The following is a 288,358-nucleotide window of genomic DNA, read 5'->3' as shown; positions in this document are numbered from 1 at the left end:
ATGAGGACTCATAGGGTGAAACAAAATGGCTTAATTGTATTGAGTTGATCCCGTGTTAGAGCACAAAGGCTCGGGGAGGTTACGCTCACACATGAGGCTTATTGTAATCCCTCCGTAATTACCGAGCCAAGGCATCTTCTCATGGGAGCAGAGGGCCGTCCTCGCTGCTCCATTCACACGTATCCTTAAGGAAGTATCAATTCCTTACTAAGAAGAGTCACAAAAGCTTGACAAAAACACATTCAGAGCACCTTTGTTGGACGTAGAGCTATGATAGACATCTACAGTGTTGAGAGAGAGGCTCATTCAGACGCAGGTCACTGTTAATGTCAACTGCAGAGGAATGAAACCGAACCACGGCTATAAGTTGGCAATATGCGGCAGAGATGTGTTGTGTGGTATTTAAATGCTGTGACAATGGCTTGTTTGGAGCTCTTTTGAAGCGTCTCAGTCAGAGGCCACTGGCGTTCCCGCTCTCTCCCTCCAGCTTTTGACAGGAAGCTCATGATTTTTAACGTACGCCGCATGCATAATGCATCAGGCCGCACAATCACATACAGGATGTGCGAGCCAGCGGACGCAGCGAGCACCTGTGCCGAACAAAGATGGCCTTTCTGCCGGGGATGTGTGCCCTGGTACCCGCTGTCACCGTTTCCCTGCCCCGATCCCAGCTGCGCTGCATTCAGCCTGACACGCATTCATCTCGCCCAGCGCCGCCGCCGCTCATAAAGAGCTCTTTATTTGCTTATTAACCCCAGTAAGAAAGCCCTTGACAAACATTTTGGGAAAGAGTTTGCGATTGTGAGGCTTACACATGTGTGAGCCAGGGGCTGGTGCGCATGCAGTACCATCCCCGATTGTCAGGGTACTTTACCGTGGTATTAAGATGTCATCTGTCAGATGCGCTCTGAGAAGAATGCGCTTCGCTTCACTAATGAGTCTGTAGTGGATTCAGAATATTAATGGTGAATCTCCCAATGTCAAAAACATGTTTAGGGGCAAATCCCCCCCCCCAAAAAATCGAAAGAAATAAAAAAGAAATTATATTTGGTTACACTTTATTTTAAAGTGCTTGTTACGGTGTAATTACACATGTAATTACTGAGTAATATTAATTAACTACATGTACTTACTATATGGTTAAATTTAGGATTAGGGTTTGGCTTAGGGTTACTTGCTTGTAATTATGCATAATTTATTATTATAATAGTAAGTACAAGTAACATGTAACAAGGACACCTTAAAATAAAGTGTTACCTTATATTTCAAAAGGGAACATTAAGTTTTTTTGTGACTTATTTTGGTAACACTATTTTATGGTGTCCTTGTTACACGTTACATATTCTTACTGTTATAATACCAATACATTATGCATAATTACATGCAAGTAACCCTAAGCCAAATCCTAACCCTAACCATATAGTAAGTACCTGTAGTTAATTAATATTACTCAGTACTTAAATATATAATTACACTGTTACAAGGACACCTTAAAATAAAGCGTAACCCTCATTTTATGTTTTTAACTACTATGTACTTACATAACAATTATTCAACATACTTGTTGTGTACTTATATATTATTACATTGAATGTACAATTAATGTACAGTACCTGTATTTAGTTACATGCATAATTACTGTTAACTGATATAAATCCTAACTGTGTCCCAATCTCAAATGCAAGAATTTCGAAGAGCAACATGTTCACAGTAATACTAGCAAACAATTTCCTAATTGACCTGAATTCACCCTACATTATATCAAATCTTAATTTTATAACTTAGTAATTCAAAACATATAAGGTGTGCTAATTCTTTGCTTTGTGACATTTTCATGACAAATAAACTTGAAAATTTCATGAAAATGTTTTATTTGGGAGGATTTGGTGTTGAACTGTACTATAAATGAATTGCCTTATTTAAATCCATTGAAGTATTTTATTATTGTTGTTGTTCCTGGTGGTGTTTTTATCTCTAAATGTGGTTGTATCTAGGATGCTAATTCATACTTTGCATCCACGTGAATGTTAATGGAGTCTTGTTTAAGCAGTCTTTGTCATTTTAAAATGTGCTGCAACCAGAAGTTTGCACAGAAGCATCAGAAGAGAGTCATGTGTGCTTGTCTGTGCGTTTGCTGCATGTGTGCACATGTGTCCGCTGGCATGCTCTGTGTGGCTAGTATTGTGCAAGTTGAGATCAGACCATGCTTTATACATGCGGAAATCTGGACACATTTCCAGAGCCAGCTGCACACACAACAAAACCAGCACCCAGCTGCAGACATGAGTCCAGACTGCCTCTCTCTCTGTCTCTGCCCTGCACCCACTCCTGACGCATGTCCCGGGGCCACAGGCTTGTTGTAATGCTAATAACTTTGCCGAACAGAAAAAGAGAGATGTTAAATGTTGATTGCAGTCAGAACATAAAAGAACAGAAAGACTATTAGAAACCACAATTAATTACAGGCATGTGATATCAAATGAGTCACATGACAATGGGTTTGATTTCCATGTGCATACATGAAGAATGATCGCACGGTTCTTTTCTATACAAATGAATGGCAGCAGTCACTGTCAAGTTCCAACATAAAAATAAGATGGATGGTTTAAAGGGATAGTTCACCCAAAATTAAAAATCATGCCATCATTTACTCACCCTCATGTAGTTCTGAACTTGTATGAATTTCTTTCGTCTGCTGAACACAAAACAACATGTGTTGAGGAATGCTGGAGTTGCTGGTAGCCATTGGCTATATTTTTTATTCATACTATGGAAGTCAATGGAGACCAGCAACTCATACAGGTTTGGAACAACTTAAGGGGAGTAAATGACAACAGATTTTTAATTTTGGGGTAAATTATCCCTGTAATGTGTAATAGTATTATAAAATTGGTACATATGATGAGTGATGGTAACATAGAAATCAGTAAATAAGTCTGAAAACTATTGTATTGTTTCAGAAGACTTGGAATATAGTTCTGCAGATTTGATACTTTTTTAAGCCATTCGAAAATGCACACAAGAAATCCACATACAGCTTGAAGTTTGTGAATAAATGTGATACAGACACTCACACCATCAGCTCAAACTAAAGCTGCAGTTAATATTGAAATATATCAAGCACTGACACACAATTCATTCCAACCCCTTAGGACTTTCAGTGGAGCTCAAAGCTTACAAAGAATTTAAATGGGGATGGATGCTGTCCACTTTAAAAAAGGGTTGAAAAAAAAAACATAAAAGTATGGACAAGAAGGTGTAAAGATTTTGTTGGAGAAAATTTTCTGGACTAAACTGCAAAACTAAACATAGTTTTCATAGCAGCTTTCTGAATATGTACCGTCAGCCACATTGACTGAACAAACAGAAACTCGCACCATTGGTGGAGGAGTGTTGTTGCTGTGAGTCTCACAGTGCCGCAGTGTTTTTTCTTTATAGTTTTTGAGAATATTAAATTATGAATGGCTTATTCACAGCTGTTAAGTTGGGAGAGGAGAAAGTGTTTTAACACCTGAAAAGTTGACGAGCTTTAAGTCTTCAGATGCATTAAGCAACTGAACTGGTCATCGTAGAGCATGCTTATTTACATATGTCCAGCTTATAGAAGCTTTCTAATTGTATTTAGTGATATATATCTGCTGGCGTCAGGCAGGGACACTTAAGAGCTGTCCAAATAAATGACTCGGTAATGAGAGCCGAGAGTAACGTGTGTGTGTGTGTGCTTGATGAAGCTGAGTTTGTTTACCAGGTGAGCACTTTTGGATAATTAGCAGAAGGTTTGAGATCATTTTCAGTCTGAACAGAGAAGTGCATAGATCAACAGGTCAACAAAAATATAGACAAGACTGAGCCTATTCTTAAAACCAGATTTGGATTTTATTTATTTAACATTTATTAAACCAGAACTCTCTTGAGATTAAAGCTCTTTTTTGACAAGATTGCAGAGTGACCAAATAGGCTAATAAAATCAAACAGACATAGAACACACACGGAAAAAAACATTAATACAAACAAGGGCTCCAATTCAATTCAGTTTTAGCATGACTGTGTCAATGTTGGCAAAGCATTAACATATATATATAAATAATAAAAAGAAAGAAACACTAAAAAGAACCAACATAGATAACAAATAAATTAAATCCATATAAATACATGAAAAGATAAAGCGAACCAGTTTAGAGTTATCCATGTTTAACACCTAACATTGTGAATGGCTAACACAAATACAGATACGTAATTTAAAATCCAAATGTTAGAGTAGATTGTAGTGTTCAGTGATGTGTTACAGTGGGTGGTCATGCAGAGGGACACACACACACACACATTATGTGCAAACATGTATGCACACACACACACACACACACACACACACACACACATACGTCATGAATGTCTATCTCATGAGACTCTCGTGTTTGTCTTGGCCATTTCCTACAGAGCTCTCCTCCCGTAGGCAGGTCTGAAAGTGACTGGGCTGCCCAGCTCTGATGAAGCTGACGAACACATCTGATCCAGTGGGTGGAGCACAGCTCTACAGCACAGGCTATAGAGAGGAAGGTGTGTTTGACTGCATGTCTTTATGCAGCACATGCCGGGTAGAAACATTTTGTCTGGTGCCACATGCCATCAAAGTGAGGTCGTCTCCTTGAGTTACTCCCACCCCACTAACGCCAGGTTCACACTGAATGATTCGGATCGCTGCTCTTCTCACACTGCATGACTGTCTGGGGTATTATTCTTATCTGTATGACCAAAAATGAGGGAGTATTTTAAGAGCAAGTGAGTGCACCGGTGCCTCCATCTGTTCTGCAGTGAACGCTACTGTTCAGCTTCCACACTTCACACAGACACTTGAATAGCGCACATTTCTCTAGGTTAAGATTACATTGGGCGGCCATGTAAAGCTGCTAATACAACCCAAATTCCGGAAATGTTGGGATGTTTTTTAAATTTGAATAAAGTGAAAACTAAAAGACTTTCAAATCACACGAGCCAATATTTTATTCACAATAGAACATAGAGAACATAACAAATGTTTAAACGGAGAAATTTTACACTTATCTACTAAATGGGGTGCATAAGTGCATATGGTATGGGCAGCTTGCATGTTTTGGAAGGCACTATGAATGCTGAAAGTTATATAAAGGTTTTAGAGTAACATATGCTCCCCTCCAGATGACGTGTATTTTAGCAGGACAATGCAAAACCACATACTACAGCTATTACAACAGCATGGCTTCGTAGTAGAAGAGTCCGGGTGCTAAATTGGCCTGTCTGCAGTCCAGATCTTTCACCTACAGAGAACATTTAGTGCATCATTAAACGAAAAATACGATAAAGACAACCACGAACTCTTCAGAAGCTGGAAACCTATATTAGGCAAGAATGTGACCAAATTCCAACACCAAAACTCCAGAAACTCATAACCTCGATGCCCAGACATCTTCAAACTGTTTTGAAAAGAAGAGATGCTACACCATGGTAAACATGCCCCCATCCCAACTATTTTGAGACCTGTAGCAGGCATCAAATTTGAAATGAGCTCATTTTGTGCATAAAATCTATTGTGAATAATATTGGTTTATGTGATTTGAAATTCTTTTAGTTTTCATTTTATTCAAATGTAAAAAACATCCCAACAATTATGGAATTCAGGTTGTACTTGCATATTTCAGATGATAAGCCATATTTGAGGTCGATGAATGATATGCGAGCGTTTGGATGTCCTGCCCGATGTATAGACCAGCCGTTAACGATCTGTCCATCACGGACTGAAAACTACTAAAATTACAGATCTCTTTGAACTCTTTCGTGGCTGAACCTGGCTAGACGCTTATCTCGTGAGTCTATAAAGTTAGTGTTTCTGCACAGAATGCACTGTAAAAACACAATTGTGACTATTTATTTTACAATTTTTATTTTTATTTTCTGAATTCTTAGTTTATACTTTACAATTCTGATATAAACTCCTGAGTAGAAACGTCTGAATTGTGAGATTCTTGACTAACTTGCATTTGTGAGAAAGAAACAAAAAGAGATAAAAAGTTTATGAATTGCAATTACAAGATATAAATGTAATTGTAAACGTAATTAATTTAAAAAAAAATTATAGGGTGCGAGACAAAAAGTTGCAGTTATATCTTATTTATTTATTTATTCCACGGCAGAAACAAGCTTCCATATATACTAGTATTGCATACTGTGAACTCTTATGTATATAGTGCACACAATTTTTTTTTAAAAAGTATATAAAACAGTATGCATTATTCTATGTCTTTTTGCGCTGTAATCCAATTTTGTGTACAAATCTTTTGTTGTCAGATCAAATAATGAGCTCTGAAGTGAATAAACACTGATAATTGAACTAGCCACATTATGAACCACTGTTGTCTCATTAGAATGGGCAGGCTGGTCAGTGTGACCTGTAGTCTTCTGCACATGTTGGTGAATGCAGTAGATCATCCAGGTTTTCGGTGCACAGAAGTTTGCAGTATGGCATTGTGATCAGTCCAGTGGGGGACAGTGATGGAATCAACAGACACCATTTCCACCCTTAACTGTGTATGTGTTTGCAGTGTCAGCCTGAGGCCTCTTGACATAGCAACTTATTTTAACTATGGAAATGCTACATACATTTCTTGATATGTCACAACAGTTTTGCCACAGTCTCAAAGAAAAAAAAATATGCCACTTAAATGCGGTATGAAGTAATGAGATATTTTGTGTGCGATACAAAAGAACCACATGCAGTCCTATTACTGCAATCTAAAGCAAATAACCCCAGCTTTGATATTTCATATGAGCTATAATTGCCTCCAAATGCATTTGTGCAGATATAATGACAAAATACTCCTTAATGCCATTCTACGGCTCGTATTACCAAACTATAAGCATTTCTTTCGCTGAGCCCATTATTTTATCCTGACATGTATCTAGCTCTGCCACTATTGTACTTACTGTATGTTTTCAATCAAGTGCATGTGAAATAAATGTCTTCTGAGCTGAAATACTCCCTAAAGCTGGCCTGATGTGAAGTCATGTCATCATGTGAATGGGTGTTCATCATGACTTCAGCACAGATGAAGAGCATCTGACCTTTCAGACACAGCTTTACACCAAGTCTGGCACACTGTGCAGCTAATATGCAATTTAGAAGGATTCATCTGGTTTACTTGTTAAGTGTCACATAAAAAAAAAAAAAAAAAAAATTCATAGATTATATCACATCAGATTACTTATTTATAAAATTACAACACAGTCTTTGCGATTGCATAATCGCTCTAAACCATCTCGGTCAATGTATGAATTAATAAAAAAAGTTACGGGCCAACTATTGAGTAACACTGTTTCATATACTCACTATTGCTGATTTTCACTCATATTTGGGGCTTGGCAAGTGTTAATTTAGGCTGTGGTGCCATCTGAGGCCGTTTCAGCCATGGGTCCAACAGAACTTAAATTACACCAACAAATCTGCCTTCTGTGTCTCACGACTCATATTTAGTTATCTTTCTTTACAGGCTTTATCAAAGCCTCAAGTAAATCATTTTTGAAACCTCTGCTTCTCGAGTTTCATTGTTATTAGTGACTGTTGCTGTTTTTGATCCAGCAGATGATTTTTGAATAAAAGCAGACGGCCACTTCACAAACACAGCTAGTATTTTAATAACAACTCATCTCCACCACTGCCCCGCTGGGGTCAGCCGTCTCTTTCCTTGCTAACACTAACTGTGGTTTGTGCAGAAACATCTGAGGTGAGCTCAAAACAGGCCCGGTTTGTTTCTGATAGCTGAAATAAGAGCAGTGTTCAGGGGCTGTGTTTTCACTGAGCTGAGGCAGTAGTGCTGTACTTCAGTGACTCCAGGCCACAATAACAGCATTTCTGGGCACGTTTTGTGAGAGCAGGATTGTGTCTATGGACGCTATACCACAAGCTCCAGACAACCCACACTGCCTCACCTGCATTTCAGAGGACAGATGAGCCATGTGTTCAGTCCTTGATGAAGAGCTGTAAGATCTGCCTGTGGTGTTTTATATGGTACAGTAGTTTCTGAACTTTTCACACCGCCTTCTCTTGCATGGCAGTTGTAAAGTAACAATAAAAACTGACTATTAAAGTCCACATGAAACAGCGTTTCACGTCCATAGTCAGACATATTTCAGAGTAGAACAGGATATTAAAGAAGAAAAATAGAGTGAACTTGATTTCATCCACAGATTATAAAAATATATTATTATAAAAAATTATAAAAATATATGATAAAATCTGAAAAGTGTCTCTGTAAGATGGGCAGTAAGGGGTTAAAAAAACAAGTCATTTCAAAGATCACATTTTCATAAAAGACTGAAGAGTTTTTTTGTCACTGGAATAATGTACACAGATGAATCATGGACAATAAGGTCTGGGATGTGTTTTCATAAAATCATTAGGCTCACTTGTCAGCTATTATTTTTCAGGCCAATTTGTACTTATTGTATTTACACTATCATAGACCAGTGGTTTTTAAGCTTTTTTCTTCTTTCTAAATTGATGTAACCCATATACAGTGTATATAAATGAGTCCCTCATTTAAATGCGGATGTCACTTTCAAAACTTTGCAAACTTTTCCTTAAATCATCCTGGCGACCCATTTTTTTTCTTGATCGTGACCCGCCTGAGGGTCGTGACCCAGGGTTTGAAAACCACTGTAATTGACAACTCAACCATCAATAACGAAGATTCACACAACACTGTGAAAATAAATTATTTTCTTACTCAAGATTTTGTCTCTTTCAAATAAAACAAGAATAACGACTTTATTCAACAACTCTTCTCCCCTGAGTTACTGTCTTCCACCATTTTGGAAAGTATCACAACGCATACGCACGCTTTACACCAAGTGTAAACAGCGCTGATTACGCCGATTACGTTGTTGGGTACTCTCCAAAATGGCGTAAGACGTAACTCGGGGGAGAAGAATTGTTATATAATTTGTTATTTTTGTTTTCTTTGCGCACAAAAAGTATTCTCGTAGCTTCACAAAATTGAAGTTGAGCCACTATCACATGGATGGTTTTACTGATGTATTTACTACGTTTCTGGACCTGGGAACATTTCAGTTGTGTTGCTGTCTATGCAGGGTCAGAGAGCTCTCAGATTTCATCAAAAATATCTTAATTCGTGTTCCGAAGATGAACGAAGGTCTTACGGGTTTGGAACGACATGAGGCTGAGTAATTCATGACAGAATTTTCATTTTGAGGTGAACTAACCCTTTAAGTCATAGGATGTGACATAGAATATTAAATATTTTTTATCAAAATGAGGTTTTGAGATTTTGCTTTAAACAAGAAAAGCATTTGCCAATGGAAATGTGAACTTGATTCAAAGGGAAAACAAGATTATTCTTGTTACCCCACTGCCAATAGTTTTTTCTTGTTTTAGGCAAAAACGAAATTCATTTAATTTATTTAATTCATTTTTTTGAGGAAAATGTCGTAATGATGTCATTTTTTGCTTCTCCAGTAAAACATGTTTTGATTTAACTTTAGCTTAACATTAAATGTTTAGACATTTGTACTGAAAAACACGTTTTTTTCAGTGAACTGTTTGATGACAGAAGGGTTTGAATGGTGGATATCAGTGCTACCTGCAATGTGAAATTTGTTAGTAATTTCCTGAAAAAAAAAAGCCTTACGCCATTATAAATATTTTTCCTGAAGTTTTTTGTGAGCAGTACCTGAGTGGGAGAAAGCTTGCGGGTGAAGCAGTGGCTAGTCTTCATGGTGCCTCGTACATTAGCGCATGGCCGTTTCAGGCCGTTTGACATAACGTATTGGGCACAGCGCAAAAACATGGTCTGACTAATTACTGATGTCATTGCTGGGATATGCTTTCAGCTCAAGTCTGCTAAAATCTACCTTCATGCTTTCCTCTTGTAAGCCAAGGAGAAGTTTGCATGGTAGGGATTGGATTTCATAAAATACTAAGCAATTACTTGACATTGAATGGATTTTTTACCTTTTACACACAAAAGTATAACATGGGCTTAAATAAACAGTTATACGTACAGTTCAGAGTAAAGAAAGCTTTGCTAAAAGATAACTAAAATCAAAAATTGTTTTTGTGTTTCACTTGGGTAGAAAAGTTAGGTCAACTGTGTAGATTTTAAGAACACAAGACTTCATGGCCTCCATTTGAGGATTATTTCGGAGCCTGTCTCCACTCAAAAGACTTAGATGGACCACTCAATAAAGATTGTGCCCTGAATGGCTTTATGAAGGCCAGAAAGCGTTTGTTTAGAGCAGCGGAGCTCAAGCGTTCAGGCCGCACAGTCAAATTGCAGGCCGGCTGAAAGCTGATACGCTCATAGAGGCTGAAGTTTACATAGAGTAAATACAAATAATGAAGAACTATAACAGAAGTGCTCTCTATGTCAGCATGCATTTATCCTGTGCTCCTGCGGCTTGCACTCCATAATGCTTCTTACCAATACTGCTGCATAGTATAGTGCACTCTGTGTTATAAATGCATTTGACAATTATTCTGGTTCTGCTATACTGCAAAGTGCTCTTAAAGTATACTTAAATAAAGCAATATTTCGTTAGATGTTGTGAATTACTGAACGGCTGTGTTATAATAAAAGACACCAGTGTTCTGTAATAATCTTTAACCAAATATTATAGTTAACTATATTAGCCTAATTAGGGACAGTTTTACTAACACCTTGCGCCAGCGCAAACCGTGTTTTGGCGTTAAAATAGTACTGTCAGGTTTTACTACAGACGTGCAATGAAGAATTAGCTAGGAGCTCAACTAGGAGTCACGCAATACCAAAACTTCTAGCAAACCTTCATTTTTTGGTCTCCGGTTCTTTTCAAATGTACTGTGGCTTATTTCTTTATTCTTTGTTTGCGATAATTTGCGCCGCGCTTGGTATATTGCTTGGTCAATATGTAAATGAGATCTTGCGTCTCTATTCTTTCATTTGCACATTGTTAGTAAATCATCCGCAGAAATTTCCACCCCCATCGGCGCTGTTTTGGAATTGCGTTCTCGCGCTAATTTGCCCTGTTTAGTAAAACTGGCCCTAAATGTCTAAATGTAGGCGTTTTATGGTTATTAAGCAACATACAAGCAACTACAACTGGTCTGTAATTGACTTTTGTTGCAATCCAGTGAATTCAAACAAAGCCGTGCTAGTTTGACCTGTCGATTTAAACTCGAATTACTATTTCATGTTCATTTGATTTATAAATTTGATAAGTAGCCACAAAATAAGTTGGACATTTGTGCAGAAAGCTTTGCGTCATGGTTCTAATTGAGTGTATTTTGTGATAATGACCTTCTGACTATGCATTATCTGTAAATTATTCTCATCAAGGCTGTATTTATTTGATCAAAAATACAGAAAACTTTAATATTATGAAATATTATTCCAATTTCTAATATTGTTTTCGTACTTTAATATACTTTAAAACAGAATTTATTTCTGTGACGCAGCGCTGAATTTTAATCAGCCATTACTCCAGTCTTCAGTGTCACATGATCCTTCAGAAATCATTCTAATATGCTGATTTATTATCAGTGTTGAAACTGTTGTGCTGCTTCATATCTTTTTTCTGTATTTTTGATCAAATAGATACAGCCTTCATGAGCATAAGAAACGTCATTAAAAACATAATAAAATCTTACTGATCCTTTTGAACGGCACAGTATATAGAGTTGAAGCAGTTTAAAAGTTCAGCAGAATTTGAGATTTCTATAAATACACAGAGTGCAACACTTGATCTGACTGATTGTGTGGGCATCTGTAATCAGCGTCTGGATAAGCTTTGCGGGCTGCGGCGTATCGGAGCTGGCACGTCTGACTGCTGGAGGCCTGCGTCACTGCAGCGCTAATCAGCCAGTGTATGCACAGCTCAGGCTAGATTTCTGCCAGACCGCCTGAGCTCTTCCATCACACGCAGATCTGGACCACAGCGGCTGTTTGGATGAGATGTGCAGGACGTCCTGTCTGCATTCGCAGAGACGTGTTGTTGATCTTGTGAAGCGTATACTTGACTTGCTCTTGTCCTGGAGCCAGGATCATTGCATGTTGTTGTGTTCAGATGTTTCCCTGGGCTGCGAATGATTATCTGTGACTTGATGACGCATTGAGTTGGCTGGTTCATTGACAGTCAGAAAGTAAGATGGCCACCAGAGTTACACTGGTGACTTTCAGAAGGTCAGCAGCTCTTTCTTCGGAACGAGCCCAATGCCTTTTAAATTATGGCTGCCACTTTCGGTTTGGCGAACTGCCACTCAAAAGGACTGAAACAAATCATTTCAAATCATAAAGTTGTGCTACAAATAATCCTTATCTGTCAGTTTGACTAAATGAGCTGCGCATTTTCCATCATGCTCTATTTTTATCCATTAGAAACGTTAATGCACTGACTACCCACACAGGTGCTTTCTTTTTTAAAGCCCAAAACACTGCACGATTTTAGCAATCCTATAAGATCACTGTATGTCACTGTGCGATATGGATCTAATAAACTTGGCTACGACGTGTGTAGACTGTACGATGAGGACACCTATTGACTCGTACGCTATGACGCACGTTTCTATAGAAGAATAAAACGTCATCAGCATGCACTAGTACTGGTAAACAAAAAGAGCATGATAAATCACACTTTAGCAGTTGTATTTTTTATGTGCTAAAAAAAAGTGGAAGTGGCGAAAGAGGCATAAGAGCTTGAGGTAAGCTTGAGTAAGTTTTCTGTTTTAGCGCTATGTCGCGTTGATTTCATGTCGCATTTTTATTGGCTGGTCAGAAAATGTGGGTCGTAGCAGCAAACACACTGTGCGACGATCATGCTGAATTTCTGACATTGTCAGAAAATGATCGTAGGCTATCTCTGGTCGCAAGACCGTGACAACGGCCATCTTTGAACCTATCTCACTGTATGACATAAGAGGACCAATTAGGAGCCACGATCACAGAAATCGCCACGATTGCTTCACGATGCCAATCTTTCGTCTGGGACAGCCCAAAATCGTAAAGTGTGTTTAGGGCTTAAAAAATTATCTTTTGTTTACTAGAACCGGTGTTGCCAAGTCTGTGGTTTTCCCGTGGAATTGGGTTACTTTAACACTGTTGGCGTGGGTTGTTTTACATGTTCAACCCCAGTAATGTAATATTTAAACTCTGGAATGCGAATTGTACCAGGGGAACCGTGCCAAAAAATATGCATTTTACCAGGGGACTCCCCTCGAAATGCGATTGGGCTAGTTTTGAGTAGCAACTGGGTGGGTTTTGTTGCAAAAACCTGGCAACCCTGATTGGAACAATTCTGAAGCAGAGAAATACAGTATTTGTTATGTGAGAATGATGGAAAGCACTTTGAAATATCCATCAATGTTCCAGTTAACATACATAAACATATAATGTTTGACACATCCGTAAAATCGATGCTGGGGTTATTCGTGGTCTACTGAAAGCAATTAAGTTAATATTTGTACACTTTTAAGTTTCCTTTTGATATTCAGTGGTTGAAGGGTGAGAATAATGTCATCTTATTGGACCTAATTTTTGCAAATGCGTATTATAGAGTTGCATTCTTAGAGCTAATTTATATGCAGTTGATTATTTACGGTTTAATGAAAGTTATAGACATAATTCATGCAGAGTGTCATGGATGAAGGAAAAAGATGGATTGGAGTGGAGTTTAGCCAAATCCTTTATTAATACAGAGATAAACAATAAGAGCGACACACAGAACATTCAGGTCTAACATTTGAGTATTTGTGTTTTTGTGGGACTCAAAGCCCATGGCCTTGGTGTTGCTGTGCTTTATGAGTTTTAGCAACATTAGTGTTGCAAAAAGCAAGATTACATGTTATTCACTGACTGATTAAAAAGGTACTTTTTGACAGCGGCATGCTGCACAAGGCCATCTGTATCCAGAGGAAATAGGTGAACACTGAAAACTGAGCATGGAGAGACAAAACAAACCCCTCTGCATTCTGTTATGCAACGACAAAGTACAATAAATTATCTTCAATGAAGATTTTGAGAAGAAGCCTAGAAGAAGCTAGAAAATTAAAAGGGAAGTTCACTCCCCAAAATAGATTTGTTTTTATTTTTATCATTTACTTACCCTGGGTTGTCCCAAACATAATAAAAGTGACTCTATTTGACTCTTTTTCTAGTCTTAAACCATATGCTTCCAGATGAAAATATAGTTTTTCTCAGGGCCGTCTAGGGATCTTCACCGCCTTCAAGAACTCTTCTTCTGATTTCAAGATGCCTTTAATTAACTTATTAAAGATGCCTTTAAATGTATGCTTCAGATGAAAACTATTTCTGTGTAGCAAACAGTGTGTCGGTTTCTTTAAAATACACTTTGTAATCCAGTTGATGTTCTCCACCAAAAATTGTCCTCGTCTCCTTTGAAGCCACTTAATACAACATTAGTTAACAATTAACTTAATTAAAAATCTTCTCTTCTGCCAAAGCTCATTTGTGATTATGTTCAAATTCATTGTGCTTAGAAAATAAGGACTACTTTATGCATACATTTAAGGTCCTTAGAACTTGGAAACATGGCCACTATGTGACCTGTATGTTAGTATACAGGTTTGGACCCACATGAGATTGAGTAATTAACTAATTGTTAGTAATTAACTATTCCCATCAAGACTCCATCCATCCATCCAATCAATCTGTAGGTTCTTGAGGATGTTGGATGTTGTTGTTCTTCTTCGAATCTCGATCCCTTATAAGTAACCACGTCCAAAAAATTCACCTGTGTGGCGTCTATCTCGAATTTGATCTTTATTGATCTCTGGTGCTGATTAAGGTGATTGGTGAAAGTGATGAACTCCTCTTTAGAATGAGCCCATATACCCCAAATGTCGTCAAGAAAGCGGAAATATGCGAGTGGCTTCAAAGGATGTTGGAGTCCATCCCAGCGTCTCGGGCTGCAGGTAGTCCATCATAAGCCTTCTTATTAAGACTCTAATAACATTGCAAACACCACCAGCTTGAAAAATCACCTCTCGCGGGTGATTAGTTGCTCATTATAAGCAGAAATCTGAATGCATACCATATATAAATACACACTTTGCTTAATTTGTATGTTTCTGCTTGTGAAAGCAAAGGCTTGTCCTGTAAATAATGATGGTGAGTTTTCCAACATGTGCTCTAATGAAGCGTAACTCACCACTGATTCTTTAGCGAATGTTTATGACTATTACTAATGAAACTCAGATGTGTGTTTGTGTGTAAACAGTAGCCATGATGGCTGACAGCGTCAGTAACCTGGAAGTAATCAATCACTAAGATGCAAGATATCAGGCCTCTCTGTGCTTTGCACTGTATTCTGGCTTCTAGACAAGACCTTCAGCTCAATTTCCCAAGCAAACAATGACACTTTGTCTCATGTTCTGGACGTGTTAGATGTTGGAGATGATGAGGAGCGAAAGCTTTTAATTTCCTGAGGTGACTGGCTCTCTCAGCTGGGCTGCTCTGCATGAGAAAAGCAGTTGACCTCCGTTTCCTTTTGCTACGGAGGGGGAAGTCGACGATTCTCGGACAGCTCAAGATAAGTGTCCCGTTTTATGAATGGAGTGAAAGTAAGAGTGCGCTGGCATTGTTGGGAGAGTCATTTATCTTGAGGAGGGACAAAACCCCATTGATTTTTGTCTGGATGGAGGCAAAGTGAAGTTCAGAGCTGAGCGCTAGCGAGGGGCCTCCGCTGTCACAGGTCAAACGGAGCGGGTTATGTGTGCGCGTTGGGGTTGAGGAGGAAGTGCATGCGCTGGGGCCACACGGGGTCACACCACCAGGAGTGTCAAACAAAGCAGCGGAACTGCAGAAGCCAGCACTCCCATGAACTTTCCCCTGATCCCCACCGCTGACGATCTGCTTCCAGCGATGCCACCGATCCCGAATCGCAGACTTCTGCTGCTTCCAAATGCAGTCCGGGAAATACTGTGTGTAGCGAGTGTGAGCGGGAGCGTGCGGAGTCGTGAATGTAACCGCATCAGCATTGTGCTTTTTATAGCAGTTGTGAGCCGTTCTCAGAGCACCTTGACTCCCTAATGATGGGGAAGTACATGCTTTTGAGTTTTACTGTAAAACAATATTGGGACTTAAGGCCTTTTCACAATGAACGTGAAAATTTGGCGCGATGACGTTTTTGAATCGAAACAATAGATCCCTATGGGGCTATTCACACCAGGCGTGATCATTCGTGATGCGAAAAAGCGAAGGTTTTTTTTCGTCCTGTGTGTCGATTTTTTTCCCCGTCGCAATGGGCCGTCCAATCAGATTTGAGCTTAGATCATGTGACCAGAGCAGCTGCTGTTGCACAAAAGGGCGAAAGTGTGAAGCACACACACATTATGTAAACAAAAACTTTTATTTTGGATGCGATTAATCGCGATTAATCGTTTGACAGCACTAGTTCAAAGTAATGAATAAAAAAATTTAAGTCAGGATTAATTATATTACATTTATTTCCACAATCCATACATCTTTTGAATTGGATATTTTGATATTTATTTCAAAAAAGAAAATGTTTCATTTTACTCATGTCCACTTCTGTCAACTGTTACTAACTAAACACAATCCTAAAAAAATGGTTTATCTCGAAACCATGTGACCAGCATCATGTGATGTAATTTTCTTTTGCAATACATTCTGGTAAATGTCCTCTTTAATTTTTTTCTATATTTAATCTCCAATGACTGATTGTCAAGAAGTATCATCAACTATGTTGGGTACATTGTTATGGTTTGCAATAATTTTAGGATTTTAATTCAAATAATTATTAATATTTGAGGTTAACCTGGTCAAGAAAATAACACTTGGTTAAACAGACGAGGCCTGCCATTGAAATGATGAGTCAAAATGTTGAACCTGTCAACTGTGTTTGTATGTAAAATAGATGACAAACTCACCACCATGGAAATGAAACTCATTATTACTTTGCGTTTAGCTTCTTTTAGATCTTATTTCCTGTCTTATTTCAGGATTCTCTGAATACACTGTTCAATTGTGACCTTCTGTAGGAATTTGGAGAGCAAAAGGTTATCCTTCCCTATTAAAAAAAACAGCATGTGCCGGTTAGGTATGTTTTGAAGCATGGCAGCTGGTTATAAGCTGGTTATGAGCTGGTCCTGAGCAGGAGCTAGTTGCTTAGGACCAACTAAGGACCAGCTCAAACCAGCTGCTGTGCTTCAAAACATATCTAACCAGCATATACTGTTTTTTTCAACTGAATTCTTTGGTACAGAGAACCTATAATCATTTGTGTGCCATGAACAGACATAATTAATTTGAAAACATGGCAGCAAAAACTACAGCTGAAGCTGTGGTGTTCAAATGTACTTCACAAGCTGAAGCACCTCAGTAGACAGCTGTCTTACACAGGATAACAAGTGTCGGTAGAAATACGCCAGGCACTGTTGTGACGCAATGAGACACGCACATGTTGGCTTAGCAACTGTATATATATATATATATATATATATATATATATACACACACACACATCTAAATGTGCTGTTTTCTTTTATGACCTTACTATATGTCCTACAAAGACCATCCTGTTTAACTGTAGGTTGAGGACATTCAATGCACCACAGCCTATATAGTGGATGCTTTATACAACATCCTTCACAATCAGACACAGCCCTTGATCATGTGACAATGCATAATGGTTCAACTTATCATTTTCAAAATATAGGTATTAAACTCACATTTCTTTTAAACTCCTCCTCTTCCACAGTTTGTTAATCAGCATATGATTTTAAAACAAAAGCAATTGTGCCAGCACTGGAAATCATGTCACATTCCTGTGTATTGTTTTTTTATAAGTCATGTTGTGGTAGCTTTGATACCAACTGTTAGTGTTGGCATTTGAATTATATGTTGATTTGTGTAATATGTTCCTACATAAACTCCCTCCACACTCGCAAAAAAGCTCTTGCTCTGAAGTCAGCATCTCAATCCATAGTCATGAGTCAATATTTGAAGTCTGCGAGGCTTTTGTGTGCTCTCTCACTATCATCTCCAGCCTCTCAATTACACTTAACAGGATTTGACACAAATGCCAAACACTCATGATTTGGTTGTCTGCGCCGCTCATGCACAGCCCGCGATCAGTGTGATGTGTCAGAGACCGCCTCGACCGTCAACATCATGAAAGGAGCCTTCAGTTCCTTGTGAATTTTCCACCATCTAATCGGCAGCGTGGCACGGGCTCCGATAATATAGCCTGGGCCTGGAAAACCGCACTTGGGTAAACTGAGGGCTTGTGGAAGAATGCTCCATTGCACTCCAATCCGTAGAGGAAATGTAAAACACATGAGATGTGAAAAGCGAGCAATTACTGTCTGAGGGCGAGCGAGGGTTAAAGAGATACTCTTTATGACTCTAGCAATGCTGAATAGATTGAAATAGAAGGATTGTCATTGTTATTATAATGGGGTGTTATAATGTTCTATTTGAATATGAGAATTATACGTATAATTCTGAATAAAACAGATGCTCATAAGATATACATTTGTATTGCATAAATGCATGTTAGCAGCTCCAGCAGTGTTGTGTGCTGAATGTGTATTCTGTGTTTTTAAAGAGATAGGTCACCTAAAAATGAAAATTTGCTGTTAATTTACCCACCCTCAAGACATCCGAGATGTTGGTGATTTTTTCTAGAGTATAACTGTAAAGAAGATTTTTAGCTGAAACTGTGGGCCTTGGTGATTCATGTAATGCAAGTCAGTGGCTGCATGATTTGAGAATAAAAAAGCAACACCAACTTAATCCCCGTGACTCCTGACAATATACTGAGGTCTTATGAAGCGAAACGATCAGTCTGTGCAAGAAACTGAACATTATTAACATTCTCAGACAAACTGTCTGAAATGATGTCCATTTCACAAATGAACCATTCTTTTGAACAGGTTCTTTTTAGACTGAAGCGTCTGAAACTGTTTGCGGCTCGAATCAAAACTCACTTTCAGATGCCTGACAGTCACTCCGACTGGAAATGAGCCAAAATAGTGGTGATCCTGTGATGAATGAACTGATTAAGGGCTCCAGTTCCTCCAACAGAGGAAACAGTTCGACTCGAACCAAAGACCGATGAACCGCTGATATGAGCATGTGTGAACTGAGCACTTGAATGAACGGCCAAATGAACTTTTTTATGGTTTCTCATTGTTTATGTAAAAAGGTGAGCTGATTAAGACTAGTTTATTCATTTTATATACTTTAGACATGAAAAACATCCATGTTTCACATCATTATTGGGTGCTTTAATAATATAATAGCATATACAGTATGTTACGTCACTGTGTGACTATGTAAACAAAATTGGTTATTTGAACCATTTCATTGAAGCAAACTGTTCGGAAGAACCAGTGTGTGGAAAAGAATAATGTTGTAAATAATGTTCAGTTTCTTGCACAGACTGATTTTTTCTCTTCATAAGACCTCAACCACCAACCAGCACGGTTTCAGCTAAAAAGCTTCTTCTTTACTGTGTATACTGGAGAAAAAAAAAAAAGTTCATAAATGTGCGTAAATTAACAAAAATCTTAATTTTCGAGTGAACTATCCCTTGAAGTTTGTTTTGCCCCAATAAAAGCATGATGCACAGTGCAAATCAGACAAGATGTAACTACTTAAAGCACCTTAGCAACCATCTAACAACCACATAGCAGTGCCCTAGCAACCACTGTTCCATCAAGGTGATAGGTTTTGCATAGCTAAAGACTTCTCATTTTTTTCAGAAAAGGTCAAAATCTTGTTTAGTTACATACTGTAGTACACTTAAGATTTATCTTTCCTTTTTGCTTCTTTCAGAGCGAACGAAGCCGTCCAAACTCAACACACTGCTTCCATTATACTAGCAATGGCTGAAAAGTGCGTCTCCTAAAAGCTGGTGTTTTAGCATCCAAAAACGGCTAGCCATGACATTAATATTTTAGAACAACAAATTAAAGAGTAAAGAAGTATTTAAGGAGTATTTGCTGGAGTGGCTTCTTTCAAGGCTGTGATTAATGGGATGGTCATCTTGCCGACACCTTAATTATGCAGAAAGGGAAAGCACAAACCGTTTTGGCTCTGAGTAAGAATTCCTCCAATGATCTGACAGGAAACACAAATAACACGGCCAACGCCTCTGAGCTCTTCGCCTGAGCCATGAATTCATCTACAGCTTCAGAGTTTAGCTGGAGGTGTGTGTGTGTGTGTGTGTGTGTGTGTGTGTGTGTGTGGTTTATGAAATGTCCGGGAAGATATGAGCTGTTGGTTGAATGATAATAACATTAACGCTGGTTTCTACATGAAGCAGACGTAGAACATTCCAATAAAAGTTTATCATTGACAGAAGCATTGCAGAGTAAGGACTATGTCTGGCCCACATTTATCATTCTTTTATTACACGCACACAATGACTCAACAGTTCACCCACACGTCTAACTCCAGCCCAGTCTATTGGCCATTTTCCTGTGGTTTAGGGCTTAATTAGACAATTTTGAGTAAGTGTAAATATTGTTAGAGAGTTCTGTATTGGTCTCAGTGCTTTGTGTGCAGGGCTAAAGCACATGTATTTTTTTGTCAATGGTTTTAAGCTCTCTGGCCCAATCATAAAGCTTCTTCTCGCAGTGGATAATTGGATCTACTCGTTTTCCAATCAGAGAGAATTTTGCAGTTGAAGAGCACTTCATTTTTTCCAACATATTTAAGGTTGTTAAATGTGCACTAGAACATTTTTGCCTGTATACACAAAGCCACATCACCATTCTACAGTTTGGGTTCAGTATTTTTTTTGTTTGTTTTTTTTTAAAGAAATTAATACTTTTACTCAGCAAGTGAGCATTAAATATGTTAAACGTGACAGCAAAGACATTTATGATGTTGCAAAAGATTCCTATTTTAAATAAATGCTGGGGTGTGTATCACAATTTCCACAAAAATATTGTGCAGCACAACTTTTTTCAACTTTGATAATAATCAGAAATGGTGTTTTTTTTAGCGGCAAATCAGCATATTAGAAAGTTTTCTGAAAGATCATGTGACAGTGAAGACTGGAGTAATGATGCTGAAAATTCAGCTTTGCATTACAGCAATAAATTACAGTTTAACAGATATTCACATAGAAAATAAATATTTTATACTGTAATAAAATATTACTGTTTTTTATCAAATAAATGAAGACTTGGTGAGCAGAAGAGACTTCTTTCAAAAACCTCTTACCAATTCCACACCATTGAATGGTAGTAAAAAGTTAACATTTTCACCAATTATTGTTGTAGGTTTACCGTAAGTCGCTGCGTGGTTTTAAACACAGATTTTGCTGAAAGATGTCATTTTTATTCATTTGCACGATATATAAGCAAGCAAGCAGTGCATCTTTAAAGATCATGTTTGTTTTCTTTATTCATAATATCAAAGCTTTGGGTACATTTCAAATCATTTAAAATATCCCTACAATTATATAATTGTTATATAATTTAAAATATAACAAAAGCAACTTCCGTAATGACTGTAATCATTCTTTAAAGTGCAACATCATTTTTCAGCGGGAAACATCAGGAAGTGTCCTCAGTGTGTCTGATGAATTCTGTGATGTTTTGTGGCAGCAGCTGGTTTGTCTTCCTTCACTGCATCAAGCTGAAACCCTCCTGTCAGTGTCAAACGATACAGAGCGGCGTGACGTTCACTCATTATCACTGCTGTTATTGCTCTGAACCAGCAGCTGCGTCTGCCCTCAAACACAGTTGTGTGTCGCACAGGTGCATTTCTCTGGCTCTCTGCCCTCATATCTCGTACATACTACACACTGCAGACCAATATGGAAAAAAAAAACTGCTCATAACAACACAACAGTGTGCAAGTAAAATCCACATTCTACTCTGAATATAATGAAATCAGAATACTGTGATAATGGCACTGGATTCATAGCTGATGAAGTGATCTGACTCCTGTGCTGCTGCTCATTATCGGTCTGCCATGACTGTTGTTGCTACAAGTGATTTTCATGTTACCGCACGGCTCATAAACACTGTTATCGCAGCGCTGTGTTGATCAACAGGTCATGGTCGTCGGCCAATCAGAGGCTGACGGGGCAGTGAGCTGGTCCAATGAGAGGTAGCGCACTGCTGATGGAGCCATGTGTGGGTCATTGAGGACAGGTTAATTAGTCCCACTTTACTCGCTTACTCAATGTTTACTACTCTACTCGGGTCAAACGAGGAGCGAGCCCATCTGATCTTTTAATCAACATCCAGAGTATATAAGCAGCTGCTTACCTCTCTCCAGTCTCAGCTGTTCCAGCATCCCTCCACCTCCCCAATCTCCATCTTCAAACTCGTTAATCAAACTTTGATGAAAGGTTTAAAGTCCTTGCACATTGAGTCTTTGTCACTGAAATTTTCGTATGCGTTTCTTCGGATTCGAAATCCTTTCCTATCATAAGACTTGCTAAGGATACGAAAATCGAACCAGGGGCCTTATTTATAAAGCGTGCATACGCTTAAATCCACGCCAGCGCTTTGACGTGGAAACGTGCTTAGCGTCACGTCGGGGTCTGAGCAGACGTACGCACTTTTTCTTGTTCGAGTACTACAGGTTTTTGGAAATGTAAGCTGTTCTTGCAGCTCGCTGTTCTAAATTAAAGAATTTGGGTGATGACTGCGATCTTTTAAATGTAATGTCATTAATTAGGAGTCGTTTACAAGGCAAAGAGCTGAAAAAATTCAATTGACACGTCCTTGCATTTTCTGTACGTACGTTCATTTTATGAATTACACGTACGCATATTTGAGAAATGATCGTAAGATCAATTTTAGGATGGTTTCGGCACAAAATTTTATAAATGAGGCCCCTGGTCCAAATTTTTTTTATTACGGACGAAAGTTTTTGTAAATGTTGTTGACACAACATGAGGCCGTATTTATTTTTTAACGTGTGGAAATTTTGGACGATAATTTTGGCCCTTTAGAATTTTGTCCTTTTATTAAAAAGTGGCCCACGTGGGAGTGTAGCTTCTCTTTCTCTTGGAGCGGCCTGTAAACTCTTGGTTTGGGCCTCCCAGGCAGCGAGTGAATGTCATTCCTCTGCAGCAGGTGTAATGTTACACCAGAGCGCTTGTTTAAAGCCTGGCCAGAATCTGGAGACTGATACGATCAGGACATCCTGTGAGATTGTGATGAGCCGAGAGGAGATGATCTGAGAGCATCACAGGATGCAGATGACATGAACCCAGTGATCAAAGAGCGGCTCTCCTCGCTGAGACAGCGGCTCTTCTTCATTTCATCTTTATTCATACTAATGTTAATGTCTGTGAACCCTACTGAGATATTTCATCATATGCTGCATGTGAACATGTTGAGGTAATAAATCAGCATTTCCAACATTAAATGGCAAATCACATTAATCTCTGTTAGTCAAAAACGGTTTTGTGAGTTTCTTCCCTTCTGCACTTTCGACCATGTGGACTTTTAGAAAATAACCTCTTTTTTGTTCACACTAGTTTATTACCAGCAGTGTATATGTATAAATACTCCCTTAAAGAGACACAGGTAAATATGATACAAACTGTATTGCATCATTTGACAGCTTGGATGGATTGGATGCACAATTAAATATTCAATATGCGAATGATATTTACCTGGATCTTTCTTTTAAGTCCTTCACACATTTCTTATTATATTTCATTTCAAGCATACTCTTCAGACACACTTACAATTACCATAGTGAAAAATAAATATACTAAATTGTATTTGAAATACATTTATTTCATGCTAAGTATACTACAAATACATTTACATATTTATGTAATTAATAAAAATAGCCTGCAATTGTGCTTTTAGTATACTAAGCTGTATACTTAAAGTCTACTTAAAACTGGAACACCTAATTTTGTGCTTGTACTTTAATTGTGCTAAAGTCCAACTAAAATTGTGCTAAAGTGGAACTATTGCTGTATACTTCAGGTGCACTTTAAATATCTTGATTTTAGGCTTAATATTAAGAAATGTGCATTGTGCAATAAAGAAATACTCCAAATAAAGTTTCCAAATAAATGTGTTAATAGATTTGAACTAAATACATTTATTTGAAAAGTATGACTTTTTCACTACGGTAAATCTGCACAAATTCAGTTATATTGTGAGTCTAAAGGCAAAATAATTCAGTGACTGCGACTGAGTCATGATGCAACGCCTCTGAAGATTGTAATCAGGAGGTGTTTTATTACTTTACAGTGTGTGTGTTTGACTGTTTACTCATGTTGCTATGTTTCCATTTCATAACGTCACAGACATTACATCAGTGAACTCCTGCACATGCTATCAGGCTGAGATAGCAGCCCTAGCTCACGCTCAATGATTTCCAGAAATCACACTCAGATCTGGGCTTTTATTAACTCGTACTGATAGTTAGAGAAGGGCGGGCAATCATTTATCATATCACTTATTAAACAATTACATTTTATATAATATTGAAAATTATATATAATATTATATAATATTGAGATATTGAGTAGCCAATCACAGACATGTTTGCTGATTTCTAAAGCACAACGGCCAATCAAATATTTAATATATGCAGGAGATACACACCAATATGAGTGCAATAATGATAATTAAAAGTTTGATTCCCAGTATCCACAAAGGGTCACAATACTACTTGTCTTCATTTTTATCACTTCTTTTCTTTTATTGGCTGATCATTTCAAATTCATGTTCTTGGTATTTAGACATTTTTATGTGTCTAAATGTTTTGACAAGTTATGAATTATGCACTGCTATACACTTTTGTTTAATTGAATAACAAAGCTGTATTCCTCAAGATGTAAATCTAACCGCAAAAGTTACTTTCAGTAGTCTGTCTGTGATGACATTACTCGTGTGTGTGTGTGAGCTGTGCAGCTGTGGAGGTTTGACGCTGATATCAGTGCAGATGAGAGGAGTGTGTGTGATGGGACGCTCCTGACAGAAGTCTCTTTATTCTGCTGGTCAGTCAAATGCTACATGGTTGCCAATGACAGACACAAAGTCAGCAGTCACCTTTGACACACACACACACGCACGGCCGCTGCTGGAGTGCCATGTGCCTGTGTCTGCTCTACAGTCACTCTGTTCTCCGGGACACAGATGGCTCTGGGTTCGGACGACCCACTGTGTGCCATTCATGTCAAATGTGCAAAATTAAAGTATAGAAAGATAATCAAGATTCAAGAGTAAGGTTTCCTGTTTTTCAAAATCTGAGACCAAACTTCAGTTCAGGACCAATCTGTCTGTCTTTAAGGCCAACTTAAAGCTTCAAGATTTTACAGCTTTGACTTTTTTAACAAACAAACAAGCCTGGGTCAAATCAACATGCAAAGTTTGTCTGAACAGCTTTCCTTTCCTAGTTGCTTATTCCAGATGCTATTTACACTAAGAAAAAAAAGATGGATTTGAACTGGTGTTTGTAACATTTAAAAGCCAAATCCACTATCTTTACTCTCCACACCACTGTTCAGCAAATGATGTTTGCTGACAAGACAGGCTATTTGTACTTACTGTAAATAGACCCTCCATATTAATATTTTTCACACATCCACACTGCTTTCATTGGATGCAGAAGTTCAGAGCATCTGAGACTTTTTACCAATGAAAGTTGCAGTATCCAAATCTGAACGCATTGATTTGTAAAGGTTTAAACATATCAGCATATTGTGTTGAATCCATCTCAATCAATGCGCTCAATTACCACACTACTGTGAATTTATTTTAGAGGTTCAATCCTGCTAACCTCTTGGAAAAATATGTGCAAAGTCACTTTATTGAAACACATCTGAATAAGACTATATTACATTGGGTTACACTTTATTTTAAGGTGTCCTTGTTACAGTGTAATTATACGTTTAAGTACTAAGTAATATTAATTAACTACATGTACTTACTATATGGTTATGGTTAGGATTAAGATTTGGCTTAGGGTTACTTGCATGTAATTATGCATAGTTTATTATTATTATAATAGTAAGTACATGTAACACGTGTAACAAGGACACCTTAAAATAAAGTGTTATTTTACATTCCCCAGAATAAGAAAAATTAAGTAAATTAAATGAATAAATTACCAAATTAAAACATTACGGAGTGTCTATTTACACTGAGTGCAAATAGCCCGCCTTGTTGGCAGAGGCTATTTAGACAAACTCCAGCCACCAACGTGTGATTGGGATGGTCAACGCTGAAGAAAGACGCTCATTTCACATCAGTTTCAGTGGCGTAGATGGTAAGGCGCATGCTTTTTGACGAGATCGACCCGAGTTTGAACCCGCCTTTTGCCGAACTTTTTTTTTTTTCCCTCATATCGGAAATAAAGGCATTTATTTTCAATAAAACTGAAGGAAATAATCGCAAAAACTGAAAATAAAGTATCGGGTTATGGAGCGCTTCATTGTCCCAATAAGGTGGCATTCATTTAATAGCCTAATTTGAATTAAAACTATAATTTACACTCAATACGTTATTATTGCGTACTGTTTTACTGAGGTGCAGAAAACTGCCACTATTTGCATTACGTAGTATAAAAAGCAGAAAATCCTGCTATTTAACATAGTGTAAATATAGCTTTTTGCATTTGGTGTAAATAGCATATCGTTAAAAAATACTGCTATTTTCACTTAGTTTGAATAGAATCTATTGCTATTTGCATTTCGTGTAAATAGCCACTGCCTAAATAGTATTGCCTTTCATTACACAAATTTGAATCTGGCAGATCATACTTTATAATCCATGTGGTTGAAGCTAGTGTACTGGTTGAATCTCAGCAAGGATCATGAAAGGAGTCACCAGTACACTGACCATAGGGAGTCACCGTTGAGCCTTTGATCAGGTCAGAAGGATCGCCCCTCATGTGTCCAGCAACAAAACAACAAAACCTTTGTCTCCGCCTCAGACATGCCAAGAAATTCAGGACTAAACAGTGCTGTTAGCTCATCTCTAGTGCTATGCATATTTGATTGGAGGCTAGAGTATGGAGCGTATGGTGCCCAGGTTCAGACTGTAAATGACTGTTGTCTATTATTTCACAGCCAGAAGACGGCTGTCATTCATCAGAAATGAAATGAGAGCTCACACCTCAGGCCAGACAGGAAAAGCCAGTCAAATAATCTCAGTTAATCACGGCGCTGGGCTACTGCAGCTCTCTGAAAGCCTCCCTGAAACGGAGCCGTCGCTATGTTCAATATGAAAAAAAGTAGAAACGGCACAGAGGAAACGCTCATTTTCTTTAAGTCAACAGCAGTGTTTAAACACAGAGCACAGTTTCACCAAATCACACGTTCTTCTTATGACGTGCTGTGTATGTATTCTGTTCACTGATACTGCAGCTATTATTGTCTTGTGGCCTTAGTACACAATTTTATTGACAAGCGTTCATTCCTGTCCATTTATATCATGAGAGCACAAAGCATGCAGAGTGGTTTACAGCATCCTTGAGCTCATAAATCAGGTGAAAAGACCTCCGTCGTGTTCCTGGAGAGTTCAGATCTACACAACTGAAGCTGATAAACATGGCTTGATTCAGGATTCAATAACAGATGACAATCAGAAGTGAGAGCAGGACTGAACTGAACTCTGCAGGAAAGCAGATTTCATGGACCAGACAGAAGGATAAGCTGAAATGTTAATATTAAAAAAAACACATTAAAAGAGCAGTTTCAGGACTTGACAGTCATTTCATTACAGTTTCCCTCACTTAGATACACTTTTGCACTTTGCAATAATGTCAAATTAAAAGTTTTACTTTAAAAGAAAACTAGGAGGTGGTTCAGCCTTGCATATAAAACTTTCATTTCATGTTATGATGTTTAAAGTAAATATAAATTGAGAGCTGCTTTCTGAATTCTGGGGCCCTAAACACAACTATTTTGCTTCACTTTCTTGGCTCCTTTTCTTTCTTTCTTTTTTTCTGCTCTGGGTGGACAGCTGTGTTTCGGAGGACATGGCCATACGTCATACACCACATTTACATTTGCATGTTATAGAAAATATTTACCATCATGTTTACATTCTATAGTGAAATGCTACTTCAGTCATTTTTGAGAGCAAGGGGCCCCCTAGTGGTTTGGTGGCCCTGCACGTACAGGTAGGACTGGCAATGCAAATGTATAATTACAAATACATTTTAGTCTACCAAACCATAAATGCTTCTCAGCACATTCCGGAGTACACTTTAACAATATCTATGGTTTGTTAGGATCTGACAATATTTGGCCGAGATACAACTATTTGAAAATCTGGAATCTGAGGGTGCAAAAAAATCTAAATATTGAGAAAATCACCTTTAAAGTTGTCTAAATTAAGTTCTTAGCAATGCATATTACTAATCAAAAATGAAGTTTTGCTATATTTACGGTAGGAAATTTACAAAATATCTTCATAGAACACGATCTTTATGTAATATCCTAATGATTTTTGGCATAAAAGAAAAATCTATAATTTTGACCCATACAGTGTATTTTTGGCTATTGCTACAAATATAGCTGTGTTACTTATGACTGCTTTTGTGCTCCAGGGTCACATATAAAGATGTACATCAGTCCTACTTAAACATAGCATTTAATACAAGTTTAATATAAATGTAAACTTTAATACATTTTAATTTAATTGCAGTTACCATGCAGTTAAGTGTCTGAAAACACTTAAATATGTTCTCCTAAAGTACATTATTTCCGTAATAAGAACTCTTTTTTTGAAAGTCTGCTAAAATGTAGATTTTTCACAAGCCGGAGGATTCAGAGTGAAATGACCTCCGTCAGACAGACAGACAGACAGAAGATGGGTTAGACAGCGCAACACTGCCACCTTCTTAGAGAGACAAACACTCAGACGTGTGTGTGTAATAAAGCCGAGCAATACTGTCAGTAATACACACCTCAGCTGAACCTCACTGCCAAGAAAAGCTAGCGAGCGATAGGATCTTCTCTCAGCCTTACATCACGACTGTAAAAATGTTTGAAGAACCTCCTGCTCTCAGTGTTATCGCATGTGACGAGGAAAATAAAGACTGCAGACCTCTGAGCGAAGCCATGTTTGAGTCTGACCGGGTGTTTTAATTTCCTTAAAATACACAGTGCGTATGGACACTGAACAGGGTTTGAGACTCACTGTCCAGTGTGACGAAGACACTGCAGATCTCAGCATCAATAGTATCATGAGATATATATATATATATATATATATATATATATATATATATATATATATACAAATTTGAATAAGGGTAGAAAGGGTAGAAAAACTGTATTGTGTCAAGGTCAGCCTTTTGATTAATGCAGTTAAAGTATGCTTTCAAGTATGTATGCATGTCACATGCACGTCCGTTTATAAAAGGCACATTTGAGGCAGATCTGCTGTTGTGAATGAAGCTCAGAATGACATCAGCTGCTAAAAATAGCTGCTGCTTACTTCCTGCTGTTCGGCACACCTGGACCAGCCCAAGCCATTACAGCCCACGCATGCAGACGTTCTCCAAACCACAGCTTGTTTCTTACACACCGCCTGCTAGGGTGAATCTCATGAGAGAGCAGAAAGAAAAAGAGGCAGAACAGCAAAAACACAAAAACTAAAGAGCACTGATTGTGTCTTAAATGTAAAGTTACTCAATACCGACTTGTGTATTAAAGAAAGCAAGATCTGACCACAACACACTCGCTCATGTGATATAATTTGGTCATGTATTTAAGCAATATGTGACCATGGACCACAAAACCAGTAACATGGTTCAGTTTTTTTAATTTGAGATGTATACATCATCTGAAAGCTGAATAAATAAGCTTGAATCTGGAAAAATCTGGAATCTGAGGGTGCAAAAAAATCTAAATATTGAGAAACTCGTTCTTAATGCATATTACTAATCAAAAATTAAGTTTTGATATATTTACAGTAGGACATTTACAAAATATACTTAATATCCTGATGATTTTTGGCATAAAAGAAAAATTGGTAGCACTTTATTTTACAGTCCTGTTACTCATGTACACACTATGGTCTTATTATAGTAATTACAATAACTAGGTACTAACCCTGAACCTACCCCTACCCCATGTAGATACCTTATATTACCAGTACATTCTTAGGTAGGTACACTGTAAGTACATGTAAGTGCACGTACTGTAAAATAAAGTGCATCTGAAAAATGGATAATTTTGACCCATACAATGTACTGTTGGCTATTGCTAGAAATATATCTGTGCTACTTATGACTGCTTTTGTGCTCCAGGGTCACATATGGTTTCTCACTGATCAGTTTAGCTCTTATACTCTCAGAAAAAAGGTAGAAAAGCTATCAGTGGGCCAAATATGTACCAATATGTACCTTTAAGGTACATTACATTACATTATTTAGTAAAAATGTACTTGTTCCGCCTTTGTTTTTAAGTGCGTTTTACATTTTAAATGTGTGTTTTAAGTACTTTTCTGGACTGCTTCATGTATATGTATATACATTAACACTGAGCTCTTGTGTCATCTGTGAGTTTGATGAGTTCAGAGGAGGGAAAACACCGTCTCCTGCCAAAACTAGCTCCATTATCAGCTCATCAGACGGGACGGGACGGGCTGAATGTGGGAATCATGCGGTATGGCAGGTACATACAGGAACCCGGCAGAGAAAGAAACCGCAGAAAGAAAAACAGCCCGCGCCATTCAGCTGCTTGTTATCGCTCCTCTTCAACAGGATTAATGTGTGTGACACTGCAAACTCGCTTGTGTCTAAATAAGCATATTAGTGTGGTTTCTTTTCCATGCACTACATTGTATGCTTATATTCCATCACACAATCAAACTACAAATTGCTGCTTCCTGTTCAGGAAGTTTGCATTTTGGGACGTTACCAGATTCATCAACGATATCTGACAAGAGATTACAAATGTGTTTCAATAATTGAATCTTATTAACTTGACCTCAATGTTTGTTTTTTTTAAGACAGGCAAGTCAGGTTTTGTTGGCTATGAATGGAATACTACACTCCCCAAAAGAATGCTTTCCTTTTGTATTTTTTATTTTTTTTATAATCTAAAGATTGTTCTGCTATAAAGAACCTTTTGTACAATAGAAAAATTCCCTTGACGTTAAAAGTTCTTCATGGAATCATTAGCTGCTTTTCCATTACCCTTTAAATTGCGCAAATTAAAATCACGAATTGAAAATACGCCTAATGGAAACGCGTCAATTTTGCAAAAACGCCCATATATCGCAAAAAAGTTTTTACGCTCGGATGAGGTGGTTTTTCAGGCAATTCGAAAAAGTATTTCACAAAACTGCAATTGAAAAAAAAAAAATTTCACATTTACAGTCACCTGGCGTATGTAAAAAGTCATATGATCATTCTTCAATGTACTATAAGCTCCAAGAAACACTTCATACGTGGCTGCTCTCGAGTATAAGGTGCTTTCCCTGCCATTAATGCTTAGACTATTTACACAGCACATGTCTGAAGCTGATTGCGGCCAGTCTAGTCAACGCTTGTGTTTATTCGCATGTTTCTGAAGCGGCTTTCCGCCTCTATAAAAATACACGCATACGCCTCCTTTGAATACATATAGACAAAATCCCACCAAAATCCGTTGCCATGACTTATCGCGGGAGGAAAAAGTTACATTTTAGTCACATTTTAGTTATGGAAACGCCATCATTTCGCAATCCTTTTTTTATCGACATTTATAAAATATCGTCAAATTTTTTGCGCAAATCTATAATGGAAATGCGCCTATTGATGCCAGTAAAGAAGCTTTATTTTTAAGAGTGCTTATTGCATGCTGCACAGTATTATACCTTCCTTTTTAAAAAACAGTATGTGAAATTACGCAACAGTAAACTTTGTTGCCATATAACTACTCTGTGTTTTTCAAGCAGTGTTTAGTTTAGCTAGAGGCATCTCAGAAATATGAATGCACGGTATGAAACAGCAGCAGAAACAGTATGCTATCTGAAGAAAGAATTGAAAAGGAGGCTAGGATCGAGGAAATGACCCATCAGACTCAGGTCGCTTGTATAAGCAGCAGCATGTGTCGTGTTGGAACATGTTCAACACCGATCCAGACCACGTCTGCAAACCCCGCTCTCAGAGATCTTCACACCGAGTGTGAGCGTTCAGAGAACAGCTGAGATCATGTGCTGTATTAAGTGACAGAGCTACAGTCTGTCAGCACACGCAGACACAGACAGACACGCTCGTGACCGCAGCCGTCTGGAGGAACTCAGGCCAAATCAAACCAGACCGGGCCTTCAGGGTCCCGTTACCAGTGTGGGACATTAGACACGGCAGTCGCTGGGGTATGGAAAACTCTTCAGGGACATTACAGTAGCTCAGATTTTACACTGGTACATTTAAACCCAGTGGCAGTTAAAGATGAAAACTCAACAAGGTTTATTATACATTTTGATTGTAGATGTAAAAAAATATATATATATAATTACAGCTGGAATCATGTATTTATTTAGAAATGTCTCAAGTTACCTTATAGAATGCCACTTTCTCTATCTGATCTTGTTTTTAACATGGTTCAGTGTTCTTTCAAATCACTTGAATCAACATTCAAAAAATGTTCAAATAGTAATAACTTGATTGAATTTAGTAATACTATTTAATACTTTCGCTAAACAACTAACAATATCAACATTCAGTTAAACAATAAAGAACAAGAGAAACACAGTTGTATGTGACGTGAAATATTAAAGTTGGCATTAAAAATTAAGTCTTTCCCCGCCAGCATTAAACAAAAAAATTAATTAATTAATTAATTAATTTGCCATTTCACAATAAATCATTTTCACAAAATTTAGTGGCCCCCAGAATATTTTGTTGTATGGATATCTGAACATGCAATATGTCAAAAGAAAGAACAGAACCTCTGCTTTTAAACAAACAAAGCCATTTTATTCTAGCTTCATGCAATCTTTTTAGGTTTAATGAAAAATGCAACATTTTGAACAAAAAGCATTAATACTTTTGAGTCACTATTGAGTTGTTTACATGAAGTTAAATCTTGGTTGTCACAGAACTATTTGAATTCGAATGAAAGTAAAACTGAAATAATCTGGTTTGGGGCTCCTGACACCCAAAACTCTTTTGACTTGGGCAATTTAGCTCCCTTCTGTAAATCTGTGGTGAAGAAGCTTGGTGTCAAATTTGATAGTTCTTTGAAATTTGATAAACAGATCAATACTGTGGTCAAATCATGTTTCTTCCATATAAGATCAATAGCAAAGCCGTTTCTGTCCTCCAGTGATTTTGAAAGGATTATTCATGTTTTTATTTCTGTAAGACTGGATTATTGTAACTCACTGTATGTGGGTATTAGCCAAGTATTTTTATTTAGACATTGTACAGCACATTGGTCAACGTTACATTGTTTTAATTGTGCTTTATAAAAGAATTTAAAAAATAGAAAACCTTCCCTGGCATGAATGTTTATGCATCTGGCAGATGATTTGATCCAAAAAACACAGAAACATCAGAGGCCAACTGTTACACTTATGTTGGTCTCTATGAGGGCTTTGCAGTGATTCGGTGAAAAATATGTCTCATCGTAGCTCTAACTGCATTGATCAATCAGCATCTTGCACTAAATCCATTCATTTTATAACAAGATTTCAGGCTGTAACAAGAATATTAAGAACTTCAGCCAAGTTTAAATTATTCCTCCATCTTCTCTGGGTTTCCCAGCATTCAAAGGAAGTCACGTCAGAATTCACTTGTCACACTTGACATTTCTATTGACTTTGAGTGGACACGACTGTCTGCATGCACTATATTAATGGCAGAAATTACACCTGGAGAGGCAGATTTTCCATCCAAACCCTGGAACAACCGACCACAGAATATACAATGCTAATTGGCTATTAGTAGCTTGCAATAAACCTGTTTTCTCATAAAAGCCTGAGAACTGGGAGCTGTGTGGATGTGTTTATGGCTTATGGGTGTGTATGGATTGAACTCTACCTTGTTGTAAATGGAAATACAGCAGACGTTTGTTACACTGGCAGTCGTGGGTCGCTCCAGAAGAAGCTGTGGAGGTTGGAGGGGTGAATGAAAACAGCGAGTATCAGTCAAGCGCTGTGTTGTGGGTCAGTGCCGTGGCTCATGTCAGTGTCAGTGAACGAGTGCGGCTCTACAGCAGCCTTCTTACAGCTTCTCTTCCTCTGGGTTACCCCACAGACCACTGTCTCTCCAGAGAGGAAGGTCTGCCTAATATACTTGTGCTGAGGGTTTATTTTGAGGAGTGAGTGACGCATATAGAGGCTCTCGGTCATTTTTCTCTGTCAACATCACTGCCTCCATCTCGTACTTGTTGACAAGCCATGTTCTGGGAATAAAGTTCATTGAGGGACTGGCCAGGATGTTACTGGAAGCGGCCTGACTTGTGCGCTAGTACAGTTTTCTCACAATCACCTTGTTTGGGTTGGTCTGTTCTGGTGTTTAAAGATCTGGGCTGGTAACTGAAAGGTTGTAAGGTTTAAAGCGGCCAGCAAGGGTGGATTCATGAGGCATCACCACTGATTCCTTGGTCTTTCGGTGACCTGTGGCCTGTTACGTGGAGCTGACAAAACCAAACAAACCCAACCTGGATTAGACTGGGCTGAGTGGTCTAACAGTCCTTGTTATAAATGTTCTCTGTTACCTCAGGGTTTGATCTAGAGTTTACGATGAGCTCTGGAGCTCATGCACCTGAAAGTGTGACATGAGATTAAGAGAACATGATGAAAGATTTCATGAATTTAAATGCATTCCCAAGAAAGAAAGACAGTTGCAGCCACAAAAGGCAGCTAAAAATTAAAAGTGGTATATTGTCAAAATATAATTGCTTATGTGTAATGAATTGAGGATATATACATATTCATGTAAAACTATATAATACATTTATCTAAAATAAATATAATAAATACTAGCAGCAAAAGCCGGGCACTTCATTGCTAAAATGCTTTCAGTGTGAAGCGCTTTATTTGGAGCAAGAGATACAGCAGGAGTAGCTTTTATTTATACCATATATATCCAATCTATCTTCTTAAACCCAAAAAACAGTTTCTTCAAACTAAACTCAAACTTAGCTAGATATCCACTGAAACTCTGAAATACGCCACTGGCTGTCAAAACAACAACACCTACAAATATAGTTCACATCACTCATAAATCAAGCACTATATTCCATGTTTTTTGAGGTGTGATTTAACAGAAATTGAAGTAACGTTTGTCATTAACTGAAAGTCTTCTCCTGTCTTCTCTCTAAAACTAAGAGTTAAGACTCACCATAATGAGAGACTTTCTTTAAGACCTCAGAATGGTTACAGCAAACAGGTAAATATACACAAGAACTCAAAGGTCATTTACACGACACTCTTTTCAACAACAAACAAATCTTTTTATGCGTTTTGGCCGTTCATTTACACAATGGTAGCCTGAAAATGCAAACTTGTGAAAACGCTTTTCAAAGTGCTAGTTTTTGAAAACAATACTGTTATCATTGTGCAAACCACATAACATGCAAATATTTTGAAAATGGTGACGCCATGCGAATGCATATTAAGTGTCTATAGGAATGTGTGCATGCACATAGTGTTTCTTTACAAAGTGATATCGCCACCTACTGGCCTTGCATGAATAATACAGCATATTAATCATTTTCACGGATCTGTGTGAACTGGGATCGTTTTGACATCGTTGTGAAACTTTTCAAAAACACAAAGAAAAAACTTCTGTTTTCAGTACATTGTTGTCATGTAAATGTACCCTGAGCCTGATTAATAAGACACACCTGAGATCAATCAGGGGGGAAACAGGAAATTCAGGACAGAAAACCAGACGCTTTGTTGAATACAAGACATTGCATAACTTAAGATACCTAACACACACAAAACCCTTACAAGACAAATGTGAACATTGTCCATTAGAAAAGCATAAAGAATTATGACAATAGGGTGAGTAAGTAATCAAGAATTTTTTTCTGGTCATTGTTTGTATTCTTAAAGCAGAACGCAGATGCGTACAGACGTCTAAAATGCTTTTTATTTTCTGTTTGGACAGTTCGGCACCCGGTGTCATTAGCAGCGAGACATAATCCAGAGAAACGGGCTACCAACAGAGGTGCTTGTGTTCAGATCAGCTGACCAACTCTGAGCACGCTGTCAAATAGCGCTCTTTCCAGGGCACTGATTGTTAACACCCCACCGCGAGACCTGCTGCCCCGGGCAATTAGTCATCCTGACAGCCTGCTTATCCGTCACCTTCCCTGAGCGTGACACACTCGTTTCCATACGCTCAGCTTGTGTAGCTACGCCACTACAGATCCTAACACTACATGGCGTGTGGGCAAGCTGCCATTTAACCTAAACAACCCAATCAATTATGACTGTACAGGTGATGTGTCTGTGAGTGCTGTGCTGGGTATGAGCTCAAGAGACACTAGCTATTTTTCCATCCGCCTATTTTTATGCGCATTTTGGATTATCGCATAAAAACTGCCGGATGGAAACGCCAAGATGTGCATAAATTCTAAAAATGCGCATAAAAAAACGTATGCACACAATTTGTCTGAAATTTTCGCACGTTAAAAAATAAATACGAGCTCACGTTGTGTCAATCATGTTTACGCACTGCCTCCGAAATTGTCGTCCGTCATGAAAAATTCTGATCGGGTTCAATTTTTCCGTTTTCGCATTCGTAGTAACCATTTTGAGAGGTGTTTTGACAGTTCAGAGCCACCGTACAAGCAAACGCCAAAATCCAGAATGGCGATTGTCAAGTTCATCCACTTCGTCTCGCAGCACGAAGCACCGTAAAGATCCTTGCGCACTGAGTTCACAGAAATTGGTGGTTTTCTTTTTAATATGTGGCTCTAGTATCGCTAGCACAGCATGAAACTGAGCCACTGACATCCTGAAGTAAACTTTGAATCCCGCTGCTTCTTAATAAGGGATTGGATGGACCCAATATTTCCTTTCTTTTTCCTTTTCGAGAAGCGAGAGGACAACAAAATCATCCTCAATGCTTGAAGACTCCATTTAGTAGGCTACTGTTTTGCTAATTTTTTCGCAACGGATTAATTAATACGCATCGGATTCAGTGTGCAAATGTGATTTTGTTGCTTGACGAGTTTTTAGGATAATGAAAACGAAAAAACGCATACGAAAATTTCAGACTCAGTGTGCAGAGACCTTGAGAAAAATGTACATAAATTTATTTAGTAAATGTGTTTCTATCGTAGTTTATCTATGCGCATTGAAAAAGTTATGTGAATTTGCACTATTAGACGGGATAACGTGACTAACCAGCGGACCAATCTCGTTCACAGCATCTATATGTTGTTTTGGTCGTTCTGAAATGCCTGAGCAAAGTCTGTCATCAAATTATTTCTGTATAATTGTCTGCATCCCAAACAGCAGCATCCATGTCCGAAAGCAATTTATTGTGTTATGTCTGCTCGCTCTGAGGCACAAGTAATTTATCATATATGAAAACTATTATATTCAGTGGCTTCTCCTAGTTTTCTTTGAGATATTTAGTGCCAGTTTATCAGGAAGTGACGATTTTGTTCTCTTTGACTCATTGGATGGAAACGGTGCTTTATTTGCAAATGTTTTATGCGATATTTCAGTTTTGCGCATAAGTTAAATTCGCAACTTAGGATGGAAACATAGCTACTGAAAAGCGTTTAAGACGACTGACAAATGTTCAAGACAAATGGCATTCTTATGCGGGTACAAACGCATATGTATGTGAGTGCTGTCGTCTAACAAAACACTGACAGAAAACTAGTGACGCAGGATGTTAAAACACTGCAGTGTGATGAACAGCATCGTGACTGTCCTGCTGAAAAAAAACAAGACACCATCACAGAATTAGTAATGGTTTTACTGGTTATAATGGGAATTGTACTGGTTTTAATGGAAACTGTAATGGACCCTGTGGGTCTCTACTAGTAATTGGTCACCTTCTATTGGTGGCTTGTTAAAACCAATAAATCCTAATGGAATATGTCCCATTTTTTTGTGATGGTTCTATTGTTTTTTTCAGCAGGGTGGTGAAGCTGGATTTCAGGTGGTGCAGTATATGAATAAAAAGCAGGGTTTTGTGCTGAAATGCAGCGACATTTCATGAATTCGTCTCACAGTGTTGTAAACTAAAGGAATGTGGATTTCTTTGTCAGATCTGGGTTTTTGTAAAGCTGCGCTGTAGTGTCACTTGGACTGTGTGACCTTCTCAAGTTAGTGTGAGTGATCATCAAAACAGCCATTGTTGCTTCCATGTTCAGAAGAGCCTATTAGTCTACTTTATAGGTTATTACAACTGTCATTTCACAATTTCTAAAGCTCTTTGAAAATGTAAATGTAAAATTATTTATTTAAAATTTCTACTACATAATGCACCAACTGACACTCAAAGGTATCTCTTAATTTGGTTAATCGTTATTTTACAGTATGTGTACTTACAGTGTACTTACCAAGACAACTACATGGGTTAGGGTTAGGTTTAGGGGTAGGTTCAGGGTTAGTACCTAGTTAGTTATTGTAATTACTATAATAAGTATAATAATGTGGAAGAAGGCTGTAAAATAAAGTGCTACTCTTTGTTTTAAGGTGATATAGTTACATGTTACATGTCCTTACTGTAGTAATAACAGTAAATTATGCATATTTTTAAGTAACTAACTTTAAACCAAACCCTAATCCTAATCATAACCCTATAGTAAGTACAGGTAGTTGATTAATATTACCCAGTTCGGTTACACTTTATTTTACTATATTCATTTATACTATAATATGGATTATTACATAAATTAATTGTTAACACTAATTTAGCTTGGACTAAATGTATGTGTCTAAATGCCATTATAAGTGTTCATTTGGGAATGAAGAATGATCTAAGAACTTTTTGAGAAATAGGAAAACTGTTTATCCTTTTCTGTTTATGTGTGTGTCACTATTATTCATGCCCCAGCAACATTTTACCCGTATCTTGGATCATTTCTGTGTAAAACTATGTAAACATCCAAGACTTGCATAGACTTACACAGATGAGAAATGAAGCTTGTGAGAAGGTGGTGGATGCAGCAGTTAAAGTAAGATTGTACAGTAGCCAAAGCTGAAGCAAATGATCTTCTGAACAATCAGTGGCTGACGTACCGCTGAGAAGAATCTCCTTCTTCTCAGATCACAGAATAAGATTCACTTGTTGACTCTCCACCACTTATATAATGATTCTTGTTTACCCAAACTCTGGGATTTGTCCTCCTGAACTACATCACTCCCTGAACGCAAGCGGAGACATGTCTGAGACACGAGTGAGATGAGAGAGAAGAGCTCTACAGCGCTGAAGTGTATCTCTGAACATGTGAAGCGGCTCGCTGACAATCAGTCACCCAGGGTCACACATTCCCCATGCATTTACTCACTGAACATTTAGCTTAGCGGATCATTATACTACATTTGCCAGTGTTACATTAACATTATTAAATAGCTGAGGTGAGTAACCTCAAATATGCAGCTGTTATTTTAACACTTTAACAGTAATGCAAAATACAGTGGGAGCCAAAAGTCTGGGACATCAATGAAAATGCTTATTTGTGACCCTGGACCACAAAACCAGTCATAAGTGTAAATTTTTCGAAATTGAGATTTCTTCATCATCTGAAAGATGAATAAATAATCTTTCCATTGATGTATGGTTTGTTATGATAGGACAATATTTGGACGAGATACAACTATTTGAAAATCTGGAATCTGAGGGTGCAAAAAAATCTAAATATTGAGAAAATTAAATATTGAGTTCTTAGCAATGCATATTACTGATCAAAAGTTAAGTTTTGATATATTTACAGTAGGAAATTCATTAATATCTTCATGGAACATGATCTTTACTTAATATCCTAATGATTTTTGGCATAAAAGAAAAATGTATAATTTTGACCCATACAATGTATTTTTGACTTAAGACTGGTTTTGTGCTCCAGGGTCACATATATGTAAATGTACTTTACACCACAAACAAAAACATACAAATACAGAATACACTACTAATACATTAAAACCATAGTACTTTCTCCGAGTGATTTAATTATCATCTTGTTGAATTATATTTACTTATAAATATTTACTTGTTAGCCATTTTAAGTTATTTGTTTTACTTTTTAAAATTAAAATGATAATGTAATAAAAATGTAATAACATTATAATGTAATATAAATGTAATGTAATAGCATATTACGATGTAATAACAATTTCAACTGATATCCATGTTTTCTATTAATATCAACACTCACCTGGTAGTGATAATATAGAGGACCGTATAAGAGTATATTGTAGAAATGAAGGGGAATGCTAACAGATCTCTCTTTCCAGTATTATAGACCTTCTTAAGAGTCACATATGTTAGTATGCCAAGTATGCATCTATCAGACAAACTAATTCAGTTATACTATATTCAGTATTGTTAAAAAATATCAGACCAGATTGTTGGCCAAGCTACTTATACCTCCTTAAAACATGTGAAAGCGTCCCAAACAAGGTTACAAATGGCCACTGTATCAATTCCATTCTAATATTAACACGCCAGAGTTAAGAACAATCCTCTCCTTTACAAACTCTACAGCTCATTTTGTTTTATTACTAGATGACCACACTTGAATTAAAGGTAAGTGGGACATGACAAGTACTTAAACTACACAGTGAAGTAAGTCAGAGTCAGTCCACTCTGTGCTCGGGGCCATTCAGAGCTGCTCTGTTCATTCAATAAAGAAAAGCCATTACCATCCTTCCCTGTCAAACATTCACTCTAGAGTTGGCCGGGACTTTTGGGCTTATAGAAAGCCTCTTTTGATTCCTGCTAGAGTCTGCCTGACCCACGCAGGCCTTCCCTCTTAGAGTTAATAGTGCCTAAAAGGCAGGTGAGGGCTTCTGGGGAAGCCGTGCCAATATGAAGAAGCAAATAGCCCTGAGATGAAATGGGCCATGACACCACAATTCAGAGTATCTATTTTATAGGCCTTGAGAAAGAAAAAGCAGTAATCAGCTGTCACTTTCTGGAATGACTGCAGATGCCGCTGAACTTTCGGTGGTTTGCAGATTCCTTTTATGATTCATTGGTTTTCTGTCCTGAACTCGGAGTCCATCACGGGCTTCCTTGTCCCCAAGCGAGCCATCACTTATGCTATCACAGACTTTGGGTTTAACCTTATACCTTTCCAAATATGAGCTACAGAATGAAACATATGGCTTGAATGACTGTAATGTAACGACAATACATTAGTCAACATTTATACACCTTTTCAGAGGTGCCAAGCTTCTGAAAATGACCCCTCGCGAGGGTCATATTTGGTTTTGTTGCAGCCATCCAGCAGTTCTCTGTAAATTCAGAAGCACATTATGCTTATAAATTATTAGTCTGTGAATATTATAGTGTATGCTCCGTGTCCCGGTGTCGTCCCTCAGGGGCCGTGGCTAAAGTGGAAAAGAGTCTGGTAGCTCATATTTCTGGAGAGTGGCACACAGGCGCAGAGCGTGATGGGTCTTGCAGCTGGACGGCCGGGCCTGAGCTGGAAACTCCATCAAAGGTCCACCGCGAGGTCTCTGGCAAACCGTGGGATGATTCGAAGTATCAGAGGAGTGTACGATCTAAGAGCAGCGTGAGCAAGTACGGGCTAAATTAATGACTTTTAACAAGATAACCCCTGTTTAGGGTGTTGAAAGAACCCATGACCCACACTTAACTCCAAAAGCAGGTCATTTGGCGGCCTAGAGAATATTTTAGGCATTGCACATATGTGACCCTGGAGCACAAAACCAGTCATAAGTAGCACGGGTATATAGCCAACGGGTATACAGGGTCAAAATGACAGATTTTTCTTTTATGCCAAAAATCATTAGGATATTAAGCAAAGATGTTTTTGTTTGTGGTGTAAAGTACATTTACATAAATGTGACCCTGGAGCACTAAACCAGTCTTAAGTCGCTGGGGTATATTTGTAGCAATAACCAAAAATACACTGTATGGGTCAAAATGATCGATTTTTCTTTTATGCCAAAAATCATTAGGATATTAAGTAAAGATCATGTTCCATGAAGATATTTAGTGAATTTCCTACTGTAAGTATATCAAAACTTAATTTTTGATCAGTAATATGCATAGCTAAGAACTTTATTTGGACAACTTTAAAGGCGATTTTATCAATATTTAGATTTTTTTTTGCATCCTCAGATTCCAGATTTTCAAATAGTTGTATCTCAGCCAAATATTGTCGTATGCTAACAAACCATACATCAATGGAAAGCTTTCATATGATGTATACATTTTTTTTAATTTTTAAACAAATGACCCTTATGACTGGTTTTGTGGTCTGGGGTCACATATGCTTCAAGTTGTAGGCAGTACAATTATGCTGCCATTTAAGAAAGTGTGTTTGTGTCGAGAAGGTGACCAATCCTGCTCCTGGAGCTCCAGTGTCCTGCAGAGTTCAGCTCTAATCAGCTCCAAAACACTTGTCTGGATGTTTCTAGTGATTCTGATTAGCTGGTTCAGGTGTTTTCAATTAGAGCTGGAGCTAAACTCTGCAGGACAGTGGGTCTCCATGAACAGATTTGGACACCTCTGTCAAAGCCACATGCTAACTTTAGACAAGTGGTGTCCATTCCTGCTCCTGGAGGGCTGGTGTCCTGCAGAGTTTAGCTCCAACCTGCCAAAACACACCTGCCTGGAAGTTTCTAGTAATCTTGAAGAGCTTGATTAGTTGCTTCAGGTGCATTTAATTAGGATTCAAGCTAAACTCTGCAGGACAGAGCCCTCCAGGAGCAGGACTGGACTCCTATGTTTTTGGACTGTTGTAATGAGCTGCGAGTATGGATACTAAAGAATGGATGGTAACTGATTCATTCAAAGAGTCAGAGTCATTCGTTCAAGACTGAGACTGTAGTCGTTTTTGAGTTGTGTAGCTCTAACACTCTGAACATACTTTACTTTGCATGCAAGTTCAAGATATTTGAGAAAGACGTTTTTAAGTCAGGAAAGATTATTAAGAATAGAAGAACGTGTGTGTGTGTGAAATTTTGTTCCTCAAATGAGTTGGCAGAAATTTTTCCAGCAATCTCAACACAGAGGAGGCATAGTTTGAAGATGTTTCAGTTTACAGGATTTCATGCAGTCAGATGTCAAAGATTGTGCTCTTCATCTGCTACAGTATGTACTTACACTAAAAAATAAAATTGTTAGGTACAGTGTACCTAATGTGTAAGGTATAGGGGTAGCATAATTGCATGTGTAACTACAGAAATTAATTACAGATGTAACTACAGGAAGGCATTTTTAGGTTATACTTTATTTTAAGGTGCCTTTGTACAGTGTAATTATACATTTAAGTGCTGAGTAATATTAATTAACTACATGTGCTTACTATATGGTTAGGGTTTAGTTTAGGGTTACTTGCATGTAATTATGCATCAATTATTGTTATTATAATAGTAAGTACATGTAACGCGTAACAAGGACACCGTAAAATAAAGTGTTACCCATTTTTACAGTAAATATAAGTCCAAAGTGAGCACATGAATGTACACAATACGTGCATTTTATCAAATTATTAAATGTAAGTACATAGAGCTGTACTAGAGCTGATTACTTCTTTAGCAGTGAGTGACAAGGCAGAATGAGCCTTTAACACTGTTTGAACCTCAATTTTGTGGGTTTCTTCTGGTAGTTGGTATGTTTTTTGTGTGTACTCCTGTAAACGGCCAACTTACACTGGTGTGCTTTGTAAAACAAACTGAACACAATTCATTGCACTCAATAGATTGCAGCTAATTAAACAAATTAAGCTTAATTAGATGATGCATGTGAACAGCCAGTGTAATGAGTGAAATTTGACCATGGCTGCATTCGAATGTGCATACAGTCCTGCCCTACTTTATAGCAGGCGGAAAAATGAATGTGAGATGAGCAGTATGTCCAAATTCACAGTATTCATAAAACTGTAGTACCCTGAGGTGTCATTTGTGAGAGACAGTAAAACAACGCAATTGATGCTAGTAAGTCACATGACAATGACAACATGACGGATATGGTACGCCTGGATTACGTTCATATTATACACATTCATACTATAGAGAATGTAATTTTTGGATGGTCGTAGAGTATTCAAAAGAAGAACCTACTCAAAGAGTATGCGATTTAGGATGCTTTAAATGTGTAAAGAGTGACAGATAAGAAGCTGGGGGTTGATGGATCACTTGATGTTAGATTCTTGATATCAATATCAATGTCCTCCAGGTGTGTGTTGCCCTCTAGTGGAGCATGTGAAATGTTCACTCCATGCACAAGCCGAACAAAACTTGAACAAGAAGTATATTCTGATCTTTTCATAGGAACCACTAAATCAGGAATGTCCAGTCCTGCTCCTGGAGGTCCAACAGCCTGCAGAGTTTAGCTCCAACACAGCTGCCAGAAAGCTTCTAGTAATGAAGATCTTGATTAGACAGGTGTGTTTAATTAGGATTGGAGCTAAACTCCAGGAGCAGGATTGGACACCCCTGCACATCTTTGTTACAACATAGTCCAGTGTTTCCAAATCCTGGTCCCTCAAAGTCTGTGTCAGATAAGAGAGACATCAAAAATGTGCAATGTTGGGGCTACAGGACCAGGATTGGGAACGACTGCTTTAGTGAAAGGACTGATATACTGTAGCAAGAAAAAGTATGTAAACCCACTGGAATTCAGTCAGTCAATATTTATTTCTATAGCACATTTAAAAACAAGACAGGTTGACCAAAGTGCTTTACACAAGCTAAATTACAAAATACCTTTACACATATACAATAAAACAGATAACTATCCATTTCAGTGCATCTAAGGAAGCCTCCTTTGGATTTCAGCCATTTAAAAGGAAGCTCTGACTAGATCTTAAAGGGCTAGTAGTATAATGCTGTAAAACGACGATATTCTGGAGGTCCATGTAATCCTTTACAAACCATTAACCAAACCTTATTAAACTCTCAAATCAACAGGAAGCCAGTACTGAAGAGATACTGGAATGCTTTGTCATGCCAGTCTGTACAAAATAAAAGCATGAAGCATGTTTCCAAATCATGGAAGCTTTTCATTTGAGCAAATTTCAACTCTGAATCACCTGGGTGGTGACATTAGTAGCTAAAAGACCTTTAATCTCGAGAGGCTGAGGACCATCACTTCACATTTAGACAAAGCTGAAGAAAACAAGTTGCCACCCAAACATTTATATCATCCAAGCAATCAAGCATAGACATAAGTTTGGAGTTGTCATTACAGTTCATATGGAGATAAAACCAAGGGTCATTAACACAAGAATGACTTGGCCCAACGTGTTTTTTACAGAAGAATCCCAGAGGTAGCATATATAGGGAAAACAGAACAGGACCTAGACAAGAACCTTGAGGAATCTCAGAAGAGATAGATCATGACCTTATCCATGAAAAACTGCACATGCTCTCACTGAATAATCAGCAAAGTAGAACATACAGGATTCAGGACTGTATTTATCGCACTAAATAAATATTCTGTGAAATTAAGACTGAAAAATACAGAACCTTGGCTTCTTTAACAAACTGTTGATACAAAACTATACAATCTCTTAGTATCTCATATGAAACCTAGCATATCTTTTTACCATTTTCTTTCCGCTTGTCTCAATTTTTGTCTAAGCAAGTGACTCTCAGCATTAAGCCAGGGCTGAGCAATAACATTCAGTTTTACGAGTTTGATTAGAGCAGTGCAGTTCAATTGCACCCAATGTTAAAATCGCCACCAACACATCTAATCCCTTATTATATGGAGAATACTCAAAGACTTGTGTCTGCGACTGGGAATTATAAACTCCTGAAAACTTAAAGTCCGACAGATCGTTTATAGAGCGAGCATAGCTGCCGACTGACTCAGGGCCCAAAGTAGGCCCAGAGAGACTAACATTAAACATAATAAGAAAATGATCCGAGAGCCCTTTATTCTCTATTGCCAACTCACACACCGGGATACCTCAAGACAACACCAAATCCAGAGTGCTTGTGCGCAGAGTTGACTACAGATTGGGTTAGGCTGAAAGAATCCACTAAAGATAAAAAATAATAAAATATATCTCACACTAGAGGCTTATCAGGACAGCAAATATGAATATTAAATTCACCTAATATTGAAAGGCTATCAGCTTTCCTGTAGTTTGATTAGTAGAGCATGGTGCTAGCAACGGCAAGGTCATGGGTTCAAGCATAGTGGTAGTAAGTTGATGTTTTGGATAATATTGGCACATGCTCTAGAGGATGATAATTATCAGTGTCAATCCCCCTCTTTTTAAAATGCTGTCATATTACTTTGTAATCAGATGACACTTCCCTGGGAGCTGGAACAACCAAACCACAGAAACTCCTCTGTACTATATGTGTGTGTGTGTGTGTGTGTGTGTGTGTGTGAACGACCCTTTATAGTTTGACTTCAGTCATGTCATGGTGCAGTTTCCTGACAAATCAGAATCAGAATCAGCTTTATTCGCCAAGTGTGTGCAAACACACAAGGAATTTGTTGTGGTTTTTAAGAAGCTCTTGGTACATACATACATACACACATACATACGTACATACATATCTGTCATGAGAGCAGAAACATTTAAATAAGACTTAACAATAAATAATAATGTGTATGAATTTGGAACAGAAGATTTATGTACAAATTTGTGGGTCCCACTTTATATTAGATGGCCTTAACTACTATGTACTTACATTTAAATTAATCATTTGATACAATGCACTTATTGTGTACATACCTGTTTTTACATTGTACTTATATATTTTAAAAATACCTATACGTACTTACATCTGTAATTAATTTCTGTAATTACATTTATAATTACACTGTCAACCCATCCCTTACACCTTAACCCACCCTTAAACCTACCCATACCACCAAACCTGTCCCTAACCTTACCCGTATCACACCTCAATAGCAGCAAATGTGTTTTGCAATACAGTATGAACACAATGTACTTATTTTTTGATGTAAGTACATAGTAGTTAAGGCCACCTAATATAAAGAGTAACCAATTTGTGAATTATTTACTCTATATATACAGCTGTACAGAAAATATGCATATGTATTTACATAGTACTGAAGAGAGAGGCAATAATTAGAGATGGAGAATGGATTTCAGGCATGAATTACAGAACAGAAGTAATAATTCCTGTGTTAGCTGTTTAGGCTGAAGATGGCATGGGGGGAAAAACAGTTTTTATGCCTAGATGTTCTAGTGCACAGACATCTGTAGTGTCTGCTTGAAGGGAGAAGTGCAAACAGGTTGTGTCCAGGGTGAGAGGGGTCTGTGATGATGTTACCTGCTCGTTTCTTCACTCTGGAGTTGTACAAGTCCTGAAGGCTGGGCAGGTGGACACCAAATGTTGATTATGTGGACATACTGTATCTAGTTTATCAGTATGTGTTTACTGGGAATTTAACCATGACCTTGGGGTTGTTAGGGCTGTGATCTACATCACCAATGCTTTGGCAGGAGTATAAGCAATGGTCTTGAACTGCAGCAGTATAATATGCTGGAACTGGTATCACACGATACATCTCAGACACCTAATCATGACGTGATGACTATAGCAGCACTTAGATATTTGGCCACTGGCCTGAACTAGCATTACTCACACTTCAGACATAGTGTGTGTGTATTGGCGCACAAATGTACTGTAAGTGTAATTCTTCTATCCATAGATTATAATTATATTTTTTTCCTAACAAATTTCTTCAGATAGATATATATATATATATATTTTTTTTTTTTTTTTTTTATCCAATTATGAAAAGCATACTATAATTTCACACAAAGAGTTTGTGTACCCCATGTTTCAGTTTGTTTGAAATTGCCATGATATACTGTACCTTAAATTTGCACCATTCATTTTTGAAGTGAGTGGGGCTCATGTTCAAAATAGTGAACTAAAAATTATTTTTGTACAGTTGTAATTAAATTACAAACAAACAAATACATTCTTTAGGTGTACTTGAAATACATGCCTTTGGCAAAACACCAATTCACAAATTGCAGTTTCTTGCTGAAATGAACACTAGAGCCAGTAAAACACTTTTATTCCTTATCAAACAAATTATGATAACAGGGCAAATTATTCATCTTACTTCTGCACAGTTGAAACATGAGCTCAAAACACTTACCATAGCACATAATTTGTAAACGTGCATTTTGACATTTGCATCACATAACCAGCTCCATGACTTTTCTGATGTAAACTTGCTCATTAGCTCACCTAGTACAACATTACTAGTGATGTGAAGCACTCATTTATGAGTCAAATCACCATCAAATATGAGTCAAGAACTCAAAGACTTGTCGAAGCAAAAAAAACAGCATGGTTGTTCAATGAGTGTGTATTTATTTCATGTATGCTTTTGTTAACGCTATCATTACGTTTAAAGTATTGTAGGTGGCACGTTATTTTCAAATGAACGTGAATCTGACAACATTCTTCACATTGGTTGTTTTATCCAAAACATAATGAATGTGAGTCATGTTTTGAATAAAACTGAATGTGCTTGTATCACTTTGAAAGTGTCATGAAACATGCAAGAAGCAAGGTAATGTCATTTTGGCGGAAATGTCACCACAGGCACATGTTTCCAAAGAGCTTCAGTTGAAAAAATGTCATATGCATATATATGTATGTCATGCACCCTTATAATCTATATCAGGGTTCCTCAAATCTTATCCTGGAGGTCCAAGCCACTGCAGAGTTTAGCTCCAACCCTGATCAAACTCACCTGTCTGTGATTTTCTAATGATCCTGAAGACATTGATTAGCATGTTCAGGTGTGTTTGATTAGGGTTACAGCTAAACTCTGCAGGAAAGTGGATCTCGTGGTCCAGATTTGAGGATCCCTGGTCTATATCCTACAGGAGTCAAAAATCATCTTTTTTTTCTGTTAAATGTAGTTATATCCTTTTCATAACAAAAATATTAATCACAAGATTCTTTTATTTTGCTTGCAAACCGCAGCTTTCCACACCAAGAGTGCAGTCTATGATCTCGGTGTCAGATTTCAGTCCTCATATGCACTGTAAGGTTGTTTTTGGTAAGCTGTGAGATCCAGCGGTGGGGTCATACATACCGGTGAGAAAGTTTCAGGAGGATGATATTAACTAATGCATTTAATACAAAGAGAAGCAACATCATGACAAATGGCAATGCTACTGAGAATGGAAAGGTCATTATCATTGCTAATGCTCATGTTTTTAAGCACAGAAATGGCTGCAGAGAGATTCTGTATCTCCACAAATACATTTAAAGATGATATCTATCAAAAATGTATTCTGACCAACCTCTCAGACTTTCTTCTGTGGAATACAAAAGTGTTTAGCAGAGCATCTGAGCAGTTTCCGCAGTTTACAAATCACCTTTCTGAGACCCTATAAATGAATCTACAGCGTTCCACCGTGATAAATGTGTGATTTACTGAGAGCATTTCATCACTATCACATCAATGTGTGAGTAATCTAGGTTTAAAATTGGGTAAATCTTTCATTGTGTCCCAGTGTCTTCTGCACATTCGTTTCTTCAGTCCGTGTCCTGTGCTAATGATGATGACATTAACATCTGCTTTTGAGCTCTTTGGCTCAGCTGAAGTTTATTTGAACCTGGGTTTGAGGGCAGAGAGGCTTCCAAGTGTTGAAATATTACTGAGTTTTGGCACACACCTCCACCTCCAATAAAGACGAGGATATTTCATTTAAATACTTAATTATTCTTTGTAAAATCCCATTCGGTCAAGTGTCCTTGTTCATGACATATATTTCAGATTTCATGTTGAAGCGCCTCTAAGACTGGACATCACCAGGCACTGATGAGACTTTACATACAGACATAGATGATGCCTTCAATTCTGTGTTAGTTCATCCAAAAAAAACAAAAATGTTAGACCCCTGAGTGCCAATCACAGTCAAATACTTTATTGCAGAGAGCCGTGTAATATGGTTATTTATCATGGTCAAACAGATTGCAGCTATTGCTTATATATACTGTAGCTTAACACCTTATGCACAAATACTGAATAAAACACTGTGACATAGTAGGAAGTGGACGGGTTTGTAGTTCAGTTGGCAAATCTTTCACTTCCTCTGATGATTTGTTTTTGCAGACTGTGACTCAGCTTTTCTACGGCATCACTTTGGGACCAATCCATCTTCAGATACTTTCACTCACACACTTAGTACATGCAACTCAACTCCTCAGCCCCGGAGTTCAGATTTCTTCATAAAACACACCTCCACCAGCAGGCAGATGGAAAAGGTGTAAGAAATGCATTAAATGGCAATGCAGTGGCAACCATTGTCAAAGTGAGTTTTGCATTGGCATCGTTTACATTTTTAACCACAACAAACTCAGAAAGAATCATGCAGCTCATTGCTAGAAGATGCTTGACGAATGAAAACAATATTTGTTCTAAAATCGGCTCAATATATCATGTTTAATACTTTCAGACCAGATGGAAACACAGTCTGAAGCTAAAATAAAGGGAGTCTGTACAATCATACACAATTTTCAAAATCTGAGCAAAATCTGCAGACTGACTTTGATTTTGGCAACTAGCATTGACACGTCCAGACTGCAAGCAGCGGCAGAAATCTGGGCAAAAGTCATGTTTTCATCCGTGTTAAGCTGTTTCAGGAATTGTATTTGAGAAGCAAAATTGAGTTTCATTCTTGATTTTGATTTCCAAGTGTGGTTATTTAAATCACAAGAACAAATTCTCAACCCCAAGTGAACAAAGCACCTCTGCCAGAAATAATGTCTAAACAATGAAATGTCTTGAAATGTTCAGTCTAGTGCTCTTTTTATTCTGTTTGGAGTCAGATCACTCATTTCCTATTTTTCTTTACTTTTTCTGTTAAAACTTGCCAAAGCAACAGTTCTTAAACAGCCCAATACGCATACCTATTAAGGGGAATTTATTTTCCTTGGATCCGCTGAGAGTCGGCGTGTTGGCCGGTCTTTTGGACATAATTGGATACAGCACTGATTTGCAGAAACTCAATATCTGTCACCGCTCGGCTTGTCAGTGGATGAAGCTATCCATGTGACAGGTGTGTTTGAGTATGTTCATAGGACGTCCATCAGGACGGTAGCTCACGTACACCTATCACAGCGGACCACGGGACGCATTGCAAGGACGAGCGAGATCCTGCACCGCTACCACTGTAATAATAGCCACTCTGTGTCAGTGAGGCCGTGCGAAAACAAATTAGCCAGATGATTAATGAATGAGACGAACAGTTCACAGACTGTCTGCAGAGATGGGACTCCCAGTCAGAAACCGCGGCTGCCCTCAGAGCTGACATGAACCGGCCCCGTGTAAACACTGCTCTCTCAGGGCCCCCATCAATCTGACACGGTCGCCCGTACAACTCCTGCTATCTGCGTGTCCTCTAAAACCGCAGTCGTGCCACTCATATTACCAGCACAAGATATAGTAGCGCCCATTCATGTTTAACACATCAGATATGTGACACACACCCCCACTGCCTGACTGCTTCTAATGTGAGTCTACTGATCCTCAACCATCAGGACCTCAGAACAGAAAATCATAAAAGTATAAACTCTGCATTTCAAATACTTCATGTTGCCTCTCACCATCCTTTTTCTTTAAACACTGGAATCATATGGTGAAGTTCAAATCAACTCGGGTTACACTGCAAAAAAAAAGGTTTTCGTAGTCTTTTTCATTACAAGTATCTAAACATTCTTGAATAAAGATACATTTGCTTCAGACAGACAAATGAGATATTAAGTTTTGTTTTCTAAAAATTTAGAAATGAAAAAAATAACATTTTGTTATAAGAACGTTCTCCAAATATTCAGTGTTGGTTCTGGGAACATAAAAAATGTCCAACTTTACTTTGATTTAAAAATTAACCTAAGAACGTTGATTTGTAACATTCCAAGAACATAAAAATATCCAGTTTCCTTAATGTTAGTAGAATGTTATTTAAAGGTTAGTATGATGTTCCTGAAATATTCTTTCAATCATTCAAACACCTGCTGTGAACAAGCACTGAAAGAAAGAGAAATAAGAACACAAACTACAACTTTCTTCAGCCACAGCCTTAGATGAACTGAAGATAAAAGACATTAAATCTCTTAAGATCTAATTAAACAACTCCACAAACAGCATTACCAGCTTCAATTATTACTAACCAGATTGACTTTATTTCTGTCAGATGTCTACAGAAGTTCTTATTGAGAATTAACAGAGGTTTAGATGTTGATGTCTTATTGAAAATGTTTTGTTTGTCACCATCATGGAGATCAGTGTTTGCGTTAGTTGGACTCTTGACCCTTGACTTTTTTTGAGTTGGTTCTTTTGCTGCAATTGCAGGTGTTTTCAGAACACATTTATGCGTTGATAAAGCAGATAAACATGTCTGTTTTAATAACAGACAAATTACTGTTATTAAACTTAAATCAAAATTAAGTTGAAAGAACGTCATAACTTTTAAAAACCTTCCTCTAACGTCAAGAAAACGTTATTTTTTATGTTCCCAGAGCCAACACTGAATATTTGGAGAATGTTCTTATAACAAAATTCTGTTAGCTGGGAAGAAAACTGATTAATTTCCACACATGGAAGTGGCCCAGAAAGGAATTTAGTGCACGTTGTGTCTTGAGGAGTGCTCACCTTCTTTTGCAACAAATTCGAACACTTTTATTACTGTGAAGGACGTCTGAAGAATAAGAAGGAAACTACTCAGTCAAGGCCATTCAGAGGGCACACAGAAAACATACAGTGTTGCAATCAGCCATTTTTATAAAACTGACCTGGAGTTAGACCTGTCTTGTATGGTTGTTGTGAATGTATTCTGAATACTTTCAGACTTTTGTATTTTCTGGTGGTCTAATGCCACAATACCATGTCTTCAGTTTCACAGCGGTCTACATCAATAAATGACATGGATCTCTGGAACCCCTGATTTAGTTCATATTAACTGACATATTACTGTTGTAAAAGTATGTATGTTTTCTATCATTGCATTGATGGTGTGCTCCACCGTATGTATCATCATAGTTGCTTTTAAACCCAGGAAACATGCTGTAGCCATGAGAGTACAGGTTCAGCATGCGGCCTCGTTGCAGCAAAGCTTATTAAACTGTAGTCAGTCTGGTTCATAACATGACGGCTAATGGTCCCGCTCAGCCTAGCCGCTCACATTAACTGCGCTCATCCATGAATATTTGGACAGATTCAGTAAATCTCCTCGCGGGGCCAGAGCACACATTACTCCGATGATAATTTGTGGTTTTTGTGAATGTTCAACAGTCAACATTGAAGCGCGGTGAGCTCCTACAGTGCTCATTCCGCTAAAAACATACAGGAAATATTTGAACTCTCCTTTTCCCACATTTACTTTGGCTCTCTTTAGACAACATTTCTTTTCTGAATGTGTTATGTAAACTCACTTGGAAACATAGGAGGAAGAAAAATAGCCTCTAAGTTTTACAGTATTAACTACCATCGCTGAAACATCAGCTACAGCATTTCAACACCATTTCTAGAATTTGGTTGGAATTATTTAATTGTGATTTAAACTTGATTTCAACAAATCTCTTGGTTACACTTTATTTTTAAGGTGCCCTTGTTACAGTGTAGTTATACATTTAAGTACTGAGTAATATTAATTAACTACATGTACTTACTATATGGTTAGGGTTAGGATGAGGGTTTGGTTTAGTGTTACTTCTATGTAATTATGCATAATGTATTGTTATTATAATAGTAAGTACATGTACCATGTTTAACAAGGACACCTTAAAATAAAGTATAACCCTCTTTATTCTGTGTAACAAAGTGTAAGTGTTCAAAGATGATTCAAATGTTTTGAGTTTAAACAAATACAAATAAAATGTGCTGAGTTTCTGTAAGAGAAAGTATTGAAGGTGATGCTTTTTAGTAAATAATGACTTAATTTTTGGTCTGTTCCTCATTCAGAATTGTAGTGTGGCTTCAAAAAAAAAAGTTTTGAATGATTTCTTGGTAATTCTTGGAGAACCAAAGATAAAATGCACTATAACATTTGCTCGTTGGTTCCTTGTTGCATCTGAAATTGGTTGTTTGTCATCTATTTTAATGCATTATACTTTCTGAAGGTGAGACTTCTTAGAGAAGTATTATAACTGTGGATATGCATTACATCATATCATACAACACATTACAAAGCATAAGTAATGCATTAGAATATTTACTGCACAGATGTGCTTCATGTGAGCCTAACGATGCATCAGTTCACTTCTGTCCTGCTTCAGGGTTAAGAGATGTCACTTTCGCCACCATTTTATCAGTGAGTATGCACCTTTAAGCAGTGCTATTTCATTGTGCACATAGACAGAAAATGTTTTGAGTCGAACAGCTGATAAAAACCTTGCAGCTTGTGAATAAAAATAGAACATAACTACATAGTAGTGAGCCAGTCCCATCTGACTTCTTCACGCCAAACATTTTGGGGCAGGTTACACCAGATATACCAACACTTTCAGACCACAGCATCACTGAGAATAGCAGGGGTCAAAGCTGACGGTCAGGGCTCCTTTTATCTGAGTGTGTTTTAGCGTCAGACAGCAGTGTGAGTAAGAGTGAGGCGACACAGCAAACAGGATGTGTTGGCCAGGATCAGGGGCCAGACTAGCGCCCTGGTGCGAGTTTTCAAGCCACCGGGGAGAATTTCCATTCCCAGAGTGCAGAGGTGATGTCAGAGCACAGCGTCCTGCTGATGTCTGACTGCTGACTGCTGAGAGACGTCCAGTAGATGGACACCCTCTACAGTGCACAATGTGAAGTGCACTCAGCTCATCCGGAAATGTGCTCGAAATTACTTCTTCTGGATACACAATATTACGCAGTGGAAACCACAGAATAGTGTGAATTAGCAAGTGGGTTTTCATTACATAGCACATAACTTTTGCAAATCGATGGAAAATGGACAAACTGAAATATATGTATTTAATCCACCTGAATACATTACAGTGAAATATCCTTACTGTCAGGATTACATATGTAACCCTCTCACAGTTGGATGTTCTCATCTCAAATCATGTTTTCCATTTGTGGGTGTTTTTAACTGTGTATTATTTTTATTTTCATTCCTTTTTTACTGTGCATTTTACAATTCTGAAGAGACTGCGTTGTGTTTTGGGAGCCAAAGGTAATTTTATGGGAGAAGTTTTATATTATCCATGCCTGTGTATTTAAAGCTACCGTTATCTATTGTTGGCGGTGTAATGCATTGCAGAGCTTGTCAGACTTTTTGTCCAGTCTGCGTATGATGAATTAAAGTACTTTAAACACCGTAAGCAACATACTTCAAAATTGCAAATGTGAAGATTGCTACTGATTGATACTCCCTGGGTGAGCGAGGTGACTACAGAAGGGCCTCTCGCTGTGGGCGTCTCAACTGCAGCTCTGCTCTGGGGGTTTTGGCCATGTGAAGGAAAGGCTGCAGGTTTTTACTGTGCTGCGGTGGAGGCCGACTCCTGTTGGTAATGAAGGCCACTGGGGCCGTGAGGGGTGTGGGGCTTTGGATAACTTACTCTTTTGTGTACACAGAGCAGCACTGTGTGGGTGTTTCTTCAACTATGGGCACTTTTGGCCCTCTGGACTAAAAAATCTCTCTTAAACACACTTTTCACACTCTCATTAGTTTATTTAATTTATCTACTAACAAAGTTCAACAGTGAACATACATTAATCATATGATTTTGTCAGTTTTGTCATTTTTTTTAATGCCACCACAATGCCATTCTCACCACATCTCACATTAAAAACACTGTCTTATTGGAAATAAGTGCCTTTATCTACATTTTTGTAAAACTATACAGTACCTATACATAAAATTCACTGCGGTTTCCAGCTGAAATAAACACTAGTAGCAGTAAAAACAGACAACTTTTTTACCTTTTCGCACAAATTATGACTAAGTGGGCAGCTCATTGATTAATATAGACTTATTTTTGTGCAGTTCCTTGCTCAACACTATGCTATGACTTCAGAACACTTTCATCATAGTGCATGGTTTGTAAACTGTAGTGTAATTTGTAAACATAGTGCATGACATTTGCATCATATAACCAGCTCCATATGTTCGGCTTTCTTGACATAGTAAATGTGCTTAGTAGCGCATTACTAGCTATGTGGAGCGCTCGAGTACGAGTTCTGTGAAACTATTTAGAATAAAAAGCTCAAAGACTTGTAGAAGCAAGCTTAAATTTGCTTTTGTTAAGTATCGGTTAGGTTTAGGGTAGGGTTTAGATGGTACATTATTTTTAAACACAAATGCAGATAAAACTGAAACTTTAAGTGCCTGATGAAATACCTTTTATTTAATTACTCAGTTCGGTGTATTATCCAATATTGGCATGTATTTAAATATAATATAGTGACAATATACAATATGGAGTCTATCCCAGCATCTCTGGACAAAAGCAGGAAAACCCTCTGGATGCATGGCCAGTTCATCACAGGATGACACACAATAACTCATACTGGTCATACCACCCACCCCTAAAAATCTCATGTATAGCACATCTACTCTGTTGTTCCGATTACAAAAATAAATGTCATAGAATAAAAAATTGCTTAAATATATATTGTATGCAAAGGTAAATAAATATGCAGGACATTTCTGGTAAAGCATGGCTTAAATAATCTCAGAAAGTCTTTTTTTCGGTCAAGATGGGAGTATTTGAGCACATCTGTTGTAAATGATTTAACATAAGAGATGCTAGTGCTGAAAAGCAATGAGCTATGAAGCGTTGCCTTGTCTGCTTTTAGAGCTCATCATTCAATTCAGAGTTGGAAAGCAAAACTGACTTCAGTATCCTAATTCACTCTGCCAGTGAATTACCATGTGCTAAATTATGACGATGATATGAAAAGCTGCTGTAAGATTTTCTAAGACTCTTGGACTTAGAAAATCCTTAAATTAGGTTTTTTTCTGTGCCTCACTGAAGTCATTGAAGCTCTTTGGCCCTTCAAAAACCCTGATGTGTGCCAGTCTGAGCTTTTATTATTTTAGCTAATCTTAGCTAAGTAAATTGTAGGACCTTAAAATATATGAATTGCATTTTACAATTTTAGAATCACTATTAAATGTTTAATGTTTTAGATTAAATTAATATTTTATTACCAAAGGATGCATTAAATTGATCAGAAATTACACTAAAGACTTGCAACAACAGATTTTTTTTTTAGTTTATATATATATATATATATATATATATATAAACAATCTGACAGTAACGAGAGTGAGAATGATCAGAAATATCTGTGAGCTATGCACAGGTTTTTGGTGGCCATAAAGAAGCCACATGGTTGTCTCTAGCAGTGACCGTGATGTGGCCGCTGTTAATGTAGCACAACCTCCCTCTTCCCCAGCTACCGTTCAGGAAATAACTCCCTTTCCCTCCACCTCAGCACCCCAAAATCACATCACGGGTGCTAGTGAAATACTGGACCTGAATTTTCAAGTTACACTTGATTTTACAGTATGTGTAATTACAGTGTACTCAGAAAGTACTGGTAGTATGAAGTAACTACATCGGTTAAGGTTAGGTTTAGGGTTAGGTTCAGGGTCAGTACCTAGTTATTACCCAGTTATTTTAATTACTAAAATAAGTACATAGTATGTACATGTGGAATAGGACTGAAATAATAAAATGCAACCGAATTTTCAATGCCATCTAATCGGTCATCCACCAGTATCCACCAATATTCACTAGCTAATGCAAACATGCATTTGAGTACACATCTCGGTCATGTAACGCTGAATGGTACTGTTTTCCGTTACACTCTTAAAATAGGTTTGATCTGTATCTCGCATAGTTGTACCAATCAGAGAGCAATGTGTGTGCATTAAATCTGCAAAATCATTGAAACAATATGGTGCTAAGATGGCCTTTAGTAATGATTAGTAGCATCACTACAAGATCTATCTATCTAAAAGGAGCCTTTCATGGTGATTTATAGCATTGTAAAAACCCATCAACCACCATCCATTTCCCTCCTTTGATAGACAGCCCACCCTCCTAGAAAAAGCCAGGACTGATAGTACCTCCTGAAAGAGCAATAAATTTAAGTCTTCTTTTTGCTTAGTTATCACAGACTGACTGGGGAACAAGACAGCAGCGTTCAGTTTTGGATGGAGTATATTACAGATATGTATGTAATGTAATGAGCCTCTTTTCCTCCCTGTACTATGTTGAACTGTCTTTAATTAAATAAAATCTACAAAACCAAGAGTTAAGCAGTTAACAACCAAACAGAAACTGAGCTAATGTCTCAATTCAGACTGACTAGACAGGCCAGTTTGAGATCCATGAATGCATGTTCCAGCGCCTGGCACGCAAAGCACAGTCCATCTTTCAGAAAGAGACTCAGCAAAGCCAGCAGACATTCAAGAATTTCATATTTTAATGGAATAGGTTAAAAGGTGTTTTATTGCATATGTAATGCAATCCTGTACAAACATAATGAAAGGTAAACTCTAATTTCCAAAGACTCCTTGAAAAGTAAAGGGAGAGCGACACATGCAATATTGATATTACAAGTACTATTTTTCCAGTGTAGAGAACAGCCATTCCTACTTCCATGTTTAAAAATAACGTATGCCAGTAGTCTGCTTGTTATTCTTGGAAGCTGTGACACAGATTCTCTTATCAAAGCTTGCCTTACACTGACATTTAGTCCTGTTGATGTTGGCACATCTGGGTTTAGGTTCAAGCGTAGCTTGAGTTTGAGCTCTGTGCTCTTAAGTTTTGCCTTGGGTCTACCTCATATTCTAATACAAATGTACTTCACCTATTTATCATGCCTTTTTGTGTATATTCTGTTTCTAGATCTAAAAACAAGGGAAGAAGCAGCAGAAACGAGCAAAAGAAGCATTGCTTACACAAAAAAAATGTTGGTGTTGGCTAGCAACTTTCCCCCCCCAAAAAAATGCTGGCAGTGAAAGAGTTAATCGGACAAATTATTGAACAAAGCCATGTGGGGAAGATAAACACGCAACGACAGATAATACAGACAAGAGAGCACACAAGTATAAACATCACAAAGTAAACATATTCTGACAGATATTGTATGGAGTACCACAAGGCTCTGTATTAGGCCCACTGTTGATATTCATGCTTCAACTTCCAACTGCTTATTAATTTCTTCATTATTCTTATTAGTATAAATTTATTTACTTTTACAACCAGTACCCATAAAAAAACACTTATTGTGTACATAGATGATTACATTGTGGTACCACACAGGCATCCACCCTGCTGTCATTTTTAGCACTCTGTTTTCCCCATGTACTGAATGTGTCTACTGTGAATACAGAAGAATTATAAAATGTTGACATCTTACAGGTTGGCAAGAATTTAAATATGCGTGGTGGTGGCATGTTCCAGCCAAACTCTAAGCTAGTCAGCCACCACAGGAAATATTTTGGTTCTTTCTCCTAGACCTTTCCGATAGTAAAAAAAAGTTTGTTTATGTATTGGTGGTCACTGAGTAAGTAAGAGTCTGTCAGATGTTGAAATTAAGACTTGTGTAAGTCTGATTAAAAGTGGTTTAGAGGTCTGCCCGGAGCAGTCTGTTCCACACACTTCGTTGTAAATCTCAGGTAGGGAGATACCATGGTGGCATTCATCTCTGTCCGTACCACACAACTTTCAATACCTAATCCTGTCGGAGAGAGTCACACTCACTTTTTCCAGTCATTTCAAATTAACCGGTGTAAGGGATGAAGCATGATTTAGATATTTACAGTGCCTACTTTAAGAGAACCACATTGAGATTACATTACTTCACTAACTGCCTGGTAACAAGACACAATTTAATCAAGCTATAAGATGACAAATTCTATACTGGATATGAAACAATGTATAGTGAGGTTGATTCACTGAATAAGGAGGTCTCGGTGGACTCCTTCTGCCCGTTGGGCAGTAAAGGAACAGTGGCACTCAGTGTGGTTAAGTGCTTATTTACCAGACCACACCACCAAGAGCAGCCCTGTGTGGTCTGACAGAAGGAGATATGAATGTACATTTCTTGATGGGCAGAGTGTCTCTAATGGACCTTTGGAATCATCAGTCTACTACAGATTGTCAGTTTTCAGATGTGAGTCAGTTCTCTGTATTTCTATATTTTCACTTTCTGAATACATTTGTTCTAAACACCAGAACAGAACTGAAAGGCTTTATCATTTTTATGTATAATGTAAACACCCGTTTTGGTCCCACTTTATATTAGGTGGCCTTAACTACTATGTACTTACATTTAAATTAATCATTTGATACAATGCACTTATTGTGTACATACATGTTTTTACATTGTACTTATATTTTTAAAAAATACCTATACATACATACATCTGTAATTAATTTCTGTAATTACATTTATAATTACACTGTCAACCCATCCCTTACACCTAAACCCGCCCTTAAACCTACCCATACCACCAAACCTGTCCCTAACCTTACCCGTATCACACCTCAATAGCAGCAGAAGTGTTTTGCAATACAGTATGAACACAATAAGTACATTGTACTTATTTTTTAATGTAAGTACATAGTAGTTAAGGCCACCTAATATAAAGTGTAACCCCTGTTTTTTCTTTTTCAAAGGTTGCAGGTTTGACCATTAGCAATGGGTGAACCACACACTACAGAGCTTCTCAAGAAACCTTAAGGCCTAGATTGCATTAAATAGTCTCTCACTTTGAAATGTAAGTTTGACGGCCCAACAACCCTAGAAATGCCTGATCCCATGTCCACACTGGGATCACAGGGCAAGATTTAATTTACTGCACACCTCCTGCATAGATCTTGTTGTCAGATGTGCCTTTTAGCAAGCTTAAAATAACAAAGAATATCTGATGCTAGAATGCAGGAATAATTGGTAGTTGAGATAGTTAGTCATGCTTCAACTCCAAGAAAGCACAACTGGAAAATGATTCATTTAAAGGAAAGCAGAACAATTAGGTCTTGTTTCAGTGTATGTATCATTTTAAACGGTGTATGTTTTTCACTTCATTTGCTCCAAGGGACCTTTTATTCATTAGTGCTTTATATAATGGACACCAGTCCAGAGCAATAGCAGCAAATGAATTCATTGCTTGACCCTGGAGGCTGAACAGGGGGTTTTCGTCCCGCACCCTGGAGATTAATTTTGCTTAACATATTCTGACAGGAAAAGCCTACTAGTAGCCAGTGCAGCTTTTACAGGGGTCACAAGTGTTCTCAACTGAACACACCCAATCTTTCAGTGGCCCACGCACAGTAATCCTGTCAACACATAAGTTACAAGAAGTCCCGCCTCTACGCCCATAAATTGGTTCAGTTTCATTTTTAAATCAATTACAGGAGTAGATCAGTTATGCTGCATTTTGCAAATAAGCTTGAAAACATCAAATTCATTTTCTTCCAGCTAGTAGTGGGCGATAACACAGTGAATGAATATTTTTTTTCTATGAATGCTATGAGTGATATATCATGATACATAAACAGTGAGTTCTGTTTGTAAAATATTCACAGTTTAGATGACATATCAATAAGATGACTGGTGGCACAGATACAATAATGCAAGACTTCATATCGTTCATGATGGAACTGCATAAAAGACGCAAAAGGGTGACTGTTTAGCTTGGCCACGCGTCTCACCACGGCCAATCAGACAACGAGGCATGGGTATATGGAGCTGGCATTCATGCACATCATTTCCTTATTCCTCAACCCTGAGCTGGACTGCGGCCCAGAACCTGTTTGGAGCAAAACCAGCTGCATGTTCAGTGCATGCAGACTAACCATTTAGATTGGCAAAGAGCTAAGGTCTTCTGACTGGAAATTCAGCACAGACGACTTGTACATGATTGAGAAGAATGGCTGCTCCAGGCTCGTGCTGTCCATCCCAAAACTGGACACATTTCATGGATAAAGGTCATAGTGGAAAACAGATGAATTGTTATCCACACAGAACGATTACAGTCAGCCTGGGGGAATAACTGATCCGTTTGCTCACATGGACATTCGCAGATGTGGCCCCTCGCCATGATATCCTGCCATTGTTTCAATGTACTAAAACCCCCATTTTTAATTAATTAAAGCGTTGTTAGACACGACTTACAGCCCAGAGCACCTTATTGCTTTTATAAAATGGTATTACATAATCGAAATATTAAAAACCACTCAGTTTATGAAGTAAATTCACAGTTTATGAAGTAAAAGTGGAACAGACCTGTCCCTGGCATGTCATGACTACAACATTAGGTACCAGTACAGAAATCCATGAATGAAATAATGCATAAACAAACCTGAATTCACTGCATACACAACTTAATTCTGGTTCTGGTAATCGAAGAGAGTAGTAATTGCATCTTCAACAGCACAAACATGTGAGTAAACATTGTAACTTGCGTCATTTCTTGAGAACAATATTCCTGTTGACCCTGAGGCACAGAATAAAAAAAACATTCATCATTTCAAATAAACAAACTACAGGCCATTATAGTGGCTGCTTGATTTTCTTGCAATAATTAGGCCATTGGCAGACACGGTTATAATGGGGAAAAACTAGGTGTTAAGAGGCCTTCAGGCTACGAGCGGTGACCTGCAGAGGTGGTGGTTCACTGGGGCTGATAAACAAGTAAACGGCAAACATAACCCCAGACTCGCTGCCTTTAAGAGGGATTTACACCAGCAGATGTCCAGGGCCACCATCAGCACTGACAGTTTAATGCACTTGAAATGTTGACTGCTTTAAAAACAACCTTTGGGAAAGACTGCTGCTTGTTATTGTTTGCATGCACTGATTCTTTAATCAGCTCGCAGTATTGTGCGAACCGTTATTTTTAATAGTGTGTTAATGTCAGGCCGTCAGACCTGTGAAAGCCTGTGTGAAGCACATTAGTGACTTGAAAACACTGAGATCACCAGCACCAGCGGTAGCTGCCGTAACACAGACACCTCTGGAGTGACAGGGTTTCTTCTTCTCCGTGTGGCCACACAGCACAGGACAAAGTGTCATTTCATGTGCTCTCCACAGAGCACTTTGGGTTTGCGTGTCTGGAAATTAGGCTACGAGGTGGCAACAGAACACCACCTCCCTCTTTCACAGGTCAAAACTGAAGTATTTATGCCTTTGACATTTAAGTCATTTATTGTGGAAATATCCTCTAGGAATCAGATTACTCTTCGCTAAATTCGTTTTACTGTGAGCAAGTCAAAAATAAGACATGAACTGATTCTGTCAATTTAATAAAGATGTGTTCGTAACTTGTATCTTTTAAATGTTTTTAACATTAGAGGACATCACTACCCTTACTTATTTAAAAAAAAATCGGTCCCACTTTATATTAGGTGGCCTTAACTACTATGTACTTACATAATTTGATACAATGCACTTATTGTGTACATACATGTTTTTACATTGTACTTATATTTGTAAAAATACCTATATGTAATTACATCTGTAATTAATTTCTGTAATTACATTTATAATTACACTGTTGACCCATCCCTTACACCTTAACCTACCCTTAAACCTACCCATACCACCAAACCTGTCCCTAACCTCACCCGTATCCCACCTCAATAGCAGCAAAAGTGTTTTGCAATACAGTATGAACACAATAAGTACATTGTACTTATTTTTTGATGTAAGTACATAGTAGTAAAGGCCACCTAATATAAAGTGTGACCAAAAAATCTTATTAAAATCGCTTTTGTGAATAACGATTATTAAGTACAGTCACAAAATTCTACATGGCAAAAGCTAATAGGTACATGTCTGCACACAATCTGCCAGTTATGTTTTGCCTCTATATTTAAGATTGAAGTTGTTTGCTGGAAAGTCAGTCTCAATGCAGACCACTGGAAAAACTGATCAAAACCACTGCTGACTCATCCAGCACTGCACAGATATCTGTGCAATCATATGCCCTCCTGAATGAGAATGCAAATTACCCATACAGTTCTTAACTTTGTGGTAGTTTGGGTTAAATTATGTAAATTAAAGCTTATTAAAGTTGTCACTCTACCTCAAAACAGTTGCAACAGTCATTTGTATGTGCTGAAAAAGATATTCGGCCAACATTTACGTGAAATATAATGTTTTGAAATGTTTTTAAAGACTGCATATGTATCTGTTCAATGCTTTTGTAACTTTTTGCTATAATCATGTCACAGTGGTGTCAGATGTGTGAACATTCAATAACTCTATATCTTCCACAGAAGAGGAAAGTCTTATGGGTTTGAACTGATGTAAAGGTGAGTAAATGATTCATTTTTGGTAGATCTGTGCCTTTAACTTTTGACTGACACTGTTCTTTCTGTTCTCTTTTCTGGAATTCTTCACTGCGCCACTGCAAAACTGCAATCTTATTTTGTTTGTGTTTAGTGACTCGATTTCTAAACCCTCCTTCAGGCTCTCAATCTGTGTTTGAGCTTCCCAACATTTCATTCCACACAGCCTGTCTCTTCACATCTCCCAGCCTGACGTGAGGCCTCGTGCTGCACTGACAATATTAATTACAGACTAATTAGAGCAAAGAAAACAGAGGTTCATATTCTTATTTTGACTGAAAAAGTAAGCTTATTAATCTGGGAGAGGGGCGAGGAGGCAGAGAGGAAGCGTAAACTGAGAGTAATGAAACAGCACAGCTCCTCACAGTCCACACTGCTGTTCTGGAGGAAGCCCTCGGTGACAGGAGACACATTCCTCCACTTGAGTTTGTGTGTTTTGGAGCCTGTCGGGTCTCGGCCATTGTTAGAGCGTGACCAGGCCACCGGAGTAGGACTTAATTATACAAACATCCAACCACATGACGTGATTGACATGTAGAATTCTCCTAAAAGCCTGATTCAAAGGTGCGGACCGGTAATTTGTTATGACAGGACTCACTCCAGGGTGTATCAACGTGGTGGCTATTTCTTATTTCCATGAAGGTCAAATATCTGCCTGTAAGGAAGCAAAAACCTGTTCAGTTTGGTTTCACACTCCAGAATTATGCAAATAAAGAAACCAAGCTTGGCGAGAAGTGATTAGAAAATGATTGGGCCTTTTCACATAATTGTATTCTCATAATTCGTCTGTAATATTATTTCTAGAGGTTTCAATCCAGATGGAACCCAAATAATCAATGTAGTCATGTAGTCATCAAACATTCTAATTATTGTAAAAAACATTTGGGTAATTGAACATACCTTGTTAATTTAATGTTGTCACCTGACCCACATTTACCATGATATGGGCTCAAACAGTGGCATATAGATGAAGACAAGCATAGAAAGAAAAGGTGTATACAATTGAAAAATATTCTAATTTTATATTTAAAAAACAAACATTTGAATTTTAATTGAATTTTAAAGGGATAATTCAGCCAAAAATTAAAATTCTGTCAGTACTTATTCACCCTCATGTCGTTCTAAACCCGTTCGACCTCCGTTCATCTTCGGAACACAAATAAAGATATTTTTGTTGAGTTCTGAGAGCTCTCTGACCCTCCTATAGACAGCAATGTAATTACCATGAATACCATCGGTAAAATAAATAAAAATAAATAAATATTGACAAAAATCACCTTTAAAGTTGTCCAAATGAAGTTCTTAGCAATGCATATTACTAATCAAAAATTAAGTTTTTATATATTTACGGTAGGAAATTTACAAAATATCTTCATGGAACATGATCTTTACTTAATATCCTAATGATTTTTGGCATAAAAGAAAAATGGATAATTTTGACCCACACAATGCTACAAATATACCCGTGCTACTTATGACTGGTTTTGTGCTCCAGGGTCACATATGACAGAATGCAGGTTGTGTACTACCACAGCTGCATGTGCCAGCCCAGCAGCTACCATTGCTAATGAATGGGAAGGCTAATGGATAGCTTTCTCCAGGTATTACAGACCTCACTGGGAAAACCAATCTGGTACAAGTGGCACAGGAGCTCAAAGAAGCACTAGAGTCCCTTTTCCCCTCTGAATAAGATAAAGAGCCCAAGGGTGGAAGTGCTTGATCTAACAGAAACAGACAAACTCCAGGGTGCTGAAAACAGTCTGATGTTTGCCAGGGTCTTTTTCTGAGCGCAGGCACTGTTATCTAGCAACAGACCACAGTGAAACAGTACAGGAAATCTCTGATTGTTGACTTCTGGTACATTCACTGATGGAATGATGGCTTCAAAAGGCACTATGAAAGAAAAACAGCGCTGTCTGTCTCTTCTTCATCTCAGGAGGCCGGAAGGTACGTGGGTGTCCATTGACTGGACAAAATGCCTCTATTTGTTGTCGTTCTTTATTTTGATCTCTCTTTATCTTTTCAGATTTGGATACTCTGACTGAATGAGTGTCATTGTGGCTGGATGCAGTCCTTTGAGATGCTAATGTCTCTGCAGACATTTAACAGGTAAACAAATGTAATGCTTTTAACATGAAATTTACGGTATCTCACAGAAGTGAGTATACCCCTCACATTTTTGTAAATATTTTATTATATCTTTTCATGTGACAACACTGAAGAAATGACACTTTGCTACAATGTAAAGTAGTGAGTGTACAGCTTGTATAACAGTGTAAATTTGCTGTCCCCTCAAAATAACTCAACACATAGCTATTAATGTCTAAACCGCTGGCCACAAAAGTGAGTACACCCCTAAGTGAAAATGTCCAAATTGGTCCCAATTAGCCATTTTCTCTCCCCGGTGTCATGTGACTCGTTAGTGTTACAAGGTCTCAGGTGTGAATGGGGAGCAGGTGTGTTAAATTTGTTAAATCACTTTCTCATACTGGTCACTGGAAGTTCAACAAGCTACCTCATGGCAAAGAACTCTCTGAGGATCTGAAAAAAGTAATTGTTGCTCTACATAAAGATGGCATAGGCTATAGGAAGACTGCCAAGACCCTGAAACTGAGCTGCAGCACGGTGGCCAAGACCATACAGCAGTTTAACAGGACAGGTTCCACTCAGAACAGGCCTCGCCATGGTCGACCAAAGTAGTAGAGTGCACGTGCTCAGCGTCATATCCAGAGGTTGTGTTTGGGAAATAGACGTATGAGTGCTGCCAGCATTGCTGCAGAGGTTGAAGGGGTGGGGGGTCAGCCTGTCAATGCTCAGATCATACGCCGCACACTGCATCAAATTGGTCTGCATGGCTGTCGTCCCAGAAGGAAGCCTCTTCTAAAGATGATGCACAAGAAAGCCCGCAAACAGTTTGCTGAAGACAAGCAGACTAAGGACATGGATTACTGGAACCATGTCCTGTGGTCTGATGAGACCAAGATAAACTTATTTAGTTCAGATGGTGTCAAGCGCATGGGGCGGCAACCAGGTGAGGAGTACAAAGACAAGTGTGTCTTGCCTACAGTCAAGCATGGTGGTGGGAGTGTCATGGCTACAGTTCATTGAGGGAACCATGAATGCCAACATGTACTGTGACATACTGAAGCAGAACATGATCCCCTCCCTTCGGAGACTGGGCCGCAGGGCAGTATTCCAACATGATAATGACCCCAAACACACCTCCAAGACGACCACTGCCTTGCTAAAGAAGCTGAGGGTAAAGGTGATGGACTGGCCAAGCACGTCTCCAGACCTAAACCCTATTGAGCATCTGTGGGGCATCCTCAACCGGAAGGTGGAGGAGCGCAAGGTCTCTAACATCCACCAGCTGGAAGAGGACTCCAGTGGCAACCTGTGAAGCTCTGGTGAACTCCATGCCCAAGAGGGTTAAGGCAGTGCTGGAAAATAATGGTGCACACAAAAAATATTGACACTTTGGGCCCAATTTGGACATTTTGTCACATGAAAAGATATACTGTAATAAAATATTTACAGGGTTCCCACACCTTGGTTAACTTCAAATTCAAGGACTTTTCAAGTACTTTCCAGGTCAAATACCCTCAAATTCAAGGACTTAATGTGGAGACACATTTCAAGTGAGAGCAAAGGTTACAGGTTTTACACTTTTACACAAAATATGTCTAATAATAATTCACTACTAAAAGTGACTTTGAAAGTGCATATTTTATCTAAATTCAAGTCAATTTTATTTGTATAACACTTTTCACAATACAGATTGCTTAAAAGCAGTTTTAGAGAAATTCTTGACATAACGTGAGCTCTTGTGTTAATTAATTAATTATGACAATTTGGTTTATAGACAAGCCTAATTACTTTTTGGTTACGTGTATCACTGCAATTAAGATTATTTTAATGATGACGATTTGAGAATCTCAGCATGTCTGAGACACAGTGAAACTAGAACACAGTAAAGTCTCTATAGTGAGACTAAATGTCTCCACAGAGGTCCTACTTGCCAAAATCAATGCAGCGTATAACTTGACATGAATACTATTAATTACATCCTGCAATCCTTGTATTTGTTGCATGCTTTACATGATATGGAAACTTCATTCAACACAAAAGCTCAGCAGACCTCTGTGATTGTTCCTGCAAGCTGAGCTGTCTTCTGGGAACCCAGCTTGCGTCTAGTTCCAGGCTTCACTGAAGTATTAACATTTTACATTAGCCTGTCCAGTGAAGCTGAGTCAGAGCTTCTTTGTAGCACACATAAGGATATAGATTTAAGCATTTAGGGCATTTGAAATAGTATAGGTCATCTAAAGTGAAATTACCCCTAAAAAGCACCCTGGGTATGATTCCTTTTCACTCACAACTCAAGAAATCCCTGGTAATCAGCCTCACGTGTGGCTAACCTCACTTTATAGGGGCCCGTGATGACAGGCCTCAGCTGCTTTCTGGAAACGGTGGGCTCGGTCTCATGAAATAGAGAGCTTTCAAAAACTCAGAATGATGAGAAAACTAATAAGAGCTCCATAATGGACATGAAAGATCACTGAGTCAGCATTGATTATACTTGCATATCCACATGCCTTGATATTACAAGATATTCAATATTCATTGGTGCATTCAAACTAAACTTCTTTTTGGGGTCTCTAACTTACTTTCCACCATAGTTACCAGTCCTGCTGTAGCTGGTTTTACTGTCTGTTGCATATGTTTGTAAAACATTCACCAACGAACCTTATCTTGGCCAGGAGCCCACACAAATCCACATGGACCCAGGAGAGCTATGAGACATACCATCCCAACTGCCATTTCACTAAAAAGCCACAGGAACTCATCTTCCCCGGTGACCTGCCTCTCAGGCGCAACATAGAGGTCAAAACAAAGACCCTGCTGCCTTATCCAAACATGCAGAAAGCACTGCGCAGTTACGGCTGTCATTTCATCAGCCCCATTATTCTTCTCTCATTCCTAAAAACATAAGGCGTTCTGGTCTTTCATGTTTGTTGGATTGAAGGACAAGACAGAAACACAACCTCAACAGACAATCAGGTTCCTCAAGAGAGGGAGATCAGAAAAGCGTGAGATGCTGCAAAACACATCTGGACTCCAGTCCCTCGGGGATGGATGTAGGATGGAATGGGTCTAGACGAAGATGAGGGTGGAGATGAGGAAACAGGGCCTCCAGGAACATGATACAGCATCCCACTCAGGAAAAGAGCCCAAGTTAGGCTAGATAACCCAGTGGATGTGGCCTAGCTTGTTTTATTAAGGCGTCATGTTTAATTCATTGAGCCTCGCTCTAAGAGAACACATGTGGCAAAGGCGCCGTCATATTCCAGAGATCCGCTTCCACAGAATGCAAAGTCCCAAATGAGGACACCTCTTGGTAACCTAAGGGAAATCCATACGGATGCTATATGAGCATTTGGATTGTGTCAATACCATATTTAATGCCAAGCTTGGGAGGTCAGGAGTTATGTGTGAATGTAACTTGTCTAGACTGTCACCTTAGGAAGTCTTTGTTGACTCTGACTGACTAATATCATTATCGCGGAACACAGTGTTTTATTTGTTTGTATAGCTCCCACTCTACATTGCAGCATCCTCCAAGCATTTCCCATTCACATCTGGCTTCTCTCTCTTTTTTGGGCTTGGACACTCACTTCCTCCCAGTCGTCACATGGTTGCATTTTGATGCTCATGCCTACTTCTGCATTCCTTTAAAATCACATTCAGTTATTTTGTGTTTCCTTTAATGGTCAGAAGGTGCATCAGTTGTTGCATAATCTCATCCCAGCTCTTTCTGGAAATGCCACCTCAGCAGGGTGTCGCCTCTGACCTCCTGAGGCCACCTGAAAGTAGAGGAAGTCTCCAAATAAGGTTCTGGCCTCAAGGGTTGGTTTCCAGACAGGCAACTGCCATGCGGCATGTGTGTGGTTTTGATATCCGTTCTGTTGCTCTACAGGAAGCAGAGGTCAACAGCAGGAGGAATCATCTGTTGATCATCTGGGATGCAGAATTGCTGGGCCCCTGTTTTGCCCTGCCGTTGAAACATTTCTGCAACAGCACACAAATGTCAAGAGACCAAAGAGGATGTTTTCCATCAGCTGGCTCCCAAATATTGTAAGATACATGGCGGTAGACACCATTAAGATGTGATTTGAGACCATGGAAGTAACAGTGATCCATGTCCATGGAGACAACTCAAAGGATATTCATTATTGGAGAGGAAGAGGGGTGCCTGCTAGGATCCCATCAGCAGAGGTGTCAACATATCTGCAGTAACGCGTCTGGAGTAATGCACCAAATTCAAATGGCCAGAGAGAAGATTTTTTTCTCAAGACAAGCAGCTGTCTAGAATTAAAAGAGAAATGCTACAAGTCTACATACATGTCGCCCAAATGTGGTTTTATTTTTCCCTCACATGCGAAAAAGATTAGGGGTGGCACGGTAGATCAGTGGGTTTCCTCACAGCAAGAAGGTCCCGAAAGGAGGACTTTCTGTGTGGAGTTTGCATGTGTTTGGGTTTCCTCTGGGTGCTCTGGCTTCGCCCACAATCCAAAAACATTGAATTGGAGATATTGAGTTGTCTGTAGGTGTGATTGTACATGTGAATGTGTGTGAGCCCTGTGATTGACTGTGACTTACAGAGGATGAGCAGTTTGGGGAATGGATAGATGGATGGATGTGATGCAGATCTATTTTTTTGGGGGGAGGAGCAGAAATCACACATCTGTTTACAGTGCTGGGTAGATTACTTACAAATTGTAGTGCGTTACTGATTCCAAATTACATGACATAAATTGTAGTTAGTAACGTAATCCATTACATTACACAATTGAGGTAATATAATCACAGTATTCGATTACTTTTAACGTAACTTGTTTATCACATTTATTTAAATAGGATAATATTGTCAAGGTTTCCCAAACTGGGGTTTGTGAAGGAATTGCTTGTAAGTTTAATGAAAAGCTAATAATTAATTAAGTCATAAAAAATTTAAAATTTAAATAAATAATTTAAAAATAACTTTACTAAAAAATAAAATATTTTGTTTACCTTCATGTTATGTAGGCATTTTAGAAAGGGAAAAAAAATATTTAGGGAGAATCAATAAATTATTAATAATTTATTGCTGTTGTGTGAATAATATTGTGTAATCAAGTAATCAATAAAAAACTTTAACTGTAGTCCGATTACAAGGATTTTAAAATGTAATTTATTCTAAATACAGTGTCACAATAAATTGTAAGTAGTGTCAGGCCAGACTGTTGCGTTTTAGACTTGAAGCCCAGCAAGCTTGAAGAACTTCAGTTCCTCTCTGTGCTTCATGTGTCAGGACTTTCAGTGCTGCAGCCATGTAGACCTTCACAGATCTGGTCAAAACCTTTCATTCCTCAAGGCCAGAGTAAAGGTCCTTGCACACTGAGTCTGAAATTTACGTATGCGTTTTTTTAGGGGTTTTTTCGTATTCGTCATCCTTTCCTATCAAAATGCTTGTTACAGATGCGAAAACGCAGAAAATTGAACCTGATCCAAATTTTTTTTTTACGATGGATGAAAGTTTTGGAGGCAGTGTGTAAACGTGATTGACACAGCGGGAGGTTGTATTTATTTTTTAAAGTGTGAAAAATTCGGATGAAAATTTCAGACTCAGTGTGCAATGACCTTGAGTTCTGATTTCAGTAATTTGACACTGGCGAATGATATAAAAATTAACGAACATGAAGTTCATGCAAATAGAATTACTGTACATTTCCCTTTGTCTAAAGTGACAAAACAATAAATACAAATTCAGATCATATGCATAGACATCCAAGCAAATTTGGACTGGTGCTAGAGGGAGATGGCAAATTGCCATGGTATAATTTGAGAGTCTTTTTACTAAATGCTTCTACGGGCTGCCAGACTCCAGGCCAGACGCAAACACTATTAATATCTGCAAAACCATCCCAGAGGTTTTTCCGAAGGGAGTGGTGTTTGAGTGTGTGATAGTTGGTTTGGTTTCAGTTGACCTGTAACGAGTTTGACTTGTCAGGGATAGCAAAGTTATGCTAGTTTCCATGCAGATCTCAGCAAAACAGTGTTTCTTTCTTTTCAAAGTAACAGCACAGGTAATGTGTTGGAAAGTGCTTATAATAGAAATAGCTAGCAAAAGATCAGTGTTTAAGGGTCAGTAAACATGACAGAAAGCCCTTGAGATCTTCCCCCAGCTCCCAGGAAGTCTCTGAACACTTTTTCTTGTTTTGCACTTTTTTTAACGGCCCATGTCTCAAGACATTCCCTATCACATCCCTCCTCCCACGCCGGCTCTCTAACTCCACCGCCCTCAACTTCTGATTCACTGCCAAAGCAAACACTTGTCCATGGGCGGCCAGGAGTGTGTTCCTATGGCAACAGCATGAGGGCCCAAGCTCTGGAGCTGAAGATCCAGATCAGCAAAATAAACAAAAGGCCTGATTCAGAGGAACCTAAGAGCTTTAGATGCAGGGACAGCTTTCTGCAGGACACCCACGTGAATGAATGAGAACTTTTCATATCAGTGCTGTGATATTAGCACATCCTGTCACTCAAGAAAAGTAGGTGTGATTACCTCAGTGGACCATCTTGGCACCTCTTTAACAAATGTGACTGTGGTCAACATTCATTCACATTTACATTTTTCATGATCAACATCTATATGAGTCCTGGAGCAACTTTGCTCTCAACAAATTAGATTTTCGCGTTAGAGCAGGAGTGTACACAAACTTATGGACCATGCCTTCAAGAAATAAGCCAGTACTTCAACCAAAACAGCGCGGCACTAGTGATCTGTTTGTCCCATCTTCATTGAGAGGCCATGGATCTCCAGTGGTACATATTATAGTGAATAACAGTAAAAATTGTCATGACCTTTATTTAGACTTATTTGAAGGAACTAAGAAAACTAAGAGTGTGTAAGAGATGTGTGTGGCAGGCAGTCTGTAGTCAGGTACTGTATTTGCCCGTACGATCGTGCTGCTGTGACCTACTAGTGTTACTGCAGGGTTATTAGATGAGCTCTGGTGGAAAGATGGCCTCGGTCCACCTCTGTCCTGTCTGAGAGCTTTATGAGCTGTCCAGATCTGTCTGGTCAGGCTGTTTTTAATGCCTTGACTCTGAATATTCATTGGGAAGGGCTGAGACCCATACCGGTGTAATGCTTACACTCTTACCCTATAAAATACCACAGTGAACACACACACACACACACACAAATTCATGCTGTATTAGTTCAACCTCTCTTATATACTGAGTACAGTCATAGATACCCAACCAGGTTATAAAAGCTGCATTGTAATATATATATAAATATATATACTGTGTGTGTGTGTGTGTGTGTGTGTGTGTATGTGTGACCCTGGACCACAAAACCAGTCTTAAGTGTCAATTTCTCGAAAGTAAGATTTATACATCATCTGAAAGCTGAATAAATAAGCTTTCCGTTGATGTATGGTTTATTAGGATCGGACAATATTTGGCCGAGATACAACTATTTGAAAATCTGCAATCTGAGGGTGCAAAAAAATCTAAATATTGAGAAAATCGCCTTTAAAGTTGTCCAAATGAAGTTCTTAGCAATGCATATTACTAATCAAAAATTACGTTTTTATACATTTACGGTAAGAAATTTACAAAATATCTTCATGGAACATGATCTTTACTTAATATCCTAATGATTTTTGGCATAAACGAAAAATTTATAATTTTGACCCATACAATGTATTTTTGGCTATTGCTACAAATATACCCCAGCGACTTAAGACTGGTTTTGTGGTCCAGGGTCACACACATATGTATATATATATATAAAATGCTGTACTAGTTCAACCTCTCTTATATGCTCAGTACAGTCATGGATACCCAACCAGGTTATAAAAGCTGCATTGTACTATATATATATATATATATATATATATATATATATACATACACATATATGTACACACTTTAGTTCTAACTAGTAAGCTGGAGAAGAAGATACCACTTTTTTATGAGATTTAAATTTTTAGAAAATGTTTAACAGTTTTATTAAATTTGTTTTGAAATTAGACATAATTACCTTTCAAAGGACTGCATGAAAGCAGTGATAAAGATTATAAAGATATAAAGATTATGTATATATATATATATATATATATATATATATATATATATTAGTGGTAGGCATAGATTAATTTTTTAATCTAGATTAATCTCACTGTAATCTTGGAATTAATCTAGATTAAAATGGCTCATTTGAATTCTGCCAAGTAGATCAGAATAAGTTCACTACTAGTAGTAAACAACTAGCAGTCATCAAGAATTTAATATTGATAATAACATTGAAGCCATTGTATGAATATTCCTTAAAGATAAGGTTTTAATAGTTTTAGTAGTAGTAGCCTATTACGTTCTGCCCAGTGTCTTCAAGTGAAACCGAACTTTTATTTTGACGGGTTGCCGTGAGGATAGTTTTTCTCAAATGAAACGCTCGAATGCTCATGAAGTGACTCTCAGAGCAGTTCTGGAGATGTTGTTCATGTATTTATGTCCTCATTTAGTGAGACGACAGATGTTAATATCACCGCAAGCGTCACGCGGTCTTCTGTATGAGTAGTGAACAAACCCGTGCGCCTGCGCCATACATTAACACAGAGACACACAGAAGTCATATTTAAATAGACGTTTTGCGGCTTAATATTTACAAATAGGAGTGGTAGTGTGCTCACTTGTGTGTGCGCTTACGTTTGTTTGTTTGTGTGTGTGTGTGTGTGTGTGTGTGTGTGCGAACCGGGGCGGAACTCCGCTGTGCAAGCGATACAGAGAGCGCGACCATGTAACGTAGAAACAGAAATGACTTGCCGATTTCCATTGGGAAGCTTCTTAAAAATAAATTTCCCCTGAAGCAAACCCGGCGGCTTCATAGCTGCATCCATGTTAGCACGCATACACACAGGTTCGAAGACTCGTTCTCGCCCCCTATAGTGCAATTCGGCTAGGTATACATCCGCGCTAAAATATCAAGGTGAAAGTCATCATAGCTTGTAGTATAGACCCAGCTCCCAACCCAACTTTGAGAATAGATTAACGGCGATATTTTTTTTATCGCCCGATAAGAGTCTCACGTTAACGCAGCACGTTAACAAATATATAATATATATACCCCTAATATATATATATATTAGTGGTGTCGCCGACTAAGGATTTTCATAGTCGAATCGGAATTTTCGAATCATGCCGATAGTCGACTGATAGTCGAATCATATATTTGGGGGCGGGGCAAAATACATTACCAAGAGTCAAGTCAGACATTCGACAGTCATAAAATATTTTTTACAATAGTGCTCTCATTATAATGCTATGTATATGCATTATAACGTTCTGCTTTTCTGTTTTGAGCTGCGCGCGCTGAAGATGAATGAAGCATATGATAGACAGTTTTTAATCAATGGGATTTAACTCATTTATCTCACATAGAATACGCTTCGTTATTTATATAACATAACGTTAATATTACAACTTATATGCTATCTGCACAAAATGCCCCGAATGAACATGAACGCGTCTGCGCGGCTCTGAATAAACTCCTTTTGTGGACGCGTTCTTCACGCAATAACATGCAGAAACACAACTAAACACTAAAAAAATCACAGCGTTTTATTATAATAGTGTTCTCATTATAATGCTATGTATATGACAGTGCCAGTCATAGTTATATTCTGCATTGTTGTTCTGCTCGCACCGCGCACTGAAGAGATAAGATAAGAGATAACCGTATAGTACTACAATGAAGCGCTTTACTGTAACTCAACCAAATGCATCTTATACGAGATAAATAATATACACATATAAATAAACTGACTGAAACGTTTTGAAATCACTTGTTGTACCCTACCTGATCGAAAAAAAAATGAAGTCTTCCACTCTGCCTGTGTCAATTTGAGTTTTGTTAAAGATTTAAATCCCTGCCGCCATGCTCCTCTGTCGGTGACGGATTAGAAAGAGAAACTTTAATCTATAGGGGAAATTGAATTTATTCACACACCTTAATATTTATTTAAAGCTTCTTTCTTTTAAGATTCTTATTTACAGCATTATCATAATAGGCTGTATATTAACTTATTGGGAGAAAACCGGTAGTTCGATGTGAAATCAGACACTGAGCACCCCTGCCCAAAATGGTATGATCATAACACCCCGCGAATATTCGACTGTGAGATTGGGAGTCGAATCAGGCTCCTCGAATCGAAGCATCAAATCGTCTACTATTCGGGGACACCTCTAATATATATATATATATATATATATATACAGTATACAGGGCATGTAGAATGGCGTTAAAAGTATAGAAGCCCGTTTCCACCATTGAATAAAAAAATGTTAAAAAGTAATTGCAACTTTTTATCTCACAATTCTCACATTTTTCTCGCAATCGCGAGTTTACATCTCGCAATTCTGACTTTTTTTCTTAGAATTGTGAGATATAAACTTACAATTTTGACTTTTTTCGAGTTTATGTCTCGCAATTGTGAATGTTTCCTCAGATTTTTTTTGTTTTGTTTGTTTTTATCTTGCAATTCTGACTTCTCACAATTGTGAATTTATATCACGCAATTCTGAGAAAAAAAGTCACAATGACCTTTTTTTTCATCTTTGTATTCAAAGAAACGGGCTTCCATACTAAAAGTGATGTTAAGTTGATCATGTGAATTATAGTCTGAAACTGCTTCAACACATTGCAACAGTTCAGATTTCAGTCAAAATCTGATGGTCTGTGCATCTGAAATATGTTCTACAACATGGTACCATTCAAAAACCAAAACCGACATCTTTATGAGAGTTAAATATTTCCTGTTCTTCCCCCAAATAGCTATACAGTTCAGCTATTCTGCGTCATTACCTCTAATAATTTCTTGCTCAGAAAAATGATAATGCTCTGGCCTAAGAATGGTTTGCATTTCCACTCGCCGACTATTCCAGTAAAGCAGTAATGAAACTAAAGGTCATTTAGAGACAGAGGTCCAAGTCTGAGGTCATTTAAGGTCACATGTAATACTTTATATATGCTAGCTAACAAATTTAACATAACATCAATTGTTCAGCTAATAATTAAGAATGAACAAGATTTTCCCACATGCATTTTAGCATATTTGACCTAAACGTGTGATGGTCCAGTGTGCTATAAGAGTTCAGCATTACTATAAACATGGTCATTCATATCACACCCATGCAACTGAACTCGTAATCTGTTTTTGTGGCGTTAGATTTGCTGTGTCGCATGACTGTCAGAGGGCTGCTGGAGCGTCTGACCCCTGACTGCACCTGCCCTCAGCATTGCATGCTGTTTTCTGTCACTCACCTCGTAACACTGACAGCGCTGCACTATGGGCTGCTAATTGCTCCGTGCTCTGTTCACGCTAATTGTCTATAACTCGAGGGCTTGTTGTCATTAATTCCTTGTAAAAATGTGTCATAAACGCGGAAGCTTACGAACAAATGTTATGAGTGTTTGTTTGGCATTTGTCATTCATGGCTTCCGTTAATAACTCGCTTTCAATAAGGCTTCTGTTCAGGGTTTTGTTTAACCTGCTACCTGTTAGCTGTGATGCTGAAAATAAATCATTTTCACTGCTTTACATAAAATGCTTACCGTAAAGTATTATGTGGATATTTCAAGCATGGCATGACCTCCTGTCAGGTCCGGGACACTTGATCAATCAAACCTGACAGATTTCAGCCTGAAAATCTCACAGAAAAAGGACTTTTTTGTTTTAATTTGAAGAGGTTATTACAAGAAATCAGCATCTAGCATCTGCTATAAATGTGTTTTTAAAGCAGCTCCCCTGTAGAAAGACAAACCAGCATGATCTAAGTGTTTATTAATCACAGTCTGCATATGAAAACTCCTTGAAATCCTCCACGTCTGACCCACAGACAGTTTTAGAAATGACAGTGTTTCTGTAAAGCCACTTTGAAATGATGCATAGTGTAATAAGGGCTATACTACGGTGGCCGGGAAGTGCAAAACAACATTACAAAGTGTGAAACACTTTTACGAAGCTCGAGACAAATTTACATTTTGGAAAACATTTTTACATATCATAAAACACAATTACATGGGAAAAACACTTTTACCAAGGACGAAACAAATTTACATTTTAGAAAACAAATTAACAAGACGCAAAACACTTTTACCAGTCCCGAAACAAATTTACAATGACAGATTCTTCACGGAAAGGAATGTACCGCACACGGAAGTGACGCGTGAAAGGTGGTGTTGTTGGTGAGCGCGGTAAATTCGTGTTGTGGTTGTGGAGTAAATGCTGTAAATAAAGTTTATGGTGACCGAACATGGACTGCGGCCGAGGGATGTTTTGCCTGTTTTGTGGCAAACACATGAGCAGCTTAAGGCGGTTTTGCTGTACGTGTGGTCGGTGTTTGGAGTTTCTAAAGGACGCGGACCAGACGGAAACACAGGGGGCATCTCGACAGCCGGACAGTGTTAAGCTGCTCATGTGTTTGCCACAAAACGGTAGTGATGTGACGTTCGACACCGAGGCTTCGAAGCCTGTATCAAAAAAAACGAAGCATCTGGCAGTGAAGCACTGTACCGGAGCTTGATTCATTTTGCCAAAACCACGTGATCTGTGATGTCCGAAGCTTCGTTTTCGCACACAACCACGACTGCTTCGTATTCTGTTTCAAATAATGCGAACCACTTGCGCAGTTTGAAGTGTCACTCACTTCTTCGATAAGAATGAATCAATATACGAATAAATATATGCATGTGTAGTTTTGTGCATGTTCATTTTGTATTAATTCCCGCTTCACAATCACTTCAGCTGACCATTCTGATAATCTTCTTTTATTTTGATCATTTATGCATATCATATATTCTTGCCTATTTTTTCCACAAATTTATTTATATAGCGTTAATACTTTCTTTGTTTTATTTTCATAGCACAAACTGATTTATTATCTGAAACAATCCAAAAATGGCTTGGTCGTCTGGGACGCAAAGGCAGCTATTTCCACCTTTTGACCACAAGATGTCGTTAGTGTGCATCGTTTTGAAAAGCTTCGAGTAATGAACCTTTTTACGATACAGTTGAGGGGAAGCCTTGGTGCTTCGCAAAGCTTCATTTTTACATCACTACAAAACGGGCAAAACATCCCTCGGCCGCAGTCCATGTTCGGTCACCATAAACTTTATTTACAGCATTTACTCCACAACCACAACACGAATTTACCGCGCTCACCAACAACACCACCTTTCACCGCGTCACTTCTGGTGTGCGGTACATTCCCTTTCCGTGAAGAATCTGTCATTGTAAATTTGTTTCGGGACTGGTAAAAGTGTTTTGTGTCTTGTTAATTTGTTTTCTAAAATGTAAATTTGTTTCGTCCTTGGTAAAAGTGTTTTTCCCATGTAATTGTGTTTTATGATATGTAAAAATGTTTTCCAAAATGTAAATTTGTCTCGAGCTTCGTAAAAGTGTTTCACACTTTGTAATGTTGTTTTGCACTTCCCGGCCACCGTACTATACAATTTAAAGACTTCATGTATTTAGTATTTATGTATTCATATTTATTTACAAAAAAGTTTGGTACAATGTATGCATTGTGTTCATGTACAGTTCTTAAATATATAATTACATTGTAACAAGGACACCTTAAAATAAAGTGTAACCAGATTTTTTTTTTAAATATAAGTACAATGTAAAAACATGAAAACTGTTTCACAAGTACTAGTGAAAAGTAAAAGTATCTCACACCCTTGTGTATCTCCATGCTCAGCATTAGTTCATATGCATTTAAGTTCACAGAATTACAAAACCCCAGCAGGAACGGGCATTTCAGACTGTTGTTTAGTATCACAGTATTTCATCCTAATATTTCTTGGTAATGTTCTTCACTTAGAAGCAAAAAATGAAAATAATGTCAGCTCTGCAACAGAAGTGCAGGTTTTATAGCTACAGCGGGATCGTATGGAGCTGCTGTGGTCTATAAATGTACAGCCGTGTGCTCTATGAAGGGAGCATATGTCTTCAGCGTTGGCAGTGCAGTAGATCTCATGCAGTTAGTTTGACTCCGTACAAACAGCGATGACGTACGGCCCATGTCAGCAGGGTCAGAGCTCCGCTGAGACGGCAGCAGTGTGGGTGTTTATAACGAGCAAAATAATGTGCGCTAATTAACAACAGCCACACTAAACAGATGTCTGATCTCACTAACTCAATGCAAATGTCTGGAATCGCTGTGATTAATTAGTCAGGTTTATGCTTGCTAAATGAATACATGTACTGAGGCTATTGCTCATACTCTGGGTTATTGATTTGAACAAAGCTCTATCCCTAGTGTACTTCAGTGTTAATTTGCTGCTCATTAATAGTTAGTACGGTAGTTGTTTAGGGATGTAGAATATGGTCATGCAGAATATGTGCTTTATAAGTACTAATAAACAGCCAATATGTTAATAATAGGCATGTTAATAAGCAACTAATTAATAGTGAGAATTGCTCCCTAAACTAAAGTGTTACCAAAAAATTATTTCCTGAAATAAAATAAACATTAACCGAAATAACCGAAATCACATTTGGCAAATTACAGCTATATTTCAAGGCAACTTGTGCTGAAATATATGGAAGCCCGTTTCCGCCACTGAATAAAAAAAAAAAAAAAAAAGGTTATTGCGACTTTTTAATCTCAAAATTCTGACTTTTTTCTTACAAAATTGTGAGATATATACTCACAATTGCGAGTTATAAAGTCAAAATTGCGAGATATAAATATAATTGCGAGTTTATATTTCACAATTCTGAGAAAAAAAGTCAGAATTGCGAGAAAACATTTTTCTCGCAATTGCGAGTTTATATCTCGCAATTCTGACTTTTTTTTCTTGCAATTCTGACTTTTTTTCTCAGAATTGTGAAATATAAACTCACAATTGCAAGTTATAAAGTCAGAATTGCGTGATATAAACTCGCAATTGCGAGTTAAAGTCCAGTTTTGAGGGGGAAAAAAAGACTGATATGTTCTCAGAATTGCGAGTTTATATCTCACAATTCTGAGAAAAAATAACCTTTTTTATTTTTTATTCAGTGGCAGAAACGGGCTTCCATAGAAATAACTATAACTAAAATATACTGGTTTGAGTTGAGAAGCAGTAATCCGAGTTTATGAGAGTGGATTGTACACAGCAGTAATCCCTGATACGAGATACGCACGATGATGAAATTCACCATGGTCAGCAAACAATAATGAGCAGCTGTAATCTTACACTTCAATCACTGTAATCACAGCTCAGCTGAACGCATGCATTTCAGATAAACACTCTCTCTCAAATGCTTCACCTATCAAAGATTCCTTTAACTCGCTTGCTGAAATACATTGACTTTATTAGCAGACAGCACACCTCTCAAAGCGATATGTGGTCGGCCACACACCATTAATGTGCTTCACGGGCAATTTTATTAAAGAAAACGCAAACAAAAAAGCAGCCAATTTATGGTGGATAATGGAAAACATTGCAGCAGCTAAATTTGAAGTAGCTCAGTGTGTTTGGTATCGCTCCATCTGAATTGGCCCTGCTTTAGGTTTGAACTACATACGACTTCAATCTAACATTGCAATTTCACCCTGACTGATTAGATGCAGCAAATTAAATATCTAATAGCTGTTATTAAAATCCACAGTCCGTGTTGTAAAAATGCACTGATGTGGTTTTACAATGACTTTAAATGCATCTCGGCAGTTTAAGAGTATGGCGTCACTGATAATGCGCTACTCTTGGCTTTCTGAGCGAATGCCTCTGACGGCGGAGTTTGTACAGCAAACCCACAATCAATTCTGTATGAAACAGCAGGTTCATCTAGAACAGCACCGCTCTTCTATTATTTCCATGATGACTTCTTGTTAGCCAGATACAATATGAGGGCTGCGTTTTCCTCATTGCGAGTCAATTGTGAGGAACAGTGTGAAAACCCAGTGAAAACATGTGGTTTGAGCTGACGTCCAGCGCAGCATGTTTCTGGAATGGCTTCCAGCTGTGTGTGAGCCACTAATGGCACCTCAGCTCCTCTCCGCTGCTGCTTTAAGAGCAGCCAAGCTTCTCCCACCTCCGAGAAAACCAGCACTTTTATTCTCAACTACTGTTGAGAACTCTCTGAAATGGTCGTCTCAAAATGAAAGACTCAGAGCAAAAGCCTGATGACAAATGAGGATGGGTTGGTAATACTGTCTAACGAAGCACCATCAGAGTTGAGAGGATGATCATAACACATCCAGATGTTTACTGTTCCATGACAATCTTGGACATGACTCACAATATAGCACACCTCATGTGTGTGATTGCTTTTATAACATGGATGCTACATAATAGTAATATTAAAGTGCCCCTATTATGGGTAATGAAAGGTTCATATTTTGGTTTTTGGGTGTCCCCAACAACAGGTTGACATGCATGCAAGGTCAAAAAACACTTTCATTTTCTTATAATATGCATTTATTGTTTTACCTTGCTTGCTCAACGACTCCCAAACGATTCGTTTAACGATTCATTTTTCCAAACCCCTCTTATGCTTGATGCTAATCTGCGGTGATTGGTCCGATTTCATTTAAAGCGGTGTTTGTGAGCGCAGTGCTGCTCTGTGTACAGTATTAGACCCCAATCACACCGAACGCGTTTTTTGCAGTGAGAGGCGCCTTGCGTTTTCGCCGCCTGCCGCGTTTTTGCAGGAACGCACGAAGCACCTGAAGTTGAAAAAAAAGCAACTCTGAGCGGAAAAGCGCCCCACTTCATCGCGTTTTTTTCCATTGTCCAATCGAATAAAAGGAGAGGCGGGCCTTCTGTTGTGGTGACGAAAGTTTATGAATGACGAAAGTGACGAATGATGCAGGAGAAACTTTTGGTGTCTGTCGTGGGTTACCCGGAGCTGTATTTTTTAAGGTTTTTGCTAATATGTCAGTTTACTTAACAGCAAAAACCCAAACATTTTAGAGCGCTCGTGCTATAATCCTTTGATTAGACTGACAGGACAGCTGATTCGGTGGTTGCCTAGCAACATAAAAAACGCAGCGCACTGCTCTTTTATTAAAAGTCACCAAAAAAGGCAGTGCGGTGTGCCTAAAAAACACTTTCGGTGTGATTGGGGCCTTACTGGAGAAACCGCTATTTTTACCACTTCAAAAGCGGCACCTAGTGGCAAAGAATGAATTTGCATTTTCATTCAGACCAATGCTAATGTTTCATGTTGACTTCAACATGAAACGGCTTGGGATTCGTTTTAAAAAAAGACTCGTTTCAATGATTCAGAGTCGACTCTTTCTTTTGAGAGACAATAACACGGTGCACTTTCAGATTTAAAACTTTGCAGGATGTTTTCATTCACTTAGAGCTGTGTTACACACTGCATGAAAGGTACTTTTCAAAAATCCATAATAGGGGCATTTTAAGGGGAAAATAAAATTACATCCACAAAATGATATCCTTCCGCTAGACCTAGTCCCTGACACATGGATATCTCTATGGGAGCTGTGATTTAAAGAAATACCTAGACAAACAGGTGTTTCATAGTGTTTCTGATGTTTCTATAATGCAACTAGATCACTATACTGACCAATCATCATGCATGACCAGAACTAGCCAGTTTATAAACAGTACATCGATAACTTCACATTAACCCAAAACCTCAAAGCCAGGTTCAGAAGAAGGAAGCCTTTGTTTGCTTCTCTTGAGTATCACTTTATCATCAACTGCATTGCATCATTATACTGTAAAGACGATTGCATACAGATTCTCTTATTCATAAAGTAAATATACTTTTGCCATTCTCTATTATTTTTGCTACTCGTTCTTGTTTTGTCCTTTATTGCATATTGTTTTATATTTATTGTCTTGTACTTTCTTGTATATTCTTTATATTTATTGTCTCTGTAATCTATTGTTCAGAAATGGGCATTTACTAAAGCTAAGTTACTTTAATAACAGATGTGACATAAACCCTTGTGAACACACTCTGTTTTTAAGTATGCTGAAGAGATTTAACCATCACAGACACTCTCCGTACGAGATACAGCGATCTCTCTGGCTCTTGATAACCCTTGACTCTTTTATGACGTAACATGAGGATAGTGTCTAGATGAGCTCCCGCTGCTGTATTTTCTCTCAGCGGCGGAGCTAGAGTGCTCCCGTCAGCCCTTCAGCTGTATTACACACACGGCTTGTGCTGTAGTCAGCGAGGGATTCGATTAGAGTTCAGTGAATGTTCTCAGGCTGATCCACTGAGATTAGAACTAAACTCAGTCTCAGCATCAGTCCTTAGTAACAGCAACCTGACATTAATGAACGACAGAAAATAAAATAAGCATAATTCAAGTTCATTTTATTGTAGACTTGAGTAACGTTCAAGTATATTTGCCAAATATACTGTACGTAATAGTATACTAATATTAGTTGTATACTGTTCAGACATTGAATAAAGAATATTTCATGCAAGATGTAAATGCTATTGGCTTATGGATATTTTTACTGTACATGTACCCCATTGTTTTTCCAGTGCATATGTAAAGTAAATGAAATATAAATAGTAAGCTATAAGTACTGTATAGTGTTCACTTACAGAAAACTTGGTATAAAACCTAATAAACTAGTAGTTTTACTTTTATAAACTAAACCTACTCGCAAGAAGAATTGAAAAACTACACACACAAGTACACTAAAAGTGCATTGATATTACTATACTTACTGCATAAAATATACTTGAAAAATATACTTGAACGTTACTTTCCTTGCTAAATGAACTTTGTAAGGAAAGTTATTTCTTAAACCTGAGCGTTTACGTTTCTAAAATTGTCTGGAAAACATAAATTACAGAACTACTTCTAAGAAGCCAATATGTGTGAAAAAAAGTGTTTAATAAGCTACTTTATTAAAACAGTGAAATAAATCAACAAGCCAAGCATACTTACAATACTTCATTGCAATTTTTCTTAAGGGCTTTGCTGTAGCTCAAATAGTAGAGCATGGGTTCGATTCCCAGGGAAAGCAAGAGCTGATCAAATGTAAAAACTGTAACTTGAATGCAATGTAAGTCGCTTTGGATAAAAGCGTCTGCTAAATGCATAAATGTAAATGTAAGTATATTCTTGTCAGTATAATTCACCTTGACGTAGTCACCACTGACAAGCTACTCCTAAATATAATGTAGAAACTTTCATTTTCTGTGAAGCTGCTTTGCAACGATTTGTCGTGAAAAGCGCTACACATATAAACATGACATAAAAGTTTACTTAGAGATATACTTTGCAAATTATATCTCTGTTTAGATGATTTAAAAATAGCCTGAAAGTATACTCTCTTATTTTTCATTTTCAAAAGTATGCTAATAGCACACTTGAGTAATATTCTTTTTTGTATGTAAGAATGGCTTGATTCTGACTGATGAAGTTTGTGTGTGTGTGTGTGTGTGTGTGTGTGTGTGTTAGCCTTGATACTGAAGCAGAGGAGTGTTTCTCAGCAGTTCCTCCCTTCCGCTCTGTGTTCATCCATCCCTGTCAGTGTTTTCTCAGTGTGTGTATGATACAGAACAAGGTTACACACGTTGTGTTCAACCACAATGCTTCTGGTTCATGTTGAGCGATATAGAGCATGATTTGGTCATGTGATCACAGCAGACGACCTGTATTAGACACCCAGTCTCTGTGCTTCACCGCTCATTAAACTCTGTCGGTTAGAAAAAAGTGAAAGTTACTAAATCAGTAGCAGGACATACTACCAGCTCATAACAGTGTGAAGTTTTTGTTATACTGCCTTTTCCTTCTTTTAAATCATGGACCACTTGAAACGTATTCAATTGCTGGCAAGGACGTGTTGTAATTGAGCAGAAGTTGAAAGAAGATCTATTTCATAAATTCATGCATGGTGGGATACTGTGGCGGTCAGATCTCAGAGTTTCTATTGGATTTGATGTAGTTCAGGTCATGAATCTGGTTGCATGCACTGTGTGTGTGTGTGTGTGTGTGTGTGTGTGTGTGTGTGTGTGTGTGACGATGATTTCCTCTGAGTGTGGCTCCAGATGGACAGTCATCACACAGTGAGCAGAATAAGCGTCCGTCACACTGACAGCTGATAAACTGCAGCGAAGGCACATGTGTGCGTGTTTAAAACAGCTCTGCGGCCGGCGTCGGGTTCCTCTCTGTCCATTAATCTGAACCCACGAAAGCAAGAAGAACGAGCCATCACTGTAACACGTGTGCTAAAGCCATCATGTGTTGATGTAATGGCGCAGAGGATCTGTGCAGTTCAAAAGGAAATGAAATACTTATTTGATTTTCAGCTCGTTTTAAACACCCACAGCCTTGAACTTATGTTACCAGATTTATGAATATTATTTTTAAGATCATCATTTACAGAGCTACTACTTCAGAAAGTTAGGCCGAATTCACCTTCAGTGATTTACTGCCAGTTTTGTACAGCATCTGGTGACAACATACATGAGTCTATCTGAAACACAACATAATAATAGCGTATACCTTATTTCATTCTATTCACCTAATTAAAAGTACATCATATTTTTGTAATAGCTGTTGAGATAAACAAATAAACACAACAATACCACAGTTTTGATGAGAGAGCTCATGTTTTATTGCGGTTTAAAATTTATATGCATTTGAAAAGCTCTTCATCGTATTGATAACAATTGAGAGCATATTAAAATGCATTTCGCTTCCAACAGTTCAAACTTGAAGCTGTTACATTGAAGGTTAAAGGTCATTGCACAATGAGTCCGACATGTTCACGTGCTTTTTTACGGTTTTTCGTATTCCTCATCCTTTCCTATCAAATGCATGCTACAGATGCGAAAATGCAGAAAATCGAAGCTCACCCGAATTTGTTTTATGACGGACGAAAGTTTTGGAGGCAGTGTGTAAACGTGATTGACACAACGTGAGCTCGTATTTATTTTTTAACGTGCATTTCGGACGAAAATTTCGTACTCAGTGACCTTAAGTGGGTTTTTTATGAGAATGAGAGCCTGAGAGACTGAATTCCTGATTCTCCAAGTCCTATAAATTAAATGTTTTTATAATTAAATGTAAAATAAGTAAATTAAAGGGGGTAGTCAATGTGTGCAGACGTGCAGAAACTCTGCCTTATTTATATTTCACCTGTTGCATTTTTGAATGTACTGAGTGTATTGAAGCCTTCTCTCTGGGTTCAGTAGTAGTGTGTGCTGTGTGTTATCACAGTGGAAGTTGTAAGTTATCAGAGCAGTTTATCACAGTGTCCTGCAGCCGCACTCACTCCCTCCAGACGCACACGGCCCTGAGTCTGTGATAGCACAGCGTAAATGAGTCACGGGAGGACAGACACACGTATCGCATCCCTTCCGGCAGTCCACAGATAACCAGCAGCTCCAGAAAACTAAACTTCATTAATATGACCATCGGCTGCATGAGAGGACATTAATCAAGTTTATTAACATGACATAGGCAGAAGAGGAAAACTGTCTGTTGTTTTTTGGATTCACAAAGTCACCAAAGTGTGCTTTACATTTGTGATGTCTTTATAGTTTGCTCTCTGCAGCTAATAATCTTCTGTAATTCTATTACATATATATGTGACCCTGGTCCACAAAACCAGTCATAAGGGTCAATTTTTCGAAATTAAACGAGCTTTCCAGTGATGTATGGTTTGTTAGGATTGGATAATATTTGGCTGAGATACAACTATTTGAAAATCTGGAATCTGAGGGTGCAAAAAAATCTAAATATTGAGAAAATCACCTTTAAAGTTGTCCAAATTAAGTTCTTAGCAATGCATATTACTAATCAAAAATGAAGTTTTTATATATTTACAGTAGGAAATTTACAAAATATCTTCATGGAACATGATCTTTACTTAGTGTCCTAATGATTTTTGGCATAAAAGAAAACTCTATAATTTTGACCCATACAATGTATTTTTAGCTATTGCTACAGATATACCCCAGCGACTTAAAACTGGTTTTGTGCTCCAGGGTCACATATCTGCAAACTGATCATACTTGTTATACTTTCATTGTTTCAAAATGCACGATCTTTGTAATAACACAGCAACATGATGTTCTTTCAGTTTAGTACTTTTAAAAATCATTTCATTTAAAAGCAAAAAATGCAACATGCATGTTTCAAATCAGCCATGTTGCTGAATTAGAGATGTTACAGTAACACAGGCCACAGTTGTCACATTAAATAAATACACTTACATTTTCTAAATTACATAACTGGGTCCCACTTTATATTAGGTGGCCTTAACTACTATGTACTTACATTTAAATGAATAATTTGGTACAATGCACTTATTGTGTGCATACATGTTTTTACATTGTACCTATATTTTTAAAAATACCTGGATGTAATTACATCTGTAATTCATTTCTGTAATTACATTTATAATTACACTGTCAACCCATCCCTTACACCTTAACCCACCCTTAAACCTACCCATACCACCAAACCTGTCCCTAACCTTACCCATATCCCACCTAAATAGCAGCAAATGTGTTTTGCAATACAGTATGAACACAGTAAGTAAATTGTACTTATTTTTTCAATTGTACATAGTAGTTAAGGCCACCTAATATAAAGTGTGACCCATAACTGAAATAAAATCATTCATTTAGCCATTTTGGAAATCTCAAACCATGCAGTTCCACAAAATTTATATGTATATAGTTTTATCAAATATTCACTGATTAAACATTAAGATTAGTCGGATTAAAATATAGACAGACTTCTTGCTTGTGAAAATCGCACCCAAAAAAAAAAAAAAAAAAGGTTACACTTTATTTTAATGTGTCCTTGATACAATGTAATTATACATTTAAGTACCGAGTAATATTAATTAACTACATGTACTTACTATATGGTCAGGGTTAGGGTTAGGCTCAGGGTTACTTGCATGCAATTATGCAGAATTTGTTGTTGTTATGATAATAGTAAGTGCATGTAACGTGTAACAAGGACACCGTAAAATAAAGTGTTACAAAAAAACAAATAAAACTGCAAGTACTTGTTTGTACTTTATGTGTTTGAGGGAAAGAGTGAGTGATTTGAATATAATATTGTTATAATAAGAATTATGGTCCCACTTTATATTAGGTGGCCTTAACTACTATGTACATACATTTAAATTAATAATTTGGTACAATGCACTTATTGTGTACATGTTATATTTAAAAAAAATACCTATATGTAATAATTAATTTGTGTAATTAAGTTAAGTCAGTTAAGTCATGACGTATTGTACATTTACATTACATTTATAATTACACTGTTGACCCATCCCTTTCACCTTCACCCACCCTTAAACCTACCCAGACCACCAAACCTGTCCCTAACCTTACCCATATACCACCTCAATAGCAGCAATAGTGTTTTGCAATACAATGACCACAATAAGTAGATTTTACTTATTGTTTGATGTAAGTACACAGTAGTTAAGGCCACCTAATATAAAGTGTGACCAGAATTATTAACAATATCAAGAACAGTAAACACTGTAATCTCTCCTGGTCCCTTTACCTCAGTCTAGCCTACATACAATGTGTTTACATACACAGGCAGCTTTTGAGAAGCCTATGGTCTAAAATCTTGTTACACACTGCCCTCTTGTGGTGTAAAGGTGTAAATATGAGTGCACTGTTATTTCAATATAATCTCTGCTTCAGCTGCTGAAATACTGAATTAAAACAGAAATATTTTGTTATTTAGTAGCTTTAGCTGCCAAAAGAGTTCCAGGGATTAAAAACATGAAACATTTAGTGGATTGGGAGTAAACAACGTTTAGACACATCTAGTAAATATTTGCTTCTAGTGTCTTTAGTTAACGTCTTACGGAGTATAACAAGATGTCATTACCCTTTTTTAAAGATATCTTGAAATCAGTCTTTATTAACAGTTTATAAATCAATCACATTGAGTATAAAATGTTTGACAAAAAAAAAGCAAAATTAGGTTAATTGTGTTATTTATAAATGGACTGCCCAAAGTTTTTCATTTTAAAGTGGGATTTGCCGGGAAATATTACTTCCATTCAGAAAAGAAAAACACATTTTGGAAATGGGAGACAGAATGGAGAGAGGCAGCAGTAACGACTCTGACAGGAAATGACATGCATGTTGTTCCTGGTCATTGCTAATTTGCATCAAAAGAGAAGAAACTAAAACATAAATTTCCTAGGAGGGGGGCAGTTGTCATTACTGTGGCCAGCGCCGATCCTAGACTTCTGGGGGCCCTACGCAAAACTCTGTCAGGGGGGATGGATGAAACGCATTTGTCTGTGTTTCTCTCAGTCTCGAATTGCGTTCACAGAAAGCGCTCGAGAAACAGCATCTCTTCCACGGCTCAGTACGCTTTCAAATAGTTTTTTTTAATAAGAGCAAGAGACTGTACGACATTCACGTCACATGATTTGGCTGATTTTTACGTAGAGAGCGTGACAGTTCACCGCATTAAAATAAATGATCATTCGTGTTTTCATAACTGCTGGCCAAATTCAAAATCGAAACTAAAATTAAAACATCTTTGAGAGCAAGGGGGCCCCCTGGTGTTTCGGGGGCCGTACGCAGCTTGCGTATTCTGCGTATAGGGAGGATCAGCTCTGACTGTGGTAAACCTGGTCATGTGGGGCCGCTTGCTGTTGGGTCTGTGAGTGCTTGATTTCTCCAGTAATCTACAACGAAGATGAAAGTGTGCAATTCACCTACAGGACACGGACCGGTGAGGAGCCCAGGTTAGAGCCAAAGTGCAACAGGCCTCAGTGGACAACCCTGCGGTGAAGACTTTCTCATAGGTTTCCCCCAATCAGGGGTCCATAGGTGTCAAATCACTAGATTGAGGGGAAACACTATACGATCACCAGAAGTGTAATGTAATAAGGTTTCAACATAAAAACTAGATCAATAGAAGTAAAACAATCAAGCACTCTAGTATGGAGCATCACCTCAGACATCCATGATGAATGGATCAATGAACTTATGAACAGAATAAGTTTTATGTGCCTGCAACTTCAAATTACATGATGGCAAGATGGGGCAATTTATTTGGTAACACTTTATAAGAACTGCACGTAATGAATCATTAGGTAAGCATTAGTAAACAGTCAGTTCATCCTGTATAAAGCATTGTCCCAACATTAATAGTCATTAGTAAGCAGTTTATAAATACAGCTATAAATGCCTTGTTCTTGATTTATAAGCATATCTATTACAAAGGAGATTTAAAGGCTCAGTTATCTCCCTAACAGAAAAAATAAACAAACACAACACAGAGGGATACAGAACTCAGAAATATTTATTTCAAGATGAAAAAAAATTAAACTGTCCAGCTGTACACTTAAATTTTATTTTTAGTTGTACAGTTTCATTTTTGCATCTTGAAAAAATATTTCTGTGTTCTGTATCCCTCTGTGTTGTGTTTGTTTAACTTGTCTGTTTGGAAGATAAATGAGCCTTTAAATCTGCTTTGTAAATGCTTTACAATGTATGAATAGTCTTCACTTTAGATGAGCTCACAAAAATAGATGGCTGGCAACTACTAAATGTTTTATAACTACCTGACTTAATCATGAATTACAGCAGGAATATGTGTTAATAAAGCATTTATTAACACACTGAGCAACTATTATCATGTGTCTAAATAATAAGATTTATAAATGTACATTTAAATAGTTTATTAATCATTTACTTACACTTTCTAAATGATCTTATGAACCACTGACAACTCCTAAATAACTGGTTTGTAAATAACGTAATAATTTAGAAATGATAAATTAATCATTAATAAAGTATGAAAATACAATTATTAAACATTATAGATATGCTCAAGAACAAAACATTTATAGTTGTTTTTATAAACTGCTTACTAATGCCTATTAATGTTGTAACAATGCTTTATAAATAATGAATTGACTATTTACTAATGACTAACTAATGATTCATAGCGTGCAGTTATTATAAAGTGTTAAAAATGAACTTAAATGATTTTAGCAAATGGCTGCAATATAACAAAGATTGAAAAATTTAAGAGGGTCTGAATACTTTCCGTACCCACTGTAACTGATGATATTGGAATCAACTTGAACTTATATTTAGGGGCCAAGCACCGAATGTGCGGAGGCACCTATTGTGTTTGTTAGCGTTCTTCTTCTTCTTCTTCCGTCGCAAAGTCAATGGCAGCCCATAGAACCGATCGCGGGAAAGTTGTAAAATTTGGCACACTGATAGAGGATAGTGTCAATAGTAACCACAGCAAATTTGGAGTCTCGAAACTCTCTAGCGCCACCACTTGTCCAAACTTTCACTCATGTTTATGCTAATAACTTTTGAACCGTAAGGCAGAAAATGAAAATTTCATGCCGAGTCGAAAAACGTAAGGTTTAGTTTTTTCGCTATCTTCCATTGCGACGTAATTTGTAACAACAGGACGATGGAGGACGCTGTGATCAGAGCTGTGTTTTTGTTGTGTCTTGCGGGGTTCACAATAATAGACATGGACTGTCGACGTAACTTATACGTCAAGCGATTGAAAGATCGGCAAGGAGTTCAAAATGTTCAAAAGTGCCTGCACTTCAGCGTCCGTCCATCTATCGCTGTTCTCCATTCTTGCTAAATATAAGTTGATGCGATGTTTACACAGTATGTGTTAACACAGCGTTTTAAATAATGGAGGGTGAGGGTGTTTTCGTACGCGTTTAGCCAATCAGCGTACACTTACGTCACGACAGTTCCTATGGAACTGTTTTAGACCCTACTCTGAAGTAGGAGCTAATTAGTTCCTCCAAACGGAGTTCCGGGAACTAAAACAGTTCCTAGTTCCCGTGGTGCGAACACGCCAAAAGTGGGTAGTTCCACAATTAGTTTGGGTACTATGAAAAGGTTCCTGCGGTGCGAAAGAACCTATAGTCACCTCACACAGAACACACCACATCGATTTGATAACGGTGCCACCTGTTGGTCAAAAGTGAAAAGTCATTCAGTCAGATTACTAGTAGTATTAAATGATTTTTAAGGCATTTGGACTACAATAATCTTAAAATGCCTTCAATTAATCATTGCTGAAGTTGGTCTGATGCTCCGTGCTATGCTTAGCTCCTCATTTTGCCGCTGATGTGCTTGGCCCCATCATTGCTGCTTGCAGCTATATTTATTATTATTATTATTACTATTATTATTTGGTAAATGCAATTTACTTTTATTTTAACATTTCCTTTAAACATTTATTCAAACATTTCCTTCACACGTAAAAAGGAAAAAACTTCTGTGTATGGGAAAATACATCAAAAACAAAAACACATCAACTGTTTTCAAGGGCGATGTCAGTCGTTGCATTAATTAATTTAAAACATTACATTTAATTACAGTTCAAGATGTTTACGGCAACATTTTTCATATGTTACCCAAATCCGGAATCTCCTCTTTGCTGTCCTCCTGACTCATCTGAATCTCTGCCAAACCCACATTCTCTAATTCAACCATCCGTAATTTGCTCTAATGTCCACGTTTTCACATGGTCCCACCATCAACCCTTTTTTTCTTTACGTCTATAAAAACATAAAAGTGAAACAGTGAAAATCTGTTAGAGTATCTGACATCATGTGACTTCAGATAGTTTAAGAAATATAGTGCATAAGTCATATGACCCACATTCATGATAGTTTTATAGTGCTTATGCATTATTTCTGAAGCCTGAAAGTCTTAGTCATTGTTGTGTTCCTTATAAATTATTACTCATTGCTCAGACAATAAATAGTTGGCATTACTTGCAGATATTTCATAACGCCCTAATCACACCTCATGCTCTTTGCACATACTGTAGTTGGGCTTTCCCTTTGATACATTTTTTTCTGAAATGAAGCAAATAGCAATTAATATAACCAAACTCTAACGGAAATCCTAACCCTAAAAAATGCAACATTTACCATTTTATAAGTGAATAAAGATACTTTTTTTTTTTCTATGACAAGATATGAAAGGAGGTGTTTTAAGTGTTGCTTACTTCTTTGGATATGTTTCAGCACTTCATAAAATAAAAATGTTTTTGTGTAGGACAACTTTTTTAATTGGTTAAATGTAAGTTACATCACTATTTATAGTAATTCATATAATATTTTATAGACAACACATGCCTATATGTTGTCTATATTGTGTGTCACAATATGTTAACTTGAAGGTAACCTAATTTTAGCTACCTTATACTTTACGCTGCAACTATTATATTTAACACTGCAATGTGTATACATTTAAGGTAAAATATTGTTAAAACAATGTTTATTGTGAGTAAAAAGTGTAAATGGGCATTCCCAGAATTCCCTGCACAAACCATCACATTGTTAAAAATGTTATTTAAATTAATTACTTTCTGATTGTTAATAGTTATGTGCACTGGGGTGTTTTATATTGGATTTTATATTATTGAGTTATTTTAAGTTAAATAAGTCAAACAGTCTTGTAATGTTTGTGATGTTATTACTGTGGTTTACTTGCAAGTTTTAATCATAATTTAACCAAAAATTATTACTGCCATTGTTTGTACTCATAATACATAGTGGTTATAACACATACACTTATATAAATGTCAGTTATTAATTATTATTCCATGGTCTGTCTGAATACTGGATTCTGATTGGCTGGCAGCCCTGGTAATGCTTGTATGGCTATCACTATGTTTTACCTGCACTTTTTTAAATCATATTTAAAAACATAGATAAACATTTGCTCTTGTTTGTTTTTCTAAAACATAGTAACACTTTAAAGTGTTGCTGTTAAATAAAGGTATTAGTAAGAGAAATAAAACAAAGATCTAGGCGAGGAGGAAGAGGCTGTGTCATGCTGAAAATCCTGTTATTGTCTGTCAGTTTGATTATTTAATTTCACCTGTTGCTCAACACCTCACAGTTTTAAGAGTATATAAATTGCCATCAGACTGTTCTTAGAGCAGAGAGCAGAAGTAACTCACAACATGGGGATTCACCGTCAGATGTGTTTCCTTGCAAGTTTGCTGCTTGTTATTCATGCTGGACCGATTTCACAGCCATCTGACAAAGATGAAGCCATCGCGGAGGTATGAACTTTTTTGTTTTTTAAATAATACTTGTTTGCCTGTTTTGCAATTTGCCATCATTTCTCCAATAATTCCTTGTTTATTTGCCTGTTAGGATTACCTGAGAAAATTCTACGATCTGGAATACTTGGTATCTAGTTCTTTTCATCAGCCAGAAAAAGATGTCGATCCACTGTCTGATAAGCTAAAAGAGATGCAGAAGTTTTTTGGGCTGAAGGTGACTGGAAAGCTGGACAAAAAAACACTGGAGGTGATGAAGAAGCCCCGCTGTGGTGTTTCAGATGTTGCTGCATATTCCACATTTGAAGAAGAAAAACCCAAATGGCGGACCAACAAGCTCACCTACAGGTGTGTATAATAATAAGAGTTTTCTTTGCATCAGTGCAGTGAAAAAAGCAGATATAGAGAATGATCCTTTTCCACAGAATCGTGAACTACACCCCTGACATGTCAAGAGCTGAAGTGGATAAATCCATAGAGAGAGCATTGAAGGTCTGGGCTGAAGTCACTCCTCTGAAATTCACCCGTATCAACAAGGGCACAGCTGACATCATGATCTCCTTTGCTACAAAAGGTGAGTTTCATCTGTCAATTTATCAATTCATATTTTAACAACCATGTGCTTTTCATTTTGATGAATTCTTTTAAACTAAATTTAAACTTATCATTTTGGCGATATACATGTTAAAAGGCAAGTAAATTCAATTCACTGCATTCCCATTCAATTCAAATGAGTGAATCGTTATGTTCCTAATTGCAACCATTTTTTAAAAAGCAAAGCACGGATCCTTTGGTTGATTTCTAAACAGCATTTATAGAACTGTCATATACTCTTTTAATAGAACATATGTTAATGGAAATATATATTTGAAAAAACAAAACCAAAACAGAACATTTAATGTTAAACCACTAGATGTAAAAATAAACTGTTTCCTACAGATCATGGTGATGGTCAGCCATTTGATGGACGACAAGGCACTTTGGCTCATGCATTTGCTCCTGGTTCTGGAATCGGTGGAGACGCACATTTCGATGATGATGAGATTTTCACTTTGCGCTCATCAAGAGGTGAGTTTTTTCTCTTTTCTTTTCTTTTTTGGTAAAAATATTTTTGGCACCACTTTGATTTCAAGTAAAAATCAAAGCTTTTTAATTTGCACTATGCTTATTACTTCAGACTTATGTGCCCTCTAGAAGCTTGCATTCTGCAAGTGAACGTCGCTTTATTGTGCCATCCCAAAGAGGCACAAAATCACTTTCACAGACTTTTAAATTAAATGTTCCCTCCTGGTGGTAGCTGAGTCGTTTAAAAGCACATCTCTTCCATCTTTATTTGATCCTCTAACTCTAAAACTCTCTATTCTAATTCTGTTCTTAACAAAAAACTTCTCTTTTAGGCTTGCAATTTATTCATTTACTGCTTGTTTTCTTAAATAGATAGAATACAAAAAGATTAGAAAAGCTAGTGTTAGTTGTTTTTTTTTTGTTTTCTTTTTATTTATTATACAATTAACAAAAGCAAAAAAGGCCTCTAACGCTAGCTTGCTCTATTCTTTTTATATTCTGTTTTCTTTTTATTTATTATATAATAAAAAAAAAAAGCCTTGCTACGTGTACTGCGTTAAGCTAACTGAGACTTTTTGTTGATTTTGATTGCTTCCATTGTCCTCATTTGTAAGTCGCTTTGGATAAAAGCATCTGCTAAATGACTAAATGTAAATGCTTCATTTCTCCACAGGTCATGTCCTGTTCTTGGTGGCCGCCCATGAGTTTGGTCACTCTTTGGGTCTATCTCATTCCAGAGTTCGTGGGGCTCTTATGTTTCCCACATACAGCTTTACTGATCCGAATGTTTTTTCTCTGTCCAATGATGACATCACAGCTATTCAGTCACTCTATCCGTGAAATCGGATAAGTTCAGAATACTCAAAATTTTTGTGGACAACGATTAAATAACAATGAAGTCAAACTGAAAAGCTTAAATTAGTTTTTACTTTGTGTTTATGTGCACTGTACTTTACAATTATTGTTTACCATATGTAATGTTTTTCATTTCTCAGTTATTTTGATGTAGTGGTACAATGCAATAAAAACGACACACACAACTTTGGCTACAATTGAGGATTTTTTATTCAGCCTTTTTAAAACCTTGTGACTATGTATCACTGAAAGTCAAACACACTGGAAGAACTTTATTTTATATACAATGAAGACAGTGATGGAGATAGTTAGTGTTGGCGAATTTGCACTGACCTGAAGATCAAACATTTACAATGTCATGCAGCATCTGTGAAATCTTGCTGGTGTGTGCTACTTTCTTTGATATGGTGAAAATCACCATAAACATGCACAAGTCTTTAACCAACAATGGATTGTTTGAAGAAAAAAAGTGTCCTGTTATGTAAGGAGACATCACACAACTTGCTCTTCAACTCAATAGAAGTTACCTTAAAGGTGCCATAGAATGGAAAACTGTATTTACCTTGGCATAGTTGAATAATAAGAGTTCTGTAAATGGAAATGACATACAGTGAGCCTCAAACACCATTGTTTCCTCCTTCTTAGGTAAATCTCGTGAATAAAAAAGACCACTGAAAAATAGAATAAATCAGAACATAACACCAACTGTGACGTAACAGTCGGGATCACTAATAGTTACGCCCCCAACATTTGCATATACCCGCCCATGTTCTAGGCCAGCCGCCAGCCGACCCATCAGAAGTTCTGCAGGTATTGTGAAGAAACAAGCGAGGACAACAGCGAAAATGGCAGATCATGGAAATAAATGTTATGTTCCAGACTGTGCAGGGGATGGGTTGGTGTCTGTATTCAGAAAGGCACGGAAAGCAAATAATGCGTTCTAATAAAATAACTCGAGCCACTAAAAGGACAGGGTTAGCTCCTTGCTAGCAGTAGCCTGTTACATTGCAGTACATAAGATTTCACTTACCACATAAACAGAGTAAGAAGAGATGACTGAGGATGATGGCGAATGATTTACAGATCCTGAGCACCACTGACAAGCATCTGATCTTGTAAAATGTGTGGTAAGTACTGCCGCTGTATAGTATAAACAGACTCCCCGATCTCATGAAAGTGCGTAAATAGTATGCCAAATAAAAATGAAAACTTGTGGTATTGATACACAAAAATGGACTTTGTATATGGTGTGTATATGCTATGCGATGGGTAGGATTAGGGTTGTGGGGTAGATGCGTATCATATGCATGCGAAAACTGCGTATGATATGCACGCTAACAAATTTCGTATCATATGCACGCAAAAACTGCATATTATATGCATGCCAAACACATGCGTATCATATACACACTGTAAAAACAAATTCCGTAAAATTTACGGTAAAAAAACGGCACCTGTGGTTGCTGGAATTCTACCGTAAAAAATACAGTAGCTACATTTTAGGTTTTACGGTTTTAGCTTAAATTTACAGTTAAATATCATAATTTCATTAACTGATATAATGTTAATATACCAACCTATTGAAGTACTGAAATCTGTTTTGTACCTTTGAAATGCACTGATAACCACCAAATGCAGGTGGTGATGAGAAAGTCACATGATGAACCAAAGCCCATCACAAGCAGCTTTTAAATAATAACATATATAGAAGGTGCACAGTGTCATTCACACAAACACTAAACACCATCATGGTGAGACTCGTTAAACTGAAATATGCAATAAACATTAATTTAACAACATTGGATGTAACATACAACCCTAATAAACATAACTGATAAGAAAAAAACTAAGAAGAAACATAGTTATTTCAAAGAAAAAAAACAAAATTCAAACAAAATTTGAAATGCAATGAATTCTGGGAATGTCAATTTATGGTTTTTCCCTGTAAATTTTGCATTCTTTTTCACTTCCAAAAATGGTATTTCACCGTAAAATTGTCTGAAATGTCTGTTACAGTTTTTCACTGTGTATATTAGAGGGAACTTAACAGATTTTTACTGTAGCATTTTCACAGTTTTTTACCGTTAAAATCACGGTCATTTTTTTTTACAGTGTATGCCAAAGTCCATTTTTGTGTATCAATACCACAAGTTTTCGTTTTTATTTGGCATACTATTTATATGCATTTTCATGAGACCGGGCTCAAACATAGTTAGTGTGATTGCGAATCTTGAAAGCGAATGGAAAGTAAAAAGCGATCGTGCATTTGAAAGCAGTTTCAGTGCCCCGCATATTAATAGCGGCTCCCTGATGCCCACATTTTATATACAGTATAATTGCCCAACGATATAACTGCTATAAAGAGAAAGTATTGAAATAAATATTTTCCTCCCTGTGTTTCCTTCCTGCTGTGTGAGCTACTGAAACACTTTAGTATTCAGCATCCAACTCAGCCTGCAATTAAATGAAGTTTTGTATAGGTTTACTACAAGTTTGTAGATTGCTTTTGTAAATTTAATATCCAATACAGGCATATTGCGATATAAAACTCATGTGTGTGTGTAGGCTCTATTAGCCTTAACCTAATTTTGTATTAATACTGTTAGCAGTAGTTGTTTAAAAAACAGGCCAAATAAAAATCACATTTACCAGGGCTGCATTTCCCAAAAAACATTGTATGTCTAAGTTGATCGTAGAAACATCAGTGATGTCAACAATCAACTTAACCTTAGCTCATGATGCTTTTGGGAAACACAGTCCTAAACATCGCAGCTAACAGCAGCGACTTTCAAAATGTAGGATTCCATTTACTGAAAAAATCCCGGCTAACGTTAACATTAGTGCCCTACTTTGACGTAGGCCTACATTATAGATACTATAAGCAGTGACGCTAAAGCATTCAAAATGCCACGCTTTACAGCACTGTGCAGCGTTTCCAAGGATGAAAACATTTCTTTATCATGATATTCTTACAACATTCAAAAAAGCAAACAATTAAAGGTGATGTATGTAGGATTGGCACCTAGCAGTTGAACTAGGTATTGCAGTCCAAATTCAAAATATTGGAGATGGGGTTTTTTTCACCCGGCCCCTGCTCCTCAGACTTGACGCACACGCAGGTTGCCAGATTAAAACGACACCAACAGGAATGAGCGCACATGACGATGAATTAAATTAAATATGCTGTGTTTTCCGCCAACTGGCAACCCGGGGTGCCGAAATACAATTGGGTAAACTGGCAGTGGGCGGGTTTCGCAAACCATAACAAACACAGACATTCCGGGCCGGAATGCACATTTTCAAAGGAGAATAACTGACTGTAGCATTGTTTTTCAGATAAACAAGTATGTTAACTTAGCATGTTTTTTAAATATCTGCAAACATATTATGGTATTTTTATGCTTTAGTAGAGTCAAAATCCTACATACAGCACCTTTAATGTTCACAGACAGAGGTGTCATGTCCATTCATGCACGTGCCCTCTCAGATTTTTGAGCCAAGTGGATTTTGAATGCAGCTTCCAAAAGATGAAAAATAGCCGAATAATATTTTTTATATTTGATACTATCACAGATCAGCCAGGCTCCACCACCAATCCATCACAGCGATCCCAATCACCCGAGTTCTAATTCAGAACACCTGCACCTCATCTGCATCCAATCACCCAGCACTACTTAAGCACACACCCCACTTCAGTCATTTTCCGATCTCGTCAAGACATAGTGGACTCTCTCTACTCTTCGCCTACTACTTACCTTATACTAACCTGTTGGTATACGTACCTCCAGTTATCTCCACCGCTGTTTCCCTGGATCCCCATCATCTGCTCCACTCCGTGGATCATCCTCTCTCTCCTCCTCCGGCAACCTGAGGTGTGTGCTTCCCCTCAGCATCCACGAGTTCCTGGCAAGATACAAACCACGTCAGTTTATCCTTTCTCCATAACTTCAAGTATTCACAGACTCCACTCACCTCCATTGACTCCTTACCCTTGCTGAATCAAATAAACATCACGTTGTGTTCTAATCCTCTGTGTCCTGTCTACTTCTCTAACAGAAGATCGGACCTACAAGGACAGAGTGATTCAGCATGAGCCAACCGGATCCTTTCCAGGAGCTCGTGGATAATCTCCGGCAAATTCTCCGTCCCGCACCTCCACCAACACCACCGAGCACTTCCGTATCCACCGCCACCACTTCTTCGATACCGGTGATTGCCAGTCCCATGGCCCAACCAGCAGCTCCAGAAAACTAAACTTCATTAATATGACCATCGGCTGCATGAGAGGACATTAATCAAGTTTATTAACATGACATAGGCAGAAGAGGAAAACTGTCTGTTGTTTTTTGGATTCACAAAGTCACCAAAGTGTGCTTTACATTTGTGATGTCTTTATAGTTTGCTCTCTGCAGCTAATAATCTTCTGTAATTCTATTACATATATATGTGACCCTGGTCCACAAAACCAGTCATAAGGGTAAATTTTTCGAAATTAAACAATTTGGGGAATACATAAAGTGATTCATCTTGAAGAGGCAATCCGACAAACGAAGTGCTTGTAACACCAAGTCTCAGGCATTGTTTAAATAAGTACAAGCTAGCAAGGGAAGGAATAAATAAGGAGAAAGAGTTTTTTTTTTTTTTTTTTTTTGTGTAGGGTGAAGTCAAGTAGTGTCGAAAGAGATGAGTTTTCAGCTGTTGCTTGAAGATTGACAGGGATCCAGCACTCCGAATATGGGTGGGAAGATCATTCCACCAGCCAGGAATGGTGAACGAGAATGTTCTGGAGAGTGATTTTGAGCCTCTTTGTGATGGTACCACGAGGCGTCGCTCACTAGCAGATCTCAGACTTCTGGAGGGGATGTAGATTCTTAATAGTGAGTGCATGTAGGTGGGTGCTGAGCCTGTGGTTGTTCTATAAGCAAGCATCAGTGTCTTGAACTTGATGCGAGCCGAGATTGGTAGCCAATGCAATGAGATAAAGAGAGGTGGAACATGGGCTCTTTTGGGTTCCTTGAAGACCAGTCGTGCCGCCGCATTCTGAATCATTTGTAGAGGTTTGACTGTGTTTGATGGAAGTCCAGCCAGAAGAGCAGTGCAGTAGTCCAGCCTAGAAATGACAAGGGCCTGGACAAGAAGTTGTGCAGCATGCTCCGTCAGAAAGGGCCTGATCTTTCTGATGTTGTGTAGTGCAAACCTGCAAGATCGAGCAGTCTTTGCAATGTGGTCTTTGAAGGTCAGCTGGTCATCAAAGATTACACCAAGATTTCTGACCGAAGTTGATGGGGTTATTGTTGATGAACCTAACTGGATCGTGATGTCATGCTGTAGAGTTGGAGCGGCGGGAAAGACAAGAAGCTCAGTCTTTGCCAGGTTGAGCTGGAGGTGATGTTCTTTCATCCATGCCGAGATGTCCGCCAGGCAACCTGAGATCCTTGCAGCTACCGTTGGATCATCTGGTTGAAAGGAGAGATACAGCTGTGTGTCATCAGCATAGCAGTGGTAGGAGAATCCATGTGCCTGTATGATGGGACCCAGTGATGTAGTGTATGTGGAGAAGAGGAGGGGTCCAAAACCGATCCCTGAGGAACCCCAGTGACCAGTGTATGTGCTGGATACCTCCTCCCAGGCCACCCTGAAAGACCTACCAGTGAGATAGGATTCAAACCAGCGAAGTGGAATTCCAGCGATGCCTAGTGATGAGAGGGTGGACAGGAGTATCTGATGATTGACAGTGTCAAACGCGGCAGATAGATCCAGCAGAATGAGGACTGATGATTTGGAATGGGCTTTTGCAATTCGCAGGGCTTCAGTGACCGAGAGAAGCGCAGTCTCAGTTGAATGGCCACTCCTGAAACCTGACTGTTTAGCGTCCAGTTTGTTGTTCTGTGAAAGAAACAATGAGACCTGGTTGAAGACAACACGTTCAAGTGTTTTCGCTATGAATGGAAGGAGAGAGACAGGTCTATAGTTTTCTATAAGAGAAGTGTTTAATGTAGGTTTTTTGAGCAGTGGGGTTACCCGAGCCTGCTTGAACGCAATGGGGAAGATGCCTGTGAGGAGGGATGTGTTGATGATGTGTGTGAGTGCCGGTAAGAGCGTGGGAGAGATTGCTTGCAGAAGGTGTGAGGGGATTGGGTCAAGAGGACATGTAGTAGGATGGTTGTAGAGGAGAAGTTTGGATACTTCAGCCTCCGTCAGGGGACAGAAGGAGAAGATGGGAGTTTTAGCAGTGGATGTGGTTGGTTGGGGGTCCTGTGTGCGTGGAGGTGAGAACTGATCACTGATCGATCTAGTTTTGTCTGTAAAAAAAGTTGCAAAGTCATCAGCTGTAATAGAAGTGGTGGGAGGTGGTGGAGGGGGACAGAGGAGAGAATTAAATGTTCTGAAGAGATTACGCATGTCTGGAGCGCTGTTGATCTTGTGGAAATGTGAGGATTTGGCAGTGTGGACATCAGCAGAGAAAGATGAGAGCAGAGACTGATACCTACTCAGGTCCGACGGGTTGTTTGATTTGCGCCATTTTCTCTCTGCCGCTCTGAGTTTAGTCCGATGTTCACGAAGAACATCAGATAACCAGGGGTTAGAAGGGGCAGCCCGTACTGACCTAGAGGAGAGAGGACAAATGTCATCTAGACAAGAAGTTAAGGTAGAGCATAAAGTTTCAGTAGCTGCGTTTACATCCAGAGATGAGAAATGGGTGGGTGAGGGAAGAGAGGATGATACTACAGAGGAAAGATGGGAAGGAGAAAGGGAGCGTAGGTTTCGTCTAAAAGTAACCGGTAGGGGGGTTGGTGGCACACGGGTAGCAAAATGTAGTGTAAATGTAATGAAGAAATGGTCCGAGATATGTAGCGGTTGTACCAGAATGTTATCTGCAGTACAATTGCTTGTGTAAATTAAATCAAGTGGGTTGCCTGATTTGTGTGTGCTAGTAGTGGTAAGGCGATTGAGATCAAATGAAGCTAGGAGTGAGTGGAAGTCTGTAGCATAAGGCTTGTCTAGGTGAATGTTGAAATCACCAAAGACTAAGAGTAGAGTGCCATCCTCCATGAAAGAGGACAACAACCCGTCCAGCTCCTCTAGGAAGGTGGCTAGAATTTGTCCAGGGGGACGGTAGATTACCACAATCTGGAGTTTTATCGGAGCTGATACAGTAATGGCATGACATTCAAATGAGTTGTAATTGCATAGGGTAGAGCGGGTTGAGTATTTCCAATTGTTTGAAACGAGCAGGCCAGTACCCCCACCCCGGCCAACTTGACGCAAAGTGTGAGAGAAAGAGAAATTAGTAGAGAGAGCAGCTGGGGTTGCTGAGTCTTCTGGACGAATCCAGGTCTCAGTCAAGCCCAAGATGCTGAGAGTGGATTTTAAAGAAAAGGCAGAAATGAAGTCAGCTTTGTTGACGGCTGACTGACAATTCCAGAGACCCACAGAGAAAGCCAGAGGTGTAGTGGAAGATGTAGAGATAGGGCGTAGGTTAGCAGGATTACGTTGCCGTCTGCGAGTGATGTTAGAGCGAGGCTGAGAGAGAACCGGAATGTTTTGGAGACACATGATAGAGGTAGAAGGAAAGAGGATAGGAAAGCAGAGTGTGTGAGGAAGGAAAAAAAGATACTTAAGTGTGTAGCTCGGTGTCATTGCTCGGTTAAGTCGCGCAGGAAAAAGTCGCAGGTCTTTACACTCCTCGGTCTTCACACGAGGAGGCTGAACACGACAGCTGAACGCTTCCGCGTCAGCGCACAGACCTCAAACAAATACACAGTCTAGAGTGAAAAAAAAGCTGTGGTCGCTTTTAATTAGCACAAACACCAGCCATTCGCAGGGCAATGGCTCAAATCGAAACTAACACTTCGCACTTAAGTGCAGGAAAGGAGTTTAAGCTAAAGGGGCAGTTATTCTAATGACCAGCAATCAAAAATATAAACCACAACGAAAAAGCAGAATAGAAATAGGTAGGAAACAAACTATTCTTTCCTAGCAGCAAGTAATTAATTTAAACAACAGAACTAAGAACAAGTATTAAAACACTTACGCGCTGCCGTCCGTCTCTTCTGGTGACTAATCGCCTTCTCCCTAATCAAAAATCACCTTAAAGTTGTCCAAATGAAGTTCTTAGTAATGCATATTACTAATCAAAAATGAAGTTTTGATATATTTACAGCAGGAAATTTACAAAATATCTTCATGGAACATGATCTTTACTTAATATCCTAATGATTTTGGCATAAAAGAAAAATCAATCATTTTGACCCATACAATGTATTTTTAGCTATTGCTACAAATATACCCCAGCGACTTAAAACTGGTTTTGTGGTCCAGGGTCACATATCTGCAAACTGATCATACTTGTTAGTTATACTTTCATTGTTTCAAAATGCACGATCTTTGTAATAACACAGCAACATGATGTTCTTTCAGTTTAGTACTTTTAAAAATCATTTCATTTAAAAGCAAAAAATGCAACATGCATGTTTCAAATCAGCCATGTTGCTGAATTAGAGATGTTACAGTAACACAGGCCACAGTTGTCACATTAAATAAATACACTTACATTTTCTAAATTACATACTTACATTTAAATTAATCATTTGGTACAATACACTTATTGTGTGCATACATGTTTTTACATTGTACCTATATTTTTAAAAATACCTGGATGTAATTACATCTGTAATTCATTTCTGTAATTACACTGTTGACCAATCTTTTACACCTAAACCCACCCTTAAACCTACCCATACCACCAAACCTGTCCCTAACCTTACCTGTATCACACCTCAATAGCAGCAGAAATGTTTTGCAATACAATGATCACAATAAGTAGATTGTACTTATTTTTTCAACGTAAGTACACAGTAGTTAATGCCACCTAATAAATGTTTACATACACAGGCAGCTTTTGAGAAGCTTATAGTCTAAAATCTTGTTACACACTGCCCTCTTGTGGTGTAAAGGTGTAAATATGAGTGCACTGTTATTTCAATATAATCACTGCTTCAGCTGCTGAAATACTGAATTAAAACAGAAATATTTTGTTATTTAGTAGCTTTAGCTGCCAAAAGAGTTCCAGGGATTAAATACATGAAACATTTAGTGGATTGGGAGTAAACAACGTTTAGACACATCTAGTAAATATTTGCTTCTAGTGTCTTTAGTTAATGTCTTACTGAGTATAACAAGATTTTTTAAATTGCTGTATCTGGAAATGTCATGTCATTACCCTTTTTTAAAGATATCTTGAAATCAGTCTTTATTAACAGTTTATAAATCAATCACATTGAGCATAAAATGTTTGACAAAAAAAAAAAAAAGCAAAATGATCTTAATTGTGTTATTTATAAATGGACTGCCCAAAGTTTTTCATTTCAAAGTGGGATTTGCCGGGAAATATTACTTCCATTCAGAAAAGAAAAACACATTTTGGAAATGGGAGACAGAATGGAGAGAGGCAGCAGTAACGACTCTGACAGGAAATGACATGCATGTTGTTCCTGGTCATTGCTAATTTGCATCAAAAGAGAAGAAACTAAAACATAAATTTCCTAGGAGGGGGGCAGTTGTCATTACTGTGGCCAGCGCCGATCCTAGACTTCTGGGGGCCCTACGCAAAACTCTGTCGCGGGGGATGGATGAAACGCATTTGTCTGTGTTTCTCTCAGTCTCGAATCGCGCTCACAGAAAGCGCTCGAGAAACAGCATCTCTTCCGCGGCTCGGTACGCTTTCAAATAGTTTTTTTTAATAAGAGCAAGAGACTGTACGACATTCACGTTGCATGATTTGGCTGATTTTTACGTAGAGAGCGTGACAGTTCACCGCATTAAAATAAATGATAATTCGTGTTTTCATCATTGCTTGCGTATTCTGCGTATAGGGAGGATCGGCTCTGACTGTGGTAAACCTGGTCATGTGGGGCCGCTTGCTGTTGGGTCTGTGAGTGCTTGATTTCTCCAGTAATCTACAACGAAGATGAAAGTGTACAATTCACCTACAGGACACGGACCGGTGAGGAGCCCAGGTTAGAGCCAAAGTGCAACAGGCCTCAGTGGACAACCCTGCGGTGAAGACTTTCTCATAGGTTTCCCCCAATCAGGGGTCCATAGGTGTCAAATCACTAGATTGAGGGGAAACACTATACGATCACCAGAAGTGTAATGTAATAAGGTTTCAACATAAAAACTAGATCAATAGAAGTAAAACAATCAAGCACTCTAGTATGGAGCATCACCTCAGACATCCATGATGTAAATCAAGGATATAACAGAATAAGTTTTATGTGCCTGCAACTTCAAATTACTTGATGGCAAGATGGGGCTTCTGTTAACACAGACTATAGAATGGACCAATGAAGGTTAAAATGTGCATTATGTGAGAGATATTAGAACTCATGAGGGACTGTGGGAATATTAATCTTCTAGAAAGCAGCACTCTTGCTTGTGTGATATTCTTGTCTATTATATTATAAAGAAAGAAAAAACAAAAAGAGGCAATTCATCTCTTAAATTTTGGGTGCATTTTTATTTATCTTTGTGGCATTTCTGACCTTGCGCAATCCTAGCCAATGCCAGACTCTCTTTGGATAAAAGCGTCTGCTAAATGCATAAATGTAAATGAAGAGGGAGGCCAAATTTAAATAAAAATAAAATCTAAAATCTAAATAAGCATCTTGCAAAAAGGCACTTATGCAGTCAGTCTGATGCTCAAATCCAGGCTTTTACAATGGCTTTTTAAAACTGGAAATAGATTTAGTTTACACCTTCAAATGCTTCAAAGGGTGAGAAAATACATTTCCCATCTGAAATATTTTTGTTTTTCATATATTTTATATGGCCATATGGGAGCGACCTTCTGCCTTTAATCTGAAGATAACCTTTTACTTCATGGAAAGAACATGCCAGTTTTGAAGAGGACATAAACATTTATTTTTATTCAAATCAATTTAAGTCACAGGAGAAAAAACATTTTCTGTTCCAGCATGCAAACATTGATTGGAGATAGAAACCCTATCTTGAAGTTGTAAAATGAAAGAAAATTAAGGATTATGGAAGAAATTAAGTTTTAGTCTACACTAAGCAATGAAATTAAATTTTTACTAATCAGAAACATTATTTTAATATGAATATAAGTGTGTTAAAGTCTGGGATCATGACATTCCTTTTATTCTCTTTTTTATATTTTATTTTATTTATTTATTTTGCATTTAATAGACCGCAATTGAAAAAAAGCAATTGAAACACATTGAAAAAAGAAAGGTTAAACAATTGTTGGCAACTTTTTATACTTTGTAATAAATTGTACTATGCTTATTAACTATCCTAGAGAGATACATGACAGATCATGACTATAATGTATATAAGTGGAGTAAATGAATTCTGTACTGAGCAATTGTTGTAAATGTGTATAACATTTGTAAATCAAAACTAAGTTGTGTCTAATATGAGTGTTTGGGTAAGAAAACGGAAGTACTTCATCCAGCATCTAACTTTGATTTCTTTCTTGTCTGAGAAGAGCAGAGAACTTCCACATTTCGATGCACTGCGAGAGCAGAATCTCTTCAGGGAAGAACTCGTCCACCTCAGGAGGAACGTCCAGATCTTTACGCTCCATGTAGGCCACAACAGTTTCTTTCAGACTGGAGGACAGACAGAAATCAATCAGTTATGATACATTTCTGTTGTATGTTCAACATATGCTCTTGCTCTGAGTTTGACAAGAGGCAGTACAAACGCAGGCTGATAGACTACATGTAAATAAAGCAATAAGCCCCGTATACGTAGTAAGGTTTCACAAAATAAAACAGAGCAAATAAGTGTAATGATATTAATAAAAACAGTATTCTTCCAACCACAACTGTTTCTGAGGAACTACATTGTTTGGTGGAACAAAGTGGTTGCCAAGCAAGTAAACAAAGGTGTATGTTTGTAGTGCAACGGCTTCGAACGTGGCTCAACCAATCAGAATCAAGGACCCGAACTATCCGTTTTATAATGTGACATTGGGGCTCAGAGGAAAATCGCTTCCACATAACCAGTCAGAAATTATGTCAAGTAACATTTCATGAGCCTTGAGTACACAAAAATTGCTTAATTCCAAACTAGGCATTACAAATTCAACAGGCTGAGAGGACAATAACATGCAGTTCGCTAAGCGAGTCAGATTCAGGGACCACTCTGATGAATTCATGGAATTCACTTATTAGTGAAGGATTCGTTAGACTCGTTCAAATCAGTAACTTGAGGGGAAATAATTCATTAACAAGGTAAGATACCCCTTAACAAGCTTTTTCAGAACACTTCACAGATGTGGTCAGATCAGAGATGGAAATCAGCTGTTGGGAAGTATACAGTTACATATAACAGAATTATGTAATTTCACATTGCCACTGAAAGCTTGAGGCTAAAACTTGTCTGAGACTTGCCACCATGGCAAGTGATACAATTTGTGTTCCTGTGTTTTAAAATTGCATTCCAGTGCTGTGCTTTAAAATTAATTTATTACAATCTTAATTCAAGTGATGAAGGATTTTGAAAGTCTGACAGTAATCAGTGTCTTGTGCTACCGAAGGTTAACTACTATAGGCTAAAAACACTAGTAAGAAATTTAAAAAAGTAATCAAATGTAATCAGTTACTTTAATAAAGTAATTAAAATAGTTACACTACTTATTACATTTTAAATAAGGTAACTAGTAATCTGTAACCTATTACATTTCCAAAGTAACCTTCCCAACACTGGAAATCAGAAATAGAAAACAAACATTTGGAAGTAATTATTACAATGGAAATGCATAAGCCATGTCTTACTTGCCACATTTATTTTAATCTGTACAATCTTAGCAATTTTATGTAGCACGGGTATATTTGTAGCAACAGCCAACAATACACTGTGTGGGTCAAAATGATCCATTTTTCTTTTATGCCAAAAATCATTAGGATAAGATCATGTTCCATGAAAATATTTTGTAAATTTCCTACCATAAATATATCAAAACCTAATTTTTGATTAGTAATATGCATTGCTAAGAACTTCATTTGGACAATTTTAAAGGTGATTTTCTCAATCTTTTGATTTTTTTGCACCCTCAGATTCCAGATGTTCAAGCTTGTTTATTCAGCTTTCAGAAAATGTAGAAATCTCAATTTCCAAAAATTGACCCTGATGACTGGTTTTGTGGTCCAAGGTCACATATGTACATTAACAACCAAAGTAGAAATCGCTTGTTCTGCATGAATCACATTAATGATCAATGTTGTATTCAAAACAGTAAATGTTGCTTACCCCCAGTCAGGCCTGTAAGTGTCCGTGGTTTTGGGTTCTTCAGAACTAAAAGCAGAAATTCATGAATCTCCAACAGGAAGGCACCAGCGCTAGACTTGGCGAAAAAACTAGTGAGCCTTGTCTTGTGTTCCTCCTGCAGAGGATGTTTGTACTCTTCACTGATGTCCTTAAATGGGTCCTAATGAGCAGATGAACATAGTCACATACAAACTCACTGAAGGCACACGGCAGAATACTGTTTAGTGTATTGAGTGTCTCACCCCCTTCAGACGTAGCAGGGTCTCTGACTTCAGAGAGCTGAGCAGCTGCCACAGCGCCACACAGTGTTTCAGGCTGCACCTGCTTAATGCCTGCACACACAGTTAGCACTTGTTCACTAAAGTATCATACATATTCAAGTTACAGTTATATAATGAATATGGGCTTACAGTGCACACTCTGAGCTTTAATTTAAAGGTATTCTCATCAAAATTGGAGGAAAGGTTCAGTTAAATGCAGCAAAGTTGATTGGACGGCGCTTTATAGTACAAATGGACGATGACCCAAATCACAGCAAAAGCAACCCAGGAGTTTTTGAAGGTAAAAAAGTGGAATATTCTGCAATGGCCAAGTCAATCTCCTGATCTCAACCTGATTGAGCAGCATTTCACTTGCTGAAGACAAAACTAAAGGCAGAAAATGGGGGACTGTGTATAAAAATGGTTGTAATTCCTAAACATTTTGTGTTGTATTTTTGTTCAACCCCTTGAATTAAAGCTTAAAGTCTGCACTTCAATCACATCTTGATTGTTTCATTTTAAATCTATTCTAGTGGCATACAGAGCCAAAATTATGAAAATTGTGTCAGTGTCCACATATACAGTATATGGACCTGACTGTATGTTTTATTCATTGAATCATGTTTAACACTACTTTGAAACAATCTGTATTGTATAAAGCGCTATATGAAAAACTTGACTTAATACCAGTGAGGATGGCATCCTAGTAACACTGCCCTGCACAGACAAATAATGAAGACAATGTGTGTTCATGACCAACCTTGAATACATGTGGGGCAATGTTGTCAGTCATCTGCAGCACCTCCTTCAAATAAGTGCCCAGCTGCACCTGTGGATCTCCCCCGGTCATGGCAAGGAAACCCAGGGCCAGCTCGACTGTGGACAGTGCCTCACACACGTCACTGTAGGACTGCAGCTCCTTCACGAGGTTGTGCTGTGTAAGAGCCTGCAGCAGCTCCTTTGAATGAAGGAAAAAAAATCACTATATGGCTTGTGAAATTTTACAACTATATCTAAGCATTGTAAACATGGATTTAATTAAATATACATTTTATGTTGCATATAAACAATTTAAAGAAATGTTCATTAAGAGCATTTTCACACTAAAGCCTTTTTGTGGACCTGGGTCTACAAAATAGTAACCAATACATTAATTTAATGATTAAACATGTATTATGCTAAAACAAATAATGCCACTTACTTGTGGAACTTTGCCCTTCACATCCATAAATATGATCTCATAATTTCTGTCCTGTCTTCTCACCACTGTCGGAATACCCTATACAAATAAATATATATTTTTTTTAAGTATTCTATAATCCTCAAGAGCATTTTCAACCATTGTTGTGATGTGACATACATTAAGGGTTATGAGAGGTTTGCCCTGTAGAAAGCGGGTTAAGATCTGTTGCTGAATGTTGGGCAGGTCGTACTCCGTCAGTGTTTCCTGACCGCGCTCCATGCTGTACTGGCAGTTGGACAGTATCAGTGGAAGAAGATCCCGCTCATACTCGTAATGGATCACATGCAGCTCTGTCAGGTCAGCTGGGCTTACCGTGTAACTGATGGAAACAGGACAGAGAAAAATAAGATACAGTAAAATTCAGAGGTGGACAGTAACTAAGTACTGTTGTTACTGTATTTAAGTACATTTTCAAGTATCTGTACTTTACTGGAGTATTTTTATTTTGGGAAACAGTTTATGGCGGGGCCCCTCTCTGACCACAATAGTGGACAAAGGTTTGTTACATTTTGATTGGATCTTGGTGGACTAACATAAGCAAACTGTCCAACACCATCAGATAAAGATGCCAGGACAACAGCCACCTCTTAGAGAGCAGGAAGACGACGTTTGGTACAAAGCCCGGGAAGGACAGGACTTCCTATTGGTCAAAATTCAGTTTCTGCCCTTCACCCACCAACAGACTGATTCCTAAGGTTTTGGCCTGTGACCGCCGTTAAAATTCCTTAGGACCTCTGGATGCAGCAGCAGTGGGTGAAACAAAGAGAGATCACAAAGTTCCATCCAAATCCATTCATAACCATGTTCTCAAACCTTAAACTGATGCAAACTACAACACACACATCTCATACTTGTTCAGAGAAATAAGTATTCTCAGTGACAGTGACGTGTAGTGCAAAATCTTACACAAACTCAGCTGTTGATGCACAAATGAATGCATGCATGACAGTTCAATCTTCTTCCATCATGTTTGGACTCGATGTGTTCATAACATTGCAAAAGGTATTCTGGTTGTGGTTTGGTAAGTGAATGATGCATTGGTAAAGCTTTAGTGACACTTTTCTGATTGTGTGTTTGGACTATGCAAATAAGTTCCACAGGAGGTAGAAACTGCCATTCCTGTTGCTTTGAGAGTATGTGTGTTCTCTCCATTTTTTTTTTTTTTCAAAGACAGCTTCCAATTACCTTACATTGGGAAATGAGCTTTAAAGAAGGTTGCTACAGAGATGACATCCTGCCCCAAGGAAGATAATGTGGTAATACCCATAGGGACTGTTCCTTCAGAACTGTGTGCCCACGGAAGAATGTCTGCGGTAGGTCCTACCTTTTCTAGGGATGGACTGCTACAGCTTCAGAGATTGGACAGTCTTTACCGACTTGGAACCGTACCATGGAACAATACACACAAGGGATTACCCAAAGGGGATTCACTACATATGGAGCATCTAGCCCATCACAGGGGCTGGCCGGTCCCAGGTATGCTAACACAAGTGTTGGGGCTAGCGTCTGACTCCTCCGCCAAGTCTGACTGCTGAGAAGATGCCAGAGGAACTTACTGGAGAGCTTATAAGTCAGTCGCATCTCCTGATGAGGGGAATGGCACAGCAAGCGAGACACAGAGCCATCCTTCCCGCCAATTGCCAATCAACCTGGAGACTGTAGAATCTCACACAGTGTCGCCCAGCCTGCAGCTCTACAAATATCAGATAGAAAGGTGCTATGCGCCAACGCCCATAGACAGCAAGACTCCTAGCTGAGTGAGCAGTCATTCTGAAGGGGCACAGCTCACCTTGCAAATGGTACGCCAAGGCGATGGCGTCCACTATCCAGTGAGCCAACCTCTGCCAGCCTTCCCCTTCTGCTGTCCTCCAAAGCAGACAAAGAGCTGCTCAGAGATTCTAAAGCACTGGGTGTGGTCCACATAAGCAGAGCACGACCGGGACATAGCAATTCTAAAGCTGGGTCTGCCTCCTCTGGTGTCAGTGCTTGCTAGTTCACCACATGGTCCCGAAAGGGAGTGGTGGGAACCTTGGGCACATACCCAGGCCAGGGGGCATCAGGATAATGTGACAGTCGACCGGCCCAAATTTTTCTAGATACGTTCCATTGCCCGAAAACACAAAATTCAGTGACTCAAAGGGGTCCTCTGCAGTCAAGTGAGGGACGGCCTCTGTTCCAAGACTTCTTGCAGGAAGGAAAACCTAATGCAGATTTGGAGTCTTTGGGGGTCTTCTCTAGGAGAACATCACCACTCAGTGAACAGAATCAACCTCATAGTGTAGGCCTGCTTCGTAGGCCTTGTTTGGGTGATGGTAGCGACAACGGAAGGAGGAAGGCCACTGAAGTCCTCCACGTCCCATCCAGGAGCCACATGTGGAGGTCCCATTGATCTGGATACGGGTGCCATATGGTGCCCGGTCCCTGAGAAAGGGGGTCCTTCCTCAGGGGAATTTGCCAAGGAAGAGCTGTCGCGAGGAGCATTAGATTTGTAAACCAGGTCAGAGTGGGCCAGTACGGCACAATCAACAAGACATGTTCCTTGTCCTTCCTGAATTTGCACAGTGTCTGTGCAAGCAGGCTCACTGTTAGAAATGAATATTTGGCCAGCTGTGTACCAGTGCATCCGTGCCTAGGCCAGGGAGTAAAACAACTGGCAGGATTCCTGGGAAGTGAAAAGGTCTATCTGGGCCTAGCTGGACCGTCTGGGGATGGAGTCTCCATTCTCCAAGGAGCATGGGCTGTCATAAAAGCGCATTGGCTGCACAATTGAGATCTCCTGGGATGTGAACAGCCTGCAGCGATTTGAGTCATGTCTGACTCCAAAGGAGGAGATGGCAGGCGAGCTGAGACATACTACAGGAGCGTACTCCACCTTGGCGAAACCGGCGCAGGGCTAGAAGCACCGCCAGCAGCTCCAGAAAATTGATGTGTGATGTGGTTTCATATGAAGCAATCTGAGTGGGGTGACCGTGGCTGCAGATGCCATATGCCCCAAGAGCCTTGACTGGGCACGTTTGTTGGTGGGAGGTGATGTCATATTGACCAACTCCATTCTGAGGGGCTACATAACTGCTCTCGAGACTGTGCTAGGATTAGCCAATTGTCGAGATAGCTGAGGATCCTGATGCCCACTTCCCATAATGGGGCAAGGGCACCGTCCGTGACTTTGGCAAAGACATGGGGAGACAGGGACAGCCCAAAGGGGAGGAAACCTTGTACTGGTACGCCCGACCCTTAACCGCAAACCGAAGAAACGGCCTGTGTTGAAGTAATATCAAGATGTGAAAGTATGCATCCTTCCGGTCTATGTCTGCAAACCAATCCTGTAGACGAATGGACTTGAGAATGCGTTTCTGCGTCAACATCTTGAACGGGAACCTGCCCAAGAAACGGTTCAAGACTCGCAAATCCAGGATTGGTCATAGCTTGAGAAGATGTTGCGTCTTTGAAGCACCGCCTTCTTGGCTACTGGCGGAGAACGTCGAGTCTGAGAGTGAGGAAGTGGAGCGTCACTCACTGTCAGGCTCTGACTCAGATGACCCAAAGGGAGAGGAAACTGCTCTTTTTGTGAGTGGTTGGGCGGAATGGAATTCACTCTTTTGCGAGACACTCAGCCTTCCATCAGAGGCAGAGATATTGTGTGATATTGCTCGCCTCCTGAGGGGCAGGTGATGCCACCTTCCTGTAGCTGCAGGGGGATGTCCTCATTGAAAAGCAGACTGGGGGGAGCTGCGGCAGGACAGGGAAGGGTGTGCTTGATCAACCTAATGTGCTTTTGGACCGCTGAGAACTGCTGGGCGAAGTCCTCAACAGTGTCACCGAATAAAGCCAGCCTGGGAGATGGGGGTGTAGAGAAAGTGAATGCTGTAAGCCTTGGCAGCCAGGGCTGATGAGAACTTGCATGCCTTGGACGGGATTTATGGCCAGCTGTGGTCAGGTGGCGGAGTTCTGCGGGCACAAGCTCCACTGGAAGAATGTTCGCTCCCGAGGAAGGCAGCTCATCGGAATCAGACGACAGCCCACTCTCTTATGCTGTGATAGACGTCCGGTCCTTGGGGGGAGCCCCAAATGACATGCTGGGCTCACGGCGGGATGGACCAGCGATATTACTCGGATGTTCGACCGGAATATGAGCTGATAAGGAGTGGGAGGTCTGTGGGGATTGGCCCAACTAATTAGCTCCCACTGTAACCCTCAGGCTTCCAAGTGACGCCTCCCTTTGCTATGCAGAGGGGCGAGCACGGGTAGCACCCAGATCCACTTGCCTATGTTCATTGGCTCTCTTACTCAATGAAGCTGATAGGGATCCCAAGGGAATCTCCATATGCCATCACGACATCCGTTGAAGTGACAGACAGAAATGGAACTAGTATGTTTGCATAGCATTGTTCTTAAAATACTAACACATTTTGCCCAATGTGACTTCTTTTTTATATTGTATGTTTATATTTAACATCACTTTAGGAACAATATTTAGTTTTTCTCAATTCTATGTACTAAATGGTATATTTTGTTATTTTTAGTTGTTTGCACACTTAACTGCTACTGATAATTACTGATATCAGAGTATGGCAAGTTTTGATAATAAAAATCTTTTCCGTACTTCAATACATATGACGTTGCTGCATAATCCTCCATATTGACTAGAGAACATATGACTCAGAACCATTTTTAAATGTAACTATGGGTGTTTTTTCTCATCTTGTATCACTGGACATTCTATCATCAAGCCACATGATTTGATATCTCTAGGATGAGTCATGCCGTAATGATTATTACTTAGGGTTAAGGCTTTGCTCAACACAATAACCCTAAATGAGCAATGATTCCTATATAAAACACAACAAATTACATAAGACATCTGAACTCCTTACCCAGACTCCTCTCCGGTGTGTTTTTCCACAGTGTACATAAGGTCATTATGAAGGGCGATGAGGTAGCTGACAAGGGCAGTGGAGCACAGACCCAGACCACGTCTCTGTGGCAGCAGCACCTGCAGGTCAGTGTCCAGACTCAGATCCTTCTGAGTGTATTCAGCCGGCAGCTTTATCTCTCCTAAAAAAATATTCATTCATCAACAGAAAACAATAAACACTGCTCATCTGCCAAAGAAATTATTTAACAGTGGTCTAAAACAGGGTTAGTATGTAGGGGGTTGGTTTACCTGTGGTGGCCAGAGATACCCTGAGTTGGTTCCATGTTGACAAGAACATGTTTATGCACTTTTTATACCAAGCTAGTGAAGCTGTTGGTTGAAAATATGACACTATTACCGGGTTTACAATGAAAATAATAATTATTTATAGAGAAATGCCATATGCATGCAGAATTGCTGAAGACTTTTGCACTAAAATGGCTAAATTAACCACAAACAAGCTTGCTAAAATTATCAACAACTATTAATTTATCATAAATCAATCAATTATTGATGATACCAATGAACATCCGCATACTGACCCTAAGATAGGGCTGGACAAAGCTGCCCATTTAGATTCACATTCTTGCAGAGATCAATCTCCAGCCTGATCAAACTCTTGATTTTGACCTTGATTATTTTGTTCATGTTTGTTTGATTAGGACTGGAGTGAACTCTGCAGAAAACTTACTCTAGAGGGCCAGAGCTGTCCACCCCTCCACCAAGACAACATTTAGCCATGGCAAATGATTTCTTCATTTTCTATGACCAATTGTCCAGTACCTTCTTTATGGCTATCCAGAAACTCTCCAATGGTTTTGAAGGTTAAGTCTGCCACGTTCAGGAACTTCTTTACCAAATCCTTCTGGAGAACCAAGATGTCAGGAAGGAACTTCACTAGCCGTAACTCTGCTTCCTGAAATTAACAGTATAATGGCTAGATCAGTTACACAATTATTCATTACATTTAACAAACAATCCACAACAAACCAACAAGCAAACCCTGATGGTAGAGTCATATAAAAACCCTCCCCTGAATTGCAGGTAACTCCAAATGTAACACAGGCAAAGATGCATCAGCATGATAAAATGGAATTTAGAGAGAATTTTTTTGACAATTTTCACTATGAAATATACACATAATGATGACACAATTCACTATGAAGACAAATAATGCCTATTAAAAACTGACTTCTTTCCATTATTTCATAAACAGACTATTCTAGGGATGAACAAGCAGATTCCTAGGACATGGTATATTGTTACTGTTGTATATTGTCTTTCATATTGTATAATATTTTATAAATGCTTCATGAATAATAATAATAATAATTCCTTACATTTATATAGCGCTTTACATTGTGTGTGTGTGTGTGTGTGTGTGTGGGGGGGGGGTCTCCTCATTCATCACCAGTGTGTAGCATCCACCTGGATGATGCGACGGCAGCCATAGTGCGCCAGAACGCCCACCACACACCAGCTTATTGGTGGGGAGGAGACAGGGAGATGAAGCCAATCAGCAGATATGGGGATTGTTAGGAGGCCATGATGGTCAGAGGCCAATGGGCGAATTTGGCCAGGATGCCGAGATCACACCTCTATTCTTTTCGAAAGACATACTGGGATTTTTAATGACCACAGAGAGTCAGGACCTCGGTTTAACGTCTCATCCGAAGGACGGTGCTTTTTACAGTATAGTGTCCCCATCACTACACTGAGGCTTTAGGACCACAGGGTGAGCACCTCCTGCTGGTCTCACTAGCACCTATTCCAGCAGCAACCTAGTTTTCTCAGGAGGTCTCCCATCCAGGTACTGACCAGGCTCAACTCTGCTTAGCTTCAGTGAGTAACCAGTCTTGAGCTACAGGGTGACTGGGCTACAGTGAATGAACCACTAGTTAAATTAACCTAATTTATATAATGCTTGAAATCAAAATAATCCTCATTTACGTTACTATCAATTGGTGTATATCACACTCTTATAACATGCATTGTATGCTTGTTATATTAATCAGAGTATAAAGGGACCAAACTTCCTGCCCACTCTGATCATGCAAACGAGTCAGATTTCAAACAAAGAAACGTCTTTTTTATTGGTCAAGCCAAACTCAGGAGGTACGACATCGGCAGAAGTTAAAAGACCTTTATATCAGATCAGTTGTTCGTTAGTGGTTTTAGTCAAATGGCAAACTGGTTTCTCCTGTGAGAGGAATTTATGATCATTTACACTTTTATAGGAGTAAGGGAGAACAAAGCAGCTATGGCATTATTTATATTTTGATTACTGTGCACTATGATGTAAATAAACTACAAACAAAAAACTGACTCTTAATCTCCTCACATTCTTTGTTACCTGCCTCACAGTCACACTGATGGGCCATTAGGGGAGGCCCCTTTGTCTCTCAGGTGTGATTCACTAAATATTCATGCCCAGGATCATTTTCACATCATTTTGTAGCAAAGACTCTAGCCTACCACATCCACTTCTCAAAAGTCTGGCCCTCGAGATCCACTTTCCTGCAGACTTTAGCTCCAACCCTAATCAAACACCTGAACAAGCTAATCAAGGGTTTTAGGATTAGTAGAATGAAACAGGCAAGTGAATTTGATCAAACTTGGAGCTACACGCTGCAGGAATGTGGATCTTGAGGGCCAGATTTGAGGCTTGGCTAATGTGTGTTTACTATCGGTTTTATGCATAAATATCATTTTCCAAAAAAAACCAAACCAAACAAACCTGTACATACATGTTGCTTACACTAACATAGCACAGTTTGTGCAAAATACGATACAATCATACTTTAGCCATTAATATGTTTATAAGAAACTGAAAAAAGCACAAATGTGAGGGCAGGATCCAAAAAAAAACCCTCAGACCCCAGAGGGTTAAGTGTTAGAAGTAGCAGTTCCAAAGAGGTAATGTGCCAAGCCTTGCTCACATCTGTCCAGGTGCTAAAGGCTGGCCATCACATAGTGCAAACCAGCTAGAGCTGGATGCGTCTGTCGATATAAAATTTTGCCTAGAGACCAGGTCTATCTGTAAGTCCCTGTGGTCTAATTCTCATTCTTTTCTCATTAGATTTTAGCGTGGATGTCATTGCTAGGAAACTAGGAAATTGTTTTGCTTACTGTTGTAAACACATGCTCAAGTCGAGTTTGTTCTTGTGCGTATCACATAGCTTTTCAATTCCGGTTTGCAATCCTAATAATCTGCATACTGCAGACGTTTCCAAACTTATACTTTCCAATTATCCTACTACCTGTCCTATCCATCCTACTATCTGTCCAAATTCAAGGTATTAATGTTTGCCTACAAGACAACCACTGACTCCCCACCAATATACCTAAACTCGCTAGTTCAGACTTACAGTATGTGCCCTCCAGAAGCTTGCATTCTGCAAGCGAACGACACCTTGTGGTGCCATCCCGAAAGGCACAAATGGTGCTTTTCCACTGCCTGGTACGACTCTGCTCGGCATGGCTCAGTTCGGCTCGGTTTGTGTTTCCACTGCAGTTTAGTACCACTTTGGAGTGGGCGGGATTATTGACGTCACCTCTACTGCCATGATTCCTGAAAAACTTTTTAATTCCGTGTTGCTCCAACACGCTCTAACTGGATCCGCTCCTCAGCTATCAACGAGAGGACAGTCTGTACTTCCTCAACAGCCATTTTTTTGGTTGTTAAAAGGAAGGTGTGCTCATTCAAAACCGTTCCGCTCGATCCTTTGCTGGCTGTGCTCATTTAAATCTTGCGGGTCTGTTGTGTCTCGTGCCGCAAGTTCAATGATGCAGGCAGTGAGGATTTTCTCCAGCCAATCAGTGATCAGCAGAGTTTACGTGTCACGTTTTGGTAACGGTACAGTTCACTTGGAAACTCGGCCGAGGTGGTTCCAAAAATAACAAAAAAAGTACCAAGTACTGTACCCAGTGGAAAACCCCCCAAAAGTGAGCCATACTGAACCATACCGTGCCGTACCATGCAGTGGAAAAGCGCCAAAAATCTCTCATACAGACTATTTCCCAGCTGGTGGAATGACCGACCCATCTTAATTCGAGCAGCTGAGTCTTTAGCCATTTTCAAAAAATGTCTAAAAGACACATCTTTATCCTCAGCACCTGACAAATTAGTACTAGCACTTACCTATTCTATTCTATTTTACTAATTAATTTATTTGAAAAAAATAACACCTTGCTATGTGTACTGTGCTAGACTGAGACTTGTCACTGTACTTGTACACTGTTGCTCTTGTTGATGTGATTGCTTTATTGTTCTCATCATTTGTAAGTCACTTTGGATAAAAGAGTGCTAAATATTTAAATGTAAATGCACTTTCAGGTTGGAACAGAGGGAGCTGAAGTGCTGTAGAGCCAGCCTGAGCAGGATGGCACCGTACAAGCTCTTCTTTACTAAACATGCTGACGTTTTCTCAGACCTTCTTTGACTACTCAAGGAGAAAGTCATTATGGCATTTTTGAACACTACAGGCCACTGAATTTCGCTGGTGTGATTCAATTGGGCTTCAGTTTTTTGTACCGAAAGATGTTTCCCTATAGTGTTAGCTATTGATGCAATATCAAGAGAACTGGAACTGAATGGGAACCACAGTTTCAATCTTGCACGTAGTCTGATGACTTGACACAATTTAAGAGAGTATAAAATCCTGTTTATTGAACTGTATATTCAGTTTAACTTGTTTAATCTGTAAACTCTTTAGGAAACTTTCTTTTTGACAAATTAGGATTACAAAGTCACTTTTCTGCTATTTTTCTTAGATTCCTCTACACCTGTTTACCTTTATTTTTTTCCCCCATGCTGCTTTATTATAGTGAAATAACTTCAGATAAATCTGCCACTAATTTCTTACCCTTTGAAGGAACCTCCGGAGTATCAATAAAGTGTCCCGGCCATTGTTCTGTTCCACAATGTGGGCAAGACTCAACACCGAGACCTTCCTCCTGCAGCTCCAGATGGATGAATTATGGATGAGGGAGTTCTGGGGCAAAGAGCACAGGAAAAGCTCTGGTTTCCCAAACGTCAACTTCATCACTGGATTAGAAGACACTCGCTCATCTTCCCTGATGAATTCATTCACTTCCTTTAGCTGTTTCTCCAGAACCTGAGAAAAAGAAATATATAAAAAAATGAAAAGTAGAGCTTCAACTAATAGTCATTTCAGTAATCCAGAGGTTGACAAACTTTTTTTTTTGTCATCTGAACCTCTTAGATGTAATCTATTTACTTGAAGTACCCCTTGAGGTTTTAAGTTAATATTTGAATAATTTAACACTTTTGCATGTTCACAGTTCTCTGATGACACTTAATGGTCACATGAGCTGCAAGTAAACAGAAAAAAAAAAAATCTAATCTTTTTTTTTTCTAATCTGTTTTATATTGATATTTCAAAAATGTAAAATCCTCCAGCTTTTATATTGATGGAATATTGGTAAAAACTTCTGTCTTCTGCCAGTTTCAGTTGTTGCCTTCAGGGCAATGTTTTAGGTAACCTCGGGCAATTACAAATGTGTATCAGATGTCAATTGTGCCAACTGCAGTTAGAATTTTGTTCTATACTGATACATGAATATTAATATGTATGCAGATATATGTACATATGGAAATGTATATATGTATGTGCATGCTAATGTGAATTTTTGAGTCTATATTGGACTTTTACTTTTTAGAGTTGTTGTGTATTGTATTGGTCTTGACAAATTTCCACTTGTTGACAATAAAGAAAAGTAAAAAAAAAAAAAAAAACCCTATCGATTCCTGTATGTAAATTTTTTCTTCTGTGTTTATTAGTGCGCTGCTTTTTTTGCAGTGGTAACCAAGGAAACGCAGTATCACTGTTGTTCCATAAGCGCCACCTGCTGTCAGAGAGTGAATCTGGGTCTCATTGAGGCCCTGTTTACACTAGTGCATTTTTGTTTTAAAACGCATAACTTTTGCTACGGTTACGCCTATCGTTTACACTACTTCTGTGTTTTCAAGGTCGAAAACTGAGACTTTTGAAAACGCTGCAGACCCTGTTTTACTTTGAAAACCCCGGGGTTGTGTTTCAGTGTAAACGGAGTAAAACAGAGACTTTTGAAAACGATGGCGTGGCTGCCCACATTCTCTCTGCGTATCCTTGACGACCGTGTAAACAATAACATCATGCTCGTTATTGTACCCATAGATATGTATGGGTAGATTCCCCATTCGACCGCTCCAAGCACGCAGACGCGTCCGCCATCTAAATAATAGGGATCCTACCTATACATATCTATGATTGTACCTGCATGAATGGTCACGTGACATGCGTTTTCGGTTGTTTAGTGTAAATGGAGATCGTTTCTGAAACGCAGCGGAAACGCCAGTGTAAACACTGATCAAAGTCAGTTTCAAAAAACTTCTGTAAATGGATTCAGACCTAACATCAAGTCCAAGTCTGTTACATAAAGTGCACCAGACTGATTAATTTAACTTTAAAATGTTTTACCCCTAGAGGGACAGAGGTCCACCCCCATAGTTACACTTAATTATTATTATTTTATTTTTTTGTCAATTTTCTATCCATTTCCGACATAATGAAAAATCATGGAAATACATGAGAAAATACAAAATCAAACGTGATACATTAAATATACTGGATACATAACACACTAAAAGAAGTTGTTCACCTTCAGCTGATGTGTAATGACATCAGTATTCATGGCATTTTCCCATCCATTTCTTGCATCTTTAGTGGAAAGGTTTCTATCATAAGCAACAGGCCCTGTTTATAATAACAAAATGTAACATTTCTTGAATTTACGTGGCAGGAGATCAGTATGGAATGTGGAAATGTAAGGTGAGTTTTGGGAACTCTTACACTGGCTGGACTGACGGGGTTCCAGTAGACTGTGGATGGTCAAATGGATGGTACTGACCGTATCATCCACCCCTTTACCCAGAGCTCTGATCAGCTGCTCCATGTCCTTCAAAAGATGGGCCATCAGGAACGACCCGGGATCCGGCACAGCAGGCTTGATGATCTGCATTACACTCTACACAGAAACATGCAAGAATATGGAATGAAGATAGTTAAAGTTGCTCTCACTAAGTTACCCTATGTCAGGGGTGTCCAAACTCGGCCCTGGAGGGCCGGTGTCCTGGAGAGTTTACAGTGGCCCTCCAGGACCAAGTTTGGACACCCCTGTCCATTTTTGGTGAACAATTGATTTGTGCATGCACAGTTCAAATTTCTCACTTTTTGAATAATTAGAAATATATTTTACCTGCATCGTTATGCTTCACCCAGGGCTAATTAATTAAAGAACAAATATACAGTACATAGTTGTATGCTCTTCATTTTGTGCCAAAATATAAATATAAAAAGTTGATACACAATAAAAAAAAAAGAAACAGTTTGAAAGCAACATGATGGTAAAGTCACAAATTCTACATCATAAAACGCAGTACAACACAACTGCATTATCAACCAATGTTGAAATTTCTCTCACCAAAATTCACTGTCAAAAACATACTATACAACACAAAATCACCAACATAAAAACAAGAGGGAGACATAAAATAAATAGAAACAAAAGATAGAAACAAATCAACAACTGATCCATAGAACAAGTCCCCACCCTACACACAGTGTGTATATATCTATCTATATATCTATATCTATATATATATAGATATATATATAGATATACACATATATCTATATATATCTATATATATATATATATCTATATATATATCTATATCTATATATATCTATATCTATATCTATATCTATATATATATATATATATATATATATATATATATATATATATATATATATACACACGCATACATATACATATATAAATAATTATATAAGCTTTTTGTCTTGTGTTGTGTAATATTCAGGTCAAACTATACAAAGAGCCCGTGCTACCTTTGCTCAAAATTAACCCAACCAATTTTGTATTATTATCATCATGGCCACAAAATAAACAGAATTGCTAAAATATACTGATTTTAACGTTCGCTGGACGAGTCGTTAAGAAGGTATAAATTATAAGTTTTGAATTAATATCAATTCAATCAAATCAATATCAAATCTTTAATAAATGATTCCCCAAGAGCTGAAATAAGAGCTCAAATTCATTACAGAGAATACTTTTTGTACGCAAAGAAAATAAAAATAACGACGTTTTTTCAACAATTCGTCTCCTCTCTGTCTCTCTGCGTCAGCGTAGCGCCATTTTAGAGATTATTCACTGGACACAAACTGTGTAGGCTCTTCTGTATCAGCCGCAACACAAGGATGCGATATTTTCGTTCAAACCAAACCGTAAATAACGTAGAATTGTGCATCCTTGTGTTGCGGCTAATGAATACAAAAAGTATTCACGTCGCATCATTAAATTCAGATTGAACCACTGATGGCAGATGGACTATCCTGACGATGCTTTTCATACTTTTCTGTGACTTGACAGTGTAATTTACTTGGCAGTCAATGGGACAGTCACAAGTGTCACGAGTGTTGTCGGAGCAGGGAAACGAGGAGACGCGGAGACGAGGAATATAGTAACTAACACCCTCTTTAATGATGAGCTTCAGGAACACATGAACAAACAGCCACATAGACAATTCAAGACGGAACACAGAGGTCAGGGAACGCAGGACTTTAGAACACTAGGAGATTAGGAAACTAAATACACAGGGCTGGGGACTAATTAACTCAAACACAAAACTAGGACAGGAACGCCAAATATAGTCACAAGAGGAGGGGGAAAACACAGGACGCGGAGACAGTCTGAAAACCGGGAGGCTTGTTGTCATCTAAAATATTTTAAATTGTGTTCCGAAGCTTGGGCTTGGGTTAGTTCACGTTTCGCGTATTTCGGTCCGTTCTAAAGGATGGCCCTGGGTGCAGTCATAGCACTTATTACACATTTCACCATATTAATATTTAAGGCGATAAAAGATGTTGATTAAGATATAGATAAAATTGTTTTTAAATATTACCAGTTTGTTAGTTATCCATTACAGTGTACAAAACACTGTAGCAACACTGCAGCAGCTGCGTTTGTATGAAACAAGAGAGAGCGAGTCCACGATACCAAGATGACAATTAAATAATTGTACACATAATATTGAATTGAGTATAAATATATATATATTTTTTTAAAACTGTTCCCAGCAAGACTGTTCAGACTGTGCAGACTGATTATGCTAGGAAGGTTGTCCGAAATCGCCTACCCTACCATTAAGTTTGAGATTAAACTGACTGACCACCCCCTGGAGGAAGACCAAGTCATAAACTCTGGTCTCTAAAACAAGGTTTTGAGACTATCCTGAATGCTGGAGCTGCCTGCACTAGGAAACTATACGCCCTGAAATGGCAGCTCTTTGCATGGAGCACACAGGGTCAATATATTTTTTATTAGTATATTAATTAGTATACTCTATTTTTTGGAAGCTCTAATTCACACAAAATATTTTGGAAGGCAATGTTAATTTTACTTGAGTATATTTTTTAGTATTGTTTGCACATCTGCATGTCACAAAACCATAAACGGCAGAAAGAATGTAATACCTGTGTGTTGTTTTGAGCTCCCAGCAGCATGGACATGTGTGTGAGCAGTCTGAGAAGAGCGAAGGGTGCAGGTGACATATTCTTAGTGTCCTGCATGTCAGGCTGGTCACGACGTTGTGCATCACCCAGAATGTGTCCTGACCGAGTACGGTCCGCTCTGCAAAGAGGAACAATTGCCTCAAACTCATGAAACAACTGAATAAACAATTAAACAGATATACAGCACCATTTTGTAGGGAAATTTTCAGCCAAAAAAAGAAAATCACAAGTTTTGTAAAGACATTAAATAACACTTTACAAAAAGTTCTATACATTAACATCAATGCATTTAATAATCTTGGTTAATTTTGATTTATATTAATCCTTTTTCATTTGAAGTTTTTGCATTAATTTGCATTAAAGTATCATTATATTAATAACCTACAATTCATCTTTATTAATAAATGCCGTAAAAAACCCGGTTCATTATTAGCTCATGATACCCAATCCATATAGAGGAACAAGTTATATGGTGAATGACCAATCAGAATCAAATATTTCAGACGGCCAGGTAATAAACTTAACTGAATTAAAAACACATAAATTAATAACAACAAGCAAGAGTAACTCACTGTATCTCCATGGTTTGGAAGCCGTCAAGAGGTTTGTGGTGTTCGCCGCCTATTTTTGCATTACACTCAAGACAGTAGCCAACCTCCATGGGCAGGCCACACTGGACAGATGCATGAAGAGAATAAATGTTTAATTTAAGACAAAAATCATAATTTGATCATATTAAATTAAAACTAATGCTGTGTTCTGCCACATTTAATGTATGTAGTTAATGCTATGCCGAATCATAGAAATTAAATTACCCTACCATATCAACGATGCATGGATGACCATTAGGACAGGCTGTTAAAAACAAAAGAAGACATTAAGAATTGATTTAAAAACAGGATGTAGAAATGCTCAAATACAGAACCACTTGTCAATGCCAAGGATCTGTCAAAATTCCACCCCCTTGTTTCCCAAAGCAATTCTATTGGCTGAAATCAGTTTTAGGATATTTCGTATCTGATTAGAAATCCTGCAAGTCTATATAACAGATAATCCCACAAACCCTATTGGTCTGTGTAATATTGCCAAACAAAATTGCGTCAGTCAAAAAGGTTTCAAATGGGTTCTTTTTTTTCCTTCATTATTATTAATAGGTAACACTTTATTTTAAGGGTCTAGAATTATGCATTAGTTAAGCATGAACACACTAGTAATTAATGATTAACATATAATAAGGGAATATTAGCCATTATTTACTATTTATTAAAAATTCGAAGGGTCCACATTCATGCAATAAATAAGCTAGTAATTAATGATTAACTGAAGGTACAGTAAATGCCTTTTAGGCATTATTTACAACGTAGAAAACCATAAATTATTTTTTGTTTAGTAATGCACTTGTGTATATTTCAGTTATTCACCATCTATTAAGTTAACTGAACAATATTAAGCTAGTAATTATGTTTAATTAGTGCTGGTTTTACAGTTATAAATTGCTAAAACAGTGTAATAAAGACAATTTGACCCCCTGTTTTTAAAGTGAAAGTTATATACACCTTAAATCGCACTTATTGAATGATATTCAAGTTTACTAGATTTTACAAGACTAGAATAAGGCAATAATTATTGCTAAACTGCCACTATTAAAATATTAATGAAGAAAATTTGACCCCGTTCTAAAGATCAGATTCTCATTTACACTATTAGTTTGTTTATCAGTTACTCTGCAACATGATCTCATGAGAATACTCATTTTGAAGGATTACATAATGTTAAACAAGACTATACTATAAAACTTTAAAATGAGTAACATTTCTGTAATCGTTTAACCATTATTAATATTCTAATTATCTAATATTTATTTTGTTCACCGTGGGACACAAAAGGCGTTTTCTCAGTATAGTCCTATGCTGTGACTGACAATAAAACCATAAAATACATCAAAACGCAATATAAGTTCACAAACGACATTAATTTAATTCGCTCGCTGTAATCCGCATCTTTGGAATCCATATGATTGCGATGAACAGATCCAAATTCAAGCCTTTATTCTGCGATCTTCATCTACATTCTCAGCAGCAATGTAAACGTCTAAACCGCGGTTGTTATGAATTCTAAAATGCTAAAAAGCTTGAAACAACACATTTTATGGCAGTAATTTCAAACTCTCATTGGCTCTCACCTGCTTCGTCGAAAGATTGCGACATGCCGTGTTTTGGGTTTAAATGAGAAACGCACGCGCCTTCAAGGAGCGAAGAGAAGCGGGATATAATTTTTGTCGATTAATATCTTATATTCTTCTCTGTACCTCATAAAACTATTATATACAGAGGACTGCAGCTGCAACACATTATCATTTGAACAGATTTAGGTACTGCTTTTGACATTTTGGCAATAAATTAAATAGTGTGATTACGGTTGTTTGTTATGTTTTTCTTTATAACTGTACATTTAAAAACATTTTTTGGTTATTAGGTTTAGAGGTTTGATTGAGGTTAGAGGCTCAAAATATCTTCTCAATGCTATATACTGTTATTTTCTTACACATTTCTGTCCATTATGTTTTATATATTCTCTATATAATGGTTTTGTTTTTGTTTGGGGTTGGGTTTAGGGATATAACATTTAAATTACATAGACATTTTATGATATAAAAGATTTGCAAATATTTAACATTTTTTAGATGTAAAAACATAATAATGTTTACATTTAAATGTTGCCAATACGTCCATATTGTACATTTCAGCAGCTATCCGAAGAAACAAGAAAAATAGTGTGTCTGTAAAAGTTACCTTTTAATACCTACATAATAATGCAATTATTATTTGGCTTATTCTAGTCAATAAACTTGAATATCACTCAATAAGTCCAATAATTGATGTGGATATAACTTTCACTTTACACTGTGCGCAGAATTATTAGGCAAGTTGATATTCTGGTCATATTTTTTTTCCAAGAACATTTTACCAATTCCAAACCACATCAATCTTAATAACTACTATTGATTTTGTATTTAATAATTTCTAAGTGATATATAATTGTCCATGAAGGCTGAAAGTAAAAAAACTCCTTATTTCAGGTGTGCTGAATTATTAGGCAGGTTTTCTTTTACAGATAAAATGAGCCAAAAAAGAGATTGAACTCAGTTATGAACTCATGTCCATGAGAAGGATGCAATACTAATGCAATAATAGAATTAGCAAAGACCATTGGGCAGCGAAATGATCATTGGGTCAGAAGGGTCAGAAAAAAACAGGTGGAGAAGAAAAGACACGTTAACTGCAAAAGAATTAAGAATTAAGGTGAAGAATTAGATGAGAAACCATCAGGAACCATTTAGTCTCCAGCGCCACCATTTTCCAGAACTGCAACCTTCCTGGAGTCTCCAGAAGTACAATGTGTCAGGTTCTCAGAGACCTTGCTTGGGTAAACAATGCTAAAAAATAACCCTCACTTAATAAGAATAACATGCTGAAGTGTTGTGAAATACATGACTGATTTTGTATAGGCTTTATGGACAGATAAGTTGAGAGTGACTCTTGAAGGACCAGCATCACATCCTCTTGTACCACTGTTTGAAGAATTTATCTTCCAGAATCTGGCAGTAAGTTTTGGGAGCTCATTTTAGTCAATCTCTACAAGACAGACTTTTCAGGATAGGAGATGGAATAAAAATGAACTCCTAAAACTTACTGCCAGATTCAAACAGTGGTACAAGAGGATGTGATGCTGGTCCTTCAAGAGTCACTCAACTTATCTGTCCATAAAGCCTATACAAAATCAGTCATGTATTTCACAACACTTCAGCATGTTATTCTTATTAAGTGAGGGTTATTTTTTAGCATTGTTTACCCAAGCAAGGTCTCTGAGAACCTGACACATTGCACTTCTGGAGACTCCAGGAAGGTTGCAGTTCTGGAAAATGGTGGCGCTGGAGACTAAATGGTTCCTGATGGTTTCTCATCTAATTCTTCACCTTAATTCTTAATTCTTTTGCAGTTAACGTGTCTTTTCTTCTCCACCTGTTTTTTCTGACCTTCTGACCCAATGATCATTTCGCTGCCCAATGGTCTTTGCTAATTCTATTATTGCATTAGTATTGCATCCTTCTCATGGACATGAGTTCATAACTGAGTTCAATCTCTTTTTTGGCTCATTTTATCTGTAAAAGAAAACCTGCCTAATAATTCAGCACACCTGAAATAAGGAGTTTTTTTACTTTCAGCCTTCATGGACAATTATATATCACTTAGAAATTATTAAATACAAAATCAATAGTAGTTATTAAGATTGATGTGGTTTGGAATTGGTAAAATGTTCTTGGAAAAAAAATATGACCAGAATATCAACTTGCCTAATAATTCTGCACACAGTGTAGAACAAATTGTCTTTATTACACTGTTTTAGCAATTTGTAACTGTAAAACTCAACTCAACCTTGCCAAGACAGAACTGCTTGTGGTTCCATCAAATCCATAATTTCATCACAATTTCACCATCCAGTTAGGCACATCAACCATCACTCCTTCAAGAACAGCCAGAAACCTTGAAGTTATGATTGATGATCAGCTGACTTTCTCAGACCACATTGCTAAAACTGCCTGGTCCTGCAGATTTGCTTTATTCAACATCAAGAACATCAGGCTCTTTCTTTCAGACCATGCAACACAACTCCTTGTTCAAGCTCTTGTTCTGTCCAGACTGGACTATTGCAATGCTCTCTTGGCAGGTCTTCCAGCCAGTTCTATCAAACGTCTACAATTAATCCAATTAAAAGATTCATCTTTAATGAACTGAAAAGAACGTGCGTCACACTGCTATGTATTGATTTGCACTGGTTACCAATAGCTGCTCACATAAAATGAGCATTGATGTTTGTCTACAAAACCAGCACTGGCTCTGCACCCTTTTACCTAAATTCATTTCTTCAGACGTATGTGCCTCTAGAAGCTTGCGTTCTGCAAGTGAACATCGCTTTATTGTTCATCCCAAAGAGGCACAAAATCACTTTCATGGACTTTTAAATGAACTGTTCCCTCCTGGTAGAATGACCTGCCCAACTCAATCAGAGTAGCTGTGTCCTTAGCCCATCTTCAAGAATTGGCTAAAAACACATCTCTTCCATCTTTATTTGACCCTATAAAGCCAGAGACACATTGCACGATTTTCGGCTGTCCCAGACGAAAGATTGGCATCGAAAGATTTTGTATTTCAATTCAGATGCATTTACATTGTGACTGTGCCTCAGATGCAATCAACTGAAACCGTTTACAAAAGTGTCGCTTAATAAATACTCTTAGGACTGACACACCCAAGATTTTCTCCTAAATCAGCGAGTTATGAGCTACTTTTAGCCTTAAGATGTATTGTGAATACGGCCCTGGTCTCACAGACAGTACCTTAGGTTAAGATTGTTTGAAGGATAACACGTTAACGTCGCTGATGAAGATCTGCTACACTGCTACCTTCAATAAATTCTTCTCCCCACAAGAACTTTGGTCAAGCTAATTAGGAGAAATCTAGTACATTGGTGAGCCACCCAAACTACTGCTCAGTCAAATACAGCAAAATCCATCACCAGTCTAACACCAGTGTCTCGGGCTTAACTCTAGCACTCTCTATTCTAATTCTGTTTTATCTATGCAATTTTTATTATTTAAAAAATCTTGCTTGATTTCTTTAAAAAAGGCATCTAACACTAGCTTTCCATTTCCATTTGTTTTTATTTATTATATAAAAAAAAAAAAAAAAAAATTAAAACTAGCTACGTGTACTGTTAGGCTAACCAAGACTTGTCATAGCACTTACATCTTATTGCTCTTTTGTTGATTTTGACTGCTTCTAATGTTCTCATTTGTAAGTCGCTTTGGATAAAAGCATCTGCTAAATGACTAAATGTAAATGTATATGTAAAACGAGCACTACTTAAACAATTACTAGCTTCAAATTGTTCAGTTAACTTAATAGATGGTGAATAACTGAAATATAAGCAAGTGCATTACTACACAAAATTAATATATGGTTTGCTAAGTTGTAAATAATGGCTAAAAGATGTCTATTCAGTTAATCATTCATTACTAGCTTAATTTTGCTTAATCACATGAATGTGGATCCTTCAATGGCTAATATGCCCTTACTATATGTTAAGTTAATCATTAATTACTAGTGTATTCATGCTTAACTAATGCATAATTCTGGACCCTTAAAATAAAGGTGTTACCTTATTAATATGCAAACTGTCTTATATTCATTGAAATAAAAAAATGAAATAACTTGAAGTTCTAAGCGGCCATGCATTATTATTTTTTTCCTTCTTGTTTTCTCGTGATCACGACATGACATAAAAGTTTTGTCGTTATCACATCATTTTTCTCGTGATCTCGACATAAGTGTTGTTCTCAAGTTACACAACTGCGCCAACAGGTGGCAGTATAGAACTACGATTGGGGAGTTGTATACTGCCTGCTGTATCAGCATACTGTACGCGTTTGGGACAGAGTACCTTCTTTATGATAGGTTATGTATAATTTGTGCCGTTCATTACTGACATTTAATTAACTTATAAATGTTAAATGCTTGAATAAATATGATCATTTTGCTTGAAATTTTATCTGTTATCGTTAGGTTACTGCTGCACGACTCATCACTGTTTCTCATTTACAACGACGTAGCCCATTTCTAATGTGCATCTTTCTTATTTTTAATCTTTATTGTTAATAAATGTATATTAATAAGATATACATGTGTATAATTTAGTTCTGTGATGTTATACAGTGTTGTAGCCTAATCTTTTGTATTTTCTACATTTTGTAAACCACACACACACAGCAGCAGCATTAAGCTTGTAACGCACATGATATCACAGCCTATCCTACATGACTAATAAAATTCAAAAACAAATTGTTAAAATATATTATATATTATACAGTATATAATATATCTATATATTAATAGACTTGCGGCGTTAAATGCTTTGTTGTTGGACCATTTAAACATGTTAATTACACAAATAAAATGTTTAGCGTAGCCTAACTCTGGACAAAATCAGCAGTGTTTGATTAGCCCATTTATTTTATTGTAGACGTCATTTCTATATCCACAAGATACAGTATAAGAGTGCACGGTTATCTGTCGATCACTTGCGCCTCAAAGGGGGCATTCCAAAACGTTTAACGTTAAGAGAGTGTTTTAAAAGACCAAACTCAGTAAACACATTATTAATAAATTATAATAGCCTATGTAGGCTACAGACAAGCAGATGAGTCCAGGATGCGAACGCAATGCATTTTTCTTATAGCCTAACTGTTTTCTATGGGTAAAATTAAACGCATTGCATTCTTAATATGGGCTTATTTGTTTGTCTGTACATAGAATGCTTTATTAATGATGTGTATATACTGAGTTTTGTCTTTTAAAAACACTCTCAATTAACACATTAAGCCAGATTAAGTATTTTAAAATGTTCCTGTCAAGGTTGCGTTTGTTACTATTGCAATACTATAGAAAGTTAAGTCGTGATCACGAGAAAACAAGAAAGAAAAAAAATTATAATGTATGGCCGCTTAGAACTAAGCGGCTTAGAAATGAATACTACAGCTTAGAAATGACTTTCCCTTTTGCCTTAATTTTCCCAACTGACAAGACACTCAAAATAACAGTAAAATAATTTATTTACTTATTTATCTATTTATTTACTTTTTGTAATGCCCTGGAAAACCATTTTGAACATATATTATCTATATTATCACAATTCCGATCATGAAGTTCTGCTTCTTGTGTTACATGATTTATTGTGGCCTTTCTGATCAGGCATTAACTACTGGGTTTCCAGGTGTATATAATTTTGACAAATCTTGAATTTTTCATGATACAGAATCCACTCACAATACCACTGGATTCGCATGCCTTCCGGGGCTTTTATGGCCTGCTGGGCAACAGCCAACATGTCATCTGGCATAGTTGGAATGAATGAAGCCTGTAAGGAAAACAGGAAAGAAATATCACACTCAAACATTCCAGTCACCATGTGATGATGATGTAATAATGTGAAGGGTTCATACCATCATGTTGTTTGGGGACAGTGCCAGCTGCTGCAGTGGCTCCAGTAAAGGCAGATTTCCACACAACAGGACTGCAGCCATGTGAACTGTAACCTCCACCAGAAGAATCTCTCTGCCTGACATCTGAGGTTGTACACGCAGAGCATGGAGATTATTATTCACCAGTGCTTCAGCAAACGCTTTTGTTTCGTCATTGACAAAGATGTCTGTGCTTCTGATAAAATCTTCAAGGCCAGCCCGTTGCTATAAAAAACAAAAAAATGCATGAATATCAGGCATAGGGATATACATTTATCAAAAAGGTAACATATTAACATACCTTTCATTATTGATCATTAACAAACATTCTATAATGCGTGTTAATGGTATGTTAATATATATATTCAAACAGCAATTAGGGGTTTGGTGACTTGCTTTAGGGCACCTCAGTTGTAGGTATTGAAGGTGGAAATAATCAGGTGGTATGGGTAGGTTTAAGAGTAGGTTAACGCTTTCCCTGCCAGCGTTTTTGAAAAAAGTTGGCAGCCACCGCCAGTGTTTTTGCAAATTTTCACAAAAATGTCTTGACTCCCAGAATATTTTGTTGTATGAATATCTGAACATGCAATACACAAAATAAAGATTCGACCCACAACTTTCAAAAAGGAAGTTTTAAGTTTTATTGCCTGTTAAGGCAATAAAAAAAAAAACATGTTTTGCAAATAACAATGCGTTACATCTTTAGCAAGCATTTAACTAAATTAACCATCCTTTACACAAACTTTTTACAACAATTAAGTCCAAGGACTATAAAGGTCCTGAATCAATATTAAATATTTATAAACATATAAACAAAACGATGAATATTCTCAACTTTAGGTTGAGTATTGAAAAAAACATGAATAAATGATTAATGAACTGTACAAAAGTGTAAATAGGGTCAATTCAGGTCATTTGGGACACACTTTACCATTGAGATGATTGTTCAAAGGTATTTTTTGATCTGTTCTTAAATATTTACTGTTTAATAAGTCTATTTAAATATCTGTGTTTATTACGTTTGAAATATGACACCTTATTGTAAAGTGTTACCAAATATCCATTTGTTAACATTAGTTAATGTATTAACTAACATGAACAAACAATGAACAATGCATTTATTACACTATTTATTAATCTTTGTTAATGTTAGTTGATGAAAATACAGCTGTTTATACATTGTTTATTCATGTTAGTTCACCGTGCATTAACTAATGTTAAACACAACTTGTGATTTTAATAATGCATTAGTAAATGTTGAAATTAACATTAACCAAGATTAATAAATGCTGTAGAAGTATTGTTCATTCTTAATTCATGTTTACTAATGTTGTTAACTAATGTTAACTAATGAACCTTATTGTATAGTGTTACCGGATATTTATCTTACAAAAACGCATGGATTTGCTACAGGAGGCTTTTATTCACCCCCCGGAGCCGTGTGAGGGACATTTTATTACGGATGTGTGCACTTTATTTCACGTCTTCTGAACTGTTGACAACAAACACCCTCTTAACCCCATTGAAAGGCTTGGAGGGGCCAGGACAGTGTTGCCAAGTCCGCGGTTTTCCCATGGAATTGGGCTACTTTAACACTCTTTCCGCGGGATGTTTTTCATGTCTGCGGGTTGAAGCGACCCCAATAACGTGATATTTAGCCCCTGGAATGTGACTTTTATCAGGAGAACCCTGCCAAAAAACGTGTATTTTACCCCACCGGAATGCGATTTTTACCGGGAATCCCCCCTGAAAAGCGATTAGGCTAGTTTTGGGCTAGTTTTGAGTAGCAATTGAGTTGCATTGTCCTGTGGCTGCCGTCACATTATCCAAGTGGATGCTGCACACTGGTGGTGGTTGAGGAGAGACCCCCCCACGTGATTGTAAAGCGCTTTGGGTGTATTGCAATACACAATAAAGCGCTATATAAATGCCTCATTCATTCATTCATCTTGCTTTCTCCTTATTATGTCACTGTAATTCTGATCACCCAACAGGCAATCTGTGAACCCAGCGTCATCTATGTATTAAATGCTTGGAATAAAGAGGACGTTTTGAGTTCCAGAAGTTACAGTATTTTTTCATAGTACATGAATGTCTTTTATTTGAAAATATCAAGGACATCCCTATTTGACATGAGCCCTTTAATCATGACCATATTACTAGGAAGCCAGATGTAAACATTAAGTCATAAAGTACTTCCAAAACCATGTAGCAGTACTTCAAATTCGTAAAGCACAAATGTTTTGTTGTGTAGCATATGTTTGTGATTTTACCTCAGGTTTCGGGTCCAAGCTGGGGTTTCCATTTCTGTACAGGAAGGTGACTTCTCTGAACAAAGCCATTAGCAGATAAACAGCTTTCTTCATGGGTGTGCTTTTGCAATTCTTCAAACAAATATAAAAGCAAATAAACAATTTATCAGAGTGAGGAAGAGAAATGGCATTTAATTAATTTAAGCATTTCATTATAGTGTCCACAAAGACACAATAGCTCTGTTCCAAAACCTAGTCTTGCTACAGTCTAATGTGGCATCCAAACCCAACTGGAACTTCACAAATTAAAAAAAAAAAAAAAAAGTCTGTTGATAGTCATTGGCATACAGATGCATTCTGCCCTATGTGACTCTCTATGTTTGGGACATACATAGTGCGTGTATGTGTGTGTAAATAATTATATCAATACCTCAATCGCTTTCTGTATTTCATTCATGTTGCAATCCATCATGGCTTTGGCTACTGCATCTCTAATAGTTTTGTAGTCCAGTCCACATGCTACATAGTGGTCCATTTTTTTGTCATCTTGATTCTAAGAGAAACAAATTTAGCAGTTAAAGCACAAACACTTGTGACTCATATAAGCATTGTGAAGTAAATCAACCAAAACCCACCAAACTAAGAACCTCCTCAGGAAACAGCCACCTGAACTCCTTCTGTGGCAGAAGTTTCTGGACATATTCAACCCCATGAAGGCTGCAGATCTTTCTGATGAGGTAAACCCTGTACCAGTCATTACTGCTCTGGGAGCATAGATCAGTCACACTATTCAAAAATCCTGGGATAACAGATGAAGGATCATCCTGTGCACCTAAACCATGAAAAACATCATCAATATCAAGGGAAAACGTTCAAATACGACACACTAATTTCTCAGTTTTAAGTTAATACAAAGTGTTCTAGCCTTTCATGGCAAGTGATAAGCATTTGTTGTTCTTTGCTGAATTTATGAACTTGCCCAGGTCATATTTCAACTGATGGTGGGAAATGCATTTAATTGTCATTCCTTTGTACTTTTGACTGAATTGCTTAGCAACTTTATTAAATATTTTTATTCAACAAATTTTTTATATAAATAATAGCAGTATTTAATAATAATTTGCTTTGAGAAAGGTGATTTTGTTTATATTGTTATGCCATTAGATGGCGACAAAAGAACCAGCAGTAAAGACTTTTATATTGAAAGAGACTGAAACGCTGATGTAAACAAGGAAGTTATTTTTACTCTCAACAACAGCTTGTAATCTGAGTCAACAAATGGAAATCACCCTTAACAGATGAAAGGAGAGCAAGACAAAGATATTGCTTTCCTCAGCGGACATTCAAACTAATGTTTTATTGTGAATATGAGATTGATCTGAAGAATGAATGAGAATGAACGAATGAGAGATTTGAGACAAAATGTTTTTTTTTAAGACACTTCATGGTTGTTTCTTATTTACTTTAAAAATAAACACTAAAGCATTTACCAGCTCTAGTCACTCTGTTGAAGAGCAGGTCAGCAGCCATATCCAGGCACAGTCGAACTCTGGCCACCTGCTGCAGGTGCTCTATAGATGCAGTGTGTGCAGACACAGAATCTGAATGAAGGAACTCCAGCAGAAAGCATTTTTCCTCCTCCAAACAGATCTGCTGCTCCGCCACAGAGTGCCATTGTGTCCGATCATACATTGAGTCCTGCAGACACAGGAGAAACATACAGTACTTTTAAGCTTAAAATATATACAGTAACATATGTTCATATATTCAACACCATTTCTTAAGGAATTAAACACTGAAAACACAAACATTTTATTAATTCGTAAAAAAATTTAATTTAGTTGTTTTTCAGTAAAACATCTACACGCTTATAACATACATTTACTTTAGAACTTACTTTCTCTTTACGTTTTTACATCTTTAAACATAAACCTAAAAAAACTAATAAATAAATATATAACTGGTAAGGATTATACACAAAACAAATTTATTACAATATATACTTGCAATCCCAGTCAAATGTTTGAACATACTGGATAGAATTTATTGTTTGCATAGTCAACAAATATTTTAACCTAACTGTTGCTTGAAATGGGTTTTGTAGAAAAATATTATTTGTGCCCATGTATGTAATCCTCTAACAAATTTAAAATTTTAGTTAATTTATTATCATTATTAAAAAAACATTTTTCAGCAAACACATGAGCTTCTCCAATACTTCTTAAAAAACATCCCAGGATGCACCTTATGAAGTTGGCTTAGAGAAGCCCAGAAAGCGGAGAAATGGAATCTAGCAACACTTTAGAATAGGGAACATATTCACTATTAACTAAGAGTTTTTCCTCAAACTCCTAATTAGCTGCTTATTAATAGTTAGTAAGGTAGTTGTTAAGTTTAGGTATGATGTGCATTAAGGGAGCTTAAAATATGCTCATGCAGAATAAGGCATTAATATGTGCTTTATAATTACTAATTAACAGCCAATATGCTAGTAATATGCATGATAATAAGCAACTAGTTTAAAGTGAGAATAGGTACTTAAAGTGTTACTGACAAATTACAGCTCATACATAAGACAAATGTCCAGCTTCATTAGAAAACACAGCACTAACCGGCCTTTGATCAGCGTGTGTACAGTCGTGGCCAAAAGTTTTGAGAATGACACAAATATAAATTTTCACAAAGTCTGCTGCTTCAGTGTTTTTAGATCTTTTTGACAGATGTTACTATGGTATACTAAAGTATAATTATTTGTATTTCATAAGTGTCAAAGGCTTTTATTGACAATTACATTAGGTTTATGCAAAGACTCAATGTTTGCAGTGTTGATCCTTCTTTTTCAAGACCTCTGCACTCCGCCCTGGCATGCTGTCAATCAACTTCTGGGCCACATCCTGACTGATGGCAGCCCATTCTTGGATAATCAATGCTGGGAGTTTGTCAGAATTTGTAGGTTTTTGTTTGTCCACCCTCCTCTTGAGGATTGACCACAAATTCTCAATGGGATTAAGGTCTGGGAATTTCCTGGCCATGGACCAAAAATTTTGATGTTTTGTTCCCGAGCCACTTAGTTATCACTTTTGCCTTATGGCAAGGTGCTCCTTCATGTTGGAAAAGCATTGTTCATCATTAAACTGTTCTTGGATGGTTGGGAGAAGTTGCTCTTGGAGAATGTTTTGTGTCATTCTCAAAACTTTTGTCTTCTAAAGTTGATTCAGCTGTGGGATCGAGGCACCTGCAGTGCAGAGCTTGCTCAGGAATGGCAGCAGGCAGGTGTGAGTGCATCTGCGTGCACAGTGAGGTGAGGACTTTTGGATGATGGCCTGGTGTCAAGAAGGGCAGCAAAGCCACTTCTCTCCAGGAAAAACATCAGGGACAGATTGATCTTCTGCAGAAAGTATCGTGAATGGACTGCTGAGGACTGGGGCAAAGTCATATTCTCCGATGAAGCCCCTTTCCGATTGTTTGGGGCATCTGGAAAAAGGCTTGTCAGGAGAAGAAAAGGTGAGCGCTACCATCAGTCCTGTGTCATGCCAACAGTAAAGCATCCTGAGACCATTCATGTGTGGGGTTGCTTCTCATCCAAGGGAGTGGGCTCACTCACAATTCTGCCCAAAAACACAGCCATGAATAAAGAATGGTACCAAAACACCCTCCAACAGCAACTTCTTCCAACAATCCAACAACAGTTTGGTGAAGAACAATGCATTTTCCAGCACGATGGAGCACCGTGCCATAAGGCAAAAGTGATAAACTAAGTGGCTCGGGGACCAGAACGTTGAAATTTTGGGTCCATGGCCTGGAAACTCCCCAGATCTTAATCCCATTGAGAACTTGTGGTCAATCCTCAAGAGGCGGGTGGACAAACAAAAACCCACTAATTCTGACAAACTCCAAGAAGTGATTATGAAAGAATGGGTTGCTATCAGTCAGGATTTGGCCCAGAAGTTGATTGAGAGCATGCCCAGTCGAATTGCAGAGGTCGTGAAAAAGAACGGCCAACACTGCAAATACTGACTCTTTGTATAAATGTCATGTAATTGTCGATAAAAGCCTTTGAAATGTATGAAGTGCTTGTAATTATATTTCAGTACATCACAGAAACAACTGAAACAAATATCTAAAAGCAGTTTAGCAGCAAACTTTGTGAAAACTAATATTTATGTCATTCTCAAAACTTTTGGCCACGACTGTATGTATATATATATATATATATATATATATATATATATATATATATATATATTTTTTTTTTTTTAATATATATTTACAGTGGGGCAAAAAGTATTTAGTCAGCCACCAATTGTGCAAGTTCTCCCACGTAAAAACATGAGAGAGGCCTGTAATTTTCATCATAGGTATACCTCAATTATGAGAGACAAAATTAGAAAAAAAAAATCCAGAAAATCACATTGTAGGATTTTTAAAGAATTTATTTGCAAATTATGGTGGAAAATAAGTATTTGGTCAATAACAAAATTTCATCTCAATACTTTGTTATATACCCTTTGTTGGCAATGACAGAGGTCAAACGTTTTCTGTAAGTCTTCACAAGGTTTTCACACACTGTTGCTGGTATTTTGGCCCATTCCTCCATGCAGATCTCCTCTAGAGCAGTAATGTTTTGGGGCTGTCGCTGGGCAACACAGACTTTCAACTCCCTCCAAAGATTTTCGATGGGGTTGAGACCTGGAGACTGGCTAGGCCACTCCAGGACCTTGAAATGCTTCTTACGAAGCCACTCCTTCGTTGCCCGGGCGGTGTGTTTAGGATCATTGTCATGCTGAAAGACCCAGCCACGTTTCATCTTCAATGCCCTTGCTGATGGAAGGAGGATTTCACTCAAAATCTCACGATACATGGCCCCATTCATTCTTTCATTTACACGGATCAGTCGTCCTGGTCCCTTTGCAGAAAAACAGCCCCAAAGCATGATGTTTCCACCCTCATGCTTCACAGTAGGTATGGTGTTCTTTGGATGCAACTCAGCATTCTTTGAGTTTTTATCAAAAAGTTCTATTTTGGTTTCATCTGACCATATGACATTCTCCCAATCCTCTTCTGGATCATCCAAATGCTCTCTAGCAAACTTCAGACGGGCCCGGACATGTACTGGCTTAAGCAGGGGGACACGTCTGGCACTGCAGGATTTGAGTCCCTGGTGGTGCAGTGTGTTACTGATGGTAGCCTTTGTTACTTTGGTCCCAGCTCTCTGCAGGTCATTCACTAGATCCCCCCGTGTGGTTCTGGGATTTTTGCTCACAGTTCTTATGATCATTTTGACCCCACGGGGTGAGATCTTGCGTGGAGCCCCAGATCGAGGGAGATTATCAGTGGTCTTGTATGTCTTCCATTTTCTAATAATTGCTCCCACAGTTGATTTCTTCACACCAAGCTGCTTACCTATTGCAGATTCAGTCTTCCCAGCCTGGTGCAGGTCTACAATTTTGTTTCTGGTGTCCTTTGACAGCTCTTTGGTCTTGGCCATGGTGGAGTTGGACTGTTTGAGGTTGTGGACAGGTGTCTTTTATACTGATAACGAGTTCAAACAGATGCCATTAATACAGGTAACGAGTGGAGGACAGAGGAGCCTCTTAAAGAAGAAGTTACAGGTCTGTGAGAGCCAGAAATCTTGCTTGTTTGTAGGTGACCAAATACTTATTTTACAGAGGAATTTACCAATTAATTCTTTAAAAAAACCTACAATGTGATTTTCTGGATTTTTTTGTCTCTCATAGTTGACGTATACCTATGATGAAAATTACAGGCCTCTCTCATCTTTTTAAGTGGGAGAACTTGCACAATTGGTGGCTGACTAAATACTTTTTTGCCCCACTGTATATATATTTATACGCTGATTAAAGGCTGGTTAGTGCTGTGTTATACATATACATATATATATATATATATATATATATATATATATATATACATATATATATATATATACACACACACATACATATATATATATTTATTTTTTTATTTTTATTTTTTATTTCGATGCTGTGTGCTTGCTCACTCCATCTATCTACTTATTCTATGAGGAAGAAGAAATGTCAGCCTCATAGAGCACAACTGAATGCGTAGGCATGAGTTGGCTCGTGAGAAAAGGAAGAATTTCACAAATCATGGAGAGGATCGCTGAAAAAAATGTGTCAGCGTTAGCACTTTTGAAAATGCTAAAATTGCAAAAACTAGCACAACCCACAGCATCCCTGTGACTAGCAATACTACTGGACCACAACAAGATGAAGATCATGATGGCTGTAGTGACTAACATATTTCTAATCTAACATTTTAGTTCAATTAAACCATCACACTATCAATTTACCTCTATTTCTATTATCTTATTAGGGGCTGTTTTGGAAGATGAAGTCCCGAACATTTCTCAAAAATACACTTTTCCAATGATGGGTTGTATATCTGAAGAAAACAGATTCTATATTTTGCTTTTGTTGTAAACTGGACAAACCTTGGACAAATCTTGCTAATGATGCCCATAATGTTGTCAAATTTGATCCCACTATGCAAGTCAGATGCATAAGAAATAAGTAAACTTGTAGATATAAGGGTGCACATTATCTACGGCATGAAATTCAGAATGTCTGACCACGTGTGTCAAAACCACTGCTGTGAATGACACAGAGAACAAAATACTTTTCTGTGCTTCTTGGTTATTTGTTTTGTCAATAGGACATCTTCAGGACTGAATGTAGAAGAACACTTCATTGATTTCACCCCAGTAAATGACCAAACTATTAAATGCACTCCAAGCTTAACTAAATGCTCTTGGATGAAACATAAATGACTGTCAGGGCCAAGAATACAATGGGGCAAACATCAAAATTTCTTATCCATATTCTACATCTCAATCCCCAGACTTTGTGACATGCAGTTGCCACAACCTGAATTTCACACTGGTAGATAAAGCAAAAAATGTTTTTACTATATTTGCAAAATGATGGGAAATACTTAAAGTGAAAGTCCCATCTCTCCCTATTAAACCTCTGTCTGAAACAAGGTCATGTAGAGAGTACCCCATGAAGCAATGTAAAAGCAATATGCTATCAAACAAGTGATATTAGGGACGCTTCGCTTTAAGTGGAAGAGGACTATAGTGACCCTAAAATTAAAAAAGCAAATTCCCTGCAAAGCTTTGAATTCCTTTTGTCTGTAGTCATATGGTATGACATTCTGTTTGCTGTGAACACCGCCAGTAAGACACTATAGTTGGGGGACATGCAGCTGGATGTGGCACTGCTGCAGCTAAATGAACTAACTTCATTTAAGCCACCGGACTTGTGGCCGCACAATTCTTCTTCAAAATGTATACAGCATGCAGCTACAGTAGATTTAACTCTAAAATAGCTGTATGCATGTGATTCTGACTCGAAACTGAAATGACCCATGATCTAAAATCTAAATTATTTATACCCCCTATAGACCTGAATTTATGAAATGTAACATGACTTATGACTTCCAGCTTGTTTTGATTCAGAATCCCCCTTCACAAAGGCAGAGGGCCTCACATACAAAGTTATATCATCAAAAAAAGAAATAAATAATCACACACCACTAAAAATAAGCTGTAAAACATGGTGAGTGAACATGAGTTGATATACACACCTCCAAACAATTTATGTACAAGGAATAAAGCTCGGTTTTATCAGTCTCCTGAATGACGTTGCTTTGCTCAACTTCTGTCAGATGCTGCTGAAGATAGTGCTTCACATCATCAAAGCTAAAAGAGGATAAGAAAAAAACTATTACGATGAGTAAGAGGAGTGTGCTGTGAGCTGTTAAAAGCCCTGCACTCACCTGTACTTGAGCAGGAGTTTCAGCACCACCGAACGCACCACTGGATTTTTATCCACACAGTCATCAAAGGGAGAAAGAGCCTTAGTCAAGAACTTGCGATCTTGCCCTTAGAGGATGAGGAACAAATTTGTTTAATTCATTCTAATCTGTTTCTAGACCTCCATACATATACTTTACAGACAGACGTACCTCTAATCTGAGGGAGCGAGCGGGCCTCCACCATCAGGAGGGACAACAGATGGTGGATGATGTCCATGCTGGGAGGAGTTCCGTCCTTGAAGCATATGGTGGACACCAGATGAATGAAGAAAGCATTGCATCGCTTTCTGAACAATGCATTTTGAATGACGAGACCCCTAATGACCAAAATAAGCACATAATCTTTTAGACTGACAGAGGCAAACAGAGAGATAAAGCACAACTATTAAGCTCAATTAGTCGATTTACTGTATTGTCTCAGAGGACTTGAGCTCAAAGTCATCAGGCACTTCATGGCGACACAGAGGACAGATCATCTCTCTAAGCACCAGCCACTGTTTGATACAGGTCAGGCAGTAGATGTGGTCACAGGGCAGACTCAAAGGGTCCTGTGGATCTCCCGTGCACACTGGACAAAGCTGATTGCCCAACCTGGGGACAAATCACCAATATTCAATAGTAGCCTCTTACTAAACCCTCATAAACTATAACTAATAACAAATCATACCTAAAAATGCTTCGAGATACTTTATCTTTGCAAGCTTTAAGTATGGTGACCACTGCCTCAAATGGCTGCTTGATTTTGAGGTCTGAGTCCTGCTCCAGGACCTTCAGCGAAGAGATGAGTATTGATGAGCAGAAATGAAACTTGTTTAAGAAGCTATTTTCCAGTAAGGGCTGAAAGCTGACTCACTTGTGCTAAGCGTCGAGTGTGTTCAAGAACCACCGGCCTGAGGTTCGAATGCACATCCTCAACACCCAGTAGCATGTGCTCCACAAACAAGGCCAGAGAGTATATGCGACGCCAGCCATGTCTAAAGTAAAGAAAATTCATTGAGATGACCTGCTTCTTCATTAACTGAACTATAAATAATTGTATCAGTGCAATACAATCTAAAGCACTGGCTTTCTACCAGAGGAATAGGGCTTTTAAGTGTATTTATAGGTAGTGATCAGGACAGTCAAATCAACCTATTAAAATGAAAATTGTTGTAGATAATGGGGGAATTTGGAATCAAAAAGGTCGATGACCACTGATTTACAGTATCTAAAGAGGTATAAAGCCAGCAATTCCAACACAGACAGACTGAAGAATGGCTTCTTTCTCAAAACTGTACGTGCTATCATGTAGAAATGTAACAACATGCAAAGAACATGTACAAATAACGTTTCCCATAGGACAATATATTTTAGAGCTCATAACTCACTGGATGTGAGTGACAATCTGTTTGCTTTTTTCCCCATAGTGGTGCAGGCTCTCCTCACAACAGATCAACTCAATTGGCACCTGTAGCTTTTTAACACGTCTAAGCCAGGCCAGACTCTGAACATCTCCATCTAGCATCTGGGGCTCCAGGATTTCAACACAGGCCACTGCAGCGTACATATCTAACACCTGAGAAACAGAAAGACTGTCAAAGAGAAGTAACCAAAGGAAAACATGCACATCCAATCCATGTAATACAAATTATGCAAGCACTTACCAGCTCTGTTCCCTCTCTGGCACATGTGTTATCTAGAAGGCTCTGAGCAATCTGAGGCTCTATACTGATCATCCTGTAGAGGTTCTGTATTCGATTCTTGAAGTGATGGTAGGCAGCATGAACCCACGGCAGAGAAATGACTTCACTCTCATGCACTTCCTGACTACCTCTTAGCTCATTTACACCACAAGTAAGGGCTCCACATAAGAGCTAAAAGGTAAAAACAGATATACAACCACATCAACACATGAACAAGTATATGTGCTTGGACTGCAGATAACGTATAGAAATGTATCTCTGAAAGAGTCTGACTCTCACCTCGAGATTCACCACTGATGTTACCTCCATGGTCATGGAGATGAAATCCTGGAGATACCTGTGGAAAAATTCCATCTGCATCTCTTGGTTTGCTTCAGACATATACCTGCCCAAGGGGATCTTCCAAAAAAATTCTTCAAATTGATCTAGAGAGTGTCCTGTTGAAGAAATGCATGGACATGTATTGGACATGTTTGTTTTCCCTGGAACTGTAAAAAAAAGCAAGCCAAAAAAAAAAAAAAAAGCAGTAGAGGCCTGCACGGGCCTCAAATATACGCCGTAGCCCAAGATGTTCAGGTTCTAAACCAGCCCTTGACCAAGAGCTTGGCCCGAGTCCGACTGAAGCCCGTGTATTTTTTCCTCTCTCTCTTTCCCATTATACAGCTGCTGTTGCAGCCATTAAAAATTTTCAGTTTTGTTTTTAATGGCAAAGTCGTTATATTTATTTTAGTTTTTTTTATTAAGTTAATTTAGAAATATGTTTGAAACATTTTTTGTTAAATTCAAGTTTTTCTTTTTTAAAGTAACGACTGAGTGACCAGCAGCAGACAGTGAGTTGATCATATGTTTGATCAATTTAGCCTTCTCAAATTATCATGACTTGCCTAAAATAAAATTTATGGATTAAAAAAACACCTCAAGCTTATTACAATGCTATTTTAAACATTTAACCTAGATAAAAGTGTGCTATTAGGCGCATATGCAATCGTTTGTGTGGAGAGCGGAAGCTAAAGCACACTTTGCAGAACATGAAAGAGCCAGCGTGATCACTTGCATTTTTTCTTATTAACAGTGGAAACAACTTAAAATACACTGCCATTTTTGCTCATAAAGATGAGTAAAATATCATTCGGAACTGTAAAGGATCTACTTTTATTTGTGTGCACTTGCAATATCAACAAAACGGTCACACTTTATATTAGGTGGTCTTAACTACTATGTACTTACATCAAAAAATATGTACAATGTACTTATTGTGTTCATATTGTATTGTAAAACACATTTGCTGCTATTGAGGTGGGATATGGGTTAGGTTAGGGACAGGTTTGGTGGTATGGGTAGGTTTAAGTGGGTGTAAGGGATGGGTCAACAGTGTAATTCTAAATGTAATTACAGAAATTAATTACAGATGTAATTACATATAGGTATTTTTTTAAATATAAGTACAATGTAAACACATGTATGTACACAATAAGTGCATTGTACCAAATGATTAATTTAAATGCAAGTAAAAAGTAATTAAGGCCACCTAATATAAAGTGGGACCAACAAAACATTGTGCTTTTGTAAAATAAAGGGGAAAAACAGGATGTGCTTTCTGTGGGCTCGGTCTTGAGCAGGAGTGCTTCACGCTGAACTGAAACTCAGCGAATACTTTCCTCACAGACATGATAAATATATTAGTAGAAAGCTTTAAATTACTACTTTAAAACGAAATAATTTACATCTAAAAAACTCTTTCATTATGTAATCCGTAAAGATGCATTTCTCTCTAAAGGCATGTCCAATGAGGAGATGTTGAGTCAGCATAGTCAACTTCATCTCTGCGACACTGACTCAGAAAACACTAATTTATTAATTAATAATTCAAATATTTGTTTATTATTTCTCCCACACATTCATGGTAATTACTTTTGCTGGGGATTTGCGGCAAGCTTTAGCCTACTGCATGCATTTGAATGCGGAACTCTTCCAGCTGCATTAATGGCACGCTCGCTACCACTGCTGCTGGTGGGGAAACACCATCCGAGCCAGTTGTGACAGTTGCGGTAGCAGAGTCTTGTGTTGCTTCCATCAGCACGACAAATCTTTTTCATCACCATAATTGATGGATGTCTAAAATATAAAAATTAGTAGAAGCCTAAAACAGGCCCAATGCCCGGCCCACGTCTGAGCTATGACGTGAAAATTGGCCCGAAGCCCGGCCCTAGGGGCATAAATAAGTCGGGGTCTGTCTGCTCTAAAAGGCAGCAATAACTGTTACAAATCACAAGAGAACAAACCACACTGATTTAAGTGTGATTGCTGAAACAACAACGACAACAAACAACAACAAGGATAGCAGTTAAGTAAATATACCTTCGCGCTGCAAAGCATGTACCCAGAGTTCCTCTAGATAATCTTTAATTCTCCAGCTGAAAGGCATGGTGCAACCCACATTGCTGTCAACTGCAATGTAGTTCTGAACCAAGATTGTCTTCTCTGAGCTGTTAAAGACCAAATGTTTCTTTTTTAGTTACAACATTACTTTAAAGCCAAGAAATTTACAATGCACATGCACCCATTTTCAGTGTACAGTCATGTTTTGTTTACTTAACATGTTTTTTTGCTTCCCATGTGATCAGACAATTTGCCTTGTGTTGTTAATGTTATCATTTAGGTAGCTAGCTATAATGAGGCTGACTCTAACTAACTTGCTCAGAAGAATTCTGTTTTCAACTACTGCTTTGAAATGACAGCAGGTGACCTGAAAGAAAAAGCTAAGAATGCAGTGCAGATTTACATTGCATTGTGAACTGCTGTCCGACACATTGTGGAATTATCAAAAATTAAGCTTGTGTAGCTAGAAGCATTAGTGTGTTTTGGGCCCAAAGGCTTACACAATTCATCTTGAAATCAAATAATTACACACTTGTTGTCTAGGCTTGTGTAAGGAGCATTCAGTAACTTGACATCTCCAAAAATGTCCAGCCACAATTTCCTCAAGGATTCATCAGAGTTTCTATCCAGCAAGAGGTCTAGATTGCAGTCACGGTCAATAATTGAAACAAGTTGTGCCAAAACGGAGTTACTACTGCTTGAACTCGTCTCCAAAGAGCATGTCTAAAATACAGAAACGAACAAGTAGAGTTGTTTTAAGTTTAGGGTATAGTTTCACAAAGATATACAATTCAAGACCTTTATGCATTTTACACCTTCTCTCATACACTTACCTGAAAGTCCCACCCTCTTGCAATGCATCAATATTTAGTGCTTCCTTGGAGACCCAACTCTTGGCAGAGATTGTGTTTTCATCGTGAGCCATCAATAGAGAATGAAGCCGTTTCTTTAAAGCTTTGATAAATTCAGCTGGGTAACCTAAATATGTACATTTCAGTGACCACATGTAAGTTGGCAAATCAAGGCCATAAAAAAATAACAGAAAGAGTGATAAGTCTCACCTTGTAGACTCTCATTGTCATCCAAGAGCATTAGAAGAATCTCTATTCTCTTGGTGCTGCGGGTACCTGCCCCTGTCTGATCTCTTAGCATGCCAACTGCACTCTGAACACAGCTACGAACCAGCACGTTGGTGTCCAAAACACTTTCCCAGCCCTACAGAGCATCAGAAACAGAAATATATTCTGAAGCTTATTAAACTCAACAGGGTGACAACAGTTCATAAATATACTTAAAATATATTGCTGTTGTTGAGGTTGTGACCCACAGTATTGTCTTCTAGTTCCATCTTCTCTTCTTTTGTATGCATGTCTTCGACCTCCATAGCTGCAAACAATAAAAAATTATTTGAGAACTCTGATCAGTCCTTTAAAGACAACTCTCAATAATCTGAAAATAAACCAACATCACCTTCAGGCTCATCTGTTTTCTCTGCTTTATCTTCAAACAACTCGCTGATGGTCAGACACTGCAAGGCTTTTATATCAGAGATAATGTCTTTTGATGTCCTCAGGTCATCAATGTGGACTGACGTCCAAGGGCCTTAAAAGATGAATCTTTATTGAGATTTTGTCTAAAACAAACATGATTTTGGTCAGTGATGCAAATAATCAGTTGTCTTACCACCATGAAATCCAACATAGGAAGTTCCACCATCCATTCTGGGTAGCTTAGTGATGAAGTACACAAAAATCTTTCCATTGGACTCTTCCTGAATTTGTTGATTTCATTGAGAGAAGAATATCTGGAAATATATAAAATAATGCTGATTTCATTGAATTTAACAAGTAAAGAAGTGATTTAACAAGTAAAGAAGTGAAGAAGTAAATTGGGCCACTAAACACATTTAGCTCACTTTGCAGATGCAATTAAATTTACACTTTGGGTGCTTTCATCAAAATTGGTTTGGATGATAAGTATCTTATCTCCAGTGGTGTTTTCCAAATAATTCCTGTACACAAAAGAATTAATTAAATTAATAATAAATATGCTTTTGTTGTTGTAATATGATGTGATGTTTTGAGCACAATACCTGATTGTCTTGAGGAATGAGTTTTCCATGTCAAACTGCTGTAATGAGAGGAGCTCAATGTTTTGAACTATGTTCTGTAGCTGTTCAGTTTCTGTTGCGGTCAGAAGCCTTGAGAATGTAGTTACCTACAGGATAAAAAGATAGCAAGAAACAACTTTGTGCACAACTTGCAAAGATGCAAATATTAAATACTCAATTAAAAAAAAAAAAAAATACTGTTTACCTCTGTGAAAAAGGCATGGCTAGGCCCTGCTTGCTGTATTTGAGAAAGGATGAAGTCAGAAAGTGAGCTATGCTTCTGGTCTTCAAAGTACACCCTTGACAAGTGCTCAGTTTCTACTTTGGAGAAGGAAGTGCAGTCTAGCCTAACCACTGCATCTGGTGTAGCACAGTTCAAAAGGATCAATTTAGCCTCATCTAAAATCCTCTTTGAATCATCTGAAATTTGCCCTTTGAGTTGCTCTGTAACTTGAAGGACAACAGAGGCACAGGTGTCTGAGTGGTAGCCAATGAAAGCATCAGCAGGACGGCAGCACCATGCTTGGGGAGGAATTGAGTGATTGCTTTTAGCTGCAATGAAGCATGCAACCCACTGCTCAAGCTTCTTAGCAAGGTCTTTTGCTCACTTTTTAGTATGGTATTGATGTCAAGATAATGTTTCTCCAACCTGTTGATCAACGGAATGGGAAACTGCTTGTATACAACATCCTTATCCTCAATGACAATGAGCCTGAAATCTCTGTGCACTCTGCATTTGACTCTGTGAGTTCCAAGCCCCAAATCCACATATTTCTGACCTCCAAGCCAAACATAATATTGGTTAAGAGCATCATACAAACTTTCGTACAAGTTCTGCAGGTTCAGAAGCACAATGGTTTGACCAGTTTCCATACAGATCTTCACACGGTTAATGTTGCGGCATATCTGAGTATACTCCTGGTCTTTTGGAAAACTTGAACCAAAAATAATCTCTGGTTGGCAGTGGTCTGAAAAAAACATATGCTGAAGAATTTGAAGGGCTGCATAGTTTTTGGTCAGAACCAGCAGGTATCTGCATTCTTCCTCTTGACCAATGGCTGTGATGTTCTCTCTTACAAGCTCAATGGTACTGATATTCTCAAGTTTGGGTTTGATATTTAGACTCTTGGTGAACACTGTGACAGCATCCATATTATCCTTGCCACTGAAGTTCCTCAGCACAGCTTTCACAATCTGTTCTGCATTAGGCTTGTTCCTCTGTTCTGAAGCTTTGGCAACAGCAAATATCATCTTTATCAAGCTGTAATAGTCTCGCAAACCAAAGAAACCTCTGTCTTGTTCGTTACAGATGTCCAGGTAAGCATGGGCAAATTCCTGAATGCAATCTCTTACCTTATCAAGGATCATGGGATCCGAGGAACATATTCCTTCAGCAGTCTCAATCAATTCCCTTTCATCAGGATCACCACGTGAAACAAATATCCCTCTGTTCATCTTGGCTGGATCCAAAGCCCAGTTAGAGATACCGATGAATCCAACCTTCTTGTGCGGTACGGGCTGGTCATCTATGCATCCCTCTTCCAACAGAGGATGTAAAGTTTTCAGGGGCATTTTCTGGGAATCTTCAGCCAAGCCTATCTCATCTAGCACTACAACTGAGACATACTCTGATAGATTCTTGCCTTCCTGAAAACGGGCAGACTGCTTGAATGTATTGATGATCCCATCTGGTGTAGAGTGAGGACTGCACTGGAAGGAAACAAGATGAATTTGCTTTAGATTTTTAAACAAATCCGAATGAGCTGCTTGTCCTTGCATGCCATCTGCAACTAGAGTTTTTGACAAAGACTTAGAGCTTCCAGGTTTTCCAACCAAAAATAGAGGTATTTTCAGTTCAATGCAAATAACCATCATGAAGACATTTTCCTTCAAGGCATTGTTTCGGGCAATAGTTTCACCCAATGGAACTCCACTCAGAAAAAGATCCTGAATAACTGAAATCTCCTGCATCACTTTCATTGGGTCGTAGGTCTCTGTAAGGTATTTGCAAATGTTTTCTCTGTATTTCTGTTTATCCTCCAAGCAGGCATGGTAACAGACACCAACAGCCATAATTAATGACCACAGAATTGGGTTTCTTATTTCAGTCTCTCCCTGAGGTTGATCATTTCTTTTTCCACTCTCATACTTGTCAAGCTCTGATAGTAACATTTCGTGGTTTTTGTAAAACCAGTCAAAAACTTGCATGCAACGCTCTACGTCCCTCAGACTCACAAAACTACATTCATCCTGTCTTGTTCGCATATACATCTGTGAGGCTGACAGAACATATGTGATGGTTTTGATGCAGTTTGAATCAATGGAATGGGTTTGAAATATCCTTTCGACTATTTGCTTGACGTACATTTTCTCAGTCTGGTCATTGAGTTGTCCAAAGTCCCACACTAGTGGAATCATGCTAGGTGGTAAAGCATGCACTCTGTACACAAGCTGACGAAGTGGAATGGATCCAAGTTTTTCTTCTGTTTCCTCAGCACGAACTCTGTATCCTAAACCAGCTGACTCCAATCTCTTGATCATTATGTCTGTGTGTTTTCTGTATGGGTTGCAAGCGGCAATGATTTGCAAGCCAGAGCCATCTGTCAAATTCTCTCCCATAGCAGTGTTGTCACAGAGGACTTCCTTAATGCTGCTAATGGCCTCCGTTGTGTTTGCTTCATCAAAAAACAGCACAGAGTCTAATCCATAGTTCTGCTTGTTTCTTAACGCCATGTCCTCTGCTTCTCTCACTTTGGTGTAAATCATATCTGAACTTGTCCCCCCATGAACCTTGACTAATTTTATATTGTCAGTGGCAATTCTACCTTTGTGCACCTCACAAAGGAATTTGATTAGTCTGGTCTTCCCACATCCTGTCTCACCCATGATTATAACGGGAATCCCGCAGCGAAAGCGCATGTGAATTGCCAGCATTTTCAACATGTTGTCTGTGGTAAGCTCATATGTTTCATCTGGGTCAGTAGGAGACTGTATTCCCAACACTCTGGAAAGTCTCTCAAATTTCTCATGTCGTGGAAGCTGGTCAAAATCAATATCAAAAGGAACTCTCTGTAGTTTGAGGCCCTCATAGAGTTGTCTGGTCATGATGTTCTGCTTGATCACTGTTTTTGTTAATGGATCAATAGCATCAATCCCTTTCTGTGCATTTGGCTGAAGATGAAAGCCAATGAATGTCATGGACTCATGGTCATCATTGAAGAAAATATATGGATGTGGTTCTGACTCCCATCGTTTTCTTATCCTAAAGGGAGCCAGATCCTCTTCATTGGCAGAAGAAAGGTCATTTTGCGGTCTTCCTGGACTCTGGTCAGAGATGCTAAGTGAAGGAGTGGCAAAATCCTTTGCCATGAGAATCATGAAATCAACAACAAATTTTTTAAATCCCAACAAAATGTCACCTATAACAGAAACATCACAGAAAACTGAGTTCTCACAGTCCCTAAGTTGTAAGTTTAGGAACCAAGAAAAATTCCGCAACTCTGCCCAAGAGGGGTCTACGATGCCGCAGTACACAAACAACATCTGAAGGCATTCGACATGAGTGCCCTCAACTCCTTGGTACTTGAAGGTATCCAAATTAATACTATTGTAGAAACGTTGCAGGTACTGATAAGGCCGCTGGTAGGCCTCACTTTGGAACTCTTGGTCATCCATGAGGGGATCATCACCCTCTACTAATGACGGATCTTCCTGGATTCTCATTTCTAGCTCAAGGACCTCTTTAGGTGGACGGCAGTAAACACTTGGAAACACATCCATGAAAGCACCCTATCATAAAAAGGCAAATAAATTCATAAGGAATTTGCATGCAAAAAAATTCCTACATGATTTAATTAAGTAATTTATATTTACTTACAGTTTTTATGTCACTTTGTGATTTGCTGCAATCTGGTCTTAGTATCTCAATTACATACAAGTGCTCATTATTCCTTTTCCACATATTTCCTTGTGAGTCTATGAGGTAACCAAGAACCAATAGCCTAAACAGAAATTCATGAAGTCCTGTCTTTACCTGTAAGTATAGAAACAATAACAAAAAACAGCAACAAAATTTCTTTCTATTTGTTCATCAAATTGATCAAGAAAAGTAAATACAGGTAGCTACCATGGTGGTGATGTCAAAATGATAAACTGAAAGTTCCCGTTTCTTGAGGTTGTTGAGCAAGGACTTGAGGATGATATTTTCATCAACTCTTGGCTCAGTTAACCTGATGCACTTCAGCTGCGTAGGCTCATCGGTGATCTTTTCTAATTTCTCATGCATTCGTTTAATGTAAAGTGATTTCCCTAGAACGCACAACAGAGATTTAACTTATTTGACAAATTCCAGTACAAAAATATTTCGATTCATACGCACAGAAAGCAAAGTTTTTATGCATTTATTTTTATTTATTTTATTTGGTCGACTAATAAGAATTCTGAATCTGAAAACTAACTTAAATCCATTTTATTGAATTTATACTCACCGACTCCTGACCTTTCAGAGAATACAACTCCCACAAACTGTCTGTCTTTGAACACAGCAGCGGCACTGGATGTGCCAGCTGGGACTGTAAAATGCCTAACAAGGTATTGCTGAATACTGATTATTGGTTCTTGGGGAACCAAGTGCAATCTAAACTGACTAAAAGCAGAGGGAAGGTATGCATGTTCCTTATTAGAGCTGCAGACCAACACCAGTCTGTAATCATTTCTGCTTTGTGCATTTTGCTGGTGAAAAAACTGCTCCACTTTGTAGCTCACTTCATAGGCAAGTTGGTCCACATAGAGCATTGTGTATATTTTCTTTCCCCTGTAGCCATCAGAGAGACAACGCCTGAGGAAAATCTCCACTTCTTCATATGGAGTGGAACCACTGCAGAGAAGTACTTCATCATAGGTTGGTAGAGGCTCTCTTTTGCTTCTCATGTAAATTGAAATACATGTTATTAGAATTTCTTCAGAAGGGCAGATAATCAGATTTGGTTTTCCAGTAGCCATTCCATTTGGCAGTTCCCTCTGAATATTACTTGTTTTCTCATCCTGTTTGGAATCACTCTCACATTGACTGGGGCTGTTGGCTAAAGTTTCAAGAAGATATCCAAGGCTTCTGACATCAAGGCAGTCTGGCAGGAAGTTGTTCATGTCTCGCATGAAAGCGTTCCAAATCACACATAGCTTTTCTGACCCATTAGCATGCCTCAACTGACTTGCCAAGTTGTCAAACAATGCACATGGCTCATCAGTATTCAAATCATGTTTAATCATGCTGGGAACTTCTGCAAATGTTTGAAATTCTAAGTCATCAAGGTCCTTCTTAATTGCTTCATACTGAAGCCTGTGCCAAGCTTGTGTCACATCTGAAAAGGAGCAATTGGGTTTGATAAAGGAGAGCATCATAAGAACTTGATCTTTCATATCGGTGTTGTTTTTCTGGGTGAGCTGACTGCACAGGTAGACCACCTGTTCTGAAGTAAAATAGTTTAGGTAATAATGCTGAGATCTCTGCTTATCCATAAAAGCCTTCCAGAAGCGTAAACAGCTCTCCATTTTCCGGCAGACTTCTGGCAACTGTTCTGTGACTTCACCTTCCATCATGACACTAACAACACTTCCTAAATTGAGGTCCATAATGATGCATGCTTCCTTACTATTACAGTTGACATTTGCCTTCCAGTGTCTGAACAATGGATTCCCAGCAACAAACAAATCAATAAATGCACAGGCCAACCTCTGTACACCGGCAAAGACCTGGAAACAGAAAAGAAGTTCAGGGATAATTACAACAACCATGGTGAAAGACAGCGGAATAAAAAAGATAAGTTGTAAAGTCACCTCTGCGAATCGATTGACTTCACGCTGGCCCTGATCTCCTTTGCCCGACATTAGCATCAATTTATTCTGAAGTTCCCTGAGGTCTTCAAAAGAATAAATGCGTGTCTCACAGCCCTCATCGTGCTCTTCCGTGATATGTAACTTAAGAATATCTTCCAAGCATAACTGAAAAAAAGCAATATTCAAGGGTTGATATTTCCAAAGTAGTATCTGCATCATATATACTATTTATCAGAATTGAGAGAACTAAAATGTATGTATAAGCATTATTTATATAACTGAATAATATGCTATATTATCATAAAATAAAAGTGGTTTACATTGTATTAGAGAATTAAAAGTGGTAGCCAGTTCAATACATGGCTTTATAAAATATTTGTTATGCTTAATATCTATCACAATTAAAAGTGTTTAAAATTTACATTTAATAATTCCACTAATAAAATACCATGTATTTCAACATGTCATGCCGTCCTTTGCTATTCAATATCTGATATTTTTATGTAGCTGAAGTAGGCTATTAGAGGTTTACTATTAAAACTAAAATGATTAAAACTAAAATAAAAATAAGTAATAAATCTGTACTGATACTTTGTTACACTGGGTGATCTTCCCCTTGTTTCTTAATTATAACATAATACAAGTCAATAAACGCATAGTTTATTCCAAGCGCACCGGGCATGAGAAATGCCCCATACGCAAATTAATATTAATGACTGGTACCATACCATGACTGTAAAAAACATGATTTGCAGTTCAAAAACAGGTTTTTCATAAATACAAAAAGTTTTTTATAGTAATAAACCTCACATTTCAGCCTTTAAACCATTTTTAATAAAAGGGATTAGTCAAAAGTATAAATTATCTTAATTTAAAACACACACACACAGAGACATTTTGCTTTGTTAATTGTTTGGATTATTGAAGGCAGCTTTTATTTAATGTTGTATTTGATTTGTATCTATATTAACGCTACATTATCAGACATTACACGTAGGCAAGATGAAATGAAAATGCCACTAAAAGTTCCCTTCAGAGATAATTTCATATCAAAACACCCATGCCGCATTTTGACTTTGTTTTGTTCATTCAATGAAATCATACCCTTATGAAGGTAATCGTCACATTAAGCCATATTATGATCATTGTCTTTCTGTCCTTAAGTTTTAGACCTCTTGAAATTATTATATTAGTCTTTTCTTGTACCGTTTAAGGCATTCAAGTCTTAAATTTTATTCAAGTTGATGTGACAATGACGATTAATGTCGATTACGTTTTTGTGTGGGGGAAACGACACGTCATTTTCATGACTTTCTTCACATGGGTTATTTCAGTAGTAGGCTATTAAAAACAAAATGGTTATTCAAATTGGAATTAGTAACAAACGTTCCCCATCACTAAAACAGACGAGCTCACTTCCATGAAAATAACAGACTTTACAGGAGGCTACTCAAATATTTAGTTCTCGTTTTAACCATAATTTGTATGTGTCGTTCTCAAGCTGTCCCTGACTGAAACGGCAACCTCTCAGCATGTTTTTTTTCTCCCGCTCTGTTCCATCAGAGGCAAGCGTCAATAAAGACCGGTGGATCACACTCTAGCCACCTGTGCAGACTTGAGCGGAGCCATTACGCTTATTTTATGTAAAAAATTAACTATTCATCAAGAATGAATTATTATGAAACCAATGCAACTGCATTTTCAAGTTCTTTCAAGCACTTTAACCAAAATCCAAGCACTTTTCAAACCTTGAAAACAGTACATTAGAATTCAAGCACCCGTACAAACTCTGTATATTCATCTGAAAGAAGAAAGTCATATACACTAGCCCTAGCGAACTACCCCTTTAAGCTTAACAAATAAGCTGGTCTGACATTTAGTCTGACAATTAGCATCATGCAAGGACGGAAATGCCCCCCAAATTAAATTTAAGATATGAATTTACTCTATATGAGCCTTAAATTATGTTATCTTATACTATATAGGTAAGCAATATTACATGAGCAAAAGTGCTATTTTCTTAACTATCTGCATGATTGCAAATTTAATATTCATGTAAAGTTCAATAAACAATTTGTTTATATTAATTTAATGTTTAAATGCAGCATTGTTAATTTTAACTTTCACCAATGAAAATAATTTCAAACAAAGCAGAACACTAGAGTTTGAACAAATCAGTGAATGAATGATTCTGTCACACACTTACTGAGGCTTGCCACCACTTACAGGTATTTCATTTTTTACAATATTTCATATTTCTATTTTCTAAAAAAAAAATAATTACATTTAAGACACTAATCTGTGTAAAGCAGTGTAAATACCCATCACTAAATAAATATTTTAGGAGTAATAGTAAATAAATATAACTTTTGCACAGTTGCAGCTGCCCTTAAAAATTGGGGAAATGCATTCAAGGGGTGGGGGTTAATTTCATTCATGCACAACACTGATTTTGCGCATTTACCAATTCCAGTATAATGCCAACAAAGGGCAGGCTAAAATGCCTAAAAGAAAGGAAACTATAGCTATATATACTGTATGTATGTGCGTGCACATATATATATATATATATATATATATATATATATATATATATATATATATATATATATATATATATATATATATATTTCTTAAATATATATTATATATACACTATTACATATAATGTGTGTGTATTTATTTATAACTTTTAAGTATACACAATACACACATGTAATAAACTTTTATTTTAGATGCTATTAATCATGATGAACTAATCGATTTGACAACACAAAAAAAAAAAATCACGAGTATTTCAAATTTTGTTGCGCTTCAGTGTAATGTAGTAATTGCAAACCTTTTGATTTTGTGCACTAATAATGTAGACGCCGTTCATGTTGATAGCTGATGCCAGAGACAGAGATGAGGTTTCCACTGACCCATGACTGTCCTTCACTGTCTTCAGCCATTCTAAGTGTCTTGCAGAGTCATGCTGAAATCAGAGAAAATGTTGATGAACATTAATGTGAGAAATCCTGCTTTGTTTTTCTGGATGTTAAAGCAGATTCTCTCACCAGTTTCTTTGGGAGGTTGGGGTCATTGTCAAGTGCCTTCCATAGTTTCTTCAGCGTCTCTTTAAAAAGCTTGAAGTCAGCATCTGGCTTCAAATCATAGAGCATTGAGGAGTAGCCAAGAACTGCATCATGAAAACAAGCCACACGATCCACTTCCAGATCATTCTCTCCGGCAGAGATTGAAGCCAAATCCACAAAGACTTTCAACTCATTGATGTCTGAAGTGATAGAGGAATAACATTTACATAGAAAAGAGCATAAAAACACTGAAATCTCATTCAATGTGAATATCAGTTCAAACACACATTTACTTACTTCTAAGAACATCTTTTACCCATGTAACAAAATTCTTTGTGAGGCTGAGCTCCTGAAGGCACAGTCTGCGGGATTCTGTGATATCCACAAGCACAATTTTTGCCTGCACCAACTCATCATCAATGCTGTCAAGACGTTCCTTTTTAAAATCCATGCGTCTCTGAAAGAAAGTCAGCCTTGTGGGTTAATCATGTTCCTTATTTATGATAAAAATGTACTTATGACGGCAAAATATGATGATTTACAGTATCAAGCAACTTCTCCAAGACTAGAAAGTCTCCTTCTAGGCAAAGAGCCTTTTGACCTTCTTGACCACGTCAGCTGACTCTACTGCCAGATGAAGCTCATGGTACTGCTCAATCTGATGGATTCTTGTCCGGACCCAACGTTGGTCACCATTGCGATCCAGATTGCATATGATTGCAAATTCTGCTGCCAGTTCTTCATATTTTCCCTGGTAGGCTCTGAATGTTACATCAATATTTTTAAAAGTAATACTGCCATCTTTAAGCCCTATGTATGTGTTTTTGTAGCCACTGTAGCATGGTGTGAATATTTCACTGTGAAGCTCTTTGGGTGTGATAACCAAATCTGTTCCTTTGACTTCCAAACTTTGTTGCCTCATTCTTCCAACACATTCTGAAGATGTAGCTGTCTTTGAAGGTGTTTAGGACCTCTGCCATAGATCGAATATCATCTTCAAGCTCAAAGTAATGGACTACTCTTTTTGCAGGGGTACTTGATTTAATAAATGGACATCCACAAACTTGTCCAGGTCCATCTCATCAATGTCATTACGGCGTTTGCCTTCCAACCCTCCAAAATCAACTGTACAATAGAAATGTAGTATTAAAATCTCTTTATAAAAGCAATCTTTTTTGTCAGGTGTTCAAAATAAAGCTTATACCCCTCGGATGTTTCTGTAGATTGTGGCACATTGTAATGAGAGCATCCACCAGTGATTTCTCATGATAAACAGCATTCACCTCCTCTTGTCTACAGTCAAAAAGCCTGTTCATGGCATTGGTGTCCCTGTATTGTTCATTGTCACAAAAACAATCTGGAAAAAACATTAAAGGTCATGACTCCTTAAATTACAGTATGTGCAGTAAAAGGGAGAAATCTTACATGTATTTTACCTAATTTAAGCAGGTCAAAGAAAGCCCTCTTCTCTTGCAGAATGTGGTTGAGTAGCTTTATTTTTATTTTCCCTGACACAAGTTGATGTAAAATTTTGTGAATGATGATATTGCCATGGTAAATTTCACTTTAGCTTCTTCAGAAAGCTGACTGATCAGTTTTTCATCAGCACCTAGAGTAAAATTGTGCATATACATTATCTAAAATTATATATACTTCTGTAAGACTCAGGATGATAAGATCTAACATAGGATTGCTTTGCACAATGCAGAGGGAATCCGTACATACCATGAAGCTCAAAGATATTCTTAGCTACTCTCCAGCGAAGAAGATGTTTGAGAACAACTTCCTCATCTTCCAGATAGGTTCCTTTGTCATCTCTTGGCCAGGAATTCAGGATGATGGTGGATACAAGTGTGTCAATTTTCCAGTTTATGTGGAAATCATTAAATTTCTCAAAAAGTTTCCACTCGGATTTAGTCTGTTAAAAAAATTTAAAATAGGCCATGCACATATTTTGATATTTGTTATCGGTCCTTTAACACATATTTCCTTACTATGGAGAACTGCATAGGTCATGCATATGGCCACAAGAACATGCTTTATCAAAGAGACGCTGTGGGATAGAGGTGATGTTTGAAGTGTGCTGCCGCAGTGGAGCTTTTCAACAACATCCCAATATTAAACAACTCAAACCCAACCTAAAAATGCTACATTTACAGATGACCATAAATTAATGAGAACAGAGTTATATGAAAACTCTAACCTTAACTCATGACTAAAGGCTTGTTCACACCAAGAACAATCCCATGATAACTGTTATGATAACTATAACATTTATTGCTGTCAATGATTTTTATCATTCATCGGCTGCAGCTTGTTGGTCTATGCCTTTTCTTTGCTTTTGCCAGGTTTTATAACCTGGATGTGTCCTCTCTGGCACATGTGCTATCTGTGCAATCTGTGCATTCTAACGTCTGTGCATGAGACTGTACAGACTGAACTGTACAGCCCCTGCTGGAGCAGTAGTGTTTAACAATTACAAGATCATGCTGCCTGTCAGAGGCATGGATTGTCATGCAGTGTACTGTAGGTTTTGAATACAGAATTTATTTACAGAGTTTTCATCTGCAGAATGAAATGAATATCCTGAGTAACTTGCAACATCAACTTACAAAATAAAAGTAATTACAAATCAAGAAAAAAAAAAAGGTTTGACAAAATCACAAAAAAAAAAGAAGGATCAGCTGTTACAGCAAACAGACATGGCCTCTTACCTGTAATGCCTTTATTGTTTCAATGTTAACTACAAAAACACTAAAAAGATACATTTTGGTAACTACAGGGTTATTTAAAATACAATTAGCAACTTCCTAGGTTTACCAATTATCTGTCGACTTTTTGACAGCGGAGCACCTGTGAGATGTTGTCAATACATAATTATATTGTCTTAATACATGGCTTTCTGGACTATCTGATTCTGATTGGTCAGTAATGACATTGCGAGGTGTGTTATTCCCCGATAACAACTCTTGTCATTAGCAACACAGAATAAAACACTGCTTATTTGAATATTTGAGGTTGGCACTTCCTGCACATCTCTCATATCACATCCCTGTGCTCTCTTTTGTTTCATTCAAACACAATTGCTTTCATCTTGTGCCTCGATTGACTGTTTACTATAAAATTAATTAAACCAGAGGATTTAAGTAATAATAGCAGGCCTGCAGTAATACTGTTTAAGTGTTCGTTTTGTTGCCAGAGCGATTGTTTTGTACACTGTAATCGATGTTTATTAGATGTCTTTAAGATGTTTACGATTTAGAATGTATGTAAAACTGACATCTTAAAGATGTTTGTCAGATGTTTGTACACAGCAGATGCTTTCCAGATCAAGCGATCTTTAACAGACATCTTGCAGAGGTACGTGTGCTATGTGTGAAAGGGGCTAACGGAGATGTCTATTTGACGTCTGTATTTACATCTGCAAGACATAGTGTTTGCTCATCTGCAATACGTCTATAGGACATTTCCTATCAGATTCTCTATATAGTGATGATATGGCAAGGAAATAATACGAAGCCTTTGCGATTCTAAAATCACATTAAGCAATATCGCAATTTGTAATTAATGTTGGTATATTGTGCTGCCCTAGACTGAACTGTGTGTGTGTGTGTCATTGATAACGCAAATTTAATTGCAGCCAAGTGACTTTGTGCGATCCACCTTGTCCCACTCTGCGACCCAGTTTGAAAACCCCTGATTTAGAATGCATGTAAAACTGACATCTTAAAGACATCTGTCAGACATTGCAGACATTGTACATTGCAGATGCTTTCCAGATCAAGTGATCTTTAACAGACATCTTGCAGACATGTGTACATGTGGGAATGTATTTGGTCTTGGCAGAATAGATCTGCTACGCTGCTGCTGCGGCAGAGCAAGTACTGAGACTTGCTACTGTCAATACATCCACAACATGCTGCTGTGAGCATGTAGGAAATACTGCTGCTGCACATATAACACATATGAATAACCCCCCAACAAAGCGGGAGACCCAAAATGGACTTATGAAGTCAATATAATTATGTCATACATTATAAACTGCTAAGTGGACATAATCAGTGGACATGCATATATCCACACAGGACAGGATAGAACAAAACACCCCCCAAACAAGCAGATCTATATGTACTGCTGCTGCTGCTCTGAAGAGCCATGTGAACCGCATGTATTACTATCTATGTGTGCCTGGGCTACCACGCCGTCCAGCTTATCACTAGTTAGAACGCGCTTTATTTGTAGTTAACAAATAGAAATATGTTGGAAGCTAATCAGAAACCCCAGCACCACCTGAATCAAGATATCATAATCAAAGTCATTTGATAATTGTCCTTGACATAACTTTCACATTCTTATTTAATAAAGTATGGATCTAATTTCAATTTATTAAATGTCCTAATGTACAGTATGTGTGTATGATTCAAATGACTCACGTTGTCAGAGAGAACAAAAGTAAAAGACCTTTACCTTGCACTTTGCAGTAATAGCCTGGAGAGCACACTTCTCCACACTACCCAGCAACAAAGGCTTGGAGTCACGAAGTTCCTCAATCTTTGAGCAATAAACCAGGATTTGATCGAGATCATCTTCCTAATAAGAGTAAAAAGTCATATACATTTACAAATACAGAAAAACAGACACTGAAAACAGACGTCAGTGAGGGTTTTCAGTTGTTCAGGTCATTGTGAAAAGTTACACTAGAGTCACATTTACTGCAGTTCATCAAGATGCAAATCTCAGTTGCTTAAGATATCTCAAGCACTTCAGTGGAATGTACAGGAAGGCTGTTTTCAGTCAAAATCCTGTGGTTTGATGCCACTTGTACACTTGTTTACTTGAATAAACTACAGACTAGGCTTGGAAATTTAACAATTCAGTTTCGCATTTCAATCAAATATCAATTACAGGTTCTTAAATTTAACATTTGATTCTCTTTGCAATTTTGAGGTAGCACCCATATCTAATAATAAATCCTATATACTAAATAGACAAACTTTTCTACTTGGTTGTGTACCTTTTTTTAGCATTAAAAAATGTGCAGGGTCTGGATAATTTTCTTTTTTGCTTGATTTATTAAAAAGAACAGATTGATCAGTCTTTGAGTATTTTACTGCAGTATTCCAGGCACAGAAGAAAGCAGATACAATGTCAGCTAAACTAAACGTTATGAAATTTAAATGATAATTTTAACCATACATAATTTTGTGACGAGTACCTTTTGATATTTTCCCTTAAAGTCCTGTGCAAAGGTCTCTCTCCATTGTTCAGTGAAGTCCTTACTCATGAAATATATGGTTATAATGTTATTCCACATCTGTAAAGCAGAGCAAACTAAATTATTATAATAAACTGTATATAGATGTACATGAACTCAGTCAGTTTAAATGAATATACCTGTTCTGCTTACCTCAATCTCTGTAGTGAAGTTGGCAACCTTTCCAGAAACTCTGTTTAAAAGACTGCCTCGGAAAGCTCGTCCAATCCATCTTCTCACAGTTTCCTTGGCATCACTGAGTAACTCATGAGTCTTCTCAGGAAAAGTGTCCTGTTGTTGTGTTGTCTTTGGGGTGAACAAATGTCAGGCATATTCAGTCATTGACTTATGAACATCTAATGGCAAAGATAATATGATCTCATAATGGAATACCTGGGCAAATGTTGATACTGAGGCCACAAGATTCATGCAAGCAACAGGAATATTAGTTTGCCAGACTTTTTCGCAGATCGTGTCTAGAAGTTTACAACTTGCTTGTATGCACTGAATGCCATAATCCTCATTCAGACAGCTACAACAGTAATGAAAAACAGTTAACCAGTGCACACTGATATTGGATTTTTTTCTTTTGTATTAGGGTCCTTTTATCATTTCAATACCATGGAATGTCACAATTTGGCACAAAATCATCTAGAGGGTCTCCTGAGATAAAGCTTTGCAGGTGCCAGTCAAATATCTGGAAGTGGCCTTTTCATAATATATAATAAACACAAAGTTATATTTTATTTTTATCTTTGTCCCAAGCCTTTGTTAATTTCTAACACTGACTGGAGGTAACATCAACCATGGTTTGTCATTTTACCCACTACTGGAATAAAACAATTTTCACCAACAAGATGACATCTGGACAACATTCACTGAATTAAAACATGCAACATGCTAAAAGCACAGCTTTATAATGCGTGAACAAATTGATCCTGAGGGATGGTCTGTTATAATTGTTGGCTCTCTTCTCCAAACTCCAGTTGTGATGGTGAATATTTACTGTATATACCCAACCCTACAGCTTTCAAATGAAGTCACATTTGTTTATATAGTGTTTTATACCATACAGTTTCAAAGCATCTTTCAAAGTTCCAAAGCAGTTTCAAAGCACAGTAATAAACAGGAAAATAACACCGTTGTAAAATTCATAAATTAATTCAGTTTCAACTATAAAGCAGCTCTACAGAGTACAAGAGAGTCAATAGTGTTTTCACATCCCTTTTTCAACTTTTTTTGATCAACCATCATATTTTAACTTTTGCAGTCCCTACGTATGATAAGTCAAATACCAAGTCTCTAGATCAGACAGTACAGCTAAGGCAGCCATCTGTATTGTACAAAGCCTTACAGAAATAAAGGTGATGTATGCACATTCAGTAAATATTTACAAAAAAACTAAACAAATGCAAAGGTGAAATATTTTTGTTTCTAAAAACAAACGGTTTTAAGTGACCAAATTAGGTATATTTACACACAAAAAAAAAATGCATGGGGGTAAAAATTATTTATTTCTTCCTCAAAAACATTGAGTTTTGATTTCTAAGTGAACAAATGACGTCCAAGTGTTCATTGATCATTGAGTGCCAGTAATCAGTAAAAACGAGTGGCATTTAAATGGAGTTGTTTCCAAAATTGAATGCAAGACCTATCACATATATTATATAACAAAAGTCTCAAGCCACTACCAACAAAGATGTTTAAAGGCAGTTATTTCTATCTTTTGCTGTAGTGTGTCAGTAGGAAATATCAGTTTACATGTTCAAACATTCTTTTTGCCATTAATTGTAATAATCCAGTGAGATTTTTGTTTGCTCCACACAGAGAACTGATCTCATCATCTGGTCTGTCTGGAACGACATGAAGAAACAGAACAAACTGAGACAGACTAAATCCAGAAGAACTGTGGCAATGTCTAGAAGTTGCTTCAAGAGACCTACCTGCAAAGCTACAGTACTGTTAAAAGTTTTAGGCACTTGTGTAAAAATGCTGTAAAACAAGGATGCTGTCAAAAATAATGTCATAAATAGATTTTCTTTATCAATTAACTTCTAAGAACTAAATTAAATCAACATTTGGTGTGAGCATCCTTTGCTTTTAAAGCAGGTTTTGCTCTAGGTGCACTTGCGCATAGTTTTTCAGGAAGCTTTGCTGGTAGGTTTTTTTAAGCATCTTGGAGACGTTGCCACAGTTCTTCTGGATTCAGTGAAGCCCAGTTATGTGATCCGCAATAAATCTTCATCCGAAGGCCAGAGGGCGATCTCGTGCGGAAACTCCAAATACACCCCACATAAGAAATCCCCATAGCAGTAGCTGAATAAACAGAAGATTTAACTGCTTTCATTGATTCAACATGACTAATAAACACACGACTATATATGGTTTATCTGCATTCTTCTTATTTTCTTTATAATAAAGTATATAATAATGCAATGGCTTTATCACTATGAAATATGTTGCGTGCCTTATTCTGTGTAAGAAGCCACATCATCTCACAGAAGGAATTATTTCAAACAATCGACTGACGTTATGAAGTGAGTTTGGAGTAAAACATATTAAACATGGTATTTTTACGTGCTTTCAGAACAGTGGCGGCTGCTGGTCTTTCAAAGAGGGGAAGCTCATTTTCGGCCTACATCATAAAAATTGTCCATTTATTTAAAATTTACAATGAATAGTACTAAGGGGATTGCTGGCTCAATTCTTTTACTTCATTTTATAGTATGGAACTTTTCAGCTTTTTTTTTGTCATTTGAAAGTCAAATTCAATCTCTGAAATGTTTTATCATGCCTTCATCTATTTTGGCTACTTTTCAAAACACTTTTTGATTAGATTACTTTTTGATAAAAGATGATTACTTTTTTTTTTTTTTTACCCTTGTCCCAGATCCAGACATTTCAATAGAGAATTATGTTATTATGTGTTTTAAACTATAATCCAAAATAATAATAAATTAGGCTACTTTAATTCGCCAAAATAAGGTCAACAATATTAGCACTGTCTGCCATCGTGTGCAGTTTGCTAGCTGGCTAGTTCACCGCTCCGCTAGCCTAGCCTACTGTATGAATGAATGAATGAACAAATGATCTTAAAAAAAATAAAAAAAGATATTAAACTCGACGGAGGAAATGTGGGAATTAGGTTAAACTGAAACAAGGAATGTGGTGTATAATTGTGTGAAATGTATAACGAAAATTGGCTAGCAATTTCGCCAAGCAATTACCAACAAATAGGTTTTGTTTGTCTTTCGACTACACTTGCAAAATCCGCGATGGGACTGAGCTTGAATAGCATAAGCGTCAGCGACTTTTTATAGTACAAAATCGCTGTCAATCAAAAGGAGATGCAGTTTTTCGAGTTATTGACTTATGAACATCTAAGTGGATGTCCTGGAGTCCAGCCCACTCCTCCATTCACCTCCAGAGACGCTGAGCGTCCATGGGTGGGACATAATCGCAGCATTTATCCAATGACCGTCTAGTTTCGAAGCAATGAAAAAAAAACTGTTCAAAGCTGCCCCATTTAAGTCAATGGACGCTCGGCTTCAACGGGGAAATGCACTGTGACGCTACGGGAATGTATGAGAAGGAAATCGAGTCAGGCGACCTGCTATATGTAGCTGATTCTGAACGAACTCGTCTTCGAGATGAACGTGTTCTAACGCATTTTTAGTCGATAAAATGTTAACACAATAGTACATATTTGACCATTAATTTTTTTACATTATAGGGGAACCCAAGCTTCCCTTGCAGTCTTAAAGAAATCTCCACTGTTTCAGAAGGAGCAGTACTTATTTACAGAGCCGTAGTTCACTGAGAAGCTATGCACACAACTTTTTAATCGCAGTGTGATTTCATAATATCGATGTATAATAACGAGGATATCGTCTGTGATTTTTGCATAGCTTGTCAGTGAACTACAGCTCTGCGTAGTAAATGCTGCTTCATCTCAAAGCACATGATGGTGATTTACTACTGATTACAGAACAAGTTTTTACTGACAAGATGGGCACGAATATCGCATGCGGAGGATCCGGAGGGCCAAGGTGGAGCCGCTGGGACGACAGACCAAGGTGGAGTCCAGGACTCAGAAGTTGGAGGCGTAGGCAAATGGGTCTCCAGCCACGCTGACGATGGAGACTGGCAGACCCACGGTGCTCGCACCGAACAGATGGTGGACTGAGGGTGAGCAGAGGCGCTGCCAGATGACAGTGGTGGAGGAGGCAGGAGCAGGAGGGTGGGTGGGCATTTTTGAGCCTCCAGGCTCTCAGGAGCAAAAGCCCTCCCTGGGCCGAACTTGGGAACGGAAGCTCTCTCTGTATTGGACTCAGGGACACGAGCCCTCTCGGGGCTGGACTCGGGAACGGGAGACCTCTCTGGGCTCAATTCAGGAACAGGAGCCCTCTGGACTCAGGGACAGAAGCCCTCTCTGGGCTGAGCTCGAGAACAGAGTCTCTTTCTGGGCTGGACGGGGAAACAGGAGCCCTCTCTGGGTTTGATTTGGGATCTGTTGCCCTCACTGGGCCAGACGTGGGAATAGCAGCCCTCTCTGGGCTTGACGTGGGGACAGGACTGACAGAGGGCTCCGACGAAGGAGGGAAGAGAAGGGGCAAGTCGGCATAGAAGTCCGATTCGGGATCCCCTTCAACGTTCCACAGTCCCAGTTCCTCAAAAAGCTCACCCTCAGCCATGGCACAGTGGGCGGAGCTCCTCTCTGTGCCCTCGCTGTCCACGGATCTTTCTCTTGTGGCGAGCGTTTTAGCCGGCTCTCGCACCTGGACTGACGTCATAAACAGCTCCTGCTCTGCGGTGATCCTCAGCTCTGTCGCTCCATGCAGCGATGGCTCGTTGGTCGCAGTGGTCTAGGGCTCTCCGTCAACGGTGGGCTCAGGCTTTGGCAGCAAGGTGATGGTAGGCTGGGCTCTGGGTCTGGAGTGGAACTGGCGAGATCATCCTCGGAACAGACAGTGAACAGAGATCCATTTCTCACCAATATCCACTCCACAAAAGCAGCAAACTCCTCTCAAGGCTCATCTTCGGAAAACGACACTCTGCACGTGGAGTCCGGGTAGCTGGTAAGATACGCATTGTCCAGGAACAGTCTGGTATAGACCTCGAGCGATCTTTCCCCCTGCTCCAGCAGGAGGAGGAGGTATCCAGGACGGGATAAGGAGTCGAAGGGAAAAAAAAACACTGAACGAACCACGGGAACGAAACGGAGGGGAAACATGCAGTTTTACTTTTCTTGGGCAGTACGGGTCTTCTGTCACACACTGTGTCGGAGGGAATGACGGAGACGGAGGAAATGGATTTGTTCAAACAGCTGATTCGTTTAGAAACAAAGATTGCCTTCATGAATGGTTCACTGAATCACTGACTTGCTCGATTCGTTTAAAAACGTGGATTCATTACTGAAACACCGCTGTGTGTTGATCAGAGATGTACAACAGGGCTTTATTTTTGTTGGCTAAATTAAAATGTAATTATTTGCACCTTTACCTTATCTTCATTTTTAAGTAAAAACCTATTTTTTATTCTTTCTACCAGCCAATGATGTTTCTGAAAGAAAACACGTAGTGCTTGTTATCTGCATCTGACTGACAGAACCATGCTCTTGTATTTCAGCATTGCTGTTAACGTTATGATTATTTTAGCAAGTTTGCTCCGTAAATTCAGTTCTACAGCATTAAATAAATAAAAAGAGGAGGGTAAACTTTATCAGTCAAATGAATATGCACATGCATTTTAGGTGTTCTTGCTCGGTCCAAGCAATAAATGTGCATCTTTGAATGAGCGCTTCAATCACTCAGGTAATGTCAGTACAACCCATTTCAGGGGCTGCCAAAATTACATTTTAAAATCAGTCAGGGCTATAGAAATACATATTAATATTTACAAGTAAATCTCCATATGCATAGGCTATCTATCCTACCCCCCTACATCTAGTTTTGATGTCCATCAGGAGGGAGCAAGCCTTCTTCAGGGGGTCAGAGCCCCCCAAACCCACCCGTAATTCACAACCTGACGTTAGCCAATCATAACAGTGGCTGATTACTGACAAGCCTTAAAGGACATGCCCCTTAAAAACAGGTTGTTTTCGACAAAGGGTCAGAGTGAGGGTTGAAAATATAATTAAAAAGCATTTTCCTACATATAATGTTAATAAAGTAGGTTTTTTTTGCACAAAAAACAAATAAGTAAACCTCAAGGAACATATAAATATATATTTTTTAAAATACATGTCATGACTCCTTTAAATATAGAAACAATTTCAGAGGCAAATTAATGAATTATTTATTTTAATTTTAGTGAAAGAACTTCACCTGTATCTTTGGTTGAGCAAGTCAGTCTGAATGTGTTCCAGAATCTTCAAAATGCTCTAAAATAATATAACAACAATAAAATATAGATAGCTCAGACTGTTTTTCTCAATTATCCATTTTTTCTAAAGTTCTACTACACGTAAATTCATTTTGTTCTGATTTTTCATACAAATGCTTATTTTTTGTGATAGCTTGACACTCACTGTTGAAGTGCGGTTTGAGATTTCTTTGGGGCATTTCATGGTGAAAAGTTGTAGGATCTCCAGGAGCTCTGCATGGATGAAGAAATTGTACTCAACCAACTCGTCTACAGTCATCAAATACATCCAAGACCGCGCCAGCAGTCTGTCCACCTCCATCAAATGTTCATGTGTCTTCATGAGTTTCAGCATCGCACTAAAATAGAGGGATTAAACAATGACAAGTCTAAAACCACAAAAATTAGGACCCCATTTTTCATGTTACTTTCAACTGAAACCCAAGTGGGTTCAAATGTTTAACAACATTTAGCAGGAAATTAAAATGAAAACCCCAGAAGAACATTTGGAAAACTATTTAATGCCTAATTAATTTAATACCTTCGATCTTGGGGTCTGGGGCCCAGCTCTTCTTAAGTTGTGAGTTGATCGGATTAAACACTGGCTGAAATGGTTTTGAAGTGCCTTTGAGTAGGTGCAATAGTGGTATAACAATGATCCAATTGTACATGTTGTCTCTTTTCACCATGTCGATCAGCACCTCCACCATGTCAGCTGAAGAGGGAATCAAGCTGAAGAGGGAATCAAAATGATCAAGACCTTTCCTCAGAAAACACTGGATTCAAATCTGTTCTCTGCACATTAAACCAATTAACCAAGCTCTATTGACTGCTGTCAATTATCAGAGAAAATTGTTACTATTACTATTAGTAATAATTAGGAATGCAAAAATGTATTGGCCAATAATCAAAAAACAAAAAGACGTGTCAGACTTCAAGTGTCTCTTTTGTACAGGGTTTCTACAGGATTTTTAAGCTCAAATTTAAGACTTTTTTTTTAAGACTCCACAAATAAAATTATTACCATATGAGCGGGTAGGGCAATGTCTATAATACCATATTAAACCGTAACATTACTGTAAAAAGCATGTTTTACAGTTCAGATACAAGTTCACAAAAACAAAAGTTTTATAAATGAAAAACTTTACATTTCAGCCTTTAAACCATTTTTAAGAAAATCAAAATGATTAATTATTATATTAATTTAAACAATTATGAATAAATTGTAATAGAAATTAAGTAACAAATTAGAGGTGTGCGATATTGACAAAAAGAGATTCTCAATATTTTCTGGGATTTTACAGATAACAATAATTAGACGATATTTTGCTGAGTGTGTTATTGTGCTGATATCTTAAGGACTACCGTGGACAGCTGACTCCTGAATTTTTTGATATTCTTCATATTCTGTGTGGTCAGTTCACAACAGTGATAGAAATTAATCTTTACCGTTAAGCCATTTTTTCTAAAAGTGTGCATCATCTTTTGAGTCAAATTCTTGCATTTGAGCTGTTTCCAAGCAAATGAAATCTGTATTAACAAAATTTATATTTGCAATGCAGAGGAAACACAGAAGCTGCATTAGAAGTGGCATTTAGATGTATTTACACACTGTTTAATGCAGCTCTTAGGTACAAATGCATAAATAATGTTTTGATATTTTAAACATAAAACATTAAAACTGATGTTTGAAATTATTTTAAAAAAATGAAAAGATACTTTACATGTGAAGTTAAAACTGCCAGTAGGTGGCAGTAAGTCACTGTTAATTAGGGTGTCATTATGATTGAACCGAATAATTTAAACCAGGGATGTCAAACTCAGTTCCTGGAGGGCCGCAGCCCTGCAGCCCTGCAGCCCTGCACACACATACCATGTAGTTTTCAAATAAGCCTGAAGGACTTCATTAGTACTTGTTTAATTAGGGTTGTAGCTAAACTCTGCAGGGCTGTGGCCCTCCAGGAACTGAGTTTGACACCCCTGATTTAAACGGTTGATTCATTCAGGAACAAAACAGCGCTGTGGCTGTGTTTGGAATTATTTTTGTTGGTGAAATACAGCAAAAGCTAAAATGTAACGTTACGTCTAAAATGTAAGTCTCTTAATATTAACTTCTCGTTCATTAAACTCTTGTATGAAATCAATATCACATTTGAAATCATGCTGACATTTGGAGAGAAAAAAAACTAAACAAAAAACAGCACTCTTCGTGTGATATTATACGAAATGATTTTACATTCGAAACATTTACAGCTCTGCGTGTTTGCAGGGTAAAAACATGCGCCGATTTTTGCATTTGTCTGAACTCTGAACAAAACTACAGTTTTACTGAAAATGCTCTTTCATTCTCTGCCAGCAGGTGGAGCGTTTGGTAGAAATATAACTGTTTCATCGGTAACGGCAGAACACAAAGCAGCGCAGCACCGGACTTTGAACATGCAGCGCTCATGTTTATTTAATGAAATCATAGCCTTTTGAAGTTTAATCGTCACATTAAGCCATAATCGCAATTCTGGTCTTTCCGTCCCCAAATTTAAAACCTCTTGAAATCATAATTAAGACTTTCTTGTACAATTTAATACTTTTTAAGGCCTTAAATTTCATACAACTAAATTTAAGACTTAAGACCTGCGGGAAACCCTGTTTGTAGAATATAGAGCCGTTTAACATGACAACACATTAACACAATCAATTTATTTTATTTTTTTTAATTGCGCTGTTCATGAAGGTTCTATTCGACCCTTTTAATCACTCGTAGTTTAAGTCTGGGTTGCCAGCTTCACTGTTTTCCTCCACCAAGCATTATTTATAGTGTCTCATCCAAAAACTGCAAAGAGCTTTGTGCTTTGTTACTTCTGATAAGAAACTAAGTCTCAGCCCTTAAATATTGTCCATTTTAGTCCAAAATTCTAACAATAAATGCCATTTTGCTGCTCTTAAATGTGGCGTGACAGATCGCAGTGGCGCCTCAGTTCAAGTGGCAGCACAGAGCGAAATAAACATGAAGGAACATCAGAAAGTTTTGAAACATCCAGTACAACTTTCCAAACGTGTCATGTAATTAATCAGCATTTCAACTGACGCCGTTTTATTCGTGTGTGATTACATGAGGCATGATACAGTTCGGCAAGTTTTACTGCATCTTTCAACACCTTCTGATGTTCATTCATGATTATATCTGCTGTTACTTATATATGCATGTTTGAATGCTTTAAATAGACAAGTTTTGGTAATACTTTATTTTAGGGTCTCTTAACTAGTTGCTTATTAGCATGTATATTACTAGAATATTAGCCATTTATTAGTACTAATTAAACACATATTAATGCCTTATGCCTTAACTACCTTACTAACTATTAATAAGCAGCAAATTAGGAATTTATTGAGGGAAAAGTTGTAGTTAATAGTGAATTGGTGTTCCCTATTCAAGTGTTACCCAAGTTTTTATAAAAAATTTAAAAACTACTTTGTGCAATTGAGATGTATACAAATATTTCAAACGTTTTTATTTGAGTGCGATTATTATATCGGAAAATAAATAGCAGTTGACTATAATAGTTTGGGCTCTGTTGTTAATTTTACTTTGCTCTCTATTCATTTACTAACTGCTTGTTTTCTTAAAAAAATAAAAATAAATACTAACTAGCTTCTCTATCCTTTTTGTATTCTATCTATTTTTTTTTTTAATTTGTTATACAATTAACAAAAGCAAACAAGGCCTCTAACACTAGCTTGCTCTATTCTTTTTCTATTCTATCCGTTTTCTTTTGATTATATAATGAAAAAATAATTGCTACGTGTACTGCGTTAAGCTAACTGAGATTTGTCATAGCACTTGCATATCATTGCTCTTTTGTTGATTTTGATTGCTTCCATTGTCCTCATTTGTAAGTCGGATAAAAGTATCTGCTAAATGACTAGATGTAAAGGTAAATGTAAAAGAACTGTGATTTAATGTAAAAAAAAAGAATTTGTGATTTAAAAAGCAATGTGTGAGGCTTCTTTTATATATTTCTGTCATGCCAACTCTCGGTGGGATTGGTATGGTAATGTACATGACAATGTTAATGTATTTGGTCTTGACAGAATAGATCTGCTATGCTGCTGCTGCGGAGACTTGCTACTGTCAATACATCCACAACATGCTGCTGTGAGCATGTAGGAAATACTGCTGCTGCACATATAACACATATGAATAACCCCCCACAAAACAGGAGACATGGAACACAATACAATACAAGCCAATATATGCATGCCGCTGAATATAAGGATAAACTGCTGCATCAGTGGACATGCATGTATCCACACACACAAAGATGAAGACAAGGAAAGACCAGACACCCCCCACAAAGCAGATCTATCGCCAAGACATAATGTACTGCTGCTGCTGTGAAGAGCCATGTGAACCGCATGTGTACCGCACGCCGACCGGCTTAACACAAATGGCCTATGGCTATGTGAGCTTGGGCTACCACTTATTTAGTTTAACCTGTTTTCATGTCCGTTACTATCGACGTGTCCTCAGAGTGATTACATGCTCTAAACTGCCTCTGCTCCAGCTGTATAACCACAGATGCTAAGTGCTGCTGCTAATATGCTTAATATTTTGCTGCTGCATATGATGCAAACTGCTAACATGACACTTAGTTTAAACTTGTTTATGGTTGCTCATTTTTGTATTCAATTAGGCAGATCACGTGAATACACACAGCAATATGGATTAAAAGAGCATTCAGTTATCTTAGATGTTGATTTCAGCTGTTCTGAAGTGTGCTGCCAAACTGCTACATCAAACAAAAGCCAGGTATTTGAATACTGAGCAGTGAGCTCGTTGGCTACTGATGCAGGAGAAAACCAATCATCTGAGTCATGTTATAATGTCATTAGGTCAGACTGAGTTAGCACCATCTAGGATGCCAGAACTCTGTATATATGTACACACACACACACACACAATAGCCTGTATTCAAAATAACTGCACGAGGGATGTTTAAAATATTACTTAACCATGCCTAGATGTGGGCATGATATGGTCTTCAGTTCATTTAAACTGCTCACAGATATTAGAAGAAAACGCTCCCTCAAGATTCTACAGCCTTGGTTCAGTCACTAAACTGTCACACTGAGTAGTTAATTTAGATTTTAAATTTTCTTCAAATCTGTTCTGCTTTGCCACAGTCTTTTGAGATCTTTATAATTTACTAATAACCTGTAAATTATACAGCTGTACTCACTTGTTTATTACTGAGAATGTTTCTGTCATATCAGTCCAGAAAGACAGGAACTCCTCCTCAGGTAATTTTGGCAGGCAGAGGGCAGTGCAGAGACGAGAAAGAGCCTTGCTGTCTAATTCTAGCCTATACCGTCTCCACGCGTACAGCATAATAACAGCAGCATTCAGCGGCTCCATGATGAATGCATTCTTTTCTTTTTTGTCTTTCAGTAGCTCTGGAGTCACATACTTCAGCATGAACTCCTTCAGAAGCTTTCTCACCTGACAGGATGAAATGGAGACAATATACAGAATGTCATGTTGACATCTTCATTTAAGCTACAGTTAATGCCTTTGAGTTTGTGATACTAATTTTCTATCTTTTGCAAAAATTCATTCTTTCTTTAGTGGAAAACAAATTGCATACAATTTATAATTGCATAAAATTAATAAAATATTATTCCAGAGTGTTTTATCCATTAAAGAAGTGAAAATGTCAAGCTCAAGTGGTTAATTGGGCTAGCACTGAATCACAAAAATGAGATTTGACAAAAAAATATATATATTTGCTTGTTCACCATAACTCTCACATACATACATATATACAGTGGGTACGGAAAGTATTCAGACCCCCTTAAATTTTTCACTCTTTGTTATATTGCAGCCATTTGCTAAAATCATTTAAGTTCATTTTTTTTCCTCATTAATGTACACACAGCACCCAATATTGACAGAAAAACACAGAATTGTTGACATTTTTGCAGATTTATTAAAAAAGAAGAACTGAAATATCACATGGCCCTAAGTATTCAGACCCTTTGCTGTGACACTCATATATTTAACTCAGGTGCTGTCCATTTCTTCTGATCATCCTTGAGATGGTTCTACACCTTCATTTGAGTCCAGCTGTGTTTGATTATACTGATTGGACTTGATTAGGAAAGCCACACACCTGTCTGTATAAGACCTTACAGCTCACAGTGCATGTCAGAGCAAATGAGAATCATGAGGTCAAAGGAACTGCCTGAAGAGCTCAGAGACAGAATTGTGGCAAGGCACAGATCTGGCCAAGGTTACAAAAAAATTTCTGCTGCACTTAAGGTTCCTAAGAGCACAGTGGCCTCCATAATCCTTAAATGGAAGACGTTTGGGACGACCAGAACCCTTCCTAGAGCTGGCCGTCCGGCCAAACTGAGCTATCGGGGGAGAAGAGCCTTGGTGAGAGAGGTAAAGAAGAACCCAAAGATCACTGTGGCTGAGCTCCAGAGATGCAGTCGGGAGATGGGAGAAAGTTGTAGAAAGTCAACCATCACTGCAGCCCTCCACCAGTCGGGGCTTTATGGCAGACTGGCCCGACGGAAGCCTCTCTTCAGTGCAAGACACATGAAAGCCCGCATGGAGTTTGCTAAAAAACACCTGTATAAGATTCTCTGGTCTGATGAGACCAAGATAGAACTTTTTGGCCTTAATTCTAAGCGGTATGTGTGGAGAAAACCAGGCACTGCTCATCACCTGTCCAATACAGTCCCAACAGTGAAGCATGGTGGTGGCAGCATCATGCTGTGGGGGTGTTTTTCAGCTGCAGGGACAGGACGACTGGTTGCAATCGAGGGAAAGATGAATGCGGCCAAGTACAGGGATATCCTGGACGAAAACCTTCTCCAGAGTGCTCAGGACCTCAGACTGGGCCGAAGGTTTACCATCCAACAAGACAATGACCCTAAGCACACAGCTAAAATAACGAAGGAGTGGCTTCACAACAACTCCGTGACTGTTCTTGAATGGCCCAGCCAGAGCCCTGACTTAAACCCAATTGAGCATCTCTGGAGAGACCTAAAAATGGCTGTCCACCAACGTTTACCATCCAACCTGACAGAACTGGAGAGGATCTGCAAGGAGGAATGGCAGAGGATCCCCAAATCCAGGTGTGAAAAACTTGTTGCATCTTTCCCAAAAAGATTCATGGCTGTATTAGATCAAAAGGGTGCTTCTACTAAATACTGAGCAAAGGGTCTGAATACTTAGGATCATGTGATATTTCAGTTTTTCTTTTTTAATAAATCTGCAAAAATGTCAACAATTCTGTGTTTTTCTGTCAATATGGGGTGCTGTGTGTACATTAATGAGGAAAAAAAATGAACAAACGATTTTAGCAAATGGCTGCAATATAACAAAGAGTGAAAAATGTAAGGGGGTCTGAATACTTTCCGTACCCACTGTATATACGTCCGTATCTATACAACAGTTCTTTCTGGTCCTCGAATCTGATTTGCTGGTAAGAGTGTGATATTAGAGTCCAACAGTACTCCATCAGCCGTTTCACTGTTTGTATCACTCTGCTTGCCGAAGTTGCCCTATTTCTCACAGCGAGTGTAATGGCGGACGCCCAAATCCACTATGAATTTAAAAATAATACTGTTTTGTTTGGACTTCAAATATGCGGTTTGTTAATAAAGATAACATCTATTAAAAAATTTGCTTCAACGTTTTGGGAGTTGTGAGCTCCAGAGCGTCAGCGGCCGTTCATCGCTCATCACCCCACTGAGAGCGCCTGACTGAGGCCAGATCTTCTGGAATTTACCGCTGGCTCTGATGTAAACGAGATATAATTTGGGTAAATCTAACAGGCAGTCTTTGGTCTCATTAATCTATTATTTGTTCCAGAGCAAATAGTTTTGTCAAAATCTCATATTTATGTAATTTAGTATTAGGAAACAGAGTGTGAGTGTGTGTGTGTGTGTGTGTATATATATAAAAAATACATAATACAATAGTCACACAAACACAGTCTGGACAAAAGAAAGGTCCCCATCTGGATTTAAATAAGCAAATACTTAAGATTTTAGCATTGAATCATTATTGCAGTGATTAATATGTTTCTAGCATGTTGTATGTTTGGCAGCAATTCATTTAAACGCTAACTGATGCAGTAAAGTAGCTTTTCATTTCTAAAAATCACCACGTTGGAAGACGTACCCATGTACATATTACCAATAATGTACATACATAATTATCCAGTTCTAGACTCTTCAGTATTTGCTTATTTAAAACCAGTCAGGCAGTGTATAAATTGCTTGATTGATCAATAGATAGATTTTTGGTGATTTTACACTTACATCTTTTTTACCATAATTCAGTGAGGTCCATTTGACATTTCTCTTTTCAAATACAAAAGGGTCGCTATAGACGTCATAAAACTGTTGCAGCTGACACAAGAAGTTGCTGAGGTTAATTTTGCTCCAGCATCTCAGAAGGGCAAAGATAGTTTCCAGCATGACTGAACCAGCTATTTCTCTTCCCTTCATTATTTTTTTCCTCTGCTCAGACAACACAAAATCTACCACTCGATTTATTATACTTTTTGGTTCTGATGGTTCTGAACAGATCATATCATCATACTGATGCCATTCTCCTGCAATATATGAATATAAGAACACATTTGGTCCATTAAATAAGGAAAATTAAACATGAGTTTGAACTTCTGAGCTTTACCTACCTCCATTAGTTAGGAGATGAGGTTTGACAAACAGACATCTGTTGGTGATTTCTTTTGAAGCCGGGTTGTAGATGTATTCATAACGAAATGTATTATTTTTACGTTTATACACAACATACTTGTATGGGATGGACTCAGATACAGCATCAGTCTTTCTGCATTCACATTTCCCTTCCATAAGAAATCCATGCTCTCCAAGATCCCTGCAATTAAACTATCCTTAAACAACTGTTTCCAGTGATGAATAATCAATAAATGGTCCTTTACTAACCTTAACACATGCAGTTCAGCCAAATCGTTGTCCCAGCTACCAATGTGACTACCGGCCCTTACGAAGATACGATTTTTTTCTGGTTTAAACTTAAAGTCTTTTGAAACAACGGCATGAAAGTGAATGATGAGTCTGTCACTGGAACTTATTTGTTCATTTGATGTTGATTTCTGCAATTCAAAAATATTGATAAGATAATAAACCAGGAAAAATATATATATACTCAAACAAGTTCTATTAAAAATGACATTCATCAGACGATTTTGTGTTCACCTTTTTGGAGATGTGACATACTGACTTTCTGCATCCACACTTTCATTGTATTTCTGGTCAGCAGTAAAAACAGACTTCAGCTGCTCCTGACTGTGCTCGGGCTTCACCGGTGGATCTACACTGGAACCGTGATTCTTCTAAATGCAAAATAAACCAAAACAGTCATCAGTTAACTCCATGTTTATAATGCTTTCTGTGATTATCAACTTTAGCCAGCAGCCAATGGCTAAAGCTTTAAATCCCTTTTGGGCCAATTGTCAAGTTCACTTAACTTTTTTTTTTTTTTTTTTTTATTATTATTTACTTAATCATTTTAAGGCAACGGGTTTCCTCAATTTTTTTTAAGTTAAGTCAACTTATCACTTTTTACAGTGTACACAGCACCTCTTTCTTTGGGTTGGAGTTGTTGATATCTTCATTTGGTTGTGTTGGAGATACACTGACACTGTGGTAACCCAGCACTTCTGATTCAGGTCTGATATCAGTCTTTTCTTTATCAGGGCCATGTGGGATGTTTGAGGATGATTGAGACTCGTTGTTGATATCTTCATTTGGTCGTGTTGGAGATACACTGACACTGTGGTAACCCAGCACTTCTGATTCAGGTCTGATATCAGTCTTTTCTTTATCAGGGCCATGTGCGATGTTTGAGGATGATTGAGACTTGTCTTGTGATTTGTCTAATAAACACAAACAAAGGTCATGCAGCAGTGGTGAACATTTTACTTTGTTGATGTACTTAAGTACATTTTGCCATTTTTTTATTTTTGGGATTTTTTTTTAATTCACTGTACTTTAAAGTATTTCATAAAAACTCATAATTCCTTGTTATCTTAAATGGAATAAAACATTCTGAGATGGGTCCTATTCATGAATGAGCTCATTGTTTTCAATTAACCTGTTGAATTGAGTCACAAATCAAACAATATGGTTCATTCACAAATTGGACTGATCTGACTGCAGCTGTTCTCACTTATTCAATGACCGCTCAGAGTAAATCTCCAGTTAACAATTAACTGAATTGTTCATTTCTGACTCAAATGATCCAAGAACCAAGAGATCCTCAGAGCTTGAGTGTGCACATGACTGATGGCACTACTGTCAAATTGCAGTACTGATCATTTTTAAATAAAAAATTAATTATTACAATAAGAGTTAAGCCCATTGTTTGAAATGCTTGAATGTCAACATTTCACCAACTGTACAAAGTAGGCCACTTTCAGTAAAAACATAACACAAATTACTGCCTCATGCATCTACCTCATTGCTTTAGCAGTTTCATATTACAATAAAAAAAACAGAAGTTTGCAGAGTTCTTAGTATCTGTTTTTATATGATCTGTTGGTAATACCGCATTGTAGCTGTATAAGCGTGATGATGTGCTTGAATGAAACTTCAGCATCATGTTCATAAATACATAAATAAAATAACCTCACAATATGTCCAATACATATTTAAAGCTGCAGTCCGTAACTTTTTGCATTCAGAATTTACAAAATTTATATAATAAGTGAGTACATGAATCCATTTTCCAAACCATGTTTTTGGCTTATCCTGAATCACTACGGTACACCTGTAACAAGTTTTTATATGTTGACTATTTCAGGAGTAGACTGTTACATGTCACTCCAGACTACAGTTCCCATCATCCATTGCACCGATTACACACTCAGCTGAATGCACTGATTACACATACACAGCTATATCCAATCAGACACGCTTTATAAGTCTTGGACTTCCTCTTTCAGATCGCTGAGTATTGTTTAGCGTATATCACTCTTCTAGCGATAGCTACATTACGGAGCCATTCCAAGTTTCCGGTCCTAGTTTAAGTCTAATCATTTTGTGTTGCCTTGTTGTCTGGTTCCTGATCTTCTGCCTGTGTATGTTGGATTAACCCTTTGCCTGCTGTTTCGGACTATGTTTGCACCTCACCTGGACTATTGCTTGTGTTATTTGGATTACTCCTCATGTCAAGCCCTCTGGATACTGTTCGCCGATCGTAGACTCACGCTCGCTCTAGGAGTATTCTTTGCCTTGCCTGTGATGTACCCGTGTTATCTGACCCTTGCCTGTTTCTTGACCACGCCTTTGTAAATAAAGCCTTGCACATGGACCCACACGTCTCACGTCTCGTTCTCCCTGTAACACGTCATTCTACAGTCATAATTACTGACTTTAACACACAGGGAAAATGTGTAACAGACGCCTCACAGATAGCCTTCAAAAATAATGTTTTATGTTTTAATTAAAAGATAGTTAACATTAAAATGTCAGCAAAACCCTAAGAATTCACAACATTTTTTACAATAGTGCTCTCATTATAACGATATGTATATGACAGAAGTTATTAATGTTCTGCATTTCTGTTTTGAGCTCCGCGCGCTGAAGATGACCAGTAGAGTGAAGCATTTGATAGCAGGTTTTTAATCAATGGGATTTAACTCATCATTTATCTCATATAGAATATGCTTTGTTATTTATACAACATCACGTTAATATTATGACTTATAGGCTATCTGCAAAAAATGCCCTGAATGCGAACGTGTCTGCGCGGCTCTGAATGAACTCCTTTTGTGGATGCGTTCTTCGAGCAACAATGTGCAGAAACAGGGCAACTAAACTTTAAAAATTTACAGCGTCTTATTATAATAGTGTTCTCATTATAATGTTATGTATATGACAGTCTCAGTCATAGTTATTAATATTCTGCATTGTTGCTTGTCCTGCTCACACTGCGCGCTGAAGAGATAATCACCGTAGTACTACAATGAAGTGCTTTACAGCAGCTCAACAAATAAACAATACACACATGATATATATAACCGGCTGAAATCACTCGTACCCTGATAAAAAAAAAAAAACTCTCCCTGTGTCAGTTTGAGTCTTGTTAAAGTTTTAAATCCCTGCCGCCAAGATGCTCCTCTGCCTTACACGGATTGTGGAAAGTGAAACTTAAATCTATAGGGGTGGTTGGATTTAGTCACGCACGTTAAAGCTTCTTATTTACAGCATTATCTTAACAGGATGTATATTAAAGGGGTCATATGATGCGATTTCAAGTTTTCCTTTCTCTTTGGAGTGTTACAAGCTGTTTGTGCATAGATAAGATCCCTGAAGTTGCAAATACTAAAGTCTCAAAACCAAAGAGATATTCTTTATGAAAGTTAAGACTTGTCCATGCCCTCGTAAAACATCTCATTCAAACACACCCCCACATGTCTATAATGATCAGAATGGTCAGTGTATGACATCACAGTACTGCGAGAGCCATAAGAGAGCAGACGGATGCTTTCGAATAGCTCTCGCAGCACTTTGATGTCATACACTGATCATTCTGCGCAGCGCCGCGTCAAGTCGAACACACCTCATGACACTGTGTGGGAAGATTTGCATAACACCGCCCACATGGATACGCAAAGAAAGAGGGCATGATTTTTATTCTCACTGTAGGATTGTTGCTGCCGCCGGCGCCATGTCATGGAGACGTTGTTTCATTGTGAAAGCGAAAGTACTTTGTTTGGGCTTCCAAAAGAGGACACAACTAGAAATCAGTGGTTAAGTTGTATTTACAAAACTGTTCCAGAACAGTTCAACCCAAATATTAGAGTGTGTGCAGCGCATTTTACGGAGGACTATTTCCTGATCCTGGGAGAGAGTAGCCTACAATGTCAGCTGTGCACAAAGGCTGTTTTATAAAGTGGGGCAATTCCACAGCCTGGATGCCGGGACGGCATCACAATACGGTAAGAGGGAGTAACATTTACGTCTCACGCTTGAGGTATTCGGCCAATCACAACGCACTGGATAGCTGGCCAATCAGAGCACGCCTCGCTTCTCAGAATGATGAGCTTTGTAAAAATCGGAGCGTTTCAGAAAGGCAGAGCATAGAGGAGGAACAATAATGTACAGTATGTGGAAAATAATGTGTTTTTTGAACCTTAAATGGCATAAACGCATTGCATTACACCAAACACACAAAATAATGTTCTTTTTAGCAACGTCATGTAGCCAAAATGGCATGAGCACAACACCCCGCGAATATTCGACTGTGAGACTGGTATCGAATCAGGCTCCTCCTAATTGTCGGCTATTCGAAGTCACCCCTAGTGCTCAATAGTTCTCATAATATGAGAATCACTCTAAAGGAATCTGAAGTAAACATGAAAATCCATATTTTTCTCCAGTGTAGAGAGGTGTACAGGAGTTTTTTTTTTTGTCTCTCAGTGGATGCATATGACCCTTTCACCCTGCAGTTTTCTGTAAAATAAACATTTTCTGTAATATAATAATAATAATTTAATCAATTAATCATAACTAACGTTTCCCTTTGGTGGGATTCTCTGTGATTGGTATGAGATCCTCCCAAGTGGTGATTAAAGCACATTTAAAGGCATTGTCTGGAGTCTGTCTGTTACCGCTGCGCAAGTCCCAAGTGATCAAAAGGGATGAGATCACCCATAGCACCAGTAGTAATTCATTGGTAAACTTAAGTCACGGGTGAAGCCCCATTCACACTATAAGCGACACGTAGCAACAAAGCAACACAATCCCATTCATTTCAATGGAGAGCTGGCGATTTCCAGCGACAGTAAGCGATAGCGACCGTTGGCGACGCGACAAAGTTCAGAATCCTTCAACTTTATGCAAATGAAGAGCGACTTCCGGAAGCGACAGCCAATAGGAAAGAAGACGGTAGAGCTCATGTGATTGTTCTCCTCTCAGCCGGAGATAAACATACGCAATGGAAGAAAGTAGGCTCTGTTTCTCATTCATTTTTGTTTCTATGTACGGATTTAATTTAGATTTAGATTATATTTAGTCTTTTGCCTCCAAAATGTTTTAAACATTTATTTCATAATGACATTTCCCCCCATTTTAAATTTTTATTATCCAATGAAAGGTTAGATATTTGTGATTTTTTAAAATAAAAGATCAAAAGGATTTACAATACGGATTAATTTTCACAGCCTTCTTTGATAATATTTACCAAGGGTGCCGATATTTTTGGCCATTACTGTATGTATACATACATATATTTTTTTTTTTGTAAGAACCAAGTAAAAGAACTAACAACAGAATGGAAAATCTGGAAAAAGGATAGAAATGTGATGTATGAAGAGTCAAGCTCCTACCTGGTGCTGTCTCAGTTGAGAGAGATGACAGCTTGTTGCCACACTCACAGCAGAATTTTGCCTTTTCTGAAGACACATGATTGCATTGAGGACACTTCATTCTGAGATGATGCCTGCAAAGAGCATGAGAGTGAGGAAAGGGAACTTATCCTTTGCTCCATAACACACAAATGGTCACATGATTTGTAAGAAATCCATATTGCTTTCATTTACCATTTGCTTATAAACCAATGTCTGCACAACTCAGAATCAATAAATACAGATTTGTGACGTCAATAAACAGCAAAGAGGCAATGCTTCATCTGTTTAAGACAGACTATAACAAGTGGGGTCCAATAGTTAGGGCACTTATTTAAATGTTTCTATTCTGCCCTTTGTATTTAATTGAACGCAAAAAAAAAGATAGTTCAATGTTAAAATAATTCATGCAATATGCAATTGACACCGAAATGTCACAAATTGATTGACATTATTACTACATTTAAGTGTTTACAATTTTTTATGTATTTTATGATACTGTTGTGGATGCAGTTTAATAAAAGCGAAGTGAAGTTACAGTAAATATACAGTAAATCTTCTCTTGGTCCTGAGCATAGCGCTCTCAAACATGGTGAAAAGCACACCTTTTGTGACACCTTCCGTAGAAATGACTGTTTCAGTGCAGACATTGAGTTTGAGAGCAAGGATGTAGAACATGGAAATAAAGCATTAAGATAAATGAAACAAATAAACAAAATGTTTGGGCAGATCAGGTTCTCTTACATATGTCGCCAACACTACACCTTTTGCATCTCTCCTTTGTCAGACACCCATCTCAGGTCTGTACTAATGAGCTGATGATCTGAATCAGCTGTGCTTGATTAGATATGACATGTCTGTTTAACACATGAAACGTTCTTAGCTCGCATCTATCGACATCCTAGTGTCATGTTCTGTACAAAATAGATATTTTATCATTAAAGTTTCACATCAAACAGCCATAACAAATCTGATAAGGCAACACGCCAGTTAAGGGAATTTTCCTCAGACAAGTTTACTTAAAACGATAATCTGTCAGTGTTAATTTGCCTGCAGAAGATCTACAATCTGATCGCTTCCCTAATAAAGCTAAACAAGCTCAGATTTGTTTCTTACCCAGTGAAGGAGTCACAGATGAGCACACATCGTGTATCTGACACAGCTCAGTTCAGATCATGTACGTTTTCTCCACACGCGCTGAACCCAGTAGCCCCTCACTGCAGTACAAAGATCCAGGGGGTGGAGATGGGTGGGTTTAGGGATCAGGGGGTGGATACAGGTAGGTTTAGGTAAATGTAAGGTTGGAGGAGTTGGATCTAGATCCAACCACACCTCCTGGATCTTTGTACTGCAGTGAGGGGCTACTGGGTTCAGTAGTTCACTGAAGCTGGTGAGGAAGGGCAGGGCACTTATCTTACATCTACTTTCGTTTTGTGAAAAAAAGAAAGGGCGTGTATCATTATAACATTAACTGTAAATAAGCAAGAAAGAAAGCATGAGGTACATCAGCTGAATGGCTTTGAAATGACAGCAAAAAGTGTTAGTTTCCCTACTAACAATTCTTGGTTCCCAGAACGTTCTGGGAACGTTAGTTTTTGGTTCCCAGAACGTTATTTTTTATGGTTTGTTTTTGGTTAGCCAGGAAAGTTTTATTAACAAAAATAGAACGTTCCCATAACGTTAGTTTTTTGTTTGTATAATGTTATTCTAACGTTCCCAGAACGTTATTATAACATTTCCCTAACCTATTTACTCCAGTATGATTACTCCACTGTAGGTCAGTAATCATTCAGCACACACGACCCAGTGTAACAAATTGCATGGAAATTATCCGTATGGACGCTAATCAGCATTATAAAACCATATCTTGTTTTTATCTATTGTTTAATTAATAAAAAATAATCTGAGCACATCAACTATCATATGTAAGATTAAATCTGTCCATTACGGGGTAGCTTACCAATATTTTATTTCTTCAGCACCAAATAAAAATTACTTCACACAATGTATGGCTTATAAAAAATGACGTTTATTCACAGATATTAAAAAAATAATAAAAAATTACTTGATTTAAAGTAGGATATCAGTACATTCATTTCTTACCGCTAGTGTACAGTTTGTACAGCGGGACACTCCTCTTTTGATCCATGAACAAAAAATGTCTCACTTAACATCATGTTCAGTTAGGCATGTCAAATCCCTCCGAAATCATATTTACTGTCATAACTATATTCATTTTAAGTAATCATTCAATAAATAGATCAATAATCGAGCGAGTACGAGTAAACAAGTAAAATGAAATGACCGTTAATTTTTAAATTACGCAAGCGGCTCTCTTCAGATGAAAGCGCGTCATGGAGCAGTGGCCTTTTATTGTGGGCAGCCTAAGGCACACCTGTGCAATAATCATGCTGTCTAATCAGCATCTTGATATGCCACACCTGTGAGGTGGATGGAGTATCTCGGCAAAGAAGTTCTCACCAACACAGATTTGTGAACAATATTTGAGAGAAATAGGCCTTTTGTGTACATAGAAAAAGTCTTACATCTTTGAGCTCAGCTCATGAAAAACGGGGGCAAAAAAAAAAGTGTTGCATTTGTAATTTTGTTCAGTGTATATATATATATATGTGTGTGTGCATCTTGTATCTTTGATTTGAACTTTTATACTTACCCTGGCAACTGTTTTATTGTAATTTATCTTTTTGATTTTCCTTTTCTTCTTTTTATTGTTGTTTCTTGACAAAATATTGCATGTTACTGTTCTTTGAAAAAAAAAGAAAAAAAAACTAAAGCCGGGTTCACCCAACAAGAATTTTAAAATCCTAAACGATTATGAAATCTGGCTGCAGCACACACATAAGAATCTTTTTTCTTTTCATTTTCTTCTCCTCAAATCTTACCCATGCACACACTACAAGATTTGGACACCAAGATGACCCTCAGATTCTTGGAAACAGGTTTGTATATTTAACAAATGTACAGGTTTGTCTTTTATGTTTTCATTTTGCGGTAATGTTAAGGTGAAACCTACAAATCACAGTACAGAATTTCAGTACAGGAATGGGGCCACTACTGTATCTGATAATGAAACAGGTGTGCAGCCCTACATCAGGTCTTGAAAGATGATTTTCTAAAGGTTCAAAATTCTTAATATTTTTATCATTAGTATCACAACAGCAAAAATTCTGGCATACAGTATGTACAAATATGAAGATAAACAGCATACTTCATAATGACAAACTAAACATTTTATAAGTTAGTATGCTTGACTGAATTGATTGAACAATTTAGTTACTGCTGAAAAGTGTAGTGTTATAAAAGTGTGTGTGTGTGTGTAGGGGTGACTTGAACTTGACTTAGAAATTCAGTAGTTACTCTAGGAGATTAGATGAGGAGAAATCTTTTATGTTAACTGTTGTAAATAAATATTTTGTAATACATTTATATTTGCAGACACCAAAATCAGAGGAAGAATGGCGAGCAATTGCCAAGAACCTTGTGGAGAAATGGCAGTTTCCACATTGTCTGGGTGCCCTTGATGGCAAACATATCTACATCCAGCCCCAGCCCACAGTGGGAGCATGTGGTACAACTATAAAGGCAGATTTTCTGTTTTCATGATGGCAGCTGTAGATGCAAGTTATAGATTTGTTTATATTAGTGTTGGTATTCAGGGCAGGGTCTTGGATGCTGGGCTCTTTGCACATTCTGACCTGAAGAAAGCACTGGACCAGGGTCTCCTGAATGTTCCTCCTCCAGAAAAGCTTCCCTGTTCTGATATTGTGCTACCCTATATGTTTTTGGGGGATGAGGCGTATCCACCAAACCCTACCCCTTCAGGTAGCTGGACCACAACCAGAGGGTCTACAACTATTGGCCTTTGCCCCAGACAGTGTCACCAAGATCTCCCTTGCTTAAGCATGCCTTCTGTGATCGCCGTTCAGAGGCCTACATGACACCAGCACTGGCAGTCTGGGAGGATGCAGACCACAGAGTCAACGAGGGAGCATGGAGGAGAGATGATCTGGGGGCCATGCAATGTGTGCCAGCTGAAAGGTCAGGGAAGCAGCAACGTGACCTCCTGAAAGATTACTTTGTGTCACCTGCTGGCCAGGTGCCATGGCAAGAAAAATACATTTAGACAATGGACAAAAAGAAGTGTTTGCTAGTTGTAGTTTAGTGATGTATGTAATGTACATAGTTAAAAAGTGATTTGATATGTGGCCAAGTATGGTGACCCATACTCAGAATTTGTGCTCTGCATGTCACCCATCCAGGTGCACACACACAGCAGTGAACACACACCCGGAGCAGTGGGCAGCCCAGGGAGCAGTTGGTGGTTCGGTTCTTGCTCAAGGGTCTCTCCTCAGTCGTGGTATTGAGGGTGGAAGAGAGCGCTGGTCATTCACTCCCCCCCACTGACAATTCCTGCCGGACCTGAGACTCGAACCGATGTAGCCTAGCTAACAAGCATGTTTAAATACAAATTTTTAAATGTTCTCTTGTGTTGTTTCTTGCCCGTTTTTAACCACAATTACACTTGGATCATATTGACAATACACTTAGCCTACTTTGAGCATTAAATGTGATTTTAAATAGGCTTCCATTTACACTTTTATAAAAGAGGAGACGGGGGTCAACTTTTCCCCCTCTTTTTATTTATTGGATAATTACCCAAAACAATGCATTTCACTCTGTTTGCTTTATCAGAATGCATGTTATCTGAAGATGTGCATTATAAGAAAGAAAGAAAAAGCCTTAATACAAAATTAAGCAGGGCCTTGGCATCCGTGACAAACAAAACTATCTTTTATATTGGGTCTGTTTACACATTCCCAGTGAAACCATCCGTTGCAGCTGTCACACTGAATCTGAAAGAGACACAGACGTTATAACATGTTTTGAAGCAGGGTGAAACGAAGAACAGTTTGCTAATTTGCAGACCCAAGAGTCTTCAGTGTCTTCTGTGTATGGATATTTGTCCCCACAGGCCAAGCATAGTTCAGAGAGGTCCTCTGTGGAAATAAATTAAGCAAAGTGATGCACATAATATTGGTGAAAGAATGGGTCAGCTGTACCTTATGTCCATTTTATATTATACATTTACATTATATATACACCTGTTTCTAGTAGAAGACAAAGGCCTATGTCTTGGCGAATGACATTTATGTTGGCCACTGTGCTTTCAAACTCCAAATCTATTGGAATCAGATTTAGTGGCTATACAGTTTAGTATTACAGTTTTATTTGTATTATTTCTTTAACATGTACAAGGAAAAAATTAAATATAGTTTATTCACAAAAAAAAAAAAAAAAAAAAAATACACCATATACATATTAGTCTATTTTAAAATAAGCCTACATGTTGAAATGTGTCTGTGATCTTTCTTTATTTCATTGATTGATCCGGGATGTGAGGACTTGACTTGTGTTAATTTCTACATTTTCCAGCTCACACAACTTACACACAACTGCAGTCATGCACACCATGGAATTTTAAATCACTAACAAACACTACATTTTAGCTAACATGATTTCCATGCTAGTAAATGTTCAAGTTGGTTGAGTAGCCTACTTTTTTTGTTAAAGCAGTCTTCATGCATACACTGAAAAAAATGATTATGGCCCCAATTAAATTAAGTTTCAATTTTAATTCAATTTAGCTAGTTTAAACCATTTAAATTTAGTTTTTGATTTTAATGAATATATATTAATTGGTATTGTGCGAATTACATGTGTTTTAGATCCAAGCCATGCGAATTAATCAAATTCATTTAAAAATATTAAATTGGTTCTATGCGCATGCGCGCAAATGCACATTTTCCCTGGCGGCAAAAGGAGTTTCCAGTCAGGTTCACGGTGGGAAGTGAAGACATTTTCGTTTCAGCCCCGGAGTTTCCATCATTCGATCTGTTTGCACAGTAAGTAATATTTCATGTAATACAGCACCATTTATTACAGTAAATAGTTTGTTCGCTGTATAAAGAGTATAATATGCTCTAGTTCCGAACAAGATTTCACAGCGACCAACGGTCACATCCTACTCCGTGCGCACGCACACACAAATAACGTAAATATTACTTTTTTATGTGACGAAATGTACTTTTAAGAAATTTTTGGATGTAAATGTAGTTTTATAAGCTTAAAATACGCCGTTTATTTCTAAAGATAGCATCTATTTAAAAAAACTGCTTAAGTGCTTTCAGAGATGCGAGCTCTAGGCCAGCATCATCTGTTCCCGCCTAAAGTTAGCTTTACCACAGCCAGACCTTCGGGAATCTGCCGGCTTCTAATGTGGTTAAACATGAGATATAAGTCTTTTTGGACGGGTATTTTTAATTTTCTTAATTATTTGTTCTAGAGCAGTTTGTTTTGGCGGTGGGTAAAGTAACGTTAGTGCAAGCAGTGGCGGCTCATCAGGGGAGGCACAGCTTCTCCAAAATTTTGAGGTGAAATGGAAGGAGGATTTACGTTAATGTTAATAAAATTCACAATTCATATATATACTGTATATATATATATATATATATTAAAAAGGGGGAAGGGGGTGCCATAGTTTTCGTCTTAATTACCCTTGATTGTATAGACTTGTCAAAGACTAGTTATGAATCAAAACAATGTCTAATAACAGTTTCTTTTTATTTAAAGTCAAAGAGATGACTTCTTGAAAAACCTGGAAAACATCACCATAGGCATATGTGTCATTAAAAAGGAAGGAGGTGTTCTTGGAGACTACGACGATATTGGAATCGTTGTTGGTGGAGTAATGATTCTTGAGCAGATCAAATCTGTGGCACAAGCCTGTGCATTGATGCTGGGTACAATCTATGTGCTTAATTTGGCATACCCAAAAGAACTAAAATACTACTATGAATTTGTTCAGAAATTCCTTATGCAGATGGATTCTGAAAGGCTCTTCCCCCAAAATTCAAGGACTGAAAAACAGTTTAATGCTGTAATTGTAATGCAGGCATGTATGTGCAGGCTCAGCATGAAATGTTAGTCCAGATGTCACAGCCTACATTGCACTATTTTCCGTTTAAGACCTGTATATCAGTAGTTCAAATATTTTTAAATTCCCTTACAAATTGCAATTTGTTGCATGACGTGAACACTTTATTGTGCAGTTTTAGCACTATTGTTATGATTCACAACTGTACTGTTGCCTGTTTCCACATGATATTTTTATTAATTGTGCAATGTTAAGTCGGCACTCCTGCTTTTGTAAATTTGATTAAAGATTCAAAGATTCGAGTGGGGAGTGAGCAAACACATCTGCCTTGGGGGGCGCCATACTTTGTGCAGTTTTAGTTTTAATGATTCACAAACAATGTGGCCTCTTTCCACATGTGAATTATTATTTTTTTTTGTGAATGTGCAATGTTAAGTAAGCACTTGTTTTAAACACTTGTACCCACAAAAAACTTATTGAACATGCATTACATTTGACGACATTAAAGATGAGCTTAAAACATTAAACTTACTGCTGTGTGTATTTGTAAAACCATTTAAGGAGCTCCCCTTCAGAAAAAAAAAATTATATTTTTTAAGTTAAGTGGTTGCAAACAATTTATTTAAAAATGTTGAAAGTTAGTCAAGGTATGTGTTTATTTAAATGTAGCTAAAACAAACTGATTGCAACCACTTACCTTAAAACAATTTAGTAAATTCAATGAATCATTTTTTATCAGTAATAAATAAATAATTTAAGTAACTAAATAAAATTGATTAAATTCAACTAAATTAGTTTATTTAAATGAGCTAAAATAAATTGATTGCAAACACTTACCTTAAAAAATGTTAGTAAATTCAATGAATTTTTCAGTGTAGCTTTCTCTGTACAACTAAGTTATTTCCTCTATGCTCTTTGAAAACAAACAAAAAAATCCTATTGGCTTTTTGTTGAGGGAACCAGTGTGATGCTAACAGCCGATCAGTCTACAAAGTGACTTCAGCTAAGATCAACACATACAATTCTAGCAAAAGCACCAGGGTGCTGCAGGGCTTGCTGATCACATGAGGCAAAGTTAATGTAGCATCCTCAGTGCCTCTCTGTGCTTTATAAGCAAACTGCAATTGGTCTGACAAGTATTTGGCAGACGCCCTAACATAACCCTTTCCATGCATTTACATAGAATGCTGGTAAGGGCGATAGGTCTAAAATCATTAGGTTATACAGGGTTGCAGTTTTTAGGCACAGGGATGATTGTGGTCCTCTTCCAAGAGAGTGGGACAGTATGTGTATCAAGCAAAATCTGAAATAATGTAGTAAAAACACCTTTAAGTTGGTAAATGCACCCTGCAATGGCCCTCCGTCTAAGACCATCTGGGCCAGGTGCTTTATGAGGGTTTACCCTAGCAAGACAACCAGCTATCTCCTCCTCTGTAAGAGTGATGGTATTCCAAACTTGGCAACAGTCTTGGTCAACCCTACCTCAAATAATGTAAGATGTCATTGTTTCTGTTAACTTGTTTGCATTTGCGGAGTTATCAAAGAAAATGTCCCAGTTCGTATCATCATAACATCATCAATTTACAGACCTCAGACCACAGCGCCACTTCTTTTACAATAGGCTTCTCTTGTTTGAGTTTGGCTTTATACATTGGCAGCAGATGAATACTGTTATGGTCTGACTTAACCAGTGGTGGGCGAGGTAGAGGTCTTCTCGGGTCCTAAAATCCGTCCCCGCCCCGAATTACTTCTTACCTGAACCCAACGTGCATAAATAATTTTTTTTTTTAAGATAAACCCGACCCGAGACAGACCCGATGAAATAGACCTGAGTCCGACCCGACCGCATTTATTTTTGAACCCGACTGGACCCAAACGTAAACGTCATTGACGTGTGCACAGCCTGCAGCCCTGCATCGGTCCGAAAAAATCCCGGGGTCCTGCTGACTGATTTGGCCACTGCTCCATTACTTTCTTTCAGTTTAGTTACTTATTTATTAGCCTATTACCTTATATTTTTGCCTGCCTGATGGATACATGTTATTTCTGAGTTTGGCTTTCAATTGTAACCAGTGGATTTGAAATATAAACGTGATCGTTTTATAAAAATTAAATCGATAGGTTAATAAATCATGGATTTGCTAGTTTTGTCTGCAACGTTATTTAGCCTACCTCATCTCCGGTGAAGGGCTTCTGCACACAAAAAAAGAAAAGCCTTGCATTGACACGCAATGTAATGAAGTGAGTAGATTTCCTAATGGATCTCATATCTATAAGGTAACAAACGTATGTTCCTTTTTTACATGCGTTTCTGAAAAATGAACTTAACATGAATGCACAAGTAGGTTACGCATCCGGGAAAGTTTAAAAGAATTCAGGTCTAATCGGGTCCATTTGGGAAAAGCACATTTATTTTAATTACCCGAGGCTGCTAATACCGAATCGGACCTGTGTCCTAGGCACTCTAGGGCAGAGGTCTTCAACCCTGTTCATGGGGACCCACTATCCTGAAGAGTTTAGCTACAACCCTAATCAAACACACCTGAAGCAGCCAATCAAACTCCTCAAGACTGCTTGAAAATTGCAGGCAGGTGTGCTGAAGCCGGTTGGAAATAAATTTTCCAGGAGAGTGGATCCCCAGGAGCAGGGTTGAAGACCTCTGCTCTTGGGGCGAGGCATGGCCTTATAAGCATTCGGTATGTTACTATAACACTGATCCAGAGTCCATGAAAGCCATATGGGACAGTCTGTATACTCTTGTAATGTTGGTAAGTGACCAGAAAGTTTGCAGTTATTAAAATTATTATTTATTATTAAGCATCCGCACGTTTGACAGCGTTATCAAGGGAAGAGGGATTCGAGACGGAATAAGAATTGCGCACCTCACTTCCGGAGCCTGGTCCGAATACCCCCTCTTGAACGCCTTTTCTTCAACTTCTTCGCTTTAAGCTTAGGTTTCCGTACAATTTCAGGGCAATCGTGCATTAACAGTTCAAGATCCAGCTGTCCAGCATGTCTCCCTAGTGACATCAGGTGCTCTCTGGAGTAGGTCACATCTTGCCCAGGGCCAGACAAGGAGTTGTTGATGGAAAACAGTGAAAATAAGACGTTCAGAATTAGCCATATCCTAATTATCTCCATAGTCCACAGTGCAGGAAACTCTGCCACACAATCACAACAGAACAATAACACATAGCGAGACACAAACTATAAACAAATAAATTATGTTTAGCTCAGGCCCGGCGCCAGAGGAGTGCTTTGCTCCCCCATGGACATCCCTGTGCCCCCCCTCCGGACCGAGGGGGACGGCCGGACTTTAGTTTAGCGTGTATAATAGTCTAACTCATAGTGTAAAATAGTCTAACTGATTGCTTTTAGATGGAAAAGCTGCCCATAATTCCTGGTCTAGGATCAGTTTTCTTCGTAATAATAGCATAACGAAATAGCTTTGACAAACAATCCAGTGTATCTTCTGCTTTGGAAACGATTTTACAATGCATTTTCGCAGAGGGGAGCAAAGTAGCCTATCACAGATCTGTTTGTTGATTTCTACAACGCAGTCGCTTGTTTATGTTGGAATCCACGCACTCAACGCTTTTTGTCCAGCGCCGAGTTCTATCATGCTCCTAACTTCATAAAAAAAAAAAACATGTTTCATTGTGTGGTCACATTCATTGGTTAAACAGAACTTTGTAAGATCGTGAAGTTTTTAATAAATTTAAAGGGAGCGCTCTTTGCATGCTGTATAGGATAATATATTGAGAATTTAAACAAAACAAGCAGCCACGTACGACACACTACTACACTATATAGAAAAAGATAATCATTTCAGAAACACAGAGTGATGTGATTCTGCAACCGAGCCTGGTCCAAACGCAGGATTTATGTAAGGAAATGGTTATTAATTATTTGTATTGGCTGCCATGCCAAATCATGCACCTGCTTGCTTTTCTGTTTAATTTAAGTGATTTTGTGAACGTATATGCTTTAATAACAAATAATTGTAACATTTTACGATAAGGTTCTGGGCCTGGTTTAGCGGCTTATGTTTAGAGGCTCTGGGTCAGCTGCCGAGCAGCTCCCCGGAAGCTATAATCAGCCTCTAAATTGGAGCCTCTAGCCCTCTCAAAATGTTTCAAAAGATTCTAGGCCTCATGGCCTCTGCATCCCTGGTACTACAGCTGGGCCTGCTTCCGCATGAGACCCCTGCATTACTGGCTGAAACCACAAGTTCCGCCCCACGCGTGGCATCACGGACGCCTCCGAGTCAAGGTGAGCCAGGCCTGTGTAGCTGCTCTGGCCCCTTGGAAAGACCCTCAGTGGTTCGAGCAGCACCCCGGAAGCACTGTCAAATCTATAGAGCTGACTACCTAGGCATATGGAGACAGAGCACCACAAACAGAGTGTGAAGTCACGTCTTGTTAACACAAGGGTGAAATTCCTTCATTCTCTAATGTTAAAAAGTTATTTTAATTGATAATTGAAAAAATGTGTCTAGCATGACCTGTTGCAAAAATAATGAAATATGACATTTTCTCCCTGCTTTTCATAGGTTCTACAGTTCTGGTCGCTTTTGAACCAGTCATTGCTTTAGAGCAGTGGTTCCCATCCTTTTTTTCACAGGGCCTGCCCTATGTACAGACCCCCAATATATATATATATATATATATATATATATATATATATATGCAATAATAATAACTTTTTTTGTCTCTAAGAAATGCACATTTGACAGTAGCTTGAATTAACAGTTGTAGTAGCTTGAGTTAGGATTAGGGTTGCCAACCGTCCTGTAATTTGGCCTTAATTTATGTGTCCCATAATTATTATTATTGTGGCTGTTGTTGCTTTAATTATAAAAATTAAGACAAATATATCACTTTTATATTATGATTGTTCTGTAAAATAAAATGAATATTTGATAATATGAAATAAAAATAATTATAATGCATTATATTATAAGTAAATAATTACAATTATGTTATTTACGGTACAAGTTACAATACTAATATTTATGGAATAAATTCCTCTTTTTCAAATGTTCAAACCCTCCTGCTTTTCACATGTTAAATTCATGCTTTTCATTTTTATTTATTTTTTATTATCGTCAGACTTTATGCAAATGTGTAAATAAAGTAAACTTAGCACGTATTGCATTTCAAAAACCAGATCATATTATGTGATTATTTTGCAGCATATTATTAACTACAGCTATTAAAACCTTTTTTGTTAATTGAAAGGAAGCTGAAATTAAATTAAATAAACTTTAAATATAAATATTAAATCAGAAAGTTAAGCTAAATAAAAATATGAAATAAAATGAAGCACTAAAATTACTAACTGGAAATAAAAACTAAAAAAAAAAAAACTCAAATAAAAACAAGTTTAACCTAAATAGTGATTGGAAAAAAAAACATGACAAAAAATTAATATTGAATTAAGATTAAAATAAAAACTGAAAATATAAAGCTAATTTAAAATAATAATAAAAACTGTAATAGCATACAAAAAAAAAAAAAAATACTAAACTTACACAGTTGTCTGTTGCTGCCCCATTTATTTATTTTAATTTTACACTGTGTGCAGTCATGGTTTAAGACAACATAGGAAACAGAAGCAAATTTCAGACTTCATATTTGACTTTACATATTTGATATATCAGGGATTCCTGTCCTCTGTAGAAAACTCATCATCAGGCCAGTTTATGGTCATGGCCATGTTTATTACCAGTAATATGGTTTACATGTAGCTTGTTAAATTATCGTTAACTGGAGACCAGGGCTGATGAATGGTGGAATTTGGTGACTTCCAGGACCGGTCCATGAAGGATGTTTATGAGGACCAGAGCAAGGAGGCCCAAGCCCTCATCAGGTACCTGGTTAAGGCAGATGTCAGGCCCAACACCAACATGGACATTTACAAGACGTATGTCCTGAAAAGACAGGCTTCTGCTGTCGGCACCAGTGTACATCAGCCTGCACGTCCACCTGCAGCCTCCAGTGCCTCTGCACCTCCACCTGCAACCATCCGAACTGGTGTACAGCAGACCGCCACAGAGAAAGCGCTGCTGGCACGTGGAAAACATTTGTCACCTTCACAGGTGGCGAGAAAACTCATGTCACCAGTTAAAGCCTGTGAGTAGGAGTGTGAATACTGAATTTTCCCTACAGCAGATCTACATGTATTCATTGATCAGTATGGCAAACTTGTCCACTTACTGTTTCCAGAGCCATTACTGCACTCCACTTTACCTCCTCCAGCAACAGAACTCCCAGCCCGAAACTCCACACCGGCCCAAAGGCAGCTTTTCGCTACTGGTAAGTAAGCACCGTCTTACATACGTTTGTCTCTGTGTATTGTTCATAGTAATAGTTTTAACATTTGTGCTCCAGGCACCGTTCCCACTGCTGAAGATGATGATGAGGAGCTGGTGTTTGCTGCATCACAATGTGAAGCACAGCTAAACACAGGTGTGGCATATGACACAAATGCACATATAATAAAAATGTTTTGTGAAAACGCACTGAGAAGCATTAATTTTGAAAAAGAAAATCAATACTTTTTGAAATATTTTTTGTTTACAATACAGAATTATGTCACATCAAGCCTCAAGCGAGATGCATTCTTTGATTGCACTTTTCAAAACGTTAAGGATGTCCACGTCAGTCCTGTCTTCCTGTGTCTTGTGTTTCCCCTCCTCTCATGCCCATATTTGGTTTGTTCCTGTTCCTGTCCTCGTTTAGTGTCATTATGAGTTCATTAGTCTCTATCTGTGTTTGATTGCTCCCCACCTGTTTCAGTTCTCCTCGTTTCATTTACTTCTGTTTATAAGCCCTGTGTTTCCTTATCTTCATGTCGGCTGTTAAACGTCATTCCTGTGTTCCTGTGACTCCTACGCGTGTTGATCATTAAAGACTGTTGTTTGAAGTATTCCTCGTCTCCCTGGCTCCTACGACACGTGACAGTCCAAAGGTGTCAGTGTATTTATCTGCATTTCCGAACTTACCCGTTGTTAAACAATCACCAGATAACTTTTTCACACCGCTTGCTCTACTCACACTTTAGCTCCCCCTTAGCAGACAGGATGGTGGAGATTATTTGTTCTAATGATTAGAGGGACAGCTTTTCCATACTGTATTTGTGTGCATGCTTCATATCTGTGGGCATCATTACTTTATACTGAATTCATCAAACCTCATTTTCCTTACTCCATTCCATCTGATCCTCAAAGTGTACACTGTGTTCTTTGCTTCTTAACATTAGTACCATTTTCTTCACTAATTATTAATACTTGTCCAAAATTACTACTTTGCAGGCTGTTTGTGGGCTGCATTTCTGGCATATTACTATCAAATGCAACAGTCATCATTATATTGTTTTTGTTACTGTTCACTCAGAGGCCTGTGCCGGTCCGTCTCCATCAGCGGAAGCAGCCAAAACACCAGATCCTCCACATCATCAGCCACCAGCTGAGCTTCCAAGTCACTGGAAAGATCATCTTCCACCTTTCCAGCATGAGTGGATCCGGAACGCATTATTTAAGGCCAACCTGTGAACCGGCAAGCCAGAACTAGTGTCCCAGCTGAAGCTTTGGTGGTATCCTCCTCAGCCCCCTTTAATTCACACTCAGCCGCCCTCCTCACCCGACCTCTTCTTCTGTCGGCCCCTATTCTTATGGATGCCTCTGAAGATGTGGTTGTTTCCTCTTGCCTGTGTTCGCCCAGACTGTGGTAAGCACAGACTTACTGCAGCGGGACTTTACCGTACCGTGCGCAAGGTCTTGGACATCGACGGGTGGTATGACCTTGCCACTGAGTATCTGGAGTGCAAACGCTGCAAGAAGTAGTATCCCGCCTGGTCCGAGGACATCATGAGACAGCTGGATATGGGCCACCGCAGTCAGTTTCCAGCTTTGCTGACATACAGGTAATTTATAATTACAATCATTCATCATTAGGTCTTTTATTTGTTATTTTTTTACCAACCAAAAGCATTTGCATGATTATACTGTTGTTTCCTTAGATACTCATGTGACAACCGGGTGCTGAGGATGATGAGGGAGAGGACACTGGGCAACAGTGTGACTCAGCTTTACAAGAAGCTGATGGAACAGCACAGTGAGGCATGGACACAGCGTGTCCTGCAGTACCTGACAAGGTCCTCCCTTGTGCAGCCTCCTGTGTTTGCTGAGCCTCCCCTTTTACCTGCCCTACCTAAACCTAAGTGGCTGTTAGCTGTGTATGCCAGGGATGTTCTGGGGCGACTGCACGAGGTCAAGGCCAAAATTACATCTGTCTTTGGCTGTGTTCTCAAGATGGACTCCACAAAAAAGGTATTTTTTCAGCCCTGTTTATATCCAGAAATTTGCAAGATATGGATATGTGTGCATACATAATGAACACAGTTTTTGACCCTTTTATTTTTCCCAATAGGTCACAAAGAAACTTGCCGGTGCTGCTTCAGGAACAGCTGCCTGGTGCACAAATGTGGGAAACGAACACGGCCAAGTCCTTGTCTCTGTGCTGACAGCCGCCGAGGGACATGGACTGGACCCCATGGCAGCTGGCCTGATGAAACGCTACCGGGAGGCAGGAGAGGAAGCCCCAAAAGTGATGTACGTGGACAGAGATTGCTGCAGTCAGCACAGCCAGTCTCGGGTGAAGACCATGTTTTCGGAGTGGGATGAGCTCGTAGTGCGCCTCGACATCTGGCACTTCATGCGGCGATTTGCTGCAGGTGTCACGACAGAGGCTCATCCGCTCTATGGGATCTTCATGGCACGTCTGTCCATGTGCATCTTTCAGTGGGATCCAGAAGATGTGGCTGCCCTTCGCCGTGCAAAGGAGGGTGAGCTGGCGGCAAAGAAGACTGGCCACATCTCAGGAAGGGCGGTCAGTGCTCGCATTACCCGGAGGGAGTTGGCACTGCACTACCGGAGGAGGACCAGGGGGCTGGAGGAGACCACCAAAACAATTGGATCACTGATCGATCAGTTTGACAGTGCAGACGGAAAGGACACTCTGGGAGTTCCTCTGCTGGACCACGAACGGATCCAGCAGATATGGAAGGAACAGCGGAAGCACGTTCAGTGTATCCAAGACCCAGAGAACTTTCCGCTCTACATGAAGACGGGGACACTGAAGAAAGGCGGTGTGGAGCTGTGCTGCTACAGGTGTGCCCGTGGCTCTACCTCCTTGGAGTCATTCCACCTCCACCTCAACCGTTTCATTCCAGGTATTACATGCATATGGTTTACTAATTTTTCTATAAAAACTATAAGCCCTGTAACTGCTTCCATTACTTTAAAGTAATGTCACATTAATAAATGTCACACTCTACAGTAATATACAGTTCTGATGTCATAAGCATTGACAAAGTCACTAGTAACTCTGGCATAATGACAATAATTTTTAATGTAATTACATTACTCTATTAATACATTGGAGATATGCTCACTGAATATAAACCTGACAGACCACTCAGATCATTAGGATCGAGTCAATACCAAGGGTTCACACAAAACAAGGGGAGTCTGCTTTCAGCTATTATGCTGCCCGCAGCTGGAACCAGCTTCCAGAAGAGATCAGATGTGCTAAAACATTAGCCACATTTAAATCCAGACTCAAAACTCATCTGTTTAGCTGTGCATTTGCTGAATGAGCACTGTGCTACGTCCGAACTGATTGCACTATGTATAATCACTTTCTATTCTTAATCAGTTTTTAAATCACTTTTGTTTTTGTTGTGATTATTATTATTTTTAATGACTATTTCACTTCCTTTTATGTAAAGCACTTTGAATTACCACTGTGTATGAAATGTGCTATATAAATAAACTTGCCTTGCCTATTAGCACCTCATGTGTATGTGTATCTAGCCTTTTTTATTTATTTAACTTTTAGGAACCAGTGCCAGTGATGCGCATTTTCAGGCCTATCTCCTTGAGGGCTTGATGCGTTGGAATGATGACCGGATGGAAGATGCCATAAAAGGAGCGTCCTCAATCCGGTCATTTGGCAGTGCCATGAGAGAGGCTGTGGACCAGCTTAGCCGAACAGTCTTTGGGAAGCCCTGGGATGAGCGCTATCGCCCTCCTGGAGCATATACAGGCAAGAAGTTCATTCATTTGTTCTTTTGTAATATTCTTCTAAATTGTCTTTTTAGCCTTTAACCCGTTTTTTTCAAGACATAAAAATATGTACATAAAAATATAAACACTTCCTTTTTTTACCATTTTATTCTTGTAGGTGAATTGCTGGGAATAGAGTACCTTTACAGTCAGACTGGCAAAACACTGACTCCAGTGCTCCAGAACCCAGAGGAGGAAGACAGGCTGGTGGAGGAGGTTGATGACCAGGACCTGCAAGATGAGGGGTTTGAGGAAGAGATCATGGAGGACATCACAGTTCCAGTGCTGGATGAGGATGAAAACCGCCCCTCGTCTTTGCCTCTGCCTCAGTCCCCAGCATCACTGGCTGAGCCGTCCACATCATCTGGTGGAGAAGGACAGCATCTTGCCCCTTCAGTGCTGTCACAGCCACCCGACACTGAAAGCAGTCTCTCCGACGAGGCTCGGGTAAGACACTCTAAGGGCTTTATTTAATTTCTGTCTCATTTTATTCCACATACACTACCAGTGAAAAGTTTTTGGTCGACAATGTTTTTTAAAGAATTCTCTTCTGCTCACCAAGACTGCATTTCTTTGATCCGAAATACAGCAAAAGTCACACGATTCTTCAGAAATCATTCTAATATTCTGATTTGCTGCTCAAAAAACATTTATTATTATTAGGTTAAAAATAGCAGAGTCAAGTCAAGTCACCTTTATTTATATAGCACTTTTACAATACAGATTGTGTCAAAGCACTTAACAGTATCAAATTGGAGGATAGAGAGTCAGTAATGTATAATGATAAGATTAAACACTCAATTTTCAGTTAAAGGCAGAGTGTATTTTTAATTTTTTTTAGGTTTCATTGATGAATAGAAAGTTCAAAAGAACAGCATTTATCTGAAATAGAAATATTTTGTGACATTATAAATGTCTTTATCTCTTTTGATCAATTTAATGCATCCATGCTAAATAAAAGTATTAATTTCTATAATTTCATAATTTATTTTAATATGATTTAAATATACTGACTCCAAGCTTTTAAATTTTATAGTGTGTAATGTTACAAAAGCTTTTTATTTCAGATAAATGCTGATCTTGGATCTTTCTATTAATCAAAGAATCTTGAAAAAAATGTACACTGTGTACATGTAAACTGTTTTAAGTATTGATAATGATAATAATAAAATGTTTCTTGAGCAGCAAATCAGCATATTAGAATGATTTCTGAAGATCATGTGACGCTGAAGACTGGAGTAATGATGCTGAAAATACAGCTGCGCATCACAGAAATAAATGTTAAAATAGAAAGCAGTTATTTTAAATAGTAAAAATATTGCACAATATTACTGCTTTTGCTGTATTTTGGATCAAGATTGAGCAGAAGAGACTTATTTAAAAAGCATAAAAAAAACTTACTATCCAAAAACTTTTGACTGGTAGTGTATATTAACATTAATCTGCATTTACTAGGGAGGAGTCATTGGACCCGATGACATTGCTGGGTGGGACAAGGTCCAGGATCTGGCTGGTTACCTGGTGGGTCTTCGTGAGGCTCCTTACCTCACTGACCTGCAGGTGACAGAGGCCATCCAGCTGTGGACAGCTCTCCCTGATACTGACAAACAGCGGGTCAACTATCAGCCTCAGCTCACACATGGGCGCTTTAAAGCACCGAAGCGGTCCGGAGTCACACCGGGTGTGGAGAGTGTGAAACGATGTCTTATTGGACATCCTGGGGGTCCAGCACAGTGGCCCAGCACCAGCCGCTTGGTCGAGGCCATTTGTATCAAGCTTTGTGCTTTACACAAGTCACCGACCAAGAAGGCTGGAGTTTGCACCCCCAGGTGGTCTAAAATCCTCTCGGATTACCACCACATCCGAGAGCTGGTGCTTAACAGTCGCAGGCTGATGGATGAAACAATGATCCAGCTGTTTGAGCTAAACCAGAAGACACTCATTCAGTGGTAAGCAAGGCACAATATTTGCTTCAAATTAACTGAATACGTCTAAACATAAATATAATACAAGTCATTTATTTTCAGGTTTCAGCGGCGGCAGAAGAATCAGGAAATGAGTGTCCTCGCTCAGGGACTGACTCCACCTGACCCAATTGCTGTAGCTGATACACAGCTTCCTCCACCAAGGCAAAAATTGGATGAAGCGCCATCGACATCAGGCCCAAAACATCCATTTATCCTTCCGCCAAATCGAGAAGGACAGGCTCCAATTCTGCGACCAGGTCGACGGCCCGCTGCTGCCGCCACGGAGTGCCCCATCGCACCTGCCCCCACAGCATCAGGAGTTGTGCAGCCCATTTCAGCACCTGGGTCATTGTTAGGCACACTAGTCCTTAACCCGGACATGACTGTGTCAATGGTGATTCCCAGCGCCAGAAAAATAAAGGCCAAACTCAGTGATATTACGCAGCGCCTGAAAGTAGTCCCCAGCTATATTATAACTAGTTACCTAGCTGGGGACTACTTTCAGGCGCTAATATCACTGCGCCTGCTGCGGCCATGGTACGGCAGCAAAGTTCCTTGATTATTACGCCGGAATGAGAGTAGTTCCTAATCATATCAGCCTAGAAAATCGCAACTTTTCATTTTCCGCCGGTCTTAGTACACGATATAACTACAGAAGAGTCAAGTTTTAAATAGGACAAATATCGAAACTCTTTGGTCATTTTTGAACGTGATGCTACTGGTCTAATCGGATTCAATGATCTATGCTAAGCTATGCTAAAAGTGCTATCACCAGACCCGGAGATCGGCTGAATGGATTCAAAAACGGTAAAACTCAACTTATTAACTCTGGGGGAGTTGGAGAATGAGCCTATTTCCAAAAAAAGTGGAGTGTTCCTTTAATGTGACGATTAAACTTCAAAAGGCTATAAATAAATATGAGCGCGGCACGTTTCAAAGTCCAGTGCTGCGCTGCTTTGTGTTCTGCTGTTACCTGGGAAACCATTCGAAAGCGCCTCCTGCTGACAGAGAATGAATGTGCATGTTCAATAAGGCTGTTGTTGTGAGTAGGGGATTCCTGCAATACCGGAGGCTGTAGTTTCAGAACTGGATTTCCAGGGCCCTATAGTTTATTTTTTTTGTATTTTTTTTTTTTTTGTATGTATGTATTATGTCAGGTCTTCCAGCCAGTCCTATCAAACCTTTTATAATTAATCCAGAACGCGGCAGCAAGATTCATTTTTAATGAGCCAAAAATAATGTAAGAGAGAATGAAGAACGTCATACCTCTCTCTATTCTAATTCTATTCTTTAAAAAAAAAAAAAAAACTTGTCCCTTTTAGACTTGCACACTAGCTTTTCTAATCTTTTTTTGTATTCTATGTTTTCTTTTTATTTATTATATAATTAACAAAAGCAAAAAAGGCCTCTAACACCAGCTTGCTCTATTCTTTTTCTATTCTATGTTTTCTTTTTATTTATTATATAATTTAAAAAAAAATCTCTTACTACGTGTACTGCGTTAGGCTAAATGAGACTTGTTATAGCACTTGCATATCGTTGCTCTTTTGTTGATTTTGATTGCTTTCATTGTCCTCATTTATAAGTCGCTTTGGATAAAAGCGTCTGCTAAATGATTAAATATTAGTGGCTCATACTATTTTATAGCACTTGCTATTCAATTCTGTATATTATTATTTTTAAGGAATTATGTAGTTATTTAATTTTATACACTTAATTATTGTCCTAACCAACTCCTAAACTCCCTAAACATACCCGTTGATAATCCTCTTGAAATATTTAACCTAATTTATTTCAATATATTCTGGTTTAAAATTCAGTTTTCTTGGAAAGACTTGTCTGTGCGAGACTTCAGTTAATTAGCTGCAGCGCTTCACGTCTGATGTGCTGTTTGTTTGCATCTGTTTGTTTGTTTCTTTGAATCAGGTCTCCTCTGTTGGAATAGATGGTGCTGTCCCAAAAAATAGGGTCCTATGCAGTCCTAGAACTGCAGCCTCCAGTATTGCAGGAACATTGGGTTGTTTTTGTTCACACCAATGCAAAACTCGACCCATATTTTTACCCTGCAAACACGCAGAGCTGTAAATGTGAACTGGTGGATCGATAAGGAGATAATCCATTATAAAAATCTAGACAGTAAAATGTATTTGTATGTTATTTAATTAATATAATAATTTATTGATAATTGTTTAAATTAATATAATAATTAATACTTTTGACTCATCCATTTTCTTAAAAAATGGTTTAAAGGCTGAAATGTGAAGTGTATTATTTTATTAAACTTTTTGTTTTGTGAAAACTATCTGAACAGTAAATCGTGCTTTTTACATTCATTTTACAGTTTACCATAGACATTGCCCTACCCTGCTCATATGGTATTAAGTATGCAGGAAATGGTATGCAGTCAGTTTTGACCGCAAAAGATGAGGTAAGCTGATTGGATATCATGTATTTGACCGTTTACGGCACTCCCATTGTCCTGTTTTTACATTAGAAGCAAAATACATGTTCGTTTTAATGTTACTTTAAGTGGGGGTAGAATTAAATTACCCCCACTGCACTAGAGTGCACGGTATGTCAAATACAGGTGTTCTGCGCATCCGTTGAGATGAATTGAAAAATAGCACAGATCGCTTGACAGAGTAAAACTCTGAAGCGCTCAGTCAGTGTGTTCGGAGAGTGAAAATATATCTGTGCTAAACTAATATTTAGCCTCCAACTCACACACTGGTGAGCAAAATCTAAGAAATTATTAGCCAGTGGCTAATTTTAGACCTCATTTAGTCGCCCAGAGTGAAGATTTAGTCGCATATGTGAGTGATTATTCACAATGTAGAGGGGTGTCTGTCGTTGCCTCTAATTTTTTCCAGCTTTGTTGACTTTCTAAAATAAAACATTTTGTGTCTGAAAAGTCTGAGACAATTATCCATGATTTTATAACTTTGCATTTAAATTATTGCAATTCTCTGTTTTACGGTATATCCAAGTCTCAGGCAGCTCGACTTATTCAAAATGCTGCAGCTAAATTTCTTAAAAAATGGTCGCAAAAATGACCACGTCACCCCCATTTTTCTAGCCCTCTAATGGCTTCCAGTCCACTTCAGGATTGACTTTAAAATTCTTCTATTTGTGTATAAATGTCTACATAATCTTGCTCCAAAATACGTGTCTGATTTACTGTGTCCCTATAAGCCTCCTAGAAGTTTAAGATCTGGCAACCTTAACTTATTGACAATACCTTGCTCAAGGCTGAAACGCAGAGGGGATTACACTGGAAACTGGAAACTTTTTATGCGTTTTGCCTGTTCGTTTACACGACGACAGCGTTTTGGGGACTGAAAACGGGTTTCAAAGCATAAGTTTTTGAAAATGCCACTGTTATCATTTCTGTGTAAACACCCAATACGGGAATCTTTGAAAATTGTGACGTCATGTGCGTTCGTAGTATGTGTTAGGTATGTAGACATGCGCAGTACGTGTCGATTTTAAAGGCAAGCGCGAAAAAACATACACAACAATGGCAGAGTACATGGTAGTGTTGTTTGCTGCTCAAGAGTTTACTAACGCAGCTAAAGCTGCTATCGCTATGAATGAGGAGTAGAGCAACAGGTCGATGTGGTGATTTTAGTGACGGAACTCCCGCCCACAAAGAGCTAATCGTCACTTCCCTACAGGTACTGTTTATTAACAAGGTGACAGTGCCAACTTCTGGCCTAGCATACGTAATATAGTGTTTTTGGCAGTTTTCAGAGATATGTGTAAACGCAAATCGTTTTGAAAACATTGTCATGTATACGTGAAACTTTTTAAAAATGCAATGAACAAAACTTTTCCGTTTTTGACTACATCGTTGTCGTGTAAACGTAGCCTTAGAATGTCCCCCTCTTTACCAGTTTTTGTTTTCCTTAGCCTTCGTGTTAATTGTTGATTTTTTTTTATTTCTGCTTCAAATTTGGTATGTGTGTATTCTGCTCACGTTTATATTGATTATTTTTATATTATGCCATGGTCTGTCTGATTACTGGATTCTGATTGGCTGGCAGGTGTTGATTAAATTCGTTGAACCGCACAGGTAGTTCCAGGTCAGTTTAATCACGTTCTATATTAATGAGCTTCCTATAAACATTGGTCACCATAGTAACATACAGTTAGAGTTAAATAGTAATACAGACGAAAATAACGTTCCGGTCAAATATTGTAGCGCAAATATTATTAACATCTTTAATACGTGAATGCTGGCAAATGACCATGGCATAAACGGGATAATCAACGGCTAGCTGTGCATTAAACCATTTGAATGCACTTCGCGGAGACAAGGTTCTTCGCCTCCACGTCGTGCATTCAAATCGTTTAATGCACAGCTAGCCGTTGATTATCCCTTACTTGTATTTTTATATTGCACTTATTACTTTGCTCATGTACAGCACTCTGGTCAGCCTCTAAGCTATTTTAAAAGTGCTTTAATTAGGTTTAGAGCTAAACTCTGCAGGACAGTGGCCCTCCTCGAGGTGCCCACTGCTTCATCACATCACAGTTCCCTACCACAACCATTGCTCTATAGACAGTTTCACGGCAACAACATAAACAAATGTTACTGCGCATGCGTGCTTTTGTGGCCCTAACTTAACTTCCGGTAGACATCCAAATAGAATCAATAACAACACCTAAGTCCCTCTAGAGTAGATTATTTTGAAAAATATGTTTGCTGCATAAATCAGACGGACTTATTAAAAATACTAATTCATTCTCTGCCCAGCAGGAGGTGCTTTAAAGCAGGAGAACTAGAGGTTTCTCCGGTAATGGCTGTTGGGCTGTACAGCAGCGCTGAGCTTACAAACGCTGCTTTATCAGGCATATAACATTCAAGATGAAATGAAAATGACATCGAACATTTTCTAAAGACAGTCTTCCTTCAGAAATACAGTGATATAAAAACTTTTGGAAAATTGGTCAGTTTTGATATCGTGGGGTCACCACAAATAAATAAATGTATGGGAAACACGTCCCACAGCACAACCACCTGATCCCAACTTCATTACTCATCACTTTAAATTTAACTGCGTTTGTAGCCAGCGCCACTAACCAGACCAATAAACAAACACAGACCGGAAGTTAAGTTTGGGCCAGCTGCGTGCGCCCGATGAAACTGTCTATACAATGAAAATTAGAAGTGTAAACAGAGCCTCAGAACTCGGAACCATTTTCACAGAACTCAGAAATTCTGATCCTTTTTTACATTGAAGAACCACTTAAAAGTCTTTCCACATAGAGAACAAAAATGGGATCCTCCTGTGGTACTTAAGGGTTTCTATACATGTGAAACGTTTTTCACTCATGTGAATGGATTCTCTCCTGTGCAAGTTTTCACGTGAGCCTTAAGATTTCCTTTTTGTGTGAAGCTCTTTCCACACAGTTTGCAGGTGAAAGGCTTCTCTCCAGTGTGAAGTTTCATGTGAGTATTAAGGCTACTTTTATGACTGAAGCTCTTTGCACATTGATGACATATAAAACAGTTCTCTCCTGAATGAATCCTCAAGTGGGAATTGAGGGTTACCTTGCGTGTGAAACCCTTTCCACACTGATCACATGTGAACGGTTTGTCTTTAGTGAATGGTTTCTCTCCGGTGTGAATGTTCATGTGATACCTCAGGTTTAGTTCTGTTGTGAAGCTCTTTCCACATTGATCACATATGAACGGCTTCTCTCCAGTGTGAATTCTCATGTGGGAACTAAGGGTGTTATGATGTGTAAAACTCTGTCCACATTGAGAGCAAGTATAAGGCTTTTCTCCAGTGTGAATTCTCATGTGGACGTCAAGGTTTCCTTTTTGACTGAAACTCTTTCCACACTCTTGGCATGTGAAAGAGCTCTCTCCGGTGTGAATTCTCATGTGGACTTTAAGGTTTTGTTTCTGAGTGAAACACTTTCCACACTGTTGACAGGTGAAAGAGATTTCTCCAGTGTGAATTCTCATGTGGACATTAAGGCTTTGATTTTGAGTGAAACTTTTTCCACACTGCTCACAGGTGTAAGGCTTCTCTCCTGTGTGAACTCTCATGTGGACCTCAAGGTTTCGTTTTTGACTGAAAATCTTTCCACACTGATAGCAGGTGAAATGACTGTTAGATTTGGTCTTCTGAGCTCTGTTTTGTGAGGAAGTCTTTTCAGTCTTGGTTGATTTTTCTCCAGTTATGAAATCATAATGTTTCTCATGCTGATCTTTCTCTTTTTCCATATTGTTCAGTTCTTGACTTTCCTCTTTCAGCGCCATTAGGTCTAAAGCAAAAAGAGACATATATAAGTTAACACCATTTTGATGGCACAAAACAAAACCTACTGAACAGAGAGGTTTCCTGTAATCTCAGAAAATCTTCTCAATATAATTTTTCTTTTACTTACAAACTTTCATGCTGGAAGTTATCAAGCCCCTTATAAAACACAAATTGACCAGGAAACTGGTTTATTATCAGGGTTCAAAAAGGCACCATTTCATGAAGTGTTTTTTAAGCACTTTTCCCAGCACCTTTTTATTTTACCAGGACTTTCATAGAATATAAACATAATATAAACAACTCAAAGAGAATGCAGAAAAAGGGCAAAATATAAACTAATTACAAAATTACAGACTATTCATATTTTTATTAGACAGTTATTTAATTGCATTGAATATACAATTTAATGAGCTGCATTATTTTGCACATTGCACCCTCGTGTGGCTTTGGGAGCCAAACCAAACGTTTCCTTAAGACTTACTTAATCTGCTTACAAAACATAAGAAAGGAGATATTTGTTTTAATTTTATTTGGCGTTTAACTGTTACAACAAAAATGTATTTGTTGTTTGTCTTCATAAGTTGGGTAAATTAAAATACAGTGGTTAAATAAAAAAAATGTATTGATCTATTGTAAATGTCAATAATTATCGATACCGAACGATATAAAACATTATATAGTTGATAAATTTTTTAGCTATATCACCCAGCCCTACTACCCCAAATAAAAAGACATAGGCTGAACTTCACTGCAGACAAATCAGCATGATCAAAAACTTGTGATTGTATTTTTTCTTCAAATAACAAATCAAGAGAGTAGGGGTACAACGGATCACAAAATCCATGGTTCGGATCATATTATCAGATTCTGAGTCACAGATCGGGTCATTTTTCAGATTAGCAAAAACAAAACAAAAGTGCTTTATTATTTAAAGAACACTTTTCACAGCAAAAACGAGTAACAACTAACAAAAGTCAAACATTTTTAAAGACAAGTGGACAATCGGTAATAAAATAAGAATAAATCAACAAAATACAAGCATAGCCCAGATCAGGGGTTCTCAACTCTGGCCCTCGAGGTCCACTTTCCTGCAGAGTTTAGCCCCAAACACATTTGCCTGTAACTTTCTAGTGATCCTGAAGACCTTAATTAGCTTGTTCAGGTGTGTTTGATTAGGGTTGGAGCTAAACTCTACAGGACATTGGACCTCGAGGGCCAGAGCTGAGAAACACAGGTAACATAAAGTGACAGCAGCCTATAAATGCTGCCTTCTGGCTGTTATTAAAGACCTGATGGACAGATCCAATAATGATACACACGCGATTTCTTTCTCCACGGTTTATGTTCATGTAAGACATAATCAACTGTATTTACGAGAATACTTGCAGAGACAGGTATTTTGAGATAATTTTGTGTATGTGTCCGTTTAAGAGCAAGGAATAAATTCTGTGTTAGCACACTGTCTGAAACGTGGCTCTCTGTGTGCGCTTTAAATGTGTGCAAAAATAACAATGCGCAAGTACCGAATTGAGTTCTCTTTCAGCCAGTAAATTTCTTCTATTTAATACTAACAAAACAGGGGTATTATATCTTGTTAAAGTTAATATCCGTTTTAAAATTCTGCTATTTATATGCAAAACTTTAAATGGCCTAGCTTATCACTACTAATGCAACCTTCTACTGTGTTATAATTATAAAAATTCTGGCCCACTGGCATTACTTTGAATATCAAAATCCACAAAAAGGGGTAGTTATTTTTCCTGTCTGGCTCCTAAACTCTGGAACAGCCTTCCCAGCAGTGTCAGTGGGCAGGATCAAACAACAGAGGACATAAAAACTCAAGAAAAGGTAAACATCCATAATGAACCGACAAGACAGAGAACAAAGGGAGAATAAACAGGGAAGGAAATTAGGACCATAATGAGGGAGAGCATGGTGGGCAAATGAACTAGTAACAAGGTAAGTGGCCAAGACAACGGACATAAGAGCACTGGGGAAACAAACACTTCAGAAGCCTTGTGAAGGTGTTGACTGTCTTCAGAAACGATTCGATGGCATTTTGTTTTCATCTTCACTCTATGTAAAACCTAATAAAGTAGTGTTTTAATCGCATTGCTGCTTTGTTCACGGAGGATAAAGGAAATAGCTGTAATTCTGCTGCTCCATAAGCGCCACCTGCTGTCAGAGAGTGGATTTACAGAGACTTATATTTACATTCAGCCTGTGTGCAGTTTCTGTCTGGCCAAAAACGGACCAAATTTGCATGCCCTGATGAAAAACAAGCTTATGTGGATTCTACACATTTAAACAATTCAGATAAGCTATCTAGAATTATTTTCCTTTTCTTTATTTAAAGGCTCAAATGTGAGGTTTATCTTTTTGTGAAACGTTTTCAAAGCTTTATTTGAACCTTTACATTAGATATTTGATCGTTATTAGATAAACTGTTGTCAGTCATGTTTTCATTTAAAATCTGGACATCATTGGTAATGTTATTATTTTAGTAATTATGCAAACAAAGTCATTTTATTTGTTTTTTGTTGATTTTAAATATAAAACTTGTGCAACGATTTGTGTCGGTACTTTTTGTTACTGCTCAATAGTTACTGTTCAATACTGATTTGTTGCCCAGATACAATTTCTTTTAAATACTAATGGTACAATCCCGTAAGTTGAGTTTGTATAGAGCTGTTATTGTAATACTTATAAGTTCAACACTACACTGTCTCTCCACTGACTACATCCGCGGGTTTCTGTCATATTCACAGAGTGATCAAAGAACTACTGGTATATCAAATCTTTAGTCACTTAAGTCAAATTGGATTTGGGCCACATTTTCTATAGCATTTCTTATAACTCTATAGCAGTTGACCCAAACACTGCGATTATTTCTCATTCACTAGAACACAATACAATGTCTTTACCTCCTGCATCTGCCTTCTGTGTGGCATTTTATTTTTCTGCCTGGGGCATCAGAAGTGTCCGGCTTAGAGGGCGAACACGATCCATGTTAAATAAAACAGCTTTAAATACAACACATATGACATTCTACAAAAATAAGGATCAGATGAGAATGAAAACCAACCTGTTTGTTCCTCAGTATCTTCATGTTTGACTCTGAATGTTTCTTCAATCTTCACGTCTTCACTCTCCTCTTTAATAACCGCCATCTTTATAACAGTGTGTGGATCTCAGCAGGACTTTTTCTCTTTGTTTGTACACATGATTAATATGAGATTAATTAACAGAAAGACATCCAAACTACATCTCTGGGTGCGTCACAATCAGCTCCCTAGTTCAGTAGTCAACACACTGGTGAGGGAATCAGTCGGAGTGAGAGTTAATGGTCTTAAAAAGGGCACAACAATTATCACTATACAAACTGATAAAAGAACACAAATTTTACAGACACTAAATATTAGGCATTTATAATTTACATTTGGTATGCAAATATGTGTAGACTATTTAATAGATTCCACTTACATGAAAACGTTTGCAGTATGTTTGTAATAATTGTCATTACACATGTTTGTATTTGTTCTGGTTGCATTTACACTGTTTTGATCAGCAGATGTCAGTGATTCGCGCGATTCGAAACAGTGAGTCGTTTCGCAAAGCATTTGATTCAATTGACTCGGAGATTCGGAAAGCTCCGTTTCTCCCTTCACTGTTTGCCAGGGACTGAACTCGTGTTTATAATGAACTGATTCACGATATAGACGCAGCTTTTCTGTTATTAGTGCGTTGGATGCGGTTTACTGAGAAGAAGAAAAAATTCATAAATGTCACAATAAGCATATATGGCAATGGTATATTCAATAATACATAATTTCACACCGCTTGTAAAAACTATTCAGTTAATGTGCATCCATTCAAACACTGCAAATGCTGAAGACCACAGACCTTTCTACAGCAGAATCACAACAGATGCGGGGCGCGGCCTTATGACGTCACATCGCCAGAACAAAATAAAAGTCCCATGTTTGGTCTCTCTTTAAAAAAAAAGAAACTTAGCAGATTATTGCTTAATTAAAAGCACTAAAATAAAGTAATGAATAAAAAGTTTGTTTAGAACCTATAGTAATGTTTTTTTTTTCATACATGTGTATACGTATAAGCATTGGAAAATAACATCCCAGATAGCACACGTCTATATTCAAGAAAACCTCAAGGCTTATAAATCTCTTGACTTGTGTGATTTTGTAAGTTGCAGTCATACCCAGAACACTGAATGCTGATATTTGCAGAATGACACAAAACACAGCTCTACAAGATGTGGGTTATTATAAGAGTCGAACAACTAGAGTATACTAACAGCGAACTGCACTTGCATGTCTTAGCATTAAGGGTTTTTCACGATAAAAAACTTGAACTAGCTACTACTACCACCATCTAATCTATATAATAGGTTTACATATCAATTCAGGCTGTAACGGTAGGGCTAATGCATTATTCCGCTCATGTGTGAATATTATGTAGATCTACTGTTGACATCAAATGCATGCTTTACCTCATTCCTCGCTGGCATGTTTTTCAAAAAAGTTGCCACAGTCACCACCAGCATTTTTAATCATTTTCACAAAACTTCATGGGCCCCAAGATTTTGTTGTCTGAATTGTTGGCTATCAAGAAAAGTCTATGAATGGTGACAATGAAAGGCAACATATCATATGAATTCCACGAGCAGTGTTGCCAAGTCTGCGGTTTTCCCAAACATGCAAAACTGCAGCAATTAGCCTCCTCGGCTCGGTTAAGATTAAGAAGAATTAACAAATCACAACTTCTCATTTCGCATTTTACAAAATGTTCCAACTTTTTTTTTTTGAAAATGTAAATTTTCAAACTTTTGTTGTAAATCCAGAGCAGTAGTTTTACACTGGGGATTTTACTGTACATATAACAAGTAACAAGTCAATGCAAAATGTGCTTGTGATATGCTTATTTCTCCAATGCATGACTTATATTTTATTCTTCTACTCTTTATTCTGTAAAATATGAAGTAAGTGCCACAGAGGGTTTATATCATACTTAAATTTATTGCAAGGTTTTCCTCAAGTTATAGCTGTAGAATAAAGTAACAGCAGTGTAAATTCACAATTAAATATATAAAAATATATAATAAACTAAATTGGTAATTTATCAAATATTTTGTTTCAGCTCAAGGAATCATCAATTTATTAATATTATTAAATCAATATGAAATAAGGGAAGTTTTTTGTCAAGTAATAGTTTTTTATTTGTATCTCTTTTATATTCTTGTATAGGCTTACTGTAAATAAACTCTGTAAACCCTTCTCTGATTTCTTTGTTATTTTGACATTGAATAAGTATGTTTAGGGTTCAAAAATGGGTACAAGATGTTTCTCTTTGGTCCCCACAAGCAATATGAAAGGGCAGATGTCAACGTGTGCTTTGGGGACTTTTATTTTGGTGTGTTGGTGTGACGTCACAAGGCAGCGCCGCGCTTCTGCGTCTGTGATTCGGCTGAAGAACGGTTTGAATCTTAATTCATCAAAACGGTTTAATGCAAATAATTTAGTGTATTGTATAGTTTTACAAGCGAAGTAAAGTTAATGAATCATTATTGAATGTAACATTAAAATGCTTTATCTAACGTTAATGCACGTTGTTTTGTGAACGTATAAGGCGCACGTGAGTACGTTAACAGAAAAGCTGCGTCTAAATCAGTTCATTATTAACACGAAGTCAGTCATTGGCAGAAAGTGAAGGGGAAACGGAGCTTTCTGAAACTCCGAGTCAGTTGAATCAAACGACTCTCTGTTTTGAATCACTACACGCTAATGACACATGCGCTGGACAAAACAACAACAGACACAAACATCTGGCAGCTCTTGACTATAAATGTGGAGGAGACTCTGGGTTGTAGCGCTACGTTAAGCTAAAAGTAATATATATATATGATTATGAATTGCTTGTAAGTTTTACACACAGATGCAGGTTTGGTGAAGTTCTTCTGTCTTCTTGTGTAAATCAGTCAGAGGGAGGCAGTGAAACAATGATGTGGAGGAATTCAGGAGAGATCAAACATTAAACAAACACTAGTATTTACAGGCTGTTTACATGAGCATGTGTTTAAACTGTAGGACTTTAACTATACCCCCTTCCACCTACTATATAACAGACTCTCACAGTCTGAACTTCTCGCTGATCTGATTTGGAGTGATATTAACTTGCGGATAAGTGGTGTTTCATCTCCTCATAGAGATGAGCTGAGCTGTAATGACAGCTTTTACAAACCAGCTACAAATGTTTTCATGAAAGTGGTATTAAATGTAATCTACAAATAATTAAATGCCAAATATAAATCAAAATGAACTACATATGAACCTTACATATGAATGTTCTTTTATTTTGAGTAGTTTTTGCCCATTTAAAGGGATAGTTCACCCAAAAATGAAAATTCTGTCATTAATTACTCAGCCTCATGTCGTTTCAAACCTGTGAGACCTTCGTTCATCTTCTGAACACAAATTAAGATATTTTTGATGAATCTGAGAGCTCTGATCCTCCATAGACAGCAAGGGTCCTTACACGATCAAGGTCCAGAAACGTAGCAAGGAGATCGGTAAAATAGTCCATGTAACGTAATCAGCGTTTATGTTCAGGATAAAGCGCGCGCATGCTGAATGTGAACATTGCTGATTATGTTCTGGGGGTACTCTCCAAAATGGGGGAAGACAGTAATTCGGGGAGAAGAATTGCTGAATAAATCATGTTACTATTGTTTTCTTTTCGCATAAAAAGTATTCTTGTAGCTTCGTAAAATTACAGTTGAACCCCTGATGTCACATTCAACTTTTTTTCATTTGTGTTTCGAAGATGAGACCGAAAGTCTTACGGGTTTGGAACGACATGAGGGTGAGTAATTAATGACACAATTTTCATTTTTGGGTGAACTATCCCTTTAAGACCATTAACTCTGACTCTTGACGTTACCGGTGCGCTGACCACTGAACTAGGGAGCTGATTGTGACGCACCCAGAGATTTAGTTTGGGTTTATTTGCTTTTCTGTTTATTAATCTCAACAGGGAAAAAGTCCTGCTGAGATCCTAATACAAAGATGGCGGTTATTAAAGAGGAGAGTGAAGATGTGACGATTGAAGACACTTTCAGAGTCAAACATGAAGATACTGAGGAACAAACAGGTTGGTTTTTATTCTCAAAGCTGGCATTCATTATTACAACATGTCACACATTAAATTTGGGGAAATTACACAGAAGTAGCCTGAACAAAACTATTATTTTGTGTAACATTATACCCAGTATCTACCTCTGAACTTAAAACAATGAAAAACATTTTTTCTATTACTTAATTATGAAACAGTCTATGAAAAGCTCCTTTTTTTTCTGTTTAAAGCAAACTGTTAAAGTTGAGTTATCTACAGAAGAGGATTAGGGCCAGGCAATAATAAAAATAAAATAAAACCATGTTGAGATTAAAGTCATTATAATGCAAAATTAAACTCTTTAAATTTTGAGAAAAATGGCGAAATAAAATGTTGAGAAAAAATTCATTAAATTTTGAGAAAAAAAGTCAACATAAAATGTTGAGAATAAACTCATTAAATTTCGAGTGCTGTGTCTCATTTTTATATGCAAAGATGCATTCTGTGAACAGTCCCTTACTTTGCAGAAACAACACAAATCCACCATTTAGTGAATACTTTGTCATATTGCTTTTTTTTTTTTTTTTTAAACTCGCAGGTCAATATTCAATTAATTAACAATATAGTTTTTTTTTTTCTTCTTCTTCTAATAAATCAAGGAGTTTGCATGTCCTCCTTGTGTTTGTGTGGGTTTCCTCTGGGTGCTCCTGCTCACATTTTTGCACATAAGTACTTAATAAAATTAAAAGTAAAAAAGCAAACAAAAACTTGTTTGCCAAAAGCAAGATATCAGATTATTAAAAGCGTTTGTAGCATATCTTGCGTAACATGGTTGCTATTAACATGATGAAATTGTTTACCTTAAGTTCTAGATCGAGATGTGTGGAATAGGGGGTTACAACTAACATTTATGTCAGTTTAGTTAATTTCAGAAAAGTGTATTGTATGTCTCCTTAACACAACACACATGATTCAACTCATAAGGTCATTAGTAGAGACTCCAAGACCTGAAATGTGACAAAAAAAAGAGGGTATTAAAATGTAGTGTTTTGGAAAAGCTCCAGAAATGGTTAAAGGGTTAGTTCTACTCACCCTAAAGGTACCATAGGTGTATATAACTTGCTTCTTTCAAATGAATCCATTTAGAGTTATATTAAAAATTGTCCAATTGTCCAAATTTACAATTTGAGTAAGCAGGTGTTTTTGTTCAACAGTGCGTGCCTTGAGGGTGAGTAAAACATGGGCTAATTTTCATTTTTTGGGTGAACTAACCCTTTAATGGTTTAATAACTGCCAGCTTAAACGTTTTTGGGATTTAAAACTGAGGAGTAAACAATATTGCTAAGAGGTTCTGGGATTACAGGAAGCACCACTTTGAGTAGCTTAACAAGCATTGTTGTTTTGATGCTTTAAATGTTTTGTTGTCTGTTGTTTTGTGCCATGAAACTGGTCTTAACTTGTATTTTTTCCCTTTAGACCCGATGCCACTGAAAGAGGAGAGTCGAGAACTGGATGAAATGGAAGAGAAATATCAGTATGAGAAACAGCATGCTTTCATAACTGAAGAAAAATCTAATAGTTGCTCGCAGACTGAAAAGACCTCACGAAAAACAGTTCAGAACACTGAGACCAGAAGTAAATTCACTTGCCAACAGTGTGGAAGGAGTTTCACTGAAAAAGGAAACCTTAAAGTCCACATGAGAGTTCACACTGGAGAGAGGCCTTACACGTGCCCTCAGTGCGGAAAGAGTTTCTCACGTAAAGGAAGCCTTCATGCCCACACGAGAACACACCCTGGAGAAAGCCGTTACATCTGCAAACTATGTGAGAAGAGCTTCTCGCGGAGAGAAGGTCTTAAAGCCCACATGAGACGTCACGCCGGAGTCAAGCCGTTTACATGTGATCAGTGTGGAAATAATTTCACACGCAAAGAATCGCTTAAGTATCACATGAGGATTCACACAAGAGAGAAGCGTTTTAAGTGTCGTCAGTGTGGAATGAGTTTCAACGACAAAAATCACCTTAAGAATCATGTAATAACTCACGCTGGAGAGAAGCCTTTCATGTGCGATCACTGTGGAAAGACTTGCTCAAACAAAGCAAACCTTGAAATTCACAGGAGAATTCACACTGGAGAGAAGCCCTTCACCTGTCCTCAGTGTGGAAAGAGCTTCACAGCCAAAGGAAACCTTCAGACTCACATACGAATTCACACTGGAGAGAAGCCTTACACGTGTGCCCAGTGTGAGAAGAGTTTCACATATCAGAGAGACCTGAAACGTCATCTGCCAACTCACTCTGGACAGAAAGTCAAGGATACTGAGTGTTACAGGAAGGTTAGAAATCTGAGCAATTTGACAACTCACCTGCGCACTCACTCTGGAGGAAGACCTTTTAACTGTGCTCTGTGTAATAAAAACTTTCTTTTGCCAACACACTTACAGATACACCTGAGAAGACATGCATACGCGAGACCTTATTTTTGTTCTTTGTGTGGAAAGAGTTTTAGATGGCTTGGTAGTTTAAAATGGCACCAGAAAATATGCATCTGTGCAAAATTAATTTTGATTGTATAGAGGTGTTTGTTACAACTTTGATTCAGTATAAAAGCTCAAAATCAAAATATTAGATTACACAGTTCCATCTTGCTGTGAAATGCCTCACTATAAAATAAATTTGTAAATAAAAGGACATAAACTGAATGCATGAATTAAGATTGCACTGCTCTGTTTGATTCAGCTTTAATGACAAAATTCACGTTTTCAATCTGGACCTGTCATTAAGATTTAATTCTGGATCTTATTTTGTTATGTTGCAGCCTTTTTCTAAAATGCTTTAACTCCCTCCACCGACACTTTGAACTGCTCTTAGTAGTACAGGAACAGATCATGAAAAGCTTAAACAGAATGATAGGTGACTTGCTTTTTGTTATGAAATAGATTCAGAAAATATAGCCGCAAGTGGCGATCATTGGGTCCAAGCACAAATGGCTTGTGTAGACTATAGTTATACAATAGAGCTCCGGAGGTTGACGTCACGCAATCTAAACTCAATAAAATGGTAACAAAAAGCTAACCAGCACAACTAATGGGCAACTAATCACACCCCATTTGGATATTTTTTAATGTCTGGGAAAAAAATTGGGATTAAACGGGTTAAGATTTCATGACATTTATGATGCTGTAGTGAATTTTACTTTCCCCAACCTAAGGAGGCAAAAGTGTGTAGTGATGGGTACTCGCATCACAGGTGACGTTATGATTTTGGATCACGTGTAACTTAAGATGTGGTTATGAGTACAATCACATAAGAAAGATTGGTAGGATAGCTAACTTGTAGAACCTTTACTGCATTATCAACACAAGGAAGACACAAGTGTAATAAAATAAATTTTAGTAACAAAAGATAGACTAGAGTAATCAACTACTAAATGAATACCATGAATGGAAGAGAAATAAGATACATAAAATGCAAGTGATTATGTTGGGTGTTTCCATGTCAGAGCTACCGTAGCTCTGGAAACAAGGGCAGAGTCGACAGGGCAGTAAGCCAGGGCAGAGCAGGTGGAGCTGACGAACTCTAGGGCGGAGCAGAGGTCCACCAGCTCAGCTACGTTATCTGGAAAGATAAACTGTTGCTATTCTGAAAGAAATAATGTGAAGAACATTATTATGCATCAGACAAATACATGAAAGATTTGCTATAAACTGCAATCAACTATATAACATCCAATGTCAATTAGAAAAATCATATATTGATAATACACAACAATGCCAATGTCTCTGGAAGAGGTTTGGATAGGTAATAGTTATGTTCTCTGTGGTGAGTGAGCAGTCAAAGGTACCTTGGAGTGAAGGATTGTTTGCCGGAGCTTAACCTTTTTGCAAATGTCTGTGTCTTCTGCCTCTCTGGGCTAGAGACCCAGAATTTGATCGATCCGCTTTGTCTCTCTAGGATGGAGACTCAGGACGTGCTGCATCTGTTGTCTCACTGGACAAAGACTCTGAAGTCTGAGCATAGATTATCTCTTTCCTCACAGGCTGGAGGCTTAGAACATGGTCGTATCTGTGGCTGCCTCAAAGCTGGAGACTCAGGACTTGGTATCTGTTATTGCCTCTTCCCTCACAGGCCAGAGGTTCAGAACGTGTTGATCTGTTAGTGTCTCCTGGACGTGCCAGAGACTCAGAACGGAGGTTGATCTGTTGCGGCCTTCCTGGTAACAGGACTCGGACTCAGAACTGAGATTGATCTGCTATTGCCTCACCCTTGCAGACAGGGGACTCAGATCGTAGTTTCTGTTGCGGTCCCTTCCTTTGCAGGACTCAGACTCAGAACAAGGAGTGTCTTTTGGGAAGGTACCTTTATCTCTTTCCAGTGAGGGGGGGGGCCACCCTTCTTTCCTCCTGTGGAACTTATTTGCATAGTCCAAACACATATTTAGAAAAGTGCCGCTAAAGTTTTACCAATGCATCATTCACTTACCAAACCACAACCAGAATACCTTTGGCAATGTTACGAACACATTAAGTCCAAACATGATGGAAGAAGATTGAACTGTCATGCATGCATTCATTTGTGCATCAACAGCTGAGTTCGTGTAAGATGTTGCACTACACGTCGTTGTTACTGAGAATACTTATTTCTCTGAATATAACATGGGCAATCAGTCCAAACTATAACCGGAAAAAAATGAAGGCCTTGATTGAGTGTCAGTAGTCTGCTCCTCAAAGGGTCAGAGAAGTCCGGGGAGAGGTGGAACAGGGGGCGGGGTGGAAGGCCAGGTCCATGAAGTGGAAGACCTGGAGCCGCGGAACAGGAAACAAGGGCAGAGTCGACAGGGCAGTAAGCCAGGGCAGAGCTGAGGCCCACCACAGCAAAGCAGACGGACCGAAGATCCCCACGGCTGAGCAGAAGACCACCAAGGCATAGCTGAGGGCCACCAAGGTGGAGCAGGCTGAGCCGATAACCACAGTGGAGCTGAAGACTCCCAGGGCAGATCTGACAACACAGGAACATATGGTACAGAGAGGTTAGCATTGGCCTCAGGGGCTGTGTCAAAAACCAACTGGGAGATGAGGGGCGTCCTCCATGCTCATAACAGAACCGACAGGGTGTTCCAGGTTGACCTCTGGCTGCACCTCAGGGCTGAGAGCTCACAGACAACTTCCGTGGCCATGACAGGACAGGCAAGGGATTTAGGTACGGCCTCCTTGGCCGTGACAGGACAAGCAAGGGATTTAGGAACGGCCTCCTTGGCCATAACAGTCAAGACAGGACAGGCTGAATGCTCTACGATGACTTCAGTGATCAAGACAGGACAGACAGGAACTCTCAGGCTGGCACCAACACAGGACTGAACTTTGGGGCTTGAGTGGATTCTGGCGCAGGTTCATCGATAGGAGTGGACTCGTGAACTGGAGCGGACTCATGGACTGGAGCTGGCTCTGGAGCGGACTCATGGACTGGAGCTGGCTCTGGAGTGGGCTCTGGAACAGACTCATGGACTGGTGCGGGTTCTGGATCAGATTTGTGGATTGTAACAAGCTCTGGAGGTGTAGTAGAGTAGTGTGTAGCCAAAACACGCAAGATGGCTAGATGGCTACTGCCATAACAGAGAACACTGAGAATGGGGAAAAAGCCTCTGTGACAGCCAGTGCGGAGGCCCTGAAGGGATGCTCTGAAGACTGTGGCGTGACATCCAGGGTTTAAATTGGGCCGGGGCCGTCGGGGCTAAGCCCGCACATAGACTCAGGGCTCTACATTAACGCTTCATTAATGCCAGACAAGCAACATGATTAAAACATCACTAACCAAAAATAACTATGTAAACACCAAAACGCAAGTATTATTCAGATTTTATTACATTTAGAGTAAGTGGCGAACAGTGGATATAGCTACTGTATATAATGCATCTATTGACAGTATAAGATTGCGCTGCTGAGGCGAGATTCACACAGCCTCTCCAGGGGAAATCAAAACGCGCAACTCAGAAACTCCGCATACTGAGGTAAAAATTCAAAATGGGAAAGTTTTTATATTTAAAATACAGTTAGTTAGGCAACATCACTCAATGTTTTCACCCTTACGACTGTTTAATAGTTCTATAAACAGTTCAATGAGCAAATACAATAATATTAGGTCACTTACATTTTTTGCGGAACCACATGTTGCTGAATGATTCAGTGTTTTGAACAAATCGGTTGAATCAAAGTTTCATTAGCTCATGCATAAACATCTGATGAATCTGCCGTTTGAACGAATCGTTTGAATGAACGACTCAATGACTCACTCATTAAACGTTCACTACTGGCACCTACTGGCGTTTTAATTTCATTGAAAAGTATCATTTCCACCATCATTTCTTGTTTGTATATTCACTTTTTTTTTTTTTTTTTTTTTAAGAATCTCATAATTTAATGTAGTTGTAGTTTTCAGTGTAAATGATTTAATTTGATAACGTATAGATAATTAAAAAATAAAAATAAAAACATTATTATAATTGAATTTATAGATCAAATAATTGTTTGCAAAATCATCTTTGCAAAAACAACACACAATACATATACATTTCCATCGTCCTCATTTGGAAGTCGCTTTGGATAAAAGTGTCTGCTAAATTACCAAATGTATATATATATATATATATATATATATATATATATATATATATATATATATATATATATATATATATATATATATAAGCTCGATACCATAGAGCCCCCACATAACAAATCCCAATTTAACATCCATGATGGCTGGAGGCTCTGGAGTGGCGGCCATGATGGGATGAGACTCTGGAAAGGCGACCATGACAGGTCAAGGCTCTGGAGTGGCAGCTACTGAGGGAGTGCCACGTTCCTCCTCCACGACTACCACAGTATGGAGCTAACCAACAGAGCGTAGTGCAAAGTCCAAAAATTCAGCAGGCGACTCTCAAGGGCCATTACAGATTAGATCATCTTTGAGAGGACTATTGAGTCCATGACAAAAGAAATCTATGAGCACATAATCTGGGATATCAAAACATATGTGATGTCCAAAAAGTCTTGTATATGGCCTTCAAGAGACTTGTTACCTTGGCGGAGACAGATGATTTTAACTGCTGGACCCATGGTTGGCTAGGTCTTCTGTCATGTACTGCTCCGCGACTCGAGGGCTGAGGACCCAAGTGCAGTGTTTATTGATGGGTAATCGACAAACGTAATCCACAACAAGCAGAAGATAATAAACACGGGCAATCAGTCCAAACTATAACAACAGGGCAAAAACACAGGCAAAAGGTCATCCAAAAGTCAGGCAGGGAAATAATACCAGACCCAAAGACATGGGAGAACCAGGAAACGAGGCTTATGAATGCAGTACAGACAAAAAAAAAAAAAAAAAAGACTTAGCAATGAATGACTAAAAGAACCAGGCTTACGTAGGGTGAGCAGACAGGGTTAACAAGACACAGGTGCAAACAATGAGTGCTGACGAGACCGGGCAGAGGATTATGGGGAATGAAGTCCTTGATGGGGTAGCAGTAGTCTGGGATGGAGTGCACTCTGTTGGAGATCCAACTGATGATCGTGACACTTTGATTAGATATCAGGAACTGTAATTTGTTTTAAATGTCATCAATTAACATCAATTGACCCGCAACTGCCTTCAACCTTGTACTTGAATACTGCTATCTTTTTTAAGGTATAAGAACTTATATTATTTACTTATACTTGATTATATGTTCCGTTTCTGCCTACCACATATTTGCACATATAATTTGCAATATTTGTAAGTAGTTGCATCATGTGTTTTACGTCTCCAACCATTAAACCTTACCACATTTGTACATCATTTGGTTTCCATAATTCATTTGACTGTTAAAGTATGACAAGGAGACAATCAAGAACACCACATTTATGAAAATGTCATTGTACATGCTTTATTTTTAATCCAACACTAGGTCAAAAAGCAGTTTTAAAATGCATGAGATGTTGACAAGCACAATAAACCATCAACATTGTAAATAAATACAATGGTTATAAAAAAAAAGAGCAAGAAAAGGAGGCAAATAATTTCTACAGTAAATTGTATATTACAAGGAGATCAAACAGTTTTACTGCATTTTGACTTGTTTTTATAAGTGCTTCTGAAAAGCAAAATTTTTGACCATTTCTAGGACATAGAATTACAGTTTCAGTAATGACAACAGCAAAAATCATCTTCAAGTGCTGTTGAACATAGCCTACTAGACTGGTTCATATTCATCCTACATTATTTAATCTAGTAGACTGAAAACTTTAGAGTTACAGTAATCAAAAAAAAAAAAAAGAGAAGCACAGTTTTGTTGTGTAGATCACAAATAATAATACATTTGGACAGTATTTGCCCCCAGTATGAGCAAAATATACACACATATCCTAGAGGGTATCGTTCTCGATACAATGCGACTTTCTGGAAACTGCTGTTAGTGCAGAAAATGTCAGCGAGCATTAGTTTCCTAATTGTTATTACATTCTTCAAAATTTCTTATAACGAAACCTTTAGCCATTTTCATTGGATTTCAATGACTGATCGTTCTGCTATTTTAAGTATGAATAGTGTTCACAGTACATACTCACACTTTGACAAAATACAGGTGTGTTTAGACCAGAATTATGAAAACATGCAGGTCTGACAAGTTCAGAATTGTCAAAGTGCATGCAGGTCTTTTCTGTGACAAGTCCATTCTCTGTCGATAAGCCACCAACCGTGTCAGAAGCAGGTCAATGCAGTGTCAGTGCATAGATTCTGGTGTCTAATACCATTTTTAAAGACTTGTTTTTTTAGGTCAGTTATGTAAATTTGCTTATTCATTACATTGCATTAAATATTGCTTCAATGCAGTACATTTTTTTATGTCCCCATCATATATGTCTGAATATACTGGATGAAATACTGAACTTCTGACTTTTACAGATAGACATCATATTAACCCATTTTCTTTTAGCACAATATCACAATTAAGTGAACACAGGCTATAGTTAACAAGCTACAGTTAGTCCAAAATCAGACACTCTCTCTGTTTAAATCTAGATTAAAGACACATCTCTTTAGCCAAGCATTCACATAATCTCTCTCTTTACCTTCTACTCCAGTTATACCTGATCAAATGCACATTATTATTCTTTTCTTGAAATAAATATGCTAATTATTCTCTATCTGCTTATCTGTTTCTGTAAATAGAGATTACACAAGCTTCAGTCTGAATCCAGCCACTTACGAAGATTTGAGATGACCGAACACCTGAGAAGAGAAGACAACAACATGCAAAACTACTGTGAAGTTGTTTGTTTAATATTCATTGTATTCTATGTCTGCATGTTTTTGCCAAGTACTTTTATTTTGATGTTGCATCCTCCAAGAAGGAGGGTCATGTAATGTGAAGGGAAGTGAGGGAAAGAGGAGTAGAGTAGAGTGTGGCGGTCATGGAGACTAGTGTTGCTCTCCTCCTCAGTTCTAGGACTTTGCTCAATAAAAGTTACTAGCTGTCGATATTTTCAAGTCCATCGTCTTTATACCCACGGCCAGCTAAAACCCCACGCCTTACACTACCTTAACCAACATACTACACTACATTTTCCTTACATTACTCTCATTTAGATCACAACATATAATCATTGCTGTTAATCATGTTCACCATTTCTGTTTGAAAACATGTCATTAACTAAAGCCCGGCTCACACTGTGCGATTTTGGCCACGATTTGGTCGTCTGGGACAAATTTTGAAAATCCTAAAAGATTCCTATAATCCTAGGCTAAAATCCGTAGTCTTTGATCGTTAGTTTGACATGTTCACGGACAGCCGATTAATGGCCGTTGCGATCAAATTTCACCTCCGACGAAATTCTGGCAGTGTCAGAAGATTTGGCGCACAGTCCTGCAGTGTGACTACCCCTGCGACGAATATCAAACTGTCTCCATTTTTCAAGGCAAGCTATGAGCAGAATTAATGCTAGAGAATTATTCTATCAGCCATAAACTCCGGCGCTCCCGTCCTCCGCTCACGGAATTCATCTGATATGTTTCTTTTTTATATAAACACTGGTTGCGCTGCTGTTTTCATGTGCGTGTGTATGAATACATACACTATTCTTCTTAAACATGCCGGTATTGCCACCGTTCATATACTTTTCATGACAGCCAACATTTCGGTGCCGCGTGCAATGCAGATCGCAGTCACTGGACATGTACGGGTTGATAATGTAAAACTTCGGACAAGTTTTCTTGCGCGCACCCGTTTTTAACTCGTCTTGACTGTTGTACAGTCTGACATTAATGACAACCGAGATCCCATAGTGTGACATGATCATCATGTTCGTACAGTCTGACAAGTACAATCCTAAAGGACTTTTAAAAAAATCGCACAGTGTGAGCCCGGCTTAACTGTATAATTTTTACTATCCTAGAACTGTACATTTCTGCCATAAGGACATCAGCTTTGCATAGTCACCACTCATAAATGATTTTTATTTTCTGAGATGCTGCTTTGCAATGATGTGTATCTTGAAAATCGCTATAGCAATAAATGTGAATTGAATTAAATTGAACGGGAATTTTAAACAATTTCACTACATCAAGCAGTATACAAAATATTTATATTTAAGATATTTGCATTTTTGGCAATGGGTGCTTCTAACTTCAATTATTTTTATTGCAATAAAAAAACAAAACAAACAGAGCCTACCAAATCTAACATTCACAGACTATTAGAGTTATGTTCGGCTTTGGCCATGTTTGACCATCTGAATTGGTCTATGTCCAGACTTTATCAATCTTTATACAGTTTCCTTATCAGTTACCAACCAATGAGCATCTTTGACATCTTACTTTCCACATTTATTTACCATTCCTTTTAAGCACTGATTAAATGATGGAATTTGCTGGTCTAATCTTTAAAATAACCTTTATGTAACCCTCTCTGGAGACCTACAAATCCCAGATCTATATACATTCCACATGCCTGTATGTGTTGTTTGTCTCAGCTCTGTTGATGATGATGATGATGACCTAATCACAGTTGTTTTTGTGGTTAGGAAACAATCGAGTTACAGCATCAGCTGTAGAAGTGGCTTCAGTTTTGCCAAAGCAACATTTATTCATTTGTATTTTGTTTATTATAAAAGAGTGAGAAAAGAAAAATTAGTAAATTATATGTTACAAGGAGATCAGTTTTACTGTATTTTGATTTGTTTTTATATGCGCTTCTGAAAAGTTAGCGGAATTAAGCTCATATTTTACCATTTCTAGGACACTATATAACTTCAGTTTCAGTAATGACAACAGTAGCTTACTTGACTGGTTCATATTCATCCTACATAATTTAATCTAGCAGACTGAAAACTTTAGCGTTACAGTAATCAAAAGCAAAGAAATCAAGTTTAGAAGTGAAGCACAGTTTTGTCGTGTTTCACCAAAAGTATTAGTAAATTGGATAATCTGTGTTTTCCCTCATTTATTCCCAGAATATACACGTATAGCCAAAAGGGTGTCGTTCTCGATATAATGTGACTTACTGGAAACCGCCATTATTGTAGAAAGTGGTCTGGTTTTACCTGTTGTGTGACCAGAAATCTTTTAACACTGACATGTTCAGCAATTTTAAGAATGAATAGTTTTCATTGTACATGTTTGGTCACATAAAGGCAAGTTTCCTGTAAGAATTGTAAAAGTGCGTGCAGGTCTGAAATGTCCAGAATTAGGAAAACATGCACGTTTTTCTCTGACAAGTCCATTCTGTCTATAAACCAACAACTGTCTTTTTAAAAAAAGCACAGACCATATCAAATCTAACATTCAAAGACATATATAAGCGGTGAATTAATAGTGGGTTATTTTATTTTCTCAATAGTGGGACTTCATCACTTTGATCACACTAGTAAATGAGTGTATGTAAGTGTATATTTAATGGGTCATTCCACCGAATGGGTGCCATTTCTGTCCCCAGGACATTATAGGTACAAACTGTCACGGCCCTGCTGGTGTGCCCTGGTTGGCCACCAGATGTCACTGTGTGTGTTAGCACATGGCTTATTGTTTGTTGTTTGTGCCATGTGCTCTCCTGTCTATTGTCTCACCCCACCCTCCTTGTTATCTCATTATTGTTTCATTTACTTCACCTGTGTCCTCCTCGTTTGGCTCCCCATATAGTCTCCTGGTGTCTGCAGTCCTGTGATGTTTCGTTGTTTAATGTCGGATGGTTCATGTCGTGTGTGAGTTCGTTTACATGTACTGTGGTCTCTGCCTGCCTGTTTTCCCCTTCGGGTGTTTTTGTTCTTTTGTTTCTCTTTTATTAAAAAGACCCATTTTCTCCTGCACTTGAGTCCTCGCCTCATCTCTCGACCCATCCCGTGACACAAACATGCATAAAATTTATCATAAAATACATTTTATTATTAAGCAAAGTGTCCTGCACATTAATCTAACTGCAAATTTAAAATATATAATTTTAAAAAATTATTAAAATTGACCTGAAAATATAGCATTTGAACATGTTCCCAGTGTCTAACGGTACATATTGTACACATGAAATATAATGTTTAAAATCCTTCAGAAATCATTTTTATTTTGCATTTTTCTGTACCTCCATATCCCATCTGTGCTTTAAAAACATTTATTTCAAAATAAATTTGCAATATTTTGGATAAAATACACATTTTAGTCGTGGCACCAGACGTCTATGTAATGTCAGGTTGACGTTGGACATGACGTCGGACAGACATTGCATTTTGGTTGAAAATGAAAATCGGGTTGACGTCAATATTTGACGTTGACTTAACATTGGATTTTGGTTGTACAACCTAAAAACAACAAAATCTCAACATCAGCTGACGTTGGTATTGGACATCAATTTAACATTAGACGTTGAATTTACGTTGAATTTTGATCACCCGACGTCGCAACCGAAATTTAACCAAATATCAACATCTTATGATGTTGTGTGCCTGTTGTGTGCCTGCTGGGCAGGTTTTCACTCAGTCCTGTTACCCTAACACATTCCCCCCTATAAAAAACTGGGAAAATTCCCCAAGCCACATTTTCAACATGATATTGCAACATCTTGATCTTCTGAAGGCAATGAAATTATCAAAAGCATGCGGTCTTATTTTCTTTTCTGTATATTTGATGATATTGTAACGGTGGCTGGGAGCGTCATTATAAATATACTGTCCTGTTACCTAAATTATTTCTTAGATGTTACTTGCTTATTTTAAAAATACAAATCTTTGGTGAATCACTATAATTTTCTGAGTATTCTCATAATATTAGCATGTACTCCATGTGGCTAGATTATATGTATTTGCTAATTTTATCCTAAAATCTCAATCCTGTTACTTTCAGTCCTGTTACTCATATACTCATTTATCCTATACTTATATATAGTAACTGAGTAAAAGTAACAGGAGTGAGTAGTGTCATCAGATTTATTAATGTAAATATTAGGCTACATCCATATTAATCTAGACAAACCATTTTTCTCAACGCTTTGGCCTTCTATCCACACTGAGACAATGCTTTTGCCCAGAGAAAACCTATGGTTGTTCCTGCATTTTTTGTTTAATATTACATTCCTGCAAGTATGACAGAAAATGTATGATTTCTGTCCTGTGGCAATTATGTATTAGACTCAGATATGGAATGGCGTTTGAGTGTGAGCTGCGCTATAAGAAAACAATATCCACAGAAAAACTGAAAAGAAATTATTTAAGTTATTATTTTTAATTTCATATTTCTTTCATTATTTATATGTTATCTTATAACCTGTCCTCTACCCCTAAACACAGCCCTAACAAAAACCTCTGCAGATCACTAGATTTAAATAGAAACATGATTTGGCCTTTTTTAGCAGCGAGGTCAGCTCACTAGTTGATGTTCAACACTTTCACTATATCAGTGTGGGCATTAATACCTCAGATATGTAGTCAAACCTGTATACTAATATAATGGATACTCCTTCCTGTTAACCATTTCATTCCTGTTACTAATGAGTTTTTTTTCTTTAAAAAATAAAGTTAAACCACTACTTTTTAAATTAAGTTTGTTCCATAATTTATCCCATTGTTTAATAAATTGCATCATAGAAAATTGATAAGCTTGAGGTTTGAGTAGCCTTTAAAATGAAAAAAATGGTGTTGTATACTTTAGAAAAATACACTTGTAGATAAATAGTGATTTTTTTTTTAATGATAAAAATAATGTTTTTTGACCATGAAACGGACAATTTCTTTAAAATATAAACACCTGCCTGAGGGGGAAGTGAAGGAATTTGTTGACTTTTAAAAGACATTACAGTGTTTGGGAACAGGACTGAGAACAATGCATCCATCTTCCACTTAAAAAACGGGTAAAAAATTAAATAAAGTCACCTGAGACGGACCAATAAAGATTTTGAATAGTTAAACGTGTATTACTAGATTTAGTCTTTTTTTTTTAAAAAGAGTTTTTTGAAGAGTTTTGGAAGCAAATGGCACCCATTCAGTGCATGATACGTGTATGAATTAAATTATGAAGAATGACAGATTAGAGATGAATTTTTCTCTGTTTTATATGCTTTCTGCAAGCAGTTTCAAAATTGACTTTAGTAAAAAGTTGTGTGGACATGTCCCACCCACAGTAACCTCAGAATAAGCTTTTTGATTTTTTTTGCAGGAAAAAAAAAAAGATTCAGCAATAAACGTAATAGGGGTGGGCAGAGAACTTCGCATAAATGCGGCGGTACTTGCTCCACATCTCATGAGGAACCCGACAGTTGTGGAAAGACCAGAAGTACCAGAATACAAGTATGAAGTTCAACACAGCTTTGAGTGTTGCCGGAGCCATACTTCTCAACATAGCAGGTAACATCTTTAACGTGAAAAAATTTGATGCAAGTTTAATAGCATTTGTTTGACTTAAAAACTGACCAGCACAACACACTTGACTGAATTTATGTTTCTCATGATTGTAAAAAACCTTTTGATCTAGAGACTTATGGTTAAATGCTTGAAATTGGTTTTGTAGATTAATATAAGTTGTGCATTTGTATTAATTTCTTTACAAATGCAAAATTTCCGTATATATGTATTTTAATGGATGTGAATTCCTTCAGTACTGTTTAAAAAGCCTCTCTTGGATGCAGCTCAGAATGTGCAGAACTTGAACGGGTCATGACTTTGAAGAAGCTAAAAGATAGTTTTGATTTGTTTAATATTTTGGTTTCTATATAAACCCCATGCTTTGTTTTAATAGATTTGATGGAGAATAGTGATAATAGATCATTAATAGTGACTGTTTATTATATTACTGTTTTGCTATTGTGAATACTGTATATTTTTATTTCAGTAATAAAAGTTATATTCAAAAAATTGCTATAGCTAGATAAATTTTTCATAGGTTGATTGCTAAATTGATCTCAACGACAATAGTGTCCTTATTTGAAATGATAAAATCTCTGAAATATGACAGTATTAATAATTTTTTTAATTTTTTTAACTGAAATAAAATAGAGCCATGGCATGATACACAAAAAGATTTTAATATTTAAATCATTTGATACATTGAAACTTAAGCATCCAGCATTCCATATTTGACAGAATCTTAACCATAACCATAGTAACCCAGACGTATTTCCTGTTCTGTAGCAGAAACACTATCAGTGTAAGCGCGATGTAAGCCTGCTGCTGCCACTGTAGTTAATTCTGCTAATTCACGCACACATGCTGCATGTGAAACCGATCCAGGCTAATTTAAACATAATTTCATGACTATGAAATAATATAACCAGGATTTTGGCTATAATCCATAAATACCATTATTCAGGTTAAAATATTATCCTGTTTACATGCCAAGACTGATGTTATAGACGAACCAGTTGTGGGTTGGTTTATAAACCAATTTATCAGCTTTGTCTGGATTCTTGTTTACTTGTTTATGTTGTCTACCCACACAGGTTCCCTCTGCCAGTTAGATGGTAAGTTGTCATAATGACCATAAAACTCTTGTTCCACACTGCAGAAAAATTACTTAGTATTTTAGTCTTGCTTTCTAGAATTTTTATTTTTTTGCTTAAAACAAGAAAAATATCCACCATTGGGTCAAGAAAAATAATCGCAATAAACTTAATTCAAAGACAATACAAGATTATTTTTTCTTACCCCATCGGCAGATACTGCATCTTTCCTCATTTTAAAACATGGCAAAAATTCTAAGTAAAAATCATTTTTGCAGTGCATGCAGAATGTCTCTTCTGTGTGTGAAGCATTTTATGAAGGAAATCTCACATCTTGCTTTCTCTCATCAGTATGTGGTCGAGCCCCCCTCAACAACAAGATTGTTGGAGGGGGGGATGCAAATGCAGGGGCTTGGCCATGGCAAGTCAGCATTCAATCACTCAGAAATGGTCATTTCTGTGGCGGGAGTCTAATCAATAAAGACTGGGTTTTGTCTGCAGCTCACTGCTTCCAAGAGTATGTCAAAAGCCTAAATAAAGCAGTTGTACAGATACAACTGTAGATTGATAATAGTGGGATTAAAGCAGATCTTCTCTATTTACAGAATCGATGCATCTAACGTTGTGATGTATTTCGGGCGTCAGCGTCAATTGGGCTTAAACCCTAATGAGACATACAGGACAGCGAGTCGGATCATTAATCATCCAAAATATAACTACTTGTATAGGTACGACAATGACATAGCACTGGTCCAGCTCTCCTCTTCTGTGACTTTCTCTGATTATATTAGGCCAGTTTGTCTGGCGGCAGCCGGTAGTGTATTTGGTGGAGGTACGGAGAGCTGGATCACTGGATGGGGACTTCGAAAGCCTGGAGGTGAGTGAAGATTTGCTTGCCAGTTAACTGAATACAAACAATAGTGTGAACCTCAACAATTTACCTAGAAGTGTTTTTTAAAAGCTGTACAATTTGTCCTCTGATCTGTGTCACAGGCACGCTTACTGATATACTGCAGGAGGTGCAGGTACCAATTGTGAGCAACAACGACTGTTATAATGCTTTTGCAGCGGTCACAACAATCACAAGCAATATGATTTGTGCTGGAGTGTTAAATGGGGGAGGTAAAAATTCATGTCAGGTAAGACATCCAGTCGTGCATTTTAATCCTTTTTTAATCCAAAGCAATTACAAAACAGTTTTTGGACACATGCAAACTTTACACTTGCAATCTAGTTGCTTAAGCCCAGTTTTTAACGACACTGATCATGAATTTATACACAATGACTGCTTTTTACTGCACCTGATCTGCAGAGGAAAGCATAGAGTTGCAGTGCAGACTATAGTATATCGATAGAGTGAACAATTAAAGGGATAGTTTACCCAAAATGAAAATGTAACTCACCCTCAGGCTATCCAAGATGTAGGTGATCTACATCTTGAAAGGCCTGCGGGTGAGTAAATTAACTGCAAATTTTCATTTTTGGATGAACTAACCTTTTAAAATTGTAAATGTATTAGCAACAACAAATGCTCCCTCCAGAGCACTCACTTTAAAGGGGTAGTTCACCCAAAAATGAAAATTTGATGTTTATCTGCTTACGACTTTGTTTCTTCAGTAGAACTCAAACGAAGATTTTTAACTCAAACCGTTGCAGTCTGTCAGTCATATAATGCCAGTCAATGGGCACAGAATCTTTGAGAGAGAAAAAAAACATGCACAGACAAATCCAAATTAAACTTTGCAGCTTGTGACGATACATTGATGTCCTAAGACACGAAACGATCGGTTTGTGCGAGAAACTGAACAGTATTTATATCATTTTTTACCTCTGATATACCGCAATGTTCAACTCTCCTGAGCTCATCCACAACATCCGGCGCGTGACGCGTCAACGGCTCTGGGACATAGATATATATATATATATACATAGATATATACATAGATCCTTATGTATCGCGGCCCATAGAAACCGTCGCTAATGAGGCATCTATGTATATATATCTATGTGCCAGAGCAGGTTGACGCGTCACGCACCGGATGTTGTGACAGTCGGACATTGAGGTTTATCAGAGGTAAAAAATTATATAAATGCTGTTCAGTTTCTCACACAAACCGATCGTTTCGTGTCTTAGGACATCAATGTATCGTCACAAGCCTCAAGGTTTAATTTGGATTTGTCTGTGCATGTTTTTTTTTTCTCCCAAAGATTCTGTGCCCATTGACTGGCATTATATGACTAACAGACTGCAACGGTTTGAGTTAAAAACCTTCGTTTGTGTTCTACTGAAGAAACAAAGTCACCTACATCTTGGATGCCCTGGGGGTAAGCAGATAAATACCAAATTTTCATTTTTGGGTGAACTATCCCTTTAAGAACATAAGGATGCTCATTTTCAATTCACTCATAATCTGTGCAAACTGTGCCAATAAGGACATTCACACCACTGCGGTCATGCTTATTGTGCACAAGAGCTTACAAAAATTAACCAAGGTTTTTACTTCACATTTTAAAAAATACACAAAAAAACCATGGTTACTATAGTTAAACCATGGCAACCACAAATTAACCAAGGTTTTGCTGCACTAACCATAGTTTAAAGGGATACTCCACCCCAAAATGAAAATTTTGTCATTAATCACTTACCCCCATGTCGTTCCAAACCTGTAAAATCTTCGTTTGTCTTCGGAACACAATTTAAGATATTTTGGATGAAAACCGGGAGGCTTGTGACTGTCCCATTGACTGCCAAACAATTAACACTGTCAAGGCCCAGATTGCAGTTTCTCCTATTCATAAGTAATAGGAGTGAACCGTCTTTGTATATCTATAGCCTTTGGCAATACTTACCTGAAGCAATGTAATTAAAATGCAGCAATGCATACCTGAAGAAATGTAATAAAAATGTTGCCACAGTATTGAACACGAAACATTTGAACATGTGTCAGCATGATTTTATTTAAAGTGTAATTTGATTTTTTTTGGGGGGGGGGGGGTGCTCACATCCCATTTGTTTACATGGAGAGGACGCGGGGCCTATACTGCAGTCAGCCACCAGGAGGCCATCAAAATGTTTTGCCTTTCCTATTTTTATGATGTGCGCGGCACACTTGTATTTACCCAAAGCTGAAAATGTTTTATCTTTCAGTAACAAGAGAAAAATGCTCAGTGCTCCCACTGCAAACAACTGAAAATATATATTGGCCTCAGAAAAAAAAAAAAAAAACGCTTTGGTGGACACAGCTGGAATACTTTTACTTCTGTCTGTAACAGTTGCTTGCTGTACATTGTCAGAGATATAAATGCTGAATGTTTGTCAATACAGGGAGACTCTGGAGGTCCAGTGGTCAGTAGGAACAGCTCCCTGTGGATTCAGTCTGGCATTGTGAGTTTTGGATACGATCCATGTGATAACCCTAAATATCCCAGTGTGTTTGCCAGAGTTTCTCAGTACCAGGATTGGATCACCTCTAACATAGGCAGCAACCCACCTGGATTTGTCAAATACCACAACAGTGGATTCAGAAGTTCGCTCAACCTCCTTTTATTTTCAGTGTCTCTCACGTTCTCCGCCATTCCTTTCACCTTCTATCTCTCTTCCTAAAGATTGTTTGAACAGTTATTCTCAGGGTTCTTTGATGAAGAGCACAGTTGTGTTGTACACGCTCTCGTGAATAGGTGAAAAGGGCAGTTATATTGTTATTTTTGTCATTTATTCTTTATCTTTCTAAAAATGTACTATTCTTGAAAATACTCTTCTTGACATTATAAGAGCATGCACTAATGAAGTTCAGCTTGCTTGTGCCCTCTGAGATTCAGGATGTTTGATTGATCAATATTGATTTTTTTATAACTATACTGATTATTTGTATGTTTATATGTTTAATAACTGGTATAACTGATATAGGGTCTGAAAGGGAAAAATGTAAGCAACTTAGCTACCTCAGTATGCTTCCTCAGATTTGATGGTGAACTTTTGAAATCAGAAATTTCCCTGATGAAAGTTATAACTGAAACTGATGTATGTGTGCTTGATGCATGAAAACAAACCTCATTGTTCTCATATGCGTGCACATTTGAGCTTCCATTTATATTTAATGTGCATAAGACAAAATATAAAAATGCAAAAATTACTTTTTAAGTTGAAATAAAATTGTAAGGACTAAAAAGTACAGTTTTTTTTTTCTTCAGAAATGTATTGAAGTGAAAGTACATTTACATTTAGTTATTTAGCAGACGATTTTATCCAAAGGAGGACAATAGAAGCAATCAAAACCAACCAAAGAGCAATAATATGTAAGTGCTGTGACAAGTCTTGGTTAGCCTAACGCAGTATACATAGCACGTTTTTTTTTTTTATAATAAGTAGATGGAATAGAAAAAGAATAGGGAATGCTAGTGTTAGAGGGTCATTTTTTTAAATAAAAATAAAACAAGTCAAAAGAATAGATAATGCTAGTATTAGAGGGTCATTATTTATAATAAATAAAAAGAGAACAATAAGATAGAATAGACAAAGCATAGAGAATGGTAGTGTTAGAGGCTCTTTTTTTTTCTTTTTAAATAAAACAAGTAGTTAGAATAGAAGTAGAATGGAGAGTGCAAGTGTTAGAGGGTCAAGAGTTTTTTGTTTTTTATCTTTTTATTGGGGAATCCAACAATCCAATAAACATTGTAACATACATCTTATGATTCCACATGACAAACAAAAAGAGAAAATAAGAAAGAAGACCAACATACGAAGCACCAGAGCAAAAAGATATTAGAAAAAGGGGGAAAAAATTATAAATAAATAAAAATAACAAAACTTTTCCCTTAACACCCTCCCCACCCTAGGAACTTAAACCATACCATATTAATGGGACAGTCAACACCACAAATCTACTCGAACTGTGCTATCCAGGTAATGGAGAAGGGGAAACCAATTCTTATTAAAGGAGTCCAGTTTGTTTGACAAAATAAACCGAATTCTTTCCAAATGTAATAACTTCATTTCTTCCAACCACATTTTAACAGATGGGATTTCAGTCTTTTTCCAAAACCTTAATACAAGTTTTTTTTTTGTTTTCTTTTTGCAACAATAGGCCCATAGGACAATAACTGTTGTTGACTTTTTTTAATGAAGTAAGTTTTTCTGAGATTCTGAGTATCACCAAGAGTGGGTCAGGCTCCAATTCAGTATGAAACATATCAGATAGAATTTGAAATACATTAGTCCAAAATGGAATTAACTTGGGGCAAAGAACATAACTGTGCAGGAGAGTGGCTTCCTCAATCTGACACTTATCACATAGTGGGGAGACTTTGTTTTAGCATAATGAAGACGGTGAAGGATCTTGAATTGGATAAGGCAATGCTTAGAATTGACGAAGCATTTATGAATATGCTGTAATGCATTAACCCATTGTTCCCATTGTGATCTTATCACATCTATATGTGGCAATAAGTGGTCAGGTAGGGGGAAGTTACCAATAATAATAATAAGAATCCTCTCAATCGAATACGCCACCTGGAATACACCAGGGGCCTGTTCCATAAAACAAGTTTACCAAATAAACCAGGCTTATTTCAGTAATTCTCACTTATTTTCACTTGATTTGGTTTCTGAAAGCAAAATTACCATAGCTCAAGCTCAGTCACTGTGGCAACTTATGCTGGCAAACTAACCTGGTCCGGAGCAGGCTAACTGTCCGGCTAAGCTGAGCTCCTCTAACACGGACCAATAGGAACGCATCGATATTACCACTGACTCTCTCACATACAATTAGTTGACTTTATTATTAGTCCAAAAATACAAGTATACAGAAAATATACCTTAAATAATCAAAAAAAAAAAAAAATAGGCTACAACCAACTGTATTTAATGTATTGTGCCCAAAATAGGCTAATGACATTTTAACATAGTTGCTACTTGCGTGTTTAGTTGATCAGCAGTTTCTAGCCATGCAGCCTTTCTCTCTGAATTTATGACAGCTGCACCTTTTATGGTTATTAGAACATTGAAACATTGCAATCTAAAATGGCTCTTTAAAGCATTAAAAACAGTAAATCAAAAGTTAAAAATCACTGAATTAAAAATTAAAATAAATAATACAAATCAGACTACATTTTAACTGATAAGAGGAACATACATTTAACTCATTTGAGCTAGTATGGCTGTATTAGCCAGCTTACATTTGATTTACAGTTACTGCTATCATAAAAATACACTTATAAGTAGGATTAAAATTCTATGTGTCACATTTAATGTCCAACAACAAATATTTTAGCAGAATGTATATTGTATTCGTAATTCTTGCGCTATTATTCTATTCTGCTCCGTCTGTGTAACGCGCAGCAGCGCTCGTTCACTCACGTAAGCCTCGCCCACTCCTGACAGCAAAATGGATATATTTGCATGACTTTCTAACATTTACAGATGAAAAATATACTTGTGACGTGTCAGTTATACACTGAGGAAAACATAACGTCTCAAATGCATTAAACAACACAAATATTTGCTGTTTGCCATGGTGGATCGATTTGATCCATGATCGACATTAAGGGCTGCTTAAGAATAAGCGTGCACATCAAATTATCCTGACTCACTGAACCTGGCTCGAATTAGTGAGATTGCGTGAACTTAAATTGTCGTTTATGAAACCGCTTTAGTCCCGACTGATTTGTTAGGTTATTTCAAGTCAGGTTTTGAACTTTAATCCCCGTTTTTCTTAGCGTCTTTTATGGAACAGGCCCCAGGGGCCTGTTCCATAAAACAAGTTTACCAAATAAGCCAGGCTTATTTCAGTAATTCTGACTTATTTTCACTTGATTTGGTTTCTGAAAGCAAAATTACCATAGCTCAAGCTCAGTCACTGTGGCAACTTATGCTGGCAAACTAACCTGGGGTCCGTTCTTCGTACGTTGCTTATTACGTCCGAGATCAAATGACACATCCAAGATGATATGATCCAGCTACTCGTTATCTGGCTAATTCTGTTCTTCGAACGCACCTGTTGTAGATAACTGTGTGCTCATGCACTGGTTTAAAAGGGGATATGTATCGATAGTAGGAACACTGATCAGCAACGCTGTTATTGGTTGCCCACGATGGCCAAAGAGCGCGCCCACTTTTTCTCAGCGGCAGAACAAGAACTCTTGATGGAGGGCTATGGCGAATTCCAGAATTTAATAAAAACGCCAGGGAACACCTCAAAGTCTGCAAAAGCCAGGAGAGAGGGTTGGCAAAAAGTTGCAGAAAAATTAAATGCGTAAGTAGTGACTGTGTTGGATGTTTTCAATCAGTTATTACAGTATATGTACATTTTTAAAATTTTCATAATTACTTTAATCTTTTATATTAGAGCCACCACAGGACCCACTAGAAATTGGGAACAAGTAAAGGTGAAATACAAGAATATTCTACAAAATGGTAATATTAACTACATGTTGTTCTTAGTATTTTTTTTTTTTCTAATTTTCTTTATTTTAAACGACTGTGAAATGATGTGCTTGTTTATATCAGCAACTAGGAAAAAGGCAGAGCAAAAAAAAACAGGCGGTGGTCCTGCACCCCCACGTCACACCCTGGCAGAAGAGCTGGCCCTTGGGTTAAATGTGAACCGACCCAATATTCAGGGCATCCCTGGGAGCAGCTCTTCCTTAGATCCACAGCCAGGAAGCAGTAGCAGCAGCACCTTCATTACTGGTAAAGAGGCTTTTAATTCTCTTTGTATAGGCTACTGTAAAATAATTGGTAGCTACTGTAAGATTCAGGAACTAAAGATGGCAGGTGCTGGTGTCTTTATTCCACATGGAAGTTCCATCATATACAAATGAACACCTCTTCCTTTGTAAATGCCCTTAGCTTTATATTCTCCATTACTGCCACCTAGTGGACTAAATAACATCCCACTCATTACATCCCTTTTCCTTAGACAAAATTGATTAACATCACATAATTTACCACAATTCACACCAGATAGCTCCCACAATAAAACAATCCATTTCACCCTTTACAACATACTCTACATATTTTTTTTTTTTTTTTTTTTTTTTACAAGTCCAGTCTAACAGGTGGTTTTCTCACACGATTAGATCTCCGTAAGATTGGACTATCAGTCTTTGGAACAGAAGAATCAAGTTCAGAGTACTGTTCAGGGAGCTGAACTTCAGAAGAAGGAGACACAGCAATAGAGGGCCTTTCATCAGACTGCATTTCAGGAGATGGCATCTCATCCAAGGATGACAGTTCTATATTTGACTTACACATTTCTGCAGACTTGAGCAAACTCCGCCGATTTCTTCGTAATATCCTTGCCATTCAACTGGAAAAGATCAGTTCCTACTTTTTGCCATGGTTGAGTAGGCACCTCAGCTATCAGCATGGGTTCTTTTGCTTGTTTATAATGATGACTCAAACAAATCTCACACTTATTGATTAATTCCTCAATGTGCATATTAATTCCAGGCCAATAAACAGCTTGTCTTGCTCTTCGCTTGCATTTTTCAAAGCCTAGATGCCCTTCATGTATGCGATAAAGCATGTCTGGACGCATGGACACTGGAATGACAATTCGATTTCTTCGTAATAGCATGCCATTACACACACTAAGTTCTGCCCTCATTGGAAAATACTGCGGGCACTTGCCTTTGATCCAGCCTTGCTGCAGAAGAACAATCACTCTCTGCAACTCCACATCTTTAGCAGTTTCCTCCACAATAAGTTTCAGTATCTCATCCGAAAATGGCAAAGAAGAAACCACCGTACTCACATGTCCTTCCAGTTCTTCCATGGTACAACTGTTCTCTGACATTACCGTTGCTCGAGACAATGCATCAGCCACAATGATATATTTCCCAGGTGTATACACTAGATTAAGATCATATTTTTGTAATTTCATCATCATACGCTGAATTCTGGGAGACATGTCATTTAAGTTCTTGTGGATTATCGAGATCAATGGTTTATGATCGGTCTCTACTGTAAAAGTAGGTAATTCATACACATATCTGTGGAATTTCTCACAACCAAATACTAACCCCAAGGTTTCTTTTTCAATCTGAGAATAACACTTTTCAGTTTCTGTCATAGATCGAGAAGCATAGGCAACAGGTCTCCAGGACTCTCCAACGGCCTGGAGAAGCACAGCTCCTAGTCCGTCCTGTGAGGCATCTGTAGAGATCTTAATTGGATGAGTGTGATCAAAAAAACCAAGACAGGTTCAGTAGTCAAGATCTCCTTTAACTTCTTCCATTCTTGATCATGTAAAGAAGACCACATAAACTCTTTGTCCTTTTGTAACAACTCTCTCATGTGCGTGGTTTTGGCTGATAGATTTGGCAGAAATTTTCCGAGAAAATTAACCGTACCTAAAGCACGTAGAACCCCTTTCTTATCACTAGGTGGAGACATATCCAGCAAGGCTTGTACCTTAGCCGGATCCGGTTCCACGCCTTTGGCAGACAACTTGTCACCCAAGAAAGTTATTTCTGCGACTCCAAACTGACACTTGTTCTTGTTCAACTTTAAATCGTGGACTCGAATTCTTTCCATCAGTTTTAATAGTCGCTGATTATGTTGTTCAAGGGTAGAACCCCACACCACAAGATCGTCAATATATACACAAACACCTTCAAGACCTTCAATCAATGTTTCCATTGCTCTATGAAAGATTTCAGGAGCTGACTTAATCCCAAATGGAAGACGCTGAAAACAATATCTTCCAAAGGGAGTATTAAAAGTGCAATATTTGCTACTCTCAGAATTCAATCGAATCTGCCAGAAACCATGAGATGCATCCAATTTACTAAAAAAATTTGCACCGGACATTTCACTAAGAATCTCCTCACGTGTGGAAAAGCAGAAAAGGGTCGTTCATATGTCTCATTCTTCTTTGACAAACAATGAGCATCAAATTTTTCCAATACCTTGTCCAGTTTCTTCTTGTCCGTCTCATCTTCAAAGATAAAGGTGTTATAAACTTCCACAGTGTCAACTCCAGCAATCGTAAGTAACATGGCAATCTTTCTTTCATCCGCAGCTTCCGTTTGTCCAATGGCTGCAACATACAACTCAAACTGTTGTTTGAAAGTCCTCCAGTTTGCATCAACATTTCCACACAACTTCAGTGAAACAGGTGGTTTAATTGCATCCATGTCGGTCTTCTTACCCCACTTCTGGTACCATGTAAGATTCAGGAAATCATAAATAACAAAAGGAACTAAAGATGGCAGGTGCTGAGGCCTGTTCCATAAAACAAGTTTACCAAATAAGCCAGGCTTATTTCAGTAATTCTGACTTATTTTCACTTGATTTGGTTTCTGAAAGCAAAATTACCATAGCTCAAGCTCAGTCACTGTGGCAACTTATGCTGGCAAACTAACCTGGTCAGAGGCAGGCTAACTGTCAGGCTAAGCTGAGCTCCTATAATACTGACCAATAGGAATGCATCGATATTACCACTGACTCTCTCACATACAATTAGTTGACTTCATTATTAGTCCAAAAATAAAAGTATACAGAAAATACACCTTAAATAACCAAATAAATAAAAAATAGGCTACAACCGACTGTATTTAATGTATTGTGCCCAAAATGTAGGCTAATGACATTTTAACATAGTTGCTACTTGCGCGTTTAGTTGATCAGCGGTTTCTAGCCATGCAGCCTTTCTCTCTGAATTTATGACAGCTGCACCTTTTATGGTTATTAGAACATTAAAACATTGCAATCTAAAATGTCTCTTTAAAGCATTAAAAACACTAAATCAAAAGTTAAAATCACTGAATTAAAAAATAAAATAAATAATAGAAATCAGACTGCATTTTAACTGATAAGAGGAACACACATTTAACTCATTTGAGCTAGTATGGCTGTATTAGCCAGCTTACATCTGATTTACAGTTACTGCTATCATAAAAATACACTTATATGTAGGATTGAAATTCTATGTGTCACATTTAATGTCCAACAACAAATATTTTAGTAGAATGTATATTGTATTCGGAATTCTTGCGCTATTATTCTATTCTGCTCCATCTGTGTAGCGCGCATGCACTCAGCAGCGCTCGTTCACTCGCTAAGCCTCGCCCACTCCTGACAGCAAAATGGATATATTTGCATGACTTTCTAACATTTACAGATGAAAAATATACCAGTGACGTGTCAGTTATACACTGAGGAAAACATAACGTCTCAAATGCATTAAACAACACAAATATTTGCTGTTTGCCATGGTGGATCGATTTGATCCATGATCGACATTAAGGGCTGCTTAAGAATAAGCCTGCACATCAAATTATCCTGACTCACTGAACCTGGCTCGAATTAGTGAGATTGCGTGAACTTAAATTGTCGTTTATGAAACCGCTTTAGTCACGATTTATTTGTTAGGCTATTTCAAGTCAGGTTTTGGACTTTAATCCCCGCTTTTCTTAGCGTCTTTTATGGAACAGGCCCCAGGACAGAACAGCCCCATATAAGGGCACACAGGTTCGTTGCCAAAGACAGGGTGAGCATAAAAATATAAACAAGAATCACTTTATTCAAACAATTAATAGAAACAGTCAGTCAATACAATACATCACACAAGGTCTCAAATCACATCACACTACCAGTAACAAATTATTAAATGGAGATAGTCTAGTAAAGTGGTAGGTGGCCAACAGAGACCCTCAAATGTATACCCCACACTCTTGTGAAAAAGGCAAAATGTTAAGCACAGCACTCCATGTGAACACACCAGTACAGGGTACCATGGCCAACCCCTCCCACTTTGAAGACCTAAATCCATCCACACACACACACACACACACACAAAAAACAATACAAAAAGATCCAAAGTCAAATTCAATAACAGTTCACACAGAAACACCAAAGCACAAACAAACACAGCCACTGGCATGGAGGAGAATACAATGGCAAAGAGCAGCCAGATTACAGAAACTTAGCCTGCCAGCTAACTCACACGCAGACCAGCGCTATCCAGTGCCAGTGCCAGTGCCAGTGCTTCAAACAGAAATAAAAAACAAAACAACAGAATGGACCCAGGTGAGTTCCAGACAAAACTGTTAAAACTAACACCACAAAGACAAGACAAAACAAAACAAAACAGAGCAGTAGCGCAGTGTTACTCGACGGTCGTTAGGCTTCAAGTAAGATCACTGGAAACTCCTGGACGTGCAATCAACCTGCCTGACATTGAACAGAAAGAGTTACTCAAAACTTGTGTTAGATTTTGCTGTATTTGGTTGAGCAGTAGTTTGGGTGGCTCACCAATGTACTAGATTTCTCTAATACATAAAATAAGTAAGCTTGACCAAAGTTCCTGTGGGGAGAAGAATTTATTGAAGGTAGCAGTGATGTTAGCATGTCATCCTTCAAACAATCTTAAACCAAGGTACTGTCTGTGAGACTAGACCTTTATACCTGGTAACAAATGTGCTACAAACAACACAATAACACCCCATGGAGAGCCAATGATAGTGTAACCTTATGATGACCTGACAGGACCCCATGGAGAGCCCATGATCCATTGTCCTGATGTTGACCTAAGAGGCTAATTATATGGGCCATTTGGTTCACACTTTTAGGCTAATTGTATGGGCCATTCGGTTCACACTTTAGAACAGTTCATACAGCTGGCTATAGTTGATTCAAATACATTTGACTAAAGTTAATTAAAAACAAATAATCGTTCACTTGTTAAAAACAAACAATAAACTACATACATACCAAAGAAATGGTGCAATGCTGCAATGCACATGGTCGCTCACCACGCAGGATTACAGCTACTTGCAGCCCATGACTGAAAACAAACAAGATAATAAGCCTCTCCATTGAACAGGCAAAAGGCATCTTTAAAGGGGTGGTTTACTGTTTTTTTTTCTAGGCTTGATTGTGTTTATGGGGTGCAGTCTAACATGTGTTCATGCTTCGTTTTTTTAAAAACGCATTATTTTTCATATAATTTACCTTTATTCCACACCGCTCTGTCCCTTCTCTGACAAAAAAAACAAACAAACGCCTCGATTACTTCCGTTTTTATGAAGCCCCTCCCTCAGAAATACGTGCTGAGCTCTGATTGGTTAGCTGGCTCAGTGTGTTGTGAGTCGCTAAACCGCCGAGCGTGCGTCTAAATGTCCCGCCCCTTCAGCTCAGCGGCATGTGTTCCAGTTGTATTGTAAACGATGATTTATAACAATATAGAAACGTCTTGATTGACGGCCCGATTGAGACGCAGAGGATATCAGTGGAGAGGATCGCGCAGAACCTGTGCAAGCACGGCTCTTAATGGTATGTTTGTTTGTTGTCTCATACTTTTAGATACGCTGTTATTATGCTACTGCTTATGTTAGCTTTTAATATACGGTTTTATTCTGATTAAAGCTTTAATACAGTACGGCAACCGCACACGCGTCCATGTATAACGCTTCTCATAACAGTTTGTTGGAGAGAGAGAGATGCAGAGAAGGCGACGCAAGGAACAGTATTAAGAACGGCTGCTTTAGAACATTGATTTTTAAACTTGTGAATCCATTAGAATCGTTAGAAGACAGAATTGCGATTCATATATGAATAGATTTTTAGGTGCACCCCTAGTTCTCTCTTCCTCTTCTCTAAAGCAGCGCAGCATGGCCTCGCCCCCTTCTTACATGTTCCCGAGGGCAGAGTTTATCTGGGTCAATGACGTGTAAGACCCGGGAAGTAGTTCGTTGTGGTCCCTTACCAGCCATTTTTGTAGGCATTAAATTTCCAGAATTTTAAAAGATGATATCTCTGTTTGCATTGAACTTTCAGCGCTGCAACTTTGCAGGTGTTGTTTATGCTCAAACAGCAACATTACACACTAACTAACGTTAAAAAAGTGAAATTGCAATAAACCACCCCTTTAAAACAGGGACTAACCTGAAAACTGGCCAACAGCCAGCACGCATAACAGACAGGAGGATAACCCAACTGCTAGCACTCAATTCAATGCGCCACATGTCACAAAGGGGCGGTAACAACGATAATGCATCCCAAGCAGCCAAACACTTCCCTCTTTTATAGTCACCACACAGGCACTAATAGGCTCGTAAAACTTAAATGACTAACCAATCATAGTGAAGTAATAACACTGATTGGTTCACCTGGTTGGATGACGCCAGCCAATCATACTGGGGCTATACCTCACTGCTACATAGTTGGCGAAGTCTTGCATAATAATGAATTATAAAGTGTAGATATTAAGTGACTAACACTATATCCAAGTCTCAAAAGTTCATCAAACTCAGTAGGATGAACCTCGTCCAAACAGGAAACATGCTTCCTCACATAGTCCCTAATCTGTAAATACCTGAAAAAAATTATGAGCGCCGCTCACGTTCTTAGGGTTCCGGTATTCTGTCACACTCTGCTACTGTGTTGGAGACGATACCAGACGATCAAGACAAGGAAACACAGGGCTAAAGAACACTAAGTAATTACTAAAACACAGCTGGAACAAATTAACATAATTGGAACTAAACGAGGACAGGAAACAGGAAGGACCAAATAAGGGCATAAGGGAGCACAAGGGGAACAAAACACAAGACAAAACACAACACAAGCCTGACAGAAATGCAGGGCTCTAACTCTTCCTACCAAAGAAATAGGAAGGGACCTCCAAAACTGAATACTATTTTGTAATTTGGTCACAAGAGGGGGAAAATTAGCTTTAAATAATGACTGCGAAATCTCGAAGCTTTATAGGCACTCACTCTTAGACCAGTTTATCCTGTACCCTGAAAATTTGCCAAAATGAGATATACAGTACTTTCTAGAACAGATGGGATGGTAGACTGGGTTTTGGTAATGTATAACAAGATATCGGCATATAGTGAGATTTTACTTGAGGTATTTTTTGTGCTATGTCCATATATACAGTATATTGGGATCAGAACGGATAGTATTTGCTATAGCCTCAAGGGCTGAAGCAAAAATAAAGGAGATAGACAGCAACCTTGTCTCGAGCCTCTATGTAGTTGAAACATTGGAGAGAGCAATCTATTATTAAGAATTCTAGCACATATTTTTTTGCCATCACCTCACCAATTAATACTAGCACTTACCTATTCTATTCTATTTGTTTTGGTCTAATTTATTTATAAAAAATTTAAAAAAATGTTGCTATGCGCACTGTGCTAGACTAACTGAGACTTGTCACAACACTTGTATATTGTTGGTCTGTTTGCTTCTACTTTTTAAGTCGCTTTGGATAAAAGCATCTGCCAAATGACTAAATGTAAATGTTATTAGGGCATTACTGCAGGCAGTTTTTTTTTCCATAGATGTATCTAACCATTCGAGACAGATCCTGGCCTTGGGGTGGGTACCGGACTCCTTCCTCTTCCTCAAAACCTTCCACATCGATTTTGCGAGAGAGCCCATTCTCCCTCCAGCCGTCCTCGTCAGCCCCATTCAATGGGCTCTGGAAGAACAGATCCATGTCGCCACCCTAACCGTGCCTGCTCCGCTGGGAGGCCCAGAAGGGAAGACCTATGTGCCCACCTCCTTACGATCCACCCTTCTGGGCTCCATTCACGCTTCCCCGGCTCTGGACATCCAGGCAGCCAGCGTACTCTCTCGCTCCTCCAAGCTCGGTACTGGTGGCCCAGTATGGCCCGGGATGTCTCCTAGTATGTCCGCGGCTGCTCAGTCTGTAACATCTCCAAGTCACCCACCTGCCGGAAAGTTGGTACCCCTACCAATCTCTCGTCGTCCGTGGTCCCACGTCGGAGTCGACTTTGTGACCAATCTCCCCAACTCCGAGGGATTTACCGGTACTCTTTTTGCAGTGGAAAGGTTCTCTAAGGCCTGCAGGTTAACTCTCTGGGGTCGACTGTCTCGCCAGCAAGACGAGCTAATTTTTTTTCTTATCAGTGCGAAAGACACTAAAAATACTCGATTTTGTTCATAGAGATAAGTGTTATACATCAATTGAAATTTTGAAGTGTCTATTTTTTTATTGGGTACACTCACAATAAAAACAAAATGTTGTGGTTTTGGAAAATAAAGAAAACAAACAGGGTGCGCTCTCTGTCTTCTCCGTCTCCGCGAACTGCTTTAGAAACACGTAACACGTAATTAACTGTAACTCAGCAAATACTCAACACAGAGACACTGGAGTTATATCTATAGAAAGCTTGAAGTGTCTACTTAAAAAAAATGTTCTGTGATGTAAAAAGTAATCCGTATGAAACCAACACCGTCTAACTCATTATCTCTAATGCAATCCCACCCCCTCGCGGCTCATGCCGTTCATATGTAAATATCCACGTGAGCCGTGTGCACATGTAAACACCCAACATAAACAAAGAGTGAGGAGATCGTTCATCGCGGCTACTGTTCATTTCTGGAAGAAGATGCGCTGAGTAAAGGCAGAATTTCCGTTTGTCTCACGTGGATATTTAGAATTTGAAAAGCACGATCGGCTCGTAGGTGTAGTCGCATTAGAGATAATGAGCTCAGACAAGAAAAAGTGGACATGGCGTTGGTTTCATACGGATTACTTTATCAGATACATATACAGGTGCTGGTCATATAATTAGAATATCATCAAAAAGTTGATTTATTTCACTAATTCCATTCAAAAAGTGAAACGTATATTATATTCATTCATTACACACAGACTGATATATTTCAAATGTTTATTTCTTTTAATTTTTATGATTATAACTGACAACTAAGGAAAATCCCAAATTCAGTATCTCAGAAAATTTGAATATTGTGAAAAGGTTCAATATTGAAGACACCTGGTGCCACACTCTAAAATCAGCTAATTAACTCAAAACACCTGCAAAGGCCTTTAAATGGTCTCTCAGTCTAGTTCTGTAGGCTACACAATCAAGGGGAAGACTGCTGACTTGACAGTTGTCCAAAAGACGACCATTGACACGTTGCACAAAGAGGGCAAGACACAAAAGGTCATTGCAAAAGAGGCTGGCTGTTCACAGAGCTCTGTGTCCAAGCACATTAATAGACAGACAAAGGGAAGGAAAAGATATGGTAGAAAAAAGTGTACAAGCAATAGGGATAACCGCACCCTGGAGAGGATTGTGAAATAAACCCATTCAAAAATGTGGGGGAGATTCACAAAGAGTGGACTGCAGCTGGAGTCAGTGCTTCAAGAACCACTACGCACAGACGTATGCAAGACATGGGATTCAGCTGTCGCATTCCTTGAGTCAAGCCACTCTTGAACAACAGACAGCGTCTCGCCTGGGCTAAAGACAAAAAGGACTGGACTGCTGCTGAGTGGTCCAAAGTTATGTTCTCTGATGAAAGTAAATTTTGCATTTCCTTTGGAAATCAGGGTCCCAGAGTCTGGAGGAAGAGAGGAGAGGCACACAATCCACGTTGCTTGAGGTCCAGTGTAAAGTTTCCACAGTCAGTGATGGTTTGGGGTGCCATGTCATCTGCTGGTGTTGGCCCACTGTGTTTTCTGAGGTCCAAGGTCAATGCAGCCGTATACCAGGAAGTTTTAGAGCACTTCATGCTTCCTGCTGCTGACCAACTTTATGGAGATGCAGATTTCATTTTCCAACATGACTTGGCACCTGCACACAGTGCCAAAGCAACCAGTATCTGGTTTAAGGACCATGGTATCCCTGTTCTTAATTGGCCAGCAAACTCGCCTGACCTTAACCTTGTGAAGAGGAAGATGCGATATGCCAAACGCAACAATGCAGAAGAGCTGAAGGCCACTATCAGAGTAACCTGGGCTCTCATATAACACCTGAGCAGTGCCACAGACTGATCGACTCCATGCCACGCCGCATTGCTGCAGTAATTCAGGCAAAAGGAGCCCCGACTAAGTATTGAGTGCTGTACATGCTCATACTTTTCATGTTCATACTTTTCAGTTGGCCAAGATTTCTAAAAACCCTTTCTTTGTATTGGTCTTAAGTAATATTCAAATTTCAAGAGTTACTGAATTTGGGATTTTCCTTAGTTGTCAGTTATAATCATCAAAATTAAAAGAAATAAATATTTGAAATATACCAGTCTGTGTGTAATGAATGAATATAATATACAAGTTTCACTTTTTGAATGGAATTAGTGAAATAAATCAACTTTTTGATGATATTCTAATTATATGACCAGCCCTTTATTTCTCATGTCTGCGGGGCAAGTATTCGCTGAGATTCAGGTTGTTTTATTTACATGTCTGTGAAAAGAGTGACAGAGACTGAAATAGCAGAGGGCGCACCTTGTTTGTTTCCTTTATTTTACGGTCTTCGACCCCAGAAGGTGAATGTACGCAGAACGAGCAACCTGAGGTGCAACATCAAAGTCTACATGACTGACTTTCATTTGTGAGAGCAAGGTAAGAATAATGTTTGCCCAAAACCTTATCACTGTTTGTGAAATAAAAAAATAATAATAGTCAGGCGTTGGTTTAAAATAGAATTGTTATATAAATTGCTTTGAATTAAAGCATTTACCAGATGTACACATGTAAAATTGATTGCACTTTCTGACTGTGTTGCATGTTTATTTTGTTGTGTTCTATTTTGGTTACGTTTTCACACTGTTTGCACAATCTCCTGTGTTTAGTGCCTGTCTCCTCTATTGCAATGTGTAGTTGTTATTCTCCTGAGTTTACAGTTTGTAGACTTACAATAAATACAGTTTTTATTCTCCATCTCCTGTTGTGAGTTTACTACAGGAATAAATAAAATAACAGGCAAAACACAGCTCACATTTATGGTACTGTAAAACAAGTCATCATAAATGTTATCTTAAGTGCATAAACCTACTTTCCCAAAATAGGCATTCCTTACACATGAAGACTTATGAATCAGGTTAATAATTAATCTGTGGATGGTTGCATAAACTTCACAGACTAGTCTGAAAATATTAGTCATCTGATTTTTTTCTAGAAGACTGGTCATAACTTTTTTAATTCAGTTATGAATAGGTAGATTGGTGTCATTTGAATCTGAAAAGTAAGACTGATTACTGCTAGTTGAGCAAACTTGTTCTTAAAATCCATTCACAGTCCATTCAAACCTATTTCTGAATATCAGACAAAAAATGACTGAGCTACAGCCGTTTGAAGGTGATAGAGTCAGCAGTTAATTCTGAGAAAAACCGAGTTATAGCTTTCTGAAGATTCCAAAGCATAGCAAGCAACGTTGCATATTTTCCTCCTATTCTTTTCTTAATAATAATTACTACATTGTTTATCACAATATAGCTATTTTTATTTTATCTTTGTTATTAAAAATAAAAACAAAGATACAAATAAACAGTAGTTTAATCAAGAGCAGCGAGTAATTCCATCTTTTCTTTTAATGTTTGATTAACATTGAGACAGATTTATATTAGGACCTACTGTGATGCATGGATCTAATATAATGTCACATCAGATTTTCCCCCAAACATTAACTAAGTGTCATGTCAGACATAACATGTTATGTCTGTGTGAATCTCGCAAAGACATATTTCGCAATAATGTACTTTATAGGGAGATTGCGTGCTCTCGGAAAGGCGCGTATTATGCACACAATTTGCAAATGTCAGTCAGCGCAATCTTTTTTCTTTTCATCAGCATGGGTTTGAAAATCATATTTCACTGATTTGGAATCATGTCATCGATAATTCGATATGAATATTCACAAAGCTAGAATGCTGCACTTTGCAACAATAGACTTACAACTTGTGGTGAGAAGCAGCAGCAGTCGTCCAGAAGTGAGCAGAGAAAAAGGTACTCATCTCAGAAAACATACAAATAAAGATCATTTTAGATGTTTAAATACTATTTGGAGCATTGGACCGACTGAAAAAAAAACAATAAAAACCATCATAGACATTCTAATGGTTTCCACTACAAATACCATTACAAACATTAAAAACCATAAACTTTTAACCATTAAAAAATGGTTTTCTATAGTGTGTTTTGGGACATATTCCATTAGGATTTAGTAGTTTTAACAAGCCATCAACAGAGCCACCAATAATACCAGTAGAGACCAACAGGGTCCATTACAGTTTCCATTAAAACCAATACAAGTCCCATTTTAACCAGTAAAACCATTACAAATTCTGTAATGGATTCTACAGTTTTTTCAGTAGGGATGGGATCGCTAGAAGAGGACAGAGAACTTATTTTCATGAAAACCTCAAATTCGACCAAAACTGACATTTTTCACTTTGGCCTGTAGCTCAAAATTAGACTGTGCACATTCTGACTCATTTTGCCAGCACGCCACGGATCACATATGTTCACACTAAGCCTGAGCATCTCCCAAAGATTCTCGTATTTTTTGCTGAAACTGGAAAACTGGCCAAATGATTCTGGTGCAGCAAGCATTTCTATCAAATCCTCTGTCACTGGCATGTCTCCAGAATACTATTCCATGCATTCTTTCCACATTGGAGCAGCGACCTCAGTGGCAACACCAGGTATATTAAATGAAACAAACAAGATCCCTGGCCGTTGGTCTTCACAAGTATATCACAATCTCAGTGACCTCTGTCAAGCCCAAGCCTACCTCAGCTCTTCCCAATCTTAGGGTGTCCTAATCACTCGGCCTACATATAACTGAGATGATACCCCCACACTGAGTTTCCTGGCCACCAACACAAGACATCCATATCAGATTACCTGACTTTCATCCCCTTCCCCTTCCCCTTCATCCCTAACATTCTATTCCGTAAAATGTTTCTTTAACATTCTTGGTTGTGGCGTGGTCCTTGCTCGTGAAAATAATATAATTAATAATTAGTGCCACCTAATTTTTTTGAAGGGGCACCATGACTGTATTACTGTGGTGTTTTTATTTTATTTAGTATTGTGTGAGCAGGCCAGGTTCAAATTCTGATCTTATATCTTTTTTTATTAATTTTTTTTAATATTAAACTTGCATCCCACTTCATGGGCTCTGCCTTTCAGAATAAGTAGGGCTGGGGAGTCAAACTCAGTTCCTGGAGGGCCACAGCCCTGCAGACTTTAGCTTCAACCCTAATTAAACATTTGAATTCCAAGGTTCATGTTAATTAATCTTAAAATGTTTCAGAAAATATTGCTGTTTATTTGCTGCGGGTGTACGAAATTAACATTTTAATGAGCTATTGCTGCTTTTGACTCTAATGCTTGTGGAAATTTACTATTTTCCTAATTCATGGTTTCCATTGGTTTAAAGGGGTCATATGACGTTGCTAAAAAGAACATTATTTTGTGTATTTGGTGTAATGCAATGTGTTTACGCAGTTTAAGGTTCAAAAAACACATTTTCCACATACTGTACATGATTGTTGCCCCTCTATGCTCCACCTTTCTGAAACGCGTCGATTTTTACAAAGCTCATTGTTCTGAGAAGCGAGGCGTTCTCTGATTGGCCAGCTATCCAGTGCGTTGTGATTGGCCGAGTACCTCAAGTGTGAGATGGAAATGTTATGCCTCTTACCGTATTGTGATGCCGTGTCCTGGTGCAACGACACAAAAACAAAAGGTGTTTGTTGCATCCAGTGGGGACATAATTACTGATTATAATGACTTATACTTTCTTTTTACATGTCGCGTTGCATCGCGCCGCATAAACATTACCATGTCTGCATTTGTGATTGGAGAAATGACAAACAACAAGCGCTACTCTACACTGCTCAAAACTCGCTTTTGAATAGTCAGTGGCAAATTCTTTAAATAAGAAAACGTACTTACGTTTAACAGAAGCATCAGACTGTCCTCGCAAAGTTGGAATTGCCCCACTTTATAGAAACAGCCTTTGTGCACAGCTGACTTTGTAGGCTACTCTTCCAGGTTCAGGAAATAGTCCTCCGTAAAATGCGCTGCACACACTCTAATATTTGGGTTGAACTGTTCTGGAACAGTGTTGTAAATACAACTTAACCACTGATTTCTAGTTGTGTCCTCTTTTGGAAGTCCAAACAAAGTACTTTCATTTTCACAATGAAACACAGCGTCTCCAGGACATGGTGCCGGAGGCAGCAACAATACTACAGCGAGAATACTAGTTCTGCCTTCTTTCATTGCATATACGTTTGGGCGGTGTTTTGCGAATCTTCCCACACCGGGGTGTGTTTGAATGAGCCGTTTTAGGGGAGCGTGGTCGAGTTTTATAAAGAATATCTCTTTGGTTTTGAGACTTTAGTCTTTGCAACTTCAGCTGCAGCTGTGCCTTCGTGACTCAATTGACTAACAAATAGGCATGCTTGACCGCTTAGTGCATCAGTGTACTGCACCTGTTAATTCACAGCCAGCCAGCCCCCTTGGTCAGCTCAGGGGGAAGTTGCATACACATGTAAAGACTGTCTTAAGAACTTTTTCAGATTCAAATTACACCAATCTACCTTTTCGTAACTGAATTTTAAAAAGTTATGACCAGTCTTGGAAAAAAAATTAGATGAATAACTTTTTTTAAACTAGTCCCCAGGACTTCCGGTTTGGGGTGATGGCGTAGACATGTGTTGAGTCTTGCTCCCGCATCTTTTTATTCTATAACTGTCTAAAAACCCTGCGACATATTTCTGTTTCACTACTAATTGGACAATATTGTTGTTGTACACAAATCTGAATTGAATTATGGCAGCTAAATCAGCAAAACAAGGCAAAAAGGATCAGAAAGTTGAGGCGTGCGGAGATGACGGTAAAGATGTTAGCATGGCAGTGATCGGTAACCTCCTGGAGGAAGACCAGGCTGCTCTCTCTGCAGACTTTAAAACCACTGTTTCGACACTCGAGGTAAAGCTGGACCAAAATCAAGCTATGGTGACGGAACACGCCTCGAAAATTACTTAGATCGAGACCCACACAAATTCACAGGATGAGCGCACACATGCCTTAGAAACTACATGTGCTATGTTAACAGAGAGCAACGCTAAACTGCTTGCCAAAGTCGTGGATCTCGAGTCCCGTAGCCGGCGTAATAACATAAGAATTATTGGACTACCTGAATCCATTGAAGGACCTCGGCCCTCTGTCTTCTTCTCTGAGCTACTCGCAGAAGTGTTTGGCGACGGAGTTCTGGAATCTCCGCTGGAATGTGATAGAGTGCATCAGTCACTGTCAGACAAACCGAGGCCAGGACAGAGACCAAGGCCTGTTATTGTCCGGCTTCACAAGTTTCAACAAAAAGAAAAGATCATCCGCGAGGTTAGAGCGAAGAGGGGAAAGCTTTACTACCATGACACTCCTATTGCTATCTACGAGGACTACGCTCCGGAGGTGCTGAAACAACGTTCTAAGTACAAAGAAGTGCTGTCCGAATTTTACAAACTGGGCCTAAAACCAGCGCTGTTAGTTTTAGGCTAACAGGCTAACTATCATAACGAAGGAGGGAAATCGTAGAAGACTTACATCGGTCGCTGAAGTCAAGGACTACATTGCATCTTTACATTCTGCTGAGGACTAAACCCAAAGCGTCTAATGCGGTAATTTGTGGCTGGTTCGGTTAATGATTCAAGATGCAGCATTTGTAAAATGTATCGATTCCTATACAGACTTAAGTGGCTGACTAGTTATCGCTTGGATTGTTCAACTGAATATGCCTATGTTCTGTCAGTTCTGGATTTATAGATACCTTTCATTAGGCATTATTGATGGGCTGTGTGCACCGTCGTGTTCACTTTATTAGTTTTTGCAAGCAAAATAATCTTTCAATGGGGTAAGCAAAATAATCTTGTTTTCTGTGTGAAATAAGATTATTTTGCTTACCCATATTTTGGCTGGAAACTAGACCAAAAAAAAAATCTAAGTTAGAAAAGTATTTTTTTGCAGTGTAAGTACCTTGAGAGCTATAGAGAGCAGAGCAGACGGCTCCTTATGCTTTTGAATTGCTCTTGCAGTATTTGATGTCATACGACGATCGGTCTGCGCAACACTCTTCTGAATCATTGCTGGATCTTAGTCTTGTTTGAGAGTGTTCCGTGACTGACAATATTATAGACAAATTAGATGCATTATGTCCTTAATAATATCTGTTTAGTGTGTTTAGTGACACAGAATAAATGGGTTACTGTTCAACTTATTGTTTTACTTTTTGCATTAGCATTGATTTACTTTCCACAAGGACCAGGAACAAGGAAATGTTGACCTGGAAATACTGCCTCTGCTTATATCTATCATGGCATCAAGCTTACAAGATGCATTCGTACATGTACAGTGTCATAAATTAATCAATCATTCACTTCAGTGACAATTATGCTGAGGTCAAGAGGTCTTTTAATGTCATACAATTCCCAGTGTTCAGTAATGTGGTTTAATCAATGTACTTGAAAGTGGATTTGAACTGGATTACAAATTCAAAGCTGTGTTTCCATTCACGTGTTAAAATGAATAGATGTGGATATTAAATAGAAATGCATTGAAAATAATACTGAAGACAAGGATAAAAAGAAAAACTTGATTAAAATGTAAATGCACAAAAACATGCAGTGTATACATAAGAACATAACAGAATGATTGCTATTTCAGGATCTGGTTGCATGGTCAAATCAAAGTGTCATATAGAGAGCTACGTTTATACAGAAAGAAAAAAGTTCATACATTTTCGAAACCACTTGTCCTATGTAGGGTCACAGTGCCTATCGCACTGTCTCGAGCCATGAACTGGGAAACACCCAGCACAGAAAGCCAGTTCATCAAAGGGGGAACATACATACACACACACACACACACACTTATGGACAATTTAGTCTCAATTTCACCTGTGCCTTTGGATTGTGGGGGGAAACTGGAGCATATTCAGAAATGATTAATACATTCTACAGGTGACATTTTTCAGAAAAGTAAGCTCAGTAACAGTCAGGATCAAAAGACCATTCATTCTGAATCACGATTGCTTTAACTCTTCGTTCGCTTGTGTCACTGTGCTCTGGAAGATTTTCTTTGTTTTTTTCATGGCTGTTACTACAAGTGCCAAGGAAGCTCAGGAACACAGGTATGAATACGATGCCATGGACAGCCCCAAACAGAATGACTAAGAACATGATCTTGAAGAAGGTCCTGAAGATGTAGCTTTTGGCAGCCGCGAGCACCACCACACCTGCGATAGTGGACACGGCACCCTGAACGATCGGATAGCCCAGTTTATTGATGGCATCCATGGCTTTTTCATTAGCTGAGGATTTTTCACTTGACACAAAAGCATAGGATATGTGAGCAGAGAAGTCAACAGAAAATCCGATACAAATAACAAGAATTATCATAGACACAGCATCTAAACTAACATCCCATAATGCCATGAAACCAGCCACTCCCACAATGACAGATGCGATGGAAAATGTCACCCAGAGAGAGCAGAGAGGGTTTGGGATCAGCAGGAGGGAAATAACTAACATCGCACATGTAGCAACCACTAAGTTTTGGATTGTATTACTGATGATGACAGCAAATTGGTCGAAATAGATGAATGCAGGGTGGTACACAATCAGATCAATGGGTGTCTGCAACTTCCCACATTTTTCTGCGGTTTCTCTAAATGCATTCAGCATGTTCTTCTCATCGATCGATGTGCGGATGTTCGCAGTCTGAATGAACATACGTGATGCATGAATTTGGTTGTTAGTGAAATTAACATCTTGACTAAATCCAAACTGAGTAAGAAATGCAGTTAAACGGCTTTTGAATTGCATTTCATTGTATAAATCGAAACTAGCATTCAGCCCAAACTGCATGTATGCACTCAGCCAAGAAACAGGCGTAATGCCTGAATGTGCCATTGTCAGATTTTGAAAATTTTCCAAACACAAGTCAAGACTTTTGCGAGCAGTTAGGTTCCAGTATTGAAAGTCTTCATCCTTTATAACTAACATGACATTGGGACCAAAGGCAGAGAAGAATTCATCTTCTTTGTCATAGTAACTACCAACATAAGAGCCATCTTCCGCTAAATTTTTCACATCTAGACCTTCCTGTATTTGGAAGCACCCGTAGATACTGACTGCCAAATACCCGGCGTAGATCAGACACACGAGTGCCTTAACCCACACTCTTGTCAGAAACGGGCCGTAATAGTTTTTAAAGAATGAATCCATTGGCATTTCAAATTCCTTATGTGTGTCTTCATCATACGCCCCACCAACACAACAACCTCTACCATCACCAGTGGCTTCTGGGACTTTCATGCAGGTCAGCCAATGTCTGTTGCCTTTCTCTCGCCTTCCGTTCAGTGCGAGACATGCGCCAAAGAAGGTAATGTTGAAGATGTAGCAGAACAGAAGAGCTGTGCTGGTGTACAAGCAGAAGGACTGAACTGAGCGGAAGGGTGTCGCAAGGCCGACGTAGAAAGCCAGCACATCCGTCAGCGTGGTGATCGTTATGGACACGCCGGCCTCCTTATATGTGTCTGCTAAGCGAACCTCAACGTCTTTATCAACTTCAGTCTTCTGCCAGCAGGAGATCATAATGAACATATCGTCAACACCAACACCTGGACAACAACAGAGCCTGTTAACATCAGCTGTGAGATGCCTACTAGGTGAGGAAATAAATGAAAGTTACCGAGAATCAGAAAGGGGGCTGTTTGCACGGTCATGGCAAATGGCATCCCGCAGAACAGCAGCAGTCCAAAACTGGCCAACACGGCCATACCAGCAGAGAGGACGCCCAACGCAGCCACCCACACCTTCGTCCTGACACAGTCTAACCTGTGGAAGGACACAAGATGAATAACATAGCTAGTGATAGAAATGTGCTAATGTGATTTTTAATTCTTTACAATACCTTAAACAAGACAGAACTGAAATGGTAATGGCCAGGACATATGTAACAGAGAAAAGGGGGATGATAGAGTCTGAATTGTTCTCAAACTCATTCTGTCTTGATATCGATGTAAAGAAAGACACATGGACCTGTAAAAATTCAACACAAATGAGTGTTCATTATAGTTTCTGTGAAGAATTAGTTAGGATATAGCACAGTGATTAATTAACTAGGAAAAACCATTACAGAACATGAATAGCCTGCAGAAAAATCAAGGAAATGTACATAGATTTGGTTCATTTTCTCAAAATTTTGGAACTGTTGTCAAAATGACTTTTGGTGCTTTAGTTTAAGTTATTGGAGATTATTTGATTAATGACACTTGAGGTACTTTTACACACACACACACACACACACACACACACACACACACACAAACAATCAGGTCATCAGGTGTTTGTATACATGTAGATATAGATCATAACTCGCAATAATTTCTTTTGCTTACCGATTTCTGTTCTGTAGAATTTGAGAGGAGTTTTAGAAAGCCATCAAGCCAGTAACGGGTTTCCTTTGTCTTCTTCTCATCTAAGAAGTAAAAAAGCCTGACTGCTCTGGCACTGGTGAGTTCTGAACTATCCAGCTTTACACCACCAATGGTTGTTCCCAAAAACATGTCATCATTCATCGGATATGTTATGTTTGAAGAAACAATTTCAGTAGCATTGTAATTTATAATGTCTAAAATTGCATTTGATATGCACCTTCCCTTTGTTTTGACACAGAGATTTTCAAAAGTGTTTCCTCTAGTTATACTTTTCACTTGTCTGTCTAGCTCTATAATGTCGTTAAAAGCTGCTTCGGTTAATATATTTTCTCCTTGCAAGCCTGTGATGATCAAAGAGGCATAAGTGCCTTCAGACGCAAGCCGTAACTCAGAAAACTCTTCAGATTGTGGGAAATTTTCCACCACAATTGCCCTCTCCAACTTGGCAGGTCCATTCACAGGTGTAAACTGGTCTTCAATATCATTTGCCTCCCTCTCCTGAAGAAAAACAAAACCTGCTCCAAGGGCAGCAGCGACATATAAAGATAATAAAAGAAACACACATGGATGTCTACCAACAACACAGCCAAGTTTTTCAAAGGCCAGAGACAGAGGTCGTTCGATGCAGTCTGTTTTGCACTTCGCCATCCTCCATACACTTCAACAGTTTACGGTGAATCTCTTGCTCTTACGGTGAAGCCCCAGACACATCCTCCTTCTATAATGACTCAGTGTTGTCATAACATATTTATAGGCTGAATACTTATAACTCATTTGTTAATTTTTAACAAAATAAGGTTACTCATTTACAAACGTCTTTGTTTGCACCTGCCCTGTGTATCACTTCCAGAAACTGTACGATTAATTAATGGGACATTTTCAATCTTAGGGGACTGTCATTAAATAAATAATTACCTACAACACCCCTGGAATTCCTCCATCAAGGGATATTTGATAGAGCTCAAAACCTGTGTCAGGATTATGGACTGTCTGTGTTGTGTTTTTGCTCCCCTTGACCTAGTTTCTCGCGTGTGTCATGCCCTTATTTGGTCCTTCCTGTTACTGTTCGTCTTGGTTCCCATTTGATTCAGCTGTGTTTCCCCAATTATCTTGTTTGGTTCTAAGTATTTAAGCCCTGTGCTTGCCTGTGTTCCCTGTTCGGTATTGTGAATGTCTTCATGAATGTAAACTTCAACGTGCTACGTATTTGTCTCCTGCCTGCCCTGTGTTTGGAATATTAAAGACTGTTCTTGTGAATTCTCCTGCGTCTCCACATTCCTTGCTCCAATGCAGTAACAGAAGTGTGACAACCTGCACTAGCCAGTGCAGATTCACTTTTACAATGAGGGCAAAAGACATGGGTCCAGTAAAGAAAAAAACAGAGACACTTTATTTTATAATACAAACATTCATTCAATTAAAAAACAAGTAAAAAATTCCAATCATCCACATGAATGCGCTTTAACTCATCAAGGCAATAGAATCTGAGATTACATAACTAAACACACAATTACAAAAAGAAAACAAATTTAAACAATATCTTTCCTGCAGAAATGAAAGGCGCAAGAGGATTCCCCCTTTAAAATCACACTGTCTCACACAACATGACAACAGAAAAACAATGAACAGAAACTACTCTATGCAATAGTTGTAAGGATTTCACAACCTTTATCCAAGTGTTTAAAATTAAGTGGTTGTAAGGGAAACAGGTCAATTTAGCTCAAAGGGAATCATTTATGATTTTATAGGGAATTTGGACCGAATCACTGTTTTACGGCTGATCACGGTGTCGGCAGCATTTCACATATAACATCAACTCTGCACTGGATATTAAAATCCAAAATATAGTGAAAACACTATTAATAAGCACAGTAACAAGATCGGCAGTTTAAGACATTAACTTGTAAGCACAAAATACAAGACACTTCTCTTTTCAATACAAATAAGACTTTATTGGATATATCTAAGACATGTAATCTAATCTATCACATAATCACATGCATTCACACATTCACACGTTGCAGGAAGAGAGAAAGTGAGGAAAGAATGAGTTTAAGAGAATGAAAATGTGAAATCCCAAGCTTATAGCAATATGTGCAATTGCATATAGACCTGAACAACCAATCACTTAATTAACCCTCGCATTGAGTTTCTCAATGAGGTTAAAATTTATATTAAATGCACCAGTTCAGCTAGAATCTGGAGTTGTATTACTTGCTTTGCTTGTTTAGGGGATTCCCTTGTTGAAGTTGTTGCAGGAAAGGGGGTTTTCCGAGGTTGCTGATTGGTTGGAAGTTCAGTAGTCGTTGAAGTGATGTCTTGGGAAGCATTTTAAATGCATTTTGCACCTTTATATATCATGTTAGTTAATCTATAATGGGTGATGGGCAAATTAGCCTAATGTTCTATTAGGGTCATTCTATGGAAATGTCCGTTTTTCTGTCCCTAGCCTTTACAGAAATATTACACTTTTTCTTTATGTTTTAAAATGAAACAATATGGTATTTGAACAATTACACGTTCTTGAGCCATTAATGTGGCAATAATTGTTTTTTATTTAATTATATAGAATTCCAAGCACCACAAAACTGCTCACCCCCACAGTCATGTACAGAGGAAAAGTGCTTTGTTTTGAGGTCCAAAACAGGTTTTTCTACCATTTAAAATACAATAATGAATTCATAACTATCAAATATATGATGTAAATGACATTTCATATGAAGCTTTTAGTTGAAGTCACTGGTATGACCTGCTTTATTGTTAGGGAATTGTAAAAAACTAGAATTCAAATGGATTAACCTACTTAATTTAGTGAGTATACCATGATTGACAAAATGTGGTTTGATACCTTGCAAAAAGCCATTTTGTAAAATGCATTTTTCATGAAAATTGTCTTGTTTTCAGAAAAAACATGTCAAAATTAAGTGAGTTTTTAAGTGAGATGCATTATGTCCTTAATAATATCTGTTTAGTGTGTTTAGTGACACAGAATAAATGGGTTACTGTTCAACTTATTGTTTTACTTTTTGCATTAGCATTGATTTACTTTCCACAAGGACCAGGAACAAGGAAATGTTGACCTGGAAATACTGCCTCTGCTTATATCTATCATGGCATCAAGCTTACAAGATGCATTCGTACATGTACAGTGTCATAAATTAATCAATCATTCACTTCAGTGACAATTATGCTGAGGTCAAGGTCTTTTAATGTCATACAATTCCCAGTATTCAGTAATGAGGTTTAATCAATGTACTTGAAAGTGGATTTGAACTGGATTACAAATTCAAAGTTGTGTTTCCTTCGACGTGTTAAAATGAATAGATGTAGATATTAAATAGAAATGCATTGAAAATAATACTGAAGACAAGGATAAAAAGAAAAAGAAAAACTTGATTAAAATGTAAATGCACAAAAACATGCAGTGTATACATAAGAACATAACAGAATGATTGCTATTTCAGGATCTGGTTGCATGGTCAAATCAAAGTGTCATATAGAGAGCTAAGTTCATACAGAAAGAAAAAAGTTCATACATTTTCGAAACCACTTGTCCTATGTAGGGTCACAGTGCCTATCGCACTGTCTCGAGCCATGAACTGGGAAACACCCAGCACAGAAAGCCAGTTCATCAAAGGGGGAACATACATACACACACACACACACACACACACACACACACACACTTATGGACAATTTAGTCTCAATTTCACCTGTGCCTTTGGATTGTGGGGGGAAACTGGAGCATATTCAGAAATGATTAATACATTCTACAGGTGACATTTTTCAGAAAAGTAAGCTCAGTAACAGTCAGGATCAAAAGACCATTCATTCTGAATCACGATTGCTTTAACTCTTCGTTCGCTTGTGTCACTGTGCTCTGGAAGATTTTCTTTGTTTTTTTCATGGCTGTTACTACAAGTGCCAAGGAAGCTCAGGAACACAGGTATGAATACGATGCCATGGACAGCCCCAAACAGAATGACTAAGAACATGATCTTGAAGAAGGTCCTGAAGATGTAGCTTTTGGCAGCCGCGAGCACCACCACACCTGCGATAGTGGACACGGCACCCTGAACGATCGGATAGCCCAGTTTATTGATGGCATCCATGGCTTTTTCATTAGCTGAGGATTTTTTTACTTGACACAAAAGCATAGGATATGTGAGCAGAGAAGAAACTAGAAACTTACAAAAAGCCATTTTGTAAAATGCATTTTTCATGAAAATTGTCTTGTTTTCAGAAAAAACATGTCAAAATTAAGTGAGTTTTTGCTTGAAACAATCAAAATAATCTGCCAATGGGGTAAGAAAAATAATCTTATATCAAACAGAAATCCGTCTTTTTACTTAAGTACCATGTATGGGTGTCATGCCTTAAAATATTTTTATATGACTGACTTTGTATTTAACATGAATTTAATAAAAACACTTTCACTGTATGAAATAAAATGAAATTGTATAAATTTCATTTTATAACACTTTCATTGTACAGAAACACAGCAAAGGAAATTTACATTACATTATCAAAGAATATTATAATTTCATTATCAAGACTTCAGTCTCAAAAACTTCCATTATAATTGCTGAAGCTGTTTGGTTGGAAATGGATATCTTACATCATACTCACTTCTGCACTTTGTTGTTTCTGATGAGAGAATTCGGCCGGGAATTCAGTCAGCGAGCGCACGCCCTGAGCTCATCTGAATGCCTCTGACTGGCCATTGCATTCATAAGCTCAAAAGAATCATGTGTGATTGGTTATCAGTGTTGGGCAGTAACTAGTTACTAATAAGATTTCAGTAATAATATTACAGTTACTTTCCATAAAACAGCTTAGTTACTTTTGATGCCTCAACCCCGCTGATTTAAAATCTAACAATCAAATAATCACTAGATTTATTTTCATAATTTTCATGACTCGCACGTGCTTGTGATGTCCCCAGTGCAGCAGGCAAGCTTGGAATATGGAAAAGCTTACATTCAGCAGATAGAAATATTGCATTATATTGATTTTGTCAGAAAAAAAGATCTGTTGTGCAAGTTGTGGCTTTACTTTACTCTGGCATTACATCCTTCTGATCAGCATGTGGTACATTATATTAATATAATTAAAAATATTTTTAGAAAATTAAACTGTTTCTTACAAACTCATGTGATTTGATAAAATACGGAAATATGGGTAACAGAAAAATTACTTCAAGCTACACATGACAATTAATGAGATGAATACAACACTGAATGCCACTATCAATCACTATTGAGTGTTTGTAATAACTTCTGACTGCGATCCAATGTGGATTTTGGTCAAATGATGAGGCAGAAATATGTTATTAGTAACATTCTAGAAGAATTTTATCTGGAAGATACACAGTTACTTCTGTGAGGCGTGAAGAAAAAGTAATGTAACTAGTGTAACTAATTACTGTTGCCAGAAAGTAATAAGTAAAGTAGCAATATTACTTTTGAAAGGAGTAACTAGTAATGAATAGTATATTACATTCTTTGAGTAACTAGCCCAACACTGTTGGTTATAATGCACAGAGCTGTAAACAGAGATGGGCACAAATACATCAAAATGTATTTAAAATAGGGGTGTCAACGTTAACGCGTTAACGCATGTGATTAATCAAAAACATTTAATGCATTAATAATTTTTTAACGCACATTAATCCACAAGGATCCAGCAGCTGTTCAAGTGGACATTGGTCAGGTATGGACGCAGCAAGAATATTATTTGCACTTAAACAAGGCCCACGATCGTTAGGTAATCATATTCGAGAATGTATAGCCATCGCAAACTATTCTGATTTACCGGACTGTGTTCTGATAGAGATTTCCGTGTTCATCACTTGCTCAGTTTATGGATTATGCTTTGTTGAATGTTGGCTCTCTATTCACTGTGGGTGTCGCGGAGGAGGAACGCGACACCGCATCTAAGACTGAAATGGTGGCCACAACAACCGGTCACGTCATTACTGCCATTCATGAGCCAAGTCAAGTTCAAGTTCAAGTTCATTTTATTTGTATAGCACATTTACAACAGCCACCAGGCTGACCAAAGTGCTTTACAGAAAAGCAAGATTATAGCCTACCACATACACAGAAAACAAACCCGACAGAATTTAATACAACAATTAAAAAATAAAACTGGCCATAGCACAGTAGTCAATACACTAAGGAAAACAAATATGTTTTTAGCAGAGACTTAAAAACAGACAGAGAAGAGGCCATTCTAATCTCTAAAGGCAGGGTATTCCAAAGTCGAGGCCCTGCCACTGCAAAAGCACGCTCACCTCTACGCTTAAGCCTAACGTGAGGGACTACCAACAAAGCCTGGTCACAGGATCGTAGGCTTCTTGACGGAGAGTAGAGATGAAGAAGTTCAGAGAGGTAGATAGGGGCTAGATTGTGTAGGGATTCATATACATAGAGGAGAATTTTAAAGTCTATTCTCTGACAGACCGGTAACCAGTGTAAGGATTTAAGAACTGGAGTGATGTGCTCATGTTTATGACACTTTAAGAGAAGTCTGGCTGTAGCATTTTGAACAAGCTGAAGACGCGCAATTTGAGACTTAGATATACCGCAATATAAAGAGTTGCAGTAATCTAGACGAGATGTAACAAAAGCGTGAACAGCCATTTCGAGAGTTTTAGGAGTGAGAAAATGTTTAATTTTGGACAGTAAACGAAGCTGATAAAAACTGGATCCAATAACAGAGGAAATATGTTTATCAAATTTTAAATGCTGGTCAACAAGAACTCCTAGGTTCCGCACCCGTGAGGATCTAAAAACGCATAAACTTTCTAACTCAGGGCTTATACACTGAGAGTTTTCATTTGGGCCAAAAACAATTACCTCGGTCTTGTCTTCGTTTAGGAAGAGGAAATTTTGGGCTAGCCATGATTTTACCTCCTCTAAACATTGCAGAAGAGAGGTAATCGCAGTGGAATTGTTTTTTTTTTATTGGTAGATATATTTGAGTATCATCTGCATAGAAGTGAAAAGACATACCATGTTTACGTAGAATTGAGCCCAGAGGTAGGATGTAAAGAGAAAATAGAGAAGGAGATAAGATAGAGCCTTGTGGAAGGCCACAGGTCAGAGGTGCAGAAGAAGAAGTAAATTACCCAGCTTCACTAAAAACTTTCTGTCAGACAGGTAAGATTGAAACCATTTCAGGACGTTAGCTTTTAGACCTACCCAAGACTCCAATCTGGATAACAGTGAGGAGTGGTCTACAGTATCAAAAGCGGCCGATAAATCTAAAAGGATAAGAACCACAGAGTCTCCGGAATCAGTAGAGAGGTAAATACCGTTTAACACTCTCAACAGGGCGGACTCAGTGCTGTGAGCAGACTTAAAACCAGATTGAAAAACCTCATGAATACAATTTCTTGACAGAAAACTTTGAAGTTGATTCAGCACAATTTTCTCCAAAACATTTGAAATGAAAGGCAAGACAGAAGTTGGCCGAAAAATTTTTTGGACAGAGGAATCCAGTGAAGGCTTCTTGAGCAGAGGAGTGACTGTAGCGACTTTGAGATTGGCAGGAACAGAGCCAGTTTGGAGACACTTATTAATAAGAGACACCAGACCTGGCCCAATCGAATTGATAATTAATTTTAAAAATCTCGGGTGAATGATATCGCTAGAACAGAATGAAGGTTTAAGCTTGCCAATCACCTCCTTCAATTCCTGAAGATTGATAGGTTCAAAAGCATCAAAAAAGGCAGAGGCAGATGACATGATTGGAGAGACAGTTACAGTTAAAGTGGGGCAGACGCAAAGTCTTAAGTTAGTAATTTTGTCACTGAAATATCTCAAGAAGCTTTCACAGAGAGCAACAGAGGCAACAGGTAAAGTGTTAACAGAAGGATTTGTGACAGATTGAATAATTGAAAACAATACCTTAGGTTTAGAGTGATTAGTTTAAATTAGATTAGAAAAATATGCAGCTTTTGCAGACTTAGCTGCAGTCTGATAAGATGTAAGAGAGTCTCTGAGCATTTGAAGAGAGATATGCAGCCTGTCCTTTTTCCATTTTCGTTCTGCCTTTCTACAATTTTGTCTTAAGAGACGAGTGTCAGAGTTTTGCCATAGTTCAAATTTTGATTTGCGCTTGTGTGGCTTAAGGGGGGCAGTTGCATTTGCTACCTTATGCCAGGCAGAATTCATAAGGCTAAGATGTTGATCAGCATCCAAGTCAGATAATGATTGATCCAAGTGCAACTGTGAGCAGCATTCAGCAAAGTTGAAATTTGTGCTAAACTGAGGAGAGTATAATCGAGACAGAGTTGCAGGTGTAGTAGAAATCTGAGAGAGATCTGGAAGAGTCATTGAAAATAATATGGGCTTATGGTCCGAGATCATAAAATCTGAGAGCACAATGTCAGTCACATCAAGTCCATACGACAGTACAAGAGCCAACGTATGGCCCTGAATATGAGTAGAGTCGCTGATCCACTGAGATAGATTAAAAGCATCAATAAGATTAAGAAAGTCATGCGATAGGGGGTTTGACGGACAGCAGACATGGATATTAAAATCACCCACCAATAGAAAGCGATCGTAATTAGTGGCAATATTGCCGATCAGTTCCGTGAAATGCTGTATAAAGTCCTTGGAAGAGTGCGGAGGATGGTAAATCACCCCTACACATACAGGACCATTCCAGTCTAATTGAAGAAATTGAGCTTCAAAACTGGAAAAAGACGTTACAGGGACCAATCAACAGCGTGCAGAGAGAGAGTTTTTAAAAATTGTTACTATCCCACCCCCGCGTCCACTCAGACGAGGGGAGTTAAGGAATGAACAATCAGTAGGGATCAGATCAGAGAAAGGAGTTAGATCACCAACCTTTATCCAGGATTCTGTGATGAACATAAAATCCAAGTTGTGAGATAAGTAGAAGTCGTTTAATAAAAAGGTCTCATTCACCAAGGAGCGGGCATTTAATAATGCCATCTTCGGTGAAGACAGAATAACAGGAGATGATGACGCTCTTTTCAGTGAGCGCAGATTTCCGTGAGTTACTCCCCGTCGTCGAGAGCCGAGGCCGATTCGGTGGAGACCAGCACGAGAAGCAGGACTCGGGTGCAGGGGGAGAACAGGACAAAGCCACTGGTAGGTCAAGTCCAGCGGGCGTCAGGTAGCAGAGCCGCTGTAGAACGATTCATAGTCCGAGAGAAAGCCCGCCCGCAATTGAGCTTTCAGCTTCACGATGTAACCTCCGTGGTTTCCTCCTTCGCTTTCTCCACGAGATGTTAAGGGGCCACCGGCAGATACAGTCCGGGATAACCATTCGGAACGGCTCCTTCGTATTGCCAAAGGAGCAGTCCATATCCGGTGTGTAAGAGTTCTTGAATGTGTCCACAATAGAGTTGCGGATATCCAAGAGTGCGTGACAGTCGTAGATTAAAAGTGTGCAGCAGTTTAGAGACAGAGCAGACAACCAGACAAACAAACATGAGAGCAGCAGACGGCATGCCAAATACACAGGCACCATCTTGGATTTCCCAATTTTCCAAGTCACACTTGATCTTCATGATCCAAGTCAAGTCACTGCTGATCTTCGTGAGCCAAGTCAAGTCACTGCTGATCGTCCAGAGTCTCGTCACGTCTCCGCTGATCGCCCAGAGTCTCGTCACGTCCCCGCTGATCGTCCAGAGTCTCGTCACGTCTCAGCTGATCGTCCAGAGTCTCATCACGTCACAGCTGATCGTCCAGAGTCCTGTCACTCCCTGTCTGTTGCACCCGGATATTCAAGGTCAGTCCTTCGATCTCCCAGTCTGGTATCCAGCGTGAGGGACGCACCACTGGTGTCTGCACGCGCAGCTGGTATCACCTTGTATGTGTACTTAGCAACGGTGCTCGCTTCAGCTCCTTGCATGGTGGTGGCGCCCAGCAATGCACTTTCAGCCTGTCATGTCACGTTCGAAGGGACCGTTGCTGAACTCTCCCTGTATCCTGATGGTACTACTGTAGAACCTCCAGAGGTGGCGGCATCTGCTGCAGACCCTCTAGAGGTGTCAGTGGTACCGACTTATGAACTCTCGTTCTGTCCTGTCACAGCTATGGAGGCTGTCTGCGAATCCTCATCCTGTCCTGTCACGGCTATGGAGGCCATCTGTGAACCTTCAGTCTGTCCTATCACGGCTATGGAGGCCGTTTGGGATCTCTCTGCCTGTCCCGATCCAGCCAAGGAGGCTGTCTCTGAACTCTCAGCCTTGTCTGTCACATCCAAGGATACTGTCTGTGAACTTTCTGTTTTTCTGCGGCTACAAGGGCCGTTCAGGAAGTCTTATCCCTGCCTAGCACTGCCATGGAAGCCTTAAATTAACTTTCTGTATGCCCTGTTAATCCTGTCATTCCAACAGTCTGTCTGTCCCTTTCCAGTCAATGAGTTTAATTCTGAGCTGTCTGTGTGTCTAGTTTCAACCAATAAGCCTGAGATTGAGCCACTTGTCTGTTCTATTTCAAATGATATGACTGATTGCGAACTTCCTGTCAGCCTAGTGTCTGTCAATAAACTTTCTGTCTGTCCAGTTCCAACCAAGGAGTCTGAGTATGAGCAGTTTGGTTATACTGTTTCTGTCAATGAGTTTGATTCCCAGGTATCTGTCTGTCCTGTTTCAACGAATAAGATCTGGCTTAGAACTGTCTGCTGATCTGGTTTCTGTTAACACCAAGTCTAGTTTTGAACCATCTGTCTGTCCAGTTTTAGTGACTAGTAATTATATATATATATATATATATATATATATATATATATATATATATATATATATATATATATATATATATTATACAGTGGGTACGGAAAGTATTCAGACCCCTTAAATTTTTCACTCTTTGTTATATTGCAGCCATTTGCTAAAATCATTGAAGTTAAGTTTTTTCCTCATTAATGTACACACAGCACCCCATATTGACAGAAAAACACAGAATTGTTGACATTTTTGCAGATTTATTAAAAAGAAAACTGAAATATCACATGGTCCTAAGTATTCAGACCATTTGCTGTGACACTCATATATTTAACTCAGGTGCTGTCCATTTCTTCTGATCATCCTTGAGATGGTTCTACACCTTCATTTGAGTCCAGCTGTGTTTGATTATACTGATTGGACTTGATTAGGAAAGCCACACACCTGTCTATATAAGACCTTACAGCTCACAGTGCATGTCAGAGCAAATGAGAATCATGAGGTCAAAGGAACTGCCTGAAGAGCTCAGAGACAGAATTGTGGCAAGGCACAGATCTAGCCAAGGTTACAAAAAAATTTCTGCTGCACTTAAGGTTCCTAAGAGCACAGTGGCCTCTATAATCCTTAAATGGAAGCCGTTTGGGACAACCAGAACCCTTCCTAGAGCTGGCCGTCTGGCCAAACTGAGCTATCGGGGGAGAAGAGCCTTGGTGAGAGAGGTAAAGAAGAACCAAAAGATCACTGTGGCTGAGCTCCAGAGATGCAGTCGGGAGATGGGAGAAAGTTGTAGAAAGTCAACCATCACTGCAGCCCTCCACCAGTCGGGGCTTTATGGCAGAGTGGCCCGACGGAAGCCTCTCCTCAGTGCAAGACACGTGAAAGCCCGCATGGAGTTTGCTAAAAAACACCTGAATAAGATTCTCTGGTCTGATGAGACCAAGATAGAACTTTTTGGCCTTAATTCTAAGCGGTATGTGTGGAGAAAACCAGGCACTGCTCATCACCTGTCCAATACAGTCCCAACAGTGAAGCATGGTGGTGGCAGCATCATGCTGTGGGGGTGTTTTTCAGCTGCAGGGACAGGACGACTGGTTGCAATCGAGGGAAAGATGAATGCGGCCAAGTACAGGGATATCCTGGACGAAAACCTTCTCCAGAGTGCTCAGGACCTCAGACTGGGCCGAAGGTTTACCTTCCAACAAGACAATGACCCTAAGCACACAGCTAAAATAACGAAGGAGTGGCTTCACAACAACTTAAACCCAATTGAGCATCTCTGGAGAGACCTAAAAATGGCTGTCCACCAACGTTTACCATCCAACCTGACAGAACTGGAGAGGATCTGCAAGGAGGAATGGCAGAGGATCCCAAATCCAGGTGTGAAAAACTTGTTGCATCTTTCCCAAAAAGACTCATGGCTGTATTAGATCAAAAGGGTGCTTCTACTAAATACTGAGCAAAGGGTCTGAATACTTAGGACCATGTGATATTTCAGTTTTTCTTTTTTAATAAATCTGCAAAAATGTCAACAATTCTGTGTTTTTCTGTCAATATGGGGTGCTGTGTGTACACTGAGGAAAAAAAATGAACAAATGATTTTAGCAAATGGCTGCAATTTAAGGGGGTCTGAATACTTTCTGTACCCACTATATATATATATATATATATATATATATAGCAGTTATATTATGAGCTGTTGGCATTAATTGTGCTTGTGATGGAGCACAATTAATGGCAACTTTCAAAAAATCCTTGCTTCAGTCAAAATCACGCAGCTCTAAGATTTTCACTCCGCTCTCACTGCACTTGATCTCATTACTCTGCTTTGGAGTGTCAAAGCTCATTTTTAGGGTGACAGTTGCCACCCCGTGCCACCCTTGTGGACACGCCCCTGCCCATATGTACAGCTGAACACCGGTTCTCCCGCTCTCAGTTATGTTGCTTCTACCGGCTGTTTATTGCTGTAGATATGCAATGCAGAGGGACGTATACATGACGCCCTCTTCTGGAGACTAGGTGGGAATATGCAGCTCATTTGAATTTAAAGTGATACACTCCAAAACAGCTCTTTTTTAGACACACCCCAAAAATGATACTTTCCAGCTATAATAATTAATGATCTGTCGGGTATTTTGGGCTGAAACTATCCAAGTGTTTGAAATTAAGTGGTTCAAATTTAATATTTGACATTTATAATATTTTAATAATATTTTCATTTCAAAGTAATGTAATGTAAAATGTTAATAAAGCACAGCATCTCGCTCCTGCTTTTTCAGGGAACGGGGTTACAATCAAGTAACCCGAGACGTTCCCTTTTAAAAGCTTCTCTCTATGCCGCGCCAAGTTACCACTCTGGGAAAGAGAATAACATGGCTGCCGCACTGGAGGTGTCTGGACCCTTCACCGTTGTGTAGTGTGTGCTCACAAGCACGTGAAAGGTCTCAGACATCAGCTGAAGATGTTGACTCAAGAATGTGAGAGCCTAGAGTGGCATGAACATCTAACACATTGTGACATTATTTGCTTGGTGGCTGCTGCCCCCATTTCACATGGAATTATCTTTGTGCCAATAAAAATGAATGAAACTTGATAAAACTAAACGTAACAAATTTTTGTTTGCTATTTGACACAAACCTCTCGTGAGGGAGGGCTTAACAGCGGTGTACTCTGATTGGCTAGTGAGATTTTAATGGACAGTGTAATCCTGTATAATTTACACAATTAATTTTTAATAATGAAATGATTAAACAGTTTGTTAAAGAAATTAACTCAGAATTGAGCATATGATGTGAGAAAATTATAATTATCAGTAAATGTCAGTAAATTGATTGATATTTCAGCGATCAACCAATCCCGTTGAGTTTAAGTAGAAGTCCCGCCCCACCATGTTAGATGCTAATGGGGACAGCCATTTTAGTTTTCTCCGTGATATCAAAGAGATAAGCAGCAGCGTAATTCAGAGCAAGAAAGTAAAAAGGAGTCGAAGAGGATAAAATACATATGTTTTTTTTTATTTTGCAATGTGTAGAAAAGGTTGTATATGTAATTAGATGTATACTGATGTAATTGTGTGAGAGAAAATGCAAACTTAATTCTTTAACAATGTGATTCTGAGGAGTTTTGTTGTGTTATAAGTTAAAAGATGTCTGTTGGTTGATCAATTACATAAATTTTCATGTTGTGTGATGTAGCATCTGCTTAGGATCATTGATGAACGTTTAGGCTTTATGTCTTAAAGACCCTTAAAGAAACCTAACGTGTACTAAAGAGAAACTCACCGTGTCTATCTAGTCATAAAGATCTATATATATTTCAGCAGGCAACTATTTTTACAGCTAACGTCACATGAGAGTGAACTGGGCCAAAATACAAAAAGTAAGTTAAACATTCAATGTGATGGATATATTATTTGAAGATGTAGCCTATGTATCAAGAATGGCCACATAGTTATTTTAAAGTTAAGTTAAGTTTACAGTGACATTACAGTACATTTACAATACTTTACATGCAGTACATTTAAAGTAAGATGTGAATTTTCTAGAAATAAAAATTCCAGAAACAACTTTTGAACTTTCTGTTTGATTCTTTCTTACCAAGTTCTTAGAAATTCCAGCCACTATTAAATTCACAACAATGTATATTACAGATGATTAAGCATATAAATTGTCAGTTTGTTGTTTTACACGCATGCACACAGACATTATTTCATACACAACATAGTCGTGAGATGCATAAGAAAGCTTAAGACACGTAACACAAACCATAATCCATAACAACAAAAGACAATACTATATTTAACCTTTTCTGAGAAGAAGTGTGCACTTTATTATTACAGTGTTCTCAGCTTCAAGGAACTGCTTTACCTGTTTTGCAGTGTGATGGGGGCTTTGCTCTGCATGATAATTGCGGGCTGATTGGGAGATGCTCACAGGAAAGGAAGTGTTGTCGAAGACAGTTCTGATAAACATTCACATTCACCCTGCCATGTTTGTCCAACTCCTGCTTCACAAAACAACACACTTTGGGCCCAGTTATTCCCCAGTTTGATGCCGAACATAATGTTTCCCATAGGACCCAAATAAATAAATTTTATTTTAGCTAGGGTAGTCTAGCTTTTTGATCCTTTCTCCAGACAAGAGGCTTGGTCACTGCAGAGTGGCATTTCAGTACAAATTCTCAATGGTTAGACATTATTATAATGTCTGAGACAGATACTAACCCTGTTGAGCACTGAACTGATGAGCAATTCCAGCTGCAATTCCCCATTGAGAGTCTCCACATTATCCTGTCCTCTTGGTCATTTGTCTTGAATGAATTCATGTCATTGCAAATGTGCAGTTATTTTAGAAATCACAGATTTGGAATGACCATCTTCTCTTGCAGTGGCTGAAAAGGTCAGCCCTTTGGCCTTCATCTGGACAACCTGCTGTCACAGAGTTTCAGTCACCTTAGAGCCAACCCACCACCTTGCGAAAATCACTGAAAATTGGAATGTTATCCTTAAAGGAATGCTGCTAGTTACCAGGGAACAGATTAGCATCAATAACTGGGGGAGGAGTATCTGAAAGTGTTCTCTAATTTTGATCAGGGTTCTTTTTCAAATGCTTAATTTGAGTTTTTCATACTGTATTTCAGAATATATCTAACTTATGAAATGTTTTAAAAAAACTGTCCTTCTAGTCCTGTTAGGATAACTTCAAGCAGGACTTGGCCTATTATGACACTTTCTACAAAGAAAAACATGGAAACATGATTGAAAGCCATGGAAAGTGCTGCTTCTATGCTTATCATAGAGTAAAAATGATTTTGGTGGTAAACATGCCTTGTAATAACTCATTTTTTAACTTTTGACAGGTGGAGACCGGTATGTTAGAATAACTTGCATACAATATGAAAAAAATTATCTTTTTTTAGTGTTTGCTGCCATCTGCTGTAAACAAGCTGAACTCTCTGCATTCAGCAGTGCTTTATATAAATTCAAAGGGTTTGAATTTTGCATTTATGCCACTGCATGTGGGCATGGGAAGCTTTTCAGTTTGGGTAGGCCAAAATCATGAAAAATCCACTAGAGATTAACAGGCCGATCGTGATTTGTTGTAATTTGCAATCATGTTGAAATGTTGTTCTGGGTTTGTGCTAACATTATTGTCTGTGCTATGACAGTGGTAAATTATGTCTCAATGTTTATGTTTTTATCCACCTTCAGACTTTCTTTGAAATATGTTCCAGCCTCGAACAAATATCTTTGCATCCTTTGAACATTAAAGTGCTCTGGATGTCCGTGGCTATATGCTGACCCAGAAGTTGTCTAGAATGTCAAACCATGACAGATGCTGTCAAACACACATGGAAATAAGATTTAGTAAAGAAAAAGCCAAGACTTAAAATGCAGTAACCACCTTTTTATTAACATTAAAAACAAAGCCCAAATGTTACATGCTATACAGTACCAACCTCCTCTCTCCTTACAGTTTTTCAGAAATTCTTGCAGATATCCCAATAACTGCTTGTAAAGTTAGAAATAAGGTATTTAACTGAGTTTAACTGGTTTATCCATGGAGTTAACCAATCCTGATATTTTTTCATTATTTTGCAGGTGGCAGCGGGACATCAGTTGGAGGGTTTGGCTCATCGTCGATCTTTATATCACGGCAGAACAACACCGGTTCTTGACCAAGACCCATTTTGTACTGCCACAGATATAAACGCTCATTTGGTTTCAGCCCAAATGTGAGATTTTCTTCCACTTCAGTTGCTTCATTCCAGCTTTCGTTGTCAGTGCTGACATGTGAACCTCCATATTCAGTTGAAAAAGAGAACTGGTACTTTGCAATTAACCCTAAGAGGTCTTTAGATTCAGCCGAGGTTGACATGGCTATCTTCCAGTTGTGTGTGATCTGGGACATCTTCTCCTTATTGTATCCAACCCTTTTAATGACTTTCTTTTGCCATGTCACTGGTGTATTGCTGTCATTAGTTATGGTTTTAATGTTCTCCCAAATGCCAAAGGCTGGGCCTTTAGTCATTGACAGCCCTCCAGGAAGGAAGTTAAGTATATCGGGATGAACAGAATAGACAGCAGTGCACTCGTCTTTGTTGAAGTTGGTCCCTTTGTAGTACTCAACACCCCACTCTGAGACAGGCTTGAGGAAGTAGTAGTGGTTTGGCAGGCCCCAGTAATACAGGCCATCTCTGCAGTTGGGATGCAATGGGTATTCTACAGAATCCGAGTCTTTATTCATGTTTGTTGTTCTTCGGTAAGTGCCCTTTCCTTGGAAGATGATGTAGAACTTGCCAAAGGCTCCGAGGTAGTGGTCCCCACCCTGGCAGTTGGGATGAAGGCTGTAAACCACACCATCGCTGTCTGTCGTCAGGTTGGTGGCTCTGCGGTATGACTTGCCCTTGATGATGTAAAAGTAGCCATCTCCACTACCAAGGTAATGGTCTCCATTTTGGCAGGCAGGGTGCAGACTTAAAATAGTGATGTCTAAAGCTTTATTAAAATTACTTGACTGCATATAGCAGCCAAGGTCAGAGCGGATTATATAATAGTAGTCGTTCACACCGCAGAAATCAGTACCTTTGGTTTTGTTCTTGGGAATAATACCCTTCATCGTGCCAGAACCTGCAACACAGAATAAGCCAAGCGTTCAGTCTCCACCCATAATGGAATGCTGTCGTTCTACTCGTACTATAGATTGGGCTGACTGATTACCAAAACATTGTATCTTAGTTTATGAAAGAGAAAAAAGAAAGTTAACTGTTGCTATAATTCTGAGCTTTAATTTTAGTATGATTAATAGTTTTGCAGGAAAAATGTATGCACCTCTAATATGTAATGTTTTGTCGTGAGTCATTTATCATTTATATTTCCCCAAACGTGGCTTATTGATATTTGTACTGTTGTGATTAGGTAAAGCTGTGCTGATATGGATCTGCTTAAGGCACCAGTCTTGGGACTTGAACCTGCATCATGTGAGGTAAAAGTCCAGGGTCCTTAAACACTATGCTGTCTGAAACTAACAAAACCATTTCTGCATTATCAATTGCACAATGCACAGTTAATTGTTCTGACTGGTGGATTTCATTTGCAGCTACATAAACCCTTACACTGTTTTCCCCATAAAATCATCAGCCTCTGGCTGAAATCTCAAGTTCAGAATTGAAAAATCACACTAAATCGCACTTTTACTGCTTTATCACTTTACAGTTGAAAACCTCTAGCTGAGCTACAGTATGTGTGTACATTGGTACACTGTAACAACCATTCCTGGAAATGTAAATGACAGGCACTTTTTGATAAAACTATGAGTCTGGCGAACAACTATTGACAAAGAAAACTGGAAGACATCTAGAACACTAGACTAAAAATTTGAGTTTGCTAAATAATTATCACAATAGTAATATGCAAAAATAATAAAAGATGCACGTCTACACATGGGAATGCAACCACTCGTCTAGAAATGGTTTGCATTGTGGTCCTATTCCTGTTATATTCATTAATTAATCATGTCATCATTTTACTAGTTAGCATTTTTAAAACATCTAAATAATGTTTTATAATAGCTGTCCTTCTTCTAGCGGTACCCAATAAACATATAAACTGTAAGCCCACAAGTGCACACTTACTTGGACAACTGTTGACTGCAGAACTAATTCTGAAGAGCAGCTCTTCTCCTGTCAATCTTGAGAGATACCCGTCTGCCAAACTCTCTTAAAGCTTCAAAGAGGGCTGGAAAAACACACCCACATGCTTCCAGGAAGACCAAGAATAGGTCTATGCAGGAAAGTAATGTTACTTACCAGGGGTGTGTTTCCCAAAAGCATCGTTAGCTAACTATGGTGGTAAATTCCATTGACAGAGAGGTGTTTTCAACCATGCTACCTGATTGGCCCATGTCATAGTGATGGTTATGATTTAGAAAAACCCACCAGTTTGAAAACACTCACAAAGTCAGAAACACCCACTTTTGTTCTGCAGAGACCTCATTCTCAGGTAGACTAGGCAAAACTCTGCTGGGTGTTTACCAACTGTCAGTGCAATACTGCAGGGATGTCAAAAGGTATTTACCCCAGTTCCAGGTTTCTCTATTTGTGCAGGTTTCTGTTGTTTATGAGTGGAGACTAAGGGGAAAAATGACTCGGTTCATGTACCATTTGCAAAAGGATCTGATACAAAAGTGAAGTTCAAAATCAAAGTGCCACAATATTTTATTATGAAGTTTCTCTCGAGATCCTCTTTCCTGCAGAGTTTAGCTCCAACCCCAATCACACTGTAGCGTTTTAGCGATCCTGAACAAAGGTTATCTGGCTTTGATGTGCAATGCTGCATGTCATTTGAAATTCTTTTAACTTGACACAGAGTCTTAAAATGTCTTGGTTTTCACTCGCTCCGAGAGCGCTCCAGCACCAAGAGCCACGAGTACAATTCATGCCAACGGTCCATAATATAACTGCATATTTAGCAAGAATTTACATGTTAAACACATTTTGCAGTAGTTCAGCGAATCATTTTATTCTCCCGCATCCTGCACACACACACGAGTCTCTACCCACCCACACTCGCCCATAAGTTGTCCCAAAAAGTACAATTCATGATTTTTTTCGCGAGGAAAAGAGGCCCTGAGACCGAGACCCCTTCAAATGAAGCGGCAGAAAACACTGTCAGTGGCCCAACTCTGACGCAAACAGCGGAGATCAGCAGAAAAGATGATGCATGAAGGTGAATGTGATGCATGCGAACATCATAGCAGTACTTCTTGCCCAGCAAAGAAAAAGCAGAACCGGAGTAAGGCCATATAAAGATGATTTTTGAAGTTTGGGTTTGTCAGCTGTTCAAATGCAGGCCATACTGCAATACCAATGTGCGTAATATGCGGTGAAAAGTTAAGAAATTAAAGTTTGAAACCAGCGAAGTTGGAAAGACATTTAAGTACACGTCATGCCGACTTTTTTTCAGAGGAAGGCTCAAGAGATTCAGTCATCAGCTCCGGTACTCAGCAGAAGCATAACAGTCAATCAAAAATTACACTTGGCATCTTATAAAGTTTCATATCGTGATGCCAAAGAAAAAGTGCCACATACAATTGCAGAGATTCATTCTGCCTGCCTCCTGATAACTTACTCAGGCCACTGAACATACACAACTCACTTTCTTTATGTAAGAGAAATTAACAATGAATTTCCCTCTCCCATGCAAGTAAAATAACATGCTTAAAGACACTTTTGGATGAGCAAAAACAGATGTCCATTCACTTGCATTGGAGGAAGGACATTAATAATATAAAAAACTTACTTTCTCTTCAGATAAAGAAAGAAAGTATATAATTAGGGATCTATTATAAATTATCAGCTGATTTTCTTTTGAGTGAATGGTTTTGGATGAACCATCACTTCCAGCAGTCTGATAACTGAATAATGTTTTTATTATGCTGAAGGTCGCCAGGTGTGTAGTATGCCAGTCAAAACGCAGTGATATTAATAACACAGTGGAATACATCCCAAGGTATTGTAAATTGTTTAAGTAGATGTGTTCACTACTAATTATGAAACATTTTGCACAATATTTGTCCTGCTTTAATGTGTTAGTATAATTTGTTATTCAGGTCAGCAGCCCTTTTAAACTTGTAGGCATGGACCTTATAGGAAACTGACCCCTACAGAGGATGGACATGAATATATCTGCGTTTTGACTGACTATTTTACAAAGTGGCCCCAGGCTTACCCTCTCAGATCGAAGTCAGCCAGTGAGGTTACAAACTGCATTGTGAAATTCTTCTACCAGTTTGAGGCCCCCAAAATAATTCTGACTGATCTGAATTTGTCAATTCTGTATGTTTCATGATATATGTTGTTGTGAATATATGTTATATGTATGACATATATTATATTAAACAATTTAAATACTAAAATGTTGCTATGCACTACAGTTCATATTTCGAGATATTTATATTTTATTGCACTTTACTTCCTTTACCTCTCATGAATAATTTTCTGTACTATAATGACTCACAGCAAAATCTCCAGTGTTGAAATCCTAGTGTTAAGGACTTTTAGAGTAAAGTGTTAAAGTTGTGGTGTTGAACTTTAGGGGATTAACACTAGCTAGTGTAAACAGCACCCTCTGGCCGGTGTAAATACGCAGAGAAACTCTTATAACACTCTGTTGAGTGTTATTAGTCACATCCGGGACATTTGCTCGTGTGCGCGCTTGACTCATCTGGAATATTTTTCACAGACGCCATGTTCTTAGACTCGCGATGCGGAGCATATGAGGACGCAAAACAGCGAAATTAAGTGTTTAATCTTACTCACAATATGTGTTTTGTAATATCATATCGTTTTATAGCGATATTTATGAGGTGTGTGCGCCTAAACGTTGTTTAAAGACATTTCTTCCACTCGTGAGGCGGACCAGACGAGGACGTTTCTTTTTAAAAGGGAAACGCCGAAAGTTAAGTGTTTTATCTAATTTATATGTATTTCACAACATCATATTGATTCATAGCGATATTTGTGTGATGTGCACTCCTAAACTTTTTCTCAGAGCGATATTTTCCTTCACTCATGATGCGGAGAAGACGGGCAAATTGGTTTTATCATGGAAAACACCGAAAGTAAGTGTTTAACCTCATTTACATTTTGTACATTTATGTCATTGCATGTGGGCATGGGAAGCTTTTCAGTTTGTGAAAATCAGGAAAAATCCACTAAAGAAATTAACAGGCCGATCGTGATTTGTTGTAATTTGCAATCATTTTGAAATGTTGTTCTGGGTTTGTGCTAACATTATTGTCTGTGCTACATTATGTCTCAATGTTTATGTTTTTATCCACCTTCAGACTTTCTTTGAAATATGTTCCAGCCTCGAACAAAGATCTTTGCATCCTTTGAACATTAAAGTGCTCTGGATGTCCGTGGCTATATGCTGACCCAGAAGTTGTCTAGAATGTCAAACCATGACAGATGCTGTCAAACACACATGGAAATAAGATTTAGTAAAGAAAAAGCCAAGACTTAAAATGCAGTAACCACCTTTTTATTAACATTAAAAACAAAGCCCAAATGTTACATGCTATACAGTACCAACCTCCTCTCTCCTTACAGTTTTTCAGAAATTCTTGCAGATATCCCAATAACTGCTTGTAAAGTTAGAAATAAGGTATTTAACTGAGTTTAACTGGTTTATCCATGGAGTTAACCAATCCTGATATTTTTTCAATATTTTGCAGGTGGCAGCGGGACATCAGTTGGAGGGTTTGGCTCATCGTCGATCTTTATATCACGGCAGAACAACACCGGTTCTTGACCAAGACCCATTTTGTACTGCCACAGATATAAACGCTCATTTGGTTTCAGCCCAAATGTGAGATTTTCTTCCACTTCAGTTGCTTCATTCCAGCTTTCGTTTTCAGTGCTGACATGTGAACCTCCATATTCAGTTGAAAAAGAGAACTGGTACTTTGCAATTAACCCTAAGAGGTCTTTAGATTCAGCCGAGGTTGACATGGCTATCTTCCAGTTGTGTGTGATCTGGGACATCTTCTCCTTATTGTATCCAACCCTTTTAATGACTTTCTTTTGCCATGTCACTGGTGTATTGCTGTCATTAGTTATGGTTTTAATGTTCTCCCAAATGCCAAAGGCTGGGCCTTTAGTCATTGACAGCCCTCCAGGAAGGAAGTTAAGAATATCGGGATGAACAGAATAGACAGCAGTGCACTCGTCTTTGTTGAAGTTGGTCCCTTTGTAGTACTCAACACCCCACTCTGAGACAGGCTTGAGGAAGTAGTAGTGGTTTGGCAGGCCCCAGTAATACAGGCCATCTCTGCAGTTGGGATGCAATGGGTATTCTACAGAATCCGAGTCTTTATTCATGTTTGTTGTTCTTCGGTAAGTGCCCTTTCCTTGGAAGATGATGTAGAACTTGCCAAAGGCTCCGAGGTAGTGGTCCCCACCCTGGCAGTTGGGATGAAGGCTGTAAACCACACCATCGCTGTCTGTCGTCAGGTTGGTGACTCTGCGGTATGACTTGCCCTTGATGATGTAAAAGTAGCCATCTCCACTACCAAGGTAATGGTCTCCATTTTGGCAGGCAGGGTGCAGACTTAAAATAGTGATGTCTAAAGCTTTATTAAAATTACTTGACTGCATATAGCAGCCAAGGTCAGAGCGGATTATATAATAGTAGTCGTTCACGCCGCAGAAGTCAGTACCTTTGGTTTTGTTCTTGGGAATAATACCCTTCATCGTGCCAGAACCTGCAACACAGAATAAGCCAAGCGTTCAGTCTCCACCCATAATGGAATGCTGTCGTTCTACTCGTACTATAGATTGGGCTGACTGATTACCAAAACATTGTATCTTAGTTTATGAAAGAGAAAAAAGAAAGTTAACTGTTGCTATAATTCTGAGCTTTAATTTTAGTATGATTAATAGTTTTGCAGGAAAAATGTATGCACCTCTAATATGTAATGTTTTGTCGTGAGTCATTTATCATTTATATTTCCCCAAACGTGGCTTATTGATATTTGTACTGTTGTGATTAGGTAAAGCTGTGCTGATATGGATCTGCTTAAGGCACCAGTCTTGGGACTTGAACCTGCATCATGTGAGGTAAAAGTCCAGGGTCCTTAAACACTATGCTGTCTGAAACTAACAAAAACCATTTCTGCATTATCAATTGCACAATGCACAGTTAATTGTTCTGACTGGTGGATTTCATTTGCAGCTACATAAACCCTTACACTGTTTTCCCCATAAAATCATCAGCCTCTGGCTGAAATCTCAAGTTCAGAATTGAAAAATCACACTAAATCGCACTTTTACTGCTTTATCACTTTACAGTTGAAAACCTCTAGCTGAGCTACAGTATGTGTGTACATTGGTACACTGTAACAACCATTCCTGGAAATGTAAATGACAGGCACTTTTTGATAAAACTATGAGTCTGGCGAACAACTATTGACAAAGAAAACTGGAAGACATCTAGAACACTAGACTAAAAATTTGAGTTTGCTAAATAATTATCACAATAGTAATATGCAAAAATAATAAAAGATGCACGTCTACACATGGGAATGCAACCACTCGTCTAGAAATGGTTTGCATTGTGGTCCTATTCCTGTTATATTCATTAATTAATCATGTCATCATTTTACTAGTTAGCATTTTTAAAACATCTAAATAATGTTGTTTGAATATTTGTAATAGCTGTCCTTCTTCTAGCGGTACCCAATAAACATATAAACTGTAAGCCCACAAGTGCACACTTACTTGGACAACTGTTGACTGCAGAACTAATTCTGAAGAGCAGCTCTTCTCCTGTCAATCTTGAGAGATACCCGTCTGCCAAACTCTCTTAAAGCTTCAAAGAGGGCTGGAAAAACACACCCACATGCTTCCAGGAAGACCAAGAATAGGTCTATGCAGGAAAGTAATGTTACTTACCAGGGGTGTGTTTCCCAAAAGCATCGTTAGCTAACTATGGTGGTAAATTCCATTGACAGAGAGGTGTTTTCAACCATGCTACCTGATTGGCCCATGTCATAGTGATGGTTATGATTTAGAAAAACCCACCAGTTTGAAAACACTCACAAAGTCAGAAACACCCACTTTTGTTCTGCAGAGACCTCATTCTCAGGTAGACTAGGCAAAACTCTGCTGGGTGTTTACCAACTGTCAGTGCAATACTGCAGGGATGTCAAAAGGTATTTACCCCAGTTCCAGGTTTCTCTATTTGTGCAGGTTTCTGTTGTTTATGAGTGGAGACTAAGGGGAAAAATGACTCGGTTCATGTACCATTTGCAAAAGGATCTGATACAAAAGTGAAAAATCAAAGTGCCACAATATTTTATTATGAAGTTTCTCTCGAGATCCTCTTTCCTGCAGAGTTTAGCTCCAACCCCAATCACACTGTAGCGTTTTAGCGATCCTGAACAAAGGTTATCTGGCTTTGATGTGCAATGCTGCATGTCATTTGAAATTCTTTTAACTTGACACAGAGTCTTAAAATGTCTTGGTTTTCACTCGCTCCGAGAGCGCTCCAGCACCAAGAGCCACGAGTACAATTCATGCCAACGGTCCATAATATAACTGCATATTTAGCAAGAATTTACATGTTAAACACATTTCGCAGTAGTTCAGCGAATCATTTTATTCTCCCGCATCCTGCACACACACACGAGTCTCTACCCACCCACACTCGCCCATAAGTTGTCCCAAAAAGTACAATTCATGATTTTTTTCGCGAGGAAAAGAGGCCCTGAGACCGAGACCCCTTCAAATGAAGCGGCAGAAAACACTGTCAGTGGCCCAACTCTGACGCAAACAGCGGAGATCAGCAGAAAAGATGATGCATGAAGGTGAATGTGATGCATGCGAACATCATAGCAGTACTTCTTGCCCAGCAAAGAAAAAGCAGAAATCCGGAGTAAGGCCATATAAAGATGATTTTTTTGAAGTTTGGGTTTGTCAGCTGTTCAAATGCAGGCCATACTGCAATACCAATGTGCGTAATATGCGGTGAAAAGTTAAGAAATTAAAGTTTGAAACCAGCGAAGTTGGAAAGACATTTAAGTACACGTCATGCCGACTTTTTTTCAGAGGAAGGCTCAAGAGATTCAGTCATCAGCTCCGGTACTCAGCAGAAGCATAACAGTCAATCAAAAATTACACTTGGCATCTTATAAAGTTTCATATCGTGATGCCAAAGAAAAAGTGCCACATACAATTGCAGAGATTCATTCTGCCTGCCTCCTGATAACTTACTCAGGCCACTGAACATACACAACTCACTTTCTTTATGTAAGAGAAATTAACAATGAATTTCCCTCTCCCATGCAAGTAAAATAACATGCTTAAAGACACTTTTGGATGAGCAAAAACCGATGCCCATTCACTTGCATTGCAGGAGGGACATTAATAATATAAAAACTTACTTTCTCTTCAGATAAAGAAAGAAAGTATATAATTAGGGATCTATTATAAATTATCAGCTGATTTTCTTTTGAGTGAATGGTTTTGGATGAACCATCACTTCCAGCAGTCTGATAACTGAATAATGTTTTTATTATGCTGAAGGTCGCCAGGTGTGTAGTATGCCAGTCAAAACGCAGTGATATTAATAACACAGTGGAATACATCCCAAGAGGTATTGTAAATTGTTTAAGTAGATGTGTTCACTACTAATTATGAAACATTTTGCACAATATTTGTCCTGCTTTAATGTGTTAGTATAATTTGTTATTCAGGTCAGCAGCCCTTTTAAACTTGTAGGCATGGACCTTATAGGGAAACTGACCCCTACAGAGGATGGACATGAATATATCTGCGTTTTGACTGACTATTTTACAAAGTGGCCCCAGGCTTACCCTCTCAGATCGAAGTCAGCCAGTGAGGTTACAAACTGCATTGTGAAATTCTTCTACCAGTTTGAGGCCCCCAAAAGAATTCTGACTGAAGGGAATTTGTCAATTCTGTATGTTTCATGATATATGTTGTTGTGAATGTATGTTATATGTATGAATATATGTTTTTTTTCCAGTACATTTAAAAAAAAATGATGGTATATATTCAACAATTTAAATACTAAAATGTTGCTATGCACTACAGTTCATATTTCGAAATATTTATATTTTATTGCACTTTACTTCCTTTACCTCTTATGAATAATTTTCTGTACTATAATGACTCACAGCAAAATCTCCAGTGTTGAAATCCTAGTGTTAAGGACTTTTAGAGTAAAGTGTTAAAGTTGTGGTGTTGAAAGCTCAACATTTTCTTTCACTGGCGATGCGGAGCGGACGGGGAAGTTGGTCTTCTCGAGAAAAACACTGAGTGAGTTAAATTATTCGTCATTCAAAGTGATTTTGTGCCCTCACAAGTCTTGGAATATGGCACATGAGTCGCATAAACTACTTTAGACACTTTATTATCTTTTTTTAAAGCATGAACATGTGTTTTGTGTTCAGCAAATGTGAATCATATAGGTTTGGAAT

The 288,358-nt window shown here is 38.2% G+C and overlaps 10 protein-coding genes and 1 pseudogene across 25 annotated transcripts; 4 read left to right on the top strand and 7 right to left on the bottom strand.

Annotated features, from left to right (window-relative positions):
• Positions 1-65,390: 65,390 nt before the first annotated feature.
• On the top strand, positions 65,391-97,723 carry LOC131537583 (matrix metalloproteinase-18-like). 4 transcript variants are annotated; one of them, XM_058771148.1, is made up of 7 exons: positions 65,391-66,337; positions 66,417-66,499; positions 95,440-95,506; positions 95,601-95,854; positions 95,932-96,080; positions 96,446-96,574; positions 97,245-97,723. In XM_058771148.1, exons 2-7 carry the CDS (start codon positions 66,456-66,458, stop codon positions 97,409-97,411), a joined length of 810 nt encoding a protein of 269 aa, XP_058627131.1. In that variant the 5' UTR covers positions 65,391-66,337; positions 66,417-66,455; the 3' UTR covers positions 97,412-97,723. The 4 variants fall into 4 exon arrangements, with proteins under 4 accessions (XP_058627131.1, XP_058627130.1, XP_058627133.1 ...); XM_058771147.1 differs by having other exon boundaries at positions 95,368-95,506; XM_058771150.1 differs by lacking the exon at positions 65,391-66,337 and having other exon boundaries at positions 66,441-66,499; positions 95,384-95,506.
• A 3,752-nt stretch (positions 97,724-101,475) lies between these two features.
• On the bottom strand, positions 101,476-103,865 carry LOC131534305 (uncharacterized). Its single transcript, XM_058767127.1, has 3 exons — positions 103,075-103,865; positions 102,004-102,882; positions 101,476-101,492 (listed from the first exon to the last, which is right to left on the bottom strand). The coding sequence occupies exons 1-3, from the start codon at positions 103,826-103,828 to the stop codon at positions 101,476-101,478; spliced, it is 1,650 nt and encodes a 549-aa protein (XP_058623110.1). The 5' UTR covers positions 103,829-103,865.
• Positions 103,866-108,056: 4,191 nt separating this feature from the next.
• LOC131537539 (E3 ubiquitin-protein ligase rnf213-alpha-like) lies at positions 108,057-180,721 on the bottom strand (annotated as a pseudogene).
• A 135-nt stretch (positions 180,722-180,856) lies between these two features.
• On the bottom strand, positions 180,857-192,580 carry LOC131537606 (E3 ubiquitin-protein ligase rnf213-alpha-like). 2 transcript variants are annotated; one of them, XM_058771182.1, is made up of 4 exons: positions 188,137-192,580; positions 186,016-186,128; positions 181,265-181,560; positions 180,857-181,017 (listed from the first exon to the last, which is right to left on the bottom strand). In XM_058771182.1, the coding sequence occupies exons 2-4, from the start codon at positions 186,113-186,115 to the stop codon at positions 180,877-180,879; spliced, it is 537 nt and encodes a 178-aa protein (XP_058627165.1). In that variant the 5' UTR covers positions 186,116-186,128; positions 188,137-192,580; the 3' UTR covers positions 180,857-180,876. The 2 variants fall into 2 exon arrangements, with proteins under 2 accessions (XP_058627165.1, XP_058627166.1); XM_058771183.1 differs by lacking the exon at positions 188,137-192,580 and adding an exon at positions 187,150-187,468.
• Positions 192,581-199,210: 6,630 nt separating this feature from the next.
• On the top strand, positions 199,211-205,588 carry LOC131537551 (uncharacterized). 2 transcript variants are annotated; one of them, XR_009270315.1, is made up of 5 exons: positions 199,211-200,914; positions 201,011-201,320; positions 201,421-202,222; positions 202,891-205,066; positions 205,145-205,588. XR_009270315.1 is itself a non-coding variant. In XM_058771085.1 (4 exons), exons 1-4 carry the CDS (start codon positions 200,859-200,861, stop codon positions 203,157-203,159), a joined length of 1,437 nt encoding a protein of 478 aa, XP_058627068.1. In that variant the 5' UTR covers positions 199,211-200,858; the 3' UTR covers positions 203,160-205,588. The 2 variants fall into 2 exon arrangements, 1 of the variants encoding a protein (XP_058627068.1); XM_058771085.1 differs by having other exon boundaries at positions 202,891-205,588.
• On the bottom strand, positions 205,584-216,096 carry LOC131537566 (gastrula zinc finger protein XlCGF8.2DB-like). Of its 5 annotated transcripts, XM_058771118.1 has the most exons (4): positions 215,867-216,096; positions 215,260-215,348; positions 214,442-214,564; positions 205,584-211,360 (listed from the first exon to the last, which is right to left on the bottom strand). In XM_058771118.1, the coding sequence occupies exons 3-4, from the start codon at positions 214,524-214,526 to the stop codon at positions 210,417-210,419; spliced, it is 1,029 nt and encodes a 342-aa protein (XP_058627101.1). In that variant the 5' UTR covers positions 214,527-214,564; positions 215,260-215,348; positions 215,867-216,096; the 3' UTR covers positions 205,584-210,416. The 5 variants fall into 5 exon arrangements, with proteins under 5 accessions (XP_058627101.1, XP_058627100.1, XP_058627099.1 ...); XM_058771117.1 differs by lacking the exon at positions 215,867-216,096 and having other exon boundaries at positions 214,442-215,114; positions 215,260-215,297; XM_058771116.1 differs by lacking the exon at positions 215,867-216,096 and having other exon boundaries at positions 214,442-214,668; positions 214,840-215,290.
• On the top strand, positions 212,041-223,110 carry LOC131537562 (gastrula zinc finger protein XlCGF52.1-like). 6 transcript variants are annotated; one of them, XM_058771105.1, is made up of 4 exons: positions 216,735-216,850; positions 218,197-218,235; positions 218,407-218,523; positions 219,961-223,110. In XM_058771105.1, the coding sequence occupies exons 3-4, from the start codon at positions 218,439-218,441 to the stop codon at positions 221,058-221,060; spliced, it is 1,185 nt and encodes a 394-aa protein (XP_058627088.1). In that variant the 5' UTR covers positions 216,735-216,850; positions 218,197-218,235; positions 218,407-218,438; the 3' UTR covers positions 221,061-223,110. The 6 variants fall into 6 exon arrangements, with proteins under 6 accessions (XP_058627092.1, XP_058627088.1, XP_058627087.1 ...); XM_058771107.1 differs by lacking the exon at positions 216,735-216,850 and adding an exon at positions 216,865-217,261; XM_058771109.1 differs by lacking the exons at positions 216,735-216,850; positions 218,197-218,235 and adding an exon at positions 212,041-212,590.
• Positions 223,111-231,390: 8,280 nt separating this feature from the next.
• Positions 231,391-241,125, top strand: LOC131537577 (trypsin-2-like). 2 transcript variants are annotated; one of them, XM_058771137.1, is made up of 7 exons: positions 231,391-232,849; positions 233,155-233,342; positions 234,434-234,454; positions 234,785-234,950; positions 235,039-235,310; positions 235,427-235,572; positions 237,759-241,125. In XM_058771137.1, exons 2-7 carry the CDS (start codon positions 233,288-233,290, stop codon positions 238,035-238,037), a joined length of 939 nt encoding a protein of 312 aa, XP_058627120.1. In that variant the 5' UTR covers positions 231,391-232,849; positions 233,155-233,287; the 3' UTR covers positions 238,038-241,125. The 2 variants fall into 2 exon arrangements, with proteins under 2 accessions (XP_058627120.1, XP_058627119.1); XM_058771136.1 differs by having other exon boundaries at positions 231,391-233,342.
• Positions 241,126-258,916: 17,791 nt separating this feature from the next.
• LOC131537545 (patched domain-containing protein 3-like) lies at positions 258,917-262,297 on the bottom strand. Its single transcript, XM_058771073.1, has 4 exons — positions 261,611-262,297; positions 261,124-261,251; positions 260,902-261,047; positions 258,917-260,830 (listed from the first exon to the last, which is right to left on the bottom strand). Exons 1-4 carry the CDS (start codon positions 262,295-262,297, stop codon positions 259,194-259,196), a joined length of 2,598 nt encoding a protein of 865 aa, XP_058627056.1. The 3' UTR covers positions 258,917-259,193.
• A 15,450-nt stretch (positions 262,298-277,747) lies between these two features.
• Positions 277,748-280,524, bottom strand: LOC131537568 (uncharacterized). Its single transcript, XM_058771122.1, has 2 exons — positions 279,990-280,524; positions 277,748-278,985 (listed from the first exon to the last, which is right to left on the bottom strand). Exon 2 carries the CDS (start codon positions 278,972-278,974, stop codon positions 277,946-277,948), a length of 1,029 nt encoding a protein of 342 aa, XP_058627105.1. The 5' UTR covers positions 278,975-278,985; positions 279,990-280,524; the 3' UTR covers positions 277,748-277,945.
• Positions 280,525-283,388: 2,864 nt separating this feature from the next.
• LOC131537565 (uncharacterized) lies at positions 283,389-285,866 on the bottom strand. Its single transcript, XM_058771114.1, has 2 exons — positions 285,636-285,866; positions 283,389-284,620 (listed from the first exon to the last, which is right to left on the bottom strand). The coding sequence occupies exon 2, from the start codon at positions 284,607-284,609 to the stop codon at positions 283,578-283,580; it is 1,032 nt and encodes a 343-aa protein (XP_058627097.1). The 5' UTR covers positions 284,610-284,620; positions 285,636-285,866; the 3' UTR covers positions 283,389-283,577.
• Between the last annotated feature and the right edge of the window lie 2,492 nt (positions 285,867-288,358).

Source organism: Onychostoma macrolepis, chromosome 03 (assembly GCF_012432095.1).
Source record: "Onychostoma macrolepis isolate SWU-2019 chromosome 03, ASM1243209v1, whole genome shotgun sequence".
NCBI classification, from domain to species: Eukaryota; Metazoa; Chordata; class Actinopteri; order Cypriniformes; family Cyprinidae; genus Onychostoma; species Onychostoma macrolepis.
The sequence above is the reverse complement of the archived record's forward strand: the minus strand, read 5'-3'. Positions and strand labels throughout refer to the sequence as shown.

Bases quoted from the DNA above. Each gene is read 5' to 3' on its own strand.
- LOC131537583 (XM_058771147.1), top strand. From the start codon at position 66,456: ATGCAGTCCTTTGAGATGCTAATGTCTCTGCAGACATTTAACAG. The intron at 66,500-95,367 runs GTAAACAAATGT...AATTGCCATCAG, and splicing joins TCTCTGCAGACATTTAACAG to ACTGTTCTTAGAGCAGAGAG. The intron at 96,081-96,445 runs GTGAGTTTCATC...TGTTTCCTACAG, and splicing joins GATCTCCTTTGCTACAAAAG to ATCATGGTGATGGTCAGCCA.
- LOC131534305 (XM_058767127.1), bottom strand. From the start codon at position 103,828: ATGCGTAATCTCTTCAGAACATTTAATTCTCTCCTCTGTCCCCCTCCA. The intron at 102,883-103,074 runs GTAGGTCTTTCA...CCTTTCAACCAG, and splicing joins GTTTGAATCCTATCTCACTG to ATGATCCAACGGTAGCTGCA.
- LOC131537606 (XM_058771182.1), bottom strand. From the start codon at position 186,115: ATGAAGTGTCCTCAATGCAATCATGTGTCTTCAGAAAAGGCAAAATTC. The intron at 181,561-186,015 runs GTAGGAGCTTGA...TGTGTTTATTAG, and splicing joins CTCAACTGAGACAGCACCAG to ACAAATCACAAGACAAGTCT. The intron at 181,018-181,264 runs GTGCTGTGTACA...TTTTGCATTTAG, and splicing joins ACTCCAACCCAAAGAAAGAG to AAGAATCACGGTTCCAGTGT.
- LOC131537551 (XM_058771085.1), top strand. From the start codon at position 200,859: ATGAGACAGCTGGATATGGGCCACCGCAGTCAGTTTCCAGCTTTGCTG. The intron at 200,915-201,010 runs GTAATTTATAAT...TTGTTTCCTTAG, and splicing joins CCAGCTTTGCTGACATACAG to ATACTCATGTGACAACCGGG. The intron at 202,223-202,890 runs GTATTACATGCA...TTTAACTTTTAG, and splicing joins CCTCAACCGTTTCATTCCAG to GAACCAGTGCCAGTGATGCG.
- LOC131537566 (XM_058771118.1), bottom strand. From the start codon at position 214,526: ATGGCGGTTATTAAAGAGGAGAGTGAAGACGTGAAGATTGAAGAAACA. The intron at 211,361-214,441 runs GTTGGTTTTCAT...TTTTTGCTTTAG, and splicing joins AGATACTGAGGAACAAACAG to ACCTAATGGCGCTGAAAGAG.
- LOC131537562 (XM_058771109.1), top strand. From the start codon at position 218,439: ATGGCGGTTATTAAAGAGGAGAGTGAAGATGTGACGATTGAAGACACT. The intron at 218,524-219,960 runs GTTGGTTTTTAT...TTTTCCCTTTAG, and splicing joins AGATACTGAGGAACAAACAG to ACCCGATGCCACTGAAAGAG.
- LOC131537577 (XM_058771137.1), top strand. From the start codon at position 233,288: ATGAAGTTCAACACAGCTTTGAGTGTTGCCGGAGCCATACTTCTCAAC. The intron at 234,951-235,038 runs GTATGTCAAAAG...CTCTATTTACAG, and splicing joins GCAGCTCACTGCTTCCAAGA to AATCGATGCATCTAACGTTG. The intron at 235,311-235,426 runs GTGAGTGAAGAT...TCTGTGTCACAG, and splicing joins GGGACTTCGAAAGCCTGGAG to GCACGCTTACTGATATACTG.
- LOC131537545 (XM_058771073.1), bottom strand. From the start codon at position 262,297: ATGGCGAAGTGCAAAACAGACTGCATCGAACGACCTCTGTCTCTGGCC. The intron at 261,252-261,610 runs GTAAGCAAAAGA...GAATTTTTACAG, and splicing joins ATTCTACAGAACAGAAATCG to GTCCATGTGTCTTTCTTTAC. The intron at 261,048-261,123 runs GTATTGTAAAGA...GTCCTTCCACAG, and splicing joins TCAGTTCTGTCTTGTTTAAG to GTTAGACTGTGTCAGGACGA.
- LOC131537568 (XM_058771122.1), bottom strand. From the start codon at position 278,974: ATGAAGGGTATTATTCCCAAGAACAAAACCAAAGGTACTGATTTCTGC.
- LOC131537565 (XM_058771114.1), bottom strand. From the start codon at position 284,609: ATGAAGGGTATTATTCCCAAGAACAAAACCAAAGGTACTGACTTCTGC.